Source organism: Megascapheus bottae, chromosome 21 (genome assembly GCF_031878675.1).
Source record: "Megascapheus bottae isolate mThoBot1 chromosome 21, mThoBot2.hap1, whole genome shotgun sequence".
Lineage (NCBI taxonomy): Eukaryota > Metazoa > Chordata > Mammalia > Rodentia > Geomyidae > Megascapheus > Megascapheus bottae.
This window is the reverse complement of record NC_143529.1, coordinates 2432272-2713941: the sequence shown is the minus strand read 5'-3', so window position 1 is coordinate 2713941 and position 281670 is coordinate 2432272. Positions and strand designations below refer to the sequence as shown.

General features: G+C 35.8%; 7 protein-coding genes and 1 pseudogene across 15 annotated transcripts; 4 read left to right on the top strand and 4 right to left on the bottom strand.

The window, feature by feature from the left end:
* Nucleotides 1–24559: 24559 nt before the first annotated feature.
* Nucleotides 24560–29716, top strand: Mstn (myostatin). The gene is made up of 3 exons (XM_090354351.1): nucleotides 24560–25059; nucleotides 26836–27209; nucleotides 29336–29716. Exons 1-3 carry the CDS (start codon nucleotides 24687–24689, stop codon nucleotides 29714–29716), a joined length of 1128 nt encoding a protein of 375 aa, XP_090210477.1. The 5' UTR covers nucleotides 24560–24686.
* Nucleotides 29717–108505: 78789 nt separating this feature from the next.
* On the bottom strand, nucleotides 108506–184498 carry Pms1 (PMS1 homolog 1, mismatch repair system component). Of its 3 annotated transcripts, none has more exons than XM_090354471.1 (15): nucleotides 184412–184498; nucleotides 183616–183732; nucleotides 180154–180216; nucleotides 177393–177540; nucleotides 170271–170453; nucleotides 160475–160577; nucleotides 152472–152635; nucleotides 134203–134319; nucleotides 129205–129327; nucleotides 127962–128105; nucleotides 126935–127803; nucleotides 117520–118005; nucleotides 113561–113691; nucleotides 110193–110353; nucleotides 108506–108829 (listed from the first exon to the last, which is right to left on the bottom strand). In XM_090354471.1, coding segments are annotated over exons 2-15 (2856 nt in total). In that variant the 5' UTR covers nucleotides 183618–183732; nucleotides 184412–184498; the 3' UTR covers nucleotides 108506–108667. The 3 variants fall into 3 exon arrangements, with proteins under 3 accessions (XP_090210597.1, XP_090210599.1, XP_090210598.1); XM_090354473.1 differs by having other exon boundaries at nucleotides 126935–127026; XM_090354472.1 differs by lacking the exons at nucleotides 177393–177540; nucleotides 183616–183732; nucleotides 184412–184498.
* Nucleotides 184499–184631: 133 nt separating this feature from the next.
* Nucleotides 184632–200172, top strand: Ormdl1 (ORMDL sphingolipid biosynthesis regulator 1). Of its 3 annotated transcripts, XM_090354468.1 has the most exons (5): nucleotides 184708–184739; nucleotides 185121–185180; nucleotides 187454–187634; nucleotides 193465–193616; nucleotides 197899–200172. In XM_090354468.1, the coding sequence occupies exons 3-5, from the start codon at nucleotides 187461–187463 to the stop codon at nucleotides 198032–198034; spliced, it is 462 nt and encodes a 153-aa protein (XP_090210594.1). In that variant the 5' UTR covers nucleotides 184708–184739; nucleotides 185121–185180; nucleotides 187454–187460; the 3' UTR covers nucleotides 198035–200172. The 3 variants fall into 3 exon arrangements, with proteins under 3 accessions (XP_090210596.1, XP_090210594.1, XP_090210595.1); XM_090354470.1 differs by lacking the exon at nucleotides 185121–185180 and having other exon boundaries at nucleotides 184632–184739; XM_090354469.1 differs by lacking the exons at nucleotides 184708–184739; nucleotides 185121–185180 and adding an exon at nucleotides 184782–184919.
* Nucleotides 200173–203166: 2994 nt separating this feature from the next.
* Nucleotides 203167–216142, top strand: Osgepl1 (O-sialoglycoprotein endopeptidase like 1). 2 transcript variants are annotated; one of them, XM_090354467.1, is made up of 8 exons: nucleotides 203167–203254; nucleotides 205341–205581; nucleotides 206475–206862; nucleotides 207504–207708; nucleotides 207864–208012; nucleotides 212653–212783; nucleotides 212908–212979; nucleotides 215460–216142. In XM_090354467.1, the coding sequence occupies exons 1-8, from the start codon at nucleotides 203182–203184 to the stop codon at nucleotides 215536–215538; spliced, it is 1338 nt and encodes a 445-aa protein (XP_090210593.1). In that variant the 5' UTR covers nucleotides 203167–203181; the 3' UTR covers nucleotides 215539–216142. The 2 variants fall into 2 exon arrangements, with proteins under 2 accessions (XP_090210593.1, XP_090210592.1); XM_090354466.1 differs by lacking the exon at nucleotides 203167–203254 and adding an exon at nucleotides 203387–203655.
* A 2546-nt stretch (nucleotides 216143–218688) lies between these two features.
* Nucleotides 218689–269377, bottom strand: Ankar (ankyrin and armadillo repeat containing). 4 transcript variants are annotated; one of them, XM_090354461.1, is made up of 24 exons: nucleotides 268832–269377; nucleotides 266992–267615; nucleotides 263163–263600; nucleotides 260317–260480; nucleotides 259406–259509; nucleotides 258079–258259; nucleotides 255406–255625; nucleotides 253483–253518; nucleotides 252459–252660; nucleotides 251361–251569; nucleotides 249232–249336; nucleotides 246829–247070; nucleotides 243065–243233; nucleotides 238875–239116; nucleotides 238567–238720; nucleotides 238323–238484; nucleotides 235923–236029; nucleotides 234457–234579; nucleotides 232713–232871; nucleotides 231044–231161; nucleotides 225268–225377; nucleotides 222122–222318; nucleotides 220083–220129; nucleotides 218689–218961 (listed from the first exon to the last, which is right to left on the bottom strand). In XM_090354461.1, exons 2-24 carry the CDS (start codon nucleotides 267590–267592, stop codon nucleotides 218711–218713), a joined length of 4341 nt encoding a protein of 1446 aa, XP_090210587.1. In that variant the 5' UTR covers nucleotides 267593–267615; nucleotides 268832–269377; the 3' UTR covers nucleotides 218689–218710. The 4 variants fall into 4 exon arrangements, with proteins under 4 accessions (XP_090210587.1, XP_090210588.1, XP_090210590.1 ...); XM_090354462.1 differs by having other exon boundaries at nucleotides 268930–269377; XM_090354464.1 differs by lacking the exon at nucleotides 234457–234579.
* LOC150048542 (RNA-binding protein 7 pseudogene) lies at nucleotides 227477–228206 on the top strand (annotated as a pseudogene).
* Nucleotides 269378–269566: 189 nt separating the features above from the next.
* Asnsd1 (asparagine synthetase domain containing 1) lies at nucleotides 269567–275625 on the bottom strand. The gene is made up of 3 exons (XM_090354459.1): nucleotides 274198–275625; nucleotides 273709–273890; nucleotides 269567–270964 (listed from the first exon to the last, which is right to left on the bottom strand). Exons 1-3 carry the CDS (start codon nucleotides 275623–275625, stop codon nucleotides 270718–270720), a joined length of 1857 nt encoding a protein of 618 aa, XP_090210585.1. The 3' UTR covers nucleotides 269567–270717.
* A 3-nt stretch (nucleotides 275626–275628) lies between these two features.
* Asdurf (ASNSD1 upstream open reading frame) lies at nucleotides 275629–279237 on the bottom strand. The gene is made up of 4 exons (XM_090354460.1): nucleotides 279044–279237; nucleotides 278538–278591; nucleotides 276167–276242; nucleotides 275629–275715 (listed from the first exon to the last, which is right to left on the bottom strand). Exons 1-4 carry the CDS (start codon nucleotides 279131–279133, stop codon nucleotides 275645–275647), a joined length of 291 nt encoding a protein of 96 aa, XP_090210586.1. The 5' UTR covers nucleotides 279134–279237; the 3' UTR covers nucleotides 275629–275644.
* Between the last annotated feature and the right edge of the window lie 2433 nt (nucleotides 279238–281670).

Below are 281670 nucleotides of genomic sequence, written 5' to 3'. Positions count from 1 at the left end.
CACAGAGACCATTGTGAGGTTTTGCATGGCATATTGAGCAAGACTTTGGAGCAGACTAAATCCCAATGGAGTATACATAAATTGAACTACAAATAATCTACTTTTAAATACCCCCTTATGGAGTATTCCTAAATTGAACCACAAATACCCTACTTTTAAGTATCCTAAACCATAGGACTTAAGGCTGAGTCTTAACTTAGGACACTAGGGAGCTTGTGGCTTTCTGAGAGCCTCATTGTAAGTGGAGCCTTCAGCATTAGACATAGTGATCCCTATCTATCCACAGGTATAGCCACTGTGTTTTTAGAGCAAAAACCTAACTCTCAAATTAGAAATGGAACTGAAATATTCTCCTACTGAAGACATGAGCTAATCCATTGCTGTCTTCATATGCATGGAAAAGTGACTATGGGTAGAAAATAACAATTATAGAACTATAGACTTATCTGGGACAGAATAGAATTTCTGAGTTCCAAGCAGATAAACACCATTTTAAGTGTTCATAGATAAATGGTAGAGGGAAACAATTCATTAAGATTGAATTCTATGTGTGTTTTTAAAAAACCAAGATCATATACTTAAGGAAATGTATTCAGAGACAAAAAGTCCAGTCTTGCTGAATAAACAAAATAAATTCTACTGGCGTAGCCCAGAGTCAATGCAGATAACCTCCAATGGCAGAATGAAAAATAAATAAGTAAAAAGAATCAGACAATAAAAAAGTTGAAACTGATTTTCCAAGTATCTGTGAAGATAATTTAGATATATATAGCTATAAAGAGAGTATGTATAAAAGAGTTAAGGCAAAAAAAGAGCAGATAACTTACATAAAGAATTAATAGGACTTAACATAAACACACAGACTCAGGGCCTTGATGTGACTACAGCGACCCCTGCTGGAACCTATCTTAGTTTTCAACTCCAAAACTTTAGGATTATGAAAAAAAACCAAATGAAATCAAAAAACAAACAAAAACAACCCCTAAAAATTACCTGAAATAATTGAAATGAAATTTGAGAGAACATTAGCATTATATAGTCATGTAATAATGGATAAAACAGGCCTTTGGCCTGGATAAATTAGACGACTTCATTTAGATCACACTACTGGAATTGCTAGACTATAAAGACATCTGCTCAAGACCTGGAGGTGAAAATAAAAGCAGATATACTGCAAACTTTACAAGAAGGAATAGGAGATACACTAGGTCTCCTTGGCACAGGTCAAAATTTTCTTAATAAGGACCCAGAAAAACAACAAAGTGGGACTGCATTAAATTGCAGAGCTACTGTATGGCAAAGGACATAGCTAGCAAACCAACAAGAAAGCCTAAATAGTGGGAGAAGATCTTTACTAACCACACAATGAAGGCCTCATATATAAAATATATCAACAGCTCAAAAAATTGAATCACTCCAGGGCAGGGAGTTTGGCCTGGTGGTTAAAGTGCTTGCCTAGCATGCACGAAGACCTGGGTTCGATTCCTCGGTACCACATACATAGAAAAAAAAGCCAGAAGTGGTGCTGAGGCTCAAGTGGCAGAGCTCTACCCTTGAGAAAGTCCAAGGACAGTGTTCAGGCGCTGAGCTCAAGCCCAGGACTGGCAAAAAAAAGAGAAAAAATTGAATCACTCCAAAACTAATCTCCAAAGAAACAACCATCCCATTAAAGGATGGACCAACGACTTAAAGAGAGTCTTCTCTGAAGAAGAAATAAGAATGGCCTATAGACACATGAAGAAATGCTTGACACCTCTGGCTATGAAAGAAATGCAAATCAAAACAACTCTAAGATTCTACCTCCAGTTAGAATGGCCATGATCAAGAAATCTAAGAACAACACATGCTGGCGGAGATACGGCCAAGAGGGATCACTACTGCACTGATAATAGGAGCGCAAACTCGTTCAACCACTATGGAAAGCAGTATGGTGGTTCCTCAAAAGACTAAACATAGAGCTCCCCTATGACCCAGCAATTCCACTACTTGGCATTTTACTCAATCATCCAGAAACAAGGACGTACTAAATCCACTAGCACAACGATGTTCATTGCAGCACTATTTACCATAGCAAAGATATGGAACCAACCCAGATGCCCCTCAGTAGATGATTGGATCAACAAGATGTGGTATTTATACACAATGGAATTCTAGGCTGGTTTAAGAAAGAATGACATTGCCTCATTTGTAAGGAAATGGAAAGACTTGGAAAAAATCCTATTAAGTGAAGTAAGCCAGACTCAAAGGAACATAGGCTCAATTGTTTCCCTCATTTGTCATAATCAGTAGAAACCTTGGGCTCTCCTAGCAGAGATTTACAATAGAGCAAAACCTAGATACATAAGGCCATATAGGATGATGCTAAATGAAAGGACCTCCAGGATATAGAGACAAAAGCCATATAATGAGTGATTGTTGTCCTTAATGTAGTTATTTCTCATCTCTTTTGTTATCCCTTGGTTATCTCATTGTTATAGCATTTTACCTTATCTGATATATTGTACATATATTTATCTGGTTATTTGAAATAGGATAGGGAAGGGGGAAAACAAGATGAGGGGTGGGGGTGAGGGGAGGGAAATGGGGACCAAAACATGAGAAAGGGTATCAATGTTTGCGAAGTGATGCACCTTCTATCTGGTGAATATAATGTAACCCTTCTATTTATTTTTTCATATATTTTTATTGTAATTAAGACTTCTGCTCAGTTCTTGGGTTTGTTTATACTAGTGGAATATTTTGTCACAAAGTGGAACACACAAAGCAAGGAAGCCAAGTGAAATCCTAGGAACCTACACTGATTTTTTAAGATATTCATTTTATCTAGCTAACTAGATTTAATTTTGCTAAACAGGTAATTCTCTAATATTAATAGGCATTTAAATTCATTTTTGGTCAAGCATAGTGGCATAAGTCTAATCTCACAACTTTGGAAGACAGGGGAATCTTGAGTTTGAGACCTGGTTTGTCTGTACAAGAGCCTGCCTCAACAACTGTATATGTGTGTAATATAGGTATACACACTTATATATTCATGGATGTGTAAATGTTTTGAATGTGACATTCAGCCCTTCACTAGGTTACCTATGTTCCTCAACTGTGCCATTGAAAATTTTTGAAATATTGCTTTGGACTCTCAGATTATCTGCTTTTCCATCTTTTTTTCTAAACTTCTTGATAAGAAACAGAACAAGAAGGAAATAGCAGATGGTAATGGTTCTCTTACTAGGGTTTCTGGGAAGCCTTTGATTCCTATCATATACCTAGTCTTGGGATCACCCATTCCTGAGTGTTCTTGCTTCTTCCTCCTTCAGCCAATCAGCATTTCTGCTTCTCCACACATCAGAGTTCTCCAGACATAGCATGACTGTGGCTTTGTGCACTTAGTCCCTTCACTATCCTGGAAGGCAGAGTCCTGCTCTCTGCTTCTTTTTTTTTCCCCATATATTTCTTTTTCATATATATATATATATGTATATATATATATTTGCATTCCTGCTTCTATTCTTAGGTACTTAAGTAAATTTCACAAACCACTTAGTCCTTCCATGTTTTAGTCTGTCTAATAATATTAGTCACATTTACTTCACTGTGTTTAATGATGATCCCTGTAATTTATTTTCTTCTCCACCTGTTCAAGCAGGTAGCTTTGCTGTTCCTGTGTTTGTTTCTGGAGCTTTTGGTACAGAGAACACTTGAGCCACAGCACCACCTCCAGCTTTTTTCTATGTGCGTGGTACTAAGAAATTGAACGTGGGTCTTTGTGCATGCTAAGCAAGCACTCTACCACTAGGCCAAACTCCCAATTTTTTTTAACCTTACATAGCTCAAGTGGTAGAGCTCTAGCCTTGAGAAAGCCCAAGGACAGTGCTCAGGCCCTGAGTTCAAGGCCTGGGACTGGCAAAAAAAATTGTATCCCTTATAGAAAGGGATCCTGTGGGGGAGGCTTGGAGAAGGAAAAGGGTTTTAAACTTGTCCCATTCCAAGTAGGATTATAGAAACATATTGGCTTTATGGCACATAGGAATATTGTGAAGCCTACTCGAAAGCTCTTGGAAGCAGGCGACAAGACCCCAGTGCATGGTTTCATGATGTAGATGTCAAGACCCGAATGTCCGTCTATTTGACAAAGAGAGAAATGAGGGATACATATCTACGTTGATTTATGGGTGAGTAGTTATAGTTATTTGGTAAAGGAAGGAAGCTCCTGGAAACCAATATTGGAAGACTGATTCAAGAGAGGTCTGAAGATGAGTTTTAAGCTGGACTAGAAAAGTGGGCAGAATGTGAGGATATTTGGGCCCCAAATGAACACCCCTAAAAGTCATCCACTGTCAAAGATAAACTGAATGAGGTGGCCCAATCCTCTGAATGCCAGTTATTTGCCATCCTCAGCTGCCCTAATGTTTGTACAATGATCTCATGACCAGGAACTGGTGATGATCCCAGGTTTTCATACTGGGGCTGGTATGGCTTATACATCGGCTTAGTGTCTATCTTCACCAATATCACTGACCAATGCTGTGTTCCTAAGATGACCAACCACTTGCTGGCAGACAGATTGCCCTGGTCCTCCATTACCATGGAGTTATAAACAACCAGGAATCAAATTTGCCTACTTTTCCTGTAACATTTCTTCTCATGCCTCTCTCTGTGTGTGAGGGACAGTCAAGGGACAGTGTTGATCACTGACCTGGGAACCTCATACATTATTGTTTACCACAAAGTGGCTTTATTTAAGAATCAAAGTGAAGAAGTTATTTCATTGTTATAGGGAGATGATTTAGTCACTATCATATGGTCATTCATGGGACAGCAGAGCCAGAAATGAATACTTAGAACCAAGAAGCAAATTGTAGGGATTATGATGGCACTTTATTATTATTCTTAATGTCCCACTCACAAAATTTTATACCTTATTTCACCATGGGGCACTCTTAGATTCTAGGCGAAGACTATTCTAGGGGAAGACTAATTCCTCTAGCAAATAATTCAAAGGTTTCTACTGAAAGGGAATTGAGGTCGCCCTATCACTTTGGGATCTTTATGCCACTGAACCAATAAATGAGGAAAGAAAGAAAACGGATATGAATGGAACAAGTGGTGGAGCACTGATTCCAATGCCACAGGAGGAAAGAAAAGCAGGAGAGAGAAAGGAAGGAAGGAAGGAAGGAAGGAAGGAAGGAAGGAAGGAAGGAAGGAAGGTAGGTTCAGGGCACAGTAAGTCTAGGAAATCAATGTTAAAGCAATGGGTAGGTGGGAAGCTAAGAGAGTCTCCTAGGCAAGTCATAGAAATTTCATGTCCATCGTAAAAGTTATTGGAAGAGCAGAATAAGCCAAGCCAAATGTGAACTGCTAACATTAAGATATTTCAGGAATGATAATCCTATGAAACGGACATAGGAGAAAGCATGGGAAAAGAGGGGAAGAGTGAGGTACAAATGTAATGTGGCCCCATGAATGGTATAAATATCAGAAGGGTAATCATTATGTTTATTTTCCCCAAATTATGCATTTTTCTTCTGGTTTTGGGGCTCTTAGTATGTGAATCTAATTACAGAGGGTCAGGATCTGTGAACAATGCATCATGGGGCTTACTCCCAAGATCAGCTGCCACAGGTGAAATCATTACAGGTTATCAGACAATGAAATGGTCTGATTATCAGAGGAGGAGGTCTGCTCATAGTAACAACTATGATTCAGTGAAATTTGGTAATTCAAGCTAGTTTAATTCATTATCCAAATGGTTCCATTTACAAATGTATAGTATAATCTTTTAATCAGTAACTAGTAGTCCTGTCTAACTCTGGAGAGTAAACAGGATTCCTTGAGCTGTCTCATTAGACGAATAGTAGCCACTGCTTTTGTTAAGCTGAGGTAGACATGGAATTTTTTTCTTACAGCCCTAAGTACTGACCTTTTACTTCCTTTTTTGCCAGTCCTGAGGCTTGGAACTCAGGGCCTGAGTAATGTCCTTGGGCTTTTTCCTCAAGGCTGGAGCTCTGCCACTTGAGCCATAGCACCACTTCTGGCTTTTCTATGTATGTGGTACTGAGGAATGGAACCCAGGTCTTGGTGCATACTAGGCAATTACTTCAGTACTGGCCAACCTCCTGGCCCCGTGACCTTTTACTTCTTGTAAAGATAATATTATAAGTGATGGTTAGACATCTACATTATTTCCTAAAATATATGTAACCCAAAAGGATATTGAAATCCACTGCTACTAGTAACAGTAAATTTCTAGCAAAACCATTTATAGGATTTAATTGAAGAAGTAGGAAACTTAATTTCCCCGAAGTTTATATGGTAAAAGATATTTAAAGTCTAGACATTAAAAATATCCCTTTGGGGGCCGGGAGTTTGACCTAGTGGTAGAGTACTTGCCTAGCATGCGTGAAGACCTGGGTTTGATTCTCTGGTACCACATACATAGTAAAAAGCCAGAAGTGGTGCTGTAGCTCAAGTGGTAGAGCTTTAGCCTTGAGAAAGTCCAAGGACAGTGCTCAGGCTCTGAACTCAAGCCCAGGACTGGCAAAAAATATATATATACCTTTTCTTTTCCTTCCACCCACAGACATAGGTCCCTTCCCACAGACACAGGTCCCTTCCTGACACCCAAAGCTGAAAGGGCAATGCTCCTCTCCTGTTCCCTTCCCAAGAACTCCAGGTGATGGGATAAAGGAATTACCTATGAGTCACTAATGAGAAAGGCTGGAAGCTTGGAGAATATTCGGCAGTGGGAAGTAGAAGATGGGTTTGCAGCCATGGTGATTTGGGAAACTCATTGCTTTCCAACAGCGTTTTCAAGGCAATATATACACATTGTCCCCACCCCGTTAAAAGAACACCAGAAGCAACATTCACTCCATTTGTTCAAAGATACACTCTCTTATCAAGAACCTCTATTTCTTTCATAATCAATGTTTTACAACATGCAAAACAATGCTCAAGGATTATTCAGGAAGAAAGTTTCAAAGCCGAGTTTCAGTGGGTAGATATGTCTCAATTTCAAGTTCTGCAGTACTTTTCAGGAAAATACTTGAAAAGTCCAGAAGTGGCAGTTTCTACCTATTTATCATAACAAATGAAGCTAAACTTCCTATCCATGCTAACTTTTGAGAGCAGTATTCTTAAACCACACAGCATATTATAGTTGCCTGGAATCTTTACAATCACCTCATTCAGACCACTTACATTAGACTGAGAGCAGGACTTCAATAAATCATTCCCATTCTGCTTTAAAGTACAGCCAGGGTTGAGAACCATAGATAGATAGATAGATAGATAGATAGATAGATAGATAGATAGCTTTAAAAACAACAGGCTTTAGAATTTCGGAACTTCGTTGGATGACAGAGCTACAACTTGCTGGTTATGTGATTCTGAGCAAGGCATTAGCTTGTTTCAAAAAAGTAGGTTATTTCCAGGTACTGGTAGTTTACACCTATCTATAATCATAGCTACTCAGGAGGTTGAGATGTGAGTACTGAAGTTCGAAGCCATCCCAAGCGGAGACTCTTGTCTCCAGTTAACCAAGAAAGTGATTGAAGTTTAGCTGTGGCTCCAAGTGCCAGCCTTGAGCAACAACAACAACAACAACAACAACAACACACACACACAGAGTATATACTTTTACCTTTTTTTTCCAGTCGTGGGGACTGAACTCAAGGCCTGAGTACTAAACTTGGGCTTTCTCAAGGCTAGAACACTACTACTTGAGCCACGGCACTGCTTCTGGCTTTTTGCTATGTATGTGGTACCAAGAAACGAACCTCAGTCTTCATGCATGCTAGGCAAGCACTCTTACCTCTAGGCCAAACTCCCAGCCACCAGAGCATATACCTTTCTTACTACATAAAAATTAACTATATGCATAGGTTAATTAGCCTGATTTGGCCATTACAAATTATACATGTATCAAAATATGTTGTACATCATTTGTTGATTAAAATAACAAGAAATGTATTACATAAAATTCACAAAGACCAAAAAAGATGATCTAGTCTTGGAATAAGGTGGAAACCCCATAATGGTAGGAGTAACACTGGGAGAATGTTACAGTTTAAAAAAAGGTTTGGAGTTGAATAGATGTGGCTTTATATTTCGTCCTACTTTTTCAGCCTTTGATAAATGTTTTGTACGTTAATTACTAATTTGTATAGGGTAAGATGAATTCCTTGTGTCACTAATTCCTTAGTGACTTGTTCTGGGTATTAAATTAATGGTTGCTAAATACATAGTATATTTCTTCTATGGTTTGTAACCCAGCTATGCTAATAAAACTGCCACTGAACAGTTAGACTGCATTTTGCATTTATAAATTTTGTGTGGTGGATATAGATGTATGGGCTCTGTGTTTAGTGCAATACATTTATACATAATAGTATACATTCTTATTCTACTCCAGTCCCCATTATGCCCCTAAAGATACTGGTCTGAATGAGATGAACAGAAATGCAGCTCAAAACTCTTCTATCCGTGGTGTGAGGAGGGAGTGTTGCTGGACCTTGTCCACAGAGGCCAGAGCCTAGGTGAGGGGACGGGAGGGGGAGGGCAGGTTAGACCATCACCATTGCCTTCCTGAAACGGAGTCTAGAACAGTTGTTAGCTGCCTTCATCTTCATGCTGTCAGTGCTGGAGTAGTTGAGGTTTGCAATCAGGATGGAATGTGTCAGCAGTATTAAACAAACATCCCTGCTCCATCTTGAGAACAAGCTCTATAAATAGGAGATCTGAACATGGCTCACACCACGGCTTATACCTTGTATAATTATCTGTCGTCACAGGATGTGCCTGGCAGGCAGCTGAAGAATCTGGAAGGTTGCCTGGCATACACAAGGTACTCAATAAATGTTCCTTGGGCTGACTGTGTCTTCTGCCTGGAATGCTCCCTTGACTGGGACTAGATGTTAACATTTATTGGTTCTCACCAAATGCCTGGCTCTGTACTAGGTACTGTATATAGAGATCACCTCATCCACTTGGCAAACTCCTGTCCATCCTTCAAGATCTAGCTCAAATGTCGCCTGTTCTGTTAAACCTTCTTGACTCCCTCCTGCACTGTCCTCTGTGCTTTTGCACTGACAGCTCTTTGCTCAACCTTCAGAAGAGCACTTACCACGTTCTACTCTCACAGATCTAGTTACAAGGCTGTCTCCCCCACTGGAATGGGAGGTTGTCTGGGGCATCATGTCTTTATTGCTTTTTCTTTTAACTTCTCAATTGTACTTATCATGGAATCTGAGGAAATTGATTTTGAAACTCTTGAATTTTGCTAACAAAAAAATTAAGTCATACTGAGTACCTGTACTCAAAGAATTACATGCTTCTAGATATAAAGTCAGTTACTATTTTTATTTGAGGAAGAACAATTTTATGTAACTGAGGAAGAATGAATCCTATATATCTGAACATGTCAGTTTCATATCCAACCTCTCATGGAGTGTACCTAATGTGCATGTTACACTAGCACAACTTTGTTGTAGTGCAAAATTGTTGTTTTCGTAACCTTTATTTTACCTGAGAAGCAGTTACTGGCATATTTAAAAGGCTTCAACAAAGAAAAGCACAAAAGGATTAATACATACATACACAAACACACGCATACAGAGCTCACTTTTCACTAAGGTATTATCTTTGGAAATATTAAACTCAAATACAAATGTTTGTTGGCTTACAATGTGATTCTATCCTAGTAAACCACAAATATATCTGAAATACTGAAGTCCCCAAAATACATTAGATATATACTACCTACTCAATGTCATAGTTTAGCTGCAAGATACACTTACTGTGGAGTGCTGCTTAGTTGTGTGAGTGTGTCACTGACTGGGAGCTGTGACTCACTGCTGTGTGGCTGCCAGCATTGTGAGAGAGTGAACGTATACGCTGGCCAAAGAGCTCATGCAGCAGGTCTGTTCTATGGTTTCATCTTTAGTCTGCACACATTCATATGCTGAAGGCTTCTATGGTGCTATGAGGGGTGATGGAACCCCTTAGGAAGTGGGGGATATTAGGTCATTGAGGGTATGCCTCCAAGTTATATGGGGACCTAATCTCCTCCTCCTCCTCCTCCTCCTCTTCTCCCCCCCTTCCTCCTTCCCACTTTCCCTCCCTGCCTCCCACTCTCTTTTGGCTTCTCTGACACCCTGAAGTACACAGCTTTGTTCTACCCCTTCTGGTTTTCTCAGGTTTTTTGTCACAGTGGCAGAACACTAACCATATAAGCTGGGAAAGAACCTGGAGAAAGTTCCCACTCCGGGCATACCACTTTGCACTATTATGAAGTTGCAAGTTGCAAGGTGAGCCATAGTAAATCAGAGACTACCCGTGCAATCTGGAACTCGTCTTATGGAGTTTTGTGGGTTAAAAGGAGGTACTGTTTTCGAAGTGCCTGACACAGTGACTAAGTCATTAGCAGACTAAAAACTAGTATTACTGATACCCTGTGCCAGACTACATAATATCAAACTTCTGCCTTTCTGTTTCCTTTCTGATTAGTCTCACTGAGTGGTGGGGAGCAAGATTCATTTACTGAGATATTTGATTAAGCAACTGGTTCAATGGTGGTGGAGATTTACTCATAGAGATGGCTGTCAAATCAAGAATTCTGCTTGGAACATATTAAACTGGACATTCCTAGTGACTATCAAAATGGATATAAAGTACAGAATGTGAATCTGCAATAAATATTTAATACTAAAGGAAACTCATATATAAGAACTATAACTTTTGTGGTCATTATTCTACTTTAAACTTGTCTTTCCTGTTATATATTATATTCATCTTTCTGTATTCATATAGATTTATTTAAGAGATACTACAGTTTAATTAATTTCTAAATTGTTAACGATGTAAATTGTTTTAGCTTTCAACATGATACCCACTGGAGATGTCTTTGAGAGTTTATGAAAACTGATCAGAAGCTAACAGTCAGAAGTTACTGGCCAATCCAGACACAAAACAAAGCAAGACTTTGTTTTAATCAATACACTGCATGGCGGTGAGCATTTGTGATCACAGCTACCTGAGATTGGGAATGGGAGGTAATAGGATTGCATTCAGAGTCTATCCCAGACCACAAAAAAAAAAAAAAAAAAGATTAGGGGAAGGCCTTAAATGGTACAGCACATGCGCAGCAAACAAAAGGCCCTGAATTCAAACCCTAGCACCACCACACAAGAGGAAATGGACAAATACCAGTAAGACAGATAATGGCATTTGCAGCCAAAGGCTTTATAACTGCCATTATAAATATGCTAAAACAAATGTAGACTTTAGAGAAATAATTTAATATGAAATTTAAAAGTCACTTGATGAGGTTAAGAGACTGCAATAAAACCTAAAGAAAAAGCAATAGGAGTTCTGAACACTGAAGCACAGAGAGAAAAGACTGAAAAAGAATATGAATGGAGACTGTGGCTTGTGGGATAACATTAAATCGTTTAGTTAATATATGCATCATTATAGTCCATCCCAGTAAAGGATTGGCAAAGAAAATATATACCTAAACAATGGCTTTATTATTTGATGAAATCTATAAACCCTCAAATTCAAAAAATTCATTCCTCAGTATGAACGTATTAACCTATACCAAGTCATATAAAAACAGAAATGCTGAGGACCACTGAATAGAAATTCTTAAATGTAGCTATAGAAAGAGGCACAGTAAATATAAAACAAGGTCAGGATTTATGCAGACTTCTTGTTAGGAACAATGTAGCTCAAGGATTGCACTGCCACATTTAAAGTGCTTGAAGAAAAATACTGTACCATGCAATTGTATGTCCAGTGTAAATATTTCTCAAAAAATAAGATGAAAATACTCTCATTTTCAGACAGTTTAGAGAAAGTCTCACCAGTAGTCCTAAAGAGGCACTGAAGCCCTTGCTCCCCTGAGGGCAGCGACAGAACTCTTTCTTCAGTTCTATTGTCTACTCTCCCTGCCTCCTCCACAAAGGGCTTACAGTAAAAGAAATGCTACAGGATATTTTTAGGCTAAAGAGACCTGGTTCTCATTGGGAGCCAATTTACCCCCAGGGAACATTAGGAAATACTGTGGACATTTTTGGTGGGGTTTACTTGGGGGAAAATTGCTACTGATAGGTAATAAGGTGAGATCATGAGGCAGGAAGGCAGCACAGAAATAGCTTCTCTCAACTAGAATTATCCAGCCCAGGAGTCGGTGGGTGTGGCATTGAGAGATAATGATCTACCTGTGACTAGGGAATTTATGCATTATTCACCATAGCAAAGATATGGAACCAACCTAGATGTCCCTCATTTGATGAGTGGATCAACAAGATGTGGTCTTTGTACACAATGGAATTCTATGCTGCTGTCAGAAAGAATGACATCGCCCCATTTGTAAGAAAATGGAAAGACTTAGAAAAAATCATATTAAGTGAAGTAAGCCAGACTCAAAGGAACTTAGGCTCAATGGTTTCCCTCATTTGCCATAATCAGAAACCTTGGTCTCTCCTAGCAGAGATCTGCAATAGAGCAAAACCTTGATACAAAAGGCCATATAGTAGGACGCTAATTGAGAGGACCTCTAAGATATTGAAACAAAAGCCATTTAATTAATGATTGTTGTCCTTAAAGTACTGTTATCTCTCATCTCTTTTACTGTCCCTTGGGTATCTTATATTGTTACAGTATCTCACTTTGTTATCTGATATATTGGATATATTTGTATTTGGTTATTTGAAATTGGATAGGGAAGGGGGGAAAACGAAGATGGGGGGGTGGGAAGGAGGGTAATGGGGACCAAGACATGTGAAAGGGTATCAATGTATGTGAATTAATGCACCTTCTATCTGGCAAATATCATGTAACCCTTTTATTAATTACAATAATAAATATTAAAAAAAAATATTCTTAGGATAACCACGCAAAATGTGGAAGAGGAAAAGTGAAGTATATTGTCTTAAGTTTGATATCACATGTGAAGCAGCCAAATACAATTTTTTTTCATAATCAAGCTTTTATTCTCTTTGAAAAATTTTATTGTTGGGGTAATGTATAAAGGGGTTACAGTTACATTTGTCAGGTAATGGGTACATTATTTCTCGCGCATTGATACCCCTTCTCATGTGTTTTTTTTTTTTTTTTTTTTTTTTGCCAGTCCTGGGCTTGAGCTCAGGGCCTGAGCCTGTCCTTGGACTTTCTCAAGACCAGCACTCTACCACTTGAGCCTCAGCACCACTTCCAGCTTTTTGCTATGTATGTGGGGTACCAAGGAATCGAACCCGGGTCTTCGTGCATGCTAGGCAAGCACTCTACCACTAGGCCAAACTCCCGGCCCCCCCTTCTCATGTTTTTGTTCCCATTTCCTACCCCCACCCCTTCCCAATCATCTTGTTTTCTCTCCTTCTCTTCCCTATTGCAAATAAACAAATAAACGTATATAAAAATATGCCAGGTAACAAAGTCAGATACAGTAATCACATGAGATTAACCACAAGGGGGGAAAAAGGAGAAAAGAAATAACATAGTACATTAAGAACAATAATCACAAAGTTAAACCTCTTGTTTCTATATCCTAGAGTTCATTTTATTGAGTGTTATCCTATATGACCATATGTACACAGCTTTTCCAAATACAATTTTCCAGTAGACTATAATACATGGGTAAGTTAAAGATACATATTATTTAAACTTTATAATAACTACTACCTAAGTAAAACAATAAAGCACAATTCATAAATCAGCATAAAGATAAAAGGAAAACAAAAGACATGAGAAAAATGAACAAAAAAATAGATGGTACAAATAAAAGACAAACAGGAAGATATTGTTTAAATCATATTAATCATTGTATTGTCCAAATCATATTAATAATTATATAAATTGTAATTGGTTTAAACACTCCAATGAGAAGACAGGAGTCAACTTGGGTAATCAACTTGGGTTCTAGGAAAGTCAGGACTGGTAGATAATGTTTCTATGAAAAGGGACTAAAATGAACTCTAAGCAACAGCTGAGCCTATCAGGATGGATCAACCCCAAGCAAACACAGTAATTAATAATAATCATTCCAGAATAATCAGCTCAGGAGAGCCAAGTGATCCCCTCAAATGAGGATGGTGAGAACTTCTCCAGGCCCTGGAAGAACCAGACCTGAGACAATGACCAGACAGGCCACACCTACAACCAGAGCTTTTAAACTGTTTACCTTTGCCCCTCTGGTTGAGGTCTGAACCCTGAGGATGGCTGAAGTTAAACTAGCTGTGGCACATAATTTCCTTTCCCTGCTATAGTCCTTTCCTAATAAACGTACCTATCTTTTTATTACATTCTTGTCTGAATTCTTTTTATGAAGGATCAAGACTGATTAGCTGTGTCAAATGTCCAGTACCACTGGAAACTGGTATTTTATATGATTTCATTTAGTTTTCATAGCTTGGCTGGCATTTCCATTTTGCAAATGAGAAAACAAATGCAGCAGTGTCACTTATTAGACACTATGCTGAAAATGAACTATACAACTTATGAGGGAAGGGGGATCAGGAGGGAAAAAAGAGGTGACACTGTTCAAAAAGAAACGTACTTTATTACCTGACTTATGTAACTGAAACTCCTGTGTACATCACCTTTACAATATAAATAAGTAGAGGTTGGGAGCTTGGCCTAGCATACTCAAAGACCCGGGTTCAATTCCTCAGTACCACATACATTAAAAAAAAAAAAAGCCAGAAGTGGTGCTGTGACTCAAATGGTAGAGCTCTAGCCTCGTGAAAGCCCAAGGACAGCGCTCAGGCCCTGAGGTTAAGCCCCAGACTGGCAACAACTATAAGTACATAAATAAGAAAATAAAGGTTAATAATCTGCCTGGCATTAGTGGATCCTAGCAACTCAAAAGACCGAAGGTCTGAGAATCTCAATTCCAAGTCTGTCCACACAGGAAAGAAGAGGAGACTTATCTCCAAAAAGCAAAAAGTGGAGCTGTGGCTCAAGTGGTAGACCAAAAAGCTTAGGGATAGTGTCCTAACTCTGAGTTCAAGCCCTTGGACCAGAACTATTGATTTGAATGGGCAGACTTTATAGTCCTGTTTCTGGTGTTCCATCCATCTATCTTTACTCCTTACTCCCTAATCTCCTATGAATATCACCTATTTCAACTCCAACTCCATGGCTCTGTGCTTGCTGAAGTGTTGTTTGATAATGTTCTCTGCCCTCTTCTGGAACTATGGTAATACTTTTGTAAATATATTCACTGCTTGCCCACATATAGTGGGGGGGTGGTTACATGTTTGAGCCAATAAAATTATAAGAAGTCTCTGCCATACCATATTTTATCAAACATTTGTATGCCACCTATTTCTCACATCAGATTTCTCTTCTGAGTTTTTGTGGAGTTGTTTGAAAATGCCAAGTTTCTATTTAGTTGAAACAAAGATAGAAACTTCCTGTATTCTATTTCTAGGAATTAAAATTCAAGCTTTCATGTAAAAATGTCCTAGATTGAATTCAGCTTCGAGGCTCAATAATTTTAGTGCCTGTCTTATTAATCTGCCCATGACAGAACAAAAGAGAAAAGCTACATAAAACTGAATCTTAAGTTTTATGCTGAAGTTCTTATGACCTTGGAAAAATTAATAGCACAAGTGATGCAGTTCTTAGAGTTCCCAGCAGAGGCCAGAATGTTCATGTTCAATGATTTCTCTTTTCTTTTCTTTTTTTTTTTTTTTACTAAAATTCAGGTTTGTAAATGTTTTTTAAACAAAATAGGAATTCAAATATAGAACTCTTTATGGTTAAAATTACTAGGAAGTACAGATTGATTAATTTCAAATTTCACAAATTAAATATTATTTAGGATACTGAAGTACAACCTAATGGTGCTATTATATAACAAAAGCTGACCCCTAGTGTCTGAGCAAATAAAGATTCAAAAAAACATTTAGTCACTCGACACTAAATCCTCTGTACTCACTGGTGAAAGCAGTCATATTGGAACTTTAAGTTGTCAAGCCAGAACCATGAATTGGGTCAATGAACAAAGGGTATCACTGTAGAACTGACCTACAAGATTGAGCCCTGTGAATTTACCCTTGCAAATTTTAGAACATGAAATCAATAATAATGTAAAGGAATACTTTATCCTTCAAATGTATGTCAGTGAAAATTGCTTTTATAAATGAAATAAATTGTTTCTAATTGAATTGCTATCATCATCAACTAAACTTTACCTTGGCCCTACTTTATATCTTTATAAGTACATATAACAATCCTAAACTCCTAATTTTGTAACATCAAATCAGGCAAAAATTTTTTCCTGCTTCAAATATCTGGCATAGTATCTATCAAAGCCAGTTTAATGAATGCTTAGTGAATAAGTACTAATAAATTAGGATAAATATAATTTAAAAAGGTTATTTCTAGGAGTTTACAAAAGAATTTGGAAAACATAATGTCTCTGAAATCCAGTCTCTGTGAATTATGAAAGCAACATTTTAGGCAATTCCGAGGAAACAAGAAAACATTTCTGAACACCATTAGAAAAACCAGAATTATTCTAAGGTAGCAAAAACATGCTGTAAATGTTTTTAAGATTTTAAACATTCAAACTTAAAATTAATACACACTACATTTCTCCAAAGAAAATATTTTTAAAGTTCAAAAAAACAAAAGCCCCAAAGCTTCAAAAATCTCAAACTTAACTCTTACCAATAGTAATGGTCCAGATATTAAAACAATTTCTTTGCAAATTTAACCCATATTGTCATCTTCCTTGGAAACCATGTGACTGATTGCTCTAAAGCAATTTAAATCATCAACAGGAAAATTGTTCATTAAATATAATGAAAATAAATTTAAAGTTTCTCCTTGGAAGATTTTTTTTGCTGGTCCTGGGGCTTGAACTCAGGGCCTCGGTACTGTCACATAGCTTCTTTTGCTCACGCCTAGCATTATACCACTTGAGCTATAGCACCACTTCTGTCTTTTTCTGTGTATGTGGTACCAAGGAATTGAATTCAGGACTTCGTGCATACTAGGCAAGCAGTCTACCACTAGGCCACACTCCCAGCCCCTCAATAATTCCTTTTGAAGGAGGAAAATTTAAAACCTCCCATGAATAGTGTATATTAGCCTTGAGCAAAAGAAACTCAGAGGCAGTGCCCAGGCCCTGAATTCAAGCCCCAGGACTGGCAAAAACAAACAGAAAACCTTAATTTCAAGCATTGAATTTATAGGCACTTGGAAACAGTAGGCACTTGGAAACAAAGACACTACAGTAATATTCAAATACTAGGTATTTAGATCACCTAGAATATGTGCAAATATCTAAGACTTATAAAAATTACTCATGGAACTCAGAATTCCTGTGGGCTGAGTGGGGGAGAGGGAAGGGGAGGGAGCAAGAGAAAAGGGGATGGAGAGAGATGGAGAAAGAGACAGAGAGACAAGGGTATAGAGAGAAATATATATATATATATATATATATATATATATATATACACAGAGGGGGGGCAGTGACACAGAGGAAGATGAATTCTGTAAAACAGATTGATTTCTGGCCCATTACCTAGGCAAAGTATTTTGTCCTGACCTCATTCACTAATACACACACACACACACACACATACACACACACACACACACACACACCACATTCCTTTGAGAGTTGATATGTGTTTTCTCCTCTAGGGTTGTGTTTAATGCAATTAAATGTACATTGCCCTAAATATGAACCTATGTTGAATTAAGGATCTGGCCATCTTAAACAGCAGTGACATAGCCCTCATGGCAGCTCCTGACCTTATCTCCTGTAAGAGCCACACAGTTCTAGTAGCAGCAGATCATCAAACGTGCAAAATATTCTCAGCGCCCTCCCAAAGTACAGGTGGCAAAAACAAAAGGATGTACAATACCCACTTCAAGTGAGCCCCCTAGAAAAGGATGAACCACAATCAATAAACTAAGAATATTTGTAGAGTCTACATATATACTAATTATGCTTACTGAAAAATAAGGAAGCGGATGTTTCTCAGTTTTAAGGAAATCTTGCCTTGATTCTTCAACAGACACTAATTTCCCCCATGTAATTATATGCAAGGTACAGGACCAAGAAAAAAACAACAACAAAATAATAGTTTGCCCTCCACAAGCTCACAGGCTGAGGGATGGAGAGGTGAAGATGGAAGGAAAAGTAAGGAAATTAAATGCAAACATGCAAGAACTATAACCAAAGACAGGGCACTCTAGATCATTTTGACAGTGTCTTTGGATCTAATATATTCTCTCTCTCTCTCTCTCTCCCTCTCCCCCCCTCCCTCTTCCCCCCCTCTCTCTCCCTCTCTCTCCCTCTCTCTCCCTCTCTCCCCCTCTCTCCCCCTCTCTCCCTCTCTCCCTCTCCCCCTCTCCCCCTCTCCCCCCTCCCCCTGTCCCTCCCCCTGCCCCTCCTCCTCCCTCCCCCTCCCCCTCTCCCCCCCTCTCTGTTGTGGGGCTTGAACTCTAGGCTTGGGCGCTGTCCCTAAGCTCTTCACTCAAGGCTACCACCCCATCCCTTGAGTCACAGCGCCACTTCCCACTTTCTAGAGGTTAATTGGAGATAAGAGTCTCATGGATTTTCATTCCTGGGCTGGCTTTGAACCACAATCCTCACATCTCAGTCTCCTGAGTAGCTAGGATTTACAAGCATGAGCCACTGCGCCTGGCTCTAATATATTTTCTTGTTACAATTAGGAGTCCAAGTTATCTTTTATTTCTATATTTAAGACCACAATAAGTAGACTAGCACTAGGAAGTAGACTGTGAAGAAGGAGGGTGGAAAAATTGTATTTGGAAGGACAGTGGACTGGAGCAGTTTGTTAACGGAAACACTGCTATCAGTCATTTTTACAGTATGAATGTTCTTATATAGCATGTTTTAAATGTAAAATGTAATGAGTTCCATTCTGACATTGTCATACATGCATATACCATCATTGAGTATGCTCATCCCTTTTAAGGCCCTCTTACTTTCCCTCTCATTTCTCCTTTAACCCTTCCTCACATCTGAAATCCCCTTCTTACCACAGTACAAATGTAGTCAACTCAAAACTGACCTGAAGACCAACCACAGGAAAACCCTCAAGATCCCCTGAAGATCTGACTGTGTACCTTCAAATGGATACATAGTCCGGAAATGTCTTCTCAATTAGCTATGAGTTTGTAATCGGTGATTATAACACAGTAATATCTGTACTTCTGCTCAACAATTAATTATGTTCTATTACGTAAATATACATTGCTTAAAATATTACCATACTTGGAGTTGCACCTCATTAAAGTAAAGCCATAGTAATTTAAAGAGCAGACTTGAAGCAACAGGACTAACTATTCAACTGTAGCAGTATAAAAATTACAATTCCCAAGACAGTGTATGTAGAAAAAAATGTATTTGGGGGAGTGCCATGGTGGCTCAAGTGGTAGGGTGGTAGCCTTGAGCTGAAGAGCTCAGGGCCAGAGTTCAAGCCCCACAACTGACAGAAAAAAAAAAAAGAAAATGTATTTTCATAATAATGTTAAGATTATTTTTGTCTTTCTCTAATCCTTTCTTTGTGATGGATGCATACATCATCTCTGTCAGCAAATGGAATGTTTGTTTTTTTGTCAGTTGTGGGGCTTGAACTCGGCCTGGGCCAATCCCTGAGCTATTCAACTCAAGGCAACTGCCATACCCCTGGGCCTGGCATTGTCCCTGAGCTCTTAAGCTCAAGGCTACTGCCCTACCCTTGAGCCAAGTCCCACTTCTCGTTTTCTAGAGGCTTATTGGAGATAAGAGTCTCAGGTCCTTTTGTGCCGGGCTGGCTTTGAACCTTGCTCCTTAGATCTCAGCCTCCTGAGTAGCTAGGATTACAGGCGTGAGCCACTGCACCCAGCTTGGAATGTATATTTGTACAGATCAATTCACTAAACTTTCTCAGTTTTCCTTGGAAATATATTAAGGATTCATAGTGTTTTTGCCAGTCCTGGGGCTTGAATCAGGCACTGAGCTTTCTTTGCCACTTGAGCCACAGCACTATTTCCAGCTTTTTATGTGTATGTAGTACAAGGGAGTTGAACCCAGGGCTTTGTGCATTCTAGGCAAGCACTCTACCACTAGAACACACTACCGACTTGAGAATTCATAGATTTGACCTATACAAGCAAAAGGTTTGGGGGATTTAAAAAAAATTTTAGAGCATAAAGGCATCATGAAGATGACTACTTTAGAGGATAAATCTTAATTGAAAGGAAACACATACCTAATCAAGTTTCTTCATATTTTAAATAAACTATATATGTTTCATAAAGACAGAAATTGTGTCTGCTTTGTTCATTGTTGTGTTTTCAGAATATAGCAAAATTCCAGATACCTATTAGACATTGAAATATTTGCTAAAATAAGTGAATTCATGCACGAACACATATATTTATAAAAACAAAGGCCTTACTGATTGACTTGTTGAAGCTTATATAGAAGCATCAGTAACAAAACCAGAACTAATATATAGATTATATTATATATTATATAATATATAATATATATAATATGTTATATATAATGTGCCTGTCTCCTAGCTTTGTGTCTACACTCTTGCTTTCTGGTTCAACAATATAGGTTTTGTTTGTTGTCATGTAACAGTGTTGCTTGATGTGAGCTGTTTTCTTTCTCATATGTTACATGATTTGAACACCCTATGGCCTTTCTTTTCTTTTCTTTTTTCTTTCTTTCTTTCTTTCTTTCTTTCTTTCTTTCTTTTCTTTTCTTTTCTCTTTCTTTTTTTTCTTTCTTTCTTTCTTTTTTTTTGTCATGAGGCTTGAACTAAGCCTGGGCATTGTCCCTGAGCTCTTCAGCTCAAGGCTACCTACCGCCCTACCCTTGAGCCAAGCCCCACTTTCTGTTTTTTAGAGGTTACTTGGAGATAAGAGTCTCAGGTCCTATTGTGCCTGGGCTGGTTTTGAACCTTGATCCTCAGATCTCAGCCTCCTCAGTAGCTAGGATTACAGGTGTGAGCCACTGCGCCCAGCTCAACCTTTTTTTTTTTTTCTGACTACACCAATAGTAAAGAATTATTAAAAGGAAATGGGCAATAGTATTCAGATACAAGGTAGTGATCTGGGTGTTTTCTCCAAATTATTGAATTCATTATTAACTCTTATTGAAATTCCTAATCACCTCAGGTTTTTTTTTTTTTCTAGTCCTGGACCTTGAGCTCAGGGCCTGAGCACTGTCCTTGGACTTTCTCAAGGCTAGAACTCTACCACTTGAGCCTCAGCACCATTTCTGGCTTTTTTCTGTGTATGTGGTACTGAGGAATCAAACCCAGGCCTTTGTGCATGTTAGGCAAGCACTGTACCACTAGGCCAAACTCCCAGCCCCTCATCTCAGTTTTTGAAATTGCATATTACTAAACTTCTTGCAGATCTGTACATTAATGTACTCACTCAGTAGTCCCAGAATGTAGAAAGAGTAAAATGGTAGGCATGTTTTGGTAAGTACATTTTATACCCTCAAAGGTGTTTTGAAAGCATCTGAGAGTATTTGTAATGTGATGAAGGAAAGCTTGTCATCTTATTAAAGAAAAAACAAGGACTTGAAACTATTAGAGTATTCCGTGGCTCATTTAGTACTATCCTCTAGAAAAGTATATTAGATACAATTATTTTCTATTATTATTTTGGAAGTTAACAAAGAATTAGCAAATAATAAGCCAGAGCAACACAGGGTTAGGTGAGCTACTTACTAGTCATAATTGGTTTTCATAAACTAATGACTATGACTCCTTGTTTTGTGTTTTTGGGTAAAGATGCTTTGCTTCATATAGAGCATTATCTTATTAACATTGACCTTACCAACAACAACACTGGACTCACACCTCAACCAAGTTTTCTCATACACTTACTTTTGTTTACAGTACGAATTTTTCTTATGACATAGAACAGCTTTATGAAAATTATAGTAAAATGCAATTAACATAAAAGTTATAATTTTAACCAATTTTAAGTGTAGAGTTTGGGGTCATTACGCATTTTTATACTGCTATACAACCATCCCTAGTCTTTCTCCAAAACTTCTTCCGTTCTCTGGATCCATCAGTCACAATTGCAGGCAGCCACTGTTCTCCTACCACATTCTGCATTCTGTTTGGGGATAGTTTTTAAACAGCAAAATGAGCCACAGAAACAACAAAAACACTGAAATGTAACCAACAAAAAATGCAGGCTGAAAGATAGACACGTGTTTATCCTATGAGAGCTGAAGCCATAAAAAAAAAAAAAAGGATCCCTACCTTCCTGGTCTCACCTTGTACCTCTGTGTCAGGAGTCTCAATATGTTTATTTTTCCCAGTGTCAATACATGACTGTAAAAGTACCAGGAGTACTAATATTTATAAATACAGTTTAGGTAGGAAGCAAATTTCCAATATGGAATCTATTAAAAATGAGAATTGACTGTATGGACAAAAGACAATCTTTGTTTGCTTTATTACAGGTAATAAGAATAAATAACAAGAGCTGAAATCTGTCTTTTAACAAGCTATCTTAGAAAACTTTACTTTCAGAGGCCCACTTGGTACACTGGTAATGGGCAGCTACTATGTGAAGCTGTTTAGTTCATATGAAGTATAATTTTAGGTATAATATCAAATCCCTTTACATGAAATCAAAAGCAAGCCCCTGCATGCTAGTTATCATCAATATGATCTAAGATATCATCAATATGATGCTATATTTAGCAGTGCCATATGACAGTGGTAGATTTAGCAATATACATATAGTATTAAATTATATCTCCAATTCTGTAGGAGAAACTTCAGTGTATGAGAAGTACTATCTCACCCACTTTCATATAGTTAGGAGAGATTTAAGTTGAGGTTTGAATTCTACCTCTACTGACTGAGCACTCAACTGCTAGGCAATTCTAAGCACATTAAATTTATTTATTTGATTTATTCAGAAGTGTCCAGTAGCATGTCACAATGATTATATTCTAAACATGTATATATTGAAAAATAAAAATTCCAAACAAATAAATAAATAAACCTTTATAAGCCTGAGCTAATATTGTTCTGTAACAAAGAGGATCTGAAAGCCTCAGGGCATCTGGATTGTGTCTGGTTTTCCTTAATCTTTAATGATGGGCAAATCCAATGCATTATGTAAGGCCATTTTTCTCAAGAGGTGTAGATGCCTTTTAAGAATTTGATGAAAATGCATTAACTTTTCAAGCTACTGAGTTGCATTTTAGTGCACCGAGGCAGTAAATTGGTATACAGTGCACAAAAATGGTAGTGACCTCAAAAATAAATATTTGATATGAGCACTACACTCTCTTGGAAAGAAAAGTGATGGATTAAATCTCTTAGGAATCAGAGTCCCCAAAAAAAGTACTATGAGAAAATCTCCCGTGGAACATCTTCTGTTTCTCACTGGCCATGTTTATTCTGCTCTTTAGTAGTTCATTTGATTAGACCCTGTGGCTCCCAAAGCCAAGGGTGAGAGTTTGATCCCTATAGAGGCCACTCAAGTTTAGAGAACAAAAAGCTCCATTCTCTGCTCCCTGATCTTACCCCAAATCCCTGCCAGGTGTCTGCCCTCTGGTCAAAATGAGAAACTGGCAAAGGGATGCTAACCTATCCCAGTATTGGAAAAGAATAAAAGGTTATCCCTCTGTTATGGTACTCTATCTCTTTTATGTGCTCACAATTTTCTGATACAGTTCATACAGAACAGATATTTCAACTTTTTACTTTTACTATTGGAAAACTGAAGCAAACTGAACTAAACCTGAAGGCCAATTACTAAACACATTATACCTCTTAATCTTTCCCTGTGGGCTAATATTATCCATTTGGTAATAAAAAAGAAATACTTCTGAGTGATTGTAATCTAATTTGGACTAAGAATAACAATCTAATTCTTTAGACTACAAATAATAATTCTCACTATTGAGACCTATTTTCATATTTACAAAATATTAAATGTTTTAAAGCTAATTTCAAGTACAATGTAAAATAGAACGATTTTTAATAAGTGCTAAGAATTTAGTCAGGAAAACAAGTTATTCAAATTACAGATGACATTCTTTTATTAGTAGTACATTCTTAACTTGGTTGTTTTCTTTTAAATTAAGGCCTTCCTAAATTTTATTTCTCTGATTACGTTGCTCTAAAAGTGACCTAAAATATTATTTAATAAATACTTGCTTAATTCTCTAACTTTTGGAAAAATAACAGTTCATATTGTAAGTATAAAGTATAAATAGAAACTTCCTAATTTGAATTATAACTTAAGGGTTTTATAGAGATTAGTAAGGCAAGTACAATTTATCATTGCATAAACTTTAATTTTTCCAAAGTCACATAGCTTTCATTATTTGTGGACTTATTTCGTCTATGAAGCAGGCAAATGAATCAGCTCACCCTTGACTGTAACAAAATACTGCTTGGTGACTTGTGACAGACAGGGTTTTAACCTCTGACAGCGAGATTCATTGTGGAGCAAGAGCCAATCATAGATCCTGACCACACTTGTCTCATCTGAGTTGGAATATAAAAAGCCACTTGGAATACAGTATACAAGATTCACTGGTGTGGCAAGTTGTCTGTACATGCTTTTAAAATTTTGCTTGGCATTACTCAAAAGCAAAAAGGAAAGCAAAAGGAAAAAAATAAGAACCAGGGAAGAAAAGGATTGCACTGAATTAAATCATGCAAAAGCTGCAAATCTATGGTTCTATTTACCTGTTCATGCTGATTGTTGCTGGTCCAGTGGATCTAAACGAGAACAGTGAACAGAAAGAGAATGTGGAAAAAGAGGCTCTGTGTAATGCTTGTACTTGGAGACAAAACACTAAATATTCACGGATAGAAGCCATAAAAATTCAAATCCTCAGTAAACTTCGCCTGGAAACAGCTCCTAACATCAGCAAAGATGCCATAAGACAACTTTTACCCAAAGCTCCTCCACTCCGGGAACTGATTGATCAGTACGATGTCCAGAGGGATGACAGCAGCGATGGGTCTTTGGAAGATGATGATTATCATGCCACAACCGAAACAATCATTACGATGCCTACAGAGTGTGAGTAGTTCTGCTAGTGTATAGCAACAGTTCTGCTGACTGTTCTAGTGTTTATGAGAAACAGATCTATTTTCAGGCTCTTTTAACAAGCTGTTGGCTTGTCTGTAAGTGGGAAAGAAAAGAGAGTTGTGTGTGTGTGTGTGTGTGTGTGTGTGTGTGTGTGTGTGTGTGTTTGAGATTTCATAAGAAATACATTGCAGTTGAAAGCTGCTGTATCAACTTGTTTCCTTAAAGGGCTGAATATTAGATACTTGAACAATATTACTAGTCAGTTTCGTATGGAAAATATAGAATGCTTGTATTTTCCCTGCCTACGAGGGACTAGGAGATACTACAGCAATGTTAGAAGCTTACAAGAAATTTTGTAACTGCTTTCAATTGTTTAAAATATGCATTCGTAGAAAGTCCTTTCACAAATAGGAAAGCGAGACATTTCTTTAGGCTTCTTGGAGCACTGCTGCTTCCCTAAAGTGGTTTCTGTTGTTTAAATCTATCTCCCACTGTTTTTTTTTTTTAATGTTGCTCACAAATTAAGACATTTAAGTGTGAAAATTATTCCACTGAACAGTAAGAAAAAGTTACATAATTAATGTGTTAGTCCAGGCAATGATGAAGCAGAGATAACATAATGATAGTCAGAAAAGCTCTAGGAAACAGACATTTAAAATCAGGTAGCATATGGCTTATAAAGCTCTACTTGGACCTTGATCATGAGCCTCGAATTGGGAGCAGCCTGTCTGCGTCTTTCCAAGCAGTTACATTGCTTAGTAACCTCTCAAAATATTTTATTCTTCATGCAAGAGAAGACTAATACCTATCCTGTCTGTAAAAGTATTGCTTCTGTAAGAGGGTAGATTTCATCTAGCTTTTTGGTCAGTTTAGTAAATAATACTTTCTCAGGAAAGGGAGCGAGGCATTTGGTCAGAGCAAGCATGACAAGGAAGATTTTTTGTTCCTTATGTCAGGAATCTTGCTTTTATACAGTGCTTTATTCACTTTAAATTAGACTTGAAAGTGTTTCCAAAGTGATTCCCTTATTAAATCATCAAGTTGCCATTCAAATGTATTTTTAACTTAAGATTCTGCTATAAATAGTCATATCTTAATTTTTTGAAGCAGAAAGAATTTCTTAGTGATTGTACTAACTATATATGAGACTGACCCTACTGCCAATACTTTCTATCTTTGGAAATGAATAAAATAAGTTTTTGTGTTCATTACCTGCCTAGTTTTGTTACTTTGGAAGGCTAATCTCGAGCCAAGATAATACAGACAAACAATATTTTCTGCTCATTCCCAAGGCCCAGTAAGTCACTCCGTGTGTCTTGTCCCCAGGTAATTCAGGCCTGGGGGAAGGGTTTCTCTATCCAGACTGATCGGTACAGCTGTTAGTAAGTGTAACTACTCAGATTCCCAAAGAATTCTAAGTGGATGTTCCTTCACAGTGTCTCTTGTTCTCTGTAATCATCATCATTTAAAAATTTTATCTACTGTTCATTCCTTCACAAAACAGCCCATAGTTCACAATTATCTGGAAAGGGAACTCCTTAAAAACAGCTGAAAACACATACACCCAACAAATGGTAAAATGTTAGAGTCATTATTTTGGCAGTTTTTCTGAGCAATGAATGAAGTTCTACATTATATTTCATTTCAAAAGATTACATATGCATACATTTTCCCAAATGAAAAAAATGCTCAGTTATCATTATGGAGAGATTTCACTCCTATTTTCATGAGAAATAATTTCAATAACTCTTTCTTGTTCTTTTTTAGCTGATTTTCTAATGCAAGCGGATGGAAAGCCCAAATGTTGCTTCTTTAAATTTAGCTCTAAAATACAATATAATAAAGTAGTAAAGGCTCAACTCTGGATCTATCTGAGGCCTGTGAAGACTCCTACAACAGTGTTTGTGCAAATCCTGAGACTCATCAAACCCATGAAAGATGGTACAAGGTATACTGGAATCCGATCTCTGAAACTTGACATGAACCCAGGCACTGGTATTTGGCAAAGCATTGATGTGAAGACAGTGTTGCAAAATTGGCTCAAACAACCCGAATCCAACTTAGGTATTGAAATAAAAGCTTTAGATGAGAATGGTCATGATCTCGCTGTAACCTTCCCAGGACCAGGAGAGGATGGGCTGGTAAGTGTTAACTGAAAATAACATTACTAACAACCTAGTTAGGATTTTATTTATAAAATGAATGAATGATAGTGGGATATAAATACCAATTTCTCATGCTCATAAACCAGACAAAATATTTCACCCTGATGGTAGCCCTGTACCCGATAAAAGTGGGTGTCCAATTTCATATTCCATGAAATATCCCCTTGTTACTCTTACTTTGCATGAAGATTTAAAACAATTATATCATGGTTTTTAATTTCATAAAGAGTTGTTCTAAACTGAGAATGAAATACACAGCCCTTTTCACTGATACAATACATGGTTATATGAATGAAAATATAAACTCCATATAGTAGATTCTAGTGTGTATATATATATATATATGTATACCTGACAAAACAAAATTTTTCTCCCCCATTTTTTTCCTCCCAAGTGTGTTAAAAATTTCAGCTTTGCAAAAATCAGAAAAAAATATTAAGTGGGAGTGTTTTACTTATAGTAACTAACTATGCATATGTTTAGATATATTTTACTGAAAATGTTATGTGGAAGATCCTCCTATTCAGTGAACTACTTACACAATAATGGTGAATTGATTCATGTATAGTTTACTATGTTGAATACCCCTAAAAAGTTATAGTTTCACTTATTTCACTTTTGGCCTGGTTAGATTTCTTGTATAATAGCATATTTAGTAAATACTGATTGATATATATATATATATATAATATCAAGCCATAGATATGACAAAAACCTAATTAGTAAATCTGATCTGCAGTAACTGAAAATAAACACTTTAAAAGACTATAATTTTCTAAACGATCTATTGAAATTTTTGACTTCATAAATGAAAGTCATTTTTTGCCATCTTAGTAACAACCAATTCTATTTTCATTTCGCTATAAGGCTTAAAATGTACTCCCAAGTATTTTGAGAAAATATTATTCTTAAAGGTATTTGAAAGATCAAACTTGCTAGTGTGGCAAATCTGAAGTATTAAGCAGCTAGTTAACAAGGCATATCCTCTAGACTTTTCTCTTCAAAAGGCAAGTCTCAAATGCAGTGGAAGACTGAGGCAGTAACAGGGTTTAGAAACTACTCTTTGAATATTTGAAGAGAAATAATTATCAGTGAAAGGAAAAAAAGAGTCAGATCACCATCTCTTCTTGCAAATCTGTTCTTTCCTTTCTTAAGGGTTTTACTTTCTAATTTAACACACACACACACACACACACACACACACACACACACACACACACACATCTAGAGCTTCTTTTATCACCCTACCTTACTTTCTTTTTTTTTTGCCAGTCCTGGGCTTGGGCTCAGGGCCTGAGCACTGTCCTTGGACTTTTCTCAAGGCTAGAACTCTACCACTTGAGCCTCACACCACTTCCAGCTTTTTGCTATGTATGTGGGGTACCGAGGAATTGAACCTGGGTCTTCGTGAATGCTAGGCAAGCACTCTACCAGTAGGCCAAACTCCCGGCCCCCTACCTTACTTTCGCCCATGTCAATCCATAGGCTGTGCAGAGGTAACTCTTTTGCTCTGGTTTTTGTTATCCAAGTTTTCCTGAGGAAAGCCTTAGGTAAGAGGATAATGAGTCTACGTAGTCCTCCTACCCTCGCCAGACGTATGTACAGAATGGGAGAAGGCATGGGATCAATGGTGATTTAGAGAGGATATCATCCTAACTATTTTGGAGATAGAGCTCAGTACGATTCAGTTTCAGGGCTTGCCTGGGTAAAGTTAGGAAGATTGTACATAACCAACAAGTTAGATGCGGTGGTGGCCACTGGAGATTCCAGAGATGGGAAAGGCATAGGTAGGAGGATTGAAGTGCAAAGCCAGACCCAGGCACAAAGCAAGGCCTTCCCTGAAAATTAACTAAAGCAGAAACAGTTGAAAACATGTCTTAAGTACTAGAGTACCTAGTTAGCAAGTATAAAGGTCCTGACTTCAAGGGCCATATATATTTCTTTATGTCAAGTGAGGGGAAAAATTAAGCCCAATGTAAATTAGGATTCCTTAAGACTGAACTTCTGAAAAATAAATTTGGCATATGAATGATTGACTTCTTTAGATAGGAAAGTGTTTTAGGCTATCTTACTATTACTAATTGTTTTCCCCTCCTCCACAGAATCCCTTTTTAGAGGTCAAAGTAACAGACACACCAAAAAGATCCAGAAGAGATTTTGGCCTTGACTGCGATGAGCACTCGACAGAAACACGATGCTGTCGTTACCCTCTAACAGTGGATTTTGAAGCTTTTGGATGGGATTGGATTATTGCACCCAAAAGATACAAGGCTAATTACTGCTCTGGAGAGTGTGAATTTGTATTTTTACAAAAATATCCTCATACTCATCTTGTACATCAAGCAAACCCCAGAGGTTCAGCAGGCCCTTGCTGTACTCCCACAAAAATGTCACCCATTAATATGCTATATTTTAATGGCAAAGAACAAATAATATATGGGAAAATTCCAGCCATGGTGGTAGATCGCTGTGGGTGCTCATGAGATTTACATTAGTTCATAGCTTCCTTAAACATGGAAGGTTTTCCCCTCAACAATTTTGAAACTGTGAAATTATGTACCACGGGTTATAGGCCTTGAGTATGCTATAGTCACTTAAGCACAAGTTACAGTATATGAACTAAAGAGAGAAGATATCCAATGGTTGGCATTTAACCATCAAAACAAATCATGTAATGGGAAGTTTTATGGTTTCCAGAGTTTTGAACTAGGAGGAGATCAAATTATATGTGTGTTCATATGTATTACAACTATATCATAGGCGAGGAAATGAAAGCAATTCTCCTGTTCTGATGAATTAAAGGAGTATGCTTTAGAGTCTTATTCTTTACAGTTTTGCTTAATATTTACAGAAAAATCTATATATAATATTGGTAAAATGAAGGATTGTTATTTACCATCTTTTGAAACATTCTTATACACTTGAATTTATATTGTATGATAGCATACTTGGTGAGCTAAAAATTCCACCAAAGTAGGGATGGTACACCATGTGCAAGTTTCTATTGTAATTGGACAGTATATGAACAATCCATGCCAATGGTGCTAATACAATGGACTGATGTTATCAGGTTTATCAAACAAAACACATTCAGCTAAACAATAAGTTTCTCCTTTCTTCAGGTACAGTTTCATCACCTCCAAATGGAGAATGGATTTTCTTTAATGAAAGAGGCATCATGTTTCTACAAGTCAGCTTTCAATTCTGTGGCATATTGAGAGAAACTCCAGTACCTTAAAAGGCAGTCACATAGTATCCATTGTTATCAAAATTTCACAATTTCAGCCTGCCTTTGCAACATTACAGTTTTGTGATCAAATAATGAAAATGACTAATTCTATCAATATTGTATAAAGACTTTGAAATAATTGCATTTATATAATATGTATACAACATTGTTTTGTAAATAAGTGTCTCCTTTTTTATTTACTTTGGTATATTTTTACACTAAAGATATTTCAAGCAAAGAATGAAGGCACAAGGACATGTCACATATCACAGAAAAGGAACTGCTTATATTTCAGAGAAAATTAGCAGATTAAATAGTGGTCTTAAAACTCCACATGCTAATGGTTAGATGGTTATATTACAATCATTTTATATATTTTTTACATTATTAACATTCACTTATGAATTCACGGTGGCTATACAATGTGAATGTGAAATTTCAATGGTTTACTATCATTGTATTCAAATCTCAACGTTCCATTATTTTATTAGTTATAAATATTACTAAGCATACCAAAATGATTAACTCCATTATCTGAAAGGAGAAATAATAAACATATTTCAATAAGAATTGTTATTTTATGTTATAATTTGATAATGAATATATTCCTGCATTCATTTACTTTTATTTTGTAAATTGGGATTTTGTTAACCAAATCCATTGTACTTACACGAAGTAAAATTACTTCCTACATCTATTGTGTAGAAACAGTATAAATTATATTAAAGTGTTTTCACATTTTTTGAAAGACATAACAGTTTTGTGATTTTTGTTTTTGTTTTGTTTTGTTGCCAGTCCTGGGGCTTGAACTCAGAGTGTGAGGAGTGTCCTTGAGCTTTTTCAAGTCTAGCACTCTACCACTTGAGCCACAGCACCACTTCCAGCTTTTTCTGTATATAGAGTACCAGGGAATCAAATCTAGAGCTTCGTGCGTGCTATGCCACCATTCTACCCCTAAACCATGCTCCCAGCCCAGCTTTATCTTTTAATGATTAGTTGGTTTCTAATCTTTGCTTTATGATAAAAGTCTAATGATTTAGCAAAAAAGTTTGATTTAGGCTCCGTAGGTCTGCTACTAGTCTTCATGAGTGAAATTCCTGTTCAAGTTGCTTCACACATACAGAAGCAAGGACTAGTTGTAGCTCTTTGATTTCTCCCTATCGTGACCTGAAAACTATTTATATGTTTTCATAGGTTCAATTTCCAAATGCATTGCAGTTGGCAAGAGTATATGGTTCTCGAGTTACATGTTCTACTGAAGCCAGAGGGACACAAGGAAACTATGTCTTTTACCTAGCACTTGATTGCACCAGTATATTTATATGTGGATTGAAAACAATTTACAAACTGATTAGCAAAACAATTACAATTACCTAGAAAATCTTAAATGTAATACAGTTTATCTATGCATTTTTGAAGCAATCCCTCCTCACAGCCTCCATCAGTTTAGAAACGTAGCCATAAAGCATTCAGCAAGTTTTATGGATGAGGTGATAAAAATTTTTTAATGAGGGGTCCGGGAGTTTGGCCTAGTTGTAGAGCGCTTGCCTAGCATGCACAAAGTCCCGGGTTCGATTCCTCAGTACCACATACATAGAAAAAGCCAGAAGTGGTGCCGTGGCTCAACTGGAAGAGCACTAGCCTTGAGAAAAGCCCAACGACAGTGCTCAGTCCCTGAGTTCAAGCCCTAGGATGGGCAAAAAAAATCAAATGATCATTTTATAAAACAAACATGAATGCTATCAATATTATCACTAATAAATTTAACTGTGGGACAAGATATGCAAATTCTAGCATGACTACCCTATGATACGTATCACATAGTCATTCAATTCCAGTATACAGACAGAAAACATATAAAAGGAAACGATACCCATTTTGGTCATCCCTGAGTAAGATATCAAACAATGAAAAATGGTACTTAATTTAATTTATTTATGTCTAGAAGGTATTTTACAATGGGAATCTTTAGAAAATGAGTATCTTTGCACTAGATAGCATGAGTGGTTTATAGCTTACTCTTCTTTGTTCCCATTTAAAATACTAGCTAGACAGAACATTTACTTACATGCCAAAATATCTCACTGAATATCATAGTCTATCAGGAATGCAGGATGTTCTTGAGTAAAGGCTTTTTGTAGGCTACCTAATGTTTCTGACAAGCATAAAATCCATGCCTAACAATGATAGATAGACCCTATTAGATATAATAGTTCACATTAGGTTTAACATTATACTAAATATTTGTAAAGCAGAAATATATAGCATGAGAATGAAGCAGACACATCTTTAATTTTCATTGACTCCAGTTTTAGATGACTGTAAGAAAGTTTTAGTAATGTAATCTGCTTCACATTCATAACATGTTGGTGTTTTTTATTACACATACTCCCTGCCTTTTTTTTTGGCAGTCCTGGGCTTGAACTCAAGGCCTGAGCACTGTTGTTGGGCTTTCTAAAGGCTAGAGCTCTACCACTTGAGCCATAGCACCACTTTAGGCTTTTCCTATACATGTGGAATCAAGGAATTGAACCCCAACACTAGGCCAAACTTCTGGCCCCACTTGTCTTTTAAATAAACTTCAATTAACCTAGGTATATGTATTATACGCAAAACACCATTCATTAGAAATAGCTTATAGACATATGAAATATACCCTTAGAATTGGATCCTAAACAAATCTGTTGGATTCCATTCATCTTGAAAGTAACTTGAAGGCAGATTTTTAAAAATTAACTTATTTACCTCTTTTAATTTGTTTTCCTAGCCAATGATGATTATTCAGTTACAACTTCTCCTTCCAAGGATCATGTGTTTTTCCCAATGTGTTATAGTCTTATTCAGTACCAAATTTCATTATGTGGTTTTGGCTATAGATCCTCAACAGCTTCCCGGATTTGCCCCAGTGGACACTAATTCTGACAAAGTAGCTAAATGTCTCCTGGCTTTGTTTCTAAGGAGCTCAGAATTTTGGTGTAACCTCCAAACAGCCCAAACCAAAATATAGCAACACAAGAAAATTTGCCTGCATGATGTCATCAGATCCTGATAAGTCTGAGACACAGTTCTGAAAGAGAATTTATATATATATAAAAAATGAACCACCAGTTTACTCAACACGTTCAAGTGGCTGTTGGAGCAAATCCAAATTCCTAAATGGAAATATTTAGGAAGTCATTGAGGTAACTATTTGGCCTCTAGCTCCAAGAATATCTTCCTAAAAAGCTTCATACTTTTTAGAGAACTTAAGAAGAAGGTGACTTAATACCAGTTCTTAAGAAGAATCAGGTGGCTGCCTGAACCCAAGATTAAGGGTTCTTCTGCGAAATCTCAGACCGTCTTCAGCTCTTAATCAGACCAGTTATAAATTACAACAAAGGAAGGCAGATATGAATCCTTCCCTCATCTTTTAGATGTGTCTCTACAAGCAGTAAATGTATTCCAAAGTTTAAAACTACAGGACATGTAAGCTACACTAAACACAGGTCCTTATAGTTAGAGTAATACAGAATTCCCATGAAGTTGAATGGGGAGCCCAGTTTCATTCATAAGTCTGAAGCAAATTGTAGGAAACGTTTGTGGGAAGAGCAGCTCTGCAACTGAAAAGCTAGAAGAGCTCTTTCTGTTGCATATGTACAATAAGCCCTATCCAGTTCGGTCAGATGTTTGATCAAGGATTTCTGGCCCTGACCCAAAAGACAGTGGTACTTTATTTGAAGAATCATTGTGATAGGAGCTAGAATTTGAGCACAAACATAGACGTAACTTAAATACCTTACCTGGTAGTAACAGTACCTGGTTATTGTGTTTGGCATCCATAACTTGTGTTTGATTAGTCAACAATCAACTCCCAAGATCTTGGACAAGACATGTGAATATATTCAAATCGTGTAGGCATGTCCATTTCCTTCTCTTTTCTTTTTGTTGTGTAGTAGTTTGTGTAGTTTTTATTAGTTGCGCATTGGCCCTTGCAGTTGCTCACCTTTCTTTGCCAACATTCTTCTTGGTAATTATTTTGGAGATGGAGGCTCAGACTTCCTGGGTGTTGGCACAGGTTGAACTGTATACCCTGGCCTTGAGCTGCAGTCCTTCATGTTTCAGCCTCGTAGGCAGCTAGGATTACTACCATTAGCCACTAACGTCCAACAATTACCTTCATTTCTAAAACAAGGCTCCGCTGAGGCTCTGACTTATGACTAAAAAGAAAAGTAAGTGAGGTCCACACATGCGATGAAAAGTCGAAATACAAATATGTAATTTTGCATAAACATCTAAGATGTGAAAAATATACATTTTAATTGTTGAGAAACTGATTTCAGCTTTTTCCTCAAGCCTTGTCTTACTTTATTCCCATTTTTGCTTCATAGGTGCGACATCATTGGAAATTACTCATGATGCCTATCTTCTTCCTGGACCTATTCAGAAAATGAGGCTCAATATCCCCTATTGCTTGAGTGAATCAATGTCGGAAGCTTCTCTTTTCACAATAAGTCCTCATTCACCATGGGTTCAGGAGATCTTTATGTTATAACATAGGAATAGGCTTAACCTATTTACAATTTAAATAATTCTACATAAGCCTATACTATACACTTTCAATCTTTTTCCTGATTCTCATTTGAAAGAACTCCCTGGGAAAAATATAACTTGTTAATAATTTACCTTGTTAATTCTCACTAATAATAAAAATGTATGTTAAAATGACCTATCACCTATTCACCTACAAATGCACTAAAATTTTATGTAAAAGCCAGAGTTACTTGTAAGTGTGATCAGAAATAAATACTATATCTATATCTATATCTATATATATATTTGAGGATCCTGACCGGTCTCTCCAAATTTGTGATGTTAAAATAACTTGAATTTGATGTGAAGCTGACTTTATACCTTGATTCCTATATAATTAAACTGTAACTTAGTACATTAACAAAATCTATTTAAGCAGCATATTTTGTAACAAATAGTTGATGTCAGTCAATCACAGAAGCTGTGCTTCAGCCAGTCATATCCTATAAACTGATCAGACCTTGTGCAAATAATATAAAGATGAAGCTATTAGCAATTAAACTGTCGATGTTTTCTTTCTATAAATGCTGCCTGCCCGCTTGTGGAGTTCTTAGATCTGTTCTGGTTTTAAGGGTGGCTTGATTGACAAGTTGTTCTTTTTGTTTGTTTGTTTTCTTGTTTTGTTTTGTTTTTGCCACTCCTGGGCTTGAGCTCAGCGCCTGTGCACTGTCCTTGGACTTTCTCAAGGCTAGAGCTCTACCACTTGAGCCTCAGCACCACTTCTGGCTTTTTTTCTATGTATGTGGTACCAAGAGATTAAACCTGGGTCTTCCTGCATGCTAGACAAGCACTCTACCACTAGGCCAAACTCCCAGCCCCGACAAGTTGTTCGTTGTTCAAGTAAACTCTGTTTACTTAAAAGTTCTATATATTGGCTTTACTTCTAAATTTTATCCAAAACAAACAAATTCAGACATTTGAGTCTATGTACAATCATAATCATAAATTATTTTTAAGATTAAAATAATAAATTCAAAATATAGGGAAATGTTTGTAATAGAGCTAGTAATAGTATATTCATTATATATATATATACATACAGCATGTGTATACAGAAACACACATATAGACATGGTTCTGCACATATATTTATTTATTTTCCTCTACAAATAAAAGAAGTCATAATTCCAATATGGCTTAAAGAATAGATAAATATATTATTTCACAAAGGTCCAGATATAAGGCAGTTCTAGGTAGAATATGACCAAGAGAACAATAATATCAATGAAGACCTATATTCTGCCATTCCCCCTGTGTTTTATTTGCTGTTCGAATTGACTCCATCATTCAATAATGCTGCTATAATTACACGTCCATGTATGGTGAAGGAAAAAGGAGTCTGTGTATATGGGAGAGGGGAGAAGGGGAGGGAGAAAGGGAGGAAAGCAAAGAGAAGTTTTCTTTGCAAAAGCAAAGGAGATGATTATACTTACTTTTATGGGTCCCCCTTCCATACTGGGGTTTGAACTCAGAGCCTCAAGTGCGTGCTTACTTTAGGAAGGTGTTCTGCTGTTGAACCATGTCTCCAGAAATACTCTGTTTTTAATGGTATTCCATGAAACCATTTTCATGGCTTTTATTGACAATTTGAAATGTTTACTTTTTTTGGTGGCCCTGAGTACTTGAACTTTCTAAGCAAATGCTTCGCCACTTGATGAGCTCTCTCTCTCTTCAATTTTAATATATCATGTGATTTGTACCTGCAGCAGTAGTTCTATTTAGTTTTTCATGAATATTGTATGAGGTTTGCATGTACTTTGCCAGACTTTACTCAACATTCTGGTCTAGCAAGTGAAAAAACTGGTTATATGCCATGATTTTATATTACGGTCATTTATTTTGAGTGAGGTGATTAACTTTTCAGGCTTAAAAATGTTAACTCCTTGGGCTGGGAACGTGATTTAATGGTAGAGTGCTTGCCTAGCATGCAGGAAACCCTGGGTTTGATTCTCAGTAACTCATTAACAGAAAAAGCCAGAAGTGGCGCCATGGCTACTAGCAAGTGGTAGAGCGCTAACCTTGAGCAAAAGAAGCTCAGGAACAGTGCCCAGGCCCTGAGTTCAAGCCCTTGGACTGGCAAAAATTGTGATTCATTTTCTGTCCTATTTTTACTGTTTTGTTTTGGAACCAAGGGTCCGATGCATTTTAGGCAAACAATTTACCACTCTGCTGCATGTTCCAACTCATTTTTATAATGAATTTTCTAGAAATTGGATGTCCTTTTAGGATATCGTTCCTCAACTCTAGTGAAACCTTTTTCTCTTTATTCCAAAGGAAAATAACACATTTGTCAAGAGTCTCTCCTGTTTGCTGTGCTTTTGAAACTGTTTTCAAAAAGTTTTGGGTGCCGTGGCTCACACCTGTAATCCTAGCTATTCAGGAGGCTGAGATGTGAGGATCATGGTTGGAAGCTAGCCCAGGGAACTAAAAAGTCTGTGAGACTCTTATCACCAGAAAACCAGAAGTGGTGCTGTGGCTTAAGGGGTAGGATGGGGTAGCCTTGAGCTGAAGAGCTCAGGGACAATGCCCAGGCCCAGAGTTCAAGTCTGACGACTATGCCTATGTCTACACATTTTAATGTTTCTCTTACTCCATCTTGCAGTAGTTTCAAAGTTTTAGGCATGATGTAGAGGTCTTTGATCCAGTTTGAGTTGATACAACCATCGTGTTTAGAAGTTATTGGCCCCAGACTCAGGTTAGTTTGGAAATCTAGGAATTTAGAACTCCAGGACTTGCACTTGGTAGGCAAGGACTCTAGCATTAGAGCCATATCGTCCATCTCTTTTTGTGTTTTTCAGATAGGATGTTTTTAGTTTTTGCCCAAGGAGGTCAAGTATCGTGATCCTCCTACTTATGCTTCCGGTGTCAAAATTACAGGAGTGTGCCACAACTGACACTGGGCATGGATAGATCTAAGATTTATACAATCCCTATGATGCAAATGTAAGCTGCATTTATATCCATTGTCATCCTACTCTGATCCTTGTTGACAGTGGCATTTGGTGCAAATAAATATTACGGTGGGACTGCACCCATGTGCTAATCTTGGTCGCTATGGCACAGAATCATACCGCATCATAGAAATCTAGATGAAACCAAGTCTCAGTACTCAGGAAATAAACCTCAACTATATTCATTTTTTGCTATAAATTTCAAAAGCAGTTTTTTCCTCTTTTATCAATTGCCAAATTTTGCTTATAAGTAGAGTACTTTCTGTGTGTTTATTCCACAGAGTAGACACTGTCTGCACCTTTCTTCAAGAAGGATAGAAATTTGGTTTACTAGAAAATGGTTCCAGAAGTTTACATTCAAACTATTAGGACCAAGTGGTACATTTAATATGTAGCACAAGTTGATGTTATCATTGTCATAACAATATGATAGCTGAAAATGAAATGCTGATAAAAGACTGACCATATATAATATCCAAACAGAATTAAATAACATTTTAATTTTAATACAACTGAAAATGTTAAACAGTTTAACCCAGAAGCTTTCAAAACTGATGATTAGAAATACTATGAATAATGTGGAACGATCAATAGTTATTTCACCAGGCAAAGGTTAATGCATGAGGATACTATTGTTCATACTTTGTTTCCAAAATACTTTATGTCAAGAATATCTTTTGAAATTAAAAAACTACTTTTGACTATCCTGTAAAGCCTACTAGTTCAGTGGTAGAGTCATTTAGCCAGAATAATGTAACCCTTTTGAAATCTTTAATCTTGTAACATCCAGCCTGACTTAAGCCTTGACTTTCCTAAATCCAAACATGCTGCAAAGATTGAGTCAGCTGTACTGTGCCATGGCCCATAGCCATATTGTGATTCTGGGAGCACATAGTTGGCAAGACCACCCAGCAGTCTGTCCAAAAGAACTCTAGCCAGGATCTTGCCAGCAGTAAGCAGTAAGATGTCTTGATAGTTTGCCTCAGTGAGTTTCTCTGCTTTGAGTAATAAAAATAACCAAGCCCTTTAGATCAAAGATTTATTAGTAACACTAAAACAGTACAACTAAAACATTTGGATAAATTTTTTGTAATGTAAAATCTTTCATCAAAATGCATTAATTCTTTTCATGGAAATATTTTCTACTTTGGAAAACAGTTTGCTACTTTTGTAAAAACAAGCACAACTATCACATGAGCTAGTAATTCCATGTTTAAGTAGGCGTCTGAGAAAAATAAATACACCTACAACAAAATCTGTCTATGAATGCTTAGAATTTCCTCACTCATAACAATTCTAAATGGGACACAACCCAAGCGTTGTTTAAATGTGTAGCCTCTGTTAAATGGATAAACAAATTTTGGTGTATCTACAAAATGGAAAACAACTGAATAATAAAGTGATTGAATTATTGATATCTGTAATACATGAATGACTCTCAAAAGTTTCTGTTAAGTGGGGAAAAAAACATATAGAAAAGGTTACATGCTGTTTGAATACAAACAGTTGTCAGTGGTGGTAGAAGGTAAAGATACCATAATGTGGTATCCCTCATTTGTCATAATCAGTAGAAACCTTGGGCTCTACTAGCAGAGATTTGCAATAGAGCAAAATCTTGATACATAAGGCCATATAATGTGAAGCTAATTGAAAGAACCTCCAGGATATTGAAACAAAAGCCATATAATGAATGATTGTTGTCCTTAATGTAGTATGTTGTCTCTCATCTCCTTTGCTGTCCCTTGGTTATCTCATATTGGTATAGTATCTCACTTTGTTATCTGATATATTGAATTTATTTGTATTTGAATATTTGAAATTTGATAGGGAAGGGGGGAAAACCAAGACGGGTGGGGGGTGTGGGGGGGGAGGGAAACGGGTACCAAGACATGTGAAAGGGTATCAATGTATGTGAATTAATGCACCTTCTATCTGGCAAATATCATGTAACCCTTTTACTAATTACAATAAAAAAAATAAAGCAAAAAAAAGAAAATTTTTGTGACAGTTGAAGTATTCCAGCAAGTTATTCATTCCATTTTTTCTATATTTATGTGTAGGAAATATGTATATCATATTTTATATAAATAAGACTTCAATATTTCTATCTTTGGGTAGGGATGGGTTGAGGGGAATGGGGTAGAACAGAAGAAGGGGTGACCAAGAAGCACTGTATTTATGACCTAACTCATGGAACTTTTTTTTTACTGTAAAGGTGATGTAGAGGGGTTACAGTTACAAAATTCAGGTAATGTGTATGTTTCTTTTTGACAGTATCACCCCTTCCTTAATTTCTCCCAGTTTCTTCCCTTTTAAGCCCCTCCTCACTAAGCTGTACATTCATTTCCAACAAAGTGTCTAGTGAGTATCACTGTTGAGTTAGTTCACCCTTTCTCCCACTGTTTTTTGCTTCTGCTTCCTTCCCCAAACTAGATAAACTCACATATAAGTCAGGGGGACAAAAAGAAAAAGAAAAACAGAAAGAAAAAATAACTGCAAAAAAGTGAAATAAAAACTATATTTTGGAGTTCATTTTGATAAGCATCATTTGTTCACCTTTTTGTACAACATAACAACAATAATAATAAATCCGGAACAAGAACAATGGATTTGAGAATAGATGGAGGGAAACCAGTCATACGTGAGTATAAGGGACCAAACCTCAAACAAAACAAATACGGAGTGGGAAGAGATAGTAAGAGGATAAGAGAAGAATGTACAGAATCATAGCCTAGGCATAAGAAAGAGGTTTGGACTGAATGATAAGAAAAAATAGAAAAAAGGAAAGAGTGGAAAACCTGGGGAAAAAAAGAGATAAAGGCAGAGTATAAAAAAAATGTTTGGGAAAAGTTTTAAATATTTGCTTTAAAAAGCAGCAAAGCAAAATAAAAATTCATTTTAATCAGCCTGATCTGTTATTGTCAAATCTTTGAACTGCTTAGTTTATAAATACATCTCAATGAATTCATGAATACAATACACGATTAAATAATAGGTCTTATCCCAGAGTCACAAGTTATGTCTCAAACCCTCACCATCTATAGAGCAAAGGCATATTGCTAACCATGAAATGAAAATGGAAACATCTCTTAATTCTTTCTACTGGAGAAACAATTTAAACTCCATTGTTTTTTTGCTGTAGATAAATTTAGGATACTCATTGGCATTCTGAAAGGACTTATAGAAAAAATATAATCATAACTACAAATCAAGGAACACTACTACAGCCTTTTTAAATCAGTGTGATCACATTCTTGGTAAGAAATAAAAGCTAGAGCACAAGCAATTCATAAAAGTAGTAGAACGTTATTAAAGTCTGTTTTCTTCTACTTGGTTAAAACCTCACTGTTGTGAATACATTCATGTGTATAGACGTGTATGCTTCCATGATCCTTTAGAGAGAAAGAAGGTATTGTTTTCTTCCCATATGGTACCAGTTTAAGATCAATTCTTTCTTTTCTTTTTTCCTCCACTACTGAGAAGGACAGTAGCTTGAACTGCATTCTTTTTTTCTAATATATAACAAAATATTTTTTAAAATAAGAACAATTAACAATATTGAAAGTAATTCTTCTCGTGGTATTGTAATTATGAATATGACATTTTTATACATTTAAGAGCATACTGATACTTCTAACTTAAACTTCAAGTAAAGAATAGGTGAAGAGAATGGGCTTAATTTTGCCTGTAGTTAAACAGCAGCAACTTAATAATAATTTATATTTTGTAATGATTCAAAAGATAGAAAAAATACAATGGTGAAAAGTGCTTTAATGAAGGAATATGCTGTGGAAAACATATTTATGGTCAATTTTAAGAAGAATTTAGTTGAAGGAACAGGCCCAAACCAAATTTTCTACTGCACAACACACTTGAACCTGTATTAAAGGGCACACAAGTAGGGTGAAACGAGTTCAGGTCAGTTAGTCCTTGGCACCTTCATCGAGATAGCTAACATAGTTATCAATTAATGCTGCAGAGGTTTCAGTAATATATACACGTGTCAAATAGGAACGATACGGAGTCCCCCCTTTCAGTTTACACACGATCCTGAACACCTGTTGGGTAGTGAGGATTTTCAGCCACTACTGACCCAGGATAAATTTTAACAGGTGACAGGCTTTGGATCAAATTACCAATTCCCTGAGGCATCTAGTCCTCCCAATGCTAAGTATTTTTGGCATGATTTATGTGGTCTTTAGCTTCCTTTATAAAATAATTAAGATTTATGGGGGCTCTAGTACAATTCCTGAAATGCCTGTAAATTTAGAATTCCTATAAACAAGACGATATCTACTGTTCATTTCGTAGGATTTGCTTAGCAGAAAAACATGAACTATGGGACACAAATGAAAAATACAGTGAATGCTGCCAAAGAGTAAGTGAATATTTGAGTAATTCAGACCATTGTATTCAGTTACATATAACTGCCTCTGAGGCTTAGAACTGGTACTTATTTTAAAACATGCTTAAACAAAATATTCTAAAACTTCAATATCCACTGAGGACAAATCTTTACAAATGACACTGAAATGATCGATTTTTATATTTTTCTAAAACTAATAAATCCCGTGCTTTCCTAGCACATCTTTAGAAACTAAAAATTCAAAGAGGCAGAACCTAAGGCAGTATTTGTCCTGTTTACTAAACATAAATCATTATTCTCTCCAGGACAGTCAAAGCCCAGTCATTTGCCAAGCCCTTTGAAGCATGTTATCATATGGTAAGGCTCAGCAATGCTGTTACTACTATTCTTCGTTGCCCAAGCACTCCACTTGACTGGTGATTTGTAGCTGTTTGTGTAAGGTGTTGAAGTTAAGCAACTAGCTTCTGAGTTCCTCTTTTTAAATAGAAGTTTAGTGTTTATTATTTTCTAGCAATTCATTCATTTAAAATAAAGTTCTATGCTAATAATTTCCACATTGAATCTAGGCTTTATTTTGGACCATAACCAAATGAAAAATAAAGTATTTTAAGAGCTCTAAAATTTTCAGCAAAATGGGTCTTATTATTGCCTTAATAGTTCACTTAACAAACATAAAAGCTGGCAATTCTATGTTGGTCCATCAGATGCATGTCAAATTTCAACCGTCTATGAAGATAAATGTCTGAGAACAAATAAATGGTGAAGAGAACTTAAAGTCATTAGCCTGGAATTACCAGCCCTTAACTTTCAGAGGTTAGCTTCCAAATATTCCTCTCTATAGCCCATGTGTTCTAGTTCCACTATAATATTTGCAATTTCTAGAAAATTAGATTTCCATATCTTAAAGCCTTTTGTCTTCTGCCTCAAATACTCATCCTTCCCTCTGATTGGCAGTCTTTTTTTTGTGGTGGAGGTGGGCAGGGTGAGGGGAGATGACTGAGGTTTGAAATCAGAGCCTCTGATTGGTAGGCAGGGATTTACCATTTGAGTCATGCCCAGCCTTATTTGCTTTTTTTATTCTTTCACCTGAACCATTATCTTCCTATTTATACTTTTCACAGAGCTGGAATGACAAGTACCCAGCCCATCTGTTTGTTTATTGACTGAGATGTGTGGATCTTACGAATTTTCTTGGCCCCAACTTCAGTCTCACTAAGGGACTAGGCTTATAGGCATAATTCACCTTGTCAGGCTAAAGTCCTCAACTTCTGAATTCTCAATTTTGTATCTCAATGCATTGTGAAAGCCCACTTCCCCATCCAGAAAACAGTAATCTTTGATGAACCCTTTTCTTCCAATCTCCTATCCTAGACATTTTTAAATACTGCTAATAGATATACCCCAAAGTACATTTATTTATTTATTTACTTTCACTACCCTCTAGATTATATAGGAATGCTTGCTTAAAAAATGAAATGTGAAAGTTACTCTGCTTTCTCGCTCCTCCATTTTGAAATATATATTTCCAAAAAGAACCAAATTGCTAACATTGTATAGATAGGTTCAAGGCTCACAGAACTGCATACTGTGGGGTAAGCCAGCTGTTGAGACTAAATTACTAAACACACGTTTGGCCCTACTATAGACCCATCTTTATGAAGGCAATGCCCACACAAAGAGATGAAAGTACCTGTAACTGCATAATGTAAATGGTTGTGAGAATAAATTCCCAAAAGAGAATTGGCTACTTGTACTCTACATACACAGATTCCAGACAAGTCCCCACATGTGATAGTGCACAAACCCATGAGCATGCCCAGAAAGACAGTGTATAAGCTATATTATGGGGTTATGAAGACAAATCAGAAAGGTAGCAATACCCTAAATAACAGGACCAAGAAAGTAATATTCATATATACATATATGCATGTATGTATATGTATAATATTCATATATATGCATACATTTTCTTACAAGATTGGATTACTTTTGACAAATTCCAAGAGACCTAGATAACATTAGTATATATAACTCTATATACAACAATTTGTATTTTTCTAGTCTCTTAACCTAGACATACTGATAATTTTGCCGTCTTAAAACCCCCAAATACATCTATTTATTTTATTTTCACTACCCTCTAGATTACATAGCAATGCTTGCTTAATTAATGAAATGTGAGAGCTACTCTGCTTTCTCTCTCCTCTATTTCCAAATGTATATTTCCAAAAAGAACCAAATTGCTAACATTGGGTTGGTAGGCTCACAGAATTGCATACTGTGGGGTAAGCCACATAATTTATGTATATAAATTGTTATATATACATACATAATTATACATATATATACCCTAGTGAGTCTAGCCATTTTATATATAACAGAATAGAGAAGGGCTATAAAACAGGTACATGGAATTTATGAAGAAACAAGCTTGTAAAATGATACCGATGTGATGTGGTTGTACAGTGAATACAACAAAAACTTTTGTTTTGGGTCATATATGCTGGTGTTTTATTGTAACTAACTTAGCATAACAACAGGATGAGATAGGGTGAATCAGTCACAAGTGATTTGCCACCAGTGATTAACACTTAAAAATAGTTATCTTGTAATCTTTTATAGAAAAACTTTATTATCTCATAAAATACAGGTAGTTTTCTTCTTTCACCAGTGACTATCTAGAAAAAAATGGAGTTATTTTGTCTGCCATATAAATTACAAAGACCTTTCTAAGATTCAACTAACTGGCACAGAAACATGTCAAAGGAATAGTGACATCATGAACAAATGAATATTAATCTCGAGAAAAATAAGCTTGTACATTAAGAACCCTATTAAATCATTAGTATTAGTCTCCTCTGTAGACTGGGGTTGTAGGTCTGGAAAACTGCCTAGCAAAGCAATTGCCTAGAAAGGCCTTGGGTTCAATCTCTAGCACCACAAATATGTGCATGTATTCCTCTGTAATTAAAGATAACCATTTCTAGCTGGGCATGGTGGCTCACAACTGTAATCCTAGCTGCTCAGGAGGCTGAGAGCTGAGGATCGAGGTTCATAGCCAGCACAGGCACTAACGTCCTTGAGACTCTTATCTCCAATTAACCACTAGAAAACTGGAAGTGGTGCTGTGGCTCAAGGGTAAGGCAGTAACCTTGAGCTGAAGAGCTCAGGGACAGTGCCCAGGCCCAGAGTGCAAGCCCCACGAGTGACCAAAAAAAATCTTTTCATTTTGTTCTAATGCATATAACTCATGAATAATATGTAAAAGTATAAATGAAAAGTCATCTGAAGTTTTCCATACAAATATGCCTTTATGTTTATTTTTATGTCTTTACACTAATTTTGTCTGTATTTCATATTTGAAGCATATGACATGGAATGAAGACAATAAAAGCAAAACAAAGAATGGAAAAATTGGAGATGCTAGGGGGAAAAAATCTACACAGAGAGAAGCAGAGCCTAATAAATCTACTCTCTCTTCTTGAGGTTTCTTCTGAGGTTTAAAAAAAAAAAAGTTGTGAGGTGTTGGGAATACTCCTATATTCTAGAAAGCTGAAACAAGAGGACCATAGGTTCAAGGCCATAGGTTATATGAGAGACTCTGATTCAGACTTTACCTCAGACAAAAAGCTAAAGACATACAAGTTGTCCTTACTAAGAACTGGCTTTCATATATGAAAATTACACAAAGCCTGCTGTCACATTTAAATGTATGGATTCTGAATATTGCACATAAAATAAGTAAATAAAAATTATAAACATTTTTACACTATCTAAACCCAAGAATACACCCAAGAATAGTAGGCTACCTGAACTTATAATTCGTGCAAAATGAGCAAGGTAAATTGATAATTATACACCAATGATGACAGATATTTATATCAAATTCACATAACTGTTCCTAATTATAAATATACATTCCAGAATTATCCACAAGTATGTACTCCTGTTAATACTGATTGCAATTACATATGCACATTGAAAGAAGATATGCCCTTTCACCTTTCAGATACTACTCACAAGTATTACAGTGTCACCAGCTGCTATAAAGGTCACACTGAATTCTGGGTGCTAATTGTGGCAGCCTTTTGTACATCACTTAGCTTAAAAATATCATTTTAAGTCATTCTAATAATTACTCCTGCTTAAAAGAAAACTAAATGCCTGCGAAGAGACTCCAGTATGCATGTAAAATGTGACTGGATATACAGCATGTGAAACTTGATAAGAAAGTGGTCAGCTGAAACCTCCAGTTGAGTGTGATGAGTAGAACAGAGCTATAACGCCAGTAAGCCCAGAGCACCGTGCATACAAGGCCAGGCTTAGATTTCGAACATAATATGGCATGTGGGGTGAGGGCAAGGTTTAGGGAGCATGAAATATCACTCTTTAAGCAAATGGTATTGGACATAAAGTTAATGCTGGGATACATAATCTTTCCAAGTGACAATTTTTAGTATTTGTGTTTAAGTGCATGCAACAAAGCTAGATTTAAATAGTAATTATGGAATTTTGGACCGGGGTTAGTATGTATCTGAAATATCCATAAAGAATTACTTGCATAAGTCAATATGTTCGTAGGATAATAAAATTATCCTTGCAGGGAAGCATTTCTGGAGCTTGACCTTAGGATCTTGAACCAGGCAAGTGTTCTACCACTTGAGCTATGCTCCCAGCTCTTTTTTGCTCTAGGTAATTTATGGCAGGGTTTCATTTCATGATTGTGCCTAGTCTCAGCCTACCATCATGCGACAGCAATTGGGATCTCAGACATCTGCCACCATGTCCATCTTATTTATTGCAATTAGGGTCTTCTCTACATTTTTTCCCTACCGAGCCTCAAGCTACATCTTGATCTCCACCTTCCTGGTAACTTGGATTGCAGTATGAACAACTGTGCCTGTCAAATTCTAGTCTTAAAAATTCATATAGTGGTTGGGAGTTTGGCCTAGTGGTTAAAGTGCTTGCCTAGCATGCACGAAGACCCGGGTTCGATTCCTTGGTACCACATACATAGAAAAAAGCCAGAAGTGGTGCTGAGGCTCAAGTGGTAGAGCTCTAGCCTTGAGAAAGTCCAAGGACAGTGCTCAGGCCCTGAGCTCAAGCCCAGGACTGGCAAAAAAAATTCATATAGTTTAACAAAAAAGTATCTATTATACTGTACCAGCTTTGATAAACCTATTTGCACTTGCATCTTGGTGCTGTGACTTTTACTTTTGCCTTTCATGTAAAATCTCCTCCAGTTTTGTCTCAGTTTCAAACCCCCTTTCCAAATGCCTAAAATAGCCGCCATTTCCTTCCATCTCCTTCACATCCTCCAAGATGAGAGCATCCTTTCCTCTGTTCCCTTTCAGCACTGTCCCCATAAGTTCAACAGCGATTTCATCACATCTCAAGCATGGTCAACTACTCATCTTTCAGCCTCTCTCACTAATAGCAGGCAAGAAATGATTCCATTAATTTGTGAATTCTGTAAAATTCCTAGCACTTGGGATGCTCAGGAATGTTAGTGTAATTAAATTTCATAACATTTACCAAGTACCTGTTAAGTGCAAAGGTGTGCCAATATGCCAAGTAGTATTCACAGGCATTCAGCTCTTATGTAACTTCCATTTTCTCCTTAAAATCACAGGTTCCACAGCTTTAAAAAGACATTATTCAGACTCCACCATCAAGTGGATTCCTGCAAGATTCTGCCAATTGTGGTCAGGGAGAAGATGGAGACTGTTCTTCCTCTTCTATACGGAAGCTATAAATGGAATGCTAAAATAGGTTCTAAGGCTGTGGTTAGCAACCTCTATATGCATCTCCTATGCTAACATTTTTAGAACCATTCTCCTATATTAAACCTATGTTGAAGTATCTAACTTGGTTTCTGCTTTCCTGACTGAACCTAACTCCTATAGTTTATAGTTTCATAATTCATAAAGTAGTAGATGGTAAGAGATGGTGGGAAAAGAATGCATTTGTTCTGTGGACAGAACATAAGACTATGTTTTCAATCCCTGAGTGAGAGAAAACTGACAAGAATATGAATCATACCCATTAGTGGTAGTAAATAATATAAAAACTAGCACTCAAAATCTACCTTGCATAGGCAACTGTTATATGACAAAGAAATTGAAGAGGAATTTTAAGCAATAAGTACACGATATTAGGCTAAAAAGGCATTCCAGAGGAAGAGAATGCTCAAAGCCATGGGAAAAGTGAGGGGAAGAAGGAGAATGAAATAGGATGACTATAAATGTTTCAGACCTAATTGTTACATACAATGGGGGAAAATCTTAAATCTATTCTATTAAGCAAAAGAGTCTCAAAGGCTATGTACTGTATTGACTCTATTTATATGGCCTTCTATATACTATATTGACTCTATTTATATGACATTCTGCCAAAGATAAAATTTACAGGTCTAAAACAGGTGAAATTCATTGGGACATGGGGATGGAATAGAAGTATAATAAAAAAACATAGCATAAGTCATTTTTGAAGGTGATGAAAGTTGTCTGTACCTGCTGAATGTTGTAGTTAAAAAGTTTACACATTCGTCAAAATATATGGAAACATACAAAAAGAATACAATTAAAATTACACAAATATTTTTTTCCTTTTTTATTGTGATCAATAGAAAGATTACATTATATTCACCAGATAGAAGGTACATTACTTCACAAACATTGATACCCTTTCTTATGACATGGTCCCATTTCCCTTCCACCCCCCCCCTGCTTATCTTGATTTCCCCCCTTCCCTATCCAATTTCAAATAAACAATTAAGCACATATAAATTATATCAGATAACAATGTGAAATATTGTAAATGGCCTATAGACATGTGAAGAAATGCTCGACATCTCTGGTCATAAAAGAAATGCAAATCAAAACAACTCTAAGATTCCACCTCACTCCAGTTAGAATGACCAGGATCAAGAAAACTAATAACAACACATGCTGGAGGGGATGTGGCCAGGAGGGATCACTCATTCAACCCCTATGGAAAGCAGTATGGCAGTTCCTCAAAAGACTAAACATAGAGCTCCCCTATGACCCAGCAATTCCACTACTTGGCATTTACCCAATCGTCCAGAAACAAGGGCATACTAAATCCACTAGCACAACAATGTTCACTGCAGCACTATTCACCATAGCAAAGATATGGAACCAACCCAGATGTCCCTCAGTTGATGAGTGGATCAACAAGATGTGGTATTTATACACAATGGAATTCTATGCTGCTGTCAGAAAGAATGACATCGCCCCATTTATAAGGAAATAAAAAAACTTAAAAAAAATCATATTAAGTGAAGTAAGTCAGACTCAAAGGAACATAGGCCCAATAGTCTCCCTCATTTGTCATAATCAGTAGAAACCTTGGGCTCTCCTAGCAGAGATTTACAATAGAACAAAATCTAGAGACATTAGGCCAAATAGTATGACACTAACTGTAAAAACCTCCAGGATAAGGAAACAAAAGCCATATAATGAATGACTGTTGTTCTTAATGTACTATGTTATCTCTCATCTCTTTTGCCATCCCTTGGTTATCTCATATTGTTTCTACACAAATATTTTAAGTATATAAAATAACTCATTTATTGTGGGAACATGATGTGGGGTGATGAGAAAAGAAAAAAATTCACTAAAGATCAAAAGGTAACTACAGCCAGATCCTAAAGCAACAATATCCTGTACCAAATAGTGTATGACTTAAATAAATTCAATTTGCAAATAGTCCTATTATTATTAGCATGCAGTGTTACTAAACTAGAAGCAAGAACATTAAGCAGAGAATTGTAATCTTGGAAGGACATCTGGTAAATAATACAGTTAGATCTTACTGTCTGATAATATGTGAGAGCTGAAATTGAAAGAGGTGTTTATAAGGATCATAACTCACCTTATGAAACTAGAGTGATAGTGATGCCAAAAGTTGAGGTTAAAAATACACCAAGAAAGTGGTTTCATAGTTAAGATAGTAAGTTCCATTTAGGGGATGTTGAATAAACATTAAATAGAAAAAAGATAAAATTAGGCAGTATTTATTCAAAGCAATTACAAATGCATTTTGATATTTCTAAGTCTCACATATCAGTGGTTCAGGGAAACACAATAAAGGGCTGTATGGTGTGGTAGAATTTAGATCAGAACTAGATATTTAGAACTTTGTATAGGTACCTCTGGCTGCTCTGGAGGCTTAGAGCTGATGGTAGAATTAGACTCAGGGAATCCAAAGACCCACTGTGGTAGGCCAAGACTGTTTCCTAGATCTTGAACAAATGTGGGGTAGGCTTCGGTGACAATTTTTTCTTGTTATTTTCTTAATTTATTTTTTACATATGTTAACTTTTATTAAGTTGTTTTGCAAAGGAGTTTCAATTCAATGTATTTATGTATACAACACCTCTTAATCAATGTCACCCTTTCCACCATTCTCCTCCTTCTCTCCAGCCCTAAGCCCATCTTCAGGCATACCTGAATATGTCTTTAAATGCTTTCTCTTAAATAGTCTCAGCAGATATTTTATTATTACATAAGATCTGTGTTCATCCCACAGCTGCACATGTAAATCTGACTTTGTTTCTTCCCTATGGTGAAATGAGCCAGGCTTCTTGAAAAATGAAAATACACCAGTTCTACAAATCTTATTTTGATAGTTTTAAACTCAAAAAAGACCTTAATGGCAACTGTTTGTATACTACTTAAAGGTGGCAAAAAATTGTATATTTAAAAAGTGGTTTTAAGGTTCTGTAAGCAAACTGGTTGACCTTGGCTTATATCTCTAAGAAACCCATATTTGTAGGGATCTATAAGTAATAATTCCAGTATCACTACCATAACACCCCAGATTCTGTCCTAACAACCCACTACCTCTCAACATATGCCATTTGTATTACCATAACATCAAATATGGTCACTATTGTATCTAGTGCCCCCTGGAGGACATGAAGAACCTCATTAGAAACAATAGATACACACTTGTTTGTGATTTTTATTTTTGTTGTTGTTGTTGTTGGTCGTGGGACTTGAACTCTGGGCCTGGGTGCTGTCCCTGAGTTCTTCAGCTCAAGGCTACCACCCTACCCCTTGAGCCACAGCACCACTTCCTTTCTTTTTAATACAGGAAAATTGGTATAAGAAAAACTAATGTTTTTTTCTTTTACTTTGATAGAGTTTTTGTCAGCCTCTTAAAAACATCCAAAAGACATAATTGTGATTCAAGAAGAAAATGTTCTAACCTAACAAATACATCTTTAATTCGAACTACTTAACAACAATTTGGAAAATAATATGCACCCATCACATAGTAAATAGTTATGTGAATGCTTGAAGTTTCTAAGTAGCTTTTGTTTTGACTTGTTTCTAGCCTCTTAGTTCAATTACAAAAAAAAGTTTCACAAGGTTATAAATTCTAACTTTTTAAAACATAAGGAAATTGTTGAAATAAAAATATGTTTTCCTTTGGATAACTAGCTCCATGATATTAGACAAGTTTGCTTAGCACATCCTTTCTTAGACTAAACACTACTAAAAAGATCATTACATATAGATAAAAGTTATCAATGCTCATTTTATCTTAAACTCTCATGCAATTTTCATTTACCACTATAATATGCCTTTGTGCCCATGTGAAAATTAATCCAAGTCATTGCACTATTGTTGAGTGAATTCAGCAGTCAGTGTAAGAGGCACTGACTGGAATTAACAGAGCTTTCTAATTCTAATACTCTTTGTCTTGGGATGAACAGGTTTAAAGAAATTCAAAAATCATAGGGAAGGAAAGGGGAAAAACAAGATGAAAGGGATGCGAAGTAAGAGAACGTGCCTTAAATTTTGTCTAGGTAAAATATGAAGTAAAAGTATACAACAATGGGGCTGGGAGTGTGGCCTGGTGTGCTCGCCTAGCAAGCAGAAAGCACGGGGTTTGATTCCTTGGCACCAAATACACAGAAAAATCTGGAAGTGGTGCTCTGGCTCAAGGGTAAAATGCTACCCTTGAGAAAGCCCAAGGACAGTGCCTGTGGAGGGGAAAGTGAGAGAAAAACATGAGAAGGGGTATCAAAGTTCAAGAAGTTATGTACCCACTTCTGACAAATGTAACTGTAACCCTTCAATACATTACCCCAACAATAAAATACAATTTAAAGAAATTCAAAACTTTTCAAAGCATATTATCATTTATTTCCTAGAATATACAACATAAAGCCCTACATATAATTATCATATTATATAATAGATACTAATGTACATAATATGGAAATATAAATGAAAAGCTTGGAAACACTTTCTGCTCAAATACAAATATAGATAAAATTGCATCATTTTTCTTTTTGAACCTTTAGCCAAAGTGAACCACAGATATTGGCCTAAAGTCTAAAGTACTATATCTTCTCTTCATTCTGTAAGTTCTCTTCTCTAAGGGGTCCCCCCAACCAGGTGCTGTAAATTGACATATATTTTTATTTACCATCATGAAGACGTACAAGAAAATAAAAAGCTCCATATCAGACACAAATAAACAAGTGTATGTGTGGTTGTGCCCCCTTAGTATAAAACCTTGAGTACCTCTTTTTGCAATAAAACTAATAACTATAAAGGACATTTGAGACTTACCATTTGGCAGATGTTTTCCTGGAACTTCTAAATTCAAAAACAAACTGGAAAGAAACATTTTCTATGTAACACATAAACTTCAGAATGGTTTAATAATATGTTCAAAGTTACCTAATAGGTGGCAGGATATAGATTTTTATGACTTTTTCCTGCTCTGTCTTTACAGTATAGAAACAAATTCAATAAACATTACGCACACCACTCAATACAAGAAAAAAGTTTTTCCCTTTATTCAGGAAATTGGAAGACTCATAAGAACCAGTTAAGACAGGAATTTGTACACTGGTTCATTTGCTCCTAGAATATGCACAAAGCATGCTTTTCAATCTAATAAGAAAGAATAGATCCCATTCCCATTTCAAAATGTGTTTCTGGGTCCTTTCAGTTCCAGATGCTAAAACTAAAATATTTATAACAGGATATGCCTCAATCCCTGGAAAGTATATTGTTTAGTCCCTCATTTCTCACCTCCCTCATCTCTCAAAGGAAGTATAAAATTAAAGCATGATATTCTTGGTGAGAAAATATTTTATAACTTCCCTTCTACCTCTTGTGAATTTTAATTTTAAAAACATAAAGAACTTAAGACTATGTTCAGTTAACAATATGCAGCATTTTGCACAACATTAATAATTTTGAGCACTATATAGATGTTTCAATTGAAAAAGCAAGAGGTTTACTGAGGGATGATACCTTAAAAAAAAAAGAGAGAGGAAGAAGCAGGATTGAGTAAGGATAGCCTCAGATCTCCTCCAGATTGGATAGTTTCTATCCAATGGGAAACTCCAGAGCAACTATTGCCCATGAAAGATGTCTAGTGTTGGCATAAATGGATGGCTCTAAGATTTGTACTATGTGCAATCATTGGTTGAGACGTGTGAAGGCATTTACAGATGGAGGCTATCAGTAACCTTGAAATTCAAAGGCAAGTTCCTTTTTTAAAGGTGGTCAAAACAGTAAGTCACTATGTTGCAACAGTGTAAAATTCCCTCAATTATATAATGAGGTTAGGATAACTCTGAAACCAAATGCTCTCCTAAAGTACTTGAAAAAGCAACATAGCACACACTCAAAAAACTATAATAAAAATTATATTGGAAATAATATCAGAATCTAGTGAGGTGGTTAATTGCAATAGACACATATCTGCAATAAAACATATGTATAATAGCTTTTGTCATATTGATAAGCATATAGATAAAAACAATTACTTTTAGTTGTAAATAAAATATATAAAACATTCAGAAATCGTTATAGTATTGACATAGAAACAGATAAGACAGTTCAACCTTGTGTAAATATACAAAAGAAATGAAAGGAAAATCTCAAGAAGATATTTGTACACCAATAGTCATAGCAACACTGTCCACAATAGCCCCAACCTGGAATACCTTGAAAGCATACTGATGGAAGAATGAATAAATGAAATGTGTCACCCATGTAAACCAGTATTAGCCTCAAAAATGAAATAAATTCTCATACATGTTATAAGGATGAGCCTTAAAGCATAATAAAGACATTATATTAAATGAAATAAACCAGCCACAAAAAGAACAAATGAAATATTTCATGCATATGAACTATCCAGAGTAATAAAATCTATAGAAAACAGAATAATAGTTTCTAGGGTCTGACCACCAACAAAAAAGTTAATATTTAATGGGTAAAGAGTTTCAGTTTAGAAAAGTAAAAATTATTGGAGATGGATGGTAGTAACAGATGAACAGTGTGGATAGACAGTGATACCGAGTTGCACACTTTAAAAAGTCAAAAGGAGGCGCCAGGAGTGGTAGAGTGGTTTGCCTAGTGGTAGAGTGCTTGCCTAGCATGCATGAAGACTTGGTTCAATTCCTTGGTATCACATACATAGGGAAAAAAAGCTGGAGGTGGTGCTCTAGCCTAAAGAAAACTCAAGGACAGTGCCCAGGCCATGAGTGCAAATCCCAGGATTGGCAAAACAAAACAAAAAAAAGTCAAAAGGAAAATAGCTCAGTTAAAAGGAAAATAACCCAGAAACAAACATGGCCCATAATTCAGTGGAGGAAAAAAAAAGAGGGTTACTTGACACATGGGTATTGAGTCAATATCACAAAAATGTGATCCCTGATTTTACATCTCAGAGAAATTTAAATATAGATTGATTAAATATATTTTAACCCATAAAAACTATGGGTTGGATCAAGAATGTACCCCAAATGTCCATGGGTTAATGTCCATGGTAGAAAAACGGTGGAGTGCTCAAGAGTGTAGGACTTAGTTGGAATAAATTAGTATATTGGGTTTATGTTCTTAAAAGAAGTACAGAGACCCTGTTGTTCTCTTTCTTTCTGTCTTCTTTCCCTCCTTCTCTTCTTCCATCCCTCCATGTCTCTCTCCCTCCCTTCCTTCTTCAATTTTCTCTGCCTCACACTCCCACCATGATATACTGTATCACCACAAACCTGAAAAGCAGCAGGGCCAACAGAACATAAACTGAAACCTCTGATACCCGAGCCAATAAATTTCTCCTCCTTTTAAGATTTTTATCTTAGGTATTTGTCACAGTAACAGAAAGCTAAACAACAAAATAAGTATTAGTGGAATTTTTACAATTATGTACTTAATATACTTGACTAAGTGAAAGTAAACTATATATTTGGCATAACATCTAAAAATTAACAACCATGACAAATATGCTCTATTTCTTTCTTTTTTCTGTCTTTCTTTTGTGTGTGTGTCTGTGGGTGGATCATGGGGCTTGAACTTGGCATGGACACTGTCCCTGAGCTCTTCAGCTCAAGGCTACTGCCTTACCCTCAAGCGAAGCCCCACTTCCCGTTTTCTAGAGGTTAATTTGGAGATAAGAGTCTCAGGTCCTTTTTTGATATATTTTTTATTGTAATTAATAGAAGGGTTACATTATATTCGCCAGATAGAAGTACATTTCTTCACAAACATTGATACCCTTTCTCATGTCTTGGTCCCCATTTCCCTTTCCCCCACTTCATCTTGTTTTCTCCCCTTCCCTATCCTATTACAAATAAACATATATACAGTATACCAGATAACAAGGTAAGATACTGTAATAATATGAGAACAACCAAGGGACAACAAAAGAGATGCAAACCATCAATCATATTTGACACAGCTTCTGTGGCAGGCATGTGTCTTTCGTCTCTGGTCCTTTTGTGCTCAGGCTGGCTTTGAACCTTGATCCTCAGATCTCAGCCTCTTGAGTATCTAGGATTACAGGTATGAGCAACTGCTCCGAGTTGTTCTATTTCTGATACAGCAAGCAGTCTTAAAAACCGCTAGGAGGCCAGGAGTTTGCCCTAGTGGTAGAGTGCTTGCCTAGTATGCACAAAGATCCTGGTTCGATTCCCTGGTACCACATACACAGAAAAAAACAGAAATGGTGCTGTGATTCAAGTGGTAGAGCTCTAGCCTTGAGAAAACCCAAGGGCAGTGTTCAGGCCCTGGGCCCAAGTCCAAGACTAGCAAAACCAAAACCAAAAACTGCTAGGAAAAAACCATCAAAAATTTTAAGGGAAAAGTCATACAAAATTAATTAAAAAATAAGTATAGACAACCTTTCACTACTGCACACACACACACAACACATACAACATACCCACACACACACACATACAATCTCCCTCTCATATTATGAAGTAGCATCCATTTCTCCTCCATTGAATCTGCTTTTAAACTTTGTCTGAAGTGAGCTTGAAAGTCACATGCCATGACACAGTGGAATGGAAGTGGCATGCTAGGACTTCAGACCCTAGGAATTAAGAGGACTAGCTAGAAGCTTCTCTTTTAGCCTTCTTGGATCCGGCTGTCAAGATAGATAAAATCCAAGTTATACTACTGAATGATTAAATGCCTTATAAAGAAAGGCCCTCGAGGATGTTCTGTCACATTCGAGATCTAGAATGCAAGGTGTAGCCTCAGACATAGTAAATGTATGTCGCCCATGGACGACATGTAATGAAGGAAGTGTGACTTAAAAAACATCGAGGGGCCTGCCATCGACATATCAAAAGCAGAGCCCATATTATTTTTTTTTTTACGTGTCAGTGAAACTATGTAGTGAACATGAATTGCTGACAGCCAAATGGAAGATGACAACCATGGTTGATAGGTGACTCAGATACGACATTATATGCTGTCCTCAAATCAATCTAGAAAACATTTCACCTTTCAAAATTGTATTTGAGCAAAACGTCTGTCGTCTGCCATGTTGATATTTGTTTAGATCCATGACAGAAGTAGAGACAAAAAATTAAAATAAAAATAAAAAAGTAGAGACTAGCAAAAGTCTTCATAATTTTACTCTCATATTTCCCAGCAGTGTTTTAAATGTACCTCTATCTCTTCACAAATTTTAAATTTATATCTACGATTATTCTTGAGAGCTTGAAATAGTCATAAAGAATGTAATTTAATCATATCATGAATACTGGAATTTAGAAATTAATATTACTCATTTAAAGGTACCTCAGGAATACAAGCTATTTCTAAATCTTTCCTTTTCATCTCTAGATTTAAATTTTCATTAGTAACTTCTCAGAATTTTATCTGAACATGATAATCACTTGTGAAAATTTTGTTCATCGTCTCTGGTAGATTTTATTAATAATCTCAAGTAAAACATGCCCTGTAGTTTTCTGTGTAATTTTTTTAGTCTGGCATTGGGCTTAGCCATGTGACTTGCAATGGCAACTGGGATGTTTATGTATTTATGCTCTCAATTGCTCTCTCCCTTTACCATGGTGACATGTAAAGGCTGACATGCTGGAAAGGACATGAACAGACACTGGTCTGCAAGAATGTCTGAGCAAGGATCCTAGACAGGGCAGAAACTATCATAGATCAGTTAAGCAACTTGCAAATTTAGCTCTGATTGAAAACACAGAATAAGACCCTCTTGACTACAAATAAAATCAGCAGAACTACCGACATAAACCTCAGAACTTTGAGGTTATAAAAGAAGTCCCTGCTATGTGAATAGAACTAGCCTGATGATAAATAGGGGGTCCCAAAGCCACCCCCTCCTCAAAAGGTCCAAATAGCAACCCTCAACAAAAAGATAAGCTTTTTTCAGTCTTTGAGCTTGAACTCAAGGAATGAGCATGGTTTCTAAGCTTATTTTGCTCAAGGCCAGCATCCTACCACTTGAGCATCACTTCTAGCCTTTTCTGTTTTGTGGTATTGAGGATTTGAAGCCAGGGTTTCATGTACTCTACCGCTAAGCTATATTCTCAGCCCCAAAGATAATCTTTTTGAAAAGTCCAAAACCTGGGAATATGTGAGACACCAAATTGTTCCACAGGACTGACTAGAACAGGCATTAGGTGCACCTTGGCTGCACCTCTCTCTGTCCCATGAATTTGTCCAGCACCATATATAATATTCCTGTTGGGCTGGGAGCAGTTAGTGTCTCAAGCATTCAAGATGCTTCCCAGGAAGCCCACTCCAGCTTAATCTCATGGCAAAACGATAGGTCATAGCAGGAACCAGGTAGTAACAAATCAAGGAGCAGAGTTTATAGACCTAGTGAGATTTTAGTGATAATTCTGTGTCCCTCCTAATAGAAGTGTGTGGTCAGTAGTTCCTACCAACAGAGTCTACTTGAAGACTTAGCTGACCATTCCCAGTAGTAATACTGGGAAACCAAGTAGGAAGTTCTACTTGGTTTGAAACCTAAATGCCCAGCTTCTCCATCTAGCCTCCAACTCCATCCTAGGGTCCTGCCCAAAGAAAAAGAAGAATCGCCGCCCCCCTACACACCTGGGAGTTTGAACAGTACTAAGCTCAGGCTCAAAACTTAATTCAAGGCCAAACCCAAAGAGGGGGACATCAGTGCATTTCAGTGAAGCATAGTAGTGGGATTCGCACCCAGGAGTCCAAACAGCACCTTGAAGCAACTTCAAGACAAGCAAGGAAACCTCAAGTGTGCACTGCAATAGTGTGCATTGAAATAGATCCCACTCCTCCCCTGCAACAACTCTGCCTATGCTTGTAGGCCCAGCATGTATCCCTAGCAAACTGCACAACTTAGCTAATGACACCATCAAGACATCCTTACCAAATGAAAATAATATGTGTACAAAAGCAGGAATTTGACAAAGAATTCAAAATGAGGTAGAAATTCTACAAACGAAAGAAAACAAACTTAAAAAAAGAGCTCAACTCACACCTTTGCCTGATTGCAAAGTCCTGTCTGTGGTCTCTGGACATCAGAACCCACCAATCATTCCACCTGAACTCAGAGCAAAGGCAGACATCTGGAAATGCAAAGGCAAGTTCTGCTTTCCCAGGGTTGTTATTAGCTGTCCTAGTCCACAGACTGGACTAAATAGTGAAGGAAGGTCTATCTCTAGCAAAGAACAAATATAAAGCCTGCTGTGGGTGGCTCATGCCTATAATCCTAGCTACTCAAGATGCTGTCAACCTGGACAGGAAAGTCTAAATCTCTTACTTTAAACAAACCACCAAAAAGTCAAAAGTTGAACTTTGCTTCAAGTTGTAGGGGACTACTAGCCTTCAGCAAAAATAGCTCCAGGACAGTGTTCAGTCCTTGAGTTCAAACCCCAGGGCTGGCAAACACACACACACACACACACACACACACACACACACACACACCACAAACAAACAATAACAACAGTAAAAACAGAAGAGATGGTTATTTCTTCAAATGTATAACAATGCAAGTATATAAGGATTATAAAAAATCAAGGAATCTTGGCATAGCCACAAGAACTAATAAATGCTCCCCAAATGAACTATAGTGAAATAAAACCTACATAATGCCTGACAAGGAACAATGACTGAAAACTCTCCAAATCTTGGGAAAAATATGAACACCCAGGTACAGGAAGTATAAAAGTGTCCAAATTCAATCCAAAGAGGAGTTAAAGAAATACGTTAGTTTTCATCACTGTCACAAAAATGTAGTAATAGCTGTGACAATTAAATACTAGCTTAATATACTTATATAAGGTTTATACAGTTGACAGTTCTGGAAACTAACAGCAAAGACTGCACAGTGTAAGCTCTGTGGAAAACTCTGTGTCAGGAGCATAGGCTCCAGTGAAGATCTCATGCTTGCAGGTAGGCACATGTCAGCCACTAGAGCCATACCAATCCTCTTTTTTTTGCCAGTCCGGGCTTGAACTCAGGGCCTGAGCACTGTCCTTGGGATTTCTCAAGTCTAGAGCTCTGCCACTTGAGCCACAGCACTACTTGTGGCTTTTGTTATGTATGTGGCACTGGGAAATTGAACACTGTCTACATACATGCCAGGCAAGCACTCTACCACTAGGCCAAACTCCCAGCCCTGCTGCCAACTCTTTTTTGCTAAAGTTATGGTCTCACTTTTGCCTGAGACCACCAGTTGATGCTCCTACCTGTGCCTTCCACATAACTAGAATTAGAGATATGTGTCTGACACCCAGCTTGTTCTTTGAGATAGAGACTTCATAACTTTTTGTCCTGGCTATTTTAAACCTTAATTTGCTGCCTCCCAAGGAGTTTGGATTACAAGTGTGAACCACAATGTTCAGATGATCGTTTTGAGAAAAAATAATACAAAGACAAAAATATAAAATGAAGGAAAAATTGTATTAATCCATAAAGGTAAAGGAAAAATACCCAGATAATATACATATTAAAAAGAATTTTATGCAAGGAGGACAGTAGCTTGCTATTTACATTTATAAGAAAATAATGGGGCCGGGAGTTTGGCCTAGTGGTTAAAGTGCTTGCCTAGCATGCACAAAGACCCGGGTTCGATTCCTCGGTACCACATACGTAGAAAAAAGCTGCAAGTGGTGCTGAGGCTCAAGTGGTAGAGCTCTAGCCTTGAGAAAGTCCAAGGACAGTGCTCAGGCCCTGAGCTCACGCCCAGACCTGGCAAAAAAAAAAGAAAATAATATTGCCTTTTGAAATAAAAGAAGGTACACTCATCCCTCACTATATTGTGGTTCACTTACTGCTGCTTCACTGTATTGTGGGTTTTATATATAAATATATATATATGATGTATATGATATTTTATAACATATATATTCTATATCATATTCTATATCAGAGTTTTCATGATATTGTGGGGTTTTGTGGTAGATAGATATTTAGATAATATTTATTATTTAATGATTTTGCCTAAAAACATAAAAAAGTTAATTTGACCACATTAAAAGAATATTAAATCAAAATAAAATATAGTAATGTTTCATTAGTGGATGAATACCATGTTATACATAATAAAAATGTAGTATGCTACTACTGCTTGCACAAGCTTGTCAACTTGAGATTGTTCATGACATACTATTGGCTGATGGAGTGGAAGGCAACCAACCACAGCACTGTGTTCTGTATCTGGGTGCTGATTAGTTCAGTGACCATAGTGTTAATCTGTTTGCTGTCCCCATCTGTGCCCATGTGTTCAGCATCTCTCCTTTTCCACTTCACATCGACTTCTGATTGTTGTGCATAGTGTTACTCAACAGTGTTATATTTTCGTGAAATTTTCATAAAAGTTTTCATTTATTTCAAGTCCTACAATGCTACCCAAACTTTCTATACCTAACTTGGCAGTAAGCCCAGGTGCCAGGAGAAGATGCTTACCCTCAAAGAAAAAGTGGAACTTCCCAACATGCTGAAGGAAGGCAAAAGCTACTTGGCTGTAGGCTGTCATTAATTATGGGATCCATGAACTTACTGCTTGCTACATAAAGAGTGTGGCAATGATGACTTCTATCAAGACTGCAAAGAGGGTACTTACTTCCTACAATAAGGCCATTATGAGGATGGAATCTGTGTTGGCATTGTGGATAAATGATTTCAGAAAGAGGGATACAGTATGCTCCTGTCTCCTATTTTAGGGATACAGGAAAGAAAAGAACATGAGCCTAATAGATAGCATGCCATTAGTAATCCTTCTGTTCTAACACAGCAGCATGTAAAGATTGTGAGAGATATGAGATCTGGAGTATATAAAAGTCCTTGGTAGTAAGGAAATAGAAGTGGAAGTGGCTGAGAAGCAAGTACTGAAACTAATCCCAGTGTGATACACAGACCATCTCAGTAGTATCAGCAAGTCAATGTGAGCCCACTGGCACACCAATAAAAATCTTAGTATGTTTTCCCTGACACCTTTTCCTATACATACAGTCAAAAGTTTGCACTACCGTGTCCTTTTCTTCTTCCTGTTGTCTTTTGTTTCTGATTCTTTCATATGAGGAAAGAGGTAGGAAACTTGTCCCTTGATGGAGTATTTCACCATACAAAATAAAGAGAACAGTGCAACAAAGAAGAGAGACTTTAAAAATGATCTGCTGGAGAATGCAGTAATAGATAAAAGATTAAAGGTAAGGGAACAGACAATGAAAAGCTTTGTGGATTACTGTAAGAATTTTGTGGACTAAGGTCTAGGATGCATGAATTCCTAAATTTAATCCACAGTACTAAAAAATGACTTTTATTCTGTATTAACACCAGGGGAAGAGCAGAATAATGGTATTATCTGATTTTAAAATTTCAAACCCACATTTATTGCTAGGTTGAATATATCAGGAGCCTGAATACAATACACCAAGAATAGACTTTTACATGGAAGTGTTAAGTTATATCATCATTTCAGTAATCCAACCCCACTCCCTCCAAGTGGTGCTTTGGGCCAATCAAATCAATGACAGTCATGAGAAGTGACTATATTTGGAAATACTGCAGAGTTAAAATTAGAGTTAATAAGATCTAGTGACAGAACAGAGGTTTGAAGTGTAAATCAATTATATTCCACTAACAATAGTGGTGATAACTACACTGCTTTAAATAGATAAATCATTTGCCATCATAATTCCATTTTTGAGAATTCAGTCTATAGAAAGAAGCATAAAAATGTAAAATATGTCTGTCATACTGCTTGTAACAACAAAACATCAGAAATTCTAAATGTCAAAAAGTAACTATGGGGGCCAGGAGTTTGGCCTAGTGGTAGAGTGCTTGCCTAGCATGCACGAGGACCTGGGTTCAATTCCTCAGTTATCACATACATAGAAAAAGCTGTAAGTTGGGACCAAGACATAAGAAAAGGTATCAATATTTGTGAAGTAATGCACCTTCTATCTGGTGAATATAATGTAACCCTTCTATTAATTACAATAAAAATATATGGAAAAAAAAGAAAAAGCTGGAAGTGGTGCTGTGGCTCAAATGGTAGAACTCTAGCATTGAGAAAGCCCAAGGACAGTGCTCAGGCCCTGAGTTCAAGCCCCAGGACTGGTAAAAAATAACTATGTATATCTTAGGACAGTATGATATAAACTAGTAATTCATAAATATTAATAATGAAGAATTACTTGTATTTGCACACATGGGATGATATTCATGAAAGTCAAATTAGAAAAGGGGGAAGAAGACATTATCTACTTATATACTATAAAGATCTCCCTAGAATATGTAAAATAAGTTTAAAAAACTTAAACTACAAAGATATAGTAAGAATTCCAGATGTGAAAGCAATATACAAAAGTCAACCAGGCTTCTATATATTATGAAAATTATTTTCCTCTTTTAATTCCAATAAAAGTATCAAATACCAAGATATAAAATTAATAAAGAAACAATGAATACCTTTAGGGAAACATGTAAGAAATTTCAATTAAGAGCATTCATTCAAGACAGCATAGAAGATGATGGTAATATAATCATAGTAAAATTGTTTTAAATATTTCTGAATTTTCATTTGAAAAATTAAATTGAAAGAATCAAGAAACCATAAACAACTTTATAAGAAGCCAATATGGCAAGTTATTCCAGAAAACTCCAAAATCAAACTAGCGAGGACAAGCAATTAATGGCCATCAAACAGGTAAAAATTTGGCATCTGAAAAGGCAGAGACAGAGGAAACAAATAGATCACCTGATGGATTTCAGCTCCAAAGTTAACAGCAGAGGTAATTCAATGAAAGTAATACTCAGAACAGTATTAGGTAAATAAAAGGAATTTGTGATAAATCCTAACATGGCTAAAATTGTCATAAACCCATATGCTTTAGAAACTAAGTTACCAGGGCTGTCTTCTAAGAAGAATGCCTCATGCTGAAATGACACTAATGAGAGTGAAATCAAATCTGAGCAAAATGGGGCAAATCAGGAAGAGAAAAGAGATGGTCCAGATACAACTAGAGGGCAGGATTTATGGTTAAGGCCAAGTGACTTGCAAAGTAAATACTGTCCCTAAAGGTATAAATGTGGACAAACTTACAAAAATAACCATTTCAGCACTTGCAAAATTGAACAAAGGCATATGACAGTATGAGAAGTATTCTTACTTGAAATATTGATGGACTTCAAGTAAGAATGGGGAGAAGGTATGATATCTGGCCTGAAGTACTCCCAGTATATCATTTGACCTTATTCTACATAGGGGTCTGCCAGGTGAGCAGCTTTTGAGCTGCCTCCAAAGGGATTCACTTGATTTGGGTAGTGCTTGATGCTCAGGGGAGGGGGCATTGCTGGTGAAAGTAACTTTCCAAGGCTAGCGAGAGGAAAATGGCCAATGGCTTGACTATTTTAAGGTTGCAGTTTTACCTAAGGTTAGGGGCAATCATACTCTTCACTAAGGTTGTCTCTATGTATAGTAGAGAAACCGCAGTTTCAAGTTATTCACTCTCCTGAGAATACATTTATAGGTACATTGTAGGAGACTGGGAAAGTCTCTGTGGAAGTAAAATCTAGGACAGATGTGTTCCCCTGCCTACACACAGATGACACAAGTTTTACTGGCTCAAAGTGTTGGAACATGATCTGTTTAGTGATGGCTCACTACCAAGCTATGCAAATGAGGGCCACATCCAGAAAGTTAAGTTCAAAAGGAGAGAGAGAGAGAGAGAGAGAGAGAGAGAGAGAGAGAGAGAGCGAGCGAGCGAGCGAGCGAGCGGGGGGGGGGGGGGGGGAGATCGATCGATCAGTGGTAACACTCCATAAAGGAAAGAAATTTCACAGAAAAATCCAGACACATTGCTAAACAAAGAAGAAACAAAACCCTAACAACAGCCACCTCTTGGGGGAGGGGTAATAAGAATCCCCAAAGCTACAATATAATGTCTAAAATACCTAGTTTCCACCCTGCATTTTTGGCAAAGATTTTAAGATACCTACTTATTAATATATTCAAAGAACTAAAATATAGCAACAGAAAATCAACACATTGAAATTCTCAAGCCACTGACATTTAGTTTTACAAAGAAATAACACAAATTCTGGAATGTAAGAGTTATTATATAATAACTAAAATAAAATTCATTATAGGAGCTCACGAGCATATTAAAAATGGCAAAAGACTTAGAAAACTTAATGACAGACAAATAGAAATTACACAGTCTGAAGAACATTCATCAGGATTGGAAAAAAACAGGTATCACCTGAGAGACCAGTAGAACATCTGCTATGCTAATATACATGTAATGAAATTCCCACAGAAAAGGACAGATAAAAAGAGAAGGAAATACTTAAGAAATTGGCTGAAATCTTCCTAAATTTGAAAAAAACATAATATCATGTATGTATATATCTAAGAAGCTCAACAAAATCCAAGTAAGACAAATGAAAAAATAGCCCTTAGTAGATATATCATAGTTAATGTTGACCAAGTCTTATGAGCAACAAGAAAACAACTTACCATGTACAAAGAAGTAATAAAAATTTATTGCTAGCTTATCACCAGACATATTGGAGGTGAGAAGGAAATGAGTGACTTAATCAAATTCTGTAAGAAAAGCTGTCAACCTAAACCCCTTCCAATGAACTATCTTTCATAAATGAAGAAGACAATAGCTATCTCTCTCTGTTTTAAAAAGAAGTTACAGAATTGAAACTCCTTATTACGAATTGGCCTGGTCAAGGTCATATATGCAGCCCTGGACCTCTGCTCACAACAAATACACATCTCAGGGGGCTGCTTCCCAAAGAAGAATGAGGAAATGAATTCTAGGCAGACAAAAATAAACTTGTAGTCAGTTCACCTGTGGCCTGAAAATGAGCTGACATGAATTCAGAGGACAGCTGGCCTGGGTATCTGTTGAGCATCCCTTGTCTTTCTGTAACAGCAGCATCTTTACTTGCAGAATTAACTTGCCTCATGTAGTCTGGTGGAACTGTCAATCACAGTTGGCTCATTACTCAAGTTAGCCAATGTTTCCTGGAAAATGTAGTAACGAGGGCTGAAGTAAAAGGACAATACATGGCTGTAACTGAATCATCAAATGGCATGGCAGTTGATATTCAGGGAATATTGGAAGAGCCAGACAAAGATATCTTATTTCTTATATTTCCAAAGGTACCTTGGTTCCTTTACTCTTAGAATTCTTGCTGCTCAACTCTGATTTTGTGATTAAATCCATATATTCCTAACTTTCTTTGTGTCTCTCTTTATCTTTCTCTCTTAATATGATTGCAGCAAAAAGGCCATCATTGCTAGACATAGCCCCACAACCTTGAACTATGTGAACCATGAGACAAAATAAACATTTTACTAAAGTTAGACAGTCTGTAGCCTATGTTATTGGCAACAGAAAAGGGGATTAATAGCAAAAAACTGGAACCAAGTAATGGGATTGTTACTTATAAATATGTTTGAAAACATGGCAGCAGTTGAGTGATGCACAGAGCTTGGAAGAGTTTAGAGAAGTAGGCCAGGGAGAATGGAGCATAATGGGTGATTTTGTTGAGAGCTCAGAAAACAAGACTAGGGAACTAATCCCAGATGGAAATGAGGATCCTACTGGAAATTGGAGAAAGCTCATCCCTGTTGCACTGCTCCAGAAAACAGCTGGTTACTCTTTATGGCCTAAGAATTTGTGGAAAGCCAAACCCAAACATGATTAGCTTAGTTTATTTGACTACAAAGCATTTTCTTTTCTTTTTTTATTAAAAGATTTTATTGACATTGATTTTCTTTACATCATATTTTAAATGTCAAGCTTAACAAACAAGTATTCAAGAATGGAATCTCTATATGTAATCACTGGCACATAAATTTAAGAAAAAAATTAGAATTAAGCTGAGACTGTATGATACAGATACATATCGATCTATATAATATATAAATATGTCAATAGAATATATATCCCATCATAGAATTATGTCTATATAGTTATATTTATATCTCCAAGTTCATGTCAATGACCTTGACTACCCAAGCATTGTGTCATTGCTCTTGTACTGTTTAGATTTAATATTCACATATCAAGGAGACCATGTGCCTTTTATCTCTTTAGTCTTGACTTATCTCATTCAACATGATTTGCTCTAGTTTCATCCACTTCCCAGAGAATGCCACTATTTTAACTTGTCTGTTGGCTATATAGAATTCCATTGCGTATATATATCACATTTTTATCCATTCCTCTATAGTAGGGCATCTGGGTTGCTTCTATCCCTTGGCTCTTGTTAATAGTGCAGCGATGAACATAACTATGTAGGTGTCCTTATTATATCCTGGGTTATGATACTCAGGGTAGATGCCTAGAAGTGGTATGACTTGGTCATAGGGAAGGTCTATGTTTAATTTTTTGAGAAACCTCCAAATTGTCTTCTAGAGTGGTTGTACTAGTTAACATTCCCACCAGCCATCAGTAGTGTTCCTCTTTTCCACATAGCTACCAGCATTTGTTGTCTGAGCTCAGAATCTTGGCCATTCTGATTGGGGTAAAGTGGTATCTTAGGGTTGTTTTTATTTGTATTTCCTTTATGACCATGGATGATGAGCATTTTCTCATGTTTCTTTGCCATTTTTATCTCCTCCTCTGATAAGTCTCTCTTTAGTTTCCTTGCTCATTTGGTGATTGGATTGGTTTGTTGTGTTTGGGGAGCATTAGTTTCTTGAGTTCCCTGTAGATATTGGATAGTAAGTCTTTGTCTGATGTATTATTGATAAATATCTTTTCCCCACTGGTTGGCTATCTTTCTACTTCAATTGCTATGTTTTTGTGCAAAAACGTTTTATTTTTAGGTAGTCCTGTTTGTCAAGTCTCTCCAATCTGTTGTGACCCTGGGACTCTGTTCAAGAAATTTTTGCCTGTCCCTATGCATTCCAGTGCTTCTCCTACTCTACCATGTAGCAGTTTCAGAGATTCATGTCTGATAGTGAAGTCTTTGGTCTGTTTTGAGTTAATGCTTGTGCATGGTGATAGGCTGGGATCAATTTTTAGTTTTCTGCATGTGGCTGCCCAGTTTTCCCAGCACCAATAATTGAAGAAACTGTGTTTGTTCCACTGTGTATCTCTGGCCCCCTTGTCGAATGTAAGTTGACCTATAAGTATGTGGTTTCACTTCTGGATCTTCTATTCGTTCCATTGATCTTCTGGTCTATTTTTGTGCCAATACCATGCAGTTTTTGTTAATATGCTCTATAGTAGAGTTTGAAGTCTGGTATTGAATTATCACCTGCATTGCTCTTTTTGCCTCAAATTGCTTTGGCTATTCTAGGTCTTACTATAAAGCATTTTCAATACAATGAAGAATTTAAGTTGCAACATGGTTATGATTAATTACTTTTAGTTTTACAGAGAAATATAGAGACCAAAGCAAGCAGAGGAGCAAGATTTGGAAAAACCCCAGCCTGGCCAGGAAAGGAGCAAAGAAACCAATGTGTGGAGGGATGACAGAGAAATGATTTGCAAAATAAAATAGCATAGATCAATGAGCAGTTGCTTTGTAGCCTGATAATAGGGTAAAAACCCTCTTGCAAGCATCTCAAGAATCTTTGAGGTTATCTCTCCCATTATAGACCCCAAGATCTTTTTTTTTTTTTTTTTTTTTTGCCAGTCCTGGTTTGAGCTCAGGGCCTGAGCCCTGTCCTTGGACTTTCTCAAGGCTAGAGCTCTACCACGTGAGCCTCAGCACCACTTCCGGCTTTTTTCTATGTATGTGGTACCGGAGGAGTTGAACCAGGGTCTTCCTGCATGCTAGGCAAGCACTCTACCACTAGGCCAAACTCCCGGCCCCAGACCCCAAGATCTAACGGGGCAGGATTTCTTTTTTTTTTTTTTTTCTGCCAGTCCTGGGCATGAGGTCAGGGCCTGAGCAGTGTCCCTGGATTTTCTCAAAGATAGGGCTCTACCACTTGAGCCACAGCACCACTTCTGGCTTTTTGCTATATATGTGGTACCGAGGAATCGAACCTGGGTCTTCGTGAATGCTAAGCAAGCACTCTACCACTAGGCCAAACTCCCAGCCCCCGGGGCAGGATTTCTATGTGTGCCTCCTTCAAAAATTTCTCATGGTTAAGGATTAATTTCCCTATGCCACTAGAGAAGCCCCAACAGGTTGATGCCTCCTGCGAGCTCAGAGAGTAGAATTGCATAGGGATCTGAGGAAGATAGAGAAAATACAATGAGCAAAGTTCACCTGAGCTGCAGGAGAAGCTGCAGGCACCAGAAAAGTTGTAGAAGAATAGTGACTTAAGGGTTGGGAGACCCATTTACTCTACCGCACTATGTGTGAGGCACTGGCCCTGGAACTTTCATATTTAATGTTCACCCTGCTGTATTTCAGTCTGGTGTTGGGAAAATTACTCCTTGCTCTTGTCTATTTCTGTTTTTGCAGGAATATTTACTTCATGCTTGCCCTGTCTCACAGATTCTTAGAAGGGTGGAACGACCTTGTTTTACAGAGGCTCATAGTTGAAAACATTTGGCTTGAGTTTTAGAAGAGACTTGGGCCTTAGGACTTCTGAATGATTTGGGGACAAAAACACTTTGTGTTAAAGGGATGATTTGATCTTAAGAACCAGGAGTAGGATACTATGGTTGAGAGAGATGCACTGTGCCCCACTAGGGTTCTTCTGTTGCTTGCTCCTTGGTGTGGTCATATAAGTGATGTTGACCTCCAAGAGGTAGGGTCCAAAGGTAAGTCTTTAGGTCATTGAGGAGCTTACCTCAGAAGGAATTAAGGTCATTCATGTATGACCCTGACTTAGTTCTTGATAGAGGGTTATTATAAAAACAACAAAGCTGGCTTCCCTCAGCTCTTTGGCTTCTTGTTTGATGATGTGATCTCTCTTTGCCATCTGCCATGAGGTCCTTACCATAACTAATTTGATGCAGGCTTCCTGCCTATGAACTTTCAGAACTATGAGCTGAACAAATCTCTCCTTTATAAAGTTAACCTATCTCTATTGTTTTACTATTGTGCTGAAGGGCTGGTGATATGGCTAAAGTGGTAGAGTGCCAGTAGTGAAAAAACAAACCAAGTGAGAGTTAGAGAACCTGAACTCATACTCCAGTACCAGCACAAAAAGTAAAAAATAAACAAGAAAAACATTATTATGATAATGAACTATAGACAAAAAATGCTACATGCCCCCTTAGTGTCAAGGAACACAAATATTCAGAAGCATGGAAAAGTAAAAAACATTCCTAGATTAACAAATACTGAGATAACCGATTCATAGCATTCTTATTAACAATAATTACCAGAGTCTCTAGGATAAAATGACTATAATGTAAATCAAAAAGGAAGGAATGAAGAAAGGGAAAAAGGAAGAAAAAACCAACCATCACAAATGATAAATTTGTATAATAATGTATACAAAATAGTATACTAAGGTATGCAAAAGTATGTTTGGTAAACTCAATTCAAATCAAAATTTAATGCTTAAATAATTTTGAAATTAAACTGTATACTTGAAAATAATCCAGAAGGCAAAGTAGAGATTAACTAGAGAATGTCTTGAATTGAATAAAGACAAAAACAGAACACATTCCGGGCCGGGAGTTTGGCCTAATGGTTAAAATGCTTGCCTAGCATGCGCAAAGACCCGGGTTCGATTCCTTGGTACCACATACATACAAAAAAGCCGGAAGTGGTGCTGAGGCTCAAGTGGTAGAGCTCTAGCCTTGAGAAAGTCCAAAGACAGTGCTCAGGCCCTGAGCTCAAGCCCAGGACTGGCAAAAAAAAATAAATAAATAAAAACAGAACACATTCCACCAAAAGACTGAAATCCAATCAAAAATCTTTATCAAATTAGGATTATATAAAATTACCATACAAATTCAGTATTCTATATACAAATAAGAAACTCATTGAAAAAGAATTTAAATATGTTGGAAATGAACTCTATAAGTTGGGAGGGGTTAGGAGGAAGGAAAGTGGAAGAAAAACATGGGAAGGGGTAACAATGTTCAAGAAGAAATATACTCACTACATTACATATATAATTTTAACCTCTGAGTATTGTCATTCTAACAATAGAAAAAACAACAGACAAAAAAGAAAAAACAAGAAAAGAATTTAAGAAACAATATTATTCACAATAGCCTCAAATTTTAAAAAATACCAAGTATGAACAACATGCTAAAGAGCTCCACCATAAAAGGTGTAAAACACAGAATTCCATGATTTTCAACATTGGCAGAATTAATATTACTAAAATGACAATATTACCAAAAGTAGTAAACTCAGTCTTCACAAATAGAAAAAGAAATCCTAAAATTTACATGAAAATACAAAAGAACGCGAGTAGCCACATAGATTCAGAACAAAAAGAGCAATGCTGGAGTTAGCATACCTTATGTTCCTTTGCTAGGGTGGTTTGGGAATGTGAGGATTGCTCTGAGGATTAAACATTTACAGAAGCTGTTGGCAGTATGATTCCCAGAACCTCTTGGTAGGTTTATTCTAGATCTATTTTCTGTCTGTTTATATGCTATTGGTGCTATATGATAGGGTTTTTTTTGTTTTGTTTTTGTTTTTTGGTGTTTTTTTTTTTTTGCTGGAAAGGGGTGTTGGTTATTTTGTTTTAAAACAGTATCTAAGCTTACCTTTTTCTGGACTTCTTGGCCCTCTCCCTTTCTTATTTTAATAGTGGCTACTTTGAGATCATCTGAAACAACATTTAGGTTGAAAGACTGCTTTGTTTTGAAAGGATGACTTATTTTCTTTAAGGAGATTTTTGGGAGAGGTTTTGAATCATAGTGTTAGCTTATGCTCTTCTTATCATACATTACTAAAAGTGATGAGAAATATGTGTTGGCTGCTCTCGCTGCTTTTAACAAGGTATTATAAGAAAAAGATGAGCTAAGGCAAAAATATGCCAATTTGCAACTGAGAAGGAAGCGGATAGAGAATCTGGAAATTTGAGCCACACATCCTAGAAAAGCCAACTGCTTGTACACCCCAACAACATAAGATCTACTGCCCTGATGCTCAGGCCTATTTTGCTAAGCCAAATGCTTTATATTTTCAGTCTCAGTGGTCATATGACTTCACTTTTAGGGATTGATTTGGCTAAGGTTAAGGTTATAGAATTCTAAGATAGACATCTAAAAATACAAAGAGCTAAATAACATAAATCTCTAACTCATATAACAGTCCTGAAGATATACAACCAGACATATGGCTCTGCTCTACCTATTCAGAGACCTAGGTTTATTATCATTATCATTATTACTTTTACACTATATTATGTACTTTTACATATAGTACAGGCTATATTTGTGTGGTCAAACAAGTGACAATGTCTATACTTAAAATATCGGAAAGGAGGAAGAGAAGTCCAGGGAAAACAATTTCCTTTTAAACATAAGTGCACAAATGACTTAAAGACTAGATTGATGAGAACCCATATGACACATCTAGTCATATAGGAAGAAGAGACTGTATTCTCTGATTGAATGATATTTGCACAAGAATACCAATCCCCCATTTTAAGAGACATTACTACAAATCTCGTCTTGACAAATACTATGTTGGAAGACTGACATCATAATAAGCCTCTTCTCAGCTTAGATATGTTTACTCTTAGATATTTTTTGAAGGTACTACAAATTAGATAATCTTTATTTTTTAGGTTTATGTTTATAGTTAAGTCTATCTATATGCATTCCAACTTAATATTTCACCTTGTTATCTGGTATATTTTATATGTGCTTAATTGGTTATTTGAAATTGGATAGGGAAGGGGGGAAAATCAAGATAAGCGGGGGGAGGGAGGGAGGGAAAGGGGGACCATGTCATGAGAAAGGGTATCAATGTTTGTGAAGTTATGTACCTTCTATCTGGTGAATATAATGTAACCCTTCTATTAATCACAATAAAAAATATTTTTTAAAAATTATACTAGGTTTTGACTGCTATATAAAAATGACTATAAGCTTAGCATCTGGGAACTAATCTATATGTTAGCTCACAGTCATAGCATGGTGGGGAAGGGATTCCCTTCTCAGAATGTGAAATGATGTTGTAAGAAAAAAATGAGTTCTAGCTGGATGTAGTGGATCACACCTGTAATCCTAGCTATGCAGGAGGCTGAGATCTGGGGATTGCAGTTCAAAGACATCCCAGGCACTAAAGACCAATTAACCACTAAGAAAACCAGAAGTGGTGCTGTGGCTTAAAGGTAGAGCAGTATCCTTAAGCTGAAGAGCTCAGGTACAGCACTTAGGCCCAGAGTTCAAGCCCTGTGATCAACAACAACAACAGCAAAAAGAGAGAGAGAAGAATAAGAAGAGAGAGAGAGAGAGAGAGAGAGAGAGAGAGAGAGAGAGAGAGAGAGAGAGAGAGAGAGAGAGAGAGAGAGAGGAGGAGAGAGAGAGAGGAAGGGAGGGAGGGAGGGAGGGACGGAGGGAGGGAGGGACGGAGGAAGGGAGGGAGGGAGGGAGAGAGAGAGAGAGAGAGAGAGTTAATATCTGGACATCCTGGGGAAGAATCTGCTTCTAAGCTCACTCCTTTTGTTGGCAGAATTTTGGTCCTTGGGATTGTATGACTGAGGTTCTACTTTTCTTGCTGCCAGTCATTTACTGAAAGGTCTGTCTCATTGGTTAAAGGCCACCATACATAGTTCACAACATGGGTCTGTATTTTTGAGGATATCTAGAGACTGGCTTTCTCTTCTGAAATCAGGTAAGGTAAAAGATATGTACATAGGTTTCAATGTCAGTCTGTATGTATCTCTTAGTTTCTCAACTTCTATTTTATTTATATAATCACAAATTCAAAAGTTTAGAGTGTCCCAAGTTTCATTTTAAGCTTACTTTTTTCTTTATATTTACTTCTTTCATTGAGTATACATCCCATCTATAATAAACATACGGGGCAAGGAGTGTGGCCATTAGTAGAGTGTCAGCTTAGCATGCACAAGCCCCGTACCACATACACAGAAAAAACCTGAAGTGGCTGTGGCTTAAGTGGTACAGTGTTAGCCTTGACAAAGCCCAAGGACCGTGCTCACACTCTGAATTCAAGTCGCAGGACTGGCAAAAAAAAGAGAGAAAATAAAATAAATATATGACTATCAAATTAAACTTATGCTTTGGACTTCTTTTCTGAGATTCAGACTTAACATCTAACTGCTTATCTACTTAGGTGCCTAAAAGGAATATCAAATATTTTTTGATACATGAGTTTTAGTTAACACAACTTGATCTTTAAAATTTTTACCTCAATTTGACATGACTTGATTATCTGAAAGCCCCTTGGATGCCTGGAATCAGTGTTGATATTTGAGAAGACACAGTTACCAGAAGGTGTTAGGCTGAGGGAAAACATTGAATAATATCTGAGCCTATAGCCAAATGACTGAAATGTAAAAGACATTCACTGCTAATTAAATGAATATATTTGTATTAACCTCTAAGTTTATTGTTGAATATTAAATACACGTAAATAAACAAGTCCTCAAGGAAGAAAACCATATGGCCAATAAGTAAAAAGAAAATATTAATCAAGAAAATCAAAGTTTGAGCGACATATAATTTCATACCTTCCATTAAGACAAAAATTTAGATATCTCAACAAGAATGTATAAAACTCTACATGGTTAACAAGGATATGTGGAAATAAACTTTTATATACTGAAAATATAAACTGCTACACATACTTTGACTTATTTTGTGAAAATGTGTATATCACATTATCAGTATTTTTATTCAAACACACATAACCAAAATATATTGTTACATAAAGGTTTATGAAGAAAAACTATCAGGGCATCATTATTATTACTATTATTAAAATAAAAGCTTTTTTTTACAACCTTAACCTATATCATAGATTGGGCTATGTGCTGGGGGAACACAGGTACTCAGGAGGCTAAGATCTGAGGATCATGGTCCAAAGCCAATTAGTACAAGAAAATCCATGAGACTTTTATCTCCAGTGAACCACCAGAAAACTAGGTTTATGTATTGTTTATAATTAAGTTTTACATCTCAAGCAATAGGAAGGATGTGCTTTTTAGTATTAAAAAACGAAACTAGTTTTCTGTCTAGTAAGCAAAAGGAAGGCCTGCTTCCGATAAATTTCTGAGACCAATAAACAAGTAAAAGTACAAAACTCTGAAGCCAATACACATAGTACTGTCATACACATCAGACTTAAGTCTTTTTGATAAAGGCTATGACTGAGTTCCCTTTGCTTTATCCTAGCACTCCTTATGCTACTTCCAGGTAATAACCACTGCTCTCATTCCACAATGAAGTCTGTATGTATGTATTAGGAGTGGGCCCCTCTTTTCCTTCTATAAGGCTGAAATAAGTATGGCAGGTTGATTAGATGCAATGAATCTATTTCTCACATGTTTACCTGGTAAGGTTCCTTCAAACCTGTTTGGACAGTGTTGCAGTATTTCTAAATATTGGTTGAAAACTGGCTAAGCAAAACCCTAGTGTCTACCTCCATAAAATAGTGTAGGCCTGTGTGAAGCCTGACATTATTCCAAATGGAAAAGGCAAGGTTTTTTTTGTTTTTTTTTTTAAAAAAAAAACTACTTTGGGGGCTAGGAATTTGGCCTAGTGGTAGAGTGCTTGCCTAGCATGCACAAAGACCAGAGTTCGATTTCTTGGTACCCCACATACATAGCAAAAAGCCAGAAGTGCTGCTGAGGCTCAAGTGGTAGAGCTCTAGCCTTGAGAAAGTCCAAGGACAGCGCTCAAGCCCTGAGCTCAAGCCCAGGACTGGCAAAAAAAAAAAAAAATTGCAGGTCCCTGCAAACAACAACAACAAAAAACTACTTTGGAGTTGGTGACAATCAATAATCTCTTGTGTTTGATTAAAAAAAAAAAACTATCTATAGCCCTGCCTGGTAAACATTAACAGAAAGTAGTAAATGACAAGGAAACATCTAGAGAGAGTAAGGTCATGACCTTACCAACCTCTGGTAAGCCACATGCCATGTTTCACTCAAGGAAAGAAAGCTGGATGCCTATGTGTATTCCTTTTCAAAAACAGTATTCTCCTTCAAAGTTAACAAGGCTTAAATAGTGTCCAGAAACTTGATAATTTATGATAATTTAGCCTCTCTAGGAAAAGCAAAAAGAATCTTCCAAAGAACAGAATCATTGTTTTGTCATATGCTTGGATCCTAGATATCTAGGATTCTAATCTGAATAAACAGATTAAAAAATAAAAGTGTATGTGTATGATGAAAGGGGCGAGATAGTTCTACAAACTTTCTTTCCTTGAACTCACTCTACCCTCTGTTGCTTTTATTTATTTGGGGAAGGGGAGACCACCTTAAGCCACTCCAGTTTAAATATAAATATTTATAAATTTATATACAGGTTATATATCTGACCTTGGCTAAACTACTGATTCTTGAGTGAGAATACTATAATAATTAATAGCTCAACAAAGAAAGATTTAGGCATTTGAGTGTCTTGACTGACACGCAACAGCAGTTATTAAATAAGTTGTAATTACAAATATTCGAAAATACTCAATATATCTCACCTAGATAAGTTCTTTTTTGTCTAGGTAAGTTTTAAAAAAAATGTAAGATCAGGTTAGAACTTGGTTCTGTTAAGGTAAGTTAAACTCTGGCTAAAAAAAAGTATCCATTAATTTTAATACTTATAATGGAAATGGATCACTAGTACTTTTCTGTGCAAAGAATAGGACAAAATTCTACACAAATGTTGCATTAACATTCTTCCATTTTATGAAAATTCTTCCATTTTTCTGAAAAGACATTGAATATAGATATCACAAATTTTCTGGGTATGCATATTTATTTCAAATTAATATAACATCATCTACTCTAATAAAATAATATAAATGGATCTTTAAGATAATGAATCATAGACTATTTTATCCCATTACAAGTAAACCAAATGGTCATATTTATTTTAACACCTGGAAAAAGTCAGGATATGCACAGCTGGCTGTTAGCTTGTCACACATTCCTAAGTTTACAATTACTACTAGTGTTCTCAGACCAAGTCCACTGACAAGCAGTTGCAGGTGGCCAAGATGTTTATGTGTGGAAACAAGTTTACTCAGCAAAATCTAATAATGTATCGATAATAGCTCTTACTTTTGAATATATCACTATTTAAGGATGGTAATTTCTAAACATGCTTTAAATTTATTTAAAGCATGCTTAGACTTGTAATGAGGAATTTATAAATATATCTCCACTTTTGAAAAAAACCATTAAGTCAAAGAACACTTAAGAATAGTGTCAGAGATAAAGTGATTTGTTATATAAACTTTAATTATTTAGAATAGTTCATCTTCTGGAAATAGCCACATCATTATATAAATAAATGTTGGCTGTCATTCTCCAAATATTATATCTACAGGCATGCAACTAGCACCCAAGGAAGGGAAAAACATGATTTTATAAAATAATATTAAAGTGCTAAATTTTGTTAGATTTAAATTTTGTTTTATATTATAAATTAAATCTTTCAATTTTTAGTGAGTAGGTAAAATATTCAAAAATAATATGCAAGCACTAACTAAAATATTTATATGCCACTACCCAATTTGAAAAAATTGAAGGAAATACTATTCTTACTTTTCTGTCTCTTAGATGTAATCATTTTTCTCTGTTTAACATTCATTTTCTTGCTTTTCTTTGGAATTGAAATTGAAACGAATTTAGTAGTAATGTTATGGTATTGTACCATTCTGTAACGTCCACTTATATATTTTTTTAGTTGGATCATGGGAATTGAACTCTGGGCTTGAACTCTGGGCTTGAGCTCCAGCTCAAAGATACTGCCCTACCCCCAGAGCCACAGTGCCACTTCCGGTTTTCCAGTGATTAACTGGAGATAAGAATCTCACGGACTTTTTAGTGCCCGGGCTGGCTTTGAATCACAATCCTTATATCTCAGCCTCCTGAGTAGCTAGGATTACAGGCGTGAGCCACCATTCCGGGCTTAACTTTCATTTTATTCAACATACTATTGTTAAGATTCACTCAAGTTTTGCATGCAGCTGTAATTCATACATGTTATTCATGAACAATTCATGTACTTCATTTGCACATTTTATTTATGCATTCATTTTATAAACATCTCATAGCATCTATTCTACTGTTAACGGACATTTGACATATTGCAGCATTTGCTGTAACCCACTCTAAGTAACATTTTACCAACTCATCTGGTGCATAGATCTAGAAGATGGATGTCTGTGGATGTGCATCTGTGCATGCTAGTATCCTCTATTAAATCTATAAATATATTATACACATATGTATTTAAAATAGCAAATATATACACATAAATATTAAATCTATAAATATATTAACTATATGTGTGTTTAATAGACACCTGCAATATACACATGCAAATATATGTAAGCTTATATTACATTTCTATATTTCTTATAGTGTTGAATTATATTCTAATTCATGATTATAAATTTAGACTGTCATCTATAATATACAAGTGCTCTAATAATTTTTTGGTTGGAGTGATATGTAGAGGGGCTCCAGTTACATCCATCAGGTGGTGGGTACAATACTTCTTGAGCAATGAACATTGGTTCCCCTTCCCATGTTTTTCTCCCACTTCCCCACCACCACATCCTACTATTCTTGTTTTTCCCTTCCCTTCCCTATCTAATAATTTGTCAGTAGTTGATATTCTCAGAGTTTTAAATATAAGCCAACTTGATAGATGCTAAGGGAATCTGCTATCTAACATAGCTACTGCTATGCTAGATAATAATGGAGAGTCTTTATGCTTCCATATAAATTTCAAGACCTTGGAACTTGGGTGTGGCTTTTTTCTATGCATGTGGTACTGAGGAATTGAGTCCCCGTCTTCATGCATGCTAGCCAAGCACTCTACCTGCCCTGAATTACACATTTTTAAAACGAAAGCATGATCAACTGTGGAGATCTGATGATACAAAAGCACTTGGACTAGAGACAGTAAACTTTGAGCGTGACTAGGAATTACATGGGGGCATATAATAGAAGAATAAACTTTAAGTATGTTTGTTTGCATTGATCTAGCCTGGCACTGACTAATGTCAACATTCAGAATATTCTTGTATTTCTGGTCTGGGAAGGGCATCTTTCTCATGGGAAATTTTAGAATATTCAGGCATATACTGTTTTTCAAGTACCTTTTGGTTCTAAATAACTATTTTGCAAAAGTAGAATATTTTTATTACTTACTATTGCTTTCAGAAAATACTAAAAAGAAATGATTATTTTAGACTTTTTATGCAATATAGGTAAGAGCTGTTGGACTAAACCACATATCTGCTCTATTCAAGTTTCCTTTTAATGTACTTACAGTAGTAACCAAAGGATTGAAGAGGTGACAGTGATGCCATGATAGTACTGAAAGATAAAAACTAAGAGTGAATATTTTAAAAAGATAGATAAGGCTGGGAGTGCTTGCCTAGCACACACGAAGACCCAAGTTCAATTTCTCAGTACCACACAGATAGAAAAAGCCAGAGTAGTGCTGTGGCTCAAGTAGTAGAGTTCTAGCCTTGAGAAAGCACAAGGAAAGTGCTCAGGCCCTAAGTTCAAGCCCCAGGAATGGCAAATAAATAACCCTAACCTACAGCAGAGATGATGAGATAAAAATCTAGGTGTGGATGTTACTTTCAAAATCAAAATACTTAGTAAAAATAACTTTAAGTAACTGAATTAATTATTTCTTCAGGATGCCATTTGATGGTCCTGGTAACATTAAGAGTGTCATAAATGGTAAATATTTCATAATTCAGACCTCCCTCATCTAAGTCATGTTGGCATAACCCAGCAATTTTATAAAATTCTTATCCAAAAGTTTCAGCACTTATTAAGTTTCAAATTTTTATCTTTAAATGATATTTTCAGTAACAAATAGTGTTAACATTAGTCCACTATCAACAAAATATAGACACTAACTTCTTTTCACACAAATTTTAAAACTTTGGATGCCACAAAAAATGTCATTAAGAGGTAGCTAATTAAAATGATAGATGGTTAAAAGACGGGTGGGGGGTGTGGGGGGGAGGGAAATGGGTACCAAGACATGTGAAAGGGTATCAATGTATGTGAATTAATGCACCTTCTATCTGGCAAATATCATGTAACCCTTTTACTAATTACAATAAAAAAAATTAATAAATAAAAAAAAAGAATTTCCCTGAACGGAAAAAAAATAAAATAAAATGATAGATGGTTAAATCTATAAATGTCAATTACTGACAACAGTGATTTAGAGCAAATATTTTAATGCTTTCTATGTTCCAGATATCCTTCTAAATAGTAAATTATTATCATCCTTTCTAACTGCCAAGGAAATTTAGGCTTTATGGTGCCACAAGTAGTCTGAGGGCATATGCCTAGTATCTGAATGCAAATCTATATCAACAGAGTACCATATTGTCTTTTCACCAAATATTTCAATAAATTTTGCTACAAAGTAATATACTAGGTAAAATGGCTTAAGAGCTAATAAAATAGAGTAAAAATTTATACTTTAAAAATGTGTCAGTGGCTCACATCTATAATCCTAGGTACTCAGGAGGCAGAGATCTGAGGGTCATGATTCAAAGCCAACCTCAGTAGGAAAGTCCACGAGATATTTTTTTTTTTGCCAGTCATGGGCTTGAGCTCAGGGCCTGAGCACTGTCCTTGGACTTTCTCAAGGTTAGAGCTCTACCACTTGAGCCTCAGCACCATTTCTGGCTTTTTTCTATGTATGTGGTACCGAGGAATCAAACCCAGGTCTTCGTGCATGCTAGGCAAGCACTCTACCACTAGGCCACACTCCCGGCCCCAAGATATTTTTTTAATCAGTTAACTACCAGAAAACCAGAAGTGTAGCTGTGGCTCAAAGTGGTAGAGTGCTAGTCTTGAGCGTTAAAGTTCAGGGACAATATGGAGGCCCAGTGTTCAAGTCTCATGACTGTCAAAAATATAGTTGGACTAGCAAATAATCCATGTTTGAAAACCATTGAGGTCCAATAAGGTGAAAGACACACAGAAATTAGCCATTTATCAAGCCAAGTTAATAGGCTACCTCTATTTTATTATATGTGCATGGAAAAGAATGGGATTTAGGAAAAAAAACTGATTTTTGTATTGTTCCTAGTTCTTCACATGCTTTAAAACACAACTGTAGCTCAAACAATGCAAAGTTGATTTGCTAGCTTTGGGGAAAAAGAGAAAAGTATTTCTTGCTGCTGGGCTTTATGCTAATTTAAGGACTAAATCTAGTCCTTAATTAACCATCATTCTTTTAAAGATAAGCCTAGAAAGTTTGAATAACTAGAATATAGTTGAAAATTTAGGGGGTTAGGGGAGGGAAATGGGGAAAAAACATGAGAAGGGGTATCAATGTGTGAGAAGTAATGCACATACTACCTGACGAATGTAACTGTAATCCCTCTATATATTATCCCAACAATAAAATAAAAGAAAAAGAGAAAAGCTGAAATTTGAAGCTTAGTACATATGACAAAAAGCTACACTAGGCTTGGGCTAATAGCAATATAAAAGACTAGAAACTTAAAAATTTTACAGAGGCCGTGAGTTTGGCCTAGTGGTAGAGTGCTTGCCTAGCATACACAAATATCCAGGTTCAATTCTTGCCCGGTACCACATACATAGAAAAAGCCGGAAGTGGTGCTGTGGCTCAAGTGGTAGAGCTCTAGCCTTGAGAAAACAAAACAAAACAAGAAACCCCCAAGGACAGCACTCAGGCCCTGAGCTCAAGCCCAGAACTGGCAAAAAAAAAAATATATATATATACATATATATACACATATATATTGTATATATTAATTACATTAACTTTTTAGGCTATACATTGAATTATTTCTTAATCTTTCCAACATTTTTACCCATCTTTGACCACAACTCCTTCCCTTATTTTTCTTAGTTTTGTGATATAGACCATGAATTCTTGGCTGCATTCTTCCCCTTTCTCCCTTCATTCATCTACCCATCTCCCTTTGGGCTTATCCCGCTCTTGCAAATACCATTTTTCTGCTACTTATTTTGTGGCCAACAGGGATCTCTATTGCACTGTTGGTATGAATGTAAGCTTGTTCAAACAGTCTGGAAAGCAGTATAGAGGGTCCTAAAAAAAAGAAACATAAAACTACCCTATGACCCAGCAATTCCATTCCTGGACATTTACTCAATGGAGTACGAACAAGGATACAATAAAGCCACCAGCACAACTGTGTTGATGGCAATATTCCCCTCAATGGGTGAATGGAACAAAAATATGTGATATACATACACAATGGAATTCTACTTATCCATCAGAAAGAATATTTATACCATTCATACATAAGGAAATGGAAAGACTTGGAAAAATATATTAAGAAAGGAAAGGCAGGCACAGAGAAACATTTGTGGTAGCTTGAATGCACTTATAAATATATAAAAGTAAACACATTGGGTGGTAAGCAAATGGTTGTAAATGAATTAACTGACATGTAATAGACTCAGTGGATAGCTTAAATAATATAATTCTTTGGAAAGATTAAATCAAAGCCCAGCAAAATTAGTACCATCACTTTCTTTCTTTTTTTCCATGGGCTTTCTAAAGGAAGCACTCTTGAGCTAATCTATCAAGCAGGATCTAAAGCATTCTAAAGTTTATCTGAGATTGGGGTTTGCTTCACTCACCTAGTACACTCAGCCAGCTCTTAACAGAAGCTGTAGTTCAGTGCTGGCTTTTGCCAACAGTTCCCTAGTTCCTAGCACACGTCCGTGTAGTAGTGCTCAGGAGTCTACAACATATAGGCTGGCCTCCCCAAAGTCAGCACCTTTGAAAAAATGAAAACCTACATAACCATTGCTAATAAACCAGATACAGAACATTTTCAGCTTACATAATTTCCCTCAGGTATCCTTATCATTACTCTTGGACCCAGGTAAACACAATCAGATTTTTGTTATTGTTGATAAATTTGTATTTTCCAGAATTTCATATAACTGGAATGCCATTGTATATGGCTTTTATGGAAGGTGTCTTTCATTCAACATTACACTGGATGCTATTGTTTGCTGTTGCATATATTACTTGGTCCTTTTATGGCTAAGTAGTAATTTTTTTCTCTCTTGATGCACTACAAAAATGATACTTAACTGAGATTCATGAATAAAAATGTTGGATATTTGTTTTTTTTCTCTTGTTAAGTAACTACACAAATCTTTAATTTGTATTCTTGGTTTACAAAACCTAAAATAATCTTATGTGATCCTGTATGAAAAACATTTTCTGATCCTTTTAGTTATGAACTTGTGGTTTGGTACAATTGCAGACTCTCAGAGCTGTTGACACAGAATTAGGATTTTTATCAAACTGCATTGCAATTGTGTGCATATCATAGCATGAAAAGCAAGCTCTGGCCTAAAGTCTAACAAGAAGACAACATAAACCATATATATAGAAAGGTGTATACGTATGTGTATTGTGTGTGTGTCTACTGTGTCTACTTGTGTCTGTGTGTCTACTGTGTCTACTGACAAGCCCAACAGTCATTTATGTCTAAGGCTTTCAAAAAAGTATTATTGGAATAATACAGAGACATGTTCATGCTGGAAATTCTAATTCTTATTTTATCTCTCTCCTCTTTAAGTATAAAGTATTTGAAATAATTTAAAACTTTTCTTGCCTCCCTCCCTCCCTCCTTCCCTCTTCTCCCCCTTCTCTTTCTTTCTGTTGTTCTTTCTTCCTTTCTTTATCTTTTTTCTTTCCTTTATTTTTGTGGGTCATGGGGCTTGAACTTTATTACCAAAGCGAGATATTTTGTTTGTATTAATCTCACTTAACTAAATGCTATTCCATTTTTCCTTCTTAGACTGTATTTTAAGTTAAATTACAATAAATTTGTATGTTTCTTTTTGAAGAAATGTTAACTACTTAAACTAATTTTTTTTAATTCTATGTTACCATTTAGGCTAAATGAAATATTTAAAATTAAGAAGATATTTAGATTTCCTATCCATACTTATTTAACCAATGCTAGTTTGAAAATGGCAATTTTATTTAAGCAATCTTCTCTAGGATTTCTTTTTTTTTTTTTTTTTTTTTTGGCCAGTCCTGGGCTTGAGCTCAGAGCCTGAGCACTGTCCTTGGATTTTCTCAAGGCTAGAGCTCTACCACTTGAGCCTCAGCACCACTTCCAGCTTTTTTCTATGTATGTGGTACCGAGGAATCGAACCCGGGTCTTCATGCATGCTAGGCAAGCACTTTAACCACTAGGCCAAACTCCCGGCCCCTTCTCTAGGATTTCTTGATTCATTTTTTTACACACACACTAAGTTCTAAATATATATCCAAATTCTAAATGACTTCTGCTCATATTAATAGTCCAAAACTATGAAATCTTCCTTACAACAAGTAATAATGGGCTAAGCTTCTTGCTCCATATTTTGACACTTTAAAGGAAAAAAGTAAAGTTTGATAAAAATAATTTGGAAAAAATTAAATCTTTATTAGTATCACGATCTCTATTTATATAATGAAATTAAATGATACTCAGAAACTGTCACAGGAAGTGTTCAGAGGTCAGAATTTTTCAGGTTTATATCTTTGTCTTGCTTTGTTATTAGACAGTAAATTCTGTTAGAAAATATTATGGGAAGAAAATAAATAATATGAAAATATGTCTTTTATTAGAGTTTGGTATCCCATCACTATTTATTATGCATTTCATTTATTTATTTTTGCCAGTCCTGGGCTTGGGCTCAGGTCCTGAGCACTGTCTTGAACTTTCTCAAGGCTAGCACTGTACCACTTGAGCCTCAGCACCACTTCCGGCTTTTTTCTATGTATGGGGTACCGAGGAATCAAACCTGGGTCTTCATACATGCTAAGCAAGCACTTTACCACTAAGCCAAACTCCTGGCCCCTTTATTATGCATTTTATTAAATATACATTTGAATTTGAGAAATATTTTAGAAGTTATAATTTTAAAACAAAAATTATTTTTGAAAATAGAAAAAATATGCAACAAAGAAGAGTTGCTACATTTTAAAACCCATCCACTTCTCTGGAAAATATAGAAAGAAAATTGTATAGGAATATAAAAAGCACTCTTAAAATTCTAGGTTTAAATAGAGATGTATGGGGAATTTACATATCAGGATATAGTGTCTTGATTTTACAAAAGCCAATCAGCAAAATGTTTTTTTTCTGACAGAACTCTTTTAAAATTTCTAAAATAAAAATGGAGAAAACTAGAAGTCATTAATGATGCATGACCCAGAAAACTACTTTAGACTACAAGCCAATTACAATTATGGAATCTGCATCTGTTCATTACAACTCTGTCAGTTTTCCAGAATTTGAGCCTAGGAAGTTTTTACAAATGACGTAAATGGGAATGTGTTTAGAAATGGCTAAGCAATGTGTACAACATGCAAAAAATTTGATATTACAAGCTAAAAAGGAATTTCCTCTTCTTCACATTACTATTTATATAGATTCCTGTTAGTTCTATTTCTACAGACATTTTTCTTACTCTGTATAATTTTGTCATTAACAGACTGACTCAACATTCTTTGAATGTTTGAAATTTCTGCCACCTATTTTTTTTTTGTAGATTGTGAAACATCTCCTACCAAGGTGTACAGAATGGCTTGCAAAGAATTTAAATGTTTTAGAAAAACAGGACTAAATTTGCTTGCTAAATGTGTGACAAATGTTTAGATGAGTAATCTTCCTAAGGCTATTTCTTATTCATGAGGTCCAGTTTGGGAGAAACCAGTGAACTTCCTGGAATATGTCATGTTTAGCTGAGATGGGAGCTAACCACATTAGTAAGAAAGAAAATTCATTTTGCGTGACTCCAATAGATTAAAAAAGAAGAAGAAAGGAAGGAAGGAAGGAAGGAAGGGAGGGAGGGAGGGAGGGAGGGAGGGAGGGAGGGAGGGAGAAAGGAAGGAAAGCAACAAAGGAAGCAGTTTAAAGAAAATTAAAACCTTCTTTAAAGCATCTACCAAAGTGTAGCTCCCTATCATTAGCTTTCTATCATTAAATCTATTAATAAAATATTAGATATTCTCTCACCTCCAAGAGATTCATAGTATACAATTAACACATTAAAGAATTCGCAAATAATCCAACTTTATTTATTTACTTTCTGTGCAGGTACTAAGGCTTGAAGTCAGGAAGTAGGCTCCTTTCCTGAGCTTTTTTGCTCAACATTAGTACTCCATCACTTGAACTATAGCTTTACTTTTGATCATCAGGTCTCAGGTTCCTAAGTAGCTAGGATTACAGGTGTGCACACCTCAACCTCATTTTATACATAAAAATTTGATCATTTCAACCCATATATTTTAACACAGATGACAATTTAGAGATGTAGGGATCACTATAGATATTTAGGTTGTGAAATGATAAAGATAAAAACACAGAGTAAGTGAAAGATATCTAAAAGAACAGAACATGAAAGATATAATTTTGTTATTTTGCTTTTGGTTTTGTTTCTTATTTGTTTCTTTTATACCCTCCTTTCTTGCTGTTTTGATTTCTCTATCTTTTATCTTGTATGTAGGTTTATCTGTTATGGTCAGAAATGGTGAGACAAAGGGTGAACAAATGCATCTGTGACACTCACTAGACACTATGTTGAAAATGAACATTCACATCATTTGTGGGGCAGGAGGGTTGGGCCAGAAAACTTAGGAGCAAAGGAGGGAAAATTGACCCTGTTCAAAAACAAATATACTCATTACCCAATTTATGTAACTGCAGTCCTTGTGTAGATAACCTTTATACTTTAAAAAAAATAACCATTGCAAAGAACAAAATGAAATAATTAAGCAGAACACTTTAAAAAAGAAATATGGAAGTGACAATTTCCTTGACTATTATTTATTAATTCAGATAATTACTGTATATAAATCATGACAAACATGATTTTAGGCAATGAGTACATCTTTTTTCAAATCCTGGGGCTTGAAATCACAGCCTGGGTAATGTCCCTGAGCTTTTATGCCCAAAGATAGCACTTAATTACTTTGAGCCATTATTCCATTTCAGAGCTTTGGTGGAGATAAGAGGCTAACGGATTTTTATTGCTTGGGCTAGCTTCAAGCCATGATCCTTGTATCTCAGCCTTTTTAGTCGCTAGGATCACAGGTGTGAGCTACCAATGCCTGGATAATTTTGACTTCTTTAAAAGAAATTGCTCTTAGCTTTACTAAGAACCACACATTCTTCAATAAGCAGATAAGAAACTATTTTTTAAAAAATAAATACTTCTTGGGGCCGCGAGTTTGGCCTAGTGGTAGAGTGCTTGCCTAGCATGCATGAAGACCCGGGTTTGATTCTTCGGTACCACATACATAGAAAAAAGCTGGAAATTATGCTGAGGTTCCAAGTGGTAGAGCTCTAGCCTTGAGAAAGTCCAAGGACAGTGCTCAGACCCTGAGCTCAAGCCCAGGACTGGCAAAAAATAAGTAAATAAATAAATAAATACTACTAAAAATTCAAAGAAAGAAAGAAAGGTTCTTAACAAGGAAATAGCAATAACTAACAATACAATACAAACAGCTAAATCCTAATTATATAAGAAGATATATCTCTCAAAATTGAAAAGAACCAATGAATATTTGCCTAATCAGTGTCATAGTAAAGCTAGCAAACTAACATTAATAAATGATAGTGATGTAATATAGAATAGTGATGTAATTCAATGGCAAAGTGATGACCTTAACATTGATCCTCAAAACTCAAAAAAAATCATATTCTTAACAATAAGTGGCCTGGGATATAGAGTAAGATAGTCTGGATAATAGGTTGTAGAATTAAGACAGGATAAGATATAAGCTAGAACTGAAATGCATGCAATCTGTGTTTTAGAACTTTAAGTGATGATTCAAATGTTTTACATAGTTTTAAGACATTAATTGAGGAAGAATATCATCATGATAATGAATATTGCTGTTAGTTTAACATTACCAATACTGCAAAACAATCCTACCCTGTCAAGTATCACATTCAGTGTGATTGTAAAGCAATCTGAAGGGCTCTCGTCTGTCAAATCTAAGATAATGTGGCATCAAAATTTTAAAAAAAGGACAGTAAAGGATTTTAGCTATGGAATAAAATGTCTTACCAATAAAAGTAAAGCAGATGGGAAAGTTCTTAAAACAGAATTCCATCTAGTGAATGTGATGTAAATGTTAGAATTATAGGGAGAAAAGAATGCTATTTCTCATAAAATAAAGCCAAGACTGAGAAATAATTCCAGATTGAAAAAAGATTAAGACCTAGCAATTAAATACATTGAAGGATTATAGATCGAAATGAGAGCTGTTGGGCATATGATAAAGTTCTAAACATTTTATCATTAGATATGGACATCAGTTTAAAAATTGGCAAAAATTAAATAAGGTTGGTGAACAATATATTTTTTCAGTATTAGTTTTCATTTTTTCATACATACAATTCTTTTATTATTATATGAAATGCAAACATTTGGCATGAAGGATATACAACTTTTTGCAACTTTAAAAAAATCTAAAGCTGGGTGCAGTGGCTCATGCCTGTAATCCTAGCTACTCAGGAGGCTGAGAACTGAAGATCAAGGTTCAAAGCCAGCCCAGGCACAAAAGAACCTGAGATTCTTGTCAATTAACCTCTAGAAAATGGGAAGTAGGGCTTGGCTCAGGGGTAGGGTTGTAGCCCTGAGTTGAAGAGCTCAGGGACAGCGCCCAGACTGAGTTCAAACCCCATGACTGACCCCTCACACACACACAGATCTAGAATAGCCTAATTCGATATAATAAAAACCTAATTTTAATAAAGCTAAATGGATTTAGAGCAGAATTAAGAAATGAAGAGAAAAATTTACTGCTTTATAAATCACTGTCATTGTTTCCTGTAAGATTCATCATCAGTTAATAGTTAACCTCATGGATAAGGGTGTAAAAACTACTATTTACAGAGTCTGAGTATCTTCTGACAGCATATTTACAAATTTAAAGAAAGAAAAGAGTTTCTTCAACTTTACACTAGTAAAAACTAAAAGATTAATAAGAAAATTTTGTCATAAGCCATTATTAAGCAAAGAAAGAAAAATTTGATGGTGCTTTTGTACTATTTTTCCCAATATCCATTACCTGAAACTAATTTTGAGAAAGTACCAGACAAACAACTTATGAAATACCTAGTCTCTGTGTTTTAAAATATATCAAGGTGCTAAAAGACAAATTCTGGAAAGCATTTCCATATTAAAGAATACCAGACACAAAATAGCCTAAATGTAATGAAATAATGCAATTCATTCAAACCAGAATTTTTTTCTTTGCTATAAAGGAAATTAGTGGGGACAAATAGATTTGAATGTCTATGGCATTAACTTATAAAAGTCCACTGGAGGGCCAGGAGTTTGGCCTAGTGGTAGAGTGCTTGCCTAGCACACACAAAGACCTAGGTTCTATTCTTTGGTACAACATACATAGAAAAAGCCACAAGTGGTTCTGCACCTCAAGTGATAGAGCTCAAGCCTTGAAATAGCCCAGGCCCTGAGTTCAAGCCACAGGACTGGCAAAAAAAAAAAAAAAAAAACCACACACAAAAAAAACTAAAAAAAAAAACCCTCCACTTGACTGCTAAGAGCTTGAAATCTTATAAGTGTAAGGAATTAATTTTCTGACTTAATTTAAATAAAAAGCCACATGTGGCTGGTGGCTATCAAAACAAATAGCACAGGTTTACAGACTAATTAGCAGTACTATATCAATGGTAATTTCCAATTTTTTCTTTTTATTAAATCATTTTATTATTGTGTGAGGTACAGAAGGGCTGAAGTTTCATAAAATCAGGTCATGAGTACATTTCTCTTTGAACAGTGTCACCTCTTTCCTTGTTTTCTTCCAGCTTTTCCCTCCTGACCCTCACCACCACAAGCCCCAAGTTGTATAGTTCATATTCAACATACTGCTAAATTGACTCATCCTTTGTCCCACCATTTCTGTGCTTCCCCTCTCCAACTCACATAAACTTCTGTATCTTTTGTCTTATATGCAAATTTCAGTTATAAAAACTGGGAGAGACTGAAAAGATAATGACTAAATCAAGCTATACAATCCTGCTATCTCTTAAATAATTTGTGATCAGTAATGTAGGAGTATTCATAAGAAAAATATTCAGACTTGTAGGAATTACATGTGGACGATTTTAGAGACTAAAGGACATCTTGTATGCAACTTAAAAACTTCAAAATGTTTCAGAGAAAAGAAAATGTTAAGCAAATGTAGTAAAATGTTAAAATTTGTGAATGTGGTAAAAATGAATACAGAATTCTTTGTAAAATTTTTTATAACTTTTGGGATAAGTCTACTGTTACTTTCAATTAAAAGCTAAAAAGAGAAACAAATCACTGAGGAGAAACAAATCACTACGACTTGATCACAAATACAAAAGTATACTCATTTCTTGTTATTGCTACGCTTTCCATCTGCTTCTTGAAATCTGATTATTCAATTACTAATTATATTTTGATAAGTAACTTCATCATCATCACATACACAGCAATACAATACAAGCCACTGTTGGAAATGAACTTTACACCATGGGGAGGGAAGGAAAGTGAGAGGAAATGAGGGACGGGACGGTGTAACAATGTTCAACAAGAGATGTACTTGTTACCTTACTTATGTAATCGTAACATCTCTGCACATCACTTTTACAATAAAATAAAGTTAAATTAAAAATAAAATAAACATTCTGACAAAAGCGTATATTGTGTTATCTTAACCTTTCATAGTCAGGAGAGGAAAAAATGCTAAAACTAAGTAGACTGAGAACTGACTAAAAATGCAGCGGAAGTATTTAAAAGTTGAAGTTATTGAGGAAAACGTAAAAAACATTTTGTATCTTACCTTTCTTCTTGAGACACAAGTTATGAATTCCACAGAGTCAGATGGAAATCCCTATAAAAATGAGATTTACTGGTTTATTCTTGGGCAGATAATTGCAGAAAAATATCTATATGCCCTGCTTATATATGATTCATTTTTAATGTCAGTGATAAATAATGTTAAAGCTTGATGCAAAACTTGGAAAATAAGTGGGAGAAGCATCTAGATTGTTTGCAAATTGTATTTTTATTAATCTACTTGCTACTTAATCCAATTCTTAATATACTATATGAAGCTATTTCTTTTTCCTTCTTTTCCCCTTAAGGCTTAATCTTATGTTGTCACTGTTTGTGACTTTGGTACCTGGTATATTGTATATACGTTCATTTGCATATTTGAAAATGGGAAGGTAAGGGAAAAACAAGATGAGTGGGAGAGAATGGGAGAAGGAAAGTGGGAGAAAAACATGGAAAGGGGTAACAATGTTCAAGAAGTAATGTACCCGCTATGAATATAACTGTAACCCCTCTGTACTTCACCCCAACAATAAAATAAAAATTTAAAAAATAATAAAAAATGAAGAACTAGGCAAAAAATCAAATCACAATTTCACGAAACTACACTCAGAAAGAGCTAAAATTGTGTTCTTTACTAAATCTAAATGACATTTTCAGTTCTTAGTCTCTTGATAATGTTTCATAATACAGATAATACCTTTTTTCCCCCAATGTTCTTTTCTCTTAGCTTTAATAATGACTACTTCTGACTTTCCCATGCATACTTCCCCATGCTTTGAGAATCCTTTGCATGGTCTTTCCTTTTACTCATCTCTTCACTATTGACACTTTCCAAGACTCCTTTAGATCAGTATTTGTTCATTAAACAGACTAGTTTTCAATGATTGCATCCAATTATCCTAGCTTTAACATACAACACATAGGGAATAAATACAACATTCATTCTACACTAAGCTATTTCTGAGATCTATACTCTCAAATGGAAATATGGTTATATCCAACCGATTGTCTTTCAGGAACTTCTATTTTTGACATATTAAAAACTAAATAACTTATCTCTAATCACTATGGCTATTGCCTTTCTCCAATTATATGTGGCATCATAAGTTGCTCAACTCAAAATTCATGAAAATATCAATATTTGTCTCTATACCTACATTTAAATTGACCTCAATTCTTATACAGTCTGCTACTGAGACTCTTGCTTGAAATTTTTATGTTATAGAGTTATTGGGAATGCTGCATTAGTGAATATTAAACGCCCAATACTAGAAGGAATACAGGGGTGTATTCCTATGAGTTTCTAATTACATTTTCATTAACTGACCAATAGACATCATTTTAAAACATGTGCCTCTGCTTAAACAGACCTTATTCAATATAATTATTGACTCATGCATTAAACTCACCATTAACAGAAATATAACATACATACGAGCAACTTACTTTAACAAGGCTATTTGCTTCATAAGGTGTTTACAACTCTCTTGCACTTAGAAATACTAGACTCTACTTTAGCAAATATGCCCAGAACAACTTTAAATAGCAAAATCACAAGCGTGAAACAAAAAAAGAGAAAAATATGACACTAAATAGATCAAGAAAAGGGGATGTATATGAGAACGTCAGTAAGAGGATAGAGTGCTGTCTGCCTTCCACTAGGAATATGCATCATTGGGAAACTCAAAATGTTTGCTGCTAAGTGCATGTCACTGAATGGTGTGTGAAAGTACTATGACAAAGCATTAACTTAAGCCCAGCGCAGTGGCTCATGCCTGTAATCTTAGCTATACAGAAAGAGGCTGAGAACTGAGGGTCGAGATTCAAAGGCAGCCTGGGCACAAAAGAACCTGGGACTCTTATCTCCAATTAACCTCCAGAAAATGGGAATTGGGGTTTGGCTCAAGTGTAGGGCTACCACCCTGAAGAGCTGAAGAGCTCAGGGACCGCGCCCAGGCTGATTTCAAGCCCCATGACTCACAAAAAGAAAAAAAAAGTGTTGACTTGGGTTACAAAAATATTAGAAGGCAAAATTGCAAGTAGAGAATACACTACCAAGGAATCAATTTATTTGCTGAATCTTCCTATTTCGAATCCCATTGGGATATGGCTGACAGTAGAATCCATCCCAGAATAATAGAGCAATTTTCAAACTGGCCTCTTTGACTTGTAGATTCTTCTTTGATTCATTCTACAAATAGTAGCTTCCCTTCACTTCTAAAATATAAATTAATTCCAAATAAAAATACTTCAATAACCAGATACTCCATTTAAGAAAATATCTGATGAAAGAGATGACTTTGAGCAAAATTTATTGTATTTACAAAATGCTTTGTACAACTACTTAAAGAAAATAAGAAAGGCAAAAAACTCTACATGATGATGTGGTCCTTGCTTGTCTCTTTAGTTTACTTTCTTCATATTATCCCTTTTATCTGATGAGCTCTTGCCAAAGAATTTCTTTGTTTCTTATTACGAAGCTTTCATATATGCTATTTCTCTTGCCAACTCCATTCTCTCTTTTCCTATCTGGCTTAGACTCAACCCATTTTAGTGTTACTTCTACAAGTTTTCTCTTCTGTACTCATCTAGGTCTCTCTATTTCTCCTAGAAGTCATAACACCATTTTAACTTCAGTTCTGTCCCCAGTGACTTCTCTCTTACAGTAAATTTATAAAAGGGACTATAACTATCTCTGTTTCCTTAGAGATTAATCTAGTGCTTTGTCTAACAAGCTCATGTTTAATTTTGTATGAATCCGTCCAAAAACATGAAAGTAGCATATCTGCATATTACTCTAATTACAGCTGATCATTATTCACCTAATTGTAATGATTATAGAAACTAATTTTAGGACTTATTTGCTCTGTTGTGCATTTGTAAGTGCTCTCTCTCTTTATTGAAATAGTCCATTTAGTAAGGGGTTATATACATTTCTCTGTGTGTATATGTTCTATAATTGCTCTTCTTGAAAACAGGATTAACTGGTATATGACTTCTTTCTTGTCTATAGCTGCTGTCTTTCTGTTTTCTTTCTCTTTTAAATTTTCTAAGCAGCATCTACAGTTTTTGTCTTTTATTCTTCACTTCCTATCCTCTGTCAAATCACCCCATTGGGTATTCTTATTTAATTAAAACTATTTTTGGTGATCTCACCAATAATTTCATGTTATCAAACCCAATGTTCTCTTGTCTGTCCTCATCTTATTTGACCCAAACAAGGATCTTTGTTCAATTTCTGTACTTAAAAATATTATATTCTATTAACTTTTAGTCAATACAATTAAACCATTTAGCTTGAACTCAGGGCCTGAGCACTGTCTTTGGGTTTTCCTCAAGGCTAGAGCTCTACCAATTGAGCCACAGCACCAGTTCTGGCTTTTTCTATGTATGTGGTGCTGAGGAATCGAACCCAGGTCTTCGTGCATGCTGGGCTAGCACTCTACCACTAGGCCAAACTCCCGGCTCCAATGGCACCATTTATTTTTGAAGTGATTGATTTATTATGTTGGGCTTAAATCTTCATCTCATTTTTTTCCAATATTGTTATGCTTAATTTTTCTTTTATTTTTTCTGTTTTCTTTGACATACCTTGAACATTTCATTATAGGTCCATTTTTATTTTATGGCAGTATTTTGTATGGTATTTTAACATATTGCTATATTACATTAAGTATGCATAACTTATTAATGCATACTAGTAATGAATATTTATATTTTGATATGTTAAAATAGTTTTTAATGGTTAAAATCCAAATACGTAGAAATAAATTGAACAAAATGAATTATATGCTGAAAACTACAACATACAGATGAATGAAATCAATGTTGTAAATAAATGGAGAAACACTGTATGCAGACTGAAAGATTAAACATACTAAATATTTTAGTTATCCACAAGTTGGTACATAAAAGATTTCAAATTCCTATCAAAAACCTAGCATAAAATTTTGTAAAGATGAGATTTTTCTAAAATTTATGTGAAATATAGAGTATCTATACTACTCAAAATAATCTGGAGGAAAACTTAGAAGGAATCATAATATCCAACTTCAAGATAATGTGTAGCTATAATCAGTAATACTGCCAGAAACACATGCACACATGATAGAGAAATGAAATCCTAACGTATGTATATAAACACAACTAATTTATTTTGCTAAGGTGCAAAAACAATTTAAAAGAGGAAAGATTTTCAATAAATGGTACTAGATAAGGTTGACACCATCCATAGACAAAAATTAAAAAAAGTAACAAACAATAAAGAAGAGAAAGAGAATGAGGAAGGAGGTGACACTTCAAAAGAAAATGTACTCACTACCTGACTAACGTAACTGTAACCCCTCTGTACATCATCTTTACAATAATTTTTTTTTTGCCAGTCCTGGGCTTGAGCTCAGGGCCTGCGCACTGTCCTTGGACTTTCTCAAGGCTAGAGCTCTACCACTTGAGCCTCAGCACCACTTCCGGCTTTTTTCTATGTATGTGGTACTGAGGAATTGAACCCGGGTCTTTGTGCATGCTAGGCAAGCACTTTAACCACTAGGCCAAACTCCTGGCCCCTAAGTTTTAAAGTATAATACAGGCAAATGATATACAAATCAGTAGATCCAAATGAAGAGTACAAAGTTACATCTAAATGCACATTTTCAATAAATATGGAGAGAGAGAGAGAGAGAGAGAGAGAGAGAGAGAGAGAGAGAGAGAGAGAGAGAGAGAGAGAGAGAGAGAGAGAGAGAGAGAGAGAGAGAGAGATTAAGCAAGGGAACAATAAGGGTAAGTATAAGGGGCAGGGCAGGGCAGAGCAATGTAGGGATAGAAAAATGGGTCTAAGTTGCACATCCTAATATTAACTCAAAAGTTGTCATGGACCAAAGATTAAAATGTAAAATTTTACGTCCTCAGTACTACAATTTTTGTTAAATGATAGTACACTATACCCTGAATATTATTAAAGAATAGAAAGAATGCATTACAGATACATGTAACAAAATGGATGATTGTCCAAAGAGTTACAAAGTAAAAAATGGGAATCCCAAAACTTTACATACTGTATGACTCCACTTGTCTAACATTCATGTCATGACAAAATTATAGAACTAAGGTAGGAATATGTGATAGTTATATGAATAGAATACATGAAGGATTATTGAAGGGTTGAAAGTAGCATCACCATCTTAATATCAATGTTCTGACTGGGGTATTTTACTATTTTGTAACATACAAATATTGTAATTATTTATACTTGTAAATAAATTGTTTCAAAATAAAAAGCTCACTCAAAGTTTCAAAATTGTGAAACAAAAACAAAAACCACATTCTATTTGCCTAGAAGAGTTTTGCACTACAAACTACACAATGATAATTGAATTGTTTGCATTACATTTTTCTTATATTAGTTGAGTTACTGGTTTGATGGAGACTATTTATTTATAAAAATAAATGGAATGCAATAGTAAGGCTGGATAACTATGTGACTGTGAATTAAATTTAGTAAAACTGTGTAAATATTTTAACTTTAAAGTCTGAAAATATAAAAATAGTTCATATTACTGCATGAAAAAAGTTACACTCTTATGGTAACTCCATTTGTATGTAAGAACATTTTGCCTCTAAGGAAATAATTATAATGGACTTACTTGTACTACTATATTAAATTTCCTTCAGGAATACCTCATGACATTGCTGATCCTAGTTAATCTTTTAAGTATTCTCATCAGTGTGAAGGGAAACTACATTGAAATAGCCATCTGTTAGAGACTGAAATCTTAAAGCTCTTCATAAAAATGATTAGCTAGTCACTTTTAGATTTTTAATTTTTTTCTTTTTAGGATGAGGATCAAATGCATACAAACATCATTTTCTAGGTGTGATTATGACCAATGTATTTAATAAAGTTCTGAGTTTCTGATTTTCTCATCTGTAAAATGTAAGTCTTTTGAGAAAGAACAAAGCAAGAATATAGAATTAGTGGTAATGCCTGATAGCCATTTAACAAAAATTAAATTTCAATAACTGGTATGTCAGAATGAAAGAATAAAATATCAATTTACTACAACCTCATGTTACTCTTCAAAATTTTTCATGGCAAAGAAAGGTTATTTTGAGGAGGACAACAGATCACAGAAATTATTTCCATTAAGTAGAGCAATTACAGTAAGATTTAAAAAAGTGTTCGAAAATCATTTGAGTGGAGACTGAATCACAATCACCTGTGATATTTGGCCACTGCTAGTGATGCTGAATCCCATTTAATACCGTCCCTCAGGAAGGAGATACCAAAACTGCAGCTCTTTTTATTTTTTCAGGCATGTTTTAATTGTGTTTTTTTTTTTCTCTTTTTAAGCAACTTTGCTGAGCTGATAGAATAATCACACGGAGGCACACAAAGTTTAGTGGAAGGACAGTGGCAACATTTAGTTTGGGCACATTTCATCACAGCAGACATTGATACTAACCGAGGCAAAATGCAAAGTTAGGGGTGAAAGTGCCTGGGCCTAAGTCTAGGCTTGACTACCTTCTAGTTGAAATTTGTTGGTGAATTTACTTCATGTCTGAAATGAGTCAGCAGTACAATACAAATGAGATGCTTTGCATAGTTTTTCTATATTGGAATACAGTAAATATTAGTAACTTTTGTTAATACAGTTGCTCCTTAAGCCTATGTGTAAACATGAAAATTAATGAAGTAACATTTTGGATATCTTCTCTGATAAGGCAAAATAAGTGTGAAACAAACTGCAAGGGATCTAATTTAATTAAATAAGCTGCATTATGTTATGTCTAAATACAAGTATTCTAAGAAACTGTGAGCTTTGGTTTATAAATACTTGATGAATGTCATAATATCCCATTTAACACATTGGTGACACTTTTAAAGTATAAAATTAAAGTTGTTACTTTCAATACTCAGCTTAATATTCATGAACAATCCAAGAAACAAACATACTTACAATTGGCATCCAAGAACAGTAGCCAATTTATAGACACATTTAATAAGAATTTTACATATACATAACATCATCAGCAATTAACTTGTAAACAAACTCACTGAGAAACACTTGGAGATTAGACATAAGATCTTCACATATTAAAACATTTGACCCAAGGAAGGAGAAATTAAGTAAGAAATTCTATAATTGTAAGTAACAGCTGCACAGTCAATATTTAATCACTATATTGTGAGACAGCTCAGTAGTGGAAGACAGGATTAACATATTGCTTTAAAACATTCCATTACTTTCTGCATCTGTTTACTGATAATAAAAGACACAGCTGTTCTAAACGATACACACTAACAGGTGTAAAGTGCCAATTTGGCATTTTACATAAAAGTTACTCCTCACTTCCTTTCGGAATACTCTAAAATTACTCTCTAAGCCACAGCTTTCAACAACGTGCATGTTTTTTGACATAATTTTGGATGACTATAGTCATTAAGGGAACGATGCTTCTTTCTCCACTAATTCCAGAATTTTAAAAACAAACAATATGCATCCTGAACTAATTATAATTAACCCAGATGTTTTCCATTAAAATGATCACATAGTTGAGAAGGGTTTCTTTAGCAACTGTTCTATATCAAATTTACTGCAAAAGGCATCAAAATTATGAAGCAATACTGTATCAGATTCACTATGCTTAAACCATAAATGATGATGAAGTTTTAGCTGACAATTTATTTTGGCATGTACTTTGGCTAGTCTGTTCCCATTAATATTTATAGCCAGAGGATAGGACGTGAGAAAATTTATTATCTTTATTTAATATTCTCAATAATCACTTCCCTAAAGTTTAAAGAGTACCATGTGATTTATATAGATTTGGCCTTCTGTGTTCTTTTCTTCTTTTTCATATATAGAATATTACAATCAAGTTAAAAACCACCAGTGCAAAAGAACACACTTAATTCAAATAGTCTATCAAACATGGGTAAATATTTTGATTTATAATTTATAGCAATGATATGATAATGTAAAAACAAGTGTCAATAAAATTATAAGGAATTATTGATAAAATGAACATTGAAATATTTTACCTTGATATGAAATTTGCCCATCCATTAGAAAGAATAAGGTTATGCCATTTGCAAGGAAATGGATGGATCTAGAACAAATAATGCTAAGTGAGCTAAGACAAGTTCAGAAACAAATGGCACATGTTTTCTCTCATAGAAGGAAGTTAGATCTAAAAAATAACTGGCCATGATAAGCTATACAAGACTCTAGGCATTTACATGAACTAAAAGAGGATAACTTTAAGGGAGGAACATAAAAGTTTAACTTCTCTGAACATTTAAAATATTTATTGAAACCAATGACAGGAAATGGAACCTTTTGTTGCTGTTATTGGTGGTGGTAATGTTTGCTTTTGCTTTTTTTTTCCCTTCTGGGGGAGGAGAGGTAAAGGATAGAGCAGAAAAGGAGAGAGGAAGGGTGAATAAATGCAATTATGCTATTCTGTATATATTATGTGGAAAATTACTTGTGTAACTTGTGGGTAGGTTGGAAGGGGTAAATTAGGGTTAAGTAAAGGAAGGGGGTACAACTGTCCAAAAAAAGAAAAATAATCATCACCTGACTTAGGAACTGGTAGCCCCTCTGTACAACAAATTAACATTGACAATAAAATTATTTTTAAACTATATTTTTAACATATAAAACTGGAAAAGTTAGGGGTGAATCATCTACTCACTTTCTTCTCCTAAAAATAAATTTATCAAATTAGCTTTCAGAAAGGATGTCAATATGTATTAAACAGTCTTTCAAGAGGAAAACAATTCTATATAGCTTTTGCTTATTTAATATTACACAAAACATACAGATTTTTGATCAGTGCTTTCTCCTCTTTAGCTTAGTTTCAAATAATCTCAATACAACACAGTTTTGCAGTAAAATGGAGTCTTCCATCCACATCAATACTGAATAATAGTGTTTGTGGTACTTAATGTATGGGTTAGCTGCTTAAGGCAGCTTTGGGTTTCTTTTTTGTTTTTTGTTTTTGTTTTTTGGTATGGATGGGGTTGACCTCAAGGTCTTATGTATGTATACATGATGACTTTTGAGCTACACACTCAGCTCTCAATGTTTGTTTTGTAAGTCAACCACAAAAAGGAAACTTTTTTACATTAAAAATAAAAACACCAATTTTGTTGTGGTTTGTTTAAAATGTTATAAAGTTATGACGTGCTTACCTTTGAAACTGCCATAGGTTATGTAACTGTCTGACTCCAATTGACTAAAACATGCATAATAAAAAAATCATACAAAAAACCGAGTTTGAGAGACTTCACAAGTCCTTTGGCCTTCATAAACTTAATTACCATATGTAATCATTTATATAAACTACCTTAATTTTTTATCACACTGAATTATAACAAAAGAAAATGTTTATCAATAAAATTTTATTTCTTACAATTAGCGATGTGCTGTAATATTCCAATTTACACAAAGTAACATGTATATTTTAAAGAATTTTTGACAGGTAAGATTACACTTTTGAATTAATGCCACAACTATAGATGTTAACTACATATCTGTTTGTATTTTAAGATGTTCAGGAGTATCACCAAATTTGTACTATTTAAAAAAACACTTGAAATACATATAAGGGAAAAATAGTAAAAAGAAATAATGCAAGTAGGAACAAGAGTGTATATACTTTTATAGTTACCTTGTCTTGTGTTTACTGAGAAATTAAACAAGTGTCCTTTTTACTACTATCACATTGGGAATTTACTTTTCTAATACAGCTAATAATAGCCATAAAGAAAATTTGGATATACTTCAAAATGTTATAATTAGGAGAGGAAGAGCAGAGTAGGGGAAGAGGGGAAGGTAAGGAGGAAAGCCAGAATAGAAAGAGACCTTTTATCTAAATATATATATATATATATATACATATATAACTTTCTGCCATCTCTGTATAAATTCCAAATTCTTAAGATAGCATTGGAAACATACAACTCTCTGGTGTCAGAAAAAAATAGACACATGAAATATAAGATATTCATCAAGATATTTTACTTCTGCACAGAAGGGTGGTCTGCCACTCCCCAGACTCAGGCCTACATACACAACAGAGTGGTTTGCCCATTTTTATCCTAATGCAAATAATGGCATTGTCCCTTCTTGTTGCTAAGGAATCACTCACTTTTTTTTTCTTTTTTCCAATTGGTTATCAGGGTGATGAGGTAATACAAGGAAGTTAGCAAGCACTCTGTCGATGAAAGGCTTCTACTGTGAGGTGGTTTGTCCTTTTGGAGGTTAGGGCACATACTCTTCTCATCATAGCTAGTTGGGAACAGTGCTGGGAACAGTTACAGTTGGAGGAGTTTGGTAATGTCAATGGAAAATTCCTGCCCACTCAAGGGAGCTCTATTGTTTAACTCCAAAACAACACAGATGATAACTACAATTGAAGCCAAGAAGCAAATTCCAGAAAATATCAGTGAAAATAAATATCAGGTGACTGGTTAAAGGATGGTGACATTTTAGGAATGTCCATGAGACTCTTATCTCCAATTAACCAGAAGAAAACTACAAGTGGCTAGATAGTTATATGCACTTAAAGTTTGAGAATAACTTAGGCCATAAACTACTATTAACAAAATATTTTTGAAACTGTAGAAACTTAGAAATGATGTGTTGTTTTTCATATTTGGGGGCAGATGGATAGTAAATAAACAAAACATTGAAGCCAGTACTGGTTTGAACTCGGGTCCTGGGCGTCCCTTAACTTTTTTGTCCAAATGTGGTGATCTACCACTTGAGCTATTCCTCCATTTTTATCTTCTTTGTCTAGTTAATTAGAGATAAGAATCTCATAGACTTTCCTTCCCCAGCTGGCTTCAAACCAGGATTTCCTAAGTCAGTCTCCTGGGTAGTTCTGATTACAGGCGGCCATAGTGCCCCACTTTTCATCTTGTTTTGAGGAAAGAAAATAGTCAGGGGGAAAGTTAATAAATGATTGCTGCAATAAAATCTTTGATGATTTAAAACTGCATGTAGGTCTTGTGGCATACTGGTAATTCCAACATTTGGGTTGCTATAAAGCAAGAAGATCTTGGTTCAATGATAGTTTGCTCTCCATAGAGTAATGAGAAAGAAAGAGAAAGCAAGTGGTGATGGGGACATTCAGAGAGAAGACAAAGAGTGGAAGGAAGTGGAAGAGGAGAAGAAAGGAGGGGAAGGAATGGAGGAAAGAAGGAAGGGAAGTAAAAAGAGGAGAAGCTACACATATGGAAAGAAATCTTGTTTACTCTTGGGATAAAAGATCATCACTAGCTACATGGGGAGATGTTTATTACACACACACACACACACACACACACACACACACACACACATATTTAAAAATGACCAAGAAAATTAAGTAGAAAATAAAACTAGGGCCCGGAGTTTGGCCTACTGGTAGAGAGCTTGTCTAGTATGCACAAAGCCCTGGGTTCGATTTCTTGTTTACCACATAAACAGAAAAAGCCAGAAGTGGTGTTGTGACTTAAGTGATAGAGCATTTTCCTTAAGAAACCTCAAGGACAGTTCAAGCCCCAGGACTGGCAAAACAAAACAAAACTTGTCCCTAAGTATCAAAGTTAATGTTACTAAGGTCAGGCAAGATGGTGGACTAGAACTGTCTGCTGTTTTCTTTTTGTGGATCATGACAGTCAGTGTTACAGAAGAGACTCGATTCTAAAGTGAGAAAGAGGAAGAGAGCCAGAATCAAAACAGAAATGACAGCTTGCCTCCAAACTATGACAGATGCTTGCCTATCAGGGAGAAGGCACTGAGGTGTGCCTGCGTCCTGTAATGCACAAGAAATCACCAACTGAAAGGACAAAGTCAAAGAACTTCAAATTAGGTCATAAGTACATTTATATATACTTACTGATTTGCATAGGAAAAAATTCACTACTGATGTACTTACAGCAGTACAGCATCATGGTTTTACAAGTTCACTTGTTATTTACCATTGTTTCAAGACAAAATGAGAGCGAATTTGAAACAAAAATACAAAGAAAAAAACTATTTTATTATGTTTAAATGGTAAATTCCCTTGTGAAAATCGATGTTTCTTCCAAAAAATGTTTAATCCCATTATAATTTTGTTTCTTTTTGTCACTCATTTCTATGCTACATGTTAAAACATAAGTAAAATGCCTATGGGAACATCCTTAACAATGCAGATTTTATTTGAATGCTTAAGTATTTTGTCAGTAAAAACTACTACATTTAGTAAACACTAAAAACTAAGTTTGCTTCCCCAAACTTTGAAAATGCATGCTGTATGGCTCTTTTGCACAGAACTCAGTAGAAAACCCAGCCTCTGTTCTAATAACCAACTATCACCACAAATTTACTCTTTTCTACTTTTATTGTAGTTGCATTCCATAGGGGCTAAACTGAAGATCCTGAAAAGTGCTGAAGGCCTCAACAGCTCTCTTCAATCTACAAGCATTCACTTCTTTTGGTTTGGCTCACTTACATCAATTTTCACTAAGTCTCCAAACTTATTTTGAACTTTATATTTATTAGTTTCTCAGTCATTAGGAAAAAAATTTCTGAAAGCCTTAAAGACCTATGAGGGCCTTTTTGATCACAATACTATCATTAGAATCCAATCTCCATATACTCTATTTCTACATTCAGAATTCCTTCCACTCAAAACCCCTTTAAAATTCTTTCTTTTGTAATCTTCATTGATTTCTTCCATAGGTTTCCTTCCCTCCTCCAATAATCGAAAGTGTTCTCCCTCTCTGGGTCTATAGTACACACTCCATACTCATTTATTCCATTTAACCACCACTGTATAATGAAATGTCTAACTGCAGAAATGGTAAAAATTCTAGAGATCCTGAATGTATTTGAGAAGGGTCACAGATATCCTTAACTCCCAACCCCAACTAATTTAAGGTATTTTATGAAAAAGTGACCTAGGTTGGAGAGGAGAGATTTAAATATGGCTAACATATCTATGAGGAAGTTATTGGAGATCCTGCTGATGAAAGAGAAACAATCATGTAATAGAAATGACTGTATATTTGGAGGCCCAGTTCAGCATCTTAACTTCTGAGATGAAGAAATCGGTATCTATACCTAGAGCCATAGCCAGGGTGAGGTCTTCTATATCCTACTTAATTTCTACTAAGATGGTGACTTTAGTTAAGGCAGTAAGAAAACACTAGCTAAAATAAATGAGTTAGGATTGTTAGATTTTATATCTACAGAGGGAATTTATACCTATAGAATGTGGTGTTGAGCTTCATCTATACTCCTATACCACAGAATAAGGAACTCTAGGCACTGCTTGGCAATCTTTTTAAACAAGTTCCAGGGAATTCTGATTCAACTTCAATTTTGATAACTACTAAGGATTTTTAGAAAAGAAGACTATTAACAATTACATGTAGTCTCAAAGGAGGAATAAAAATTGTGGTCCAAAATCCACTAAATGAAAGAACCAACTTTAAGGCAGCAAGGTGACAATCCAATGGTGTGTTGCTAGTATCACTGGAAACAATGAAGGCTTTGAAGTTAAAAAATTATTTTTTTCAGACATGTTTCATTTGGTGTTGTTGTAAAATTCACTATTTTTTCCTTTTAATGACACTAACAACTTTTGAAATGGAAAATGTATTAATTCCATTAAATCATCTAGCCTTTTAGTTTCTTAAAAATCAGTTGCTATGCAACTATGAACACTGATTTATGTGAAACAAACCAGTTCCAAGAATGTCTAGTATTTAAGTATTTTGATATCAGTACTGGCACCTTAATTTTGCTGGTCCTGGGCTTGAGCTCAGGGCCTGAGCACTGTCCTTGGACTTTTTTCAAAGCTAGAGCTCTACCACTTGAGCCTCAGCACCACTTCCGGCTTTTTTCTATGTATGTGGTACTGAGGAATCGAACCTGGGTCGTTGTGCATGCTAGGAAAGCACTCTACCACTAGGCCAACCTCCCAGCCCCTGAGCCACCATATTTTTTAAGTGTCGACCCTCATCTAAACTTACTTAATGGCTCTTCCATGCCCTTCCATTATACAACACTGAAGGAATTTTGAAAAGATATAATGAACATTAAAAAGGCAAGTGTTTGGAAATGAAGACTGTGAGCCAGCTGCTGGGGGCTCACACCTGTAGTCCTAGCTCAAGAGGCTGAGACGTGTGGATCTCGGTTCAAAGCCAGCCCAAGAAAGGAAGTCCATGTGATTCTTATCTCCAATTAATCACCAGAAAAACTGTAGCTCAATATGGTAGAGTGGTAGTTTTGAGCTGAAGAGCTCAGGGAGGCCCAGCGTTCAAACCCTACAACAGACAAAAAACAAAGGAACAAACGAAAAAAGAAATATAGGCTGTGATGGGAGGGATTCCAATTTCTGCAGGTTGAGCTCCAACAACTGAATAAAATAAATAAAACAAAAATATGTCCATCTAAACTCAGGCCCCCCAAAACCTCATAGACATGGCTAGTAACTATCCGGACAAAACATTAGACAAAAAGGAGTCTGTAGGTCTTACCCACCCTAGGCTTTAGCACCATCTCTATCTTCATTGTGGATGTTGCTGAAGATGAGATTCCATTATAAAGATTTTAATGCCCTTAGTCACCAAAAGCATGCTGGAGCATCCACATGGAGGGCCAAGCCCCTAATACCAAAACCTGGAACAGTTCATTTAGTATAAGGAGTTCAGGGGCTTTCTCTGGATATTCCTGCCTGGCTTCTACATCCAGGTACCTCTTAGCCCATAACAGTGGTCATTCCATCCTTGGGATAAGGGCTTGACTGTCATCAACCTCTCTAGTCACTTTATCCTGTGTGTTGGGACTGCTGCCAGCTTTTGGGGAAGGGAAGCAAAGAGAATGGAGCAGTTGTAGATTACATCAACTTGGAGGCCGACAGCCTGGACTTTTGTGGGCTCAAGAGCTCAACTAGGGTCTCCCCCAGAAAATGCAGCCAATTCACTCGAGCCGCTCCAGACTCCCATGAGAAAGCCAGTACAGTCCAAAGGCGATTTATTTGAACAAGCCTTTATTTAAAAAGTGGAGTCAGGGCTGGGGCCAGGAGTTTGGCCTAGTGGTAAAGTGCTTCCCTAGCATGCACAAAGACCTGGGATCGATTGCTCAGTATCACATACATAGAAAAAAGCCGGAAGTGTTGCTGTGGCTCAAGTGGTAGAACTCTAGCCTTGAGAAAGTCCAAGGACAGTGTTCAGGTCCTGACTTCAAGCCCAGAACTGGCAAAAAAACCACACAAAACAAAACAAAACAAAACAAAACATTCGTCAATATAATAAAGGCTGTGTATGACAAACCCACAGCTAGTATTATACTTAACGGTGAAAAGCTAAAGCCATTCCCTCTAAAATCAGGAACGAGACAAGGAGGCCCACTCTCTCTCCTCTTTAACATAGTGTTAGAATTCCTAGCCAGTGCAATAAGGCAAGAAGCAAGCATAAAGGAGATCCAAATGGGGAAAGAGGAAGTAAAAACTTTCCCTCTTTGCAGATGACATGATCCTGTATTTAAAGAATCCTATAGACTCTACTCCCAAGCTCCTTGAGCTGATTCAAAACTTTGGAAGGGTAGCAAAATTAACCCTTAAAAATCAACTGCCTTCCTCTACCTCAACAGTGAGAGGAATGAGGCAACAATCAGGACATAGGTAGTAAATTAATTAGGAAGCCTACAGAATGGGAGAAGATCTTCACCAACCATACAACGGACAAAGGCCTCATATCTAAAATATATCAACAGCTCAAAAAACTGAATCACTCCAAAACTTATCTCCAAAGAAACAACCATCCCATTAAAAGATGGGCCAAAGACTTAAGAGTCTTCTCTGAAGAAGAAACAAAAATGGCCTATACACACATGAAGAAATGCTCAATATCTCTGATCATAAAAGAAATGCAAATCAAAACAACTCTAAGATTCCACCTCACTCCAGTTAGAATGGCCCATGATCAAGAAAACTAATAACAACACATGCTGGGGGGATGTGGCCAGGAGGGATCACTACTACACTGTTGGTGGGAGTGCAAACTCGTTCAACCACTATGGAAAGCAGTATGGCAGTTCCTCAAAAGACTAAACAGAGCTCCCCCATGACCCAGCAATTCCACTACTTGGCACTTACCCAATCATCCAGAAACAAAGACATACTAAATCCACCAGCACAACAATGTTCATTGCAGCACTATTTACCATAGCAAAGATATGGAACCAACCTAGATGTCCCTCAGTTGATGAGTGGATCAACAAGATGTGGTATTTATACACAATGGAATTCTATGCAGCTGTCAGTAAGGACGACATCCCCTCATTTGTAAGGAAATGGAAAGACTTAGAAACCTTGGGCTCTCCTAGCAGAGATTTGCAATAGAGCAAAACCTTGATGCAAAAGGCCATATAGTAGGACGCTAAATGAAAGGATCTCTAGGATATAGAAACATAAGCCATATAATGAATGATTATTGTTCTTAAGGTACTATGTTATCTCTCATCTCTTTTGCTGTCCCTTGGTTATCTCGTATTTTTACAGTATCTCACTTTGTTACCTGATATATCAGATATATTTGTATTTGGTTATTTGAAATTGGATAGGGAACGGGGGAAAACAAGATGAGGGGTGGGGGTGGGGGGGAGGGAAATGGGGACCAAAACATGTGAAAGGGTATCAATGTATTGGAATTGATGCACCATCTATCTGACAAATATCATGTAACCCTTCTATTAATTACAATAAAAAATATATGAAAAAAATAGTAGCGTCAGGGAGTAATATATATTCACCTCTCCAGTCCCCAGATACTTTACTCAGTGGATCCAAATGATCCAAAGGTGTCCCAAATTTATAAACCTAGTCATGGAAGAAAAAGCAATATTTGGGTCATGAGAAATAGACAAGTTTGGCAGAAGAAAAGGCTGGGCAAAGAAAGAATTCCAAGTATTACAATTTGTACTTTGGAGACATTGTGTTCAGTATGATATATTTTACAAAACAAATTCACTGTGTGATGTTCTTTTTTTGAAAACATGTATGTAAAAAAAAGAATGATCTTACTCTTAATTCTGTTAATAATTTGTGTCTTCCTATGTTCCCTGTAAACAGTTCTATTACGTACACAAGCTGAGATCATGATGGGAAAGTTCTCCCTCAAAAAGAGAACCATCTGGGGCCGGGAGTTTGGCCTAGTGGTAGAGTGCTTGCCTAGCATGCACGAAGACCGGGGTTGGATTCCTCAGTACCCCACATACATAGCAAAAAGCCGGAAGTGGTGCTGAGGCTCCAGTGGTAGAGTGCTAGCCTTGAGAAAGTCCAAGGACAGTGCTCAAGCCCTGAGCCCAAAGCCCAGGACTGGCAAGAAAAAAAAAAAAAGAGAGAACCATCTAAGAAAGGCACCTGTATTTCAACATGGAACCTACAATGAAGGCAGTTTGTGAAGATAAAATATGACTAGTCTATATTGATTTATTAAATTTTTATACAACTCTTACAGCTTTTTAAACATACAAATAAGCCAGGGAATTTTCACTCATACTCATTTAACACATGATAATAAAAAATGGTTTAAAAACACTCATTCTTTCAAGATCTCATTGATTTCAACAGTAATATTCTTAAACATTTAAGTTTCTGGAAGATATGTTAAATGATGAAAAAATGGACGACCATGAAAACATCCTTTAATTTCATTTGCAAACTGATGCCTCATTCTGTAGATTATATTTTCAATGTCCTCTTTTGGTAAGTACATAGGCAGTTGTCTAGACAGACGTACTGCTTCTCCCTGTAAAAAGAAAAGTCATACACTTTAACCACAATCATTAAATCAAGAAATATAACATCCTAGGAAGAAGTAAGAAAGCTGATTACTTTTATTTTGTTCACTCAGTGAATATGTAGCACCCATGTTTTATGTTTTGGTGATATAAAATGAACACACAAAAAAGATCCTTGCTCTTATGAAAGTTGTATTCTAGTGCAAAGGAACAGAAAACATGCTAAGATAAAGAAAATTATAATAAATAATGCACTAAATTAGGCAACTTGATAAAGTAACTTGTGGTTGGCAAAGCTTACATTAAGAGATAGCATTTTAAAGCTATTTAAATTTAATCACCCAAAGATCATGGACAAAAAAAAAGCATTTCAGGCGGAGAGAAAAGAAGCTCTAAGTGAGAGTAGCAGAATTATTAAAGGGAAGAAATGAACAAGATGAGGAGTCAGGCAAGGGACGAATCATCCTCTAGGACAAGGAGCAGATGGACTTTTAATATGAATACACAGAAAACAAGCAGAGATTTTTTTTAAAACAAAGTTTGATACTTTTTCACATTTTACTGAAATTAGTCACTGCTGTGTGAAGTGAGGTTGGAGACAGCTCAAGAACAGAAAGAGGTCTTGCCAACGATCACTACTGGCCTCACTTCTAATTTTCAGTAGACACTATCAGAAAAGTAGAACTTCCTTTTACTTAATAGTTTATTTTTCACATTGCCTTTCTTTTACTATGAAAGAGATTAAGACTTCAAATTGAATTACAATTAATTTTAGGCAAGAATATGGCATGTGATCAATCTTAAGGGGTCTAGCCACACAGCGATTCACTGGAAAAAAAAAAAACTAAAAAAACAACCTCATTCATGAGATCCATAAGTTGTACCCAAGAAATAATGTTACAGCAAGAAACCATGATATGATTTACCACCATCAGTCTATGATGGGGGGGGGGTGTTTTGCTTTTCCACCATTATTGGGGTTTGAACTCAGGGTTTCCAGCTTCCTTGGCTGACACTCAGATTAGCACTCAAGTTATGACTCCTAGCCCAGTATTTTGCTAGTTCCTTTGGAGATGGTATCTCCTAAGACTTTTCTCCTTGGATTGGCTTTTAGACTCAAGATCTTAGCGTCCAGAATAACTATAATGGCTGATACAAAAATAATAAGCAACTTTTAGCAAACCATTTTAGACTATACTTTTATTTTAAACCATTTATTAATTTATAAAGGTGGATGGAAAACTGAGACACTATTTGAAAAACGTTTAAAGCAAAACGATTGGGGAATAGCTCCATTGTACAGTGTTTGACTAACAAGTGAGGCCAGTCCAAATCCCGTATCAACAATAATCAAAATCTGATCATGTATACCTCTAAATAACTTATCACTTTCCGAGGTCTACATTCATAAATTTCTTTTGCATTTTTGTTTAGTATTGCATTGAGAATTTCTTTTAAATCTGTTACTCCATAGAATGGGAGACAATTAGCCATTCCTTCTATTTCCAAGTAACTTTCAGTAATGGAAACTCCTAGAAGAAAAAAAAATAAAAACACACAGACATAGCTTAGTTAAAATTATATTCCAGAACATGACCATTAAGAACAAAATCACTGTTAGAACATTCAGTAAACCTTCATGAGGATTTAATAGTCAACACAAAGTTCTGTTTCTTAGTTGGACAACAAATAATTTCCCATAGGATTTCACATTAAGTCATAAGTGCTCATTGACACCACATGTGCTTTATATAATTTAATTTAATCTCAGTTACAGCTGGTCTGCTCCTTATATTTGCTTACAACATTTCGTACTTTGGAGAGAAAATGATGTCCCATGATATTTATTAAAATAAAAATGATTTAAGTAGTTTAGCAAACTGCTGCCCTTCAAGTTTTATCCCACTATTCTAATACTATTTTAACGTCCTTGGGGTTTTTTTTTTGTATTTTGACTTATAATTAAGTAAAAACATAATTTATTAATATGAATTAACTGGGTGGAATGAAATATTGCTATTTTAACAAATATTCTAGGACAAGCCAAGTGCTAATGGCTTACAGTTATAGGACTAGCTACTTGGAGGTTGAAACAGCAATATCATAGTTTTTCAGCACAGGCAGAAAAGTTTATGAGACCCCCCTTTCTCAACCCATAATTGGGTACAATAAACTACATGGTAGTCTGGTTACTGGAGGATTTTTATGCCAGATCAAGCCAGATAGAAAGTTCACAAGACCCCTCTTTCACGAAAGGAAAGATGGACACAGAACACAGTGGCACATGTCTGCAATCTGAGCAATGACAGGTAGCATAAACTAGATGGATTGAAGCTCAAATAGGTTACTGGTCAGGAGGTGAGACACCACTCTAAAAATAAGTGAAAAACAGGGTTGGACGGGCCGGGAGTTTGGCCTAGTGGTTAAAGTGCTTGCCTAGCATGCATGAAGACCCGGGTTCGATTCCTCGGTACCACATATATAGGAAAAAAGCCGGAAGTGGTGCTGAGGCTCAAGTGGTAGAGCTCTAGCCTTGAGAAAGTCCAAGGACAGTGCTCAGGCCCTGAGCTCAAGCCCAGGACTGGCAAAAAAAAAAAAACAAAACAGGGTTGGAGGTGTGGCTCAACAGTAGAACACCTATCTCGCTACACAAGGTCCTAGGCCCAAATCTTCAGTACTAGCAAAAAATAATCTGCTATATTTAAAATTGAAACATCACCTAAATTATTTCAGATAATTATCATTAAAATTAATGCTAACCATATGATTAGGTAGATAATTCTCATGGCACATACTCTAAAGCAATAAACTTGGTTTGAGAATACATGATTCTGGAAGATAGTACAGGTCACCATCTGATATTAACTAGAAGGAAAAGGAGTTAAATTTTAGATTAGTAACTATTAATAAATTAGAAAAATAGGAGGTGTGATGTAACTTTGAGAGTTTCAGATCCTGAGACTTCAATATCTAATTTCTTACCTGTGCTGATACAACTAGTTTCTTGATCTAAATGACAGGTGCAATGGTGGAAGAGTACACAGTTCAAGTATTTTAATGCTCTTCCTCAGGGAACAATTGGAAAACAGGTATGATGATATATCACAGCATTAAAAGGTGAGATAGTAAAAGACAAACTAAAAAGTTTGAGAAGCAAGAAGAGTTCAAATGGGATTTTAACAGTATATAGTCAGATAAATGGTAAGCTGAAGAGTATTATAAATCACATGCCTTTTACATATTTATATAGATATGAAAATGTTTAAGCTGAGAGCGGTGGTACATGATCTAAATCCTAGCACATGGGAGGCAGAGCCAGGAATACAAGGCCTGGCTGGGTCTACAGTAAGTTCAAGACCACCCTATCCTATATAATGAGAGTGAGTCAAAAAACAAAAAATCAGAAGAATAAAAAAGAGAAAACAAAATCTAAAATTCTACATCTGCACATCTTTCACTTTTGTATGGATACAGTACTGACTGACTAGATATGCTCTGATAATTATACATATTTCACAGATTTACTTGTTTTAATTTGTTTATAAAAACACACATGGAGAACTTTTAATTTGGAACTATGTAGCATTAAACTTTCTAGATATTTCCATAAAATTACATAAAATATTTGTTAGTTTTCAGGGAAAATACACGGTTTAACAAATTTTCAGTTTCAAGAAATACAAGATTATTATTAAAGCAGTATTGAAAGTTATTTTGACAGTAAGCAAAGGTTTTAGGGTCATATTCAAACTTTTTTCTTAAAACTAGATACATTTCTTTGAGGCTTTTATCCTTATCCAAAGATACTTTATAATACTGAAAAACTGCTGACTTAAGGCTAATACACTACTAGAAAACTCTCACTAAATTAGAAAAAAAAAGTTGCTAAAACACAACTTAATGAAAAATGGGAGTAAAAGATGAATAAAATGAAGAAAATATGAATGTTTCTTAACCTGGTACTGTATACATGGAAATTTACATATCAAGTCTAAATAGCTAGAAATGAGGTAGGACTTTAAAAGATGAGGACAGATATCCTTCAAAATGCAAAAATCAAGTATAATTAAGTTTGGAACATCAAAACATATCACATGATTTTGTAATTGTCTTGTAACAAAGTTATGGAATCATACCATGCTCTCTATGAACATGTAAGATTACTAATGATCCATGTCTACTAAACCAAGCAAGAATTTTTTGAAAAAGAGGGAAAACCAAGGGGTGGGGGGGGGTGTTGAGGGGGTAGAGGGGAGGGTAATGGGGACCAAGACATGTGAAAGGGTATCAATATATGTGAATTAATGCACCTTCTATCTGGCAAATATCATGTAACCCTTTTATTCATTACAATAATATATATATATATATATAAAAGTAACCATTTTTATTAAGTCATTCAAGTACCCGATACATTCATGTTTCAAATTGTTTGTAAATTAGTAATTTAGCTAAGCAAAAAAGGCAGTGTGAACAGTTTGTACATGGTAAAAAGTACAACAAAATTACCTTATAGATTAGTTTGCAAAATGCAAATGCAAGGTATTGCATTAAAAAAATCAAATTACTTTGTTTCAAGATCAGAGGCAATCTTATTAAAATAAGTCTGTTTAACAGACAAGTGACAGTGATTTCTAACGAAACAAAGTCACTGATTTTGAAAGTTTGAAATCCAAATGTAACTCTTAGAACAAGATTTGTTTTTCCAAGCCAGAAAATATTAAATCACACAATCATACCTGGTAGCAACTTTATCTTGAAACCATTTGCTGTAAGTCGAGGATCAGACAAGTAAGTCGATCCACCACATCTTTGGTCCTGTGATGCCATTTTACATAAAATCTCTAAATAATGAGATCCATTGAAAAGACTGAAAAAGAAATCATGGCACTATCAGTTATTCAATACATAAGATAAAGAGATGAGAATTCAAAGAAAAAAATAATCTCCACAGGCCTTTGGGACGTTTTATTTTTTTTCAATTATTAACCAAATCCAAAGATATAAACAGTCCTAGAAGAAAGTGGTTTATAAATATCCTTTTATGATCTTTATCAGACAAGATATATATTTAAAAGATAAAACAGATACAATACATTGTTACTATTACAGTAGTCATTCTATTAAATTTTAAGTTGCTTCTCAAGGTTTCATCAATATAAAATAATAAATATATAACCTTTTCTCCCCAAAACTTGTACCTTTGAGGGCTGACATAAATGGTGACTATTTCCCCATTCATTAAATGGATATCTAATTATCCCCCATGTGGGACACATACAGTCTTAGGCACATAGCACTGATTTATTTATGTTCTAATACAGGATGATGCACTGCTTCACCTCTTGAAAAAAGCAAATAGTGAATTAGACAAGGTTTTCTGAATGATTTCTTTCATTGTATTTTATCTGTAGTTAAAATAAAAAACATCTCTTTAGTCATTAGTCATATCTGATCACTATATCTGTTTAACACAGTGACCACCATATGGTGAAAAGCAATGATCACATTTCTTAATAACTTATGTAAACCCCATTTTTATTTATTTTTATTTTTTTCATATATTTTTATTGTAATTAATAGAAGGGTTACATGATATTTGCCAGATAGATGGTGCATCAATTCCAATACATTGATACCCTTTCACATGTCTTGGTCCCCATTTTCCTCCCCCCCCCCACCCCTCATCTTGTTTTCTCCCGTTCCCTATCCAATTTCAAATAACCAAATACAAATATACCTGATATATCAGGTAACAAAGTAAGATTCTGTGAAAATACGAGATAACCAAGGGACAGCAAAAGAGATGAGAGATAACATAGTACCTTAAGAACAACAATCATTCATTATATGGCTTATGTTTCTATATCCTAGAGATCCTTTCATTTAGCATCCTACTATATGGCCTTTTGTATCAAGGTTTTGCTCTATTGCAAATCTCTGCTAGGAGAGCCCAAGGTTTCTACTGATTATGACAAATGAGGGAAACCACTGAGCCTAAGTTCCTTTGAGTCTGGCTTACTTCACTTAAAATGTTTTCCAAGTCTTTCCATTTCCTAACAAATGGGGCAATGTCATTCTTTCTGACAGCAGCATAGAATTCCATTGTGTACAAATACCACATCTTGTTGATCCACTCATCAACTGAGGGACATCTAGGTTGGTTCTATATCTTTGCTATGGTAAATAGTGCTGCAATGAACATTGTTGTGCTGGTGGATTTAGTATGTCTTTGTTTCTGGATGATTGGTAAACCCCATTTTTAAAAAAGATGCTGGGGTCAGGAGAGTAGCCTAGTGGTAGTGCTCACCTAGCATGCACAAAATGCTTGGTTCTATTTCACAGTACCACATACACAAAAAAAGTTGGAAGTAGTGCTGTGGCTCAAGTGTCAGAATGCTAGCCTTGAGCAAAAATTGTTCAGGGACAATGCCCAGGCCCTGAGTTCAAGCCCAAGAACTGGAAATAAATAAATAAATAATGAAATCATGTCTTTGCTGATCAGTTCTGAATAACTTCAGATGCCTCTGAATGTGAGGAGTCACATACAAACTGTCACAAAGAGGAGATATTTAACTGTATCAGATGGACTATGCCTCATTTGTCCACATTTTTAAAATCAATCCAAGAGCTGGTGGTAATGATAGCATTATTTAACAGCCTGTGTTTCAGTTTCTTCATCTATGAAATGAGGATAATAGAATCTGACTGACTCATGAAGTTGCTGAGGACAAAAAAAGGTCATTGAAAAGTATCATATAGGGGCTCAGAGTTTGGAAAAAATAATAGACTATGGAAAGCAGTATGGTGATTCCTCAAAAGACTAAACATAGAGCTCCACTATGACCCAGCAATTCCATTGCTTGGCATTTATTCAAATGTCCAGAAACAAGGACATACTAAAGCCACTAGCACCAAGATGTTCACTGCAGCACTATTTACAACAGCGAAGATAATGGAACCAAACCAGATGCCCCTCAGTAGATGATTGGATCAACAAGATGTGGTACTTATACACAATGGAATTCTATGCTGCCATCAGAAAGAATGACATTGCCCCATTTTTAAGGAAATGAAAGATCGGAAAAAATCATACTAAGTGAAGTAAGCCAGATCCAAAGGAACATAGGCTCAATGGTTTTCCTCATTTGTAATAATTAATACACATCTAAGGACTCTCCTAGCAGAGGATTACAATAGCTCAAAAACTAGATACATAAAGTCATACAGGATGAGGCCAAATGAAAGGATCTCCAGGATATGGAAGCAAGAGCTTTATATTGTGTGATTGTTGTTTTTCTTAATGAACTATGTTATTTCTCTTCTTTTTTGTTGCCCTTTGGTTAACCTCATACTATTATTTTATCTGACTTTGTTACCTGCTGTATTGTATATACCTTTATTTGATTATTTGAAATAGGAAAAGGAAAACGGATGATTGGGAGGGGCAGGGGAAAGAAAATGGGACATGAGAAGGGGTATCAATGTGTGAGAAGTAATGTACCTACTATCTGGCGAATATAACTAGACACTACAATAAAAAAAGAAAAAAAAAGAAAAATTAAGCACAATATTGGAAAAAATAAGATGAAGATTTAAGCCCAATATACTAAAATAATCACATCAAAAATAAATGGGGCCAAGAGTATGGCCTAGTGGTAGATTGCTTGCCTAGCATGTATGAAGACCAGGGTTTGTTAGTGGTGCTGTGGCTCAAGCAGTAGAGCTCTAGTCTTGAGAAAGCCCAAGGAGATTGCTCAGGCCCTAACCATGTTACTATTGTATTTCTAAGCATTTACTTTGTATTTTACTGATATTTAAATTATTCTAAGAAGCTAGCTACACAACTAGCATTAGAGCTCTAGTGAGAAAATGAAATACATTTATTCTGCCAGAATGATGGGATAATCAAAAAAGACTCAATTTTGAAAAACCTGAAGCAGTAACTGTGAAAAGGGATGCCACATTTCAGGAGGAGAAAACAATTTTAAATTATGCATATTATGTGCATGCTCAACTAAAAGGAAGATTTATTTTTAGGACAGTAAGGGTCTAAAATAATAACTTTCAATGTATTTCTTTTTGAGTAACAGATTTAATAGAAAAAAATCTTCAAGGTGTAATTTGATAAATTTACAAATACTATTCAAAAAAATAGAGAAGTGTAAAAAATTCATGTGTCCTTGTATTTGAGACTACAAAAAAGTACTATCAGGTCAGAAATATACTGAAAGATATAAAAATAAGAATTGTTGTCAAAGATATTAGTGAAAAAAATATGGAGGGGAACAGATGAAGAAAATGTGATAAAACGATTGTAAACTAACCTCAAAATCACTCTAGAGAAGTCACTAATGTAAGGAGGCACAAGTTTGATATATATTGAATGTAGAAGTATACTGCCGAACTTACGATACTAGATAGTACTTTTGTGTACTAGCAAGAGTAGTCTAAAATTCTTTATAAGTAATTAATCCCAGTTATCAATCAATATACCTTCATAAACTGACCTCTGGGATTTAAGTCCCTTTGTATAACTACTTAAAATTTATTTTAAAAAAAGAATCTAGCAAAAAGTTTAGAAAGAGTTCTTTAAATATCATTTGTTTTGAAAAAAAAAAAGATTAACTTTTACCTCCAACTTCTAATCTAGTATGCACAAATCTTAGAGCTGGAAAATTACATTATTTCATCATACCTTTCTGTTAGTATAATTGGTTGGTCCAGTGGCACTGCAGGAAGTTTATGATTCTCAAGAAGTCTTTTAAATAGCAGGGCTTCCTCTACTCTGTATGGATTCAGTAACATTATCTCTGTTTTGGATGCAACTAGACATGCATCAGGAAACCTAAGATTGTGGATTAAGCAAAGTTCATCCTTCTCTTCTAAGTGAAACTCCTTTTGTTTTTCAAATTTTATTTTTAAGTTTTCTATAGAAAAAGGAATCTCTATCATTTTAATATTTTTAGTCTGTTTCTTTTCATTTTGGTACTGAAAGAGCTCATCAAGTTTTGGCTGATTAGATAATGAAGTTTTTAACTTGTGTTTTTGTGCCAAACTCCATGTGCTTGTGGATTTTATCTTTTTTCTGTTATCTTTTAATGACATTTGTGACTCCTGTTCAATGGCTTTCTTCATTTGAGTATTGTATCGTTCCAAATCTTTAGAAGCCTTTTCTTCATATCTAAAAATAAAGGGGGGGGAAAAAGAAATGATAATGTCAGTGAAATATACATTTATCAGCTGGACATCAGTGGCTGATCCCTGCAATCCTAGCTACTCAGGAGGCTGAGATCTGAGAACTGCAGTTCAAAGTCAGCCCAGACAGGAAAAGTCCTGAGATTCTTTTCCCCAATTAATCACCAATAAGCTGAGACTGGCGCTGTAGATCAAATGGTAGAGTGCTAACCTTGTCTGAAATCTAAGGGACAGTGCCAAAACACAATTCAAGCCCTAGCACTGGCACACAAACTCAAAAAAAAAAATCTAAAGAACATTTTGTAAAAAATAAAGAACAATCACGATCAAATAACAACAACAAAATGCCCACTGGGCTACCATACCTTCGGTATTCAATTACAATAAAATATAAACAAAATATAAAAGCAAACTATTTACAATTGGTAAAGAAGAACAGTTAAAACCAAAGAGAAATAGATTTATATTTGTATGTTTATCCATCTTGTAGTCAGAGGGGAGCCCTAGTACTAAGAAGGAAAGGAATGCCAAGAACTAAGTAGAAAAGTTGCCAAGTATTAGATTAAGTCATCAGAACATACAGCTACTTTCTTCTAGAACAACTTGAAATTGAGAGAAAATCCCAGAGAATCCCTTGTGTGGGAGCCTAGAGGAAACCAACTTTTACAAAATAAATGAGTGAAACAGAGATTTCAACTGCTGCCCTTAACAGGGAAAATAGAGTTTAGAGTTTGAGTTAAACATTGTGTTATGGGTTCATAAATGTTTTGGGCTATCATTAAAACAGAATTAGTACCACATTTTAGTTAAAATCCTGTTCTAAGACTAAGAAAGATGCCTTAAGATTCAAAGCAAAATCTTTACAATCTTCTCAGGACTAAGAAAGATGCCTTAAGATTCAAAGCAAAATCTTTACAATAAAATGTAAAACAAAGCCCACAACTTAAGGGAACCTATAATTTAAATATATGGAAGAACAAAAGTTGATACTTCAGAAGAAAAACATACAATCTTGAGTTTTAAGCATATTGCACACAATGTTCATAATACAAGTAAAAGTTACCACTCAAGCAATAATACAGAAAATGTAGTTAGCAGCACTCAATGTCTTTAAAGTATTTAAGGGCTTAAGATGATCCTAATGGAAGAGTTGGAAAAAGGGAAATCTTAACAAAGGAGTATTCAAAAAAAGATAAATGGAAATTCTAGTACTAAAAAATACAGTATCTGAAATGTGTTCATAGGGTAGCTTTAGAAGCAATAATACCAACAAAATACCTCAAAATGAAAATACTGAAATAAAAACATGGGATGAAGGGAGAAGAAAAGCTAATGAGTATCATTAGAAGCAATTCAGAGCCACATGACAGTGAAGTATTTTATGTGGTCAAAAAATCCAGAATTCAACATATACAGTAAAATACTTTTTAAAAAGATTGGATTAGCCAGGGGTGGTGTCTCATGCCTAAAATCCTAGCTACTCAGGGAGCTGAGATCTGAAGACCACAGTCCAAAGCCAGCCCAGGCACTAAAGTCTGTGAGATTCTTATCTACATTTAATCTCTAGAAAAGGAAAAATGGGACTGTGGCTCAAGGGGTAGGGTGGTAGCCTTGAGCTGAAGAGCTCAGGGACAGCACCAGGCCAAGTTCAAGTCCTACAACTCCCCCCCCCCCCAAAAAAAGAGTAGATCTTTTCAGACAAAAGTTATTTTGTTGTATTTATTTTTATTCGTTATTTTTGTCAGCATTATCAAGCCAGGGACTAGTGGATTCTACCTGTAATCCTATACTCAGAAGGTTAAGAACTAAGGATCAGGGTTTGAAAATAGCCTGGGCAGGAACAGAAAAAAGCTGGAAGTGGTGTTATGGTTCAAGTGGTATCAAGTGGTAGAGTGTTAGCCTTGAGCCAAAGAAGCTCAGAGAAAGCGACTAGGCCCAGAGTTCAGGCCCTAAGGATCAGGAAAGAAAAGAGAAAGAACTGAGAGAGAAACAGAGGGAGAAAAAAAGATGGAGAGAAAGAAAGGGCAGACAGAGAAAAGAAAGGAAGGCAGGAAGGCAGGCAGGCAGGGAGGGAGACAGGGAGGGAGGGAGGGAAACAGAGGGAGGGAGGGAGTGGAAAGGGGGAAGGAAAGGAAGAAAAGAAAGGAAGGGAGAAAGGGTGGGAAAGAGGGGGGAGGGAAGAAGGAAGGGAAGGAAGGCAGGCAGGCTGGCTATCAAACATAAGTGAAAATCTGCTTACTAGGTTTTTACATTTTATGTGCCATGGCATATTACTAACACTAAATAGACTGTGATAAATGTATAATGTTGTGAAGCAAAAATAATACAAAATTAATAGAGGAATTAAAATTAGAGGCTAAAACATCCATTGAACTCACCTTTCCTTAAAAAAGGAATGGAACAAAACCGATGGAATAAACAGAACAGGAAAGTGCCACACTTATATCAATGATATCAATTATTAGGGTTCCATAAATACTCCAATTAAAACATTTAATTAACATCAATTTTTGTGTCTACATGAGTTACACTTTTATAGGAAAGAAGTGTAAAAGAATAAATAAAAATCATAGAGGCCAGGCTTGGTAGCTCCTACCTATAATCTCAGGTACTAGGGAGGTAGGGATGGGAGAATAAAGGTCTCAGACCAATGTGGGCAAAAAATTAGGAAAACTCCGTCTTAAAAACTGAGACTTCATTTCAATCAATAAGCCAAGAATGGTGGCCTATGTCCTTTGAACTCACCCACGTGGGAGTCTAAGGTAGAAGGTGTGGTGAAGTCATCCTAAAGCAGCTGACATTCCAGCTGCTTAAGTTCAGCCAGCACAAGACCTGTAAGTCAGGTCGCCCTGACCTGGCCTGACCACCTGGCCTGCTCACAATGCAGTCTTCAACTTCCTCATTCTTTCAGGTTTACTTGCTGTAATTATCCTCCCCAGCTTCATGGCAGCCCCTATTTTCCATTCAGATGGAAGCAGCCAGTCAGTCTTTCCTGACATTAAACTTTTCCTTTCTGGGACATGTGTGGTGCACTTTATCTGACTGCAGTCAGAGTCCCACTCTAAGCAAAAACATAACCCTGTACCTGAAAAACAGCTACAGCCAAGGACTTGGGGCATGGCTGATGAGGTAGCACACCTACCTAGCAAGCACAAGTCTCTGTGAAGATAAGCCCCACAAACAAAAGGGAAAGAAAAAACCACAGAAACATATGTTTACTATTAAGGAGGTATGATGACAAAAGGGATTACTAAAGAGGTATAAAAATCACAAGTGTGTATGTACCCAACAACACAGCTCCAAATTATACTGAATAAAGACTTCTAAGATCTGTGGGTCAGGAGTGTGGCCTGGTGGTGGAGTTCTCGTCTAGCATGCATGAAACCCTGGGTTCGATTACTCGGTACTACGAAGAAAAAGTCAGAAGTGGTGCTATGGCTAAAGTGGTATAGAGCACTAGGCTTGAGAAAGCTCAAAAACAGTGCCCAGGTCCTGAATCCAAGCCCACGACTGCTCCCTGCCCTGTCCCTGCCAAGCTAAACAACAAAAATAAAACAAAACTTTTAAAGGTAGAAAATTCCAGAATCAGAGTTCGGCAATACAGTCACTCAGTGACTGAACTAGATCCCCAAAAGCTATCACTGAAATTATAGATTTTACCAACATTTCAACTTACTTAAATGCTTTTTAGAATACTGCTGTGTAGCAATTACGGACAACGCCCCCCTCAAACCCCCAGGATGGGAGATTAAAATGCTTGCTAGCCAGGTGCTCAATCAATAAGCCACACTCTAGACTCTTTTTTTAACACTGCTTTTTGCCCAGCTAGCTAGGCTATGGCCCTCCTGTGTTTGTTTATATCCCTGGGGAGAACAGGCCTGTCCTGTTGTACCCATCATTGTGCTTTTTCATAGCTGGAAAGCAGGTATGAGACATCATACCAGCTATTGGTTGAGATAGTGTTGTGAATGTTTTTTTGCCTGGGATGGCTTCAAATACAAGGTTTGTCAACCTCTGCCTCAAGTGGCTAGGATCATAGGCTTGAACCATTGCAATTGGCTCAACTGAAGTGCACATGGAACATCCAGTAAAAATCAAACATTCATAAAGAATTAAATCAAAGTTAGACATTGTATATGTTGATGTTAAATTGGAAATCCAAAAATTTTGTTTAAAAGCCCTAAATATTTGGTTTGTAAACAATACAATTTTATTAACAGTAGTCACAAACTGAAAATCCAAAGACCCATGAATTGAAAAGTGAGTGAAAAAAATCTGGAATGCTTACAAAACTGAATATTCCTCCCTAATTAAAAAATGATGGATCAAAATACTTTGTTGAGGGGTAGAAGCCAAATATATAATTATATATGAATTTTAAACACTGGTAAAATTACGTAGTATAACAGAAAACAGAAATATAATTGTAAACTGAGTGCTGGTGGCTTAAAGCAGTAATTCCAGCTGCATGAAGAAGCTGAGATAGGAAGATCATAGTTCAAAGCTGCTTGAACAGGAAAATCTGCAAAACTCTTAACTCTAGTTAACCACCAAAAAAACACAAGTGGAGCTGTGGTTCAGGTGGTAAAGTGATATCCTTGAGCAAAAAAGTTCATGGACAATTTCAGGGCCATGAGATCAAGCCCCAAGGCCGCCACAACAACAACAAAACTGTGATTATCTGTGGAACCTAGCTGAGATGTATCAGGAAAGGATTTTATGGAGTGATGATTTTCTATGCTTTATTAGAGATGCTTTTTTTCCCCCATATAAGTGTATATATTTATGTGGGGAAGCAGGCATTCAAAAAGAAAAAATAAATAATATTAATATGGAATACATAAATTCCACTAACAAAGAAAAATTTACATACATGAATACTGTTAGTATGTTCTGATAAAAATTTAAAGCCACTAAAATAGCACACAAAAGAAAATGTTACAATGCTTTAAGAGCTAAATATTAACTTTTCCATTATAATTTTCATTTTAGTCATTTATGAAAAAATAAACTCTAATAAGTTGAACATAATTAAACCATCTAATTTGATTCCATTTCAAAGGGGTGTTCCAAAATTCACTAGGTAAAATGTTACTAGTTCTTTTCTTTCTTTTCAGTAACAAAAAGAGCAAAATAAAACTTCAAGAGCCAAAAAGCTAAAATGGAAGATATGTCACACTTTTTGTGAAAAACTGAGATACCTGGGTAGGTTGAGGTTAGGTGGCTATGTTTAAAAAGCAGAATTGGAACTATTGCTGAATTCAGCTAAGTATAGTAGTTTGAAAACAATTCTAGAGATAGCATCTTTTACTCTTAAAAAATCAACTGGATTTTATTGTAAGTAATATACACACAACATTGGATATATCAAGGAAATAAAAGTGATGCCATTGGCATCAGAATTATCATACTGGCTACAAAAACTTGAAATGTTTGCTTAGGAAATGGCTAGTTGTTGAGATATTTATGAAAAATGTCAAGATATAGGTCAAAAGACTATTACCCTATTTTCTTAGTTCATAATTCATGGAGATAGTTTCAAATTTTAAACAATATTATTGAGAGAACTGTAATAAACATTGAAAGTGAGACTGAGAGAACCATAATATAGCATGTAGTTTGTACTCGGTGCATGTTTTCTAAATAAAGAAATATCTGATTAAGAAGGTGAAAAAGTAATAAAGACCCTGTAGGAAAGGCATGATCATACCCACTTAATTTTAGTTACCTAAGAGGCAGAGATTAGGAAGATTGTGGTTCAAAGCCAGCCTAAACATATCAACATCTGATCCAACAAGCTGGGCATGATGGAGCATGCCCGTAATCCTGCCAATGTGAGAAATATTGGCAGAGGATTAAAGTCCAAGTCAACCTAGGAAAAACTGAGCTCCTACTCAAAAAGTCCTAAACCAAAACCAAACGATCCATCCAGATGCTAGAAGATTGTGGCTTAAATGGTTGATGTCTGCTTGCACATCAAGCACAAAGACTTAAGTTAAAGTCTCAGACGGAAATCCATTACTACTTGCCCCTCTCAAATACTTGGTTTCACTGTAATTTAAATAATAAAAATATTTTGGTTAATTGCCATGACACATTTATATATTTATTTTCTACCATCCATACTTAACATATGAAGTTCTGGATTAGCCATGTAAAACACATGATTTTCAGGGGTACTTTCAACAGGTATTACAAATAAGTATTTTTAGCTCTTGACATTCAAAAGTCAAGATTTTTCCTGTGTGGTGAAAAATGAGTTCGAGATAAAGGTCACCATTTGTAATTAATTATAATGTGCAAATTTTCACATATGGTATTAATCTTTTGATTTTTTTTAAGAAGTCAAACTTAATTAGTTCCTTGGGAAATGTAAAAAGTTATATCCAAAGGAATATTAGGTAAATGTTAAGTAAAAACATCTGCCACCTTTGTATTTTATGTTAAGAGATCTAAAAACTTGAATGGAAAATTTGACCAGCAGTTAATTCAAATGTTTTTTGAGATTAAAGATTACATTTAATTATAAAGTTGATTTAACATTTTTAGTTACATTCCCACTGAAGAATTACCCTTGGTTATTTTTAAGTAGTAATATATTTCATAGCTACTGAAAATGGAAGCTCAAATGAACACAAACTGACAGAGGACACTCCCCTCCCCCAAAGCAGGTCATATGGAGAAACATGGTTTCCAATCCACTAAAGGAAAGGAGAGGAAAGCAAAAAAAGCAAAACAAACCCAGGAAAGAACTTAAAAAATGGCTCCATTTTCTTTCCCATACTCCCTTATATTCTTCCTGGAAGAGAGATTTTTCTGTTTCTCAACAACATCCTATTTCCCTAAAATCTTTCTGGTGAGTTTCTATCCAGGGAGGCAACTTACTATCCCATATACAAGATTAAGCCAAACTAATATGTTTCCATTACTTATTTGATTTTATCTTGACACTCAATGTTGGTGTGCTTTTTTCCTTTTTCTGCTTTTTAGTGGGCCAAAGAGGTACAGAAAGAGAGGAGGGAAAAGTGAAGACATGCAATCATGGTATTCAATATACACTTACATGGAAAATGAACTGTGTAACTTGTGGACATGGATGAAAGGGAAAACTGGGGAAAAGTCAAGGAGGAGGTAACACTGTTTAACAGAGATATGCATATATTACCTGAATAGTGAAATGGCAACCCCTCAGTACAACACTTAATAGCAAGGATAAAATTTATATTTTAAGAACTCATCATATTTTACGATTATTCCATGTTTAGCTGACTCTTCTTTACCAGAATGTCCCATTTATGAATAAGGAAAGTATGTTTTATTTATAACTGAAGTGAGTGGCTAGAATAATAGGTTCTATATATACAGATCCTTCAGTAAATGTTTCCTAAATGAAGGGATGGAATGAAAAGGAGGGAAAGAAAAATATAAGAGATTGAGGAAAAGGCAAACAGGAAAGAAAAGGAGAGAGGGACTGAAAACCTAAAGGGAAATAGTTCACTTTTATATTCTTCGATATTCCTTGCAGAATTGATGATCAAGGGAAGAATTTCAAGATAAAGAATGAAAGTGGACTTACTGTGACTCCTGAGTATATCACTTTTTTCTCAACCTTCTTACTAATCATGTTTTGGGACTCAGTTGATCATGGTCCATGGCCCTATGTTTCTTGTTTTTTTTTACCTCTACAATCCAAATTAAAATGTTTTGACTCAGATCAAGTGAAAATTGTCATTCTCACAGACAAATTTCTTCTCACAGAATAACTGCCTACTTCTGTAAGAACTGGAAACATCTACGTTGGCTTTCTCTTGTGGGATAACTAGAAACTCATGCTCTTTCTCAGAAAATGGATTTACTGTACCTAAAAGTTAAATCTATTGTCTTTTTTAATAAACTCCATTTATCTTTAGACTTGATAATTGTTACTTTGATAAAATTAAAGAAAATATTAGTTATCTGCATGATGAATTCAAAATAAACTTCTAAAGATCTGATATTTGTAAAATTTGAAACTCAAAGCATTGAATATTTAATGTATCAAAAATTCCATGCGTGGCTGGGAGTTTGGTCTAGTGGTAGAGTGCTTGCCTAGCATGCTCAAAGACCTGGGTTCAATTTCTCAATACCACATACACAGAAAAAAGCCAGAAGTGGTGCTGTGGCTCAAGTGGTAGAGCTCTAGCTTTGAGAAAACCCAAGGACAGTACTCAGTCCCTGAGCCTAAGCATAAGACTCACAAAAATAAATAAATAAATAAATAAAAATCCATGTCCATAAAAATGCTGTAACAATTATTTTATGGTGATGATTAAAGTATGAATGCTTTCATATTTTAAATACCATAATAAATACATGGAATAGGTGATAAGATGACGAAAACTTGCTTCAGATAATAAGAAAAAAAGGATAGAAGATAGGGAGAGACACGCAGGAAGCAAGGCTGATTATGATATATTGGCCAATGAGAAGGGAGTTCAACACCACTAAAATTTGTAAATTACTACAAAGTTGTGGCAATATTAATACCACTAAACTGATCCTGAATCGATGGCACAATTCTTTGTACTGTGTTACATAGTCTGGCAAGCAATTTGTAAAATGGGATAGTCAAGTTATTAAGAACACCATTGTGTCAAACTGTTCTAAAACAAAATCTTAAAATCAGTGAAAGCTTGCACCAAATAAGCACATGAAACAGACCAAGCCTTTCCAAAACAAAACAAAAAAGCACCCCATATTCACCAAATAAAAACATCTGAGAAAAAAGTGACATCAAAAGAGACTCTACTGAAGCCAAGAGGAATTTTTCCATTCTGCCTTTCCTTAAACATAAGTAAAAACCTTGTTTTTAACCAGTGAGTCATATAGAATGGAAACAGCAGAATTTGGGTCACATGCAAGCTCTGGAAACTTACTTCCATTTTTCCTCTTTAGTCAATGTCTTCCACAGTTCTTCAATTTGTACTGTTGCATCCTCCAAACTGGTCTTAGGATTTTCTGTGAGAAACTGAGCACGATGCTCTTGAATAAAAATGGCACTTGCTGACATAGGTTTTTTGATCACTCGATTGCTAATTAAGTCATAAGCTGTAAGCTGCCCTGACTTGTTATCTATTACATTTGATTTTTTACTACAGGAACTATCACTGAGATTCTTTTGTTCAAGGCCTTGATCATTATTATTTACTTTGCAAGTTAAACTGTTTTGAGGCACTAAAATTTTCACAGGGTCAATATTCTCTCCATCTGAATTAAGTAAATTTCCCTTGCTCCAATCATCTGCACATATGTCTAAAGACTTCTTAGGAGATGATACTTCTGTGTGTGTCTCACTATCATCCATATGGCGATTACTGCTATTTTCTAATTGTATATGCTTCACAGAACCTTCAAAACAAACTTCACTACATTCACTTTGGGTATCCTCCCACGACATATTATTCTTTAATTTTTTTTCAACTGTATTTCCAGTGTCTCTACTGATGGTAAAATTTTCACTAGTAAAATGTTCATCACAATGATCACTAGTAATTATTTGGTGACTTAAACAATGATCAGTGCTTTTATGAGATTCATCATTATGTACAGCTTTTTTGGAAGATATAGCTGAAACATCACCATTTGCACAATTATTCCCAGATGCTTCTATTTTATTAAAATGTACAACTGCTTCTACTGTTTCAGCTGAGGAAACATCTGCTTTACTATTTTCCTGAGAATCTGTACTAGATACTGGTCCGTAAAAAGTCATCATCAGATTTTCAAGAGCAATTAAAACAGATTCCTAAAAATAGAAATTAACAAAAAAATAAGTGAATATTATGAAAGAACACAAAAGATTTAAAAAATGTGAATATTAAATCTCTTTTACACAAAATAATTAAGAATACTTAAGTATACAAACAGTATAAATTCATACAATAATTATCTGAAAAGTATTACCTTATTCTGTAATAATACTTGACTTTTATCTGGTGTTAAGTTCACATCCACATCAGCTGTAGGAACATCTATTTTCAAAAAGAAAATTGGATACAAACGAGTAGATTCCTTTAGGCATTTCAGACTGTAATAACGTCGGACTAACTGGAAATACATGTAATGAATAAAAGACAAAAACATCATGCAAACAAATACAGTATTAAAAACTTTAAAATACCACCAAATGGAGTCACTTTTATTGAAAAACCAAATACATGCAACTGTGTATTCAGAAAAGTAATATCTAAGTAGTAGTAACATTCATTTGTAAGCCCCAAAACTACGTGAATCACAATAAGTACATACATCCAGTGCAACTCACCCTGTGGTTAGAAACCATAGTGTCACTAGGGTTCAAATAAAAAACTCTGCTACTTTATGGTCAGATTCCTAGAGAAATTCATTTAACACTCTATAAGTATGGATAACAATGCATCACTGGGTTGTAGTGAATAAATATCATTTGTAATTAATTCCCTTGATGCTGTATCTGTTCATCATCTTTTCCTATTTTAGACCTAATTCTTAATTGGTTCTTTGTAACAATCTGACAAATGACAGAGATGTTTTAAAATTTCTGATCCAAGAAACATACTTTTTTATTAAAAATAATTACCTTTAGTGTGGTATTTATACACAATGGAATTCTATGCTGCTGACAGAAAGAACAACATCGCCCCACTTGTAAGGAAATGGAAAGACTTAGAAAAAATCATATTAAATGAAGTAAGCCAGACTCAAAGGAACATAGGCTCAATGGTTTCCCTCATTTGTCATAATCAGTAGAAAGCTTGGGCTCTCCTAGCAGAGATTTACAATAGAGCAAAACCTAGATACATAAGGCCATATAGTATGATGGTAAATGAAAGGACCTCCAGGATATGGAAAAAAAGCCATATAATGAGTGATTGTTGTCCTTAATGTACTATGTTATCTCTCATCTCTTTTGCTGTCCCTTGGTTATCTCATATTGTTACAGTATTTCACTTTGTTATCTACTTGTATATATGCTTATTTGGTTATTTGAAATAAGATAGGAAAGGAGGGAAAACAAGATGAGGGGCAGGGGTGGGAGGAGGGAAAGGGGGACCAAGATATGAGAAAGGGTATCAATGTATGTGAAGTAATGCACCTTCTCATCTGGTGAATATAATGTAACCCTTCTATTAATTACAATAAAAATATATGGGAAAAAAGTAATTACCTTTAATATGTCTTTTTGATGTACTGGTCGACTATTTATAAAAATGAAACTTCTCTCTGGGGTTGAAAGACTTGTGGAACTGTGGTCGGCATCATGCTTTGGAAAGAATCCACTAAGATAAACCTGTAATTATAATAGGTACAGAATACTCAGTGTTGACAATATAGTTCCAAAGATCAGGCTATATGCAATACACTAAAAGATATAAAAAGCCATGAATGAGATTTCCCACCTAAGGCTTAAGACGCATATGCTTTCTGATAATCCATGAATTAACCTTGAATAAAATGCCGAGGCATACTAAATTGGTACTCTTTGCTTCTCTTTTTATAATTCCAAGGAAAAATGAACATTTAAAAATCCTTTACGAATGGTCTTAATTTCAAATATTAATCCGCCTACATTCTCAGCTTACTCTCACTTAAAAAAAAAAAGAAAAAAGAAAACTTCTTTACATTGTGACTTTTCTCTACACTATGTTTTCTTTTTATGAGTATGCTACAAAGTCAATCTACTGAATTTCATTTCTGAGTTTGATCTTCACTTTGTTTAGAAAACCTTTCCAAAGGAACTTCATCTGTTATTTACATGCTATCCCTCTGTATCTACAAATGACAAATAAGAAGAAAATCAAGGCTACTAGGAAAAAAAGAAGAAAGAAAGAAAAGAAAAGAAAGAAACAGAGGGGAGCTTTAGGGATTGAAGGTAGGAAATGTGTTCTTATTTTTACCAGCTAAAAACAATACAGGGCATTGCTACAAACAGGTTGGGAGCTAGACTCCACTATAAGCTATGTGATTTTGATCAAGTTTTCTAAATTCAGGTCTATAATATTATATGTAAAAAAATGGAAATAGATGTGTTGTTTATCCATTAAGAAACATTAATAGTAAAAATGTAGCTTAATATAAAGAAAGCTAAATTCTGATGCCAGTGGAAGTGTTCTTTTTAATTAAACAGAAACCATGAGGCTCCTTATCAACATAGCTGGTAGGCTGTCACCTATGTCTAAGGCTTACACTGCCCTGGAAAGTAAGTGTTTAAAGAGATGCAGTACTAAATTTAGAACACTAAGTGCATTACTGTCACAGTGCCAAATTGTACTAATTTGAAAAAATAAATTAATAAACCTGGATAATCCATTATAAAATGATACCACTTAATTAACTGTAAAACTTCACAGCATTTATAACTGGCTGTATAATTTACCAGGTAACATGAAACTTTTCTTAGTGCACCTGCTGGTCATCAGGGAAGACCTGTTTAGATTCTGAAAGACTTATGATGGGTGGGTTAAAAAATATAGAAAAAGAGACAGGGAGAGAGGGAAGGAGGAAGATACAAAGAAAACGAAATAAAGAAAGGGGGAATGTATAGTAGAGAGCTGAAAGTTTGTCTTTTGGTTTTTTCTGCTTTCATGCCTTTTATTTCTTTCTCAGTTTGTTTTGCTGGTTTTTCTCCTTTTCCTTATCCTCTAAAATGGATGATGGTCTCCCTGAATTCTATCCTCAGGCCCTTCTTTCTTGTTTTCTCATTAAATTTCTCTGAGTAAGTGGAACACTGGTAGTTCAGGCCTGTAATCCCAGCTACTCAGAAGGCTGAAATCTGAGGGTCATGGTTTCAAAGCCAGTCCCAGCAAGAAGGTCTTGACACTCTTATCTCTGACCACCTAAAAACCAGAGTAGAGCTGTGTCTTAAAGTAGTAGTGTGCTAACCTTGAGCACAAAAGCTCAGGGACAGCACTCAGGTCCTGAATTCAAGTCACATGATGAGCAACAAATTTCTCTGAATAATTTCATTTGCATACATTCATGGCTTCAAATACCCAGAAGTGTTGCTAAGACATCAGTGTCATCTTCTTTTTTGTCCCCCCGCCCCGAATGCTTATTAGGATTCTTAAACTGTCACTAAAATAATCATACTGCTAGATGCCATTGGCTCACTCCCAAAATTCTAGCTACTCAGGAGGCTGAAATCCTGAGGATCCCAGTTTTGAGACTCTTATCTCGTGGAGGTGTGGCTCAAGTTGTATAACATTAGCCTTAAGTAAAAAAGCTAAGGGAAAACATCCTGGCACTGAATTTACACCCCAGTCGTAGTATAAAAAAAAATAAATAAAATCTCATCCAGATCAAAACTTTAGAAAGTATTTCATCACACTTCTACTCTGTTATTCAATGAACAAATCTGTATTCTTTATCATAAATTCCTGAGATTTACAGTTTATCAAATACATTTCTTTTCTATCGTCATTGTACTGAATAAGCCCTGGCTAGTCTCCTAATGCTAATCTCTCTCTTATTTCTATAAACAGTTGCCATTTTATAGGTAATAACTTAGAAATTACATTTCTAAAGTAATAATTTAAATACTCTCAAGATAGTGAAACAAGTTCATGTGTAAATTCTCATACCTAAAAACTATACAATAGTATAAAATCAATGTACAAAATAATTTCAATTGACATAACCATATAGAAATAAAAAAAGATGCTAAGTATGTAAAATATATAAAAGGAAGTAATGGCTAAAGGTAACAGAAAAATGTGTTGTCAATTAAATTCTGGTATAAATTTTAAAATGCATTCAATACAAGGAAGTGGTTTGAAATCAGTCTTTCCATTTGAAATAGGAAGCTCAGATAGCAACAACTTAAAAATACTATGACCACTGTCTGGAGTTGCCTGCCAGAGTAACAGGAAAGAACAGAGACAATTCTAAAACTAAGAACAAGGGTGAGTCAAGCTGGCCAGAAAAAGGAGTCAGTAAAATTTTGGCGGGTTTTGATTTGGGACTAGAGAGGGCAGTCAGGATGTGCCAAAAAACAAAACAAAACAAAAAACAATCATAACCCCCTCATCAAAATATTTTGCCAAAAAGTATCAAAGCATATAAAATAGGATGTTCTTTCAGGAAAATGGGAATGACTGAATGGTAAAAGCTTTGAAACTAGTGTGTGGGTGTACAAGAGACTGTGACAATAAATTCTGAATTTCCATTACACACATAATTTGGGAAACAAACATCAAGAAGTACTTTAAAGGAATTCACACAAAAATCAGCATAAAGTAAATGCAAACAAAAATATTAAGAAGAATACAAATGTCAAGAAGGAAGCTAGGCCTCAGCTCATACCTGTAGTATTAGCTACAGAGAGTTCAGGAGGACTGTGATTCAAGGCTATTCAAGGGAGATAGTTTCAGAGACCCCCACCTTAACAAAGAGTTAAGCACAGTGTCATGCCCTTGTCATTTTAGCTACATGAGAGGTGAAAGTTGGGGGACTGAAGTTAGAAGCAGCCCAGGGAAAAGACTGAGATAATCCTCTCAATTAAGTAAAGTTAGCTTTTTATGATACACTCTCAAATCCTACTTAAATGGGAAGCATAAATAGGAGGATCAAAGTCCAGGTCAGACAAGGTGAAAAAGTAAGCCCTACCTCAAAAATAATCAGACCAATAAGGGCTTGAGCCACAATTCAACAGGTAGGTTGTCTGCCTAGCAAATGTGAAACCTTTTGTTCAAACCACAGTACCACCACCACCAGAAAAATAAAACAGAGTAAGAGAAAAGCAAAGAAAAAAAAAAAAGAGAGGGAGAGAAGAGAAGAACGAAGATAACACAGGGCTAAGAGCATGGCATAAGTGTTAGGAAAAATAAGTGAGAGAGGGAGCATGAAGAACTGGATCAAGGCAACAAAAGACATCCTGACCAAATGCTTAGCAAAAACTGTTTACTGTAGTTAACTCAGTTGAGGCCACTTTAATAGAGATTCTGCTGGATGTGGTGGCTCACGCCTGTAATCCTAGCTACTCAAGAGGCTAAGATCTGAGGACTGAGATTAAAAGTCAACTGGGACACTAAAATCTGTAAGACTCTTATCTCCAATTAACCACCAGAAAACGAGAAGTGGTGCTGTGGCTCAAGGGGTAGGGCAGTAGACTTAAGTTGAAGAGCCCAGGGACAGTGCCCAGGCCCAGAGTTCAGGTCTCACTGCTGACAAAGAAAGAAAGAAAGAAAGAAAGAAAGAAAGAAAGAAAGAAAGAAAGAAAGAAAGAAAGAAAGAAAGAAAGAAAGAAAGAAAGAAAGAGAGAGAGAGAGAGAGAGAGAGAGAGAGAGAGGGAGGGAGGGAGGGAGGGAGGGAGGGAGGGAGGGAGGGAGGGAGGGAGGGAGAGAGAGAGAGAGAGAGAGAGAGAGAGAGAGAGAGAGAGAGAGAGGGAGAGAGAGAGAGAAAGAAAGAAGGAAGGAAGGAAGGAAGGAAGGAAGGAAGGAAGGAAGGAAAGAAAGAAAGAAAGAAAAGAAAGAGATTCTTCACATATAGGGTTGATATAGATAAAATGTAGACCCTTCAAATAATGGGAAGATACACATATAAATTATGGGTCCCACAACTCAAAGATGTGATGTAAAACTGAAGTAGGGCAAGAGTGGATAGCCACTAACAGTAGGGAAACAATTTAGGACTACTTTTGGCAATGGATAGGAAAACACAAGACTTGTTCAATATCAGTCAAGTGTACAAATCTACAGAGCTCAGATTGGTGGACTTTCCTATTTTCCTAGCACTCAGGAGGTTAAGAAGAATTGTGAGTTATCAGGTTGGGCTACAATAGTAGTGACATAAATGTCTCAAAACCTTGATAACAAGAAAAGTATTCCTGACAAGATTCAAGAAAGAAAGAGCAAGTAAGTAAGGGGGAATATTACCCAGCAGTTTAACTGTCAAAAAGTATAACCTACAGTTAACAGATTAATACAAAAAATTTTGAGGATATGTTCAAGATTAAGACACAGAATAAGTGAATAGCAAGCTTAATTCTTTTCTTTCATATTATAAAGACAATTTCTAAACTGAAAGCTATTTTTAAAAAATTAATAAAAGCAAAGAGTGAACAGAAAAGGAAGACTAGGAAAGGTTAGCGTGTTTCTTTTTTTTTTTTAAATATCCTAGAAGGAAACTATTTTAGCAACTTCATTAGTAATTCAGAACTATTGTATACCTGAGATTCTTCAGAATGGTACTGTAAGGATTCCATGTTGCCCATAATAGCAGTCCCCAGAACTGACATGAGGGCCATCTTGTGGTCTGCTACTCTACTTTTCTGCCATATAACTGCCTATAGACAAAAATGATAAAGACAAGTTTTAATACAACTTAAGATTTGCTAAACTGAAAATGTTAGGTTTTGTTTCTGTCTTTAGTATTCATCTTCATCTTATATTTTCAATATAATTTAAAAGAGAAACATGAAATATAAAGTCTGAATAAACTCTGGCTTTGAATATTAAGCTACTTACCTTGTACCTTCCCTTACTTCTATTTTTTGCTTCTCTAAAAATAGCTATTGCTAGCCATCTTTGGAAAAGATAGCTTCATTAAATACTAATTCTCTTTCTCTTTTTCCTCCTAATATGTATATGTATATTTGAAACTAATATATAATTGAATGTTTAGAGACAAAGAACTATACTAGAGAATGACAATAGACAAACAGACATACAAATTTTGGAAAAGCATGTACTTTAAAATTACCTTTATAACTACAGAGAACTTACAATTAAATTAACCTTTTATACATGGCAAATACTAAATAATGAGCTTGCTTTTTTTCAGGACATACATGTAGCAGGAAGATTAAGAGAAACATGGTCAAGAGAGACTTGACTTTAACTGTGAAATACATGATTAAGTTTGAAATGCTATAATTTTTTCAATTAATAAGGTCCAAATATAGTCAACAGCCCTTGAGAAATTATCAGTGTAGAAATAATTAATTCACTTAACAAATATTCATTTAACATGTTCTAATTTTTAATAAAATGGGTAAAGGACCTAACGGGCTTAGGAGAAAGTATCAACACTGGAGGGTCAGGTGAAGAAACAAGAGTGACAGAAAAAGAGTGGCCACAGAGGTAGGAAGAACAGTAGGATAATGTGTGTTTAAAGGACATTTAAAGAAGAAAGTGCTTTTATTTGCTTCATGTCTAGAGAGCAAGATAGTATAAAATACTCAGCAATCAGAAGGGTAACAAAATGCTTAAAGAAGTGGTGAGCTAAATTTGAGTATTGATATAAAAAAGTATGCCTCACATTGCTTTTAGAAAGCTGGCTGGGAAGTGCAACCTGACAGAGCAATGCTAGGAGGTAGAAATACAACAAAATACAACACATCTACTGAGGAAACAGGGAAGAAAGAATAGGTACACTAGTGAATAGCTTTATAGACTCAGTGACTGAAGGTTGAGAAAATTCTTGTTTCGTTATTTACTTATTTTTTTTGCTTTATTAAAATTTTTTATTAACACTGAGTTTTTGTATCCTATTTCAAATGTCATGTATTCAAGAAAAAATCTGTATAGGCAATCACTGGCACATAAATCTAAGAAAATAACTAAAATTAAGCTTTGTATGAAATAGATATATATCGATCTATATATCAATATGACTATAGAATATATATCCCATCATAGACTTATATGTCTAATATAGATGTATTTGTATCTTCCAATTCATGTCAATGACCTGGAGTATCTGAGTATTGAGTCATCCCATTGTATTGTTTGGATCTAATACTCACATATCAAGGAGACCATGAACCTATTTACTTACTTTTTAAATGAAAGATTTCAATATAAGGTTGAACAGGCAATAATTTAAATAATTAATGGTTTTAGAAAAGATGTAAAACAGCCTTCGTCAGAAACAGAGAAAAACGGAAGAATTTCCAGTTAATACCCAACTGAGTTGGTCTTTCACAAACTATGTTGCTAGGAAAAGAATATAGGACAGAAGCTACTTACATAATAAAAGAAGTTTTCAACAAAACAAGGTGATAAACTATAAAACTGTAAACTATAAAAGAATAAAGTTTTTTAGTGATCTTGATAACCAAATTGACACATTCTTGGAAAATTCTTCCATTAAAAAAAAAAAGTCTAAAAAGGTAGTAATCTATCCAAAAGGTTCCCCCCATCCTTTTGTGTATCTCCCACCCCCCTCATTTTCTCAGAATCAAGTCTGACCAAAGGAAATCCTTTAAAAATAACATACAACCAATAACATATATAAACAAGTAGTTCACTGATATTATGAATGACAAAATGGAAGATGACATAAACCACTTCTGTTGGTATGTTGACTACTTCTTGATTACAGCCATTTGTAAATTATGTTTGAGAATCTCAAAGATAGTATAATAAATACATAGTAAGACAAATCATTTAATATGCAATAAATAGGAAGACTTTTCACAAATTCTCAGAACTCTACTGATGATGGATAGAAGCTATGATTTATGAAGAATGTATTGCCTATTAGGCCTTACTATTATAGAAATTGTTTTCACAATTTCAGATAGGTATTATTATCTCATTTCACAAATGGATAAATTTGAGCAAAGTATTTAACTTAATCAAAGAAACACCGAGAGGTATGTAACCAAGATTAATGTCTCATTTTTTCTGCCTCTGAACATCTCATTTTTTTAAATTGTATTTTATTGTCAGGGTAATGTATACAAGGGTTATAGTTACATTTATCAGATAATGCGTATATAACTGAACTTCTCATTCTTTGCATATTTCTTTCTCCACTACTCAAGGATATCAATACAGAACCATCTCCAAACCTTAACTAGTAATTTCCCCAAAGTAAAATATCTGATTAAAAAAAAAAGTTCTACTGCGCTTGTTCTTTCCCACAAGTTCTAATATGTATGTTTTCAGTTAGATTTTGTAAATTTTATAATTTCCTGTCTAATTTATTATCAATTGCCCATTAGTTATTTACAAATATATTGTTAGATCTTCATGTATTTGAGTAGTTTCTGTAGCTGCTTTCATTGAGGATTGTATTATGATTTGAATACTTAATAAAGTAGAAATTATTTTCAAAAACAAAGTTCTATAGCTATAAAATTTGCTGTGTTATCTCTATTTACCTTAAGGATATTAATTCACAAAACAAAATCACTTTTTTAACATAGTCCTTTAAAGAAACAACTGACCCTAGAAGGAGGGTAAGGAGTAAAATCAAAATCCTCCAATCAAAGAAACCACATCAGAAGAATAAAGTTCAAAAGACTGAGAGCTATCCTTTTATCGTTTTACAATCAAATGAATCTACCATATAATTGTACCAACTTTTATTATATATATTATATCTAAGGATTTCCACATGATTCTATAATATACTTGTTATCAACCTTTATTAAGCAGATTATATTTAAGGATGTCTAAGTTTCCAATAACTTGCATTCACTAATACTGGTATAACTATAGATACTAAGTAATTAGTCTAAAAATGTATCACAAAATGGCAGAGCTAGGAAAAAAAAAACCTCAGGTATCATCCTATTCTAAGAGTCAGTTTTCCACTCTCTATTGTTTCAGAAGTGATCTGTATAGAAAAAAATATAGAGAGTACATTAAACCAAAGCTAAAAAATAGATTGCATATAATTTTAAAAACTAGATTTTAGATTCCGTGTGCATATTTCTTAAGCAAAAGCTAAATAAAGTAGGCTATTCAAAATGGGAACTGCTAAAAACATGTACTCAAGACCTGAGCACTATCTCTAAGCTATTTTGTCAATGTTGGTGCTCTACCACTTGAACCTCTGTTCCACTTCAGGCTTTTTAGTGAGTAATTAGAGATGAGAGCTTCATGGAATTTCCTGCCTAAGCTGACTTACTGTTAGTTGTTTTTCTGTTTTTAATTCTGTGAAGGTATTTTTCTCTCAAAGTAAATATGATATACAAAAAAAACCCCAACAAAGTAAAGGTTGTAGTAATCTTCCCAAGCTAAAAAGGACACATAACATGCTTCATTAAAGTGAAAAGTGGAGCTACATTGACAGGCAGCATGTTATCATGAGAAGTTTGGGTGTTATACAGAGTAATAAAGTGAATCAAGGGTCCAGAGTATTGAGGATGAAGAATATGAAATATGATTCATTTCATGGTGAGAAATACTAATATGTACAATAGCAATTTTTATACTAGTAATACAGCCTGGGAGATTTGGTCAATTTTTAAGTCACTTTTTATCAATGGGATGTCTGTACAGACATCATATACGTATGGATACCCAGGGTCTACACTATGCAAAATTCACTCATTTTTAAAGTTAAATTTAATGGATTTTAGTATTTACAAAGTAAGTAAACTATCACCATAATTTTAGGCAAAAAGTTTATCATTCCATGATAAAAATCTCATATTCATTAGTAGTGACTCCATATCTGCTCCCCCAAATTACTAATCTATGTTGTCAACATGTATTTGATGAACTTTGGTAGTTAATTCAAATATGGAATTATACAGTATATAGGCTTCTGTGATCAATTTTCATGATTTTTAAGGTCTACTCATGCTATATTATATTAGTACTTTTTCACTTTCAAATAACTGAATAATAAATATTCCATTATATGCATAATCAGCTGAATTATCATTTTACCAGTTAATTGGTATTTGAGTTGTTCCCATGATTTGGTTATTAAAAATGCTACTGCTATAAACATTCATGTACATTTTTTTGTGTGTGAAGGTATGTTTTCATTTTTCTTAGGTGTACGCTGAGGGTTAGAATTCTCTCATTACATGGTAACTATGCTTTTGTAAGAAATTCACACTGTAATCTCATTCACTTGTATTTCAGACACTAAAAAGAGAGGAGCAGAATAATTTCTGCTATTATGGCTACTATGTATTAAGTCAACTATAAGATTGTGATTTAGGGACAATATTCAAAGTAACAGGTCATAGATACAAAGTTCTGAATGATCTATAAATATATGAAAATAAAATGTCTTACATGAGAAGTCCTCATAATAAGGAATCATTGTAGAATAAAAATGTACAAAAATTTTACTTCTTTAAAGTTACATTAGCTCTGGTAAGTTTCTCTTTTTTTTTTTTTTTTGCCAGTCCTGGGCTTGAGCTCAGGGCCTCAGCACTGTCCTTGGACTTTCTCAAGGCTAGAGCTCTACCACTTGAGCCTCAGCACCACTTCTGGCTTTTTTCTATGTATGTGGTACAAGGAATTGAACCCGGGTCTTCGTGCATGCTAGGCAAGCACTTTAACCACTAGGCCAAACTCCTGGCCAGTCTTTTTTTTTTTTTTTTTTTTGCCAGTCTTGGGCTTGGGCTCAGGGCCTGAGCACTGTCTTTGGACTTTCTCAAGGCTAGAGCTCTACCACTTGAGCCTCAGCACCACTTCCAGCTTTTTTTTGTCTATGTATGTGGTACCAAGGAATTGAACCCAGGTCTTCATGCATGCTAGGCAAGCACTTTAACCACTAGGCCAAACTCCCGGCTCCTGGTAAGTTTCTCTTGCACATGTGTGCGCGCACACCCACACACACACAGACATGTATTTTGGCAATGTTGGAGATCAAACCTAGGGCACCATACTATACTAGACAAGCACTGAACAAATGAATCACATCCTCATAAGAGTCACGAGAACATTTTAGGAAAGTGCTATCAAAGTTCAAGAAGTAATGTACTTACTACCTCATGAATGTAACGGTAAGCTCCCTGTATATCACCCTGACAATAAAATAAAATTAAAAAACATTTTAAAATCTTTAAAAAATCTAGCACTACAACATAGCTATAAAACCTGAGACGTTAATATAAACATCATATTGTTTATTAATGTGATGCTATAAGACCAGATAGAAATCTTAGTTACTGGCTAATACAAGACTGCTATTTCACGTTACATTTGCAGTAACACAAAGTGCCTTTGTGGTTCAGGGGGTAGGGTGGTAGTCTTGAGCTGAAGAGCCCAGGGACAGCACCCAAGCCCAGAGTTCAAGCCCCATGACCGATGACAAAAAAAAAAAAGAAAGACAAAAGGAAAAAAGAAATGTGACTCTTAAGTGTTTAAATTTGAAGTTGAACATAACTAGTAGGATGAAAACATTAGTTCACAGTAGGCAATTATTGCATCATATCAGAGGTTAATTTAGGGCTTTTATTTCTTTATTTTATTAAAACTGAGCTTTTACATTAATTTAGGACTTATAAAATAGATGTATTTAGGCTACAACAAATGACAAAAAAGTCTGTTTGCTAATAATAAAATTTTCCTTATTACTCATGCAATATTCATTTTCAAAACAGGAACTATTATTAAAGTGTCAAACAATTAAAGGTAATAAGCAAGAATTGATAATCCAGAAGAATTTTTAATTACATTTTCTACATAAAATGATTTTTTAGTTTGTCTTCTGTATCATTACATCTACATTATTGTCAAAAACAGAGATTATCCCTTTACTTCCTGAAGTTTTTTGGTGTATCTTACTCTTAGGCTAAAAGCTTAACAAGAGCTAAAAATACACACAAACCTCCATATGTTTTCTATCTAGGTCACACAAAGTTGGAGCATCTGGATGTGCCAAGTAAGAATCTGACTCTGGTCAGTATGATGACAGTGCAAAAGCACATCAAAAATATATTATTACACGCACACCAAACTGGGCTTGATTGGAAGTAGCCAAATATATCTCATCTGATTCCTGCTTCACTGACATATATTACTGAAAAAAAAAATGAGGTTAGATAAGAGTACTCATCATTTAACTAGTAAACCTCAATTATAAAGGGAATCTGTGACCAATAGGGAAAAGCAAGTTGCATATAGATGATGCAAAATTAAGTAAAAATTTTCAATGCTAAAACTGCCTAAACAAAGGGCACACCTTGTAGAATATGAAATAAAGAGTATATGTTATTGGCCTAAAATACAATTGCAATAGTTTGAATGTCTCCCCAAAATTCATTTTAAACTTTCATTGTCATTTAAGAGGGTGAAGGGGTGGAATCTTTGAGAACTGATGAGGTCAGGGAACACCCTCCTATGAATGGGCTGATGTGTATCTCCGTAGAATAGGCTGTCTATCTTGGGGTCTCCTGGTGAAAAGAAAAAGTCCAATCAATCTATCTATCTATCTATCTATCTATCTATTTATTAGTTGTGGGGCTTGAACTCAGTGCTGGTCTCCTGGTGAAAAGAAAAAGTCCAATCTATCTATCTATCTATCTATCTATCTATCTATCTATCTATCTATCTATCTATCTATCTATCTATCTATTAGTTGTGGGGCTTGAACTCAGTGCCTGGGCACCATTCTTGGGCTTTCTTTGAGGCTAGTTAGCTCTACTACTTTATCCACAGCACCACTTCTGGATTTTCCATATGTGTGATACAAAGGAATCAAAACCCGGTCTTGTGCATATTAAGCAAGCACTCTAGGCCAAACTCTCCACCTCAATTTTCTCACTGTATAATATGCTTGTTTGTCATATTTTGATGCAGAAAGATGACTTCACAACCAGATATGAACCTTCAATCTTGAATTCTCTAAGTCTCTGTACTTATGAGCCAAACAAACCTATTATTTTTTAACTTACTGGCAGAAATGGGCTGAGAAAGTAGCCAATTTTTTCTTGCAAATTATATGCAAAAAATGTACTACACGCACTTAAATTTCTTAAAGTAAGGAATTTTAACTACTTCTGGGTTCTTAATGAAGCTGGGTGGGTGCAATGGCTCTTGCCTAGCTACTCAGGAGACTAAGATCTGAGGATCAAGGTTCAAAGCCAGCCTGGGCACAAAAGAACCTGAGATTCTTAACCTCTAGAAAACAGGAAGTAAGGCTTGGCTCAAGGGTAGGGTGGTAGCCTTGAGCTGAAATGCTCAGGGACAGCGCCCAGGCAAAGTTCCAGCCACATGACCCACAAAAAAAAAAAAAAAAATTAACATAAGTGAATATCTTGGTATCTACCCCTGATTATATATTTGTAATAGTTCTGGTTTGGAAAAGAGCAAAAGTACAAACAGTATAGAAGGGCAACTTTTTCCAGCTGTCAATAGAGTAACAATATGAATAATAACAGCCAATCACTAAAAGAATAGCTAATTGTACAATGATATAGATAATTCATGATATCAAATCCAGTGATATAAATAAAATGACAGATTATTCAATCTTATAAATTATGGAAAGATTATTCTGGTACGTTCAGAAAAACAATACTATTTTCTACTAACATAGTATTAATATGGTTTGATTATCCATAAGCAACCTCAGAATTTCAAAACTGAGTCTATCATCTTTTAATTTTACCTTTACTTAAATATATCTAATTTTACTTTATTTAAATAGAATATTTATTTTTTTCTCCTGAGGACTACAAAGAAATTAGTATCATACATTTTATATAGCGAGCAATACAAATGAGAAACTAAGAAGGATAAATTTTTACATTCTACTTTTCTATACATTTTGACTTTTGAACCATGTTAAAGTAGAATTTAAAAGTTAAATTAAACAATTAGGGTCGAGTTCCTCTAAGATTAAGAATGAGAAAGCATGTACACTCTTTATTCCTCTTCAATGTAGTACTGGAAATCCTAGCAAGAGCACTAAAGCAAGAGAAAAACATAAAGGGGATACATACAGGGAAAGATACATACAGATGACAATATTTTGTATTTAAAGAACCAGACAGATTCTGCTCCCAAGTTACTTGAGCTGATCGAAAACTTTGGCAAAGTAGCAGGATATAAAATCACAAAAATCAGTAGCTTTTCTGTATGCGAACAATGCGAAGAGCAAGACAGAAATCAGGAACAGAACCCCATTTGAAATAGCCTCAAAAAACTCCAAAAGAAACCAAAAAACAAAAAACTAGGAATGAACTTAAAGATGTGAAGGATCTATGACGAAAACTTTAAAAACCTGAAAAAGGCTTATTTCACTTAATACAATTTTTCCGTCTTTATCTTTCCTTGCAAATGTAACAAGTGATGTCATTTTTCCTGACGGACACATAGAATTCTATTGTGTATATATACCACATTTTCTTGATCCATTCATTAACTGAGGAGCATCTAGATTCAGTTCCATATCTTAATTAAGGTAAATAATGCTTCAATGAACATAGTTGTGCTGGTAGTTTTAGTTGTGGCCTTGGTTGTATTCAACTGGGTAAATGTCCAGGAGTGAAATAGTGAACCGAATTAAGTGAAGTAAACCAGACACAAAGAAACATGGGCTCCGCTAATTTGTAATAATTATTATATGTTTAAGATAATATTAGCAGAAGATCACAACAGCTCAATATGTATGTACATACATAAAATGGTGCTAATTGCAATGAACTCCCAGATATGAACTCCTCCAAAACAAGAGGGTGTTTTGGTGTGTGTGGGGGGGGGAGGGTTGTTTCTGTTTTTAATGTACTATGTGAAGTTATTTCTTTTTTCCTTTGTTGTTGTTAGTTTTTCTTTTTCTCCCTGTTGTCACTTTTTTATTTTGGTAACCTTGTGTTGTATATATGTTTATCTGATTGGAGGAATGGAAGGGGAATAACAGAAATGGTGAGACAGGAGAAAGGATGAACCAAAACAACAGTGATATTCATAAGACACTATGATGGAATGAACTTTACAACTTGGGAGGAGGAGTGTCAGGGGAAGGGGGTGAGAAAAATGGGAGAAAAAAAAGAGAGGGAAGGATTCAATAAGAAATGTACTCAATACCTTACTTATATAACAGTAATCCCTCTGTACACCACCCTTACAATAAAATTTTAAAAGAGAAAAACCTGAGAAAGGATATTAAAGCAGGTTTAAGGAAACAGAAAACCTTCCATGATCGTGGTTTGGAAGATTAACATCAAGAAAATGGCAATACTGCCCAAAGAGATCTACAAAATCAGTGCAATACTTATCAAAACCCCAACATTATTAAGTATCACAGAGATAGCAACCCCAAAATTTATATGGAATAACAGAAGATCCTGAATAGCAAAAGCAATTCTAAGCAGGAAGAAAAATGCTAGAAGAATATCAATACCAAACTTCAAATTTGTGCCCATAATAAAAATGGGCACAAGAAGAGAACTGAGGACCAATGGAATAGGAGACCCAGAAATGAACCCAAAGACCTACAGCCATCTAATATTTGATAAGGCAGCCCAAAACACACAATGGAAGAAAGCCTCTTTGACAAATGGTGCTAGCAGAATTGGCTATATACATGCAAAAAACTGAAGCTAAATCCTTGTATATATCACTGCTAAGGGGAGCAGGGAGTGTTAAGGGCAGCAGGGACTGGCACCAGGTGGAATGCCTAAGAGTTCCCCCACCCTACTGTGGAAGGTCGACAATGGTACAGCCCCGCCCCCTTGACCTCCCCACCCACCCCAATGAGGAGGGATATGTGGTACAGCCCAGCCACCTTTGCCCTTCTAGGGAGGGGCAACCTTGACCTTCTCCCCACCCCCGTGAGGAGGGATATCCTCTTGGGTGAGGAGGGGACCGGCTTTATGTGGAGACCTTTCCAATTTGTGCGCCAATTCCAACTAAGGTGATAGGTAAATTCAAACACTAGGCTGTAACCCTATTGGCTACCTGCGTGTGGCCGGAGCTGGCAATGGTCCCTCTGTGTATGTGACTATCCCATTGGCCACCTGTGTGGCCAGGTTGGACCACATGGGTTTTGCCCTTAAAAACCCTGAGTGAGAGCCACTCGGGGGTCACAGTGTCAGCTCCAGAGTCTGCACTGAGTCCCTGGCCGGTCAGTTCACCATCTACTTCCTCAATACATTCACCTTTTTATATGAGACTGTCTCTGTGTGGTGGACTCTGGTGGGATGTGGAATCCCCACCTGGAGGGATGTGGAATCCCCTCCTCTTGACCCCATAACAATCACCTTGCACCAGAATCAGTTCCAAATGAATCAAAGACTTTAAAGACCAGATACCCTGAAAATATTACAGGAAGGAATAGGGGAAACACTGGGGCTTCCTGAAATGGTCAAAACTTCCTAAGTAAAGATCCAGAATCACAACTATTAAAGAAATGGGAGTGCATCAAACCGAAGAGTTTCAGAAAGGCAAAGGACACAGCTAGCAAGATAAACAGAAAGCCCACATTTAGGGGAAGATCTTTACTAGTCATACACAAGAGCCTCATATCTAAAAATACTTAGAACTCAAAATATTAAATTACCCCAAAACAAATCTTCAAAGAAACAATCCATTAAAAAGTGGACTAGGGGCTGGGAGGTTGGCCTAGTGGTTGAGTGCTTGCCTAGCATGCACGAAGACCCGGATTCGATTCCTCGGTACCACATACACAGAAAAAAGCCAGAAGTGGTGCTGAGGCTCAAGTGGTAGAGCTCTAGCCTTGAGAAAGTCCAAGGACAGTGCTCAGGCCCTGAGCTCAAGCCCAGGACTGGCAAAAAAAAAAAAAATGGACTAGACTTAAAGAGAGACTTCTCTGAAGAGGAAATAAGAACGCCCAATAGACATATGAAGAAATGTTCAGCATCTCTGGCCATAAATGAAATGCAAATCAAAACAACACTGAGATTCAACCTTACCCCGGTTAGAATGACAACTATCAGGAAACCTATTAACTGACACTGGTGGAAATGTAGCTGAAAGGGAACCCTACTATACTGTTGGTGGGAGTGTAAACTTGTGAAACCACTGTGGAAAGCAGTACAGAGGTTCCTCAAAAGGCTAAACATAAAGCTCCTCATCAATCCCACTCCTGGAGCTTATCCAACTGATCACAAAGCAAGTCATACTAAAGCCACCAGCATAATCATGTTCGATGCAACTTGTGTACCATGGCTAAGATATGGAATCAATCAAATGCTCCTCAGAGGATGAATGGATCAAAGAAAATGTGGCATAGATACACAATGCTTCCATCAGAAAGAAGATGAGAAAGGCTATTCACAGAAAGTGGGTTTTTTCTGGTTTGTTTTTTGCTTTTTTTTTTTTTGCAAATCACATACAACTGATTTATAACAATATTTATTTTTAATTTTAGGCTTTATTCACAAATAATGAATACAACTTTTTGTTCTTTAAGAGACTTTCCTTTTCCGGAATTGCTTTTTGTTGTTGTTGTTGTTGTTGTCAATTGTGGGGTCTAAGCACTTTAGCTCAAGGGTAGAGCTCTACCACTTTGAGGCACAGCTCTACTTCCAATTTCTACGTGTTAGTTGGAGCTAGGAGTCTCAAGGGAACTTATCTGCTCTGGTTGGGTTTGAACCACAAATCCTCAGTTCTCAGTCTCCCGAGTAGGATTATAGGAATGAACCACCAGCACCTTACTCAAATTTCTTTTACCTCTCCAGAACTCATCATAAATGAAGCTATCCCTAGAATCTGTTTTGTAACACACAATAAGTAAGCATCCCAAGCACATGATTCTTCAAGGTACTATTTTGTAAACAAGCAATAAGTCTTAAGAATAACAAATAATACCTACCTTATAGTTCATTAGATTTTTCTCTCTAAGCTTACTTAACAAAAACAATTCTTTGGTATTGTGGTAGAAATTTTACTTGAAAAATTTTGTTTCAAGAAGCTTCTTTCTAGTGATAGCAAAATTATGGCACTTTAATCAACATATCTAAATAATAAAGGTTTAAGTCAGGTACACTGAGGAATTTTTTTTTTGGTTGGGATAATGTATAGAGGGGTTACTGTTACATTCGTCAGGTAGTAGGTGCATTACTTCTCACACAGTCTCATGTTTTTGTCCCCATTTCCTTCCTCCCATCTCCTCCCAATCATCTTGTTTCCCCCCTTACCTTTCCTATTTCAAATAAACAAATATATACACAAGATACCAGGTAGCAAAGTCAGATAGGGTAACAGCATGAGATTAACCATAAGGGCAAAAAAGAGAAGAGAAATAACATTAAGAACAAGCACACAAGATAAAGCTCTTGTTTCCATACCCTAGAGTTCTTTTCATTTAAAATCTAGTTACATGTGGTCATATAGGTTGAGACACAGGAATTTTTAAAGGGTGAACAAACACAGTCATTATATTCAATATATTATTAAAAAGAATTTTTATGTAACTTTAGGGTAGGGATAGGAGGGAAGAATGGGGAATAATTATAGAAGAGGCAACACTGATCAAAATGCACTATATCTGTAAAATGACCTGTGGAATTGAGAGATCTTTGTACAACTATGTAGTAAAAATTAAAAGAAAAAAATTTTTAAAGATACAATAAGCCAGAACTGGTAGCTCATGCCTGTAATACTAACTGAGACATGAAGATTGTACTTCAAAGCCACTGTGGTAAAAACAAGACCCTGTGAGAAACTTTTTTTTTGTAGGTCATGGGGCTTGCACTCTGGGCCTGAGCCCTGTCCCTGGGCTCTTCAGCTCTACCACTTGAGCCACGGTGCCACTTCCAGTTTTCTGGTGATTAATTGGAGGTAAGAGTCTCGGGACTTTTGTGCCTGGGCTGGCTTTGAACTATGATCCTCAGATCTTAGCCTCCTGGGTAGCTAGGATTACAGGTATAAGCAACCCATGCCTGGCACCTTGTGAGACTCATGGCTCCAATTAACTACTCCAAAACATTGGACCTGACATTGTGGCTCAGTTGCCAGCCTTATACTCAAGTAGAAGCTCAGGATAGCATCCAGGCCCTGCGATCAAGCCTATAATTAAAACAAAAACAAAAACAAAAACAAAAAACAAGCCGGGTGCGGTGGGGCCAAGTTCAAGCCCCATGATCCACAAAATAAATAAATAAATAAATAAATATAATTTCCCTGAGCATGCAAGTTAAATAACTTGAAAACTGGACTTTCATCTGACCTCTAATAATGAAAGTCTGTGAAGGATTCTTACTTCCTATCTATATCAAATAATGTCTCCTACTCACAGATACTTTTTTCACAGATTCCTTGTATCTCTCCCACCACAATATCCAATATTTAGAAAAGAATTAAATTCCAGTTGTGACTAAGACTTCATAATCCTCGTATGCTATATGCAAATTCTTTTATTTTATATTTTATAGTAACATTTTATAGCAACATATCTGAGCATCAGCTTAAACCTACTGAAGCATTTGTTAAATACCCAATATTTATGATCCAGATCAAAATTCATCCATCTTGCCTAAAACTTTTGGCCTGAAATAATCTTTACTTCCACTGATTTTCACTGACAACAAAGGAAAAATCAAACACTAGACATATATGGAAATTCTATGGCATGAGTCAAAACCTTCTTGTGGGAAATCATAAGATTTTTTTTTAAAGACACTAACAGTATAAATAAGGAATAAAAACTTTTAAAACTACACTTAAGAATTTGCCATTTGTTCATCTTTGCTATATAGTATTTTATAGAACTTAGAATCAAAGAAAGTAATGTAACAATGAGGAATATTGACAATTGTTTAGTAAATGTGGTTATCATTAAACCAACAACTCATGATTGATAATTAGTACAGCTAGCCTTGAAATATACCTGAAGGAACATCCACCTTCATCAAGTAAAAGGAAACAAGCTGAGTGCCAGCATTACACATCTGTAATCCCAGTTATTAAGAAGGCTAAGATGAAAGATTTTAGTTCAAGGCCATCCTGGACATACTCAATAACTCTTCTCAACCAATGGCTGGACATAAATTATTGTAACTTCATGGAACGGGAGACTGAATTATAGGCTGAAATTTAGAGAACAGTCCAGCCTAAGCTGAAAAGTTCATGAGATTCCATCTCAATGTTGAGCTCAGTGAATGTTGAGCTCAATGACATGACCCTGTTATAGCTACAAGGAGAAAGCCTAATTGGGTTGAGAGACAGGACATGCTCAGGTGGAAAGGGAATCTTATCTTAAAATAATCAGTTAGAAAGGGAAAGAGACATAGAGAATATGCCTCAACAATAGAGAATATGCCAAGTTAAGTGGGAGACCCTAAGTTCAAGCCTAAGTACAACATACTCCCTCAAACAAAAAATGTATCCCCAAACCATCCAAGGAAGGAACATTTGAACCACAATCTTGAATTCAAACCTTTGTTTGATTATACTGCTTCTTAAAACCCTCACTTGAGCAGGTATAGGTTAAAAGGTACTACTAACTTATCTTCTGTTTATAATTCAAATCTTCAGTCACAAGGAATCAAAAGATTCAAATCTTTAGTGACAAGGAATTATCCCTCAAGAGACTTAGGGAAACCTATGTCAAATAGCGGAGTCACCACCACATTCATATCAAATCTCTATGGCTAGATTTCTGCTTTACTGTACCTGTTTGAGGCCCTACCACATTGAATACCTACAGAATGAATGAAATCAAGACAGTCAATACTTCCCAAAATATGCCATCATTCTCTCTGACCTTTTTGTGTATGTGTATGTAAGCATGACAGATAACAACACAACAATCACTGATCCTATTGTCTTAACACTTTTATATCGTAAAGGTAGAATTAGAAACAAAGGGAAGTCCTCTTTAAACTATGACTTTAGTAACTGTTCAACCTTTTGCCAATAGCATCCAATTTACTTTTTGTAATACGAGTAAGCCTCTAATTATTAAAACTCAGGACATAGTTCAGTAGTAGAAAGCACACTCCATACATGCAAGGTCAGAAGTTTAATCCACATCGCAAAACAAAATAAAAAAAACTAAACTTCCAAACAATTTTTAAACTATAAGCAAGTATTTATAAAATCAACAATTAGCAAGCACAAGAAGTGGCCCGTTGGGAAGTAGCCCTTATTTGAAATCACAAATTAAGCACGCTCTAAACTAGTGTTCTACAATACTATTTATGTTCTTATAAAATCAATTTCAGATACTGTCATGTTAAGAAAAATTTTCAATTCTATAAAATAATTGCTTTGAAAGTAAAAGACATATACTGCAGGAACTTACAGTCTTTCCATAACTACAACTAAACTTGAAAACTGTGATGCTCATCTAGGGAATGGCTCTCCTAATTCTCCAAATAATATCTACTTTAAATAAACTCACTGAATCTACTTGTAAATTACCTTCCTTTGGCTGTCTCATTATTCAATATGCTTTCAAGGAACATGGTGATGAAAGAAGAAAAATACCTCTTTCTAACATAACCATACTGGCAAGAACATCAACATTATCAGTATTCAGAGAATGTCTTGGCAGGTTAAACCTTCATAAAAAGAAGGAACACTATCTAATCCAAGTTATCAAAATAGCAATAGTACTTCTCATATTCAATATGATGGAAAAGCAGAAAAAATAAAGATATCGATAGTCACATTTAAATTTCAAAATTTTTTTTATAAAAGCATATAAATTATGGTGAAAGTAGAAAAAGCTAAAAGGCAATGTTCAAAGAGATTTATGGTAAGAGGTTAATGTATTTTGGAAGGTTTTTTGATAATATAACTTAACAGTTTTTTGAAGCACAAAAGAATGATCTAAAACCAAAGTAATATAGCAATCTGTATTAACATCTAAAGGTAGAAAACATCTTGTGTAGTAATGGCTAATAATTTTACTATTAAGCTTTTGATAATCTTTCATAGCATAACTTTCTTAAAACTGCATCTTAATTACTAAAGACCACAGAGATTTGCATTTGCTGAATCAAAACTAAAATGTGTGTCCTCCAAACAATAATATACAGTAAATTACAAAACAGTTTTCCATTCTCAAAGGAAAACATCTATATTTTATACTGGTTGGGGGAAATGATGTAAGGTTTAAACTGTTATATAGTTCACTTAGATTAAGTAAAAATTTATATAACATCTCACAAATATACTACTTTTATTAGCTAAGGCAATAATCCTGTTTTGCCATTTGTACCTTCTTACTGTATACTTTTCTACTTAGTTGTAATAACTTTTCCCTCAGAAGTCTCTCATCATGTGTAACATTTTTCATTAGTTTTCCCTTTGTGATTATTATGTTTCTTCTGACCTTGTTCTTTTCTTAACTTGGAGACATTTAACTTTTAATTCCTAAATGCCCTCTGGATCAAGAGGTCATAGGTTATTTATATTAGCAGAATGAGTCTCCATCCATCAACATCAAGAGCAATCATAGCAGGGTAGAACTGGAAGAGATCTCAAGGTATCATTTGGTTGAGGAGTATGCCAACAAGAACAGGTGGCTAGCTATTCTTAATTTTTGTTTATTTTTTTAAAGATGAACAAAGATTTTGATTATAAACATTTACCATGGCCTGAAGATTGAATGTTCTTGACAAATGAGTTAAAAAGATGAAGTAGAAAGAAAACTGGACCAAAATGGGTTCTGACTTACGCACTATTACCAAAAAAATATGAAAAAAAATTAACTGATCACTTTCACCTTCAAGTTCTTCAAACAAATACTGTCTACAAATACTGTCTCACAGACTTCAGTGCCCACGATGGCTGTGAACAGCAATCCTCAGCTCTCAGCCTCCTGAGTAGTGAGGATTATAGGCATGACCACCAGCACACACAGGTAAAGGACTAAAGTAAATCTGACTACTTTTCATATTATCAAAATCTATCACAACATTTTACAAAAGATGGCACTTAAACATTTCTTGAGCAAAATTTACTTTCAGGATATCACTAATGTAAGGCGCTATTAGATTTCATACAGATATTATAAAGTTAAAGTTGTTCTTTATATAATAATAAAATTAAAAGAATGTGGAAGGTGTTTCACTAGTGCAGTAGGTAGCACTTCAGTCTCATAAAATAATGTGGAGTAATTTTTGTTTAAAATGGATATTTTTTCCAAGTAGTTTTTGAAATGCTACACTATAATACCATAAACTGGGTATTTCATATCCTAAAAAAATTATTTCTCATGCATTCTAAAGGTTGAGAAATCCCAGATGAAGCTTGCATAAATAGTCCCTGGTGAGAGCCAACAATCTAGTTGAAAGAGAGCCCCTTCTGAGTGTCCTCAGATGACAGGCGATGAAAGCAACTTTCCCTTCTATAAGGGCACTAATCCCATCTATCTAGGTTCTTCCTTTACGACTGAACCATCTCCAAAGGCCCAATTTACAAGTACCACCATAATGGTGATTAGGTTTTCTACAATGAATTGGGATAATAGGCTATGACAAAAACATTCAATCTATAGTATACATCTAGCTGTTCTACTGAAAAACACACGAAACATACTATTCCATTATTATATACCAGAAAGATTTTGTTGTTGTTGTTATTGTGCCAGTACTGGGGCTTAACTTAAGGGATTCATGGTGTTACTTGGCTTTCTGGCTCAAGACTGACACTTGATCACTTGAGCCACAACTCCATTTCCAATGTTTTGGAGATAAGAATCTCTTCAATTATTTCTGCCTACATTGGCTTTGAAGAATGATCCACACATTTTGGCTTCTTAAGAAAGCAGAATACTGGCCCCCAAAGGAAAAAATTTCCCCAAAGGAAGAAAAAAAATGCTCACCTTATTATGTACAAAAACAAGCCTTAAACCAGGCTTTATGATACCATAGCTTATCAGGAGATCCTGGATCTTTTTTATTTCATCTTTACATTTTTTAGCAGTTGAGTAAAATTGCTTTCTTACAGGCAGATTCTTAAATAACCTTAAAGCAGTGACAGTTGTACCTGTTGGCAGATAAGATGAAAACATATTTAGATTTGAATGAACCTTCAAAGATCTTCAACTACACACATAATCAATATTTAGTCCCTTGAATCACTGAAGCTAAACTTTATCCAAGATTAGGAAATAAAAAATAGCTTACCTGGGGGTCCAGAGTGTAGCCTAGAGGTAAAGTGCTTGCCTAGCATGCACGGGTTCGATTTCTCAGTGCCACATACACAGAAAAAGCCAGAAGTGGTGCTGTGGCTCAAATGGTAGAGCATGACAGTGTCCAAGCCCTGCTTTCAAGCCCCAGAAACAGCAGAAAAACAGAATAGCCTCCTTTTGCAAACAACTTTGATCGACTATTAGATTCTTCTATTTGTAACTTGCTAAATATATCCTTTTCTTTTTAAAAAGTTTTATTACCAGGGTGATGTATAGAGGAGTTACAGTTTACATTCATAAGGTAGTGAGTATATTACTTCTTGATCAGTTACCCCTTCCCATCTTTTTCTTCCATTTTCCTTTACCCCGCCCCCTCCCAACTTGTACCGTTCATATCCAACATATTGTATTGTGAATATTGTTGTTACACTTGTTCATCCTTTGTCCCTTGTCTCATAATCTTATTTTTCCCCTTCACTTCCCTGATTCACATAAACAAATAAGTATATATACAATACACCAGGTACCAAAGTCAGATATAGCAACAACAGGGAACAAACTATAAAGGAAAAAAAAAAGAAAAAGAAAAAGAGAAAACAAAACAAAAAAACCCAAAAGAGGAAGGGAAAACAAGAACAAAACAAAACCCAAAAGAGTAAAGAAATGACTTCACATAATAAATACAACAATCACAACAATAAACTTCTTGTTTCCCTATCCTGAAGTTCATTTTGCTTAGCCTCATGGCCTAATAGCCATGTGCATATAGCTTTTCTGAGGTATTGCGATTCTGTTAGGAAAATCCTAGATGTGTACTAATTATTACACATGAGGGAAACTATGGAGCCAATGTTCCTTTGCGTCTGGCTTACTTCGCTTAATATGCTTTTTTCCAAGTCTTTCCATTTCCTTGCAAATGGGGCAATGTCATTCTTTTTGATGGCAGCATAGAATTTCATTGTGTATATATATCACATCTTCTTGACCCATTCACCTACCCTATGACCCAGCAATCCCACTCCTGGGCATTTACCCAAATGTCCAGAAAGAAGGTCATACTAAACCTATCAGCATAACCATGTTCACTGCAACATTATTTACCATAGTTGAGATAGGGGACCAACCCAGATACTGCCCCTCTGTAGATAAATAATATCCTTTTCTATATGGTCTAAACAAGAAAAAATAAACTTCAGCAGAGAAACATGGAATCTTAAGTATCTGAAGAAATGTGCTGATATGAGAACCACCTGTGCATGTGATCATTCTGCACCTTAAAACACAATGTAAGCCAAGGCATTCCTGTAATTTCAGCCCTCAAGAGAGTGAGACAAATTCATTCAGTGTTATGAGACCCTGTTCCAAAACAACTGATGATTTCAGACTTTGCATGTGATAACTTTTAATCATTTCCCTAAAAATTCTTACTTAAAGTAATATCTAATAACCTGGTTTAATTTACCTTATCTTCAACAACAAACATTTAAAACAGGATAATCAAAAGCATTATTCTTAACTATGAGTTAACTAAACTGAAAAGCTAAAAAAGGTATGTTATGTAGTTTACTCATTTAATAGTTTTCTTAGTAGCATGTATTAACTGCATAAGTCTCATGACATTTTCATAATGTATATAACCTATTTGAATAGTTCTAGTGAATTCTTTGATTCTTTTTTTCATATATTTTTATTGTAATTAATAGAAGGGTTACATTATATTCACCAGATAGAAGGTGCATTAGTTCACAAACATTGATACCCTTTTTGGTCTCCATTTCCCTTCCACCATGCCCTTCTTTGATTCTTTTAGGCATAGTGTAGCTTTTAAGCTTAGTTACTAAATCACTTTACTGACCAGCCTGTTTACAGTTATACAAGATCAATAACCTTTTTTTCTCTCTTTGCTTTCTCTTCCTCTTATCTTCCCCTAAGGAAACTACCACAAATTCCTCCAAACAGGATGCCTTTACAGATGCCTGAGTGTGGCCTAGTGGGAGAGTGCTTGACTGGCATGCCGGAAGTCCTGGGTTGGATTCCTTGGTATCACATACAAGGAAAAGGCCAAGCAGCACTGTGGCTCAAGTGGTAGAGCGCTAGCCTTGAGAAAGCTCAAGGACAGTGCCAAGACCCTGAAAGAATTGCAAAAGAAAAAGAAAGAGAAAGAGAAAGAAAGAGACAGAAAGAGGGAGAAAAGGGGGGGGGGGGGAAGACGGGGAGGAGCAGAGGGAGAGAGGTTTCGAAAGGAAGAAGACAGCCAGAAATGGTGCTGTGGTTGGCTGAGAAGAAGGCTCAGGGGTAGAGTGCTTGCCTAGCATGCATGTATGAAGCTCTGAGTTTGATTCCTCAGTGCCACAAAAACAGAAAAAGCTGAAAATACCACTGTGGCTCAAGTGGTAGAACCTTGAGCACAGACAGGCTCAAGGATAGGGCCCGGACCCTGAGTTCAAATCCCAAGACTGGCAAAAAAAAAAAAAAATGTCTTTCCAACTGCAAGCAACGCTATCTTGCTCCTCTCTGTATTTCACTGGCCTCCTAGGTGTAAAGAAATAAGAATAATGGGCCAGGCATGGTGGCTCACACCTATAATCCTAGCTACTCAGGAGGCTGAGATCTAAGGATCATGGTTCAAAGCCAGCCTGGGCACTAAAGACCATGAGACTCTTATCTCCAATTAACCAACAGAAAACCAGGAGTAGTGCTGTGGGACAACGGGTAGAGCAGTAGCCTTGAGCTGAATAGCTCAGAGACAGTGCCCAGGCCCAGAGTTCAAGACCCATGACTGACAAAAATAAATAAATAAATAAATAAAATAAAATAAAACAATCATCTAACCTTTCTTTTAGTTTCAGCTCATTTCAGGTCACCACTGTCTGGAGGATGGAAATAGTCATTTTTCAAAAGACTTGTAAGGCTTCAAAATCTTTTAGTTTCCTCAGTATCACATATATAGAAAAAAAGCTGGAAGTGTCGTTGTGGCTCAAGTGGTAGAGCTCTAGCCTTGAGAAACCCAAGGACAGTGCTCAGGCCCTGAGTTCAAGGCTCAGGATTAGCCAAAAAAAAAAAAAATCATTCTTTAGTTCAGTCCCAACTTGCTTCATAATTGCTTTGTCAACACAGAACTTCTGATAAGATTTAATAGGCAAGGTGAACTAGCTATGTACGAGATTCCCATATTCCATTATATCATTGTGGTGCCCATAGAGCTCTTAAAATTCAGCTGAAGAACAAAGCTTAGCATTTTAGATGCACAAATCCTGGGTTTAAAAATCCAACACAAAACGAAGATAAAATGTCAGAAAGTAAAATAAATAAGTAAATTTATGTTTCAAAAACAAAATCAGTGGATTTTATCTGTGACAGATTTATTCTTTTGTAAATGTATGCATCCTACTCAATTAATTTCCTAAAAGTATAATTAATGATGTTTCTTCTTGTGTAGAAAAGTCTTTCTCTTGAGCTTAGTCATTTAAGTTTCTTTGTGATACAGTTCTTGAGTAAATCAAAAGAAAAATATAAGCAGATTTTTGTTTTGATCAGGCTTTTTAACTTATAGGGTATTTACTTCTTCCTATCAACAGAAAGCAATAGTCACTTCTTCAATAGGCCTCATTCTTATCTTGCTGAAAGGTGATATTCCCAGACTTTCTTATACATTCATATTCCAAATCACTATTTGGAATTACTTTTTTATGAAAAACTTCCTATTTTCTCTCTACATAGGCAGTAGTTTCATCTGATTGCATTATTTATTTAGTTATCTGTGTTTTTAACTAGTTGAATACCTAGGTAACAAATATAATGGCATCTACTATAGTTGTGAACACATGAGAGGGGGGAAAAAACAAGACAGGTAGAAATCAAGAGAATCAAGGATAAAAAATAAAAGTCTATGAAAGTATAAAAAAGTAATGTTTTAAAAATATACGGTATGCTTCAAAGATCATACACTGACTCTATATGTTTATAATTATTTTAGCACCTGGAAATAATAAGTTACTAAAGAAGACACAAATTGTATGTGAGAAAAATTTACCGAAAAAAGACTTTTCTGATTTCAAATGAAATATGCATCTTTAGTAATAAAATTCCCAATAATATTGGTGCATAAAAAAGCCTTAATACACTATGATATTTTACAACAGAAGTGTTCATCTATCTAACTTCAGCACACTCTTCAGACACCAAAATTATAGCTGCAGTCCTATAATATGCTTCCTGGTATACTTACGCATGATTCTAATCTTATGCCACTAATGTAAATGTATAAATATATTCCTAATGTAAAGGTATAAATACTTGAATATATCAGAAAGTACTCTTTAATTACTTAATGAATAATGTTCCATCCTTCAATTAAGATGAAAACATAACTAGGCTCACACCTATAATCGTAGTTACTCAGGAGACTGAAATCGGAAGACTATAGTACGAAAACAGCCCAAGCAGCCTGTGAGACTCTTATCTCCAATAAACTACTCAAAAAAAAAAAAAAGACAGAAGTTGCTCTGTGGCTCAAGTGGTAGAGTGCTTGCCATGAGTAAAAGAAGCATGTTCAGGGACAGCACCCAGGCCCAGAATTGAAGGCCTAATTTGGGGGGGGGGGAGGGGGAAAGAAAGAAAAAAAAAGATGTAAAGATCTTTTACAAGCATAATTTCACACAGTAGGAATTTACAAATATGATTAATCACAGGATGAAAAGGAAATGGAAATATAACAGCAGGGTAGGAAAAGGAAATACCCTGATAAGACTATTCAGTAATCTGAATAATTCATAAAACAGAAATACTAGGAAGCGTTAAAAGAATTTGAACAGGAGGAAAAGTCAAATTAGAAGCATAATATTCATTATTTAAAAAAAGAAAACAAATGATGAAAAAATATGACTAGAAACTATTAAGCCAGTGTTATTAGAAAAAATGTATAAGATGAAGAGTTATTCTACACTTCTTGCTGATTTAAAACTATCAAATATAGTTGTTTTTTAAAAAATAAATGTAGGGGTCAGAAGTTTGGCCTAGTGGTAGAGTGCCTGCCTAGCATGCATGAAGACCTGGGTTCGATTCCTTGGTACCACATACATAGAAAAAGCCAGAAGTGGTGCGGTAGCTCAGGGTAGAACACTAGCCTTGAGAAAAACCCAAGGTCAGTGCTTAGGCCCTGAGCTCAAGCCCAGGACTGGCAAAAAAAAAAAAAATAAATAAATGTAAATAAAAGAGCAATTAAAATGAGTACTAAATGCATATCATTTTAATGGCTAAATTAACTCATAGCAAAATAACTATAGCTAAAAAACCAGAACTAGAATTTCTAGTAAACAACTTTTAAACGTTTTAAATTAAGTTTTTTTTAAGGAGTAACAATTTTCCAGTGCCTAAATAAATTTCTGTAAGTTGTTTCTGTCCCTGCATTTGGGCTATCTACAGGTAACATTCTACCAAATGATATGAAGAGTAACTGCTAAGCAAGGATGTTCACACCACAGCAGAAATTAATCTACAAGAACTTTAAATGCACAGGTATAAATTAGGATGGTTGAACTGTAGTTTTATCTTACACAGAAAATATTTAAATGGAAGCTAATGACAGCTGGTGAAATGTGAGTCTGTGATTTAATCACTCAATAACTATCAGCACTAAGCAATATAAATGTAGAAGGCTTTTGAAAGAGTGTGCAGATTTTAATAATATGTTCTCCTAGAGCAGTTTGAAATTAAGACGTTGTTTTTGTTGATGTTGTTTCCTAACGAATTGAATATAATTAGGTGGAAAAAAATGAGCTATGAAAGACAAATACTGGTTTTGGAACTATTGACCTTTCAAGTATGCTGTTTCTTAAGAAAAAAGAACAAAAATAGTATTTACTTGACTGCACAACTCCTTTAGAAGAAGATGCCGACTCCCTTAGGTGGAAGGCTTAAGTCAGCAGAAAAATTCAACAAGTTAAAGGGCAAAGATCAAATGCAGTCCATATTTAAGGATTGTTATTTCATAGTTCCCATGGAGATGAATACAGAAAAGCATGGTAAGTATGAATGATGCAGAGCTACTGGCCATCCATATCAGACCTGTTACTAAGATAACTATAAATACTTTTAACTTTTATAAGGTGACTAGATGACTTCAAAGTACTCTACTGAATAGCCATTCCAATAATTCCTAATAGTTTCCTAGTTTGAACTCATAAGATCTTAGGTCAGAATATTTCTGGAGAGGGACCACATTTTTAAAAACGTCTTCTCGGAACTGGCACTATGGCTCAAGAGGTAGGGCAGTAGTCTTGAGCTGAAGAGTTCAGGGACAGCACCCAGGCCCAAAGTTCAAGTCCCATGACCGACAAAAATAATAAAATAAAAAATGTCTTCTCTTTGTGCTAACCTTTAACACAAACTGATTATAGCAAATTATTTTATTAAAAATATGTATTTACCAGATAATATTTATATACCAAGCTAGCAACTTGACTTGAGCTTACTTTCATTGGCAGAATAAATGGGAAAAAAAATATTAAGTGTTTCCTTAGGGAATTCCTATTAACTCTAACTCTATTTTCTATTTGAATACAAAACAGATTCCTAATGTAATCTGTATCTATGCGGACAATTTAGAATGTGCAAAAAATTTGGTACCAGAATTAAGAGTTAAGGAAATACCAATGAACACCAGTTATTTAGCAAAAGTAAACTCAGTAATATGCCATTAAAACTGGAGGGAAGAAGGGAAGGAATGAGGGAGGAAAGAAGGAAGGAAGGAAAAGAAGGAAGGAAAGAAGAGAAGAAGAAAAGAAGGAAAATACTACTTTGCTAAGTTATAATGAGGAATTATAAAATTAAACATGAATTTATATTCCAAGAACCTTTTTAGAACTAAGAATTCTTTTTTATAGGAAGACTCTAAAAAGGTCTATCTATAATACTCTTCTAACTGTATAATCATCTTGTTACCAGAAATTAAAAGTAAGAGAAAGATTAAACAAAATACATGAATTGAAACTTAATATATCTCAAAACAAATAGTTTTTAGAGGAACTTAAGAAAAATGTATCAGTAAAATTACATAGTATATAAAATATGAAAAATTAAGTTAAGTAGAAACAATAATTAGTACATTATTTCCATAAAATAACACAGTAAGTAAAGAAGTGAATGAAGGTATTTGGACTTCACCATTAAGTTGATAATTGTTCAAACTGAGCACTGAGTCAACTACTCTACTCGTGTACATGATTGAAGTTTTCCATAAACAAATCATAGTATCTTAATTTCATAATTATAAGTATCGGTTAAAACGTAGTTACATAATGTTTCATAATAAAGATTAATTAAGATTCATTAATGATAATGCTATGGCTTATTATCAGTAGTTCAAATCAATAATGTTTGAGGTACTTCAATAAAGAAGATTTTGGAGAATCCAGCAATAAGTCCACAATTTTTTTTCTAGAAGAGTAACTGATCCACAGTTATCTACAGTCTTTCCTTTAAGTTTCTCTTGAGAAAAACTCTATAAATATTTGAGAAGTTAATTCTAAATATTTGAGACACTCAAAGGTAAAGCTTGAATGTTTATGTCAAAATTATTTAGATTTTTTTCAGAGGCAAGCTTCAAACAATATGTTTAAATTTTAGATGTAATTTTTATTCTCTTTAATAAACAAAATAGAAAAAGTGAAAATGCTATAAAGCTATTCTCTTACCTTGACCAAGATGTGAAGGTTTTTGAGAAAGTATGTGGCCACTACCATCTAAAACATACTGAGTGCTAAAATTATCAGCAGCTGTTCTTGTTGTAATTAAAACCTGGTAATAAAAAAAAATCACAAAGTAAAATACTAGTTTATATATTATAATAGGTTCACTATCAGATTTGAAATAATCATCACACATTTTCTTAATATTTAAAAAATTTAACTTGATAGTCTATGACTACTTCTTACCTAGATTATTTCTAGTAAACAATAGTGTTAATATTTTTCACATTTTAAACCACTGATTTTTTTTTTGAGTATTTTGACACTCAAAACATAAACCACTATACCTGAAATGGCTATTTGTATTATACATATTATATGATTTACATTTGTAAAAGCAAATACTCTAAGTGTATCACAGCAATCTGCTTTTAATAAATTATTTTTGATACATTTGTAAACAAAACAGCAACCCTTGAAGTAATTATTGTCTCCTTATATATTTTATGTAAAAGTACACTTCTGTATTTCAAGTTTTGGGTTCCAAAAAATTCAAAATGTCTAAATTATGCTCATATACATTTATGGATATTTTCTAAAATACAAGATTTTGAGCTCATTGGTTAAGTATAAACTTCATTAATTTAAAACACCACAGCATTAATGATATGAGAAAGGATTTCATTCAGCATGAAAATATTTCCTCAGGGCATTTACCATAGAGATATAAATTTGGGATGTCTTTACATTTTAAGTTTACCTACCTTATGAGATTAAGAGAGTAAAACAATAGTAAAACAGCATTTTCATAAATATAATAAAAATAATAAATAACCTCACAAACACAAGGTGAAAAATAAGAATGCTAGTAAAGAAATCCCAAAGATGCACTACTGAGTAACCACAAATAGTAAGCAATGATGACCCCAAATGAAAGCAATCTTTCTTGGCCATACTTGGATTCAGCAGAAGAGAAATATATTCTGATATTAGTTAGATATATAAACTGCATAATGTCTGTACTCTTTTGATCTCCCCTATTCCTAATAATCTACTCAATGAGATTAGTAGAATATGACAACAGCAAAACATAGCTATTATTATACATACAAAGATATGTTTCACAAAGATAAAGCACCACTGTTAGAACTCATCAGAGCGTAAGACTGGATTGATCACTCTACCAATCAGATTTATACAAACACACGTATTGATAAATCAATACGTGTGTATGTAAACAAATAAATAATATAAATACATTATATAATACATATGTATAATGTACATAAATATATAAATACATAAATATGACTATTTGCACATACAAATATATTGTACATAACACATATAGATGAAGATATTAAAACATATTTAAATGTCTTATATAATAATAGATCTAATAAGTAGATAAAAGGCCTGTATAATTCTAATTAATTCAGTTAGATTCTCCCTGAAAGTATATTCCATAAAAGATTATAGGGATACTATGCCAAACTGTTCCTTCTGGTATAGCCGTTAGAGAAAGTTTATCTAAAAGAGATAAAGTTATGAGCTTTTGTATACTCCTAAGTAACTGTTCTACCTTGCCCAAAATACATTCCATATTTCAAAAATTGTATAATTTTACAATTTCCTGTTAAGTACTCTTTCCTGCTATTTACCAATTCTAAAGTACCTAATAATGGAATTGTAAATAAGTACTTAAGTAAAGTTTATTTCCAAAGGAGGAAAAATTTGCTAGTGATTCTCTTTGATTTGATGTATTTTAATTATACCAAAATTGTCTGTCCCTTAAAAAAATTCTACACTTAACCAATTACTTCTCCAAATGCCAAGGTCAATTGAATTCTATTTCAATTTTCCAAAGAGCTAGACATCTGACCTAAAGTTGCTGTCACTGAGCAAAAGACAGCTCTGGAACTCTGAGCTCCAGTACTAACTCTGCCAGTAGCATCTAGATGGTCCTGAAATTATTATACTATCATCTTTAAGGAGAGGGTGATGTTGATAAGATGGAAATGATGCTAATACTTCATAGGGTTACATGGGATTTTGCTTTAACTACTTCAAAACATTTTATATAGTATTTCTTCATGCATTAAACATGTTAATAAATAATAAATATTCTCAAGTCTAGATAAATAAACAGAAATTCTAAAAGTGAAAGAAGACTTTGTGTTTATAATGTAACATTTATGTTGAAAATTAAAAAAAACAAAACACAATATATTCCCAACAATAAAATTTCATAAATTTCAATTTCTAGGGTACTAGGAAAAGCTGCTTAGATGTGAGACATTTTGTAATTCACAGCTTAAAACACAAATAAGCTTGTTTCATAAATTCAGTGTGTTCCTCAGAGGAAAGAACAGAATTTCAAGAGTTCATTTCATCATTTGACCCTCTGTCCTGGGCAGGAAACACTTTCTTGGACTAGGTACAGGTTCAGAATGTGTTAGTTGTATAGCAACTAGCATCTGAACCTGTAATAACTCCATCACCAGGAGCATTTCTAATATTACAAACTATTATTGGTGACTCTTACTAGGGACACTGAGGAATTGTGGAAGCTAGCAAATGGCATCCAGAGAAACAATTTTTTAAAAGCACATCATTTTAAACATAATGTTGTGAGAAGAGGAAACAACATTCAAGAAATGTACTTACCACCTTATATATGTAACTGTAACATCTCTGTACATCACCCTGACAATAAAATTAATTTTAAAAATAAACAATGTTTAGAATTCTTTGTAGAAGATTATGTTAGGGGTTATGTTAGTTATCAGTTAAAAAATCAACCTAATTTCAAGGCATTATAGTATTTATTGTAAAATTAAAATTACAAAAAAGCATTTACATTTTGGGTGAGTACAACTGTCCCATGATGTTTGGGTAAGAAGTTAAACTTAGACTATATCCTGGCAATTCAAGCAAAAGTACTCTTTTAAAAAAAAATCGCTTAAGGTAATTATGATAAACCTAGGTCAATTTTTGGCCCCTTTTAAAAGAAAAGAGGTTACGAGGAGGACAACAGAGGTTGGTTTTGTTTATGTAGCATGAGGAATTAAAACCTACATCTTTCTTATCCTAGGCAAGAGCTCTAATACTGAACTACACTACAGGACTGACTTTTGGATGAACATGACACAGAAATACAAGTTGAAATCTAAGATAATTAATATAACTAAGATAATTAAGGTATTTGAAATATGTACTTTACATGAATGACTTAAATGGCTTTTTCTTTGTGCATGTCCTGTTTGCCTGCACACAAATATAAATACTTTGACTTCAGAATTTACCCCAGTATGGGGAGACCAATAAAAACAGCCCAATTTTATTCCTTTCAGAAGAATCCTATTACCTATGAGGAAGTTACATGTAGGATATAAAATACTCTAATTGCTTCAACAATTTCCATGCCTCCTCTAACTAATCCTTTATTACCAGGCTATACAACATAAAAGGCCACAAGAAATGGAAACAAGAGGTCTTTTTTATTGCACTGTTTGCAATTCTTTGTTTTCTTTACCCTTCCGTTTATTCCCTGTTGTCACATTTTTTCATATATTTTTTATTGTAATTAATAGAAGGGTTACATTATATTTGCCAGATAGAAGGTGCATTAATACATTGATACCCTTTCTCATGTTTTGGTCCCCATTTCCTTCCCTCCCACCCCCATCCTTCATCTTGTTTTTACTTTTTAGTTTTTTTACTTTTAAATTTCTGTACCCTTTATGTTGTATAAATTTATCTGACATGATGAAGGGAAAGGGATCACAGAATTGGTAGGACAAATGTGGAGCCAATTGAACACTGATACTCACCAGATACTATACTAGACATGAACTTTACAACTTTACCTTATTTATGCAAATGTAACCTCTTTGTACATCACTTTTTCAATAAAAATTTTTTTAAAAGGCACCTCTCACTGGGGAAAGACTTAAGATCATTTTCTTGGCCTAAAACAGACAAAATGACACTGAAGACTTCGTATTCATTCATTTGCCCAATTCTCAAAACAGAATGGCTTGGTTGCTCATTCTGTATCTCTAATTCATGATAGAAAACAATGACAAGGGGAGGGAAATGGGGACCAAGACATGTGAAAGGGTATCAATGTATGAGAATTAATGCACCTTCTATCTGGCAAATATCATGTAACCCTTCTATTAATTACAATAAAAATATATAAAAAAAGAAAAAATAAACCGCTAAATAGTCGCAAAAAAAAGAGAAAACAATGACAAACATTCAGATTCTGTGTTATCACAAAATTATACATAATGAACTCAACAAATTAGAGTAATACCAAGCACAATATTAACAACTTAAAAACTGTTCAGTCACACACAGGTTGATCATGCCTATACTCCTAGTTACTGAGACTCAGATCTAAGGATCTGGGTAAGAAAAACCATGAGACTCTGATCTTCAATTAAACACCAAAAAGCCAGAAGATAAAGCATTAGCATGGAGCAAAATACTCAGGAACAGTGCCTAGGTTCTGAGTTAAAACCCAAGGACTAGCTCAGAAACCAAAACAAAATGTTGGATGAAGTCAGGTGCCAGTGAATCATGCCTGTAAACCTACCTCTTGGGGGGCTGACATAGAGAAGGTCACAGTTTAAGTCCAACCCAAATAGAAAAAGATCATGAGACTATTTCAACAGAAAGAAGCAGGTAAGGTATTGCATACCTGCATCCTAACTGTTGGGAAAGCTAGAACAGGAAGCCTGTTGTGTAAGGTGTGCTTGCTTCTGGGTAATAAGACTCAAAGAAAAAAGCAACCAGTACAAAAAAGGGCTGGCAGCAAGGCTCAGCACTAGAAAACATGCCTAGCAAATGAGAGGCCCTGTAGTCAAATCCCAATAGTGTGAAAAATTTTAAAAACCGAAAGGGCTAGAAGCATGAAATAACAGATGAGTGCTATATAGAGGATTTTCCAATTGGAAGAGCCTGCATAAACTTTGAATGCAGCTAGAAAATATGGCTTTAGACAAGGAAGTATTCAAGTTTGCTTATTCCTTTGCCTAAATGATACAGTTGTGTACTGTTTTTCACATTAAATCCCAAAGCTGAAATAATTCATCTTTTATAACAATACTTTTAATGTATACTATTTCATTTGACCCTCAAGTCACTATCTTCACTTTGTAAATAGAATAAATGGACTTGAGGGATCGCTACTGCACTGTTGGTGGGAGTGCAAACTCGTTCAACCACTATGGAAAGCAGTATGCCAGTTCCTCTAAAGAGTAAACAGAGCTCTCCTATGACCTAGCAATTCCACTACTTGGCATTTACCCAATTGTCCAGAAACAAGGACATACTAAAGCCACTAGCACGACGTTCACTGTAGCACTATTTACCATAGCAAACATATGGAACCAGCCCAAATGCCCTTCAGAAGATGTGGCACTTTAACACAATGGAATTATGCTGCCATCAGAAAGAATGACATTGCCCCATTTGTAAAGAAATGGAAATACTTGGAAAAAAATCATATTAAGTGAAGTAAGCCAGACCCAAAGGAACATAGGCTCAATGGTTTTCCTCATTTGTAATAATTAGTACACATCTAGGAGTCTCCTAGCAGAGGATTACAATAGCTTAAAAGCTAGGTACATAAGGTCACATGGGATGAGACTAAATGAAAGGATCTCTAAGATATGGAAACAAGGGCTTTATCTTGTGTGATTGTTGTTGTTAATGTACTGTTATTTCTCTTCTTTTTTGTTGCCCTTTGGTTACTCTCATATTGTTACTGTATCTGACTTTATTACCTGGTATCTTGTATATATGTTTATTTGTTTATTTGAAACAGGAAAGGGAAGAGGGGAAAACAAGATGATTGCTACAGGGTGGGGGGAGGGAAATGGGAAAAAATAACATGAAAGGGGGTATCAACATGTGAGAAGTAATGCATTTACTATCTGGCGAATGTAACTGTAACCCCTCTATCCATTACCTCGAAAATAAAACAAGGTATATTTTAGCCATCAGTCAAATTCAGTTCAAAAAATTTAAGTTTCTTTTTCAGTCACTGTGCTTGAACTCAGGGCCTGGGAACTGTCCTTGGGCTTTCTCAAGGCTAGCACATTACTACTTGAGGCACAGTACCACTTTGGCTTTTTCTGTGTATGTTGTACCAAGGAATTGAATCTAAGGCTTTGTGTATGTTAGGCGAGCACTTTATCACACTCCTGGCCAGTAAGTTTCTTAATAGTTAAGTTATTTCTTTGGAGGGGAAATAGCATATATAATATACTTATAATATCAAGCTAAAAAGGCAATGTTTCTGTACCCTTTGTCTTGCCTACATGTTTATTATCAAAGTTGTCATAGTACAACACCTTATTCAGGTGTTTGTGATGCAGGTTTGGCATAAACCTGCATTTCCAGTTATAAATGAATAGCATATTCAATTATGTACAGTACACTATACTTAAGAATGATAAGCAGTTATGTTACTGTGTTATGACTTGTAAATTTACTATTTATTGTTACTGAAGTGTACTACTACTTTTAAAAAGTTTAGTCTGGTATGCATCTGTAATTCTAGCTACTTGAGAGGCAAGGACAGGAGGACCTAAAATTGAAAGCCAACTTGAGCAAAGTTAGTGAGGCCTACCTCAAAAACAAAAAGAGAAAGCTTAGTTAGGGGGATAACGGAAGTGGTTAAAAAAAAAAAAAAAAAAACGCCTAGTAAGTGGATTCAGATTCTGGTAGTGAAAAAAAATTCTTTATTCAAAAAAAAAAAAAAACTCTTGTCAGCAATGGTAACTTCTCTTGAAATTTCCTGTGTTTAGAAAGTAATTTTGATCTATTATTTTCAGTGTTAAATTCTTTGAATTATTCTTTTCCCCAATGCTAGAAAAGTGGTCTAACACTGAAGGAAACCCTCAGCCTCTATTGTACTAATTACTAAGCAAATGACTGGAATGAACTTTAGAAAGTAAAATTTTAGTTTAACTTATTCTTAAATTTTTTAAATAAAAACTGCTTTGTATGTATCATTATCACATAAATGATTCTTATAAATCATTTTGAAGATGCAGTAAGAAGATCTGGAATTTTTCTCCCTAAGACAACAATTTCTTCATCAGTAATATGAAGAGACTGAATGTAGGCCTAACTAGGAGCAAATTTTGAGTGATAAATCAGAAAGTAGCAAGTACTTAGGGTTTATCACTTGTGAAGACCTGGTAATGATGTCCTGATCTGGGTCTAGACTTAACAACACTTCATCATGCAGACACTGGATCCAAATTTCTCTGCATGAACCTCAATGAGGAAGCTAAAGTAAGAGCAAACATGTCATGAAGACTCAGCTGTGAGTATTGTCACAAATACTTCCAGTGCTAAAGTGGAGGATCTGGTAAGTGTACCAAGGTCCAGTACTGCTTCTATGATCACTTCCAATCCTGATTCCTTTAGCTTTTAGGAACAATCATTTATATCATCATTTAACACTATAGCAAGCCCCTACTTAGGAGGTTGAGATCTGAGGATCACCATTCAAAACCACGCTAGTCAGAAATGGCCACTCTTGATTTCTTTCTCCCTACAGTCCTGAGGCTTGAACTCAGAGCCTGGGCACTGTCCTTCAGTTTTTTCAAGACTAGTGCTCTTCCACTTGAGCCAAACATTTTGTGTTGGATTCCTGAGAAATACAGGGCTTCATGCCTGCTAGGCAAGTACTATACTACTAGGCTATACTCTCAGCCCTGAGAAACTCTTTATCTCCAATTAATTACCCTCAAACCAGAAGTATGGCTGTGGCTCAGAGTGGTACAGCAATAATAGCCTTGAGCACAAAAGCTCAGGGACATCACTTATGCAACATGACCTACTAAAAGAAAAAGAAAAAAAATACTTATGGCAAAATAATGCAAGCTGTATGATTCTATTAATGTCAGACTAGTCTGTATTTGATACAGGACAAACAGCAGTTACTACTTTGAGAAGTTAACTACAAGGAGGGATGACAGAGTATTCCATGGTAGAGATAATGATCTTTACCTTCATCTGAAGTATATATACAACTATTTATTATACTGTTTGCATGTAGTTTTCAAAAGAATTTTAAGAGAAGGCATTCTGTAAAATATTTCCATTATTTTCAAGATAAACTAATGCTTACTGCTCGACATTGCAATGTGCATATTTCAAGATTTGCTCAAAAAACTTAGTTTGACAATTCTTTGTAATTTGGGGGAACAAAATAATTTTAACTATACTCATGGTCGTTTGAATGTCTAAAATAAGAGACAAAATTATAAGACAATACTTGCAAACCTATCATCTAAAATAAAAAACAGATTTAGGTCAATTCTGGGCTCACGTAAAGCCTATTTATAAAGACTAAGTATAGTGCTGCCACCTAGTAGGCTAAGCTGATTATGACCAACTTCAGCTTTTAAAGATCATATATGTCTTGTATAAAAAAGACAAGACAAATGTATCTTTAATGCTGATATTCTGCAAAGTAAAGTTTAAATGCTACCTATCAGTTTGGAGAAGAGCTAAAAATTCAAACATTTATATTCTAAAATAGCCACTGAGAGTACAAACAATAGTGGTAATCTTAGGAAGTTCAGAGGTTCTCTAACATCAATTCCATCTCATTTTAAATAAAATTTTTGTGCATGATCTATCACTGTACACTCATATACACGTTTTCTAGGAGAAGATGGAAATTTTCCCGTTGTACCCTCTAGTTGCTTTTCTCCATAATCTATTTGTAGGTTCAGTAAACTCTAAAAATAGTAAGTGCTGAATAAAATAGAGAAGTACATGGTGTGCTAGATTTTGGGTAGAGGTTTTAAGTGCATTTAAGGATTTCTTTCCTTAATGAGGTCTGAATATCTGGAGGCCAACAGGTGAGGAGAGGTCTTAAGTTCTCTAATCTCTAACAGAAGGAATTTTTGCTTAAATTCACTCATTCTGATCTGTTTAGGACAATACTTGACAGAGATCCATTCAAAAAAGTAGCAAATTAATATCTAACTAGGTTTCTCACTACCAAAAAAGCAGGCAGGCAGGCAGGTAAGTTTTATTCTCAAGTAAGTGCAAAGAAGTAAATCCACTGTATACTGCATTTAAAGATTCACCATGTACTTCAGTATATATTACAAGCCAATGGACTACTAAACTACCTTCTCCTCTAGTAAATATCAACATTGTAGTGCCTCAAAAAATTAGACAAAATTATCACATGGCACACTAAGTCCATTTCTGGATATATATTCAATATGAACAGATACTTTTACATTCCTGTTCATAGTAACTCTAATCAAAATAGTCAAAGGGACACTTGGAAGAATCCAATATCAATAGTGAATAAATGGATTAAAAAATATGGAATGCATACATAGTAGTATTATAAATCAATCTTCAAAAGGAAAGAGATTCTTACAATTTTTGCAACAGCCTTAAAAACCTTAATGCTATGTGAAATATACGGAAATCATAAGGACAAATACAGTATGGTTCCACTTAAATGAGGTACCTAGTCAATTCAAAGAGACAGTATACAGAAGGGAGAGAGGAGGAAGTACTGAGCTTCAGTTTGGGATGATAAAAATTTTCTCAAGACAAACAGTTTTAGAGGACAGACAATAATGTGAACGTCCTAGATTTTACTAGATTAAGTGTACTAGATTGCACACTTAAAACAACAACTTTCACATCATGTTAAGTATATTTCCTCATAAATTTAAAAACTGAATTCACTTTGCCAAATGCCAGGTTCAGGTTCATTTTCTCTCTTTATTCTAAGGGTTCTTACCTCTGCCACACAACAAATTGAACCTAAGGCTTCCCCACGAAAACCGTAAGTTGTCAAGTTTTCCAGATCTTCATGACTGTTTATTTTTGAAGTGTAGTACTTCACTGCCATTACAGGTGTATCAACAGCCTTGATACCCTCACCATTGTCTCGAACCTCTATCTTATCAAATCCATAGTTTTCCTATAAAAAAGTTAAAAATACTTTTAGTTTATATAAAACATTAAATAACCACAACTTGATCATTTATATATCTCTTCTGGAAGGGTTAACACTACAGTGTACAATGGTACAATGACTAAGTCTTTTACTTGATCTCCACTCAAATCCAACTACAAAATACAAAGATCTGAGAGGACACCAACAAAACTAGCTACTTGGGAAGCTGAGATCTGAGAACCAGAATTCAAAGTTAGCCTAGGCAAGTCTATGAGATTCTTTTGCAAGAACAAAAGGCCCTGAGCCCTGAGCTCAGCTCAAACCCTAGTGTCAATGTAAAAAGAAAAAAAGGATCTGATCTGTGATGGGCCTTCTGTTTCATTGTCATAAATACTTATGTATGAATTTTTGCTGGTACCAAGTTTTTAAATCAGGGCCTCCAGCTGCTGTTGAGCTTTGCTTCACTGGAGCTTTTACTCTACTTGAGACACAACTCTTTTTTTTTTTTGGTCAGTCATAGGACTTGAACTCTGGGCCTGGTGCTGTCCCTGAGCTTTTTAGCTCAAGGCTACCGCCTTACCCCTTGAGCCACAGAACCACTTCTTTGTGAGCCACCAGTGCCCAGCGAGATACAACTCTTGTTGCCATTTTGCTGGTTAATTGGAGATGGAAGTCTCTCAATCTCAAGACTTTTCTGCTTCGGTTGGCTTCAAATCATGATTCTTCACTGAGAACACAGGCAGAAGCCAGCAGTGCCCAAATATCATGAGTACTTATGATAATTAATGTTGAAATATAACTATATTTAACATAGATGATATATGGTATATTATATATGTATATATATTGTATAAATACATCACAGTGGGCTCTGGTGGCTCATCCTAGCTACTCAGGAGGCTAAGATCTGAGAACTGAGTTTCAAAGCAATCCTAGGTAGGAAAATAATGGAAATGGTACCTCCAACTAACTAGCAAAAAATCTCAAAGTGGAGGTGTGATTCAAGTGGTAGAGCATCACCTTAAGTGCCCAGACCAAGTTTAAGTTCCTGAACCAGCACAGAAATATTAAATAAATAAAAGCACTATCACCAGTAAAATACCATTTGTTCTCTCTACCAGAAGTCTAACAATTATATACAAGACTTCCTCCTTTGTTGCTCTCATAAAAACATTTTTTAAAATAGTTCTCCATTTCTGTCTGAAAATATCGCTGAACAGTATATTGCTGAGAAAATACATTTCATTTGGCAATTTCAGTGAGCTTTTAATTTGAAAATTAAGAAAATAAACTAAGTTCATGCCTTAGTCCCACTGTACTATTATATTGTACACACATAATAAAAAAACTATATAAACTCCTACATCTGATCTTTTCTATGAATGTCATGTTCACCATGTCTACATTTGGTAGTTGATGTCTCCCATAAGCTTCACTCTGAAAATGTTGATGTGTAATAGACATGGTGCAAATTAAAAAATGGGGAAAAATTCTTTTGCCAATTACAATGAAGTGATATTATAAAATAGTATATCTTAATAACAAAATATAAATAATACTGCATATCAATATTTTTTAGATAAGTTATGCCTTGTAAAAAGTGCTGAAAAGAGACATACAAGATCTCTCTCAACTCAAAATCAAGTTCATATTCTGGAATCACCATGTTTGCTGTATTTTATAGAGAAAAAAAATAATAAAATAGGCAAATCTTATGCTAGAAATAAAAACTTCAAGCATGTGAATAAAGTAAGAACACAAAGATACTTTTAAATGTTTAAAATAGTTATCAGCAAGTTTAATTCATTAAATAAAAAAATCTGAGCAAAGTAGGTCTTACATATACCAGTCTTGTGGAGTTATTTCTGTACAAAGTAGAAACTTCCAAATACTTACCAATGTTAGGACACTAAAATACGTATGTTAACTAATGCTAACTTATAATGCTATTATAATGCTAACTTTTATGTGTGTATTTGTGCAAGTCCTGTGGCTTAAACTCAACGGGGCACTATATCTCAGCTTTGTTGTTCAAGATTAATGCTCCACCACTTGAGCCACAGCTCTGCTTTCAGCTTCTTGGTAGTTATTTGGAGTATATTGACTGTTGTACCATCTTTAATTCAAAGATCTCAGCCTCTGTTTGTTTGCTTTGGGTTTTTTTGTTTGTTTTGTTTTGTCAGTCATAGGGCTTCGATTCAGGGCCTGGACACTGTCCCTGAGCTCTTCTGCTCAAAGTTAGAGCTCTAGCTATCACTTTGAACCACAACACCACATCTAGTTTTCTGGTGGTTAACTAGAGATAATAGACTCATGGCCTTTTCTGTCTAATCAGGCTTTGAACCATGATCTTCAGATTTCAGTATCCTGAGTAGTTAGAATTATAGGTATGAGCCACCAGTGCCCGACTCTTAACTTATTTTTAAGCATCACCTTAGTAATATTATTCTTTAAAAAGAACAAAAAAACCTTTCTTGCAGATGTTTAAGAAGTAAGTCAAATAAATAATGAATAAATGATAAAACGACAAAATGTATTCTCTATAGAATTCTTAAATGAAATGTCAAACATTATAATCTCATTTAATTATTTATTTCCTGGTTAACCTTTTGTTTATTATTAAGATTTCTTTATTAGGATATGTAGGAAGTACAACGTGAGATTTCATTGTGATACATACATACATATATACATACATACATCTTGAAATTAACTCACCTCTTTATCTCTTTGCCATTTTCTTCTCTTTCTTAAAACTAATTCCAAAGGCTTTGTTTTATCCTCATACATGCATATAAAGTACCTCAACCATATTCACTTTTCTTCACCTTCTTCCCTGCTCCATCCCCCACTGATATCTGTTCCCCAACATAGCTTTCCTGTGATAACCCTATTTAATTATTATTAATTATACTAATCAGATTGATGCTATATGACATGCCTAAGAAAAATAACTTGTCAATTAGGCACAGTGGCTCAGGCCTGTAATCCTAGCTACTCAGGAGGCTGAGATCTGAGGATCCCAGTTCAAAGCAAGCCAGGGGCACTAAAGACTGTGAAACTCTTATCTCCACTTAATCTCTAGAAAAGGAGAAATGGGACTGTGGCTCAAGGGTTAGGGTGGTAGCCTTGAGCTGAAAAGCTCAAGGATAGCACCCAGGCCCAGAATTCAAGCTCCATGTTCCACAAAAAAAAAGAGAAAAAGAAAAATAACTTGTCTTTCTTTGGGTTAAACTTTTCTTCATATTTATCAAAGTGGATAATATTTAATTAAAAAGGACAAACTAAATGCTACAGAAGAGTAGTACTAAGTATGTTTGTTGGAACATCAGCTTTAACTAACAAGTTAGTACAAATACTTTTGGAGTGGAGCCTGGAAACCGTCTAACAAACCTCCTAAACCGAAACACTATAAGAACTACTGGAATACAGAAAAGATTTTGAATGGGTTTTAGAGTCAGAAAGACCAGATTCAAATTTCAGCTCCACATTTACTAATTAAGTGAATTCCGGTAAGTTTTCTCAGATTACTATACAACAGGTAAAGTAGTGGTTAGTACACAATTTTTATAACAAAGCCTGAAATCAGAAAATCCCATAACAGAACCTGTAACTCACACGTATAATACTAGCTACTCCTGAGGCTGAGATTTGGAGGGCCAAGATTCAAGGCCCATAGGCAGAAAAGTTTACTATACTCCATTTCCAAAATAAGCAGCAAAAAAGCAGGGCTGAAAAGGTGGCTCAAATAGAAGAGTGCCAGCAGAACAAGCACATAGAGGGCATGAGGCCCTGACTTCAAACTCTAGTTCCACAAAAAAAAAAGGCTGGGATATTTTTTTACAGCCTTCTCAGAAGACAGATTAGCACAGATCAGTCCCTTTTCCTATAAAGATATCCTATCAGTATTCTTAATAGTGTCAGTGTTAATATTATCACGAATATTTGATAATTAGGAGATTATTTTTAAATATATATAATCAATCAAATTTTAAAAATCTGTATTAGGTATTAGACATGTAAGGAACACATAAAAATAAATTAAACACAGTGATTGCTTCTGTAAGACCACAATTTCTAAGGAAAATGGATATTCCAATCAACTGAAATAAATCGTAAGTGCTGTATAAGCCACACAAATGCACTGATTTTAAAACTTGACCAGGCATCAATGGCTTGCTTATACCTGTAATTCTAGATACTCAGAGATTATGAAGTTCAATGGGATTCCCATGTCAATTAACAGGCGGTGTGGTGATACTCATCTATTAGCTATGTGGAATGCTGAAATTGGAAGGATAATGGTTGCTGGCCTTTCTAGGTAAAGAAGTTGATTTCAAGCTACTCAAGAGGCTGAGATCTGAGGATCGCAGTTCAAAGCCAACCCCGGGCACTAAAGTCTGTGAGACTATGATCTTCAATTAGCCACTAGAAAACCAGAAGGGGCACTGTGGCTCAAGAGGAAGGGCGGTTGCCTTGAGCTAAAGAGCTCAGGGACAATGCCCAGGCCCAGAGTTCAAGCCCCCCAGGTAACAAAAAAAAAAAAAAGTTTACCTTAGCAACAGAAAATGTTGGACATGTTGCTAAGTGTTTATTAACCTACCTATGACAAGAAGCTTAAATAGGAATATCTTAGTCCAGGCTGATCTGAACCAAAAGCAAGACCCTTGCTCAAAAATAACAAGAACAAAGTGCTATGGCTCAAGTGGTAGTGATAGCCTTGAGCTGAAGTGCTCAGGGACAGTGCCCAGGTCCAGAGTTCAAGCCCCATGACTGACTTAAAAAAAAAAAGAGAGCAAAAAGGGCTCAAGGCATAGAGTACCTGCCTAGCATGTTCAAAGTCCAGTCAAGAAAGAACAGACAATGTAGTAATAAAGGAAATAGTTTTGAAATAAAAGTAGATAGAGGGGCTGGGAGTTTGGCCTAGTGGTAGAGTGCTTGCCTAGCATACATGAAGACTGGGGTTCAGTTCCTTGATACCACATACACGGAAAAAGCCAGAAGTGATGCTGTGGTTTAAGTGGTAGAGCTCTGGTCTTGAGCAAAGCCAAGGACAGTGCTCAAGCCCTGAGCCCAAGGCCAGAAGAAAAAAAAAAGCAGACAGAAAAATAAAACAGAAATATGAAATATAATAGCTGTAAATTCGAATATTATTAGTAAACAACATGAACATTAGATTGATATGTTAGATGATGGAGTCTTGAAAGTATATGTGGTCTATTTAAATTTCCTTCAGTGCTGGCAGGTCGTGAGCAGGTTCCCACTGCTGGTGGGAATGTAAACTAGTTTAGCTATTCTGGGAGGCAGCTTGGAGGTCTCTTAAAAAACTGAAAATACTACTCCTGGGCATCTACCCTGAGCATCATAACCCAGGCTATGATAAGGACACCTGCTTAGCCATGTTCATCTATGTACTATTCACAACAGCCAAGTGATAGAAACAACCCAGATGCCTTGCTACAGATGGATACAAAATATGTAATACATATATACAATGAAATTCAACATAGCTGGGAAGTTGATGAAACTACAACGAATCATGTTGAGTGATATAAGTCAAGACCAAAGGAACAAAAGGCATATAGTCTCCTTGATATGTGGATATCAGATCCAAAGAGTACAAGAGCGATGACTCAATATTCAGGTACCCAAGGTTATTGACATGGTTTTAGAGATATAAACATAACTACATAGACATAAAAAATCTATGATGGGATATATACTCTATAGACAAAGTTATATAGATTGATATGTATCTATGATATACAAACCCTCAGCTTAATTTTAATTATGTTCTAAAATCTATGTACCAATGATTGCATATAGATTCCCTTTTTGAATACTTGTTTGTTAAGCATGACATTTGAAATATGATGTAAAAATCAGTGTTAATAAAATCTTTCAAAAAAATTTCCTTTAGTGTAACCACACTGTTGGTTTAAATTAAAATTTATTTTGAAGAATGTATTCCTATAGGCTAAGCAATATAATGCCAGCAATGGACAGCAGAGATAGGATGGGAGTTGAAGGACTTAGTTCTATCGAGCAGATCTTGTTTCAAAAACAGAAACAAGGGCCGGGAGTTTAGCCTAGTGGCAGAGTGCCTGCCTAGCATGCATGAAGACCCGACTTCGATTTCTCAGTACTACATACATAGAAAAAAGCCAGAAATGGTGCTGTGGCTCAAGTGGTAGAGCTTTAGCCTTGAGAAAGCCCAAGGACAGTGCCCAGGCCTGAGTTCAAGGCCCAGAACTGATAAAAAAAAAAAAGGAAAGAAAAAAGAAAAACAAACAAAAAAGAAATGAATGTACTCCTAAGCCAAAATGTCCAATATTCTGGGAAAAGACAACATGTACATAAAAAAAAGGGAATAATTAAGAAACAAAACTTCTTGTCACTGTTCAAGAAGTAATGGACCCACAACCTGACAAGTGTAACTGTAACCCTCTATACATCACCCCAACAATAAAATACAATAAACAAAGGCTGGGAGTTTGGCCTCGTGGTAGAGTGCTTGCCTAGCATGTATGAGGATCTGGGTTCAATTCCTCGGTACCACATACATAGAAAAAGCCAGAAATGGGGCCGGGAGTTTGGCCTAGTGGTAAAGTGCTTGCCTAGCATGCACGAAGACCTGGGTTTGATTGCTAGGTACCATATATATATGTATATATCAAAACAAAAAACACCTTGTCAGGTCCTTTTTTGTTGGTGGTGATCATGAGGCTTGAACTCTGGGCCTGAGCACTATCCCTCAGCTCTTTAGTTCATGGCTATTGCTCTACCACTTGAGTCACAGCACCACTTTCAGTTTTCTGGTGATTAATTGGAGATAAGAGTATTAGTGACTTTTCTGCTGGGGCTGGCTTTGAATGGTGATCCTCAGATCTCAGCCTCCTGAGTAAGCTAGTTTTGTCAGGACCTTTTGGCTTTGAAGGTATTCAGCTCCTGGAGGGTACTCACCAGCTTAACCTCTATGCTTGTGGCACCAGCGTCCAAGGAGTTCTCAATGAGCTCTTTTACAACACTGAGCACGGAAGTGATTATCTGAGAACTTGAAAGGAGGCGAACTGTTGCTGGAGGTAACTGTTTCATTCTTTCAGTAGAGTAACTGGAAGATTAAAAACCCAAACTGTAAAAATAACAAGTTAAATCTTCTTAACTAATAAAAGGGATAGCAATAATGATAACAGCTCACATTTTTAGCCTTACTCTATGCCAGGCTCTATTTTAAGGACATTTAGTGTTAACCTCATTTAAACAGGTTCCCCATCATCTCTATTTTTATAGATAAATGAGGCAAAGAAGAGACATGGAAACATGTTTGATGTCATTCAATTATTGAAAGGCAGAAAATTAAATCTAAGCTAGCTGGTGACATGTAATCTAGTTACCTAGGACATTAAGAATATATGAAGTAAATAGTTTTTAAATAAAATTAGATGGAAAAATAAACATAAAATACCAGTAAATATAAATGAACGAAGGCAATAATTAGTAGAAAATGTGGACATTAAATTGAGGTGTTTGGTAATGGAGTCTTAAGAGTATAAAAAGTATATGTATATATGCATAGGTTTTAATTTCCTGGGTCATTAGATTGGGTCTAATGACCAAGGCAGATTAAAAAATTAATGCACAATAACATCAAAGAGAGAACTACTTTTCTAATTTCTATCCCAAGGTTTATATTGTAATTGTCATGAGTATGTACAATCCTGACTTTTCTCCAACTAAACTCCTATCAAGTGTTTCCATTTGTCTGCTGTAATCCTACACTCTAACTCTAAATGTTCTTATCAGAATAATCCATTCCTAAATAATACTACCAAAATCTTTTCCCTAACTCTCACAATAATTGCTTTTTTTTCCCCTTGGTGGTGCTAAGTAGCAAGCACAGGACCCAACACTTGTACTACCATTCTAAAAGCAAGACCTCTAGCCCAGACCATCCTTTATAGCTTTTCTCTGTGTAGTATATACTCCCAGCATTACAAATAGAATTTCCTTGCCTCCATCACTATTGACCATTGTACACCTGGTCTACATTAACTAAAATAATGAAGACATCAATAAGATCATCATTTATTACATGTGTACTATACTATGTTTGACACTATGCTAATTACTTTAAATATGAGGGGAAATTTAATACTCTAAGGTACTTTGTAAACATTATTCCTATTAAAATTTAAGATGTAAAAGAAATGTAAAAGCTGTATCACACATACAAAAGTAAAACAGGAAATTATGAGAAAAGAGTTTTAGATATGATTGCCTGACTATAATTATCATTACATAATATAGGTATTAAACAAGCTTTATAGCCCACATAGGCTTATGCCTGTAATCTTAGCAACTGACATCTCAACATCTGAGAATTCAGTTTGAAGGCAGCTCAGGCAGAAAAATTTGTGAGACTCTTACCTCTAATTAACAAGCCTTGAGTTCAAGTCTTCTGTATTGGCACTGAAAAAAAAAGGGGGGGGGAAATCTGTACGTGGAGGCCCCCCAACCTTATGTAAAATGTATTTCTGCAAGGACATCTGCTTCACCCCTCATTACAAACACCACTTGTGATTAATCACTGTCACCAATGGAGTGAGTCTAAGTAGTCCCACTACATTGTCATTCCCATTACAATGTTATTACAAATACAGATTATCCTTTGGAGAGTCATTGTTGTTTTTTGTAAATTTAGGTTGAAAATATTTACAAAGGCTAAATGACTAAGTAAATTAACCTAGGTACCTATCACAAAATAGGGATTTTTCTTTTGGCCAATAATCAGGTTTGAACAAAGGACTTTCAACTTGCAGGCAGGTGTGTCATACCTAGAGCTATTTTACATTAGTTATCTTTCAGATAAGATCCCATGTTTTTGTCCAGGTTGGCCTGGACAAATACTAGCTTGACAACAGGTAACTCTTCTTTGTCTGTACTCCTCATCCCCCCCAAAAAACAGAATGAAAAAACTCTAGATATTTCCTTAGTTTAATGAAAGTAGTTATATGCTCATGTGATGATCTGACTACCTTATAGAATTGTGTTCTAAACAAAACATTAGTACAACAAAAAAGAGTTGACTACAGTATTTTTTTTCACAGACAACTTTAGACAGATTCACATAAAGGTCAATAACTGAGCAGACTACGGAGTAAAGGCACTATAACAATTAGAAGGTTTTAAGGCATGTATTTTTAGAAAGAAGCCAACCTATTGTATTCTAAGGGTATTGACTGGTCTCAATTCATAAACATAACTATGTACTGATATACACAAAACAAAGCTGAAAAATGTAATGGATTGAGGCTAAAGCAACGAGCTATGTATGAGTCACCTTTATTACTGAAGCAAATCATTTAAGTCCTTATGTACCAAAAAAACAAAATTATTAGGCCTGGCATTTGATGGCTCACAAATTTAACTACTCAGGAGGGTGAGATTAGAGGACTGTGGTTTGAAGCCAGTCCAAGCAAAAGAATCTGAGACTCTATCTTCGAATTAACCAGCAAAATGCAGATTGAGGACCTGATTTAAGTAGTATAAGGCTAGCAAGACAATCAAAAGTGTGAGGTAAGTTCGAGCCCTTTTACTGGCACACATGCATGTGTGCACACACACACAAAATCATTACATGAAAAAAAATGGTATACCTCACTGATTTACTGTAAGAATCAAACTAAATAGCATTTAAGTAAAAGCTAGGTATGGGAGTACATACCTGTAATCACCACAAGCAGGAGACTGAGGCAGGAGTTCAAGGCCAGTCTTGGAACAGTGAGACCTTGTTGCAAAACAAGGAAGAAAAAAATGTATGGAGTATTGTTTCAATAAAAGAGCTTAAAACTGCCATTTTACAGTAAGAAATCATTATATAAACTGCAAGAGTTAGGAGCCTTATTCTTTCCTGGCAGAGCTGGATTAATAGATGACTTTCTATAATGCCAGCATTTTTGTGGTTGAGATGAGGGTCTCCCTTACTTTTCTTCTGTGCTGGCCTTAAACCACTACCTTTTTGATCCTGGCCGCAAAAGTGGCAGGAATTATAGCTGTGAACCACTATGTCCAACTTTCTCTTTTGTAACGCAGGTGGGCCTCAACCTTGTGATCCTCCTACCTTTTCCTCCTCCTCTCAATTACTTGGATTACAGGCCTATACTTTCATATCCAGCCTCTTTTTAATCTTTAAATTTGACTATTACAACATTTAAAATGCTTTATGTGACTTACATTATACTTTTATTAGAGTATTGAACATAGTAGTGGTTAAAAATCCATGCTCTAAAATCATACTTTGGATTTTAATTGAACTCTCAAACTATCATTTACATAATACTGAGAAAATTAAGCTCTCTGAAATTCAATTACCTAACCTATAAAGTGAGGAAAATAATAGCATATGGTTGTAGTAAGAAATAGGATAATTTTATAAAGAATGTATGATAGTGCTTGCCATGAAAATGTTAAAAGAATCTGGGATACTTGGAATTAACTTCACATACTAAATGAACAACTCTACTTTCCAGCTCTAAAATGGGTAACTCTTTAAACTTGTGTTCAAGAGATCTTTTACCTTAGTTTGAGAATGATAAGGATCTAAGAAAAAGTCTGATGGATAAGCTTGGGAGTATATTACTTGTTTGGTCATTTCTTCCTAATTGCATCATTTTTGTCTATTTCCTACAATGCCTTTAAAAATCTTTTTGTCCCTTAATTTCACCCCAAATTTCTTCACTCTTCTTTATGACTCTGAGGCCATAATAATTCATAGCATGAACTCCAGCACGTCTTACTTATGCCATCCTACTGTGTCCTCTGGTTTCATAAAATGTCTTTATGTCTATCTATACTCTTCTTTCAATGTCATGTCAACATCTCTTTTCTCTTAACCAATGAAAAAATTTACATTGAAATCCTAACCCCACAGGTAAATTTATGGGGAGATACAGGTCTAAGCCCTCTAGTAAATAATTAGGTTAATTAGTTCATAAAGATAGACTGCCTCATGATTGCTATCTACACCTTTACACAATAAACACAAAGCTGTTTTGTCCTTTTTATATGGGAACACAGTAAGGAGGTGTCATCCACAAACTAACCACAGTGCCATCTGCAGAATCTGTCTTGATGTCAGACATCCTAGCCTCCTAGCTCTATAACTATGAGAAATTTCTGTTGTTTATAAGCTTTACAGTACACCTGGACCAAGCAACCCAGACCTTTTTTTTTTGACTCAATTCCCCCACAGGCACTTGGACCATAAATTAAAAAACAAACAAAAATTATTTTCCTTGACCCTTTTCTCTGGATCAAAAATCACAAACTTAATAAGTATACTATATCTACCTGGTATTACCACCTCATTTTTAAAACCCTTGAAAAGTGGCTTTTAACTACAGCCACAATTCAGAGCCTATTCTTTTTAATTCACTAATGATCTCATAAGTCACTGCATCCTTTATTTAGGATCCATGCTCTTTAGCCTTCCTGACTAGGTGTGAACCCGATTTAACCCCACTTAATCCCATCTAAATTTCCTCTGACCTCATTGTGTTTTCTCTGATCTCTTCCCAGAGTATGTGAATATTTTGTAACCCCTTTTCCCTTTCGAGGTATGCTAAAACCCAAACCTAAATCTGTATCCCCAAAAGTGATCTCTCTTCCCATCTCTAACCATCATCATTGTCACCTCAAATAAGTATCTGTAAAACAGACCTTATCATACTGACTCACCCCCTTCATTAACTTTGCTATGTCTCTTCAATAATGCACCATTATTCATCCCCAGTTTTTTTTTAAGAAAAACTTCATCTTCCTTTGTTAGCAATACCTATTTTGTATCCCATTTCTTCTTCGTACAATATCATTCCAGACCTAGCTCAAATTTCATCTGTAACACAATCCTTCCTGATTACTCAAAATGAAACATCTTTCTCTCTCTTTTCTTCTACTTAGCTTACATCACACTGGAGACACTTATCACACCTTTCTATTGAACTATAAACTTTTGGAACTATATAGACATACTGAGCCTCTCAAAATAATTTTATCAGTAGTCTTTCTGGTACTAATATAAATATTAAAAAGAATATTCTTCCCATTTAATATTGTCTCAACTTCTATCCTTTGTATACTTAATTTTAAACTAGTTTATCATCCCTTTAACCAAATTACACCCTTCTATTACTTTACTTCAGGATTACATACTCTTACTTACTGATGTTCTAAATATTATCATTTAGATGACCTGCAGACAACCTAGAATTTTCCTGTCCCAAAATGACCTCAAAGTTTTCCCCTAATTGTCTTTCTTCATATATTTGTTTGATACAAAAGTTCAAGGCATCAATGGCCTACGCCTTTGATCCCCACTAATCAAGAGGCTGAGCAGAAGTATTGAAGCCAGTGGCCAGCCCTTTTAGAAATGTCAGAAAGATCACATCTCAGGAATAATCAGCAACAAGTAGTCTGGAGGCATGGCTCAAATGGTAGCGTGCCACACTTTAAGTCTGGGGCCCTAAGTAATGTCAAAAACTAAATGTAGAAACAAATAAGAACTTATATGCATGATCTCTCTAAACTTTCTTGACACTTCCAAATATACTTTCATTCCTCTACCACAAATAGTTTTGAAGACTTGACAACTTGCTGAAGATCATATAAAACTACTAGGAGGCAGATGCATGTATCTGACACCAAATGAAATGCTCTATCCTTGAGCACTTTCGTTCCTGACACTCAAAGCAAATCTAGAAACCTTGAAGATATCATAGACATTGTCATGCTCTACATGGACCTATCCTACTTCCTAAATATTTATCCAAGGTAGTAATTTCTTCTAGGTACTGCTTCCTTCTTCCCCCCTTAACATGGTCGTACTCACTCCTTCCTTAGAATAGGAATCCTAAATATTTTCCCAAGTCCAGTGCAAGTATCAGTTCTCAAGGAGGCTTTTCTTCCTGTTCTAATAAGTAGGGCTGCTCCCACCTTCAGTCCCCCATACCTACGTTCTGTACTGTCACTAAATATTGCTTCTCCTTATTTTGAATCCAAACTCATTACATGCATTTCTATTTTGTCCTCTTCCTCCTTAGTTACTAAGGATGGAAAGCTTGGATTAACCACATATTCCTGAAATGTATATTGTACTTCTCTTTTGCAAAGTAGAAGATGCCAGGCTTACATAAATCACAGCATCGAATGACTGAGAATGCCCTGAGAGTCTTCCATATTTGCCGAGAGGGAAATGGAACAGTGTGCAAATGTGATGGCTGGGAAGTTCAGGTAAAAACAGGCACACCTAAAATAGAAGTAAAGATAATAATGGCAAGGATACAAAGAACTCGTTTAAGGGACAGAACAAATCTAACCTAAAGGTTTCCGTAGCACAGAAATGTATTTACACACATACATTCTGAATTCCCTTCAAAACCAACCGAAATGTTAAAAGGAAGCTATTTCAGCAAAAAGGTCACAAACTTGATACCACCGCCAAGGGAAAAGTAAATTTGATTTAAAAAAATGATTTTAAATCTAAACCAATCCTTTCCTCTCCACCCTCGATATTTGCGATCCACATTTCCTAAGGCTGCAATACTGTCTTCGAATGGGAATGAACGCAAAAATGCGCCAGCTTTCAGTCTTACTTCACGTCCGTCAGCTCACTAGAGGGATTCAGGACCACCCTCTCTCAAGATAAATTACGGTTGCTGTGGGTTATATTTTCTATCAGGAAAAGCCCTTTGAACTACTGCACCCCGAAGGGTGTGTGAGGAAGAGGCAGCACCCCGGGCCAAGCCCAGACCCGCTGGGAAAACGCCCTCCACACGTGCGTGTCTGGGCCCCGTCCGCTTCCCGCCCCCGAGGAGGGGCCCGCCGAGGCGCGCGGAGCCCGCGCTGGAACTGGCCGGGGGTCGAGAAGAGAGGGGGTGTCAAGCCTCCCCGAAGACAATGAACACCCGTTAGTTACACGACACTACCTTCTTGCTCACACGAGCTAGATACTGATCATCCACCGGAGGTGAACAGCCGCCAGGAGCTCGGAGTAAGCCACGCGAGACGCCCCCTTCACCCTCCCAAACGCGCACGCGCACGCGCATCGGGCCCCTCCTTTAGTCCCGCCTTACCCGGGAGAAGTTGAATTGACGCTGCCGGCAGCCAATCGCCGGACAGCGACTCCTGCTCGGAAGACTTCCGCAAGCGGCGCAGCTCTGGCGCTGTTCGCCGGCCTTCGGTACGTGAGGAGTCGCAAGCTTTCGCCGCCGGGCTGGTCCTGCGCCGTGCGGGCTGCCGGGAGTGGGACGGTCGGTAAGTTAACACAAACTCGCCCTGCCTGTGCTTCCGCCATGGTCTGAGGGGAGCTGCTGGAGAGGCGGGCTCGGCCCGTTGGGCAGTCCAGGGGCAGAGTCGGCTCCGACTGCGTCCGCAGTGCCGAGTGGCCGGAGATGCTCCGCTCGCCCGAGGGTCGCGCCGCGGCCCTGACGAGAGGTGCGGCCGCGGACTCATGGGGGCGAGCGGGGGTTGGGAGCCTCCCGGCCTCGGGGGAGTCCGCTGAGGCGCCCGCTGGGCGCTGGAGGCCCGGGAAGGGCCGAGCCCAGACAGCTATCCTGGTCTGTGGTCTCCGAGAGGGGCGGCAGCGCACCTGCCTGGGGTCGCAGTGCTTCGCAACAGAGATTTAATTCTTTTTAGGCCTCTTTCCACCCTGCGTCAAGTGGACAAGCTGTCATGGAGTGGTGGCATGTGTTAAGGGTAATGTGTAACGTTGATACAGGACGGATGACAAACCTGGGATATCTTACTGTAGAAATACGTAAATTTTCACCTCCGACTTGGCTCGCCCGCAACTTTGATCACTTGAAAGCCTTCATCCGATTCCTGAGATCTCGAAAGAGTGAAAAGTACCTTTGCGTTTGCTGACTAGGGTTATGAGAAGTTCCCCTCTGTGCTAACTATAACGCAGAGTTTATTTTTAATGGGAACTGTAACAAATGCAATCTCCACTCCTTTTCTCCCTCCCTATGGCGATAGGTATTCGTCAGGGTCATTGACGGAACTAAACAAACATCTTTAAAGTGACTGAGAAATAATCAGTTCTTCTTTGGGTGTTTCACTTTAAACATGAAAGGGGAATGGGAAAACTTTTAAAAATAATCAAACAGAGCAATTGACTGGAAAAATATTCAAAAGAAAGATTCATTGTTTAAATCTAGTTGTGTCACAAGACTGAGAAATAAAACATCATCCCCTTAACCGGTTCTTATCTATGTAAACAGCTTGTTCCTCACCAACTTCAGTTTTTAAAAAGAGTTAGGTGCTTTTAATTCTGACCAGGAAGAGAGGGTTCTACTAGGTTTAAGAGTATATAGATACTAGAATGTACTTGCTGGGTCAGTTTGGGTTTTGTAGTTTGTATTGGTTTATCCTGTTGGAGATGATCATGTTAGGCAAAATTAAAGATAAGTATCCTGTATTTTCCCATATATGTGAAAACTAAAAAGAATAATTTTTAAAAAGACAATCTGAAAACAGAAAATGGTCTAGAGTACCAGGAGGGAGAACCATCAAAGCCCAGTATAGGCAATATCACCACGAAACCCATTAATTAAAAAAAAAAATTATTGTTAGGGTGATGTATAGCAGGGTTACAGTTACATTCATCAGGTAGGAGGTACATTACTTCTTGAGCATTATTACTTCTTCCCATTGTTTCCCCCCCCTTTCCCTTCCCCACCCCCTCCACTGGTCTTTCCCTTCCCTTCCTTATTTCAAATAAACAAACATATATGCAACATAACAGGTCAGATACAGAAACAAGATGAGATAAACCATAAGGGAGGGAAAAAAGAAAAGAAATAACTTCACAATAGTACATTAAGAACAACAATCACAAAGATAAATCTCTTGTTTCTGTTTTCTGGAGTTCATTTCTCTTAGCTTCATCCTATATAGCCATGTATATATATAGCTTTTGAGCTATTGTGATCCTCTGCTAGGAAAATCCTAGATGTATACTAATTGTACAAATAAGGGAAACCATGGAGCCTACGTTTCTTTGGGTCTGGCTTACTTCACGTAATGTGACTTTTTCCAAGTCTTTACATTTCCTTACAAATGGGGCAATGCCATTCTTTCTGATGGCAGCATAGGATTCCACTGTGTATATATACTGCATCTTCTTGATTCACTCATCTACTGAGGGGCATCTAGGTTGTTTTCATATCTTAGTTATGATGAATAATGGTGCAATGAATATGGTTGTGCTGAAAGGTTTAGTATGACCTTGTTTCTGGACATTTGGGTAAATGCCCAGAAGTGGGATGGCTGGAAACCCATTAATTTTGTATAATTGAAAGGGTCTGTTCATTTTGCAAATTTTCCTATTGGGTCTTTACTTTCTTTCTCATATATTTTTAAGACGTTGATTTTTCTCTTCCACTTTGCATTTTCCTTGATTATATTAGTAAAATTAACATGCTTGGAGACAAGTATTAGAAAAGGAAACTGTAGGGTTGGGAGTTTGGCCTAGTGGTAGAGTGCTTGCCTGGTATGCATGAAGCCCTGGGTTGGATTCCTTGGTACTACATACAAGGAAAAAGCCGAAACTGGTGCAGTGGCTCAAGCGGTAGAGTGCTAGCCTTGAGAAAGCCCAAGGACAGTCCTCAAGTCCTGAGTTCAAGCCCCAGGACTGACAAAAAGAAAAAAAAGGAAGGAAGGAAGGAAAGAATAGAAAACTAAAAAACTAGTGTTGTGACAGTCAGATGTTGAGGATTTTTTTTCTTATTGCCTATGGCAGCATCTATAAGAAGTGTATTTTGGAGGCTGTGCGTGTGTGTGTGTGTGTGTGTGTGTGTGTGTGTGTGTGTGTGTGTGTGTGCGTGTGCGTGTGCGTGTGCGCACGTATTCTGTTTCAGAATTGCAAAGCAAATACATCTTTGTAACATTTTGTCATGTCAGAATGAGAGATCTTTAAGCTTAGGTTCCAGCCATATTAGTGCTAATTCATTTCATTATCTTTCTTACAGAGCAAACATGAATGTTGGAGTTGCCCACAGTGAGGTGAATCCAAATACCCGTGTAATGAACAGCCGGGGGATGTGGCTGACCTATGCATTGGGAGTTGGCTTGCTTCATATTGTCTTACTCAGCATTCCCTTCTTCAGTGTACCTGTTGCGTGGACCTTAACAAATATTATACATAACTTGGTAAGTATTTCATCTTATTTTAAACACTAAAAACCTTATGGTCTGATGGTTGATCAGTAAAGGGGAAGAAAAATGGAATTGATCGGTAAAATTTGTTTTGCAAAATGAAAAAAGTTCTGGAGATGAATGTTAGAAGTGGTGGTTATAACATTACAAACACTCTTACTACATTATAAACAAAAAGAACATGACTTAGTGATGTTTCTTTAGTGCTTTGTTTTGTGGTTCTGTGGTTAAAGCCAGGGGACAAACACCCTATCACCAAGCTTCATATAGCCAAACAGCTTATAAATTTTAACAGCGTTATTTGAGGTATAATTCTATACTATAAAATTAAACTAGTTACAGCCAAGCTGTCTCCAAACTCTTGGGCTCAAATTGTGTTCCTGCCTTACTACCGTCATTGGGAGCTGCTAGTGGAAGTACATTAAGAGGAAACAAGTCATCTTCTCATTTTATTAAACTCTTGTTTTAGTTCCTGTGGAACACATTTTAAATAGATGTATTTCTGATTTCCTTTTCTATTTCATCCAACAGATTCTGCCTCCTTTTTTTAAATCTCTTACATCTTACTAGTAGTTCGTAAACTGTTTTTCTTCCTCCCTTTTTATACTATATTTTTGACCCAGGTTATTTCATCTATCCTCATTTTTGGTTTTTTCTGTAGACTAGTGAAGTGTGTGTGTGTGCGTTTGTGTCTATGTCTGTGTCTGTGTGTTGGTCCTAGGGTATGAACTCACAGCCTGGATGCTCTCCCTGAGTTTCTTTTGCTCCAGGCTAGTTTTCTACCACTTGAGCCACAGCACCAATTCCAGCTTTTTCTGAGTAATGTATTGAGATAAGAGTATCATCAACTTTGCTGTCCAGCCTGGCTTTGAACTGCTATCCTCATATTTCAGCCTCCTGAGAACCTGGGATTACAGGTATAAGCCACTAGCACTAGCATGTTTATATCAGTAGATTACCTTACATCTTAAAACAAGCAAGAATAAACTGAACTTACTGTATTTCTTAAAACCAATAGTTTGCTACTCTGACATTGCTCATAATTTTATCTAAAGCACTACTATCTGCCCTATAAGGCAGCTTAACAACTGAATGCCAGTAGTAAAGTGATTAATATATTGTGTCATTGGAACTGATAGTGTTTTGAGAGTTAAAGGGAGCAGTAGTAATTTGCCAAGCTAATAGAAATTTCTAGAAACATCCTGTACAAACTAAGATGATTACTGTAATGTTACAGTAAACATAAACTTCATATCCCCGAACCATTTAGACCTGTTTGTTGTTGTGCCCCACTAAAAGCTTGTCAACACCCTCTTTTTAATAACTATAAATAAATTACTGCAAGTCAGATGTCTTTATTTTTTATTGTCGGAGTAATGTATAAAGATATTACAGTTACGTTTGTCAAGTAGTAGGTGCATCAAGTCTTTTTTTTTTATATTTCTCTGCGTACTTCTGTTCTAACAGTGCAGAAGCAAGAAGAAACATATCAGTAATTTTGAAAAGCAGGCTCTGCCCTAGGAATAAGGAAAATCATGTTTACTTTAGCTTAAACTCTTCTACTATTTTAAAACCCATAGCTGATTCCTATAAGTTAAGAAAAAGTATCTAGCAAACCTCCTGCAAAGCCTGTACAACTTTGCATTCTAGCATTACATATTTATCATAGTTTTATAATTGGCCATTTACCCGATAGTAGATGTATTACTTCTCACACATCAATACCCCTTCTCATGTTTTTGTCCCCATTTCCCTGCCCTCACCCCCTCCCAATCATCTTGTTTCCCCCCTCCCTTTTCTATTTCAAATAAACATAAATGTATATACAGCATACCAAGGAACAATGTCAGATATAGTAAAAATATGAGATTAACTAAAGGACAAAAAAAGAGAAGAGAAATAACATAGTACATTAAGAACAACAATCACACAAGATAAAACTCTTGTTTCCATATCCTAGAGATCCTTTCATTCAGCCTCATCCTATATGACCTTATGTATCTAGGTATTGAGCTATTGTAATCCTCAGCAAGGAGAGTCCTAGGTGTGTACTAATTATTACAAATGAGGAAAACCATTGAGCCTATGTTTTGTTGGGTCTGGCTTACTTCACTTAATATGATTTTTTCCAAGTCTTTCCATTTCCTTACAAATGGGGCAATGTCATTCTTTCTGATGGCAGCATAGATTTCCATTGTGTATAAGTGCCACATTTTCTTGATCCAATCATCTACTGAGGGACATCTGGGTTGGTTCCATATATTTGCTATGGTAAATTGTGCTGCAGTGAATATCATTGTGCTAGTGATTTTAGTATGTCCTTGTTTCTGGACATTTGGGTAAATGCCAAGGAATGGAATTGCTGGGTCATAGGGGAGCACCATGTTTAGTCTTTTGAGGAATTACCATACTGCTTTTCATAGTGTTTGAACAAGGTGACACTCCCAGGAACAGTAGTAGCATTCTCTCCTGGCCCCATCCCTGCCAGCATCTGTTGTTATTAGATTTCTTGATCATGGCCATTCTAACTGGAGTGAGGTGGAATCTCAAAGTTGTTTTGATTTGCATTTCTTTTATTGCCAGAGATGTCAAGCATTTCTTCATGTGTCTATAGGCCATTCTTATTTGTCGGTTGTGGGACTTGAACTCTGGGCCTGGGTGTTGTCCCTGAGCTCTTCAGCTCAAGGCTACCACCCTGCCACTTGAGCTACAGCGCCACTTCCAGTTTTCTGGTAATTAATTGGAGAGAAGAGTCTCATGGACTTTTTAATGCCCAGGGTGGCTTTGATCCATGATCCTCAGATCTCAGCCTCCTAAGTAGGTAGGATTAAAGGTGTGAGCCATTGCCCCTGGCTTCTCTCCAGTATTTTTTTAATACTGTGTGTACCTGTTAGATAAACTAATTAGTCTTTCTCCTTTCTCCAGTGGCACATCTTTAAATGTGTTTAGCATCCATCTTCAACCCATGTTTTCCAATTCATTTGCTGAAATTGAGGTACAGTAGATGACCATGACTAAATACAGTCAATAGATAATTTATACAATGTAGAAGAAAACTTCTGACTTATTTTATATTAGTTCATCACAGTAGAATTCTAAACTTAACCAACCGTAGATGTAATAATTATATGACACCAAAATTTAGGTTTCCTTTGAGGGTAGTTTACATTAAACAAATTAAAAATGTCATATACATTATGAATGCTTTTAAAGATAGGGAAATAAAACTAATTGTTGTACATAGGGAAAAAAAAGATACTGTATTTGCCTTTTAGAATAATATAGTAGAAAGCCACATGTTTTTCTGTTGGCCCAAAGCCTGGGAACTGCCTGTAAGCTTTTTTACTTGAGACTACTGCTTTACCATTTGAGCCACAGCTTCCCTTCTAGACTTTTTGGAAGTTAATTGGTGCTAAGATTCGTATGGACTTTACTACCTATCCTGGCTTCAAACCACAGTCCTCTCATCTAGCCTCCTGAGTAGCTAGGAATACAGGCGTGAGTCAACCGCACCTGGATTATGTAATTATTTTTATTCAGTGCTACACTTTACTCTTCATAAGATGATAATACTCAATAGGATTATTAGCCCAGCTTTAAAGATGAATGAGACTTCTCTTTATATTACTTTACTAAATGTTTACTAAATTTTGGCCATGAGATACATACTTTACTAATTCTTTTAATGCATGAATACTTGTCACTAGCCTTATTTGAAAGGCTAAACTGTTTACCAAGCTACTGAACAATATAGGGTAGGAGGATAGAGAAAGTTGATCTGACTATAATCATGTATGAATGATGGTGAAACCCCTTTGTACAATTAACATGGTAAAAATGAATTAAAAACATACTAGGATAGAAGATACACTGTCAAAAGATTGTTTAATTTTCTTTCTTTATTGTTCCTGTGCTGAGGATGGAACTCACTAAGGAGTTGTAACTTAAGCTGTACCTTCAAGAATAAGGTACTTGAGAACCAGGAGTTTGGTCTAGTGGTAGAGTGCTTGCCTAGCATGCACAAAGACCTGGGTTCTTTTCTTCTGTACCACATACATAGAAAAAAGCCTGAAGTGGTGCTGTGGCTCAAGTGGTAGACCTCTAGCCTCAAGAAACCTCAAGAGCAGTACTCAGACACTGAGTTCAAGCCGCAGGACTGGCAAGAAGAAGGAGGAGGAGGAGGAGGAGTGCTCTGTACCTTTTTTTGCCAGTCCTGGGGCTTGAACTCAGGGGCTTGAGTACTGTCTTCAGGCTTTCTCAAGGATAGAGCTCTATTACTTGAGCCACAGCAGCGATTCCGGCTTTTTTCTATGTATGTGGTACCAAGGAATCCAACCCTGGTCTTCTGCATGCTAGGCAAACACTCTAGCTCTAGGCGAAACTCCAGACCCTGATTGTACCCTTGATAGCAGTTTCTTTCTCACCTGCCTTCCACATGGAAGGCAGCCTCTTCACTAAATATTTACTTGCTTCAGTCTTTTTCCATAGCTTAGTTATTACAACAGCTAAACAAGTTTTGAATTGTCTAGTATATGACTATAAAACACACTGAAAAGTAGAGGGATTTCTTAACACTGTAAAACATAAAATTGAAAATTACTATTTATATATATATTAAAAGCTGAAGTAGAAAAATATGACATCACATTATGTCTTCTAGATGGAATATTATTTCATGATAAGATTTAAGGGTAACCCTGAAATTATAAACTGTCAGTCTAAATTGATGTCATACTCTCAAAGAAACAAATGGTAATAAATATCATAGATAAAATAGCTTTTAGTGATTTTTTTTTTACTTTAGACTTTAAATACCATGGAGGCACCATACGGACTAAATTAACCTATTATGTTAAGAAATAACTTTCATTACTTTGGAAGAGAAGTCGTTTGGCAAACGCATTCCTAGTGCTAAATATTTCGAAAACATTTCCCCAACAGAGGCATTCCTAATACTAAAATGTTTCAAAAAAATTTCCCCAAAAGAGAAATTTACTGTTTTTATTCTGTATGTCTTTATTCTACAAAAGTCACCAGACTTACTAATATAACACACTGGAGAACGTTTTCCTATACATTTGGGAAATGGTAACCCTATTTACTTACTTCATTTTTCCCAAGAAAGATGTTTGGGAATAACTAGTTTCCTGAAACTACCTTGCTGGTACTCTGGTACTTTTTACTTTCAATTTAATGAAAACAGGTTACTTTTTTTTTTTTTTTGCAGTCCTGGCTTTTTCTATGTATGTGGTAAGAAGGAATCATACCTGGGTCTTTGTGCATTCTAGGCAAGCATTCTACCACTAAGCCAAACTCTCAGCCCTAAACAGGTTACTTTTACTTGTACTTGTTCTTTTAATTGATTTGCATCAAAAAGTATTTATAAATCCCAGAAAGCTTTATTATATAGAAACTGGCTATAACCTTTCACTTTTACAGGAAACCTAAGTACTTAAGCTACTAAAATAAATCATATGTCACAAATTTTGGCTTGGAACAATCTTTGGTTTTTTTTGTTATTTTGTTTTTTTGCTTTTTGTTGTTGTTCTTATTGGTCATGGGGCTTAAACTCTGGGCTGGGGCCCTGTCCCTGAGCTCTTCAGCTTAAGGCTTTCTAGAGGTTAATTGGAGATATGAATCTTACAGACTTTAGTGTCCAGGCTGGCTTGGAACCGTGATCCTTAGATCTCAGCCTCCTGAGTAGCTAGGATTACAGGTATGAGCCACCCTGCCCAGCTATAGAACAATCTTAAAGCTAACTAACAAGTACTAATTTTCTATTTAATATTGATCATATTACCTACTACCATTGCTTGTTTTCTAGGGAATGTATGTATTTTTGCATGCAGTGAAAGGAACACCTTTTGAAACTCCTGACCAGGGTAAAGCAAGGCTCCTAACTCACTGGGAACAACTCGACTATGGAGTACAGTTTACTTCTTCACGCAAGTTTTTCACCATTTCTCCAATAATTCTGTAAGTGATTGATAAACAAAGGCTTAAAGAAGGCAGGATAACATAAAAAGGAGGTGCCCAGTTAACCATATTAAATTAGAATATTTTGTTGACAAATGTTAACTATGTCAGATGAAGTGTAAAGTTCAGTCAAAAAATATTTGCCTTCTCCATTTGTTTATTTGTTTTATTTTTATCATAATAAACTTAAAGTGTCTTGTTCCACTGATTGAGATTTGGCTAACTGGTGGGCCCTAAAGCTGGATCCTATGTCCTTTTGACATATCCCAAACAATAAAATTACCTGTGTCCCTGTTTCAAGCCTGAAATGTCTATTTCTCTGAAGAACTCTTGTTTTTTCAGTAGAAATAATATTCAGAGAAATCAGGAACAGATAAAATTCTTAGCAAGTTAGTAACAAACTACTTTGACTTTAACAAGTCCAATAGAGACAAAATTCATGCTTGTCAGTATACCAAAATTCTAGAGTATTAAGGTTATTATAAGAAAATTGAGCATTTAATTTTCTATATTTCCTATCAGATGGCCTTAAAAAATTATTTAGATTGTCATAATAATTTTATTGACCACATAGCCTGTTTAGATAGTCTTATTTCAAGCTTCTTGGAAGAAGAAAATGATTTATAAAAAAGAGTTTAGCTGGGCGCGGTGGCTTATGCCTGTAACCATAGCTACTTAGGAGACGGAGATCTAAGGATCAAGGTTCAAAGCCAACACGGCACAAAAGGACCTGAGACTCTGAGCTCCAATTAATCTCTAGAAAAGGGGATGTGGGGCTTGGTTCAAGGGTAGGGCAGTAACCTTAAGCTGAAGAGTTCAAGGACAGTGCTCAGGTCCAGGGGTAGGGCGTTAGCCTTGAGCTGGAGAGCTCAGGGACAGTGTCCAGGCCGAGTTCAGGCCCCATGATTAAAAAAAAAAAAAAAAGAATTTAGGCTTTCAGTGTAGGACTGACCTAGAGTGAATTCTTTGTCTATGATTTAGTTAGCTTCGTTGCTCATATTAAAAACTAGCTATACTTAATCTTGATACTGTATGAAATGAAAGTTACTTATCTGTAAAATCATTTAATCTGGTACCTGGTATATCTTCACTCAGTTTCTTACTTGATCAGGCATACACACTCTTGTCTCTGCATACCAGCGCTTAAACTCAAGGAAGTCCTTGCACGTTCAGTTTGCTTGCTCATGGCTGGCTTTCTACCACTTCAATAACCCCTCTGGCCTGGCTTTTTGGTGGTTAAAGATGGACTCTCAGATTTGTGTAACTTTTGTGAGTAGGATACTTAAAACCATGATCCTCCACATCTCAGCCTCCTGAGTCACAGGATTGCAGGTATATGACCCAACAGGTCAAGCTCTAAGTAGCATTTCTTAAATATTTCATGGGTAGTACTACTTTTGTGCCTTTGTTCAAATTAATTCTAATAAAATGCCATTTCTTTTAGTTTTTTTAATGAGTAATATAACAATTTTTTCTTCCTTCAAGTTTTTGAAAGTATTACTTTAAATCATACATGCAGGTTACATATGATAGCTATGTTTTGCATGTCTTTTTTGTATGTTTGGTCAGTTTTTTGACACAGGTGGTTAATGGTTTTAAATTTTGAATTTTAGCCAGTGAACTTAATACAAATGTTTTACATGCTTTGGTGAGGGGCAGAGTGGTTGAGATAAGGTCTTGTAATCCTGTCTGACCAACTTGCCTTTTGGTTCATTTGTTTTTTTTGGTCACTTGTAGGGCTTAAAATCTGGGTACTGTCCTTGAGCTCTTCAGTTCAAGGCTAACACTCTACCACTTGAGCCACAGAACTACTTCGGGTTTTCTGGTGGTTAACTGGAGATGAGAGTCTCATGGACTTTAGTGCCTGGGCTGGCTTTGAACTTCAGTCCTCAGATCTCAGCCTCCTGAGTAGCTAGAATTACAGGCATGAGCCCCCAGCCCACCAACTTGTTTTGTTGGACTTAAATTTGTACTCTTACTGTGACTACTTGGATTGCAGGTATATACCACATAGGTTATATATAATACTGTGTCCATTGATAGAATCAGTGAAGTCTCGAAAAGCTGGAACACTTCTTGTGGAGGTGTTGCAATTCTTTGATTTAGGATTTAAGAATGAATAGGTTTGGGTAGATGTTTGTTTTTAAAAGGCATTTTCAAGTAAACAATATATAAATGTTTTCTTAAAAACTTCAGTTATTTCAACTGTAATTATGTAGAGGATTTTTATTATTTATACAAAAAAGTTTGACATATACAAAAATTTTAATGAGTACATTTTAAAAAATGTAATTCTGACCCACAGTTACAATTTCAGATATTTTAACTAAATTCCTTAATCACTGAACAGACAGAATTTAAAGCCATTTATATAGATATATATTTTTTTAGTAGTGCTGAGTATTATGGCAAGCATTCTGCTGTCCCCAGCCCCAGTAATTTTCTTTTTTCCTTTTTTTTTTTTTTTTTTTTTTTGCCAGTCCTGGGCTTGAGCTCAGGGCCTGAGCACTGTCCTTGGACTTTCTCAAGGCTAGAGCTCTATCACTTGAGCCTCAGCACCACTTCCGACTTTTTTCTATGTATGTGGTACCAAGGAATCAAACCCGGGTCTTCGTGCATGCTAGGCAAGCATTCTACCACTAGGCAAAACTTGCAGCCTCCCCGGTAGTTTTCAAAGTGCTTTCTCATTTTCATATTTGCTCAAAATTTGTGTTTGAAGAACGAATTCAAAAGGTAAAGACATTTTAGCTATTTAGAGATGAGTCCAAAGTAAACCATATCAGCTTAAGTCTTATTCTCATATATACTCTGAAGACCTGTGAAAGCAAATAAGTTGTTCTCACTGATTCCCACTTGGATTTTTATTACCTCAGTCCATCATCTAAGTTTTTTCTTAAGAATGGGATTACATTCATATAATTGATACAATTAGTTTCCATTAAAATGTAAAAAGCAAACTCTATGTATGCCTACTCTATGTATGGTAGAGAATCCAAACCAAGATTGTTTAAGCTATCAGATTCTCCATTAAGCTCATAATAAAGATGGGATATCACACACGTTTACTAGATGTAAATATTCTTTTGTTTTGTGAAGTAAATATCAAAACAGTATATGAAAACAGCAAGGAAGACTTTACAGACAATTTTGAGGAATATAATTGATTCTTGAGAACATTTTCTGACTATTTGTAAAATAAGTGAACGACTGTAGAATTACTTAATCTACATAGCTCGAAAATTATGTGTACAATTCTCTTAGATAGTTGCTGTTTCTAAGCATATTACACAAAACATTTATTTTCCCTTAGGAGAAACTAAAGGCAGTACCTAGAAGAAAGACTACTAAAATATTTCCCTGCATACTCTGAAAGTATTTGGACAAACATTAATTTAGATACTAACTTCTTAGTTATCAAGTAAGACACAATATTTTTTATTTCTATCTTATGGTAAGGCATTCACAAATAATAGATCTGGACTTAGTAATTTAGGTCTTAAAGGTAATTGGTATTTGTTAAAACAAGTTGCCAGATGTTGGGTGTCTGAGTATAATTTTGTATCAAAACAGCCAGAACTTTACAAACATGGCCTTCAGATTTCTAGGAACAATTACTTAAGACCTTCATTTATAGTATGGAAATGAGAAGGGCCAAGTATTTATCTTTCCAAGATAAGGAATAGTACCAGTATACCTTAACCTAATTTTCAGAGCTTTACATCAGTAAAATGAGTCTAAATTTCTTAGAGAAAAAAAATAAATAAAATTCTTAGAGAACATGATCAACACTTGGATCCAGATTTTTTTTTTCTTTTGCCAGTCCTGGGCTTGAACTCAAGCCTGGGCACTGTCCCTGGCCTTCTTTTGCTCAGGGCTAGCATTCTACCACTTGAGCCACAGATACTGTGATATCAAAGAATGTGGTACTGAGGAATCAAATCCAGGGCTTCATGCATGCTAGTCAAGCACTCTACCACTAAGCCACATCCCCGGCCCTAGATCCAGATTTTATAAATACAAAACTAGCATGAAACTTCAGAAAACATATGAAACCACCTTTGATAGCCTTCTTTAAAGGATGCTAAGTAACAAATACAAAATGCATACCTTAAAATTTTAAATCCCAAAGCAAACCTGGGCCTAAACTTTCCTTTTGCTTCAGTGCTCAATGATAATTTTACTTTTAGGGATTTGTGTTTTGTGGCCTTAAATCTACCTCTTAATGTTTTAATTTTAAGTGGTTTCATTTTTAGATATTATATGTTTTCTTTTATCTCTACAGATATTTTCTGGCAAGTTTCTATACGAAGTATGATCCGACTCACTTCGTCCTAAACACAGCTTCTCTCCTGAGTGTGCTTATTCCCAAAATGCCACAACTACATGGTGTTCGGATCTTTGGAATTAATAAGTATTGAAATGGTTCGCAACAGCAAGTTGCTTGCAGTTATTGAGTTTCCTGTAAGGAAGGAGTAGTTAGTAAACTGCACTCTTTCTTTGATAATGTAAATGAGAGATGTTTACATTGGAGGACCAATTTCTGGTTCTTCATATGCTGTCTTGAAGTGCAGAATTCTGAAAGATGCCTCTGTTTAATGCATCTGGTTATTTCCGAAGAGGCTTTATAGTCAGGCTGGGCAGGCCCAGCTAATAAGTTAATTGCAGTACAATGAGGGTACAGTAGATAAACCCAAGGAATAAAAGATTTGTAAGGAATTAGGACCAGTTTATCACCAATAGACATTATGTTAGGAAAAGTAAAAGAAAATTCCAGTCATTTGGGCATAGTCAGTTTAAATAGACTTACATAAAAACCAGAATCATCTCTGTACAAGTTTATTATCGATCATTTTTTTATTTCTATACATTCTTATTTTATGTGAGTTTATATACCCTCTTGTTTTGTACAAGCCATTTTCTCCCTTTTGATTCTGTTGGCTCATTATTGTGTGTTGATAGCTGAAGTCATTATTGCATCTATTACATTACAAAGCTCTTGAAGGTCCCTCTTCATGACTGATTAGGGATAGAAGATAGCCACATATCTTATCTTACAGGTAGGCTTTGACTCAGCATTCTAATTTTGGAACAAAGTGGGTTTACTGCTTTTATGGACAGGGCTGTTAAATTAAGAGAACAATTTATTTTAAGCAGCTCAAGTATGATAGTTTAAAGGTCAATTTATTTGGATGAATAACATAATTGGTAAAGTCTGTTACTTTAGAAAGGGACATATAAAATGGGCAACTATAACATCACCTGTGGTCTAGCAGAAATTAGTAGCAGTAATGCTAAAAATCATTTTAGCAAGTATGAGGTAAAAGATAACATTGTCTTTTCTTAGTACTCCTGCTTTTATTCCTCATAGTTGGCCCATTAATATATTGCCTTTTAAATTTGTGGGTCTTTTTGTAGATAACTCCAAATAGCAATTATTCCCAGAGCAGCTACATTTGAATTCCTGTGATTTAGGGAACATCCCTAAGATTAATTCCAAAAATGACCATCTACTACTTTTAGAAGTAAACGTATCAAAAATAAAAAATATTACATATCCAAATTCTAATATAGTATAAAATTGAAAAACTCAGTAGGATAAGCAAAATTGAACAGTTTTAGACCAACTTAAAAATCAGTTTGTGATCATTGTTTCATATCTCAAAAGTATTGAGTTTAGAAATCAATTGTATGATACTGCCTTTGTATGTCTGTGTTTTCCCATGTATTTTTAAATAATTGGTAATCCATACTTTAATAAAAAGTTTCCTTGGTGTAATATTATTTCAAAAGTTTTCCAATTCAGTCATCAAAACTACACTGCCAATTTTCAAGTTTATTTTTAAGATTAACCAGAGCCAGGAGTGTGGCCTAATGGCCCTGGGTTCAATTCCTCTATACTACAAACACAGAAAATGCCGGAAGTGGTGATGTGGCTCAAGTGGTAGAGAGCTAGCCTTCAGAAAGCCCAAGGACAGTGCCCAGCCCCTGAGTTCAAGCCTCAGGACTGGCCAAAAAAAAAAAAAAAAAAATCACCCTACAAATGCTCCTTTACTTCATTTTAAAGTAAGCTTATCTAAAAAAGGTTCCATTTTTCCATATTTCAAAAATGGAAGCCTTTTTTAATTTTCCCCATTTTCCTTTTCAATGGTTTATAAAAATTAACTTAGTAGATTTTCGGTGGCCCACTTTGTTTGGAGTATTACATTCAGGATTACAGATTTTATGAGCAAAGCAAACCAGTTTGCTTCCCTGTATTTTATAATCTATTTAGAATACAGATATACACGTAATTTCATAAAGTATGATAAATGGTATGGGAAAAAAAATAAAACAGGTGATAACTACCTCTGAGGGGCCCGGAGTTTGGCCTAGTGTTAGAGTGCTTGCCTAGCAGGCACAAAGACCTGGGTTCGATTCCTCGGTACTACATACTTAGAGAAGCTAGAAGTGTTACTGTGGCTCAAATTGTAGGGCATTAAGTCTTGAGGAAAGCCCAAGGACAGTGCTCAGGCCCTGAGTTCAAGCCCCAGGACTGAGTGGTAAAAAAAAAAAAAAACTACCTCTGAAAGTTCTGTCCTGTCCTAATGATCCTATTTTCCTATATAACATTTGAACACAAATTTTCCACATATGAAAATGTAACTCTCATTCAAAGATTGAAGATGATTTCCATTAGGGGTGATAACAATTATTGAAGAATGGGTGAAACAAAAATGAGATGTTTGAAGATTAATGAGACATCTAAAAGAATTGTAAAGAAATAGCAAGGAATGGAATGCTATAAAATAAGGTGTAAGAAGTAGAAAGAGGGGCCAGATAATTTATTCTAAGTATGACAAAACTATTGGGGAGTTACTGAAAATATTATAAGGTTCTAATTTCATCGTCAACACTAACATTGAAAATGAGGGGAATACAAAACAGGAAGAATAAACTGAGGAGTCATGCCAAGAAATAGCTTATAACTCAGGAAGTTACAGATGAAGTAAGATTTGGGATATACTTTTTAAATATCTCCAAGCAGCTCACAAAACATTTGTGAATGTGTGATGACGGGAGGGAATTAAAGTGACACCTAGGTCTTAGCCTTAACATGTAGATGAAAGTTTGTACTAAGTTTGAAAATTTCAAATTTCACAAATGTGTTCTTTTTTTAGAGCTGAAATTTGCTGGTGATAGGATGGCTATATGAATACAGTAACACTTATAGATTTTTTCTTTAGTACAGTCTGATAGCATTTTAACTTTTCAGTATTTGTTTTTACTATCTTAAAGTCTTTCTACAAAGGGATTTCTATTTAACAATATCCTTTTGTGATTACATGCACTGTAGCTCTTTTGCTATGTCCCTGCTTTATGTATACTAACTAAAACCTGACATTTTTCAACACGTAGTGTTGTAAAATATAAATATATCATACATAATCACTGGATGGCTGGCTTTTCATAATCTTTAGGTCTTGAGTTTTCTTCTTTTATTCTGGCAGACAATCAACCATCACTTTGTCTCCTGGAAGTTAAAAAAAGGCTTCGGACGGAGTCTCTGAATCATTTTAGGAGCTTATGTGACTTGTAAATCATCCAACCCCTATAGCCCAGTTGGTTGTGAAATGAGGACAGAAAGTAACAACTTGTGGGGATTTTATTAAGTTCTCTACCAGTGTCTGGCTGATAAGTGCCACTTTATTGATATCATCACACGTAAGTGAAAAACTTTGAAAAACAGTCATTCCAAATGAAAATATCTCGAAATATTGTGATAATTGTGCACTCGTTTATTTGTATCTGTGTCTTGGACTCTGTTTTTAAGTTATATACCTTAAGCTTAACACTCTGCAAGGCACAGAAGAGCTAGTTCTGTCCAACCTTGCTTTGTAAAGTCGTTGCTTCCTAAAACCTAAAAACTTAGCAAGGGAGAAGGCTGAGGAGAAATCTATTCAGAGAAATGGTAAGAAGTTCACAAGCCAAGATTGAGAGAGGTGCAAGAAAGTGAGTCTATTACTACACACCGTTGCATACATAGTAAGCAGGAGCTATATAGAATCCAAAACGAGGACATACCTATTTTTTTAAAAAAATCTCTATCACTGCCATTTGCTTGCCTATTTTTAGATTACAAAATTAAGTCAGCCTCAGACGTTTCACTCCTGGTGAACTGGGAGTACACTGTTGGATTGGAAGTACCAAGTTCTTGTGGGGACTCTTCGGGTTCCTAGAGGCGATCCTCTTCATGCTTCCAGCTGAAAGTACCGTATAGGAAGGAATCTCAGCCCCATGGCTTTCGATTACCAATAGTTCCCCTAAACACGAGATGACTGCAGCTAAATGCAAAAGAGAAAAAAAAAAAAAAACCCACAGGGCTGAGTGGCTTAAGGAAGTCGGAAAAGTGCTACCAAGTGACTCTCAAATGTCAGTCCTGCCTCTCACTTCAAAGGGTTTCTTTAGGGTCCGGGAGTTTGGCCTAGTGGTTAAAGTGCTTGCCTAGCATGCATGAAGACCCGGGTTTGATTCCTCGGTACCACATACATAGAAAAAAGCCTGAAGTGGTGCTGAGGCTCAAGTGGTAGAGCTGTAGCCTTGAGAAAGTCCAAGGACAGTGCTCAGGCCCTGAGTTCAAGCCCAGGACTGGCAAAAAAAAAAAAAAAAAAAGAGGGTTTTCTTTAGAGGTTCAATTGGAAGATGCATACTGTATTTAGAGTCTTACTGTGGTAATATCTTCTGTTGCACATGTATTTTTCAAATTATTGGATAATCCACATCTTTACCAAATATTTAAAAGAACCAGAATGACCCGTAATTTGAATCATTCCACTTAAAACCAGTTTACCCCAGTACTCTTTCTGTCCTTGTTCTGTTCATTTTTCCCCTACAGCATTTACTATTTTATAACCCATTATGAAATCAGTTTATTCATTAGCTTGTTATTTATTGTATGTCTCTCACCCCAACTACAATGTAAATTCTTAGAGAATATCAAAATTCTTATTTGCCCACTGAAGATACTGTCTGACAGGTTACTTAATAAACACTGTTGCACTCACTAATTAATTACAGATTCTCTGTATATTATATTTGCTTATATTTTTCCATGTCCAAAAATTCTGAATTTCATACTTGGGGTATGTCATAGTTTGCTCAATTGCTTTAAAATAGTAAACATTTACATTGTTTCAAGTATTTGTTACTATAATGTTTTCATAAAAAAAAAGAACCAGAATAAATGAGATCATGAAAAGAACAACAAAAAAGACATAAAGCAGCATGGCGAGGAAAACAGTAAGACGAAGTGACATCTAGATGGGTAGCCCCTGGGTAGCAGTGGGAGCTCGGTTTCAGGCCAGCCCGGGATAAGCAAGTCCTGTCCTCGGAGCGCCTCCTGGTGGAACAACAGCAGCCTGCTTAGGACCGGAGGCGCGCCGGCCTGGGTTGATGGCGTCACTTCCGGGCCCCGGCTCCTGCGGAGCCAGGCCGGGCGCGCTGTGGCCCGGGCGAACGGGTTCGACCACGAGCTTGCCACGCGGTGCTCGCGGAAGGTGGGTGGGGTGGCTCACCGCTCACTCTGCAAATGCTTCCCCGCAGCTGGGGAGAGGGCTCTTGCTCGACTCCCTCCCCTAGGCTCCAACAGAAAATCCTGCCCGGTCGCCTGGAGCAGCGTTCTTGGCTGCTGGGGGAAGCCTTGGCCACGTTCCCCAGCTCTGGGCCAAGTCCCAGGCCGCTAGACAGCCCTCGCAAATAGCTGATGCATCTAATCTCTGCATGGCTTTTTTTCTCCTTATATTAGTATTCGCTGCCTTCATTGTTCCGATGCTGGCGGGTGAATCCCCACCTTTCCACTTCCTAAGCACGGAGCCGCATCATTAGTGCTTATTGTTGCCCTGAAACCCCTGGTCTTTGCCCATTTCATTGATTAGGAAAGGACCTGCTTTGCTTTGTAAAAAAGAAAACTACAGTTTTTTGCTGAATAGGCTATTTGGGCGATGTGGGGAAGGAAATTGTAAACTGGCAAAAGTGTAAATTTAACTCGGCTAATTAGAATAAAGTAAGTGTTAGGTTGCAGTCGTTTTAGTCAGGATGTGTTCCGTTAGGCTAAACTATTCTTTTTTTCATTTTTTATTATTAAAAAAATTAACATTGATCTTTACATCATATTTCAATGACATGTTAAACAAACAAGTATTCAAGAAGGGAATCTATATACAATCACTGGCACTTAGTTTTTAGAACATAATCAAAATTAGGCTAAGGGTTTGTATATCATAGATACATATTAATCTATGTAATAAAACATTATGTCTATAGAGTCATAAGTTTTTATGTCTATTCAGTTGTGTTTATATTTCCAATACCATGTCCATAGCATTGGGTATGCAAATACTGAGTCCTCGCTCTTGTACTGTTCAAACATTCTCTTTAAAAAAAAAAATTGGCATATGTGACAGCCTAAGGTTGGGATCCATGTCTAAACACGAAACTTATACATGTTTCATATATACCTTAACATATAGTCAGGTTGTGATTTTATATTTCTCTTGTGCTTAAGTTTTAAGCACTATCAAGGCATAGTTGTTCAAGTGTGGAATTTTCCTGTGCCATTGTCAATACTCAAAAAGAATTTTTGGAGTTAGGAATCAGCAGTTTATACTGTAATCCTGAGGAGTATGAGATAATGAGGGTCAAGGTTGAAAGCCAGCCTGACAGGCAAATCACTGAGATTCTTAATTCCACTTCACTATTGAAAAGCAAGAAGTGGCTCAAATAACAGCACTAGCTTTGAAGAAAAAGCCAAGCAAGAATGCAAATTCCTTGGAGTTTGGTCCAGTGGTAAAGTGCTTGCCTAGCATGCACCAAGACCCAGGTTGAATTCCAAGGTACCACATATACAGAAAAAGCCCGGAATGGCACTGTGACTCAAGTGGTAGAGCTCTAGCCTTGAGAAAGCCCAAAGACAGTGCTTAGGCCCTGAGTTCAAGCCCAAGAACTGTCTCCCCCCCCCCAAAAAAAAAATTCCCAAGTTGCCCCTGTACTGTGTGAGGGGGGGAGGGGAAATGGAGTGTTTTAGAGTTTTGGTTGGGGACTGCTTTAAAAACAAACACACAAAAAAAACTTGGAAGTGGTGCTGTGGCTCAAAGCTCAGGGACAGTGCCCTGACCCTGAGTTCAGGTCTCACAACCGACAAAAACATGAACAACAACAAACTTGTATCTAGCCACGCATAGTGATATACACCTGCAATTCTAGTTACTCTAGAGACAGAGAATGGGAGGAATGCTGTCCTAATCTAGCCAGTGCAAAAATGTTTTCAAGACTCCATTTCAACCAGTAAAAGTTGCAGTAGTAGTAGTAGACACATGTCATCCAACTACCTAGGATAAACAGGAGACCTTATTTTAAAAACAAATCAAAAAGATTTGGAGTCTGGCTCAAAATGATAGATTATCTAACTAGCAAGAATAGGCCCTCAATTTAAACACCAATACTGCAAAAAAAAATTTATTTAAAGTTTGTAACACGCTTTTGAAAAGTCTTATTAATACTCTGATACTCTTATTATACACAAATTAAAACTATGTACATATGAGCTTTTTAAAATCATTTTTCAAACTTTCCTAAATTCTATAAGACTAGTAAAAAAATAAAACAACTGTTTATTATTTTGCTTAATTAATGGGCTAATTGCTAATCTCAGTTACAAATAATAGATGTGTTTCTGTCATTTTTTCCTAGGAATTATCTATAGAGTAGAAAGCATGTTCATAATGAATAAGATAGGAGTTTTTTCCAAACCATCAAAAAGGAAAGTCTATGGATTTTTAAGAACTTTTAATTTACATCCTGGATCACAATTGCTTCATAAACTGGTACTGGGAATTGAAACGAGCTGTGACGATACAGCAGCAGCTGTGGTGGATGAGGCTGGAAATGTCTTAGGAGAAGCAATACATTCCCAAACTGAAGTTCATTTAAAGTAAGTAGACATTGTTTTAGTTATTCCCATCTTATTTTGAAAAAGTAAAATGAAACCATTTTTTTAAATCATTTGTCATGTATACAAGTTAAATTTTAGGATCTAGATTTATTTTTTCTTTGTGTAAAAGCCTCTGTCATTTGGATTAGCTGTCTTTTTTCTTTATATAGACCAGAAATTTCAACTATCATTCCAACACTGAATATCCAAACTTTAAATTGCAAGCTATCTATTATCCTGGTATAATATAATGTGTTTAAAAATAAACTCATCTTCAGAAATCTGTCTTCATGTTTCCGTTTCTATTTCTTACTCAGTTCATCTTAGCTGAATATCTGAATCATCTCTGGTCCCTCTGCTTCTGTGTCCAATTAACTATTATTATTTTTAAGGCTCTTTGTTCACTTTCCATTCCGTATCACACAGTTTAAAACAGAGTCAATTTGCACAAATAATTTTGAAATATTTTAAATTTCTCTGTATAAAGTGCTTAATTTTCCTAAAATATAATTCTATCATGTCCTTCCCATGCAGACTTCTTTAGTATGTTTAATATAATTGTGTTTAACTTCTTTAGTGTTTAATATAATTTTATCCTGTCTTTCCCTTGTTCACAATTTCTTTAGAATGGTTAAAGGATTGTTTCAGTGATTTTATTCATCAACAGACAAGTCTTTGGTAATTTTGTTGAAAAGTTGAGTCAGAAACATTATTCTTTTATTACATAATGAGTTCCTACCATAGTGTGTTGCTTTATAAAGCACACAATTTAAACATGCTTGTTACTAATATTTTCTGCTATATGAAGATTAATATAGAATCATATCAGCTATAACTATGTCATTTTTCTTTCTTTTCCTTACTATGAAAAGCTGTGTTCTTGTTCCTTTCAGAACAGGTGGGATTATTCCTCCAGTAGCGCAACAGCTTCACAGAGAAAATATTGAACGGATAGTACAAGAAGCTCTTTCTGCCAGTAGAATCTCTCCAAAAGAACTCTCAGCAATTGCAACAACCATAAAACCAGGACTTGCTTTAAGCTTGGGAGTAGGCTTAGCATTTAGTTTACAGCTGGTAAACCAGTTCAAAAAGCCATTCATTCCCATTCATCACATGGAAGCGCATGCGCTTACTATTAGGTTAACCAATAAAGTAGAGTTTCCCTTTTTAGTTCTTTTGATTTCTGGAGGTCACTGTCTATTGGCATTAGTCCGTGGAGTTTCAGATTTTCTGCTTCTTGGGAAGTCTCTGGACATAGCACCAGGTGACTTGCTTGATAAGGTAAATTGTTTTTTCATTCTTTTCTGTCATGATGTATCAAGTAAATAATAATAGATTTGTTCATCAAAGTATTTCAGTGACACTATACTGGAAAATACAAAAAGGGTGTATGGTGATGCATACCTATATAATCAAGAGCCTGATGTAGGAAGAGATATTGTTTAAGACATCCCAAGTTATATAGGAAGACCTTGTGTCAAAAAGAATAAATTTTTTTTAAAAACTGGTGCATAATTTTCAAACTCTTAGCCATACTAATTAAATAAGTTTTATATCTACATGTAAAGGCGAAAAGAGCTTGCAGCTGAAGTCACTATGTAGTTAAATGTTTATGAAATAAAGTGCTTTGTAAGCTATAGCATACTGAAAAAATGTAAAAATGAAAGGATATGTAAAAATTAACATGATACCAATTCTATGATTAAGTTACACCATATACTTTGGTTTTTTGGTTTAGAGTGCTTCTTTCAACCTGCAGTGCTTGTGATCTTCTCTTAAGTAGCTGAGATTATAGGCATATGTTACCATGTCCAGTCCTAGTAGATATTATAGATTTCATATTTTTAGAATACATTTTTAGTCTTTTCAAAATGTGTAATTTATGAATTAATACATAATACATATATTTTTGCTTTTGATAGGTAGCAAGAAGACTTTCATTAAGCAAACATCCAGAATGTTCCATTATGAGTGGTGGGAAAGCTATAGAACATTTGGCCAAACAAGGAAATAGATTTCATTTTGATATCAGTCCACCTATGCAACGTGCTAAAAACTGTGATTTTTCTTTCTCTGGACTTCAACATGTTCTTGATAAAATAATAATGCAAAAGGAAAAAGAAGAAGGTATGTTTTACATATATATATATATACATATATTTTTAACCTTACATAGTGGGATTTTTTTTCTTTTAAGAAGGTGTATATATCTAAGGAGTGAAGTTGGGCAGATAAATATAGTCATGGATTTTGCCTAAAAAACACTATAATCATTTCTGTAGGTATTGAGAAGGGACAAATTCTGTCTTCAGCTGCAGACATTGCTGCTGCAGTCCAGCATACAACAGCCTGCCACCTTGCAAAAAGAACACACCGTGCTATTCTCTTCTGCAAGCAGAAAGACTTGTTACCTCAAAGTAATGGAGTAGTAGTAAGTTTTACCATCTAATTCTACTGACAGTATACTTGACAGTTCCTTACTTTTTCCCAAGAATTTGATCCTATGTTTAAGTAAATATAGCTCTAATGTTCTAAAATTATCCAGAATAGAAAAGACAACCATTTCTAGTACAGATTTGTCAGCCTGTGTAATAAAACAATCAGTCACTCATTTCTCAAATGAAAATGTTTACATAATCAAGTACAATAATTTCTTTGTGTATTTCTAGAGGACTGTTGTTTTTGAACCTTTGTTGAAGTCCCTTTAAGTATTAAAATCCATGATAAAATTAGTGGGGCTGGTGGCTAATGCCTGAAAAGTCCTTGATAAAATCTACCTAATGTAACTTAGCCTTATATTTTAAGGCTATATTATGAAGTAAAAAATTGTTTAAATAATTGGGTGCCAGTAGCTCACTCCTGAAATCCTAGCTACTTAGGAAGGTGAGATCTGAGGATCGTAGTTCAAAGCCAAGCTGAGCAGCAAAATCCGTGAAACTCTATGTCCAATTTAACCACAAGAAAATAGAAGGAGAGCTGTGGGCTCAAAGTGGTAGAGCACTAGTCTTGAGTACAAAGCTCGGGAACAGAGCCCAGGCCCTAAGTTTAAGCCCCATAACAATCAAGAAAAAAAGTTTAAATGATAATTTGTAAAAGGAAATAGTTAATGAATTTTAACTTTTGGCAAATGAAAAAAGTGCTCAGGGCCTAAAAAGTCATTAACATTTTTCCATTATATTATGTAAATATTTTTTAAATTTTTTTTACTATTTTTATTGTAATTAATAGAGGGGTTACAGTTATATTCACCTAATAGAAGGTGCACTACTTCACATACATTGATACCCCTTCTCATGCTTTTGTCCCCATTTCCCTCCCCTCACTCCCTCCCCTCATCTTGTTTTCCCGCCTTCCCTTTCCTATTTCAAATAAACAAATGAACACATATACAGTATACCAGAAACAAGGTAAGATACTGTAATAATATGAGAATATCCAAGGGACAACAAAAGAGATGAGAAATAACATAGTACATTAAGAACAATGATCATGGAGGTCCTTTCATTTAGCCTCATCCTATATGACCTTATGTATCTAGGTTTGGAGCTATTGTAAACCTCTACTAGGAAAGTCTAAGGTTTCTACTAATTATTACAAATGAGAGAAACCATTGAACCTCTGTTCCTTTGGGTCTGGCTTACTTTACTTAATATGATTTTTTTCTGTCTTTCCCTCCATTTCCTTACAAATGGGGCAATGTCATTCATTCTGATGGCAGCATAGAATTCCATTGTGTACAAATACCACATCTTGTTGATCCACTCATCAACTGAGGGCCTTCTGGGTTGGTTCCATATCTTTGCTATGGTAAATAGTGCTGCAGTGAACATCGTTATGTTAGTGGCTTTAGTATGTCCTTGTTTCTAGATGATTGGGTAAATGTCAAGTAGTGGAATTGCTGGGTCTTAGAGGAGCTCTATGTTTAGTCTTTTGAGGAATCACCATACTGCTTTTCATAGTGGTTGATCGAGTTTATACTCCCACCTACAGTGTAGTAGCATTCTCTCCTGGCCTCATCCCCAGCATCTGTTGTTATTAGATTTCTTGATCAGGTCATTCTAATTGGAGTGATGTGGACTCTGAGTTGTTTTGATTTGCATTCCTTTTATGGCAAGAGATGTCAAGCATTTCTCATGTGTCTATAGGCTACTCTTATTTCTTCTTCAGAGAAGTCTCTGTAAGTCTTTGGCCCATATTTTAATGGGATGGTTGTTACTTTGAAGATTAGTTTTGGAGAGATTCATTTTTTTTAGCTTTTTAGATATGAGGCCTTTGTCTGTTGTATGGTTAGTGAAGATCTCCCACTCAGTGGGCTTTCTGTTTAATTTGCAACTATGTCCTTAGCCATACATCAGCTCTGCAGTTTAATGCAGTCCCATTTGTCCAAACTTTCTTTAATTTGTTGTGTTTATGAGTCATTATTAAGAAAGTTTAGACCGGGGCTGGGAGTTTGGCCTAGAGGTAAAGTGCTAGCCTTGCATGCACGAAGACCCGGGTTCAATTCCTCGGTACCACATACATAGAAAAAAGCCAGAAGTGGTTCTAAGGCTCAAGTGGTAGAGCTCTAGCCTAGAGAAAATCCAAGGGCAGTGCTCAGATCCTGAGCTCAAGCCCAGGACTGGCAAAATAAAAAAAAAGGTTAGACCTGTGCCAAGGAGACCTAGTGTATCTCTGATTCCTTCTTGTAAAGTTTTCAGTATTTCTGCTTTTACTCCAAGGTCTTTGATCCATTTGGCATTAATCTTGGTGTAGGGTGACACAGAAGGATAATTTATAGTTTCTGCAGGTGCTTAACCGTTCTGCTAGCACCACTTGTTGAAAAGGCTGTCTTTCTTCTATTTTTTTGGCTCCCCTATCAAAGGTTAGGTGGCCATAGATGTGTGGGTTGATTTCTGGGTCTTCAGTTCTATTCCATTGGTCCTCAGGCCTGTTCTTGTGCCAGTACCAAGCTGTTTTGGTGACTATAACTCAGAGTCTAGTTTGTATTGAAATTCCTCTTGCGCTGTTCTTTCTGCTAAAAATTGTTTTATTATTCCATATGAAATTTTGGATAGCATCTTCCATTTCCTTAAAGAATGACATTGGGATATTGATGGGTATTGTGTTGAATTTGTAGATAGCCCTTCACAGGACTGCCATTTTCACAATGTTAATTCTTCCAATCCAGGAGCATGGAGGTTTTTCTAGTTCCTCAGTTCTGCTTTAATTTCCTTTTTCAGATTTTTAAAGTTTTCATCATAAAGGTTTTTTCCATTCTTAGTTAATTCCTAAGCACTTTATTTTCTTTGAGGCTATTGCAAAAGGAATTGCTTTCCTGATTGCTGCCTCACTCATCTCTGTTGGCAAACAGGAAGGCAGTTGATTTTTGAGGCTTAATTTTATACCCTACTACCTTGCCAAAGTTTAGAATCAGCTTAAGCAACTTGGGAGTAGAGTGTATGGGATTATGTAAATACAGAATCATGTCATCTGCAAAGAGGGAAAGTTTCACTTCCTCTTTCCCTATTTGGATCCCCTTTATGCTTGCTTCTTGCCTTATTGCTCTGGCTAGGAATTCTAATACTATGTTAAAGAGGAGTGGAGAGAGTGGGCATCCTTGTCTCGTTCCTGATTTTAGAGGAAATGGCTTTAGCTTTTCGCCATTAAGTATAATACTAGCTGTGGGTTTGTCGTACACAGCCTTTATCATACTGAATAGTGTTCCATGGATTCCTAGTTTCTCTAGAGCTTTCAGCATAAAGAAGGGGTATTGGATCTTGTCAGATGCCTTTTCTGCATCTTTTGAGACAATCATGTGACTCTTGTCCTTGCTCCTGTTAATGCGATGAATTAATTGACTTGCATATATTGAACCAAATGTGATGAATCCTGTTTGATCATACTGTATAATTTCTTGATAAGTTGCTAAAGACGGTTGGCTAGTATTTTGTTGAGAAGTTTTGCATCAATATTCATCAAAGAAATGGTTCTTTAGTTCTCTTTCTTTGATGAGTCCCTGTCTGGTTTTAGTATAAGGGTTATGGTGGCTTCGTAGAATGAGTTTGGCAAAGAGCCTTCGCTTTCAATTTCATTGAAGAGCTTGAGGAGTGAGCTTTGCTTTGAAGGCCTTATAGAATCCATTAGATCCTGGGCTTTTCTTGGATGGGAGGTCTCTATTTTAGTACTTCAAATAGATTTGTTTACTTGGATTAGGTCTTCTTGGTTCAGTTTGGATGTTAATATTGGCTAGAAATTCATCCATTTCTTCTAGATTCTCAAATTTGTTGGCATAAAGGTTTGAAAAGTATTCCCTCATGTTGCTCTGGATCTTGGTAATTTCTGTCGTGATATTACCATTCTCATCTGTGATTTTATTTGGGTGTGCCCCCTTCTATTTTTGGTAAGATTTACTAAGGGACTGTCAATTTAGTTAATTTTTTCAAAGAACCAATTCCTTCCTTTTGTTGATTCTTTCTATAGTTTTTTTGGACTCCATTTAATTCTGCTTTGATTTCAATAATTTGTTTCCTTTTACTGAAATTGGGATTAGTTTGTTGCTCTTTTTCCAAGAGTTTAAGGTCAGCCATTAAATTGTTGGTTTGTGATTTTTCCAATTTATTAATGTAGGCTCTCAGAGTTATAATTTTTTTTTTTTTTGCCAGTCCTGTCTTGGGCTCAGGGCATGCACACTGTCCTTGGGTTTTCTCCAGGTTAAAGCTCTACCAGTTTAGCTACACCACCACTTCTGGCATTTTTGTATGTATGTGGTACTGAGGAATCGAACCCGAGTCTTTGAGCATGCTAGGCAAGCACTCTGCCAGTAGGCCAAATTCCCATCCCTATGTAAATATTTTAATAAAAATTGTTTATATGTTGATAGTAAAGTTACTATTTTTTCAGTCTCCAAATTATTACATAAACATAACACTTTACCATTCCCAAACCCAAAGTGTGAGAGTTTATTGTTTAAGGCTGACATTTTCTCCAGTCATAGTTATAGCTTGGGGTGTGTGTGTGTGTGTGTGTGTGTGTGTGTGTGTGTGTGTGTGTATTTGTAATATTTGTGAATTTCAGTCTTTTCTATTGCTTCAGGTTGTATCTGGAGGTGTTGCAAGTAACTTGTATATCCGAAGAGTGCTGGAAGTTGTAGCAAATGCAACACAATGTACATTGTTATGTCCTCCTCCCAGACTGTGCACTGATAATGGCATTATGATTGCATGGTAAGCCACTGCATATACGTATACTTTACTCGAATGGTGCAAATAGTCATTACATTTCTCCATACTAAGTCATCTTCCTTTCAATCTCCAGGATATTGATTTTATTTTAACAATTTTTGTTTAGGAATGGTATTGAAAGATTACGTGCTGGCTTGGGCATTTTACATGACACAGATTCCATCCGCTATGAACCAAAGTAAGTGGTATTAATTATAATTTTTTTTAACTTAGATGTCTTTTATTTTTTATTGTATTTAATAAAAGGGTTACATGATATTTGCCAGATAGAAGGTGCATTAATTCACATATATTGATACCCTTTCACATTCTTGGTCCCCATTACCCTCCCCTCCTCCCCCACCCCCCCCACCCCCCCCCCCCCCGTCTTGGTTTTCCCCCTTCCCTATCCAATTTCAAATAACCAAATACAAATAAATCCAATATATCAGATAACGAAGTGAGATACTTAACAATATGAGATAACCAAGGGACAGCAAAAGAGATGAGAGATAACATAGTACATTAAGGACAACAGTCATTCATTGTATGGCTTTTGTGGTCATAAAAGAAATGCAAATCAAAACAACTCTAAGATTCCACCTCACTCCAATTAGAATGGCCAGGATCAGGAAAACTAATAACAACAGATGCTGCTGGGGATGTGGCCAGGAGGGATCACTACTAACACTGTTGATAGGAGTGCAAACTCGTTCAACCACTATGGAAAGCAGTGTGGCAGTGCCTCAAAAGGCTAAACATAGAGCTTCCCCATGACCCAGCAATTCCACTACATGGCATTTACCCAACCATCCAGAAACAAGGACATACTAAATCCACTACCACAAAAATGTTCATTGCAGCATTATTCACCATAACAAAAATATGGAATCAACCTAGATGTCCCTCAGTTGATGAGTGGATCAACAAGTTGTGGTATTTGTACACAATGGAATTCTATGTTGCTGTCAGAAAAAATGACATCGCCCCATTTGTTAGGAAATGGAAAGTCTTAGAAAAAATCATATTAAGTGAAGTAAGCCAGACTCAAAGGAAATTAGGCCCAATGGTTTCCCTCATTTGTCATAATCAGTAGAAACCTTGGGCTCTACTAGCAGAGATCTGCATTAGAGCAAAACCTTGATACATAAGGCCATATAGTATGAAGCTAATTGAAAAGACCTCCAGGATATTGAAACTAATTATAATTTCTATACAAGTTACATTACATAAGAGGATTTCACTAACATTATGATGGTGCTTGAAGGAGAGCTACATTTTTTTTTCATGAAGCTAGTTAAATAGTTTTGAGAAAAAGAATTAAGGTATGTCTTGGAGTGTAATTATAAAAATATTGACAAAATCCCCATGGCCTAGTCTTTGGCAGTATCACATAGGTTTCAGAACCATCTGGAAACTCTCAGAAAGCATTCACATGTAAGATTGGGCTGTGATTATGCTCTGATAGGGGTAGCTTGGCAGTGGCCAAAAGATAGCTAGCTGTTTACTACAAGCCTTATTTCCTCTTCCAAGTCAAAGTTCCACTTGTATCATTTTTAAATGTGCTACTAAGTTCTGCACTCAGTTAATTCTGGAATAGTAAAGGGCTTACCTTTTGAAATCTGGCATAGTTCTTTTTAAAAACTGTTTAATATGATACTTGAGATATTTTAAGTTCATAAAGAGGCAGCTATGCTATGTTAATCACAAACTTTAATATTGATTGTGAAGGAACACAGTTGAGTTCATAGTCTTTGAAAGAATCTCCTGTGTTACCACCCTGGCTTAGGATAGGAGATACAAGCTGATCCAGTGTGCCCTCTTGCCACAGTGTGAGGCTGGAGGTGATGCTTAATGTTAAGATAAAAATCTTACATAAAATATGTATATTAAATAGTGTAAGAATGTATCTTACATTAAACATAGAAAAGCAGAAATCCATAGCTAAAATTATTTGTTGAAGAAGATCACAAAAACAAAGGTAGGAGTTAGACCACTCCAAAATAATATAAAGGAACTTTGGAAAGGGGTAAACCAGCGAAACTTAAGGAATTTCTAAAATGTAAATGGTTGAAAGTTTGACCTAATAGTGTGATAAAATGTTTTGTAAAATAAACAAAAATTAGGACATTCTTCATTATTTTTAGGTTTTATTTATGTCATGTGTGTGTGTATATGTGTGTATGAGTGTGTGTGTTTCATGAGATTGTATGCATTCTTTTAGGCAAGTGGTCTACTAATGACTAAATTATATTACCAGCTCTCATTTAAGTTTTTAATGTACTAATTTACAGACTTGAAAATGTTACTCTTTAAAAAAATCTCAAAATGTGTTTACCTAGCATGCATAAAAACCTGGAAGTGGTGCTATAGCTCAAGTGGTAGAGCTCTAGCCTTGAGAAAGCTCAAGAACTATGCTCAGACCCTCAGTTCAAGACCCAGGACTGGCAAAAAAAAAAAATCTCAAAATTTAGATTTATTAATAAGGTGGTCTTTATTATCTTAATATTATCTTTGAAAATCAAATATGATTGTATATATGTAGGAACTATTAACATGGGGTGAATTATATATTTATACTTAGATTATCAAAGCTAAGCAAATAATGTGCAGAATTTGTGGTGGGTGGCTTTGAAGCAAGCATTTGAAATAATGTCAGTTGTTTTATTTATGATGCAGGTGCCCTCTTGGCGTAGACATATCAAAAGAAGTTGAAGAAGCTGCCATAAAAATTCCATCATTAAAAATGAAGATTTGATTTTTATTTTTTGAAAAATTGGTAGTAGTATTTCAACATTAAAGTTACTTTAATGTTTATGTATCAGGTTGTAGTTATATTTTAATTAGCCATCAAGGCTTTATTTGGCGGGGAATAATGAAGGAAGTTGGTGGGAAGGGGAAGTAGGAGGAGTTGAAAAGAATATGATGGAAATATTTTGCATGTACATGTGAAAATATAATGTATCCTATTTTTAAACATTGCAAAAAAGGGCCAGGAGTTTGGCCTAATGATAGAGTGCTTGCCTAGCATGCACAAAGACCCTGGGTTCGATTCCTTGGTACTACATAGGAAAAAAAAAAGCTAGAAGTGGTGCTGTAGCTCAAGTGATAGAGTTCTAGCCTTGAGAAAGCCCAAGAACAGTGCTCAGACCCTGAGTTCAAGGCCTAGGACTTCCAAAAAAAAAAAAGCTACAAGAAGAATTTTGAAGGAAGGCCTAGAGAGATGAACGCTAAGACAGACATACAGAGGAAGTGAATATGATCAAAGTATATATTATGCATGTATGGAAATACCACAAACTCCTCACTTTGTTTAATTAATATACACTAATAAAAATAATATTTAAGATTGTTATTCCTTATATGATTGTCTTACTGGAAGCTAACCTAGACAGAAAAATTCAAGCTACTCTATCTCCATTTAACAGATAAAAGCCAGAATAAAGGGCGTGGCTCAAGTGGAAGAGTGCCATCCATGAATGGAAAATCCAAGTGACAACTTGATTTTAAGACCTGGTACTGGCACGCACACACACACACACACACACACACACACAAATAATTAAAGTAAAAGAAACTTTGTCAGTATCATTTTACATGTAGATTTGCATTCTGTATCTGTGAATTGGTTGCTGTAATAATCAGAGTAATATAAATTATGGAATGAAATTTACCAAAAAGATTTTTATCACATAAACTATAAGAATAACTATAATCTGAAAATTTCAGAGTATTAATATTGTTCCAGTTGCTCTCCCAAGAGGGAGAAAAGGGAGTAACAGAGAAAAAAAAAGGGATAGGGAGAATTATCAAGCTTATATTGGTAAACATATATGCCAAAATTATAATACAGCTAACTGGTAAGCACCTGGTTGAAACCCCAAGTCCTCTTTCAGCCTTAGGTTTTTTTAATTTTTTCAAGGAAAACATGGTATAATAAAAAATATTCACAATATATTGGAAGTAAACTTTACAACTTGGGAGGGGGTGGGAAAGTGGGAGAATAACATGGAAATGGGTAACAATGTTTAAAAAGTAATGCAATCACTACCTTAAGATTGTAACTGTAACCCCTCTCTCTCTCTACACCACCCTGACAATGAAATAAAATTTTAAAAACATAATCCTGAGATATATGTTGTTGGAATGGTAGGATGGTCTGGTTTAGTCAAAACACAAGAAATACCTGTGACTAAACACAAAGATTCCCCTTATTTTCAACCTAACATCCATCTTCAAATGGTCAAGAGTCTGCTTAAAGCCAGTTTCAAAGTACAGAAAGTGGTCTGAAAAAATTGTGTTTTAAAAAAAACATTTAGAAGCTTATAATGTTCATTGATAGGAATTCTTTTGATACTAACTGAAAGTACAATTCTTTATCATTTAATTATACTTTTGTAGTATAAAATACTACATTTCTCCTCCCCTACCCCATTTTCTATATTTCAGCCATTCATCAGAAAGTTCTAAATCAGACATACAAGACAAGGAAAAAAACAAGGCAGTTTGATTGGAAGTACGATTGGAGTGATGTAGAATAAGTTGAGGAACATCTGGCTCCATCAGAAGCTGGAAAAGGCAAGAAACAGATTCCCCTCTAGAGTCTCCTGATGAAATTATGCCCAGCTTATAACTTGATTTTATACTTCTATTCTCCAGAATCGTAAGAGGATAAATTTTGGTTGTTTAAAGCCACTGAATTAAAAATAAATAAGTAAGTAAATAATTGTGATTCAAAACAATATAATTTGACTTGAATTTGAAGATTTAAGAGGTCTTTTAATTTTCAGTCTTGCTGTGGATAAGAACACAGACTTCGGACTCTAGAAAAAAATCCTATATGTAGTTTGTTACCATCGTTACCGCCATTATTGTAGGATTAAGTCAGGTTGAGTAGTATCTACTTGTCACAGTATGTGTTTGATGCTTACTGGAGCCAAGTGGGAGGCAGGAGAGGCTTTGAAGAACCTAGTGAAGTCTAGTTGAATTTGTGTTACATTTGTGTGATGTTGTAAAATAGAAGTAGAAATACACCAAGGCATACGCCAAAACAGTCCATTTAAACAAAGGCATTACATGGTTTTAAGCCATATAGAATATCATCCTTTCAAACTATAAACTAAACACACTTAGTTTAAATAACGGAGGATGTTTATAACACTGGCAGCTACAATTTTTTATAACCTGTCCTGGGGCTTGAACTAAGGCCTGGGCACTGTCCCTAAGCCTCTTTGTGCTCAAGGCACTAACCACTTGAGCCACATTGCCACTTCTGCCTTTTTCTGAGTAGTTTCATAGACTTTTATGCCTGGCTTCAAATTATGATCCTTAGATCTCAGCCTCTTGAATAGCTAGGATTATAGACCTGATCCACTGGTGCCTGGCTACATTTCCCTGCCCCCATACTTGTGTGTCAGTCAGGCAATTATGTCAAATTTTATTTTATTTTTTTGATTAACAAGGATTTTTATTTACTTGTTGTTCTGGTTCTATTTTAGATAGAGTCTCTCTCTTTTCCCAGGTGAGTGTGGCCTACTACACTTCTATTTATATATCTCATGGTAGCTGAGTATGCGCCGCCATTCTTATCTTTCTGTTAAGATGGAGTTTTTTAAACTTTTCTCCATTGTCAGTTAAAAACACAATCCTCCTTCCAAGTAACTAAAATTATAGGTGTGAGCCGCTGGTATCTGGCTTCAGTTGATAAATCTTAATGAAATCAAGTACAGGCATTCTACTACAGAAACTATACTTATTGTTTGAAACAATAATGATATTAAATTCCAGAAAACATGCTAAGGAAAATCTATTTAATATCAATATCAAAAGCTTGCATTCAAAAATGTTTACCCAGTTATATGTATTAAAGATTTAAATTAAAAATACATAAAATATTGCTCAGGTCTCCTTTCATAATGAAATGCTTTTTTTTATTGGCCTTCAGTAAGCTCTGGATTAGGTCCTTGTTCATTTTGCTTAAGTTTGCTTAAAAGTACTATTCTTGGCCTTGATACATTTATGATATCTGATGACATTCCAGATGAAAAAGAAAACATACTATGGGAGACATTGGTCTTTTTTGTTGCTCTGAAGCGTCCCATGAAGTTAGTTACCGGAAGTATTAAAGTCAAAGAATCTTTTGGTTGTATTTTAGGTTTTGCTTTTCTTCGATGCTCTTTTCCTAAAATTTAGAGGGCACTAGTTAAACATCTTTTAGGCCTTAAGATTATAGATACAGTCTTATTCCTATTTTGTAAACATAAGTAAAACATACTTTTAAAGTCAGATTAGTAACTTATAAATGTTAAATGTCAACAATGTGTGGGGACTAGTAATTGTTTACCATTTTTTATTACGTTGACACTGATGAAAGAAAAGTGGCAGCTACTTTATAAGTGATTTTGTTAAAATAAATAAATGGCATTTTAACACCAAAGGGAAGTTTTAAAATATTTTTATGCTTTTTCTTCATCTAAGTATAGCAATAAGTTTTTAAACAATATGGAAGTATGACTTAAATATGACTTCCTCTTGTTTTGTTTCACCAGCAATATCCTGTCTTTAAATGCCTAAAACAAACGTTATATGTTTTCCACTGATACATTATATAATATTATATGATTATCATATTGTCCTGTTGTCAAATATGACATTGAGTAAAGTTAATTTTAATATAAACTTCCTTAATTTTTTCTTATACTATCACAAGCCTGGAAAAGCATCATTAATCTCTTAAAATTGGAGGCCTGACAAAAATATAAGAAACTCAATCTATGCCAGTAATGGTACAAATTATTGTTCTGTGTACTGTTTAGAATGCTGTACCAAAACTGTTCAGAAACCAGTATTAAATGAAGAAACAGTAGTACTGATTTTCTTTTTGTATAACTCACTCTCACACTAAAGAGATAAAGAGAAATACAATCCTCTACTCATATTCAGAAATATGCCCTATACAAAACTATATAAAGTATGAATGTGGTCTATGCTCTAAAATGTATAGCTAAATAAATTGCATATGGAATATAATTACAAAATCATTTTTAAAGGTCTAATTACATGTTGTTTAACAACTTTCTTCTTGCTTGGCTTGTTAAAGAGGCATCTCTAACAAGAGATAACAGTATGTTTAGTAAGAAATGAGCCTTATAATGGGGAGGTATTTTAGGTCACATGAAATTACAAAGAGAAATATACAGAGAATCTGTTTTATGGTTGCCTCCATATTTCAGATTTTGAGATGGAACACAGAATTATAAAATGTGAGGACTAGAAGATACCTCAATTTTTTTTAAAAATTACCTTTTTTAAAGACAGGAATTATTGATGGTCCTCCATTCTTCTCTAGACTAAAAAAGGAAACATTTTAATCAATAATAAAATTATTGAAGACATAATATACCCAGAAAAAAACATATGAAGACTTGCTTATTCCAGACCTGCTTATTAATTAGGCACCTATCTAGGGTCTAATGGCTCTTTTCAGACATACGTGAAAGTATACATATAGGTATGCAAACTATAGATATTTTATACTCAGTCACTTATTTACTCACTCCAAGTAGTTGGGACATTAAATCTGCTGAAAGTGATTTCAAGAAGACACACTTGCTTCAAGAAAACAAATTTGCGAAATGATCATATTTTCTAATTACTACAAAGTTTTTATTTGGGCTTCAAGTGATTATGTAAAATACTACTTAACATTATCTTGAATTAATTTGTGAGCCAATGAAAATTAATTAACATCAATTGTAGGAATTTAGATTTCATGGCTTATGTAAGATTAGGTAATTTCTTGGAATTAAAGAGACTTTAAAAACACATTCATCTTTACACTTAAAACTGATATATGTTGTTGTTAGGAAACTCAGTCCCAAGAAACAGAAGCCATCATTAAGAGGCCAAGTTGGTAGTCTTTACCAATGTAGACTCACTTCTTTTTTTTTTTAATTGGTCATAGGGCTTGAACTCTGGACCTGGGCATTGTCTCTGAGCTCTTCAGCACAAGGCTAGTATGCCACCACTTGAGCCACAGCATCACTTCCTGCTGGTGGACTCATGTCAAGGACCAGCAGTCCGGAATGCAGCTAGTACAAAGCTTATATAGGCCAAAACCACATAAGGTGCAAGACATTTATCCTAACGAAAGTGTTATACATAAGCAAAGAAAACAAATGAGGTCACTTAAACCTAATAAAGATGTTAAATATAAGCAAAGCAATTCAGATAACGACACTTAAACCCTAATGAAAGTGATAAATATAAGCAAAGCAAACCATCTCAGAAAACAATCGGGGGAAATCTAGGGTCAGTTATCTTAAGGAAGTCAGACTTTCCTAGAATTTAACAACTCAGGATTGGAGAAAGCAAGTCTTCCTCAGATCAAACCATGGCATTGCCTGTATTTTAATGCAGCTGGAGAAAAGGCTAGTAGACCATCTATGGACTTCAGTATTTACCATCACTAGGATAGTTCTGCCTCCTGAGCCTGAGAGACTCAGTTCCCGGCCAGTTATCTTTCCACAAAGGATATTTGTATGCTATCACAGGGAAATGGGACTCCTACCTGTCCCAGGGAAGCTTGCATAATGGAGCTTACTGACTGAGACAGTTAGAAGACAAGTTGCAAGTGGATAAATGTCACCCAAAGTCTAAGTGAAGAGCAAACATGCCCAGCGCACAAGGAACAAGAGATATTTCCACTGCTGGCCCATCACCCCTCTAAGATGGAGGAGTTCATGTGTAAGATTTGGGAAAGAGGAGGAAGGACATCCCATATGAATGTACTCCTTAAGTGGCTGGAAGATATAGTCCATTGCATGGCAGCCCACCCATGTCTTGTCTTTTTGGGGTGTGTGTAGTATAAAATAGTCCAGGTTACATCTGCTTTATAGATGTTTTTAAACAGCAGAAAGAATTAAACCCATTAACTTTTATGTCCTGACTTGATGGCTTCAAATAACTTGAGCTCTTTTTTCCTTGTTAGAGGAATACAAAATAAAACTGTAAAGAAACGCATAATATTATGGTTTGCTGTGTACCTTGAAGCAAAGACTCGGTTGATAATAAAAGAAAGACAGTAGATAGTTGGCATTAGAAAATGACTTCATGTCATTTTCATGTATGTACTTCACATATGTACCTACATACATAAATGCATATATGCATAAATAAGAATAAATAGACCTTAATAATGGACATTTAAAGTGAAGTTTTATCCTTTCATAACAGAGGATATAGTCATAACAAGGATACTTCTCCATGATTGACCTTCCTTAAACTTTTATAAAATCTGTAATAATAATTTCCTTACTGCAATTTCAAATGAAGACACATACCTTAGGGAAGGAAGTCCCACCGTTTCTTGCATTTGAAATTCCTTTAAAAATGCTGGGTTAATCTTTGCATCTCTGCTGATATTGTTCATTAAACGAAGGAACTGATTAGGTTTGTTCCTACATTCATTTAACAGGATGCGGAAAGCATTTGCATTATAAGTTAAGTAGCCAAGTGCACAGGAACAAGCTGTACGAACCTAAATAAAGGAGAAACAGTCCTTAATTAATGGGCTTTCTTAAATTATCTAACTCTAAGCTCTAATTGGTAACTTCATGGAAAGCCTCTGTAGATATGCATAGCAGATTAGTATGCAAACAGGTGACAATTTACAGATGGAAGTACAACAGCCCACTTTTAGGGAGGAGTGTCAATTGTCATTGATTTCTAATAGTTTTCACAATCCTTGTGTGTGTGCACATATGAGTGAGGGACTTGCAATCCCCCTGCCTTAGCACTCCTAATGCTGGTATTACAGTCCTGAACTACTATGCTTAGTAGTTAATTGCAATCATTGCTATGCATTACTTAGAAAGCACTGATAGTTATTATGACTGGGTAAGCTCCCTTATTCTAGGGTCATAGCCTAGACTTAACTTTCTCAAAGTTGCTCAGATAATTGTCAGAGGAAACTAGTTCAAAAAGTAGCTATAATACAAAGTACTGTTTTCCAGAGATAAAGAACAAAGAATCATAAGGATTATGCTACAGCACTCTAAAAAATAGAGGGGTGGTGGGGCATTTCATGGGGCTTGAACTTTGGCCTGGGAGCTGTCTCTGAGCTTTTCTGCTCAAGGCTACCAGCCCCTGGGCCTTGGTGTTGTACCTGAGCTCTTTAGCTCAAGGCTAAGGCCCTACCCTTGAGCCAAGCCCCACTTTCCATTTTCTAGCGATTAATTGGAGATAAGAGTCTCTCTACTTTGTAGCTTTGTATGTCTGGGTTGGCTTTAAAGTGAGATCCTCAGCCTCCTGAGTAGCTAGGATTACAAGTGTGAGCCACCATGCCCAGTTTAAAAGTTTTCTTTCTTTATGTGAAGAACACATTGCCTGACACTACAGAAATTAGGTTGTTAGATATGATTAAGGTGTACTCTAGGACATTGATAATTGGCAGATTAAATTTTTTCATAAAATGAGTATAAACCAGGATTACCAGGATACCAAAGGGTTGATAATGGAATCTCAGTTTCTTCATATCCTTGTCTTCTACACCTCCAACTGGTGATTGTTCCCAGTATATGGTTTCTAGATCCATAATTTCCGCTGCTGGGTACTTAGAATACAGAGATTAGGGCTCTCTTTTGATATATTGAATCAAGAATTCTGGAAATGGGGCCCAACAATCTATGGCCCTTCAGATGAGTCAGATAAACCCTACACTTAAATACATACTGCTTTAGACCTTAAAAGAATAAGGGAAGAGCTGAGTGAGGGTGGCCCACTTCTATAATCCTGGCTACTCAGGAGGCTGAGTTCTGAGGATTGTGGTTTAAAGGAGCATAGGCACAAATGTCCATGAGACTCTTATCTCCAATTAACCACCAGAAAACCAAAAGTGGTGGTGTGGCTCAAAGTGGAAGAGTACTAGCCTTGAGCTGAAGAGCTCAGGGACAGCACCAGGCCCAGAGTGCAAGTCCCACGACCTAAATAACAATCATCATCATCATCATCATCATCATAATAATAATAATGACAACCACAATAATAAAGGAACACTCAGAAGACCACTGCTGTGGTCAGTATAGCCTCTTTCATACATTCCCTATATCCTCCAACTCTGCTTGGCAACATAATAATAATAATAATAATAATAATAATAATAATAATAACCTGCCCTTTGGTATTCATTCATTGCAAATTATACAAATGTCATAAAGCACAAAGTAACTAGAATTATTTTTGTTGTTATTGCTGTTGTTTGTGGTACTGGAAAGTGAACTCTGTGACATGGAACTTAAGGAAAATGATGGCTTGGATGTTAATAAAATATCACATCCTTGCTTGCTGATACTGATGAAAATGAATCATGATATAGTGGTAGTCCGCAGAGCCTGTAGAAAAGGAAAATCCCAAGACACTGCGTTTCTTTCTGATGTTCCAAGTCTGGTAACATGGAGGGCTCATGCTATGCATGTGTTTTATATATCCCAGCCATTTGGGGTTTTTTTGATATAGAATCTCACTGAGTTGCCCAGACTGCTGTCATGCTTTTTTTCAATCCATCTACCTCAACTCCTAGAGTAACTGGAATTACAGATTACCAGTCTGCCCACCTAAATAACTAGCTTTTGTAAAATACTTAATACTTCAATTAGAAAGTTCTGTATCATTGACAGATGTATTTGAGTACTGACTTAGATCATGCATTAAGAAAACTGTTGTCCTCCAGGACATAGAAGCAAAAGCCATATAATGAGTGATTGTTGTCCTTAATGTAGTATGTTATCTCTCATCTCTTTTGCTATCCCTTGGTTATCTCATATTGTTACAGTATTTCACCTTGTTATCTGATATATTGTATATTGTGTATGTGGTTATTTGAAATCGGATAGGAAAGGGGGGAAAACAAGATGAGGGGTGGGGGTGGGGGGAGGGCAATGGGGACCAAGATATGAGAAAGGGTATCAATGTTTTTGAAGTAATGTACCCTCTATGTGATGAATGTAATGTTACCCTTCTATTAATTACAATAAAAAATATATGAAAAAAGAAAAAAAGAAAGCTGTTAGTTCATAGCTTTAGTTTTTTAATACAGTGACTAATTTGGACAAATATTTTTTTAAATCTTTAATTATAGTTACTTTGTACTACTTTTACAATTCACATCCAAGTAATGTCTCAGAACGAGCGCATGTGTGTACCTTTGTGGGAATCAGAATTGTGGATGGCATATGTGACTGATACTAGAAATTTTATCTAGAAATAAATTTAAAATTTTGTGGGAAAAAAACCATGGGAAGTAATGTACTCATTACCCAATGAATGATGTAACTGTAACCTCTCTATACATTACTCCAATAGTAAAATGCAATAAAAAATTATCTAAATTTTGAGTTAGCATCAGGAGCTGTTATATAATAATCAACTGAAGGAGAAATTATACTATACTATCAAGGGTACACACTGAATTTTATAGTTTTGGGTTTACCTCTTCTCTTCCTGAGTATAAGTGGTAGCAGAGCCGTTCAACTGCCCCCATTGAGGTAAATGCTTCTGGAATGCCAGCTCTAGAATGAACCAGGCTGGCTATTAAGTTACCTATAAATAAAAACAAGGGAAAGAGTTCATATCATTCAAATAAGAAACTGAGGGGCCAGGAGTTTGGCCTAGTGATAAAGTGCTTTGTGCTGGCATGCACAAAGACCCAGGTTCAATTCCTCAGTACCACACACATAGAAAAAGCCAGAAGTAGTGCTGTGGCTCAAGTGGTAGAGAGCTACCCTTGAGGAAAGCCCAAGGACAGTGGCCAGGCCCTGAGTTCAAGCTCCAGGACTGGCAATAAATAAATAAATAAATAAATAAATAAATAAATAAATAAGAAACTAATACTCTGTGATTTTGTTCATTTGTATGTAGCATTATTAAAAGATCTGAGTTACAAGACTCTCTGTTAAATGAAGCCCCAATGAGAAAGAGCATGTATTAGTGTAGAGTAAACATTCCCTAAAGCTGTGGTTGGCTTTTCCATTGTATATGGTAAAAGTTAAGCAAGTTTATATGACAGTTTGACTTCCTTTTTTAAAAATCAGAGAATATACTTGTTCCCATGGCTTCAAAATATAACTTGTTTTAAGATTTTTAGAGTTTGTAAAATGAGAGTGAACATAACTTTAGTTACAATTAAGAAAATATAATATGTCCTTTCTGAAGTTAAAATGGCTTTGTGAGCTTAATGATATTTTAAAATCAAGCAACATTTCACTTATTGAAGTTTAGAATAACTGAACTTTTTACCATAGGAAAAAAACGATGTGACATTGTAATTAAAACAAATTATTATTTTTTTTATTTTTATTGTAATTAGTAAAAGGGTTACATGATATTTGCCAGATAGAAGGTGCGTTAATTCACATACATTGATACCCTTTCACATGTCTTGGTACCCATTTCCCTCCCCCCCCACACCCCCCACCCATCTTGGTTTTTCCCCCTTCCCTATCAAATTTCAAATATCCAAATACAAATAAATTCAATATATTAGATAACAACGTGAGATACTATACCAATATGAGATAACAAGGGACAGCAAAGGAGATGAGAGACAACATAGTACATTAAGGACAACAATCATTCATTATATGGCTTTTGTTTCACTATCCTGGAGGTCCTTTTAATTAGCTTCACATTATATGTCCTTATGTATCAAGATTTTGCTCTATTGCAAATCTCTGCTAGTAGAGCCCAAGGTTTCTACTGATTATGACGAATGAGGGAAACCATTGAGCCTAAGTTCCTTTGAGTCTGGCTTACTTCACTTAATATGATTTTTTCTAAGTCTTTCCATTTCCTAACAAATGGGGCGATGTCATTCTTTCTGACAGCAGCATAGAATTCCATTGTGTACAAATACCACAACTTGTTGATCCACTCATCAACTGAGGGACATCTAGGTTGGTTCCATATCTTTGCTATGGTGAATAGTGCTGCAATGAACATTGTTGTGCTAGTGGTTAAAACAAATTATTTTATAAGTACTAACTTAATTTTGTTTCTTTCACTTATATTTTAAGATATTAATGTTATTTCTGTTTGTGAATACTTTGTTTAGAGATGAACTGTTTTGGTTCTTATATTTTTCTCCCCAGCATCTAGTTTAAACCACAGAATTATTTGCATGTATTGTCTCAAAATAAAAAGTGCTGTTCTAAAGGACAAGTTGTCTAAAGGCAACCTCTCAATAAATGTAAAAAGGATGACTTTAAAAGATGAAAAAAGTAAGAAATGGGGGATAGAGGGGGTAGAACCTAAAACTAAGAAGAACTTGGATTATGATTACAAAAGAATAGTATTAAAAACTTTTAATGCAAAGTAAAGAAGTGGTACACATAAGAAGACCACTTGGCAATAGGAACAGAGATGTGTGCTTTTTCATATCTTGGAAGGCTTGCTTCCATGGCAAATTCAACACTACTTACACTACTCCTGAGGCTTGGCCTGAGGATCTCAAATGTGCATATGACTCTGGATGCATATGATTCTCAGTTCAGAGAAGATCCAGTACGTTTTAGATTGAAATCGCTCCAGATTGAGAGTATTTGAAAGGAAGTATAAAATTGCATTTCTAGTGTGAGCCTGGGCTGCCGCCAGAGAGCGGAAAGCAAGGGGTGGGGGGCGTCATCGCGATGGGGGTGGAGGCGGATCGCACTCTGTTTGTGGGGAACCTGGAGATGAAGGTCCTGGAGGAGCTCCTCCTCGAGCTGTTCCACCAGGAAGTAGTCATGCCTCTCAGGATGTCAGTTCATCCTATCCCCAGCATCAAGTTATAAACTCAAGCCCTACTTCCACACCTCCTACCAGATACAAAAGGACTGTGGATAATAGGACTCCATCATCACAGATAGTTCAGAGATCATTTTCATCTCCAGAAAATTATCAAAGACAAGCAGTGATGAACAGTGTTTTGAGACAGATGTCATATGGTGGGAAATTTGGTTCTGTGCCCGTGGATCAGTCTGGATTTTCATCAGTTCAGTCACATGGTTAGAACTTTCACCCATCTTCAAGCTCCCAGTGGCGCCATGATGCACACTCATTACAGCGCAAAGTCAGACGGAGTTCCCATCCCTACCTAGCAGATAGACATTATAGCCAACAGCGATACCCTAGTCATGGGCCCGACTACCATTACAGAGGAGTCAGAGAGGATTTCCTCTACGAAGACAGGAGTCCCGATGGCTGGAACCACGACTACCATAACAGAAGAGACAGTAGGGATGGGAAATGGCACTCATCTGGACACTAGGAACTGTGCAATGAGATTGTCTTACAGGGTCATTTTAGACCCTTGGGACTACGCTGGTCTGGACATTTTGTAAAACTGTACAGAGCAGCTTTACACGTTGCACATATAAAAAGTTGTAAAACCCATATCTGTGTTTTCATACAAAAATGAGAAGAACTGTGGTTTCAGTTTTATTACAGTAATATTCTTTCACCTCAGGGTTTTAGGAAGAGGAAAGGGTTTTATAAAAAAAAAAAAAAAGTTCTACAGTTCCTGATCATTTTAGACAATTAGAAAGGATGAATTGTGTAAATTGGTTGAATACAAATGTTTTAATTATTTGTTATCTTTTTATATTGTAAGAATTATCTTGTTAATCTCTGTGGATATAATAGAAAGCATTCCAGTTGGTAGTCTGAAATGGCTGTATTAATAAGGAAATACAACTTTTCAGGGATTCATTTTATTAACACTGTTTGAGGAAGCATATTATGTTTCAGGGTAAATATAGCCTTAGTAAAAAAATTTTTAACATGTTCTTTTGAGTTTTAGCCCTGCTTGACTCATAAATGTGAAGATACCCATACTATTTTATTCTAAAATTTTAATGTTTCCTTTTGTTTTTGTTTTTCTTTGCTGGTCCTGGGCTTGACCTCAGGGCCGAGACACTATTCCTGAGTGGCTTTTGCTCAAGGCTAGTGTTCTACCACTTGAGCCACAACTTCACTTATGGCTTATTTGGTAGTTTATTGGAGATAAAATTCTCAGACTTTCCTGCCTGGGCTGGCTTCAAACCATGATTCTCAGATATCAGCCTCCTGAGTAGCTAGGATGATGGGCTAGAACTACCAGTGCCCAGCAAATTTTAGGATTTTTAAAGATTAAGTCATGTTTTGTGTAAGATGGGCTACTCAGGAAGCTAAATATCTCTACTTGTATATTTTTGCATTAAAAATTACAGTATTAATGTAAGTTCTCTTTCTGAAGAGCAAAAATATCAGTGCATAGTCAGATAAAATAGTAAAATGTTTTACTAAAAATGCTCTTTTTGAGAAAAATTCCTGGAAGCCTTCATGTGCTATTGCCTCTATCAGTCAGACTTCAGAAATTTTTAACTTTTCAAAGTACCCAGCACATGGGTATAAGGGCACAGGGATACAGTTTATCGTGGAGCTTGTACAGGTTGCTTTTTTTGTGTGTGAACATTGACTGGAAAGAAAGTTAACATTTTCTAATTTAGAAAATTTTAAATCTCATTAACAAAAACTTTTTGTATTGATTCTGTTTCCTTGCCGAGCTATTTATAAAAACTCTGAAAAATTTTACTATTAACCACAGTATTTGTACCATGTTGCTTTTTAATATATTAAAAACAAAAAGGAAAAAATGCATTTCTTTTTTAGTTGTTTTGCTCTTTGACATGGCCTTAGGATGTCGCCCAGGATGGCCCCAAACTCTTATTTTCCTGCCTTAACCTCATAATACTGGGATTATAGACACATTCCTATCATATGCCTGGATTTTTCTTCTATTGTTGGTTATGGGGCTTGAACTCAGGGCCTTGGCACTGTCCCTGAGCCTCTTTGTGCCCAAGGCTTGTACTCTACAACTTGAGCCACAGTGTTATTTCCAGGAGGTATTTTGGTTGTTGTCATTTGTTGTTGTTGTCATTTGTAGGTCATGGGGCTTGAACTCTGGACCTGAGTGCTGTCCCTGAGCAATTCAGCTCAAGTGCTCTACTTGAGCCACAGCATCACTTGCAGTTTTCTGGTTAATTGGAGAAAAGAATTTCACAGACTTTGGTACCTGTGCTGGCTTTGAACCTCGATTCTCAGATATCAGTCTCCTAAGTAGTTAGGATTACAGGTGTGAGCCAATAGTGCCCTGTCACTTCCAGTTTTTGAATGATTAATTGTAGATAAGAATCTCACAGGGAATTTTCACCCGGTTTGGCTTTAAACCCCATTCCTCAGATCTCAACCTCCTGAGTAGTTAGTACATGAGCCATTAGCACATGCCCTTACATGCCTGGATTTAATATATAATTTCTTATAGAAAAGAGTTTGTGTAGATAAATTTAAATATGCAATTGCTTTTTCAGAGTTAGAAAATTACCATGTCTTTGAATCAGCAATATTATTTTGATGAAATGTTTAATTATTTCTTTTAACCATGTCTTTCTCAACTAGCTTGCTTCAGAAAAAGTTTTCTTTTGCTTGACTTTTCCTCTTTTCCATGCAAATTTACTCCATGAAATATAATTCTATAGTGCAATAAGTAATTTCCTTTACTTCCTGCAGTGTTCCAATTCAGTTAAAATTCAAAAATTCTTTATCATACTAATCAGAAACAAATATAGTAGTGGTAGTACTGAGTGCCATTATTGCTTTGTATTGCTTTGAGTGATAAATCAGTTAAATGATCAGTTATTGATTATTAATCAGTAATTTGTATGAGCAGAAAAGTTTGGCGTAAAGTAGATGTAGTAACATATTAGCACTCTTAGACCATTTTTCTGCTGTGTAATATAGCAATATGAAAATTTTTTTCTGAGGTTTGAACTCAGGACTTTGTGCTTGCCAAGCAAACATTCTACCACTTGAGCCAGGACCCCCCCCCACCCAAGAATTCTTAGTAAAATATACACCAACAAAGGAAATCAGACATAGATATGTCACTGTAATTTGTCACTATTATTTTTTCATGGTAGTTTACAGTTTAATTCTCATTTTATTTTCTAGAAAAATAAGTGATTGAAAAAGTAACTATAAAAGTAAAAAGACTGTTCACTATCATTGTGCCTAAATTCAGGGTGCTGAGTAGAGACCTACTATTCCCTGCAGACTTACTCTGAAGTTTTATGTAGATTAACTTGAATTCAACCATCAAGATGTATAACAAGGTACTAGACCTATTATTTTATTATTATTCAGATTACAAACCAAAATATTGAAAATAATTCAATGAAAATATAATTTCTTACCTGCCAGGATAATAGTAGAAGTACGATATGAATATAGACTGTTAACTAAAATATTCACACCTCTTGCACACAAAGCAATATGATCCACATCTATAATTACCTTAGCTAATACAACAATCTAAAAATAAAAATAAAACATATAATCATTGAACATTGTCTTTCCAGATTCTTCGTTTTTATGATCAATACAGCATTCCTTATGAAGATACAGTGAGTATTTGATGAAAACTGATAGAAGAGAACTGAGTGTTGGCAACAAGTTAGAATACTTGTCCCCAACTGCTCATACCAGTGACCATAACAGACCATATATCTTCTTCTAAAATATTGGCACCTTTTGTAGTCATTTTTTAACTTAATTTCATTTTATGGTAAAGGTGATGTATAGATGGGGTTATAGTTACACAACTAGCGTAATGAGTACTTTTTTGTCAAATAGTGCTACCCACTCCCTCATTTACTCCCACTTTCCCTTCCCCCTAAGTTGTAAAGTTAATTTGCAGCATAGTATCTTCTGAGCATTGCTGCTGCAATGGTTCACCCTTTGTCCTTCATTTCACAATGTTATTATTCCTCTTCCCTTCCCCAAATCATATACTATGTGAGGTTATTGCTTCTTTTTTCTTTCATCTTTTTCCTGTGGTTTATCCTCTGCTGTCACTGTTTTAATTTTTGTGCCCTATGTGTTGTATATAGATTTACTTTTTGTCATTTTGATGTATCATTTCCTATAAAATATTTCTAGAGCTTTTAAGATTGAAGAGTTAAAAGACAAAGATGAACTGTGTGTGTGTGTGTGTGTGTGTGTGTGTGTGTGTGTGTGTGTGTGTGTGAGGTGTGAGTGAGTGTTGGTGGCTCATACCTGTAATAATAGCTACTCAGGAGGCTGAGTTACTCAGAAGATTATGATTTAAATCAACTGAGGCAGAAAAGTCTGTGAGAATCCATCTCCAAAATAACCAGCCAAAAATGGAACTGGAGGTGTGACTCAAGCCACACCAGACACATGGCCTGGAGTTCAAACTCAACTACTGCCAGAGAAAGGAAGGAAGAAAGGAAAGAAGGAAGGGAGGGAGGGAGGGAGGGAGGAAGGAAGTGAGGAAGAAAGGAAGGGAAGGAATGAAACCCTAACTTAGACACTAATATAGTTTATCTCTCTACTTAGATCCTTATAATATGGGGTCATTTTATAAAACTACTTGCCTATCAATATCCCCAGTTAATTATAAGCATCAAATGAGTTTCAAAATTAATAGTGCTTTGGAACTGATACAATTCCGGTAAACCAGAAATCCTTACTGGGTGCCTGTGGCTCATACCTATAATCCTAGCTACTCAGGAGGCTGCAATCTGAGGATCATGGTTCAAAGTCAGCCCAGGCATGGAAGTCTATGAGACTCAATTAACCACCAGAAAACTGCAAGTGGCCTGTGGCTCAAGTGGTAGTGTGCTAGCCTTGAGCCAAAGAGCTCAGGAATAGCACCTAGGTCCAGAGTTCAAGCCCCACAACTGACAAAAAAAAATTCCTCAGATTTTTTTAATGAAGTAAAAGAGTTGATGTACAAAATACTAAATTTTGTAAACAGACATTTTTCTAGACCTCTCAATTTTAAAATTTTCACTGAAAAGACATGTTTATGTCTTGAAATAATAGCACTTAATATTTTACCTGAAATGCTGCCATTGCCTTCTCAGTTTCAATTTTTGATTGAAGAAAAGGTTCAAAAATAGATATAGTCATCATTCCACTTTCCAATATTAGGTATTGTTGAAAGCGATTATTGAATGCAAAAAGGGTCAATGCATATCCTGCTCTTAAGCAAATTTCCTAAAATAGGAGAAATATCTTTAACAAGGTTTAATTTATCATGACACAATAGGTTTTTTAATTCTTGCCTGTTAAATATATTATATCCCAGGACCAGGAGTTTGGCCTAGTGGTAGAGTGCTTGCCTTGAATGCATGAATACCTGGGTTCGATTCCTCAGTATCACATGCATATAAAAGCTGGAAGTGGTGGTGAGGCTCAAGTGGTAGAACTCTAGCCTTGAGAAAGTCCAAGGACAGTGCTCAGAGCCTGAGCTCAAGCCCAGGACTGGCAAAAAAATAAAAAATAAAAATAAATATATCCGTAACACCAGGAATAAATATGGCATTATCAGGGAAACTATTATTTTATTTACAAACAAATGTTATTGAACATACAAAAATAAAGAGCTGCAAACATGACAAAAAAGGAAAAAAAGGAAACATTTTTGAAATGTGCAAAGAAAACGTTAGAAAAAAAAGAAAATGTTAGAATACTTACCATGAAAATGAATACCTAAGTAGTAAGAAGAAGCAATGCTTTTACTTATCTTCAATTTTTTTATTTCAACATATTTAGTGTCATTTCAAGATTTCAAAGTACAATTGATGAATCAAATCTTGCATGGTTGCTGTGTGTGGTGGTACATGCTTATGCTATAATTCTACCACTCAGGATGCTGGCTATGAGGATCAAAAGTTTCAGCCCATTCTGGGCTACATAGAAAGACTTCATCTCAAAACAAACAGTACAAAACACTTATTTTATAGTATATCATACATTGCATTTTCTGCATTGTAGGACTATCTCCACATTAGATTTAGCAAACAGCAAAAGCCAACTAGGTTGTACAAATATAGGAGGACTAATAGAAACCTAAAAAATGTATTACTAAATACAATTTTAATACTAAATTGTATTTTTCAAATTTAAATATTCTACTTTCAGCACTGTAGCATATAAAACAGATAACTCACTGATCAACTCAATCTTAGTCAATTTTATTCTGCCACTACGCATACAAAAATGCGCTTTGTATATATTAAAACATTGATAGATAAAATGATAAGATATCTGAGGGTTGTTTAAAATATAATATAGGGAAAGTAGTAGATTTATACATGAATTAAGGTTGATCATGAGTTGACTATTGCTAAAACTGGGCTAAGTAGTATTTAAGTTCACTCATCTATCTATTTATCATTAGATATATATTTATCCCCATATATAGATAGAAATTTTATAATAAAAATTATACATTTTAAAAATTATAGACACAGTAATCTCTTGGCAAGAAAAATGGTATTCAGTACAATCAAAGGAATAAGAAACCAGGCCTCAGTCATGGAGAAAGGATGAGCTAACTAATAGCTAAATAGAACACTGGGCCAAGTAAGAAAGAATAGTAATGGAAAAAATGTGCCAAAGGAGCATGCTTTGTGAATCTAATTTAGGTAAGGGGGACTGAGAGAAGTATATTTGGGCTCAAGCCATTTTTCACTACTTTTCCCTGTAAGTTTTACTTCTGCATTATCACTGCAAGTCTACAATAGTCTAATTTATTAGATTCTTCTAAACAAATGCTAATCTTTTGTAAAGTTATTACCTTATCTGATGAGTGAAGAAGATAAAGGACCTCAGAATAATTAAATCCTTCAGATTGTTGTAATTCATTTTGCAAGGAATCATTCCCTAGGACAATGCATGCCAAGGAAAATGCTACTTCAACCTAAATAGGTAGTTTTCAGAAAGTATTTTTCAGTTACTTATTCTCAAATGACATATTTTATTATACAGGAAAGTGCAATGACATAATGTGTGAAGGTGTTACCTAAAGTATAACCTGTTGTTTCCAGTCCCCTGACAAGTGCTAAAAGAGTTAAAAGACTGATACAACTTCTAGAGAAATAGCTTTTTTGGCGGTGGCCGGGCTTGAACTCAGAGCCTGGGCACTTTCCCAGGGCTCTTTTTCTGAACGCTATAGTGCTACTACTTTGAGCCACAGCAACACTTCAGGTTTTGGGGTGGTTAGTAGGTAATTTGTTTAAGGCTTTGGATGTAGCCCACAGATAGGAGTGGGGAGGGGAGAAAGAGGAAGGAAGGAAAGAGGGAGGGAAGGAACAGAGGGAGGAAGGGAGGAAGGGAAGGATGTTTATGTTCTATTTTTGATAAGTTTCAAACCCACTGAAAGTACATACTGAAATAAAGATGAATGCAATTGAAGTGAAGTGTTTTGACAGGGAAGTACACATTTCAAAAGAGATATTGGGGAAGAAAGTCATTTGATTACAGGCATTTTATTAGAAGTAAATGAAATATGAATAACTCTTAACATCCAGCCTTGATAAGGTTATGCTGTCAGCCTCCACAAGGTGCTTTAGTGTGTACCTTGGTGTTTTCTGAGAAATATTGTCTTGCACATATCCATTATACCCACCCAGTTTTATTAATAAGCACAGTAATAATTTTATTCTGTGAATAAACAACCAAACATCTGAGGGAAACATGTCTTTAAAGAGTCAGGACATGGGGGCCAGGAGTATGGCTTAGCAGTGGAGTATTTGCCTAGCAAGCCTGAAGACCCAGGTTCGATTCCTTGTTACCACATACACAGAAAAAAGGAAAGTGGTGCTGTAGCTCAAGTGGTAGAGTTCTAGCCTTGAGAAAGCCCAAGGACAGTGCTCAGGCCCTAAGCTCAAGGCCCGGACTGCCCCCCCAAAAAAAAACAATCAGGAAATAACTCCCCATTTCCTGTCTGAGGAGCAGGAATTATTTCTTTTTCTATCTTTACATGCTTTATCATATTTTTTACTGAAATATATACTTACTAAAAGTTCCAAATTAAAAAAGAACACAAGCCTTTATCATCATATTTGAAGAAAGTATATTTTAATAACATTCACAGCTAACTTTTTAGTTTTAGAGCAATCTTTTATTGTCTACAACTTTTTGAATTCATCTTAAAAAGTTAAGACTATGGTTGTGCACTTTCAGAAAGATACAAATTGCTCTTAAAATTATATTTATGTTAATTCTACTATATGAGGAAAACCTTTAAACCTTGATAAATACCTTAATGTTAGGTGAAGGGTGCTTTCTTAGTAGTTGTATAAGTACTGGAAGGGCATTTTCCTCTACAATGTATTGTTGACTAACGGGATTGCTTGTGTGGGCTACACCTGTAAGAATCCACGTGTCAAAGAAGTAATCTGTTCCCATCTTGTAAATTTAAAGACAAATGCAGCTTGATATTGATTGACAGAGCATCCTAAGGTTAATATGGTTAGTAAATTACAAAAGGAAATGCTATAGTAACACTATTTTACAGTCCTGTTAATGTTTTTAAAGTGCACATGTATATTGAATAAACATGGAAAATGTATTGTTAGAATTGTGGGTGATCTACTAGACTCTCAGGAAATAAATTCAAAAATAGATATATTATCAAGGAATGGTAATAGCTATCACTTATTGAAGAAATAATTGTGTATTGGTCTTAAGTTTATTGTTATTATTTTTCAGTAAAATATTTTATTTCTATAAAATTGCTAAAGTAATCATTGAATCAAATTTTCTTGATTCTTTAAGTGACATGTTCTGAAAAGATAATCTTCCATCTATAGCACACTTCTTTAAGTTGTAAGACTAATGCCAATGGAAAATTCAAGTAATCTCCTTTTGGAGATTAAAATAGCATATTTGTTTTGTCAACAAATGTCATATATTTGTATATATTAATGGATTTACATACTTTTTTTTTTTTGCTGCCAGTCCCGGGCTTGAGCTCAGGGCCTGAGCACTGTCCTTGGACTTTCTCAAGGCTAGAGCTCTACCACTTGAGCCTCAGCACCACTTCCGGCTTTCTTCTATGTATATGGTACCAAGGAATCGAACCCGGGTCTTCGTGCATGCTAGGCAAGCACTTTAACCACTAGGCCAAACTCCGGGCCCCGGATTTACATACTTAAATGTAAATACAAAACTCAGCTTCTCTGAAGCCACTGACATGTTGCTGTCTAGAAAAGTTTAAAGAAGCAGAAAAAAGGGAATGGATGCATGTAACTTTTTTTTTTTTACTACTATACCCTAATCTGAACAACTTTGAACTAATGAAAAGAAAGTCTGTGGATACAAATACATGTGTATTGAGCAGTATTGTATGCATGCTATCATTTACTAAGATCTTTGAGAAAACTATATTTTATTTTCCACAAGCAGCCAAAAATTGAAAGTGTTTTCTTTGGCTGATTTTCTTAAAATAGTTAATGAATTTCTATAAGGAGTATTCAGAAGAGAAGTAAATGCCACCCTAAAGGAAATAGTGACCTACAAAGTCATCTTCTTTCTGTCATTTTGATACTGAATCTAACTTTAGTACCTGTTTTATTGTATATACATTTGTTTACTTCAATTAGAGAAGGGAAGGGGAACAACAAGATAATGAGACTAATGAGAAAGGGTGAGCCACTGTAACAGCAATATTCACAAGGCCATACGTTGGAAATGAAGTTTACAAATCAGGAGGGGTTGGGGTGAGGAAAAGTGGGAGAAAAATATGGGAAGGGGTAACAATGGTCAAGAAATAATGTACTCACTGCCTTATGAATGTAACTGTAACCCCTCTGTACATCACCCTGCCAAAAATATTTATAAAAAAAAACCCCAGTAAATGTAAGGACCTCCAGGATGAGAAAACAAAAGCCATATAATGAGTAATTGTTGTCCTTAATGTACTATGTTATCTCTCATCTCTTTTGCTAGCCCTTGGTTATTTCATATTGTTACAATATTTCACCTTGTTACCTGATATATTTTATATGTGCTTAAATGGTTATTTGAAATTGGATAGAGAAGGGGGGAAATCAAGATGAGCAGGTAGAGAAGGGGAAGGAAATGGGGACCATGTTATGAGAAAGGGTAACAATGTTTGTGGAGTAATGAACCTTCTATCTGGTGAATATAATGTAACCCTTCTATTAACTACAATTAAAAAAAGAAGAAAAAAACAAAACAGTTTTCAGCCAGTCCCATGTACTAAAAAAGAGTTAGAAAGGGTAAAAATTTTGGTACGTCAATCATTAAAATGTCCACATTTTCAGGTATGCCATAAAAGCCAATTCTTTGCAACAAAACCCACTTTATAAACAAGAAATTATTGTGTTACGAGTGTGGAATCAGAAAGTGTATGTTAGCATTCGAAATTCTTCAAAAATTGAAAAAGTTTCAAAATTTAAAAAGAATGTTTTCTCTTAAAAGATAAGATTAAGCCAAAAATAGTCAATGTGTATGTCATCGTTTTCTAGTCTCCCAAGAGTTCAAGAGCAAGCCTAGTTTAAAATTCTTAATGATGCTAATTTTGCTGACCAAGGACTTAGAGAGTATTGTTTATAAACTTTTGAAACATTAAATATGGTTTAAGGCTCTAACAGTGGGAGAAGCTGAGAAGTGAAGAGATTGAGAATGTATACCAACCAATGCAAATGGATCCAACTGCTCTGATGACACTGAGGAGTGTGCCTTCTGCTATCCTGCTGATTCTTAGTAAGCGAACCAGTGGAGCAATTCCATTCCCTTCACAGATCTGGTTTTGATGCACCCTGCTGTCCTTACTTAGAGCTATGACTGCTTCACCTCCTGGTAAAGACAACATAAGAGGCAGGCATGATACTTCAGTGCCTTTTACTCTGTGAAGGTTAGTGTATAGAAAATAACGTACCCACATACTGCATTTTAGCTGAGGATGATAAAAGCATATTTATTATAAAGTTGTATCCAATCTGTTCTGCCATGTACTTTTGTTGTTTCAGTGTTTGTCCTGCCAAGGCCCAAAGTGCTATGGCTCCTTGTTCTTTAACATCTATTTGAAATGCCTGTTTTAGAAAACGTTCCATTAATTCATTGAACATTTATTGAACACTTTGGGGGGGGGTGCAGAATATTTATTTTAGCGTTAGTTTTGGTTTTCACTAAACAAAATACATAAAAGTCATTAAAAAAAGCAACCATCAATGATAAATTTCCTACCTTTAGGAGTTTTAAAAGGTATTTGGTTAGGTCTCTTTCCAGAAATTCCTTCTGTATAAAATGATTGTGATTTGCCAATGACTCCACAGCCATTGCACCTTTCACTTGGACACTTAGTTGCTTCCCTTTAAATAGTTCAACGAGGGGAGGAATTGCTCCGTTCTTAGCTAAGGCATCCTGAACCGCCGGGTTGTTACGCCCGACCTCAGCAATTGTAGCAGAAGATACAGCCTTCAGCACATCTTCAGATGAACCCAAGAACAAGCCAAATTAGTCTTTTAGAAAGTAGAAGTATCAAGTACAACATATCATTAGTTTCCCACATTATAAAATCAAATTTATATAAAACTTGCAGAAAATTAGAAAGTCAAAATAGAAATAAGAAATGAAACTTTGGATTCATCACCAAACTTTAGGTTTATTCTCATTTTTACTTACCATTAAAATATATACTTTTATGATATCATTGTCTACAAAATATTCCATTCATGAATTTATTCTTTTTTTTCCCAGGCCTGGAGCTTAAACCCAAGGCCTGGGCATTGTCCTTTAGGTTTCTCAAGGCTAGTACTCTACCACTTAAGCCAAAGCACCTCATCTGTTTCTTTTCTGTGTATGTCATACTGAGGAATCAAACCCAGGGTTTCATGCATGCTAGGTGAGCACTCTACCACTAGTCCATGCTCCTAGCTCTGAGTTTATTCCTAATTTCCTCAGCCATTCCCCCCTGAAAAAAAAAACTATCCTATTTCAAAATTTTCATTTCTTGAGATATTCTCAAAGAAATCTTAGCTCCTAAGGTATTTCTTTACTAAGTATGGCCCTGGGAATTACTGGAATAACTCAACATACTCCTTCAAATAAATTCCTTTTCAAAACATTAGTAGTATTTAGAGTAATATATTTAGAGTATCAATGTTTTGTGTCTTTTTAGTATGCATTATAAAAATCAATATGCAAGCACATCATTTCCTTTGGAAGGGTATATTTGTAATCACTTCTGCTTTGATTAAATAGAAAATGTTGTTCCACCAGGACTGCTCCGAAGCTGCATTTCTCTCAGTCCTCAGCCTTCTAGTATGTAGGACTGCATGCATTAGCCATCAGCACCCAGGTGACTTCGACTTTTTAAATGAATATTGGATTAGTTATTTGAGAGACTAACTCCTCAACTGACCATTTTTTATTTAGGATATGCATTTCAAACTAGAATATTTTTCAATGGCATTATGTTCTTTGGGAGCTAACTCATATAGAGTTCTTGATGTCCTTGCTGCCCTCACTGGCAGTGTTAATTTTAATCATGAGTCTCTTTACTGTATTTGCCTCTGATGAAGAGCAAGATACTTTAAGCCATAAAAATATTCTGTTCCTAATTAAAATTGGCCCTCAAGATTGAACAACTATTTATAACTGTCACCCAAGTCAATCTTTAATATCATTTCCCAAGTCTCCCATACTTTTGACCTTTATAAATTGGTGTTCTGCTGTAAAGAAGAGCTCCCCATTGCTATTTATTCATTTCCATGTTTATCCAACAATCTATATCTTATGAGGATGAAGACCTGGATTTATATGTCATTCAATGAATTATAAGCCATTGTTTTCCTTATTTACATTGGGCTCAAATTGTTCAGTATTTGGCAAGTGAGAACCCCTTAAAATGGTTCTTGTATCCTTAAGCTATGCTTCCACGCTTTCTCTTCAAATAAATAAAATGCACTTTTATACCTTTTTTCACAAATAGGTGTTCCTGATTGAATACATACCTCCTCTGAACCTGCCCTAGGACCAACCTTTTCTTCCATGAGAGTTTATTTTAATGAGAAATGATACTAAGACACCAAGATTACATGATGGCTGTTCTCATTGCTACTGACATGTAATTGCTTTTAGACATTTCCAATTCCAGTTCAACCACACTAGGTTAATTATTTCCTACTTACATACATCCTGCACATTTTTTCACAGTAGGAAAACTAATAATATCAGCAAATTTATTGATTTTTTTCACCTTACAATATTTATAACACAAGTTCAGAGCTGTTCCACCCACTTCCCCATGAATACAAAACTAAGATCAAGATCTAGCTACCACTTAGTTACCCAAACTAATTTTTCCCAATCTGATTAATCACTTCATTTAAAATACAGTCAGGTTATTGTTTTAATTTTAGTTTTCTCCAGCATTGTAGACTTTTAAAAAATACAGGATATCAACATGCATTTCTACAAATAAAATTTACGTAAGATTTTTTTCCTTAGAGTCACAAAGGCAGTAATATCTTGTAGACACTATAATAAAGCATTTTAATATAATACCTATTAAGTTAAATTACCTTTATATAAGACATTATTTATGGCAATTTCCATACTCACTGATTTTTGGGGGTAATGTTTGAGGTTGAATCTAGAGCCTTACAAATGCTAGGCAAGCACTCTAATGTTGGGCTTCTATACTCGCTTTAAATTAGTTTGTAAAGAGTATTAAATCATTTTTGTTGAAAATGTTTTCTTCATCTAATTATTTATCAGTCTTTTTTTCATATACTTTATTGTAATTAATAGAAGGGTTACATTATATTCACTAGATAGAAGGTGCATTATTTCACATACATTGATACTCTCTCTCATGTCATGGTCCCCATTTCTCCCACCCCCCCATGTTGTTTTTCCCCCTTCCCTATCCAATTTCAAATAACCAATCAAGCATGTATACAATATATCAGATAACAAGGTGAAATACTGTAACAATATGAGATAACCAAGGGACAGCAAAAGAGATGAGAGATAACATAGTACATTAAGGACATATTCTGGAGGTCCTTTCATTTAGCGTCATACTATATGGCCTTATGTATCTAGGTTATCAGTCTTTTACCGAGTGGCCATTATGTACAAAACACTATAGTAGGCATTGGAGATATACTGATGAATCCAAAAAGCAAGGTCCTGGGGCCGGGAGTTTGGCCTAGTGGTAGCATGCACGAAGACCCAGGTTCAATTCCTCGGTACCACATACATAGAAAAAAGCCAGAAGTGGTGTTTGTGGCTCATATGGTAGAGCCTTGAGAAAAGCCCAAGGACAGTGCTCAGTGCGCAGGCCCTGAGTTCAAGCCCCACGACTTGCAAAAAAAAAAGCAAGGTTCTTAACCTTGTGGACCAAGATAAAAAAAATCAATAAATATAATAGTTTCAAAATTACTTGACAGGAAATAAAATGATAGATAGATAGATAGATAGATAGATAGATAGATAGATAGATAGAATAGATAGATAGGGATAGATGAAAGTAGATGACAGGAAACTCTTAAAGTGGAAGTTTGAAGTGTTTACAGTCAATGCTAGAAATGTAGACTTTATCTTAAATGATAATCAGATTCACTTTAAGAGGGGAAATGACTCAATAACTAATTCATTTACTTTCTTAGTTTAAAGAATGTTGCACAATTAGTGTTGCTTTTTATATAAATTACTCTGATAGCACTTGTAATGATGACAATTAGTTTCATATAAGTAAGAGGGTATAGGGGAAATATTCTTTCTCTTACATCATCACAGAAAGTAGAGTTCTCTACCGTCAACTCAGAGGAGATATTAAACTCTTCTCAGATTTAAGGCATATACTGTTATATATTCTCAATGGAAATTATTATTTCAGGATTAATAAAATATTTCTGCAGTAGCTACAGAAGGAATGTTTTGGTGTATATTAGACATTGATATACAGCCTAATAACTGATATTCCATCTGATACCTCCAGATTACCTTGAAATTTAACATTAAATATGTAACACCACATATGAAATCTACATAATTTGTAAAACAGTTACCAATCATCTTCCTATGTATGTACATACTTATGTATGTGTGTATATACACATCTATCTATCCTAATTCACATGAGAAGACACCTGTCCCTCCTGGAATAAAATTCTTTGCATTACTTTCATTGATCATGAAAACAGTTCCATTCATAAATGTCTTATTAAATATTTAAAGGGTGTTTTGATAATCGATTCCTTTTACAAACCATTACTTTAAAGCATTTAGGTATGTAGGTCATATTATGTATGTGTAAATCTATTTGCAGACAAAGTCCAGACAAGTTTGTGTAAAATAAGTGAAAATCTATACTTGCTTCACATAATAAATCTGGTTATTAAAAAAATTCACAGGTTGAGGCTCACCAGAATCGGAATTCAAGAATCTGATAAGGTGTTCGATGCCTTCATGTACTATCATTGATTTCTGATTTTTTTCATTTCCCATACATAATACTCGTATACAGTTCATTACATTTATCAGCACATTTTCTATATCTAAGTTCAAGAGATTTATCAGAGCTGGAATTCCATTCTAAAAATAAAAGAACAGCAATTACATTTTATTTTATTTAATATAAATGTAGTCTTTATTTTAAAACATGATCTAGAATCTTTCTTACTATAAATCTCTGCTTATTTAGGAAACAATTGCCTATAAATAAATATGTTTACTGATGTGTCAAAATAATATTTAATACAATTGAGAAAGTCTTCTGCTTTCACTTAAGGTAAGTATTCAGTAAGTATATTTTTAAAAATTATCTAAAATAATTTAAGGCTGCACATTTATTATAACATAAAAATTATCTAAGAAGTACAGCAAGAATAACTGAACACTTTTCCCCACTTGGAAATGTTTACCTCTTTAGACAGTACACTAGTCATTACTAGTTTGTCCAACACATATTAATATGCTTACTAAGAATATATTTGTTTTGTTTAATAAAGAAAAATGGGGGCCGGGAATTTGGCCTAGTGGTAAAAGTGCTTGCCCAGCATGCACGAAGACCCGGGTTCGACCTGGTACCACGTACATAGCAAAAAGCTAGAAGTGGTTTTGTGGCTCTAGTGGTAGAGCTCTAGCCTTGAGAAAATCCAAGGACAGTGCTCAAGCCCTGAGCTCAAGCCCAGGACTGGCAAAAAGAAAAAAAGAAGAATAAAAAATTGTGTCTTGTTCTACCAACAAAACAATGCAAGAATATTATGGAAAGGAAGAAAACATGTCATAATATTTTCAGTAAGTCTCAGAGACATCCCAAAGTTCATCCATAATAAATGTGGATGACATGCCAACAGGATGACTAACATATCTCTCATTGCCAGGAAATGATGGCAGAGCACAATTTCTCCAGTCAAGTAACTTGCTTGAGGGAAAGCAAGTCACTTCTATTGTCTCTGCTTAAAACAATAGAATTAGGTTAGAATTCAAGATGGCAGTAGGCTCTTCCCTGGGCCCGTGTAGCATAAATTGTAAAAGGCAAACAGCAGAAAAAGCAAGTATGATCATGATACCTTTGGGAAAAAGTTCACTGGTTAGGGAAAAAGGAAGAGAGGAAATTTCATTTTGTGGGGGAGAAAGAAAATGCACCATTAATTTCTGTTTATAGGTAAAAGTGAAGCTAGAAGAACTCACTCAAACAACTTGGCCTAGTAGAGTGTTTGCCTAGCATGCATGAAGACCCAGGTTCGATTCTTCAGTACCACATACACATAGAAAAAGCCAGAAGAGGTGCTGTGGTTCAAGTGGTAGAGCTCTAGCCTTGAAAAAGCCCAAGGGCAGTGCCCAGGCCCTGAGTTCAAGCCCCAGGACTGGCATATATATACATATATATATATATATATATATATATATATATATATATATATATATATACACACACACACACACACACACACACACACGCACGCACGCACGCACGCACGCACGCACGCACACACACATTCTTCCAGAGACTATTTTGTGATGAAGTAGACAGTGGGAGGAAGGAGGCAGTGATGGGAGAGGAGAAATATGGTCAAAATGTACATAGGATGCAGCTATGAAATGTTATAATGAAACAAAGTATTCTGTATAATGCATATAACAAAATTGGGAAGAGAAAAGGAGAAACAGTCTTCTTAACCTAGAATATGTGCCAAGACCCTCCTCCATATGAATTTCTGCAAATGTTGACTCACAAAAGAACCCAGCTAATATGCGTGATGTTCAAAAGTGACTAGCATAGAATCTGTACAAATATAGAGAGTAAGAACAATTAATGAAAGATGTTATGGTTTGAATTTATGTGTTCTTCAAAAATTCCTATATAGGAGCTGAAGCTCCTTTGTGATAATACTAAAAGATACGGCCACTAGCAGGTAATTAAATCATGAAGGCATTAGGAAGCCTATAAAAAGTCTGGAGGAGAGTAGGAACAGGACTGTTGCTCTCCAAAGGCAGTACAGCACAATTGAATACCGGAACTGAAGAAATGAGGACAGACACAGAGATAGTTAAGTATGTGAAGGACCAGGGGGTACAAGTCTCACCCGCTCTGGAACCCTGAGTTCCGATAAGCAACCTATTTAGTTCAGTTCAGAGATTACTGTAGGTACAAGCAGAAAACAAGGTGTCAAACTACATTGTGGCTGCAATCATTGACATGAGATAGAGATTGTGTGCATCATAGTAACTGACTCCTTTATTGTTAGGGAAAGGGGTGAATAGTTTTGAAATCTGTAACTTAAAACATTTATGTTATTCCCACTGTCTCAAGCTTTATAGGGTTCAGTCAACTGTAATTTCAACATTATGGGATCCAGTCAACTTAGACAGCCTTGGCTGTTTTGACGTTTTCAGGGTCTAGTTCCTACCCTTCTGAGTGCTGAGAAGGTGGCATTCCAACCTCTTAACCTTTTCCTGGTTTTCCACTTTGGCTTCATAGTGCCCTGAGCTGAGCCCCTTGATTCTTCCACCTTGGGCCACATGCAGACACAAGGAAGTGCCATCTTAGAACAAGAGCAGCCCTCACTGGACAAGCTACCAACACAAATGCTTACTTCTTTTTCTTTTTTTTTCTCCCATCCTGGGGCTTGAGCTCAGGGCCTGAGCACTGTCCTTGGACTTTCTCAAGGCTAGAGCTCTACCACTTGAGCCACAGCACCACGCCTGGCTTTCTCTATGCATGTGGTACCAAGGAATTGAACCTGAGCCTTGGTGCATGCTGGGCAAGCACTCTACCACTAGGCCAAACTCCCCGCCAGCAAATGTTTACTTCTTAGTGACGTTTTTTTGTTTTGTTTTGCTTTGTTTATCCCAGATCCTGCCTCAGGTTTATTGGTAGAAATGACACCACTCACTGGCCCCCTGAAGATGGTGGCCAGGGGGCCACAGCAGTCCTTTCTTCACCAGCAGACAGAGGTCTTCATCATGAGACCTTCGCAGGGCCCCTGGCACCCTTAGGGAATGCAGCCTGGGATCCCTTAGAAGCTGGGACCTGGGCATTCTTAGGTGCTGCGGCCTGGGCCTGAGCTGGAGTGGCAGCTGGAGTCTGGGCCTTGGCTTGCGCCTTGGCCTTGGCCTTGGCCTTGGCCCTGGCCTTAGCCTTAGCCAGGGCCTGGGCCCCAACCTTGGGCCCAGTGAGCCTGCTGCCCTTGGTCATGTAGGCATGGATGGGCCTGCCCAGCTTGGGGAAAGTTGCTGGAGCTTGTGCGTGGCCTGCTCGGGGAGCTTGCGTTTGTTGCTCATTACTTTGGGCTTCACCAGGGTTTTACTGCCTCGGCCCTCGCGCTCAGAGCCTTGCCGTTGTTGGCCTGCATCTTCTTAAAGCCCTTCTTGTTGTGCTTCTTAGCAAAACGCATGTTCCCCAGGAACTTGGGGTCCACCCCCTTCAGAGACACATCTTTGTGATCTAGGTTTCTTGATGCCATTTCTGTGCCATTTCCGGGACTGGTTGTGCATAGTATGGTTCCTAGACTTGGCCATGTCTGAACCGCCAACCCACAGGAGCCCGGAAGTATTTTTTTATTTTATGTCCTCCCTTTTCTTGAAAGATTTGCAAATGCTTAATACCTGAGTCATTGGTTTTCTACATTCTATATGATGGAATTACTTTCAGTCAAAAACAGTGTTCCATAAAATGACTTACATAATCAGCAATAACATCCTTGTTTTCATAATGAGCAATATCATACAGAATAACAGCACAGCGGGAGTGCAGTTCGGGCTCATCAGAAGCCAATAGCTTGATCAAAGCTGGAATGCCTCCTGCTTCTACCAAAGCATGTACTATACTTTCATGGGTTGAGATATTACTCAATAACCCAACAGTTTTGCACTGCAATTTAATTTTATGACTTTTTAATAAATTGATTAAGGCAGGAATGGTGCCTGTAAAGAAAAAAACAATGATCATGAATCACTTGGAATAAATTATAGTCAATTTTAAATGATGTCTTTTGGCACTGCAATATAGACAGTCACATAAAATATAAAATAAGTAAGATTTTGCAAATATATTTTCCTGTCTTACCTACACTATACAAAGTTCTGGTTGTTTGTACATTTGATTTGTCCACAGCACTGTTATACGCTATTAGTAGTCCTATATCATCAAGATACTGAATTTTTAATGTCATTGGTAAATTCATTTTGTTTGAATAATATATGCTGGTCTCAAAGTCATGATCCTCTTGCTTCAGCCTTCTAAGTGCTGGGATTATAGACACACACCACCTGGCAGATATTCTTTGAGTTACCATATGGTAGAGTTAAGCTCCAATTATTGCACCAGCTTTCTGTGGCTGCATTCGTGCATCTAGTAATATACAACACTAGCCTCATTATTTGTAATTAATTGAAAGCTGGAAATCAATAGCTTTGGTGGGAATAGAAAATTTGATTTCTATTGCATGTTATCATATTGTATTATTCAATTTAAATAAAAGAGAGCACATTATAGAGTATACATAAGTGTTGGAAAATATAATGGGTACAAATAAAACTTTTGTATGTTTAGGGACTGGAAATGAGTCATTCTTACTCAGGTAAATCTATGGTCCATGTTAGGTCTGCCTGGAAGAAATGACTTCTTCCCTTGGCTCTCTCTCCTTGCACCCTGGAAATCCCCACCAGAATCTATAACCCTGGCAACTGGCATGCCTGGGGGCATGGGAGGTCCCCCAGTCTGAGGCATTTCCCCAACCTCTGAGATCACATCTACTTCAGCTGTGGTTACACCCCTCCCACTATATAATCTCTCACTTCCCACCATAAGCTCTCTTGCTCGCCTGACTCCATCTTGGGTGGCAGGAGTCTGCTCTTTCCTCATGCAATAAACCCTCTTTTCCTGTATTGCGTGCAGTTTCCTTTCGGCAGACCCTACAGTCCACTTGTTGAGAAATGGAAAATTCAGCACTTAAAGTTTAAGCAATATTAGGAGACTTTATATAATCAAATAAACTTAGTGCATCTCACATGTACTCAATATTTTATTAAAATAGTGGCTACTATGTTGAATAGTCACAAATAATTTCAGAAAGTTGCATCCGACCCAAAAATTGAACCACTTTACTAATGAGGAAATGAAATTAAATAAGTTAAGTGATTAGTTTGTCCTAAATATGTAACTAATTCTGGCCTAAAATTTCTTCTGCTATTTTTTAAAGAATTTATTAACATTGATTTTTACATCATATTTCAAACTTTTACATCATATTTCAAATACTTGTTTGTTAAACAAGAAGGGAATCTCTATATTTAATCACTGGCACTTAGTTTTTAGAACATAATCAAAATTAGGCTAAGGGTTTGTATATCATAGATACATATTAATCTATGTAATAGAACAATATGTCTATAGAGTCATAAGTTTTTATATCTATGTAGGTGTGTTTATATTTCCAGTACCATGTCCATAGCATTGGGTATGCAAATATTGAGTCCTCGCTCTTGTACTGTTTGGATCTAATAGCCACATATTAGGATACCATGCACCTTTTGTTCCTTTGGTCTTGACTTGTCTCACTCAACATGATTTCTTCTGCTATTTTTTAATTAAAGTAAATGTGGAAGTGGTATGGTATCAGCTTTTAAATTTGCAAAGTTTTAGAGAAATAGAAAAATTCTTGTAAAATTTCTAGATTTCTGATCCTGTGCAGATTTCACAAAGAAAATAAAAATTAATGTTTACAGATACATGAACTGATTTAAAAAGAAAGTGAAGCTTAGCATCAACTAAAAGTTTCTTTAAAAAATATAGTTTAGGCCAGATACAGTGGCTCACGCCTGTAATCCTAGCTACTCAGGAGGCTGTAATCTAAGGATCAAGGTTCAAAGCCAACCAGGGCACAATAGGACCTGAGACTCTTATCTCCAGAAAAATGGGAAAGTGGGTCTTGGCTTAAAGGGTGGGGCAGTAATCTTGAGCTGAAGAGCTCAGGGACAGTGCCCAGGCCATGACCCACCAGATGCATTAAAGTGATTGACTCAAATATAATTTAGCTAAATTTCAAATACAGTAAGAAAAACATAGTTAATAGATTTGTATTACCTGCATCCAAAATACATTTCCAGTATCCGTCTTTTGCTAAGCAAATTACTTCTAAGGACATGACAGCCATCATTTTTCGTTTAAAGTTTTCACACTGTAACATTTCTAGTAAGTATTCAACAGAAAAACACAAGCTGTAATTTATGCAAGATGTAATGACTCATTGGCTTTATTTCAACTCAACAACTGAGATTATCCCCTTGACCATTAACTGCATGCATTACATTTCCATCTGTGTATGGCCTTCTGTGAGATGCTGAACAGATTTATATATGATATAATTTGAATCTGAACAGTCCCTCAAAAACACATTTGTTAAAAGTTTGTTTACCTCTCAAATCATGTTACGTTGGGAGAGAGTGGAACCTTTAAGAGGTGATACCTAATGGAATATTTTAGGTCATTGGGTCATAATCTTGAAGGGGATTGTGGGACTACACCCTTCTTCCTGTTTCTGTGTTTTCCACACCTAAAGGTGAGGAGGCTTCTGCCACAGCCTCCTGCCATAGTGTGCTATTGCATGACAGGCTTAAAAGCAATGAAGACAGCCATAGACTGAAACATCCAAGCCTATGAGTCACACAAAAAATGCCCCCCCAAAAAACTTTTCATTTTATGATTTCATTATAGTAGATATTAGTTATAATTAAAGCTAAAAATATATCCATGAAGGTTTATCGTGTATATATATATATAATTTATTTAAAAATCCTGAAATTCTTTCTTGGGCCTAAATGGTTTAGACTAGCTGGATATATGCAAACAGTGCCTCTCTCTCATATCTAAAATATATTCTGAATATAAATTGTGTGTGGGATTTCAAAGATGGCAGAGAATATTGCATTATCATTCACACATGAGTCCTATACTCTACCCTTGTGTTTCGTTTGTCACTTTTATGTTTATTGGAGGTAATAATTTCTTTTGTAAACTTCATCTAATTTTCTTTATACTTAGTGACAAACCTTCCATCTTTTTTTTGCAAACTGAAAATAGTTCCACCTGGAACTTCCCTTTGCTGTCATCCTTGAAATTCTTTCTGCTTTCCTCTCTACTTCCTGACTCCTTCTACCTTCCATTTTCTCAGAAATATTTCTAGCATCAGTATCTTTAGCTCTTTCCTGGTTAGGTTCTATGGAGAACTCTCCTGTTTGCCACTTCCAATTCTGAGGATTTTATTATGTGAGTCCAAGTGGTATTCAGCTTTTCCATGGTTGGAGTAAAATTAGATGTATACCTTCAATTGGCTTAGTAATTGTTTACCCTTATAAAATTTCTGAATATAAGTGTGGGGGGAAATCTCAAGTATTTATCTCACAAGCATTTATCAAAATATGAAGAGAAGTTTCTAAATTTCTTCTAAAATTAGGAAGGAATTGGAAGAAATCTTTTCCACTTGAACTTTAATTTTCTCTAGTTTTATAAATCTTACTTTTTGTTTTCGGTTTGGAAGAAGTTGGAAAAAAATAAAATCGACATGTAAAATATGGTTTGGATCATGTACCACTGGTTTTAACATAAAAATTAAAACCTAGCCTATTGGCTTGGAAATGGTAAGTGGAGGCATGAAGAGACCCAATAGTTCAAGGTAACACCACCCAGGAAGAAGGTAGTAAAATGTTGTTTTGGAAATAAAAGTGCTTGGCTAGGATGTACAAAGCCCTCTGTTCAATCCCCCAAGATTGTATGAAAACACACACACACACACACACACACACACACACACACAGAGAAAACTACTTTTGCATACAAACAATAGCTCTTTATCATCTCTATTTCTTATTTTAACTCAATTTATTTCATAGTTATTTTAATATTTAAAATAAGCATGATTTGGACTAGAACCATGGCTGAGTGGTAGAGTGCTTGCCTAGCATGCACGAAGCCTGGCGTTCAATCCCTCAGCATCACATAAACAGAAAAAGCCAGAAGTGATGCTATGGCTCAAGTAGTAGAGTGCTAGCCTGGAGCAAAAAGAACCTTAGGGACAGTACGTAGGCCCTAAGTTCAAGCCCCAGGACTGGCAAAAATGCATGATTTTATTTTTGTTTATCAGTTAAATATCAATAATTAAAGCAAATAATAATCAGAAAAGGTATATACAAAGAAATCATGTGTTCTATACTTACCCACCAAAGTTTTCCAAACTGGAAGCTCAGGAATATCTAACTCTATTACATACTTTAGTACCTCTGTGTGAAAAGTTAGCACTGACAAGTGAATTATATTATTTCCTTTCGTATCCGTTTTTCTCCAGTTAGCACCAAGAGAAAACAGGTATTGAATACTGTCCAATGCTCCTGAAGTTGCAGCAAGTAACAGTGGAGTACACTGATTCCTAAACATCAAGAAACACATTACAGTAGTATTTCAGCATCGTGCTTTTTGTAAAACGCTTGATTTATACCATTGCCTTCCTTCCTCAGAAATTTTCATCCTCTCTCTCTCTCTCTCTATATATATATTTGTCTCCCCAGCTCTTCTTAATATTATTGCCTCTCCTCTTTCCCAACTTATCATGTCTTATGAATTCTCTGGAATTTGATCTTGCACCAAGGTCTTAAAATATGCTATCCTGTTCATTCCCTATAATAATTCTGTGAGTGAAGGAAAATGAAGGCAACTCTTATCAATCTGTTTTAAAAGTAATGGACCAGGAGTTTGGCCTAGTGGTAGAGTGCTTGCCTAGCATGCACAAAGACCCAGGTTTGATTCTTTGGTACCACATACATAGGGAAAGCCAGAATTGGTGCTGTAGCTCAAGTGCTAGAGCTCTCGCCTTGAGAAAACCCAAGGACAGTGCTCAGGTCCTGAACTCAAGCCCAGGACTGGAAAAAAAAGTAACAAAAATGAAGCCCAGGTAGAAATAGTCAATTCATTTCACATTTCATATCCAATTACAAATCCCAGCTTCCTCATTGTGGCAGAAACTAAAGGTTTGTCTGAAAATTCCACTATATGCTTTAGGGATAGTGAAAGTTTTTAGGTTGTTAGGTTCAGTATATGGTTTTCCAGACTATTATTATGTTTCCTATCTTCCTTAACAGACATATATTACTGTACAACCATGTCAATGTGTCAGCAAAGCTATGACTGTGTGCATATATCATGTATGCAAACAGGTTTTTATGGTTTGAACTCAGGCCTTGCATTTACTACATAAATACTTCACCACTTGATTCATACCCCCAGCTCTATAAATTTATATTCTTACAAATATGACTTACTCAGCTGTTGCTTCAGCCTCTAATAAACTAGGTTCTTTTCTACAAAGAGCAATGATGATACAGATGTTGTCATAGAAAGCTGCAAAGTGAATTGGCATCCAGCCTCGTTTTTCAGAAAGAGTGTAATCAGCTTTGAAACAGAGTAGACAGATGGTTGCTTCTAAGGAGCAAGCCTGTGCGGCCAGGTGCAAAGGTGTTGGACCTGGAATAGATGGATAAGTGTTCAAAGCACTAGTATTCCTTAAAAACTACCTCTGTGGCCAGGTGCTGGTGGCTCTCCCCTGTAATTCTAACTACTCAAGAGGCTGAGATATAAGGATCATGGTTTGAAGCCAGTTCAGGCAAGAAGGTGTAGGAGAGGCTTATCTCAAGTTAACTACCAAAAAGCCAGAAGTGGAGCTGTGGTTTAAGTGGTAAACAGCTGGCCTTAAACATGAAAGCTCAGGGAAAATGCCTAGGCCTTGAGTTAAAGACCCACGGCCAGCACATTAAATAAATAAATGTATAAATTAATTAGTTAATAACTTTTTGGTGCCCAACCACAGAGTTTAGTATTATATAATAGAAAATCCACAAAATGAGCCAAGTACGGTAGCTCACGCTATAATCCCAGCTACTCAGGAGGCTGATATCTGAGCATCGAGATTCAAAGCCAGCCCAGGCACTAAAATCTATGAGACTCTTATCTCCAATTAACCACTGGTAAACGGAAAGTGGGGCTTGGCTCAAGGGTAGAGCAGAAGCCTTGAGCTGAAGAACTCAGGGATAGCACTCAGGCCAACCTCCATGACATCTATCTCCAAAAAAACAAAAACAAAAAACTACCACCATCACTAAAGAAAGAAAAAAATTACAAGACACTGATCCAGCTTTTTTCCACTTCCAGCTTTTTCCTATGCAAATGGTACCAAGGACTCGAACCTGGGTCTTCTTGTATGCTAGGCAAGCACTCTACCACTAGGCCAAGCTCCTGGCCCCACAATAACTTTTTTAAAAAATACTAAATATTTTATTCATGTCTTACCATTTCTTTCTTTTTTCATGTCCACTTTGGATGACTCTGTTGAAAAAGAAGAGCCCTATAAGAAGCATGATTAATAAAATATGTTTCCTATGTGAGTCACAAGGACTCATATGAGTAAGAGTAAAGTGGCTATGTGTAGAATATAGCAGAGTTACATGAAAGAATACTGAGAGTAACTTTTAGTCAATCCATGTGGTCCTACAACATGCACCTGACACCACATATCAGCAGAGGTTTGGAAACTCTGCCTTTCAAGTAGCCGTTCAAAACTCAGTATTGGGATAATTTTGTGTTTATTAAACAATAAAATTGTAGTAGAGTTGTACATTTCCCATACTTCAAAATCTATCCAGTTATATTTTAATAGTTATTAAGGTAGTTACCTTCATTAAAACATAAAATCACCCTTTATTTTTATTGTCATTATTGTGCTACCCATTCCCAATAATATATCTTGAGTTTCCTTTTTCTAAATTTTATTTTGTTATTATAGGGTGATGTACAGAGGCATTTCAGTTATATTCATCAAGTAGTGGGTATTACTTCTTGAACATTGTTTCCCCTTCCCATGTTTTTTTCCCACTTTCCTTCCCCCACCCCCTCCCACTCATCTTGTTTTTTTCCCTTACCTTCCCATTTTCAAATACACAATAAACATATATACGATATACCAGGTACCAAAGTCAGATACAATAACAACATGAGATAAACATCAAGGGGAAAAGAAGAAAAAAATAGCTTCACATAGTACATTAAGAACAACAATCACAAAGATTAACCTCTTATTTCCATATCTTGGAATTCATTTCACTTAGCCTCATCCTATATGGCTATATGTATATAGCTTTTGAGCTATTATGATGCTCTATTAGGAGAATCCTAAACATATACTTATTGTTACAAATGTGAGAAACCACAGGGATGGAATTTATAAAAACTAATAATTTCTTTGGAGTTTCCTTTTTAGTTATAGGGGATCCACACTTTCCTTTTCAAATTATATCTTCTGCAAGTTGAATGTATTCCAGTAGATACAAAAATCACTACATATTTTTAATGCTTAAAAAAATGTCTGTGATTTTTTTTTCTTTTCAAGACAGGTCACACTACATAGCCTAAGCTGGCTTTGAACTCACACTCCTCCTTTCTTAGCCTCAAGTAATAGGATTATAGGCTTGTCTAATTAGCTGTTCAGCTTAAACAAATGGCTCTTTAAATCTGAAACTAGCTTGGAAGGAAGCTGTTAATGTTCAAAATTAAGGTACAATTATGTATTAAGTTATAACACAATTGAGAATATTTTGACTATTACTGTTTTCATACTACTGAATATAATTTTAGTTTATGTGAAGAAACTAGTCCTTGGTTGAGAACCTAGGAATAAAGGTAAGAATGTTCTTCTGGAATCTGATGGTGATATTTCTCTTTTCTCTGAATTTCTATAATGCATCAGTATGTATTAATTATGCTAGTGTTAATCAAATGTCCTGTATTCATTCATCAATATGTTCAAATACTTTCTGATCAACTGTGAAGACTGATACAGCTTACACTCCAGTGAGTAAGGAGACACAAACAAACATAATATGTAAGCTAGCAACAATTTATACAAAAACTCTCCACTTTGCTGAAAATACCAACAACACATTTTAGTTTTCTGTACAAGTCAACATTAATTCTTTTTTTTTTTTTTTGGTTCATGATGGGGCTTGAACTGGGGGCCTGGGCACGGTTTTCTGGTGGTTATTTGGAAATATGAATCTTACATACATTCCTGGCTTTGAACGGGAATCCTCGGATCTCTCCTGAATAGCTCGAATTACAGGCATGAGCCACCAGTGCCCAGCTCAAGATTAAATCATAATGCTACATAAGGAGAAAATAGAAAAAGAAAACCGTTTTGGTTTAAAAACTTTGTGATACCTTGACTGAACATAATGAAGCGTCTCTGGTTGACATTGAAGTTAGCATTGCACAGTTGACATATAACAGAAACTCTGTTGTGTAGAGCTGCATGATGGAAAATAGTATAACCTGCTTCGTCTGAAACATTGATTGACGAGCTTGAGGTTTTACGGCCAAATGTATGAAGAACAGCAGATAAGCCTCTTTCAACAGCAGACTTCATACCAAATGGGATACTCTGGAATTAAGAAGGCTAGAATTGGTTTTTAAAATAAAAAGAACATGTGGTATGTTAACATAGTCATATGACATCTATTCATCAAATCCAGATGGGTTTCCCTCATTCATAACAATTAGCATACATTTAGGATTCTCTTAACAGAGGATCATAATAGAGCAAAAGCAATATACATATGGCATATAGGATGAGGCTAAGTGAAATGAACTCCAGGAAACAAGAGTTTTATCTTTGCGATTGTTGTTCTTAATGTACTATGTGAAGCTGTTTCTTTTTTCTTCTTTTCCCCTTAAGGTTTATCTCATGTTGTTATTGTATCTGACTTTGGTACCTGATATATTGTATATATGTTTGTTGTGTATTTGAAAATGGGAAAGTAAGGAAAAAAACAAGATGAATGGGAGGGAGTGGGGAAGGGAAAGGGGGAGAAAAACATGAGAAGGGGTAACAATGTTCAAGAAGTAATGTACCCACTACCTGATGAATGTCACTGTAACCCCTCTATACATCACTCCAACAATAAAAAAAAATTTTAAGTTCCTTATTGGGTTATGCTTAAAGTTCTTAGAGCTATAAAACTTTAAGCTGGGTGACTGTGGCTCAGGCCTGTAATCCCTGCTACTCAGGAGGCTAAGACCTGAGGATGGAGGTTTGAAGCCATCCTAGGCAAGAAAATCCATGAGACTCTATCTCCAATTAATCACCAAAAAGCTTGAAGTGGAGCTCAATTGGTAGAGTGCTTGCTTTGAACAAAAGAGTACAGTGATACTGCCCAGGCCCTGTGCGAAAGCTCCTAGACTAGCACACAGATAAAAAGCAAACAATCTTCCCAGAACAAACAAAGAAAAAGCAAACCAAGAAAATGGAACTTAAAAATGTATTTAGGACATTTCATTTTTAAAGTAAATTTTATATATTTATTTGTGGACAATTAAAAAAGAGTAGAGGGACCAGGAGTGTGGCTTAGTGGTAGAATGATCATCTAGCAATCAAGAAGCCCTGGGTTCTATTCCTCGGTACCACATACACAAAAAAAGCTGGAAGTGGTGCTGTGGCTCAAGTGGTAGAGCACTGGTCTTGAGGAAAGCCCAATGACAATGCTCAGGCCTTTTAGGTCAAGCCCCAAGATTGGCAAAAACAAAACAAAACGAAAAACAGAGTAGACACTTTCATCACTTCTATTTAACAATTTATCAATGTATATTTAAATAGATATGCATCATTATATTTCATTGTGTAGATATGCCATAATTTATTTCATCAGCCTGAACATACAAGCTCCTTTCAGTGTTTTGTGGCTATGCATAATGCTCTAGTGAATATACATGTGCCATAATTACTTGAAAACTTTTCAGACTGTTTTCTTATGATAAATTTCTGAAAATATACATTCTAGACAAATGTGCATTTTCAAGTGTTAATCTACATGGCTAAATTATACCCATAAAATGTCCAATGAACCTAGTACAATAACTTTTTCTAAAATCCTTTAAAAGCAGATGATCATTGGGTTCCTTTGCTGACTTAAGTGCAACATAGTTTATTTAGAAACTTCTTTGCTCCAGGTCTTAAAATGGAGAGCTCCCCCCGCCGCCCCCCCTCCCAAAAGGTGGGGTAGGATCAAGGGAAAAAAGGTAGACAAATGAGGGGGAGAATAGGAGGAGAATGCAGTCAAGGAATCAAAGTATAGCATACAAAGTTAAGAAGAGTAAATAAATGGTTGGTAGGTGAGGGGTGGATGAGAATGTCGAAAAGGGTGACATTGATCAAGATATATTGTATTCATTAACTGCTTTGTTAAGTGGCAATTCCATGGTACAACTATTTAAAAACTACTTAATAATAAATAAAAAAATATTACATGCTTGCTTTAGTCATTCAGACTACTACGTAAAAATTAAACATGTTGCTTTGTTAAATGGCAAGTCCTTTGTACAACTACTTAGCTAATAAAAACATTAAAAATTAAATGTTACTCAAATGTTAAATGTATGGTTGTTAAAAGCAAGTTAGTGAGTATATCTGATCAGCCCCAGAAGCTGTTAAGTCAAGGTATGTTAAACAGATGTAAAATTTGGTTCAGGATAATACATTTCCTTCTTTAGGTTTCAATCCCAGGACTGAAGCCCAGCTCTGCCATTTACTAATTATGTGATTTGGGGGAGATCCTTACCTTTCTTCACTTCAAACTTTTCATTTGCATAATAGGAATGATTAAAGTGTTTTGATTTATAATAGTGCTTTCCATACAATGTATGATCAATTCGCTGTTTTTACTCTGACAAAAAATCATAAATCAGAAGTGTACACTCTTTCAGTTACTGAAGTGTAGAAGTTCTCTTTTATATTGGCATTCTTATTTAACCTATTAGACTATAACTCAAAAATATATGCACATATGCTTGATAATATATAACTTCTTATACTAAATAATATGATAGTCACTGAAATACCTTGCATTTCATAGATTTCTTGAAACCAAATTTCTTTTTAAATTGTTCGTGTAACTGAGCTTCTGTAAGGGGAAGTCTTTTCACTCTCAGATTGTTCATTATCTCATTTATGGCTCCCCACCATTGTGTCTTATACAGTTGCTGGTAGAATATTTCAAGATCAAAATAGATCACATAGTAGCTATAAAAAAACAAGAAAAATGACTTTTTCTAACTTTGAAGTGGTATACTATTATTTCTATGCTGACAAAAACTTGATTTCACCCCACAGTAACCAAATACAGATTGTAGTTCAAGCTGTACTTGACTGTAAATGTGATAATAACATACTTAACCAACTATGATTAATCCAATCATATATAGAAATGTCTTTTTACTGACCATTTGAGTTAACTCTGCCCTTCACAGGCCTGAGATTGGGACATACCTAAAAGCTATTGGTTGTTCAAACTTTGGGTGATGGAATCTCAGGTTTATCTTTTAACTGTGTGCTTCCTCTTTTCTTATTCTTTAATTCTAATTATGTCAACATTTCCTTTCTTGGGGTTAGTTTACCCTGGTCTAATGATATTTTGGGTAGGAGTTCCTTGGCTCTTACTACAGCAATAGACTATGGAACCCCACCTCCAACCAATCCCGCCAGGTTTCTGGACCTGTTGGAATGGAAGCAGTACGAAACTTAAGAGTTACTCTGTTCTGTAGGGTTGTTTGTCGCCATAGGTAAAGAAAAACTGTGGCCTTCCATCACTCCAGCCTCCCAATGAGTATTTTCCCATACCCAATTTCAAAAGCGAGTTCTTCAGCCACTGATGTTGTCAATGGGAACCCTCATTATTTTCTGGGTTTCTTCTCTAAACGAAGTATTGTTGCAAATGCTGTTGTTCCCTTTTCCCATGGCTTTTGACTGGCTACTTATGAGCTACCTGTATTCTTAGGAGCTCTTAGAGATTTGTTCCATTATCTTAATTCCTAGAAAGTGACTTTGTGATGCTCTATGTAAGGAAACTCCTTACCATTTGCTGAAGGAGACACACTGGGCCCCAGGGTGAGTTACAGAAAAGACCATGGAGAACTACTCTGAAAAGAGTTAAAGCCCAAATCTATTCCTTCCTTGACCTTCACTTCCATTCCGGGTTCATGAGGCAATAGGTCTTAGTGTATGGATGAAGGAAGTTTAAGAACGTGTTCACTTTCATTTGAGGGTGTCAATTCTATTTCCTGCCCCTCCTCATAAAAGGAAACTAGATCAAAGCAATATATATCAAAGGCTTTCATCACCCATTTAATAGGTTGTGGCTAGTATGGACAAGTACTGAAAGCTCCTTACCTCTTTCCATTTAATTCTATGACTGGTATTGAATAATGCTCTTTGTATCCTGAATCTTCTGCAAATGTTTTAGTAGCACACTCCCGTATTTTCTCTATATTGTTCTAAAACATGAATAATATTACTAAATAAAGCTTTAAGCAAATTTAAAGAAATTACATAACTTCTTTTAAATGAAATTTTATACACATAAATGACACATAAATGTCCCTACTATGAGAATGAAGGAAAAAAGACAAAATACAGCAAATACAAAAAAAATACAACATAGACAAGATAGAAAAGCAATGCCAATTGAGATACAATGTTTATACAAAAATATAGGTGAATTACACTTTCCAAATGCTAGAAAATCTCTTTTCTAATACCACAAGACAAATTGAAGGAATGTGCAGGAATTTCTTTCCTCCCTTTATTTCTTCTCTTCTTTCATCTTTCCCTTCCTTCTCCCCTTTCTTCCTACTTTCTGCTTTCCATTATTTCTTTCCCTCATTCCTTTCCTTTCTTCATTCTTTTTTCTTTTTTTAAGTGGTGATCTTATTCTATGTCCCAGGTTAGCCATGACTAATGATCAACTGGAATAACGGCTAGCATTCATGAAATTCTAATACACTATTTGGTTGACGATTCTAGGACAAATACAGCTCACTAGAAATCTGTAAATTCCATGAAGAAAATAGCTACTTAGTTTATTTATCACTTCACCCTTGGCATTCAACTTATTTCATAGATATAGTTGCATGAAGTCATTTAGGTTAAGATAATGTAAGTTCAGATGAATAGTGAGGTATGAAAACAATCTCCTGGAGAGTTACATAGTGCCTGAACCAAAAGGAGCAATTTCCAGCCAAAAAGTAAGATAAAAAGAGATGTAGAAGGCCAAACTATCCCTGAATGAAAATAATTTAAACCTGAAAATCTTCCAAAGCATTCTCAATTGGAGGTGTGCTGACATCAAATTCAATTCCTCCATGAACATGGAAATATTGATTTTCTTTGTAGTGAAAATGCTGGCATTTAAAATCTTGCCCATAAATAAATGGAGGAAGTTCCCGCTCTGTCTTGACCTTGTCATCTCAAAATATGAAAACAAATTTTTATTTCAAAGTTAATAGCATATATACAAACATGTTTCTAATATCTAAATTATCATTCATATATCTAAAGTAAAATAATCTTCAAATTTAAATGTTGGCCATTATTGCCTATAGAATTATCTATACTGTCACCATTATGCATATATAAAGAATAAAATGTTTATATAATACATTTTGAATTTCTGTAGCTTATGTTAAGATATTTTAAATGCATAGTCAAAATTTTATTCTAGAAATGAATTTATTTATCTTTAGTTTTTTATTGTAATTAATAAAAGGGTTACATGATATTTGCCATATAGAAGGTGCATTAATTCACATATATTGATATCCTTTCACATGTCTTGGTACCCTTTACCCTCCCCTCCACCCCCCATCTTGGTTTTCCCCCCTTCCCTATCAAATTTCAATTAATCAAATACAAATAAAGTCAATATATCAGATAACAAAGTGAGGTACTGTAACAATATGAGATTCCCAAGGGACAGCAAAGGAGAATGAGAGATAACATAGTACATTAAGGACAACAATCATTCATTATATGGCTTTTGTTTCAATTTTCTGGAGGTCCTTTCAATTAGCTTCATACTATATGGCCTTATGTATCAAGGTTTTGCTCTATTGCAGATCTCTGCTAGTAGAGTCCAAGGTTTCTACTGGTTATGACAAATGAGGGAAACCATTGAGCCTAAGTTTCTTTGAGTCTGGCTTACTTCACTTAATATGATTTTTTTCTAAGTCTTTCCATTTCCTAACAAATGGGTCGATGTCTAGAAATGAATTTAATACAAATATTTTACCTCATGATATGATACTAGAGATACAATTGTGCATCTTAGAAAATGTCGTTGAATGAATTAAAAACCTATCTGAGATAGCTTGTATAAAAAGAGACATAATAAGGATCCAGGTAGTTATTTCTCATTTAAGTAAAATAACTAGACCATATTTCTAAGAAGTAATGAAATCACACGTACAATTTATTTTAAAAAATAATTTTCTATACCGGGTTCTGATGACTCATGCTTTAATCCTAGCTACTCTGGAGGCTGTGATCTGAGAACTGCATTCAAAGCCAGGCCGGGCAGAAAAATCCTTACAACTCTTATCTCCAATTGATCACCAAAAACCTGTGGCTTAGATGGTAGAGTTGCAGGGTTGAGCAAAAAAGCTTAGGGATAGCATCAAGGCCCCGAGTTCGAGCCCCAGGAACAGCACATAAAAATTAGTAATAATTTTCTAAAATCTCAGCAAAGATGACATTCAGCATTTTGAATTCTTGGTAGATGATGTCACTAATGTAAAGTACAGAATGTAGTTTGCAAAAAGTAAATGGTATCTAAAAGTGCAAATGCAACATTCTAATCTCATCACCTAGAATTAACTTATTAACATTTTTGTTCCAGTAGTCTAGGTAATAAAACAATATAGAAATAATGTTCTCCTTACATAAGGCACTCTCAGTTTTATATACCATGCCTTAAAGAACAAGAACATTTCATTTTTAAATAGTTCATAGATATGAAAAATATATATCATCTTTATCTCATGACACAACTTTTCACTGAATGATTTCTAAAATTTCTACAAAAATTCCATCTGAATAGAAATATTGTAATAAACCAACATGCTTAGACACTAATGACACTGTATGAACTGAATAATAATCTAAGTAACATAAAGTATTTGAATGGAGTGTTTCATATATATATATATATATATATATATATATATATATATGACACTGGGTACCAGTGACTCATAGGAGTAATTCTAGACTGAGATCTGGAGAATTCTAGTTGAAGGCAGCCCAGGAAGAAAAGTCATCTAGACTCCATTTCTAAAATAGCCAGCAAATGGCAGGGCTGAAGGCATGGCTTAAGTGACAGAGCACCTACCTAGTAAATGTAAGCCCTGATTTCTACCCCCAGTACAGTTAACAACAGCAACAAAGATTTTATACAAATAGTCTTTATTTTGTAGGGACTTAAATTGTAGGTAGTTTCTCTTATATTGCTCTATTAAAAAAAAAACAAACAGTATAAAGGCCTTTTAGCCAGGTACTTGTGGCTTATCTACTGCTCAGGACATGGAGATATGAGGACTGTGGCTCAAAGCCAGTTTTGAAAGTCTGAGAAACTCAGAGATAGTGCCCAGGACTTAAGTTCAAGTTCCAGGATCTGCACATGCTCTCACACACAAACACACACACATGCACGCACACACATGTACCCACCCCCACATACACCCCACACAAATATGACTTCCTTTTAATTATTTTAGTTTAAAGATATTTCAATCTTTGTTTTCAGGATTTAAAACCATCCACTTATAAACTTAATAAAAATATGATATGGCTTTGAACAGAAGTATACTGAATTCCAATGTGAATTCCAATTCACAGTGCCTACCATAAATATGGTATACTTCTCTGTTTACTTAGTACTTAAGTTTTCCAAGAACTTTTTTAACTGGCATAAATATATGCAAACTACTAGATATATAAACAATACATTTCATTATGTTGGAAACATTAGATTTTTGAATTATTTTCACAGGTTATAGGTAAGTTTCCTGACTGGGCCAAAATAATAGAAAAAATGAATTTATACAGTTAATATGTAGTAATACTATATATTCAGTTTTAGTGATACTCTTACCTGAGAAAGGCTGAAATAGACTATTTAAATATGGAACTTTCATCTTCCTTTTTAAACTCAGTAAAAATGGAATCAGAAAACATATTAACTTTAGATAGCCTATCCCTCTTCTGATTTCTTTTTTCTTCTCAATGTGTTTTTGAATAACTTTTTTTTGAAGATACAATCTTTGTTGTAGTCTTTGGTAGGTACAAATATCAAGATAATCCTGAGTACATTGTATAGCATTAGTAAGCCAGTAGGCTGTTTCAAATATGAAGACATTATCATATTGCTGAATTTGCGTGGTACTGAATGTCATCTTTAGCATAATATTCTCAGCATATTTCATAAATACAGCTATTTCTTCAGGGCTATTGGGATCATATGTTGGATCTTCATTCACATCTTCATCATAGATTGCACTAAAGTCTGGATCCTTTGTAATATCAACCAAACCTTCATAGCAAAAGAGAAAAATCACAGAAATCCAGGAAAAGGCACAGGTTCAGTTAATAGTCTAGAAAACATACCAACACCTATTTCTGATCCTGAGATTCAAAATATTCAGCGGTCTGAAGTACTACAAATAGCACTTCCCTCCCCTGGGTATGGATACTCAATTGTAGCCTTTGTACCTATGCACATTCATGAATAGATATGTTGCCAACTATAATTTTAAAAAATGTATTATAAAGGGTTGGAAATAATTAGTGTAAATTTTCTAAAACAAATAATGGCACAATAGATACCTTATTTTCAGCACTGATGTCAAGATTGGAGAAATAAACATCATTGGATTTTTTTTTACTAAAATGAAGTTCAAAACTTTGATGTACAAGAAAATTTAGGTGGTCTGAGTTTGTCATGATATCATATAATATGAAAGTATGATTCTCTGAGTGGCTGCCCCCTCTCTTAACAATTATTAAATAACCCTGGGACACTCACGTTAGATTTAATCCCCAGCTGGATCCACCAATAATGGTCTAATCCTGTTAAAATATGTACAGAATTGCTTCCCCTTGTTATTATTTATTGACTCAATTCATTTAGTGCAATTTAACTAACATTTTCCAGTTCTTATAACTATGTGTCAAGTACTATTTTAAGAGCTGTTTATTGAGATAAGCAGAGCTTGTAAATGTTCTGTTTTCATGGAACTTATATTCAAGTTCATGGTTCACTTGCTCTTGACAAATGTGATTTTTGTATTTCAGCAAGAAATAAAGATTGTATGTATTTGCACTGGTGCTGGAGCTTGAATTTAAGGCCTGGACAATCACCCTTAGATTTTCCCCTAAAGTCTAGCACTGTATCACTTGAGCCATATCTCTAATTCTAGCTTTTTTTTTTTTTTGGTGGTTAATTGGAGATAAGAATCTCATGGGATTTTTGCTCAGGCTGGCTTCAACCCATGATCCTTAGAGCTCAGCCTCTTGAGCTAGAATCATAGGTGTGAGTCATGGGTATCTGACTCAATGAGTATTTTTCAATTAAAATATCCAATAAGTGTTTTATAAAAGTGTTTTTGTTTTACTATTAACACCAAAAGAAAAGAAATAATGAGTAACAGCTCCATTAAATTTCATTACCATATTATTACTTATATTAGACGTTCTGATGATTATAAATATTCTGTTTTGTTGAGAAGAGACAATGAATGAGCTTTTCAAGGTTACTTTTTCCTAGTAACCAGATCTACATTGAAAAAATGGATTTCTTTGTCTACATATTTTTCTCCTTAGTTATATGTCCATTTCAGATAAAAGTAGTTCATTTCCAACTAAACTACTAAAGTAGTTTATTTCCAATAAAATATTCAGTAATGGACCGGGAGTTTGGCCTAGTGGTAGAGTGCTTGCCCAGCATGCCTGAAGACCGGGGTTTGATTCCTTGGTACCACATACATAGAATAAAAGCTGGAAGTGGTGCTGTGGCTCAAGCGGTAGAGCTCTAGCCTTGAGAAATGTCCAAGGACAGACTGACTCAGGCCCTGAGTTCAAGCTCCACAACTGGCCAAAAAAAAAAATTCAATAATAACTTCATTTAGCCAAGGAAAATCTGGCTAACTAGGGAAAATATTTTTCATTTCCTGTAGCAATTAATTTATGCAAAACAGTATTAAGACTATATGAAAAAGGGACTAAAGACTGAAAATATATTTTTGAATATATTGGCATTATATATAGCCAATTTATATGTGTTACCTAAATCAATGGATTTGTTCTTAGAATTGCCAAGAAAGTAGTTGTCTGGTGAGGACATCCATACTCAGGTTGCAAAAACCTATCATGAAACTCTCCTCTAGTCAAATGAAATTCCAGTATAGAGTTATATATTAAAAAAAACCCTGAGATTTGTTTTTTAAACTGTAGCTCAAACTTTGGAAGCCAACTTAGAAAATTATTAGGTATATGTGAGCAATGAAAGCAGCGGTCAGTATCTAGGCACCTATGTCTCATTGCACACCCATTCTCCACTGAGCTTGCTTTCAAGGTACCATAGAACATTTTTTTAAGTCTTCATCAAAGTTTACATGAGCTGACTTTAGTGTCATGTATTGCTTATACACATGCTACAGGTTCTCCACTGAGCTTGCTTTCAAGGTACCATAGAACATTTTTTTAGTCTTCATCAAAGTTTACATGAGCTGACTTTAGTGACGTGTATTGTTTATACACATGCTACAGAAATGTATGACCTTGATGAGGGACCACTTGAAAAATCAGGTAAGCAAGAATAAAGACTCAGGAAATGGAATGCTTCAAAAATAACAAGATCTAGATTGCTAAGGCACATTCATTATTAACTTGAATTTTCTATCATTCATTTCAAATTTAACAAAAACCATAATACAGAAAACTAACCAGTTGGTAATCATTTTGTTTTCAAATTTGGAGATTTTCTCTTTGTCCTCCAATTCTGCCTTCTTGGGTATATTACTAATTTCTGCTTAAACTTACTAGGATAAAAAGTGTAAAATGGGGCCGGGAGTTTGGCCTAGTGGTAGAGTGCTTGCCTAGCATGCACGAAGACCCAGGTTTGATTCCTTGGTACCATATACTTAGAAAAAGCCAGAAGTGGTGCTGAGACTCTGAGACTCAAGTGGTAGAGCTCTAGCCTTGAGAAAAAGCCAAGGACAGTGCTCAGGCCCTGAGCTTAAGCCCAGGACTGGCAAAAAAAAAGTGTAAAATGAATATGCTTAAATATATCTGTTGATCTGTTGTGCATTAACTGGATATTAAGATTTAAAAAGGCAAGCTGCAGAAAATCTCTGATGGAATTAAAATATGAAACTTTTTTATTCATTGGCGTTAAGGAAATGATTTACAGTATATTACAGTATATTAGAGTTCCATTTGGCTGCATCCTCACAAACATTTTTTGTTTTCTGTATTTTTGTTTTTTTGGGTTTTTTTGTTTTGACAATATAAGCACCAAGAAATGGGTATTTTCTAGAAGGCTAGTGTGGCCAAAGGGAGAAGTGTAGAGGAATGAATGGAGGAGGAGAGGGAGAATGAGGTCAAGACTTCACTGTATATATCACAAAATTAAGAAAGGGTTAGGGATTAAGAAGGGATGGGACAAAGGAGGGGGAGAAATGTTGAAGGGGTGAACTGATTGAGATGTCCTGTATCCATAAACTGCTTTGCTAAATGGCACTTCTCTTGTACAACTACTTACAGATAATAAAACAATATTAAGAAATGAAAATTCTTCAGAAATGAAGGCTAGAATTAGAAATGCAAAATAAGATATGATTGCTGTATCAAGTATACCATAGGTGAAGTGCCTTTAAATGTAGAAGTGACTGGTAATGAAAAAAAGAAGCGTTAAATTCTCTTACCTGCGGCACTAAATTCTGCAAAAATATCTTTATTTGTTTGAGGCTTCCCCTCTGGATCAATATCCATGATGGTCCGCCACAATTCAGAAAACCTAGTTCTTTTCTCTTTGGGCATGTATATTCCATGCCATAGTGCTTTCAGCATATAGTCAATATGGATCAGAATCTGCCCAATTCTGGTATCATAATAAGCAGGAGGCAAATGACAAGAAGAACTTTGATCATAATTAGCTTCTAAACTGATGGAAGGAATTTGATTTAAGCAATAAATCCCAACAGCCAACTCTCTTATGATCTGATGGACTTCTCTATAGTCTAAGAGGGCAGAAGGGTCCACAGGAGTCAGTAGAATTGCGGTAGAGAAGCCTACATTATTCATTTGACTCATTAATCCACATGGAGTGTCTAGTTGGAATCGAACATCCTCTTTGGAAGACAACCAACTAACCAGTGCTGTAGCTAGTAATTCTTGTACTTCACTCCGGTCATATTTTTCAAACAAAGCAGAAGCATTTCTCTGTATTGCTAAATTTTCCAGGTAAGTTTGTTCATCTTGAACTTGATCAATTCTAGGGATTCCTTTTTTGGGCAACCTTAACATTTCTGGTGTCTTTATTGACGTTTCTACAACAAATAAAAGTGAAAAGACAACTAATCAAGTTTACTATGGTAAAGAAGGTAAATTTCCTTAGAAATAAATATACATTTTTCATCTCTCTAAAGTTCATCTTTTTATAGCCAAACTTTCTTTTAAATTTTAAACTAATTACAACGCAAAAGGCAGAAATTTGAATTGAAATAACCAAAATTTATAGTCTTTAGTATCAATCTTGTTCTCCTTTTCCAATACCAGACACTATTGAAAAGTACAATCATTTGCTGCATAATATTTCTTACAAGAAATATATTTTATGGGTGACTCATTGATTATATTGCCTCATAAGATGGTAGACATGCTTGTCTAAGAATACTCTGAAGTTTGAACTAACGTACTTCTCAGAATGTGTCCACACTGTTAAGAAACTCATGAGAATATATCAGAAGAAACAGTGCATTTATAAATAGGAAGGTACTACTAAACATTTACTGTTTTGTGGACTTTTTGTTTAGTGTTTTAAGTTTTTTATGTTAACAGAATGAAGACTTAGCTTAAAAGGCACGACTGAAGTCATGTGTCTGCTCTCTAGAAAGCACAAGACGGTGAGCTCAATTTCCAGTATTGCCAACAGAAAGACAGAGAGATGAAGGATGAGGAAGAGGAGGGAAATGGGGACCAAGACATGAGAAAGGGTATCAATGTATGTGAATTAATGCAGCTTCTATCTGGTGAATATAATGTAACCCTTCTATTAATGACAATAAAAAATATATGAAAAAAAGTGAAAGAAGAAACTAGTACTGAATCTTCAGTGTTTTCTTAAATTTTTCTTTTCCCTATTGCTGAGGAACCACAGGCCAGATGCTAGAAAAGTACTCTATACCTGAGCAAAGTGCCTACCCAGCACTCAGTTTCTGCAGACCTACTTAATATTTTTTAATATTTGTTAATTTTAAAATTAAGTAGAAACTAATATTTATACTCATTTTATTAAATTGGCCACCATTATCCAGTGATTCTCAAAATTTAGCCTGTATCAAATCACTTTAGACTTGTTCAAACACACATTATTTGGGTTTCACAGGAATTTCTGATACACAAGTGGCCTAGGCCAGAGAACTTCTATAGTTAAGAAGATGCAGAGATTGTTTGTCCGGGCATTGACTAGATTGTAGTGCTCTGTCCATTTTTATATAGACTGAGAAACTAAGGCTATTACAGGAAATTACTGAAGTTAAATACCTTTCAGACTCAGAACCTGATGAGTTTGTACTCAGCTCACGATCCATGGCCACAACCAGGTGGCATCTGCCATGGACAAGGAAATGGGAGAAACCTACTTTAAAGGGAAGATGTGTTCTTTATGGTCCCAAGTATCCTCGGGAGCTTGAGGTGGTGCTTTCCTAGAATTGCTTCTTTCTGGACCTTGACACTTGGCCAGGCACTCCACAGAGGAGAGGGAGATATTATAGGAAGTCTGAGTGGCTTTCCTGGGTCTGCTTGGCCCCCGTGGCCGGCAGTCCTCCTGGAAACTGTTTGTTTTTAGACACTCGTTGCTCCTCTGAAGTAAGTCAAAGCCCTTGGTTCCTTGCTCTTTGGTTGGGCTTGCACAGACTGGAGATGAGGCCAGAGAAACTTCTATGTATCAGTGGTCCCACTGATGGTACACAAATGGCCTCATGGTCATTTGCCAGTGCCTACATTTCTGCCCTATTGATGAGTCCCCTAAGCACTCTAGAACTCAATCCAGCATCACGCTCTGAGCCTTGTTGCTGTTCAAACACACAAAAAAGAATGCTAGAAGTGAGACAGACTCTGAAGGAATTCCAAATTGGAATCCTATGTTCAACTGTCCAATGAACGTTTATGGAATACCAATTATGAACTAGGCACTATGCTAGAAGCTTGAGACCTCAGAACAGGAAAAACAAACCTTGAGATTATAGTTCAGCAGATAACTATACAGGTATATTTGCTTATGTAAGTGAAAGCTCTAATGACTATACCTGAAATTAATTAACTACTAGAGCAGGGATTTAAAAAGGCTTCCTAAGATTTTATTTTTTTCTTTTTGCCAGACCTGGGGCTTGAACTCAGGTCCCAAGCACTGTCCTTGAACACTTTTTGCTCAAGGCCAGCACTCTGCCACTTAGGCCACAGTGCCACTTCTGGCTTTTTTTTTCTGAGTATGTGGTACCAAGGAATCGAACTCAGGGCTTCATGCCTGCTAGACAAACATGCTACCATAGGTTACACCACTGGCCCCAGAAATTAACTTTTCAATAATTTATTTTATGTACTGCAAATTGAACTTAGAGCCTAGAGCTTGCTAGGCAAATACTCTTTACCACTTCAGCCATTGCTGAAGTGAGCCATGGCTGTTTTAAACAGCCTAGTTGGAACAACAGCCATTTAAGCAAAAAATTGAAGCTTTTGAGGGATAGGGATTCTTAACAGGTAAGGATGAAGTTAACTTTAATTCTGATTCCATCTATCCAGTTAAGTGTGAGATCTTACAAATTATGGATTTTGGTCCCACAAGGCAGACTCTTATTTCAGATGTCAATTACAAGTTGTGGCTGCTGACAAACCAGCTCCAAATTGGGGGGAGAGGTCCCCAAAGTCTTCTTCAGTCTTGGTAATTTTCTACAGTAGCTTACAGAACTAAGGGAAATACACTGGCTGGGTAAATGGCATAAGCCAGAAACTGCCAGCGGAAGGAGATGCATAGGACAACATACTTTGGGGATGGAATGGCAGAGCTTCCATGCCTTCTGTGTATGCCATCTCCCACAACCTCTATGTGTTAAAACCCAGAAACTCATCAAGTCTTTTCTCAAGTTTTTAATACAGATTCGTTTCCAGCCCATAGAACTTTACTTTCTAGAAGCAGATGGGTAGGGCTTAAAATTCCAACTCTCTGTAAATACTTGGGTCTTTCATCCTGTGCTGTCTAGAATGAAAGATCCAGAAGTAGCTTCAATATCTTAAAAGTGATTATCATAAGTAACAAAGATACTGCCATCACATTATTCAATAATAAGACAGTACTTTATTTTTATATAACTGATATTCAGTAAATAATATGATTGTATTATGACTTAATATCCTTTCAAAAGAAAGGCTTTCTAAGAAATATGGAGCCTCCCACATTTATCAGATGCTTTTTCGTTATTTTTTTCCATTTTTGCAATTCTGGACCCAAACTGCATGGCCCGTTTTGGCAGAATAGCGGAGGATGTAAGGCCAAGTTCCACAGCTGCAAGACGTAGAAGTAGTTTTTCACCAATCCCACGGGGTAAAGTCAAATTTGCCTTTTCCCAAACTGGAAGAGTATTGAGGAAGGAAACAACATTTTCATCCAGAAAAGGAAATCTATAAAATAAACAGATATTAAGTCACTATATAAACATTAAATCTGTTTATGCTTATTTATATATTTTATGCCTACAACTGATTCACATGAACAAAAAGTTCTTTATAATATAGAAAGATGAATACATATGCTATAAAATAAATTAAGTCTCAATAAGTAAATCAGACTCTGGTGTCAAGAAACAATTTTAAATTGTTTCTCAAGGTATCCCGTGAAAAATCTAACTATCAAGTCTTTATAAGGTCAAAACAAAACAAAACAAAACATGAAACCAGTATAGAAGAGGTCCATAATCAAGAACTTACGGTATCAAATTATTTAATTACAAATAAATTTGGGGATGGAGGGCAATACTAGGGTTTGAACTCAGAACCCCTGGTGCATACCACTAAGCCTCCAGCCCAGTCTTGCACTGGTTAATTTTAGGATAGTCTTGCTTCCTACTTTGTATGGATACATAATCCATCTAATTTGAAGCTTCCTATCATCACTGAGATCACTGGCAAAAGCCATTGTATCTAGCATTCCTCCATGGATATGTGTCCTCACTGACTCCTCTGCCTGGACTGGCCTGGAATCCCAATCTCATCTGCTACGCAGCTTGAGATGATAGGTATGTACCACTGTGACCAGCGATCAGTCAAGGAGTTTTATAAACATTTTCTGCTCAGATGGGCCTCAAATTACAATCTACCCATTTTCAGCTTCGCAAGTAGCTAGGATTAGGGGCATAAGCTACTGGAACCTGGCTGTTTTTACATATGAATGTCCAATCAGCAAACAAGCTGATATACTAAAACAAAATAATCTTAATTAAAAAAATGACTTTCTATCAGATATTTCCATTTTATTTCCTCCACAAAATTCTGAATTCTGGGTCTTCTATTTTTTTTTCTTTTTACAATACCTTTACCATCCCTTCCCCACTCCTATGGATTCTTTAAAATGCAATATACTTATATTAGTGCTGAAATTTCATTCATTTTATTCTAGCTCAAGTAGAATGATTGAGAAGGAAAAAGGCATTTGTTTTAACAGACATCTTATAAAAATAAATCGAAAAGGCAAATGTACACTAATCAAATAGATCAAGTATGCCAAGATACAAGAATATCTTACTTAGATCTAACTACTATGAGGGTGTTTATTATATCACAATTCTATATTAGATGTTTTAAAATTCTTCATATACATTTTTTTTTTTTGGTTGGTTGTGGGGCTTAAACCCTAGGCCTGGGCACTGTCCCAGAGCTCTTTCAGCTCAAGGTTACTGCCCTAACCCTTGAGCCACAGTACCACTTCAAGTTTTCTGGTGGTTAATTAGAGATAAGAGTATTATGGACTTTAGTGCCCGGGCTGACTTTGAACTGGGATCCTCAGATTTCATACTCCTGAGTAGTTAGGATTACAGGCGTAAGCCACTGTGCCCAGCTCATACACATTTTTATCTGAGTATAACATAATGTTTTCATGAGGGAATTAATTGCCTTCACTTTGACATACATAGCTGAAATAATAAACTCAATTTCTTTCATCTTTTTCCCTATCCCTTCCTGTTTAAATAGAAAACAATATCTAGACTTTGTAGTATATTAGTTATTTATTTACAATGAAATCTTAAAGAACCAAGTATGGTGGCATACTGTATGCCTGCAATCTCAGCTATTTAGGATGTATAGGAAGGATAATCCTGATTTTGAGTTCAGCCTGGGAAAAATTATCCAGACCTTACTCAGAAACAAAAAACAAATGAAAAGACTAGGGGCATGGCTTAACAGATTACGTACCTAAACTATCAAGACAAAAAGTTTAAAAAAAAATGGCAAGAATAGTCAAACTACATTCAAGAGTGGAAACAAAATAAGAATTGTGTGAAGACAACCATGATCTCATGCAACTAAAGACAAGAATGACTTCTTAAGAGATGGAATTAAGGGTATCATGATGTTCCAATTCCTATGAGGTTTACTTGTAACTCCCTGTTCTTGTGGGCTGGTACTCTTTTATTTCTTCTTCTTTTTTTCCTTATCTGTTGTGGGTCTTTAAAAGTCTCACTGGGACTTTTTTTGGCTGGCCTGGCTCAGAACTCAGATCTCAGCCTCCTGAATAGGTAGGATTACAGGCATGAGTCACTGGAGCCATCAGTACTCTTCAAATACAGTTGTATTTGTCCTTAAACAGAGTTCTACTCTTTATGACTAGATACTCTCTAAGTTTTATTCAGAAGTATGTTGTGGGTAAAAACAAATTCATTTGTGAAAGTTTTAGGTATTCTGAAATATGACTAAATTGTGTTTAAAACAAATGAAAGGCCCAGTCTAGACACTGGCTCATGTTTGTAGTCCTAGCTACTCAGAAGGCTGAGATCTGAAAATCAAGGTTCAAAGCCAGCCCAGGCAGGAAAGTCCATGAGACTTGTATCTCCAATAAACTACTCAGAAACAACCGTAAGTGGCATTGTGGTTCAAGTGGTAGAGTGCCATCACTGAGCGCAGAGAGGCTAGCCGAGGCCCTGAGTCCAAGCCCCAGGACCGGTGTTTGTGTATGTGTATGTGGGGGGGGGGGGAGGGCGGAGGGGGGGAGGAAGGGGAGTGTCTCTCTGGTTTTGGCTTTAATCATGTTATGTAGTAGACTGGCCTCAAGCTTGATCCCCAGGCTCCCCAGTCCTGAGATGGGAGAGGTGCATCACACCTAGTGGGTAATCTGCTTTCACCAAACATCTTACCCAAGTGATGAGAATTACCTTGCCTCTTTGCCATGATCGCCAATAACTCTGTCATCACGACCAAGATTTCTAGAAGAAATTCGTCCCAGTTCCATTGCTATTTCCTTATTCAGTCCTTCCAAACCCAGTGTCTGAAAGCGAATACGGTGACGAGAATAACCTGCAAGCTGCTCATCAGCACCAATTCCAGTAAGAATTACCTAGAAAAGGGTTTTAAAAAATCTACATAAAAATATATCTATATAATTATATGTAACTAATTATATATAACAATTATGCAAACAAGAAATTAAGACAAAAACTTTAAAAACTGTAATTCAAAGAAACTAATTTTGGAGAAAAAAAATCCTAGTCAGAAAACAATAAAATATGCTCAGTTTTTTAAGGAGTTATAGATACTGCATTGTGATTTAAATGTGGTTGAGATACGCTATCTTTTTAATTTTACATACTAAAAGATTTTAGGGTCAAAATTAGGCCTTGGAACAAAGAAATACAGTGCCATACCTTTGCAGTGCTCTGATATGGTATGATTTCATCCTGTATCACAAGCCAACCAATTCCTCTAGAAGCAAACCAGACTGCACAGCCAATACTATCGTCCAAGACTGTATCCAAAGGCTGAACTAAATGACATATTCGAGTTCTTCTTAGTTTCTGCAGTTCTTCCAGAGAAACATTAACTTCAATAAAATTCCAAATCCGAGAAGGATTAACAGCTTGCAGTTCTTTTAGTCCTGCTCTTCCTGTAATTCTGTCTGGTACATTGTAAGAAATATCATCATTCTTAGAGACTCCTTGAGGAGGCATTTCACAGAGATATTTGGCTTTACTCCTTTTTTCATTAAAATTCTTTGGCCTGTTCTTTTCTTTAGTCATAAAAGCCACATTGAGGAGATCAATTGGTTCATCTAAAGGAATATAACGAGCAGCAAGAGTTGCAATCACCATGGAATCAATGCCTCCAGAAAACAGTATAGCAACATTAGCTTTCCTATCACTAGTTTTCAAAACTTCTTTGGGTACAAGATTTTTGTCTCTGGCTAAACACAAGACACGTCTTTTGACTGCAAGACTCAAGACATCAATGAACTGCTGAACGACTTTTTTCATGTGTTTATCTGCAAGAAAGACTTGAAGTGTCTCTCTTGTAGGTGCAACACTGGAACTGCTTCTGCACTGCATTTCCTCTGCAGTTTCAGGTAACATCATATTTAAGGGGACAACAGGATTTTCAAGATAGAGTCTGGCTTCATTTGCTACCACTGACACAAATGTTGGTAACCCAGTTGAAATTTGAGTCAGGCTATTAACATCTTCTTCTTCAGAAATATGTTTCCATGGATACAATTTTAAAATCACACACCTGGAAATGGCAGTAGATTTGAGGTCAATTTTGAAAATTCCAGATGCTGGAACTTCTTGCCACTGATTTGCTAATCCAGATGTTTGGGTGCCAACTGAAGACAGGCAAAAACTCCTGCCCATATTACTAAAATGCCAAAGCAAGCTCCGGCGACCAAAAAAGTCCCTGCCAAACCATAAGTAATGACTAGAGGCTTGATAATATATAAAAGACCAAGGACCTTGGACTTTTGCGAAGAGTGACAAGATATCAGATTCACTCTTACAAGCATAAAGATAATTGAATATAATTTGAGTATCATTCTCTTCAGCCTCAACCTTTATTCCACTGAAGACTTCTCCATTCCACAGGAACACATTGCCTCTTTCATCTTCCATGGGCTGAATGGTCAAAACACCTCTCAAGTGAAGGACGTGACCAGAGAACACACACTGGTAGTCAGTGTCAGATTTTAACAACTGTTGACTACTGTTTGGTCCCCGTTGTTTAAGATTATGTAATAAATCTTCTTCCAAATTCTTACTAAAATGCTCAGCACAAAAGCTTACAGAACAACAAATGCCACACATTGTGGCAAAATGAGGGTGATTATTTCTTGATTTGGGTCTTCTCTAAGTTTTCTATTTCCTGGTATTCTTTTTTTAGTTCATCCAAGATATCTGTGTAAGCAAGAAACAAAAAAAATGGAGGTAAAACAAAAATTTGTGAACTTTTTCTCAGTAAATCATAGGACAATATAGGATGCTTATAAAATAATAGCATATATATATGGAAGTGGGGGAGGGAGAGAGATTCTGACCAGGCACTTGGCCAAGCTCTTCATCTACAATCTTTAAATCATACAAGACCTTGGAGTCTCAATGTATTCATTCAGTCACAAGGTAGAAAATGGAATGATTTAAAGATTTTGCCCCTTCTATCAAACCCTTAATCACGTTACTAAGACTCTCGAACAAATCTTACAGATTCTTTTAAATGAAGACATCTTTGAAAGTCTTAACATAAAGAAAATAATTACACTAATTTCATATATATAAACATTCAGATATACTTCCAACTGAGGTAAAACTGAATCTCCACAGTTTCTATCTTATTCCATATAATACTTACTTTTTCTTTCAGAAAGCATTTCTGTTCGGTCTGCAAGAAAGAATATGTTGCTGTTTTGTTGTTGCCTATATACTTTCTGCAAAAGATAATTTAGGCTAATATCAGGATTTGATCTAAGAAGTAGCATGTCAAAACTCTCCTGTCATTTTTAATTCTTGAACTCCTGGAATATATGTTCTGAATATATGTTCAGTAAATGCACAGAAATAGAAACAAATAAGAAAAGATCAACCATTATTCTACCACTCAGAAATGACTACAATTTGCATGCAGGTAAAACTCATGTTTTTTCCTCTTCACATACAATAATATTATTTTAGACAAAAAAAAAAGTCTACACTAGGTACAGATATATTATACTTATAATCCTATTTAGGAGGTTGAGATCTGAGGATCATGATTTGAATCCAGCCCAAGCAGGAAAGTCTGTGACTTTTTTTTTTTTGTGGGTCATGGGGCTTGACCTCAGCCTGGGCACTGTCCCTGAGCTCTTCAGCTCAAGACTACTGCCTTACCTTTGAGCCAAGCCCCACTTATCATTTTCTAGAGGTTAATTGGAGGTAAGAGTCTCAGTCCTTTTGTGCCTGGGCTGGCTTTGAACCTTGATCCTCAGATCTCAGCCTCTTGAGTAGCTAGGATTACAGGTGTGAGCCACCAAGCCTGGCTCTCTGGTTTTTGGTTTTTTTTATTGTTCAGATAATGTTACAGTTATAATTGTCAGGCAATAAGTATATTACTTCTCACACACTGATACCCCTTCTCATGATTTTGTTCCCATTTCCCTCCCCAACCCCTCCCAATCATCTTTTCCCCCCGTCCCTTTCCTATTTCAAATAAACAGATAAACATACATACAATATACCAGTTAACAAAGTCAGATACAGTAATAATATGAGATTAACCAAAGGACAAAAAAGAGAAGAGAAATAACATACTACATTAACAACAATAAACACAAGATAAAGCACTTGTTTCCCTATCTTAGAGTTCCTTTCATTTAGTCTTATCAAAAAGAAGTAGAGCATTTTGCTCAAGTGGTAAAACAGCAGCCTTAAGCAAAAGCTCAGGGAGTGTCTAAGCCCCTAAGCTCAAGTCTGAGGAACAAAACACAAACACCCCCCCCCACACACACACAAAATCTACCAGCCTGAAGACTTGTAATTTATTTCTACAAATGAGCATTGTACTGAGTCTATTGTCCTTATTAATAAAGATTTGTTTACATGTCGCATGCACAGAGCATAATGCAGTTTATTTGCTCTGACCTCAAATTTTTAGGCATTTACAGTATTACTAATTCACTATTATAAATTATTATTTTTTTGCTAGTCATTGTTTTGAGCTCAGGGCCTGAGCACTGTCCTTGGGCTTTCTCAAGGTTAGAGCTCTACCACTTGAGCCATAGCACCACTTGCAGCTTTTCTTCTATGTATGTGGTACAGAGGAATCCAGGGTTTTGTGCATGCTAGGCAAACACTCTACCACTAGCATTCACAATTGCTTTTTAAAGTTATCAATTATTATAAACAGAACTACTAAGTCAAATGTTATACAACTTTGGTATGTGCTGCCAATTGTCCTTCAGAAAAATCTTACCAATTTTGCTTGTCTTCTAACACTACAGAAATGAAAAATCATAAATGTCTAAACTTTGTTAACCAAGTAATTTTAAAATGTTTTAATCAGCCAATCATCATTTCTTCCTGAACTTTAGGATGTCATTTTCCCAAGAAAGCTACACACGAAGCAGTAGCTTTGTTCTCTATAAATATATTGCTAAAAATAGTATTAAACAACCATGTTAGGCACTTAGATTTACCTAAAGTTTGGGACCTAGGGAAAGGCATTCATTTTGATCAATATTATGCACAATCATTTAAAGGAATATTTAAAGTTTCATTTATTTCAAAAGAAAACCATCAGATCCAAGTAATAAATAGTATCATTAGAATTACAGCTACAAGATGTTAAAGTACAACTAGCACCATTTTTTTTTCAAAGACAATGTTAATGGTAGATGGTGGAGAAAGACATCTTCAACTATGAGATCTATTTACACAACAGACCAGCAAAAGAACACAAAAATGTGGTTCAAGTAGCAGAATGCCTTACTTGGGTAAAAAAAAAAAAAAAAAAAGTCAAATGAGAGCTTGAAGCTGAGTTCTTGTCCCAGCATTGGCATATAAAACAAAGCAAAACAAAACAAAACAAAAACACCCAACTAGGACGTACCACTTTAGCAACTGAAGGACATAAGGGGCTGAAATCTACTGAATTTCAATATACAGACTACAGTTCCCATATGTGTACTTCTAATACCTTTAATAGTTTAACCACGCCCCTTCCACGCACAATTGCTCTAATTACTTACCCTGTTCTTCTTCAGGTTGGAAAGTTCATCCACCACAATTTTTTGCTCTTTAATCTATTGAAATAAAGAAAAACGCCTTAGGGCAGAGGTTTCCAAGAGTATGGACGGTAAGTACCTTGCAGTGTTACTTTAAAAGTGACAGACACACACAGATACACAGACACAGACACACACAGACATAGACATAGACACACACACACACACACACACACACACACACACACACACACACACACACACACACACACATCCTCACACGCATGCGCGCTCGCGCGCACAGCCCGCCGGGCCCGCTGGCACACACCCGTGACAGAACAGCTTTGGCGGCGGGGGTGGGATGGTGGTGAGGGGAGGCGGGCGGTTTAAAAAGACTCAAGGGTTAAATGTCTATCCTCGGGCCCGTTTCCGAGCCTCCACCCTCGCAGCCATTCCTTCAGAAAAGGGAAAGCGGCAGGGCCACGCCGAGGTGGGGGTGCCGGCCCCCCGTCGTGGACTCTCCCACTCACCCGGCTGCTGAGATCCTCCTTCTGGGGCGTGGAGCGATCGGTGGGGACGAACGCAGCGCCGTCGTCCCGGGCAGCCCCGCCGCCGGGCATCTCCACACAGGACACCACGTAGTCCGACTGGCGCGCAGCAGCAGGGACGCCACCAAGCAGCCTCACCTGGCGCGTCCTTCGGGAGGTTCCACTCACTCCGCCCCCTTCCCAGGAGTCCACGCGCCCGCTGCACGCCTGCGCAGACCGGAGATGGTCGCCGGATGCTACCGCGCTGGCGCACTGGGCTGCTCAGCGCTTGGAAGTTCGGGTTGTTGCGGTGGAGGGAGCTGACGTGCGCCTCCCAGTGGTGAACGTGAGGAATCGTCGCAGAGTGGAACTCACCCTTTCGTTTTATCTGGGCAAAGGCAGTCTCTCTCCCTCCCCCTTACCCTCCCCCTCCCCCTGTCCCTCCCTCTTCCCCTCCCCCGTCCCTCCCCCTCCCCCTGTCCCTCCTCCTACCCCTCCCCCTCCCCCTGTCCCTCTCCCTCCCCCTCGCCCTCTTCCTCTCCCTCCCTCCCTGGAGTTTGAACTCAGGAGTTCGCACTTGCTAGGCTGGAGTCCTACTCTCTAAGCTACACCCCTAGCCCTTTGTTGTTCAGGGATCTGATGATCTCAGTCTGACATCAGCTCAAGTAGGAAAGTCCACAGACTGTTGGCTACCATGAAACATCAAAAAGCTGGATATGGAGCTGTGGCTTGAGTGGTAGAACACTAATCTTGAGCACAAAATCTCAAAGACAGTGCCCAGGCCACGAGTTCAAGCCCTAGGACTTACACACACACCTCTTTGTAATCCAGCTTATCTTTACAAACACTGTCAAAAAGTATTTAGAAAGATTTTTTCTTTTCCAGTGCTGTAGCTAGAAAACATAGTTCTCAAAAATTTAGTGTATAGATGAAATATCCAGGTATATCCCCATGTTCCATTCCCAGAAGTTCTAGATTTTCAGGAAGCCCATGTTTTGTATGTTATTCTTCTGAAAGTGAAGAAGAGGCAGGAGGTCATTGAATTACATTTTGGAAAATATATTACTACCATCTGCTTCCAAGCCTTAGATTTTCTTTTTTAGTAGGCATTTAGTGTCCCCTCTTAAAACTTGCAAGCACATATAAAAAAACTGAAAGAGGATAATGAATATCTGTGTTCTCAGCTCAGCTTCAATAATGATCAATTATTGGAATCTTATTTCATGGATATCTACACCTACTCCCTTATCATCATCATCATCATCATTATTATTGTCAGTCTAGGCACTTAAACTTAGGGCCTGAGCACTGTCCTTGAGTTTTCTCAAGGCTAGAGTTCTACCACTTGAACCACAGCACCACTTCCAGCTTTTTCTATGCGTGGTACCAAGGAATTGAACCTGGGTCTTCGTGCATGCCAGGCAAATACTCTACCAGTAGGCCACACTCCTGGTCCTCTTCTCCCCTATTTTGAAGCAATCCTCAGAATTCACCCAAGCACTATAGTATGTGTTTAAAAATTCATTTTGTACTAAAAAATAAGGAATCTTTTACAATAAACAATAATGTAACCACATTATTTAGCATAAAAATATATACATGATACAATAAATACAATAGAATATAATATCATCATAATTATGTTGTAGTTATAATATTATTACTATATCAGAATTGTATTATATATTTTTTGATTGTTTCACTTAATTTTACATGGTGCTTATCTCTTTAAAGAAGTAGTCTTCTCCATACCCAATACCTTTTTCAATTTATTTCCACTCACTCTCATAACGATTATTGTGCAGAATTTAAGAATGTCTTCTATATTTGTTAAAAATAGTTAAATTTAAAGCTTAGATTCAAAGTTGTTGTTGATTTTAATTAAAAGAAATATAGCTCTTTGGGAAAATTTCTGATAATGGCTTCAATGCATATTTGTAGAAACCAAAGTGTTGATTTTTTTTCTTTTTGTGTGTTTTCTAGAGAACTTGATGGCTTTGTAGTTGATAGGCAGGCACTCTGCCACTGGAGGTATACCTCTGTCCTTTTTAGTTAGGTTTATAGTTTGGCCAAAATTCATGTTTTATATGAACATAATAGCACTGAACAAATTTTTACTAAAAATGTCACTTTGTAGAAGTGGCGCTGTGGCCCAAGGGGCAGGGCACTAGCCTTGAGCTGAAGAGCTCAGGGACAACACCCAGGCCCAGAGTTCAAGTCCATGACGGACAGAAAAAAAAAGTCACTTGTGTGTATGTGTGCTGGTCCTCAGGCTTGAACTCAGGGCCTGGGTACAGCCTCTGAGCTTTTGTACTCTAAAATAGCCTTCTGCCATTTGAGCTACAGCTCCACTTCTGGCTTTTTGGTGTTTACTTGGAGCTGAGAGTCTTCTGGCCTTTCCTGCTTATGTTGGTTTCAAACTCCAGTACTCTAGTTCTCTTTTTAAGTCCCAAACTCAATTTTTATTCAAGACTGCTACTTGATTAACTCACAGGTTATATATTTATATTTATATATTTATGTATCAATTTAACTTAAATGTTTTTAATTTTAAGTTTTATAATTAGTTTTTGTTAGAATATACTGCTTATATAAGGGTGTTTCCTTTTGATATTTCTATAGATGTATAC

Coding starts and splice junctions, on each gene's coding strand:
- Mstn (XM_090354351.1), top strand. CDS start 24,687: ATGCAAAAGCTGCAAATCTATGGTTCTATTTACCTGTTCATGCTGATT. Junction 25,060..26,835: donor CATTACGATGCCTACAGAGT/GTGAGTAGTTCT, acceptor GTTCTTTTTTAG/CTGATTTTCTAATGCAAGCG. Junction 27,210..29,335: donor GACCAGGAGAGGATGGGCTG/GTAAGTGTTAAC, acceptor CCTCCTCCACAG/AATCCCTTTTTAGAGGTCAA.
- Pms1 (XM_090354471.1), bottom strand. Junction 128,106..129,204: donor ATCAAAAAGACATATTAAAG/GTAATTACTTTT, acceptor ATGTATTTCCAG/TTAGTCCGACGTTATTACAG. Junction 110,354..113,560: donor CAAGATAAAGTTGCTACCAG/GTATGATTGTGT, acceptor TTTTTCTTCTAG/GAGTTTCCATTACTGAAAGT.
- Ormdl1 (XM_090354470.1), top strand. CDS start 187,461: ATGAATGTTGGAGTTGCCCACAGTGAGGTGAATCCAAATACCCGTGTA. Junction 187,635..193,464: donor CAAATATTATACATAACTTG/GTAAGTATTTCA, acceptor CTTGTTTTCTAG/GGAATGTATGTATTTTTGCA. Junction 193,617..197,898: donor ACCATTTCTCCAATAATTCT/GTAAGTGATTGA, acceptor TTATCTCTACAG/ATATTTTCTGGCAAGTTTCT.
- Osgepl1 (XM_090354467.1), top strand. CDS start 203,182: ATGCTTCCCCGCAGCTGGGGAGAGGGCTCTTGCTCGACTCCCTCCCCT. Junction 203,255..205,340: donor CCAACAGAAAATCCTGCCCG/GTCGCCTGGAGC, acceptor ATTTTTTCCTAG/GAATTATCTATAGAGTAGAA. Junction 206,863..207,503: donor CAGGTGACTTGCTTGATAAG/GTAAATTGTTTT, acceptor TGCTTTTGATAG/GTAGCAAGAAGACTTTCATT.
- Ankar (XM_090354461.1), bottom strand. CDS start 267,592: ATGTTAAGGTTGCCCAAAAAAGGAATCCCTAGAATTGATCAAGTTCAA. Junction 255,626..258,078: donor AGAAATCTATGAAATGCAAG/GTATTTCAGTGA, acceptor TCTTAATTCCAG/AGTATCCCATTTGGTATGAA. Junction 253,519..255,405: donor CTTCATTATGTTCAGTCAAG/GTATCACAAAGT, acceptor CTTTTTCAACAG/AGTCATCCAAAGTGGACATG.
- Asnsd1 (XM_090354459.1), bottom strand. CDS start 275,625: ATGTGTGGCATTTGTTGTTCTGTAAGCTTTTGTGCTGAGCATTTTAGT. Junction 273,891..274,197: donor CATATCAGAGCACTGCAAAG/GTATGGCACTGT, acceptor ACCCTTTTCTAG/GTAATTCTTACTGGAATTGG. Junction 270,965..273,708: donor GATCATGGCAAAGAGGCAAG/GTAATTCTCATC, acceptor TTTATTTTATAG/ATTTCCTTTTCTGGATGAAA.
- Asdurf (XM_090354460.1), bottom strand. CDS start 279,133: ATGCCCGGCGGCGGGGCTGCCCGGGACGACGGCGCTGCGTTCGTCCCC. Junction 276,243..278,537: donor CCAACCTGAAGAAGAACAGG/GTAAGTAATTAG, acceptor TATCTTTTGCAG/AAAGTATATAGGCAACAACA. Junction 275,716..276,166: donor AATGCTTTCTGAAAGAAAAA/GTAAGTATTATA, acceptor TTGCTTACACAG/ATATCTTGGATGAACTAAAA.